The sequence below is a fragment of the Adiantum capillus-veneris genome, chromosome 24 (assembly GCF_014529385.1).
Source record: "Adiantum capillus-veneris isolate H3 chromosome 24, ASM1452938v2, whole genome shotgun sequence".
In the NCBI taxonomy this organism is placed as follows: Eukaryota; Viridiplantae; Streptophyta; class Polypodiopsida; order Polypodiales; family Pteridaceae; genus Adiantum; species Adiantum capillus-veneris.
Genome location: NC_140954.1, coordinates 110,174,661 through 110,463,018, shown reverse-complemented (window position 1 = coordinate 110,463,018; position 288,358 = coordinate 110,174,661). Strand labels below are relative to the sequence as shown.

The window sequence follows — 288,358 nt, the reverse complement described above, 5'->3', positions numbered from 1 at the left end:
CCACAATAAAAAACGTCTGCATGAAATAGTAACCCTTCCACAATGAGTTCCCAAAATAGGGCGATCCACGGTGTCTCAACCATCATAGATCTTTTCCCGTTTCCCAAGATTACATGCAAAAGAATCCCTAACATGATTAAGGCGGCTTCCGGCTCTTGTACCGCAGCAAAGGGGCATTGAATCGTGGTAGGTGAAACATAATGGCGCAGTTTGAAACCATTGACCGTCACAGAAATAACCTCCCCCCGCAAATCCGCCAAATAAAAAGAAATAGACCCACATGCTTGAAAAATCCAAAATGGTCCTGACCACCTTAATTTAAGCTTCCCCTGCATCTTCCCGAGACGGGAATTGAAGACAAGGACCAGCTGTCCTCAAACAAATTGCCGTGCTGTTGGGCGATTCAGCCATTTTTTCCGCCTAGACTGTAGATCCTGTAGCACCGCAAAGCTCTGCAGCCGCTCTTCGTCCAGTTCCCGCAAAACATCCAATCGATAAATCACGGAATCCTCCGGAAGAAGCCGATCCGCAATCAACATCCGTAAACTCGGAATCACATGCTCCACCGGAGTGATTGCCTCCATGCCAAATGCTAACTTAAAAGGAGTCAATCCTGTTGCCACTTTGTAAGCTGTCCGATAGGCCCATAAGGCAGAAGGAAGTTTCACATCCCAATCCGTTCTGTTCATATTCACTAACTTTGTCAAAATTCAAATCAATTGTTTATTGGTTGATTCTGCTTGCCCATTCGCCTGAGGATAATATGGAGAAGATTTCCTGTGCAATACAAAGTAAAACCGCAGCATTCTCTCCATCACCTTATTCAAAAAATGACTTCCCCGGTCACTAACCAGCTCAATAGGGTAGCCATATCTAGAAAAGATATCCTTATATAAGCATCCCGCCACAGAAATTGCAGTGTTATCCCTCAAAGGCCATGCCTCCACCCATTTGGTAGCGTAATCCGTGGCTGTTAAGATATACTTATTCCCTGTGTGAGCTGCCACTGGTTTAAAAGGACCAACAAAATCCAAACCCCACTTTTGAAAAGGCTCCAAGGGCAAGACTGGCTAAAAAGGCATTCTCGACGGTTTGGTAGGTTGCCCCAAACGCTGACACACATCACACTGTTGCACATAGTTTCTCGCATCTTGAAACAATGTGGGCCACCATAATCCTGATTGGAGAACCTTTCTAGCTGTAATTAGTGCTGCAAAGTGACCTCCAGCAATACCCATATGTACTTCCTCTAGGACTGCTTCCTGCTCCTCTGGTAGCACACATCGGAGTAACACCTCTGCCACCGTCCGGTAATAGAGCTTCCCCATAATGATCTCGAAATTCCTGCTTCTAATAGCCATACGTTTCCTCTGATAGCTAGTCAAGAAGGAAGGCATGTCGCCGCTGTCGAGAAAATGAAACATCTCCTCATACCATGTCCATGGAATGCTCGGAATGACCCTTACGTGACTCGGGATGGTAATATCTTCTGCAGCGACTCCTGCTAGAAATAGAGATACATCCGGAAATTCATCAGCGACCCCCGTTGGCGGCTCTCCAGAGTCTAGCCGGGATAGGTAGTCAGCCACCGCATGCTGAGCCCCTTGCCTGTGTATGACCTCAAAGTCAAATTCCTGCAACAGAAGCACCCATCGGGCCAATCTTCCCGTCAAATTCTGTTGCCTTACCAGGTATAACAGAGCCGAATGGTCCACATGGAAGAAAACCTGTCGGCCCAACAGATAGTGCCGAAATTTCTTCACTGAATAAATCATCCCTAAACATTCCCTTTCCGTTACTCAATAATTTATTTCTGCAGATGATAATCATCTACTGGCATAATAGACCGGTCGGAACCATCCTTGACTTTGTTCCTGCATCAACACACTGCCAATAGCGCGATCCGAAGCATCCACGAACACATGAAAATCCTGCCCCCAATTCGGTGCCAGCATAATCGGAGCTTTGGAGAGCTGCAATTTTAATCTTCGAAAAGCCAAATCACATTCCTGTGTCCATTCGAAATCTATAGCATGAGCTGCCTGAGTAATCGGGATTGCCAAATGCGCGACAAACCGCAAATACCTCCAATGCCATCAGGCTTGACCCAGGAAAATCTGGCACTGTTTCTGATTCCGCGGTGCAGGCGCTTCCATAATTGCGGCAATTTTATTCGGATCCACAGAAATGCCGTCTTTAGAGATGATATGCCCCAGGAGCCTGCCACTGCGAACAGCAAATGCACACTTTAAAGGATTCAAACTGAATTTTACCTCTCTGCATTTTGTAAAGCATAACCGTAATTGTTGCAAATGCTCCAATTGTGCTCCAAAAACACTGAGATCATCCAGAAAAATCCGCATAAAATCCGTCAAGTAAGGCCCAAAGATTTGAAACATACCCCGTTGAAAATTGGAAGGTGCATTCCGCAATCCAAACCACAATACTGTGCAGGCAAATACTCCCCATGCGGTAATAAAAGCTATTTTTGGTTGATCCCGCAATGCCATTCTGATTTGATTATATCCACTAAAACCATCCAGAAAAGTATACATCTCATGTCCTGCTACATCATCCAAAATGGAATCCAAACGGGAGAGGAAAAGGATCTGGAACAGTAGCGGCATTCAATTTCCGATAATCCACACAAAATCGGATTTGCGAAAACATCCTTAAACTACGTCAGTAATTTGATCAAATCATCTCTAAAACTTGCTTCCAACTGCTTATTAATGTATATGGGCTGCGACTCCGCTTGCTCCCCAAGAAAAACCTTCTCTAATTCATCTTCCTTAACCCTTGTAATTTTTTCCATTTGCGCCTCAAACGCTCGTTCTTGCTGAATCACGTCCTCCAGTGACTCAGGACTTGGAAGCACCTGTTGTTGGGGCTCCCCTATTCCTCCTGGAGTTCCTGAAACCCCCACCGAATGCACTTTCGGAATCAGAGAAATATCCGCAAGGTATAGAGAAACCAAATCCGGATTTGCTTTGAGAAATTGTTCCTCTTCATCCTCTTCTAATCCTTCCACCATATTAACTGTTTCTGCTATCACCGGCCATGCTGCCTGAACTGGTTGTCGGCATGTTCCCAACATCACACACACTTTTCTTTTACCCTTCTTTACTGTAAGCATATTTGCTTCCCAATTATGTTTTACCCTCGCTTGTCGTAACCAGGGTCTCCCCAAGATAATGTGATAATCCTGATTATGATCTTCAATATTCAAAACTACTAAGGAAACAGCAAAGGACAAGCCCGCTACATCCAAAACAATACCCCGAAGTAAACCCACTGGTTGCACTCTTCGCTGATCTGCCATGCGGACTACAAAGGGTGCAGGCTCCCAATCACTGAGACCAAAACGCTCACACGCTGCTTGGGTGATAATGTTTACCCCCGCTCCTCCATCCAAGAGTCCCTTGTCAATGTATGTGCCATGGTATCGAACTGAAAGTTCCGGAATACGGGTATCCATGATCCTATTCGTCAGCAACAGGGCTGAATCATCATCCTCGCTTTCAACCTTCCCAATGGCGACTTCCCTCAGCTCAGTGGCCATTTGTCGCAGCAATGCATTATGGAAATTCGGGACCAATTTCAACAATGAACCCAGAGGTACTTGAATTGGTGACGTGAGAACCTCTTTCCAAACTGAATTCCACTTCTCCTGTTCTTTAATATCACCCTTAATTCCAGCTTTCCCTTCCCTTATTTCCAGGCCTACAGTGGTTGGCATAGTCGATGGTCCTGCTGTCTTTACTGGTGGTGCGGATTGTGGCAACCAGGACACAGTCTTTTTCCGCACCTCTTCCTGAGCCGTCCAATCCGGAATTTTCACATCGGGAGTTGGAACCACATTTTTACCCGATCACGTGATTAATGAAACCGCTGGGTCAGACTCCTCCAATCCTTCAATCTGAACCATAGCCACACTAGGCTATTTCCCTGCAGCACGTTCTTGCTTTTTCCGATCGTATTCCATAGCTTCAGTACACTCAGATTGCCAATGACCATCCCCCAAATAGAAAATGTATGTCTTGGGGCGATTGGGATCTCGGCCACCTCTTCCGCGGCCTCGTCCTCCCCCTTGACCCCGTCCTCCTGCTTGACCTTGCAGAGGCGGCTCTGGTGTATGAGCATGAGCCATCGCCACAACAGGCTCTTCTCCCTGCCCTATCTGTGGTTGTTGCCAGGTAGAAGAGTCCCCTTGTCTCCGACGACCCCAGCCATTGAAATAACATTCCACTGTATTATGAGTATTGGTCGTGCAAATCGCACACCACTTCTGATTCATTGCACATTCGTGAGCAGCATGGCCCGGATTCCGACGTTGGGTACACCATAGTTCCTTCAGACTTTTAGCCACTGCAGCCGATTCCTTCGATCCGGAGGATACACCTTTCCCGTGACACTGGGATTTTTTCCGTGGTGTCTCTTCCGATTCTTTTCCCGAATCGCTGTTGCCTGAGTCCGAGGAATCAGATCCTGCGGATTCCGACTCCGAACTATCACTGCCACTGTCCTGTGACTTCCGATGAGATTTCTTTCTATCTTTCTTCTTTGACTTCTTTGGATGTTCCGTATCCTGTAAAGCCTCTCCTGCTACTACAGCCCTAGCAATTACAGTATCCAGTGGAGTAGTTACCTTATCCACTGTCGCCATAGCCGTTCTGAGATCCTTGTTGAGCCCCTGTAAAAAATAGCCATTCAGTACTTCCACTGCCGGTCTTTGTGCCTGAGGTACCCTCTGCAAAAGCATCCGAAATTTTGCAGCGTAATCCTCCACTGGCAATGACTTCTGCCGGAGCGTTCGAAGCTTCTCCAAATGTTGAGGGACTGTCTTTTCCGTTCGAAACCTTCGTAAAAACGCTATGGATCCGTCAGCATACGTCTGGAAATGATCATCAGGATATTCGGACAACCATTTCGCAGCTTTCCCTGAGAGTGTAGATTCAAATACTGACTGTTGATGGAGAGAAATCACCACCCCAGGATGATTCAATCCATAAGCTTTATTGAATTGGCATAAATGTGCATCCGGGTCTTCATTCGAAAGACCTCAAAACTGACTATACTTAATCTGAGGATGAGCCATCACTCCTTGCCCAACTGCTCCTCCTCCCCCCGAAAAAAGCTGACGAGCACTAGGAGGTGGGAACAGTGGCGGAGATACTCCCGGACTGCTTACCGGAGACGGTGGTGGAGCAACCTGTGTGGGTGAGGGTGAACGTACGACAGGAGGACATGCCTGACTGCGCGGAGTACGTCTCGCTCGCCGCAACCTCCTACCACGCACCGTGCTTGGTGATGGAGATACAGATTCCTCAATCTGCGATGAAGAAAAAACAAATTCATATGAACCGCCTCTCCTCCGACGTCTTCCTACAATTGGAACCACAGGGTCAGGCGGACCCTGCGACCTAGTGCACATGCATATTCATCGCAAGCCGTTCATCACGCATCGTGGTCGCCAGATGTAATGGCTATTGCCCACATAGGAGCAATAGGCATTACGGGAATGATTACCCACAACTACATTATATGAACATCAACGCACAGAATGACAAGAGAAGGAAGTACAAAGTACAAAGACACAGAACAACCCTTGCTTCATTCATCTGTAATCCAGACACAGAGTACAATAGATGATGCCATGAATATCATAGAGATTGGTTAAGTTACATCAAAAGACAGGTATGCCCCTCCATATACAACCGCTGCTCCAGCGCAGATCGGGAACGGTACACACACTCATGTCCCATGATATCCTATGAAGAACTGCCGCTCCGGCCACCGCATACCGCATGACTCCTGACTCCCGATCTGCAGTGTCCAGAGGACCGCAGGACCGCATGTGCGGCTAATTCCGTAACAAGGCATTCCCCCAATGAGAGAGCTCCATGTGCCCTGCTTATTGACCAATTTCCTCTTAATCTCCTTCATCATGGAGAGCTTTGTCTCCATGCCACCTTCCATAGCTTGAGTCCAAGAGCTTACTTATAATGTTTGAGAGAATCTTGATAGACTAAGAGAAAATATAGCAATAATGGAGAGAAACCTATAAGAAATTGTGTGTGTGGAGTTGAATAACCATGACTTCTTCCCATGTGAATAGATAGGCTCCACCATTTTGGCCATATATCCCAAACCGTAGCTACAAAAATTACACAAATAAAGGGGAAAAAAGATAATCTTAATGCCTATAACTTTGCTGTTGAAAGCTTTTTCCTTCCAAAAGTCTTCCAGGTGGTCCCCTCTTGACTCCATGTGCAAGCCTTGTGTCCACAATTGAATTATGCTTGAATGTGATAATATTTTGTTGACTCCAACTCAATAATGCATAAGATTCTCCTCCTTTTCACTATTCACTTTTACTCTTCACCTATAGTGACCGCCAAGTAGTGGCCGTCGAGTAGAATCGGCATCTAGTGATTTTTTTGTTTTCATAGGGTTTGTTCCTACCTCTCCTTATTTCCAAGATCCAAATGTGTCAAAACTATATCTTTGTACAAAATAAATACATAGATTTTTTGTGATTTTCATGCATCAGGTCCTTCCTCCTCTTAGGGTCCTTGAAGCATTGGCACCAAGTGCATACCAAGATATAGGTGAAGCAAAATTTGAAAGGCCGCCCTCATTAGCCCTCCCCTTGAAGCTAGAGGCATTTATGTCTCTAGCTTTGTACTTGATTCTTCTTCAATTGAGGTGAAGGAGTCTCCCTCCTCAGGGATTTCCATCATAAGTGCTCGATCAAACCTCAAAAAGTATTGCTTCATCCTCTATCCATTGACACTTGTTTTGTGGAGCCTACCACCTACATCCATCAATTGGTAACTGCCATTATTGTAGCTTTCTAATGACAAATGTCCCCTCCCATTTGGGTGAAAACTTTTTATCGTTCTTAATATCAAACATGTTATCATACCTTAGGACCAACATACCTTTCTTGAGACCTTTTGCCCTAAGTCCCTTGTTGAAGGTAAGTGATGTTGCTCTGCCTATGCTTCATAATAGTTGATAGCATCTTCTCTGTCTAGTTGAAGACTCTTTAGATCAAAAATGTGGTTGTGAAGATGAGCATTAGGGTGTTCCATCCTCGGGGGGTGCACTATGTAATCATGTTACTGTATAACGTGAGTTCGAAAGGAGGGGTTTTAAAATACAAAAATTTTAGGCAATTTAACAGAGATACATTAAAATAAGGAGTTTAGATATTCAATTTTGGAAAAGAATCGTAAAATAAGGGGTCATTTTATTCATGCATACATGTTAAAAGAGGGGTTTTTTTAATACCCCACGAACGCATGTTATATAGGGAGATACTGAACGGTGAACCCCCCGAGGGTCCCCATCTGCCAAGCTAGCACCCTAAGACTAGCCAATTGTACTTCAATGGGTAAAATGGTCTCCTTACCATACACCAAGTGATATGGTGTGAACCCAAGGGGTGTGCAAAATGAAGTGCGATAAGCCCAAAGTGCAGCCATAAGATGCTTGTCCCAATCACTTTTGTGATTGTTTACATGTTTAGTGATGATCTTGCACATCATACCATTTACCTTTTCCACCAAACCGTTGCATTGTGGGTAGTAGGAGTATTGTCATGAGATACCCAGCTTCTCCATTAGCTCTCCTACTAGGTTTCCTCTAAAACCAAGTCCCTATGAGAAATTATTTCAATAGGAGTGCCAAAACGGCAACAAATGTTTTCAAATACAAACTTAGCCACGTCCTTAGCTATAATCCGGGTGGTAGCAGCAACTTCAACCCACCTTGTCATGTAGTCCACACCCATGATGATATACAATTTGTCTGATTGGCTCCTTGGAAAAGGCCCAATGGCATCAATTCCCCATTTCTCAAATGGTTCATAAGAGATAATAGGATTTTGTGGCTCGTATATGAGTCTCCTATCACCAGCCTTCTGACACTCTTTGCATGTTTTGCACCAATGATGCACATCTCTCTGTAAATTAGGCCACACAAACCCGGCTTGTAGAACCTTCCTATTGGTGATGTCAAGTGCAAAGTGCCCTCCACAAACATCATCATGGCAACTTGAAGTTATTTTGGTGATCTCTCTAGAGAGAAGTACATGCCTAAGAATTTGATCCTTACCCTTGCAGTAGAGGTCATCATTGATAAGGCGGTATTTTGTTGCCTTGCGCACAAGACACTGCTTTTGGCCCTCAATAAGATCTTTAGGACACTCTCCTATGTCCAAGAAACTCATGATGTCTGGCATAGCATCGCTACCTTCGAAGAGAGGCAACTTCAACTTGATCACACCCACTAGAACATCTTGTAGTTTCTCTCTTGCTAGAGCATCTGCTTCTTGATTTTCTGCTCGTGGGACATTTGGGTTTGGGTATCCTTGAATGCTGATATAGCTTTGGTGGTATAGATTCCTAGAGTTTCCTATTTTGCTATCCTCACCATAGAAGACTCTGCCAGAAATTTTGTAAAATTTTTTACCATAAATCCAAAGTCTGATTCTCTTGTCTTTGAACTAGGGAGCTATGGTTGGTTCTTGTGAGAAAGATCAATATCACATCAAGAAGTTTGATGGCACAAACTTCACAATTTGTAAATAGCGCATGCTAGAAAAGGGTCTTGCAGCACCGTTGAAAGAGCACAAAGAGAATGCATACATTGATGACGGTGGGAGGAGCTTGATACTTGTGCTAGAGAGACTATTTGCTTGCACCTTGGTGAATCTATATTCTTCACTATTATGGACTGTTTGCGGGTCACCGCGACGGACATCCATAGCATAGCTCTCAAGCATCAACATAAAATTATCGATACAGGGGAAGCGATTCGGATGAGGCATGGAAACTCACTAGGGTATCAATCCTAATGAAGTGAACTCGAAGAGATGCAACTACTAACTCTACAAGAAAATCAATCACACTAAAGCCAAGTAATCTGCTTATGTCCTTCTACAAAGCTCTACAGTCATCACGCCCATTCACCATGCAAATCATATCGAAATCGCACGAAACTTGAAGGGAAGCTACAGGGGACTATCAGGAACATATCCTATCACTGTCACAGCATTCTGGAGAGGTACAACGATCGCGATCGTTCGTCTCACAATACGCAAAAACAGTAAACGAATGATCCTAAAGGGTCATTTTTAGGTCCCTAAAGCCTCTCCTAGGGTCAAAACAACATAAAATACGCATATAAACACTCAAAATAGCAATTTAATGCCTAAACGGATGCGTTTGAAACCTTCACCGAATCTTGAATGCTTACACTTGAATGAAAGAGCAGAGTAAGAGGAACACAATGCAAGAAACAAAACTAAATTTGGATTACCGTAGCCACAGAAGCGATGATTACAAGTTGGAGCAAAGAGGTAGCTCTCTGTACATAACACAGTAGTCCCTTATCTTCAAAAAATAATCTCCCTTTCCCACTAACCTTAGTGTATTATATAAATAGGGCTTTCTAAAGTGGCCGCCGGTCAACTTCTCATGGACCTTTACATACATCATTGGAAAAATTACATCTTTGACTCAGACTTGACATAGACGATTGTCATTAGACTTTTACAGGGTTTGATGTATTAAACATCGGAAAAATAATGTGACCACATCAAAACTTTGGCCAGTTGACCCAACGGGCGCCTTGGCTAGGTGGGAACTTGTATGTTGTTATTGCCTCCAAACACTCCCCCCTTCCTATCTCGTGTCATCACTTGACACGACCATTTGTAGTCTGGTCTTGTTGTTGATGAGACTCCCCCCTTCCTTGATTGAGTTATATCTGGCATGTTTTGCTTGTTCAAATAGGGTGCCCATTTGCCTTTGATTGATGAACATGTGTTCTTGTGATTTGGATGTTGTGGACGAGGCATTTGTGCATGTTGTTGCACATCCTGCTTTACCGTTCCATTTGTGCAGTTGGTCGATGATACCTACTTCTTTGGATACTTTGCCTCCTTGTGCAGTTGACTTTTTAATGGAGCTCGTATCTCAAAATGTTTGAGACTTTGACATGTGTGCAGTGGCATCTCCAATTTGATGTTCTTTGCCACTTTGTCCATAGAGCTTTGTTGGTATCTTTGAAGATAAGAGCTGCTCTTGTCGAAGCGTGGCTGAGAACAATGTGGCCCCACTTTATCTCTTTGAAGATCGTGTAACAAATTCTTTATTGGTTTTAGTTAATGGAAGGAATATATAAAATAGAATAGTGATGGGTGTTTCTAAATTAGGGTCTAGAACCTGAATGACCAAAGGGAAAAACCCAGTGGGAAAAAATGCCTTTGGTATACGCTCTTATTGGGGTTGAACACTTGGAAGTTGAGTACCTGTTCATGCAAGGTGAGTGCTTGGGAGAAATAAAGTAAGAGTGCGTAATGCAAGTGCCAATTATGGGACACTCTATATGCACACAAGAGTTCTTTCAAGAAAATAATGCCGTGTGAAAAATGAGTTGTTGGGTGCTTCAAGGAACAAATGTAGCACATGTGATATCCAAGGACATCTCAATAGCTTCCACATTTCCAAGAAGGGTTTTTGATGTTGAAGCTTCTCCACTCATTACTCACTATGTATAGTGCGTGAGTGTCTTTTGGACTCTCTTCGTCACTTTACCAAACTTAAAATACATAGACTTCGACTCTTATGCTCACCTATACCAGCATGAGCGACACAACATAAATATGCTCAACTCCTCCACCTTGAGCAGTACCTAGAATAGCTAAGACTCTTAGACCACAGAGAATATTACTTGAAGCTTTGGGACTAATGCCTTGCTCATTTAGTGGCTCAGCTGCCCGACTCTTGACTTTTATGCCATGTATTTTTAATGGAGACTTAGACTTACCTGTTCATGGCCTGAAACCCAATGCCATAAGTTCTTGAGATTAAGGCCTCTATCATTGTGTTGGTATTTGGATGCCACCATTTTGTCGGAGTAGGTTGGCATATTTTGGCTCCTCTTGACTTGCTTGTTGTATGTTGATACTTCTTTGTAAAACAAGTCCTTCAGCTCTGATAGGGCTTGATGTAGCCTTTGCATTAATTTCCATGAGAAGCGATTGTCGAGATGTGTGGGTTCTCTGTGATTGAGTTTCCACTAGCAATTTTGAAACCCATCTTGTTTTGGTCCTTGTGTGACCGTCTTTGGCATTTTATCTTCTTCTACAATTTGATGGACACTAGGCTTTGGTATCCAAACCTGATGATTTCCGTTGTAAAAGCCTTGCTTTTGTAATTGATGACAAGGTATCCATCTGTAGATTGCAGTAGCCTTGGTTGTAATTGGTCTCCATTGGCTCTTTGTTGTTGTTGATTGTCTTTGTGTGGGGTCCTTTGCTACTTGGTTGGTCTAAGTGGCTCTAGGTTGAACAACTACTTTGGGTAACCATATTTGGGTATTACCTTCATAAAATCCTTGTGCTTCAAGTAGCTTGACGGGAACCATTCGCTGCTGCATCTGTTTGTGTTGGGTAGCTTTGTTGAAATTTGACTTTGGTAACCATACTTGTTGTGTTGCTTTCTTGGAAGGTCTTTTCTTCTGTCCTTTTTTGTTGTTCTTTCTCCTGCTTGAGTTGTTTTTATTTCGTTGATAGCTTGGATCGCTCATTGTCGAACTTCTTTCTTGAGGTGAGTACATCCAGGCTGTTACTTTAGGCTTTTTGGCCCAAACATTAATGTTTCCTTAGAAGTAGCGTTGAGCAGTGATTGACTCATTTGATGCTATCCACCCTGTCACCTTTTGTTGTTGTGGCTGAACCCGTGTTTCATGTATCCAAATTGGGTCTTTGACTTGGATGTGCTCTTTGGATATTAACACCTGCTCAACATTCTTCGGCTTCTTCTGGATGCTTTTTTGTGATGGAAACTTTGGTTGATAGACTTTTTGCTTTGGTTTCCATTGCATTGTTTATGGTGTGGTTCTTGATGTAGAGGCTTCGTGGGAAATTTGATGGAAGCTCGTTGAAGGTAAAGTCGTCTCGCGAGGTTGATATACTTCAATGTTTACCTTTGCTTTACCTTTTTCCGCGATGGTTGGCGATTTCTTCTCTGCATGGATTTGAGAAGCTTCATGGAGTCTCACCGTTGTTGTTGTTGAAGCTTTTGATTGTTGTTGAAAGAAGATGTTCCTCCAGATTTCTGTCAGGACCAGACTCTCTTTGATATGATGGGAGTTGATTATGTGGAAAGTATCTTTATACTCCTCGATACTCAATTTGAGTACAGCTTCTGCCACTCCAAAGCTAGGAATCGGCATTTTTGAACTTGTGTAAATTGTTTCTTCTAGCTCATTGATTGGTGGCTTTCCCATCATGATCCACGTTCCATAAGTCATTAGATTTTTTGTTGCTTTTGGATCTATCACAGCTAAACATGTGATTTTGAGTCCCGTTTCTCCGCGTGTGCTGAATTTGATCGCCGTAGGAGACAATCGATCTTCTTCTCTGTCCCTGTTCTTGTCTTGATCTTGTGCTTGTTGAAGATTTGTCGTTGAATTTAGAATCTTTTCTCCTTCTTTTACTTTCATTTGCACTTTTTCTGGAGTCTGCTTCTTTGAAATAGCTTTTGTCGATTCTTCAGGTATGTCAATGATGACATATTCTTGTGGTTTCTCTGCTTCCTTCATTTTCAATTTTGCCTCATGCTCCAGGATGTAGCTATCTGTCTCAATTTTTCTGCTTTCACACTCACAAACTTCATTAGCTTCCTTCAACACTTTCAACATAAAACATGAAACTAGGTCGTAGCCTTCTTCATCACAAAATTTAGTCGGGGTCACCTCATTTACACACACATCCAAGGTTGCCAATATTTCAGTCCATCCAAATGGCTCAAATAATTGCTCTGGAAAGGGTTCCACTATGTAAGCTTCATCGTCCATTGATCTTTCTAGGATGCAATCCTCCTTCACTGAGCTTCCACACTTCGAAGCACCACACATCCAAAGTTCTTGTTTGGTTTGTAGCCATGTAGGTATCTCTTTCCCATTGACTATAGAAGAGTCAATTTCTTCTAACGGAGTTCTATTCACATCTCTATAGCTATGGTCTTTTATGCTTATTTTTGTGGTGATCTTTTTATGTCTCAAGTAGATATAGTCATAGCCCCAATCTTGAACCATCTTAAGTTGACGCATGAAAGGCCTTCCTAAAATGATATCAAAATTGTTCCCTTTTCCAAAATCTACTATTGCAAATGTATGTTCATATTCAATTCCACAAGAAGTCACAATAATTTGCTCTAGGATACCGAGAGCTTTTTCAATGTATCCATCTGCAAGTTGAAGCTTCATTCTAGTTTTCCTAAGCGCTGGTCTACCCCATTTTTTCCCAAATGTCTTTTGTGGCTCGTCAAATAGAGCCCCTGTGTGCAAGATACTGAAGTTCAAATTTAGAAGGTGTTGTAGATTGCCGACAAGCAGGGCAGCTGGAACAAATGGCCTAAGAAAATGTCAGTAGATAGATGCCTGTAGCTCAAATTATGGAGCATGCTTGTATTCTCAGATTGTCGATCAGAGCTATGGATAGCAAGTTATGGATAGTCGAAGTTTATTTAGGGGCCAGTTTGGGGACCTACCCTAGCCTTCTGCACTAAACCTGCCTATAGCCTTTGCTTGGCATAGACCACCTTCTAGCTCGGACCAACTTTGGCTGCACCATCATTGCCCATCTGCCTCATTGAACATTTATGTTCAACCACATATATGCTTATTGCACTAGAAAACTGCACACCCAAAACAAACTCTCTGCACACCACAAACCACCTAGCATATGTACAAAACTGGCACCTGTCACCCGCCACTTTTGTTCAAGCGGGTTGCCCAACCCCCTGCTTTACCGCATAGACACAACCTGGGTCAAATACCTTCCATTGGTTTTTCTCCACCTACCTGTAACACCCTTGCATAGTGCCACACCAAGGCACATAGCCAATTGCATACCCAAACTACCAGCAACATACCTCTACCACTCCAAGCATCCAGTGGCAAAGTGCCCACTCACAACAAAGCACCTCCAAATATACCAACATTTTCATCAGTCAAGGACATACTTGACCCACCCTCCCATCCATGTGAGGCTAGATCCTCATCTAGAAGATCCTGTACCTGCTCAGCAACATTTCCATAGTCGCTTTTATCAACATCCCTTTCAACCACCACTCGCAGACCTCCTTAGAAATCTTGGACACCACCTTGGAATCCGCATCACCTGTTATAGAGTGCATTGACTGCATAGGAAGCACCTCTATCTTTGACTTCGCACTACCCTTCTTACCTACCGTGTACTCAATTCTAGCATCGTCGAGCTCTTCCTTGTCTACTGGCCCTTCAAGGTCGAACAACACCACTTGCTTGTCAGCTACAATCACTTGCTCTTTCAGTACCTCTTCTATCGTTGTATCAGGCTCCGCACCTGTTGCACCACCATGGCACACTCCTCTGCCACTTTCACCAACATGGCCATTAGCACGGCATCACACACCAGCTTTGCCTGCACACTATCCCCTGTAGGCCTTGACAGCTCCACTTGGTCTTCACTAGGCACCTCGGCTTGCACTTCATGCTGCTCCTCGCACACATTTACTGCTTCTCCACTTACATGCAAGAGGTCAACTTATCATGCTTGGATTGAGATGACTCGGTCTCCCAATTCGTGTCTACCGCTTCGACCTTGTCTGCAAACCGCACTCTTTGGCCTTTACCACACTTCAATGGAGCTTCAACAAGCCACACTTGAACGTGGCAGCACATCCTTTGTCCACTCTAGAACCACCCGCACTTCCTCCACAATGGGAGTCGCTCTAGTCGGCATCTTTGGCATAGGAACCATCCAGTCTCTTTGTAGCCAAAGAACCCTTGGTTCTTCTCGCACTTCCACTTATCTTTGCACTACCTGTGGCTTGGCTACCACCGCATCACACTGCCTTCGCATCACAACGCCTGGCAAACCCTGCCTAGCTTCACGCTTCTTCAACATCTTTTTGGTCCGCCCTTTTGCTAGAGCTATTGCCTCTTCATATGACACCGGGCCATCTATCTCCACCTTGTCACGCACTTCCTCATCTAGGCAATCCATGAATTTATTTAACTTTAAAAAACTGGCATTTTCCGTAGCAGTTACCTTGATCAATTTCCCCCAAAGGGCCTCGAACTCTCACTCAAACGCTTGAAAATCACCCTCCAAGCTTTGCTTCAAACTGTCCAGCTTTCGCTTTACTTCATCCAGCTGCACATCCACAACATATCTGCTTTGAAGACGCCTCTAGGGCTTTGCAATCTACCTGTTCCTCTTCACCATGGCTATTGAACCATAGCCTTGCTTTACCATGAACTAGGAGCGGGAACACCTGTACCGCACCGTCTTCTCTTGATAGACCGCTTTCCAACATGAACAAACCATAGTCTTGGAGCCAGGTTTTCACATCTTCAACCCCAGTGAAAATGGAAAATCCCGCCCAAGCCATCACTAGCAGCACCTTTTCTTCAAAGGCCGCACCTTTGGCATCATTAAAATCACCGCTTCGACTTCAACTAGGAACATCAGAATGCTCCTCCGTGGGGGCACCAGAAGATGGAGAGGGGGAATGGAGGAACACACTCCGCACAAACAAAAGGGACTCTCTATACCTTAGGGTATCCACAACACCCCTATCCTCTCGAAAAAACCTTCAAAAACACTCTTCACAATAGCAGACCACCACCTGCTCTTTATCCAATCTCTACACACTCCACAAATCCACCACACAATGCACACCTACTGCCACGGTCTGTCTCAACCCTTACACACACATACGACCGCTCAATCTCACTCTCTCACACAAAGCACCGCCGGTCTAGGGGGGCACACACATCCACACTGCCAGCACCGAGGGGAAACACAAGAGCAGGAGAAAGAGAAGAGGAAAGGGGAAACAACAGCAAAACAGGGCAACGGTGGCTTGATTACACTTCAAAAGGCATGTACAAAGCTTGCACTGCCATCACCATGGCCATTTTCATGAAAAATTACAAAGGGATTTGACAGACACTCCTCTTTCAGAGAGCTCCACTCTGCAGGCTTCAAAAGGCACAAAAAAAGCCCCTTAATTTGATTAAGATTTGCCTTTTATAGTGGGAGGTCTTCAACTTTGGAAACTGCCCTCTCATTGGCCCATCTAGCACCTTAATTTGGCATCATCAGAAGGATGGAGCTGCCTCATTTTCATCTGCTCTCTCTTGCTCTCTTTGCAGTTGAGGGGGGGTGCACTAGCAACATCGCTAATGCCCCTTGGCATTTTTTATTTTTTATTCCTTTTCTTTATTATTATTTATTTTTCCCTTTGGGGAGGCTTAGCTTTCGCTGCTCTTTTGACCATCTTTGTCCGGCTCTTGACTGCATTCTTTGGCCACCCTTTGGGATTCCTCTCTTTACCCTTTCTCCCTCATTTCACATGGGAACCTTTGGTTGCTCTGCCCCGTCTATACCTTCTCTCGCTTGAACCCCATGGGACTACGCCTTTGCATTTGACCCGGCTCGCACTCGGCTGCTTTGGCCAACCACATCCTCTCTCTCTCTCTCTCTCTCTCTCTCTCTCTCTCTCTCTCTCTCTCTCTCTCTCTCTCTCTCTCTCTCTCTCTCTCTCTCTCTCTCTCTCTCTCTCTCTTCTCTTGTAGGATTGATCCCCTACCTATGCACCGGAGAGGCATTAGTGACATCGCTAATGCCCTCCTCCCTTGCCTTCAAAAAATGGGCGTTCAAGGGCCACGTCTGAATGGGCCCCTGTTGGGTGGCCACGCCTTCACCCAAACCACACGGGTGTGTGCCACTGGCGTCACCTCCAATCTTCAAAAGCAACCGGTGTTCCGTCCTGCACCGCCTGTACAGCGCCAGGCCAGCACCCTTGCGCCACCGCGCAGTGCCACCATCACAGACTCCATACCCGCCGGAGCTCCAAGCTCCTTACTCTACATATGATGGGTGCACATTCTTGTCTGTACACACTCCACGTTCATCACTTAGCCCCCCATGTGGGATTACTTCCACTTCCACGTGGCAGTAGATGGCCACTCTCTCTTGAGATGGGTTGGAAAAACCCTCAATAGATCACATTTTTTTCCCCTTGCTCCTCATAGTTTCCATTCACTGCTCACGTACCCGATGGCCGAGCCGTAAATCCATGTCAAATCCTCGTCGTGTCAGTCTCAGGCAGTGCTAATCTCACCACTTTCTAATCCCTTGAGCTCACTATCTGAGGCCACCAAAAACCAAGAAAATTATCTGCATACACACCTCAAACAACAATCCCAAACTTTGACCTGTGGTATCTTGCCAATAAGGAACCTCATTGACGTGTAGTCAGTTCCTGCCTACTCGACATGAAGCACATTGCACTGTAGAACTCAATCAAGGCTTAAGAAAAGCCAGATGGCACAATTTCCCATGCAATTGATTTGGCCCATAACTGGCCCCCGAAAAAACTTCGACTAGCCATAACTTGCTATCCAGAGCTCTGATCGGCAATCCGAGAAGACAGGCATGCTCCATAATTTGAGCTCCACACATCTATCTACTGACATTTGCTTAGGCCATCTGTCCCCAGCTGCCCGACTTGTCGAGGATCTGCAACACCTTCTAACTTTGAAGCTCCGACCAAGGATCCCTTAGAAAGAATTGCGTTGGCAAGGAAACAGACTGAGGTGCCTGTGGTAAAGGGGCAAGAGGTGTATGAATAGGATAATGCCAAGACACATATCTAATTAGTGCATGCCAAAAAGGTGGACATGGTGGAAGACTGAGTGAAAAAGAATGAGCCAATGTCTCCACCCAAAAACAGACTTGGCGCTGCTCCCTACGAAAATGATGAATCTCTCGCTACAAATGAGAGACATGAGCCTGGGCCTCAACACATTCTTCTGTAGCTTTCGCCCAATCAGAAATATCAAAACCTTCTTGGACAATGTTCTTACCTCTGTCATTATTTTGCGACTCAGATTGCCTCACCACAACCTGTTGAGTTGGTTGCCGCGCTAACACATTAGCAGATAGGCTTGACCTCCAACTCTGCATTTGAGCTTCCAAAAAACTATGCAGGTCCTGCTGCATCTCCACTGCTAAGGCATCAAGATCATTCATGTTGATCATCACATCACCAGGATGAGATGCTAAATAAGTAACCAATCTATTCTGCGTTCGTAATTGAAGAAATGCATCTTGAATAGAAGCACAATCGCAGAGTTAGCCCCCCTCAGTGCCTAAATTTCCTCAGCTTGCTGCCGAGCTATAGTATCCAATGCGGCATTTCGACTTGTCAACTCCGTGATGCTAGCTTGCAAAGCCGTCACCTGTGTTTCGAGCTTGATGACTCATGCCTCAGTTTCGCTGGAGTTGGCAATCCAAACGCAGTGCCTCCGCAATGCGTTGCAAAAATTCTATGCACGCCTGGGGCTGATTAGAGGGATTTGCGGCAGTTGTCTCCTAGGGTAGAACTACTGGAAGAGTTCCCCCCATCGTAGCAGTTGTTATATTAACACCGGGATTTTTTGGTTGTGAGGAAATATCCGCACCCGTAGAGCCAGTCCCAACCGGAGTGGAGATTGCCGCCCGCTCCTGCATTCTATGTTGCCAGGGCGCAAAGGTAAAATACTGTGACAGCCTGCCACTGATCAAAGTTGATGTCGTAGCAGGAGGTGGTGTGGAAAGCAGGATTTCCTCCCGTCCTCGCTTTTGGCTTGATGTTCCTGCAGCGACCATCTCCTGTGCACTAGAGGCTACCACGTAGTTGATGTACCCGGCACATCCACTATGCGAGCAGGTGTTTGAGACACCCCCACAATAGGCACTTCCTGACTCTGAGTTTGTGTGAACTGTGTAGTATCATGTGCTAGAAATCGATCATCCTCAAAGTGGAAAAGAGGGTGAAGGGTAAGAGGAAAAACTTCCCTCAATGGAAACACCAGAGTAAGAAGCTGCCCGACCTTGGTATTTGTTGGGGTGCTACGTCCCATCTATCCCATCACTCTTTGACATTCTGCTAGCAATTGTTCTCGGACGATCGGTTCCCAAGAATTCAACCCAAAGTTGGCCAAATGCAATACATTACGCGCTTTAGCAGAAATTGTATAGGTTTTGGCTTGCAAGCAAATTGCCTCCAGGAACCAGTGATATGCATCCCTTAATCACTGCATCAGTGAGCCCTGATCACTTATATTCACCCTTCACTTTCAAGCCAAACTCCAGTTTTGCCTCCAGCAACATCGGGAATAACTTGTGATGCTCGCACAACACCATCACTTGGCAAGCAACAACATCTTGAAATTCTTTCAGCTGCTGTCAATTGAATCTGTTGATTGTTAATCTGCACCACATCACCAATAGCTAATTGCTCAATCAATGCCATGGCCTGCATGTGGACAGGAATACCTTGCCAATCCAGGTTGGCAAAGACACGCAGGTGCAAATCCTGTAACCAAGCGTCCACCCTGCATAGAGCCAGCTGCCGCACCAGAGTAAACGGAATGCACTGTAACAAGGAGGCTCTTATGGTGGCAAAAATATACAGAAGAACAAAAGAATAATACAGTGCAACCTTGCGGACACACTGCAAAGAATGGGAAGAGAGTATAAGGTATCTACTGCATGTACTAAACCACTCACAAAAAGTTCTCAAAATAGGGCGTGCCACGGTGTCGTAATCATCATCGCCCTTTTCTTGCTTTTCAAGATTGCATGTGTTGAGCCAGCCGAGGATCACACCCACATTTTTGCTCACACTCATCATTTTGTAACCATTGATTGTAATAAATGTCTTTCCGACATTAATTTTGATTTGAGCCATTCATTAAGTAACGGAACTCAATTGAGTTTCCAGCTTGTAATCTCGAAGTAATTTCACTTGCTGATGTAATTAGTTAGAGATGTTCTCACCTCCAAGGCTGAGGTATATAAGCCAAAGTTTTTGTAACCTAAGGGGATTCAGATTATTAATCAAAGTGAGTTTTTGAGCGCCGTGACTGTGTCTGAGAGAGAGTGAGAGAGAGAGAGAGTCTTATCTACTTGCTACGCGAGCTACGGAGCCGCCATTGGAGAAGCGACACCGCCATTGTGTTAGCAACGGCGAGAGCTACGCACAGATACCAAGAGTGCGCGCTATCGGCTTCTATGTGTGGTAAGTTCCTACGAGCTTCGGTGTGAGTTTTCTTCCAACTCGTGTGTCGGAATGGAGTGTACAGCATATCTATAGAACCACAACGAGTAGAGCTACACATTGGTACCATCGGGGTCAAGTTTTGATCACCTGTATTTTTCGGCCTGTCTTCAGACGCGTTTGCCGCACGGAGTGGTTATAGGTTGATTTTGCAGTTCAAGTCTTTAGGGTGTTGTTCTTACCTAGTGTATAGACTTCCCCTTGAGTTTGAGATCGATTCAATGATTCTAGATCCTGTTTCGTATAGCATTCGTTCGTAGTAAGGATTTCAGTCACTTGCATATTTTAGAACTTAGATTTGATTTCCTTAGTAGTGATTGTCATTAGAAGGTCGAGTAGGTGATTTGACACCCACCTAGTTGTTTCCATGCGCCTACGGGTCAAGCTCCGTCCTCGTCTGACAAATTCTGTTGTTGGTTGAGTTCTCGCTATTTAGCTTCCGCTAGCGGCGTAACCGCCTTAACATTTGGCATCGCTGCCGGGGATGAGAGCCCTAAGTAGGTGACCTTAGACTAATCCTACGAGGTGAGTCGTATAAACTACTTTGTATACTTTAGTTAGAAAAGATCTAGGAGTGGTGGACTCCGAAGATCTCGAGAGATACTAGGAAGTGGGGTATTCCTGGGTCTTCCGTGTTGACAGTATTTTTAGTTTAGCGTAGATTTGTTTGTTGTTTTGTTGGTGTTGAGTAGTTGTTGATAGAAGAAGAATTTGCTAGTCCGTGAGGGGCAGTGGATCTCTTTAAAATCACAATTACCAAACCCATTTTATGATTAGGAATAGCTTAGGTAGGACTTCATTTGATCCTGATCTGGAGCTAGTAATCATTGGAGTATTTGCTTGATATGGTTGATTGCATGTTAGATCACTAAACCGTCGAGTTAGTAGTGAAACTTGCAATAAACAAAAGTCAGAGAAATTTTCTGTGTATCTGGGAGTTGCTGAGCACTTGAGAAAGCTTTAGGAAGGATTCTGTGCCAAAAAACTGGAAATCTGCAACTTTAGACATCATACGCGTATGATGTCTAAATGACCAAACAGAGACCAAAACAGAAATTTTGACTTTACCAGAGTGTTCAAAAGGGGAGTTATACCCTAATTTAAACTTAAAACAAGAGCATTAACACTCAAAGAAACCCAAAAAGACAAGTCGGAGTCCAAGAAACGCAAAGAATAGGAAATTTTGGATTCAGATCTTGTTTTTACATTCAAACCTGACAAAAACACTTGAAACTCAATTATAAACATTGGAGAAGGCTTAAAACCAAGAATACTCAAAATCTGGGACAAAAGACATCATACGCGTATAATGTCTTTTAGCACATCCACTACTTATTTTTGATATCTGACCTGACAAGATTGTTACAAACACTGTAGAAAGCAAAAATATCAAGTCTTGACCCAAATTGATGAAAAAGACATCATACACGTATGATGTCTTTGACCTAATTTTGGACATATTTTGATACTTTGCCAACACAGATCCATTGTAATAGCTGTCTAGAGGTTATATTTCAAGTTTCATCCCATTTGGATCACAATTGATCCAAAACACGTCAAAAGCGGAAAATTGCCAAGAAAAGCCTAAATTAACCATAACTTGCTCAAACAGAGTTCAAACTGAATTTTGTGAGTGGACAGAGCATAAGGGGGCTACTAAGAGTGAGCATAACCAAAATAGTCCAAATCTGTGAAAAAAGACATCATACGCGTATAATGTCTTTTTCAGCATAACTGCAACAAAATTCTCACTTGATGAAACAGAAGTTGTCCAACTGACAAGATTAAACAATTGACCAAGTATCAATCAGTTTGGATCAATTCTGACCACAAAAACTTGGAAAAACAAATTGCCGAGACGGAGAAGTTAAAGTCCTTTAGGGGAATTGATGAATTTGAGATCGGGCAGGAATCTCCAGAATAACCAACCAAAACAAGGGGAACAAGCAAGTGTCATATCAACCGAGGGAAGTGTAAACCAAATTTGGGTGCAACCATTAGAGCCGATCTTTGAAGGAAGTATTTCTGATACTTCTTCGGAGAGATCTTAAGAGATTTTCACCGAACACTTGGAACACTTGAACCTGAACAACAGAGAAAATATGGCAGCAGGATCATCAAACCCTTCCGCCACAATGAAGCTATTGTTCATAAAATACCAGTACGACAATGAGCAAGGTGCCAAGATCTACAAAGATGGAATGGACCGCTATTGTGTAAAGATAGAAGAGAGACGTAGTGAGTTCAAGGACTTAGTGCCAGTGAGCTATAGCGGAGATAGATATCTAGATGACGAGGGTACCATGTACTTGGTAGTCCTAAACCCTAACATTGTGGACAAGTGGGGATTGATGGGCACCAAAGCCAAAGTAGATGAAGAACTTGAGGAGAAAGCACCAATAATGAACTTACTTGATGCGAGGTTAAGAAGAGAGAATGAAACTACAAGGATCAACACTGATAACATCTATGTGGGGCTATACAAATATAATAATGGGGAGCAAGATCTCTATTATAGATGTGAAGAACCCTACACCGGAGAGTTGACAGACCAAAAAAGACTTTATGTCTTTACCTACACAGAGGGATCGGAAGTGAAAATTGCCGCTTACGACAAGTATGGGAGACAATACTCAACAATGGGCAAGAAAGAATTAGAAGGATATACATACTTTGGGGGACCACTACATCAGTATTATGTTACTTCTAGCTCACAAAGACCAGCACCAACAAATGGAGTGCAAAACCCAATGACAACAGGAGGACAAAGAACTCAGGTTGCTGACTCTTTCAGTCAACCTCAGTACTCGAAGCCCGGACCAATGGGATCATTACATTCCAGAGAGTCAATGGATACGAATCGAGGTAGTGCAGTTCCGATCCCCACATATACCACTCCAGGTCCAAGGTTCGAAGCGGAACCATCACATTTACCTCCTAGTAGTAGATTCAGGGCAGGGGAACCGACAAGGGTAACCCATGAAGTCCATGATGCTAGAGAAAGCTTTAGCCGGGACACAGGAGCAATGAGATTGGTAGCAGAGCATAGACGTATGAGACCATCTCAAGTAGCGAAGTGTATGCCAAAGAAGTATGGTGGTTCAGGAGATCCGTATGCACATGTGTCACTCTTTAAGCAAGTCTTAAGAGCTGAGCAGATAACAGATTTCCATACACAATACGAGGGATTTGGTATTACTCTAGAAGGTATGGCATTGACATGGTTTCAACCACTGAATATAGGGGGATTCCATGACATTGACCATTTGCTAAGAGAGTTTGCTGAGGAATTCTCAAAACGAGGGATTAAGCACAATACGGTCTCACAAATATATGCTTTTAAACAGAGAGAACACGAAAAAGTGAAGGAAGCTTCACTTTGCTTCAAACAATACATTGAGAGATGTCCAGTACGTGAACGACCACAAGATGACAGACTATCTTTTCTCTTTATTGAGGGACTGAGAAACGACACTCTCAAGAAGGACTTGCACTTGAAAGCTTGTACAAGTTTCGAGCAAGTAACGAGAGAAGCATTGTACTTAGTGGATAACTGTACGGTTTATGGAGAGGTGTCAGCGGATACAGATTTTGTATCCAGTAGCTCTTCCTCCGTGGTGAGCGAGACTACCACTAAAAAGAATGTTCAAACAACAACCATGCCAAATGTAGAGAAAATGATAGAAGAGGCTCTAAAAAGGATGGCACCATACCAAAAACCATTGCCAAAACCATTGAAATGGTGTGCTATTGAACAAAAATGGACAAACCATCCAACAGAGGAGTGCTATTACAACAAAGGGTATGTAAGGGAGCGTCAGTATGCACCTCCTGCTCAATTAGTACCACCTCAAGTACATCCAGTACCTCGATACCCAATGGGAAATGTACCAGGACCTATGGGGATAGAAAGGCCACAACCAGTATTGGGACAACAACCACCTTTACCAGGAGCAAGACCAGTGGGCATTAGATATGCACCAACCTTAGAGAATCAGGAAGAACAAGCCTTAGTGCCTGTTCAAGCCTATTATGAAGAATCTGGTGCACACATGTCTCCAACTGTGTATTACCCACCAGAAGAACCCAAACAACCAGAACCATGGGGCATGATTGGGAATGTTGGAATACCAACAGTTACAAGTGCTTCTGATGAAGAGAGGTACAATTTGGACGCAAGAACATTGATGTTCATAGCTCATGGAGGGTTAACAGGACAAAGACCATCCTATCCACAAAGGACGAATCAAGTGGGACCAAGACCAGCACTAGGACCCTGTTACAAGTGTGGAGGTGACCATCTGATGAATGTTTGTCCACATACGGAAATCATTAGAATTAACGCTTATTGCACTGAGTGTGGGGTTACTCACTTCATTGAGGATTGTTCAAAGAATCCAAACAAAGTTCAAAAGACGACATTGAATATGCTAGAAACTATTCCTACCAGCAGTGGGTCTGAAAATGAAACTCTGATACCAACGCAAGTTGTTACTAGAGCTCAAGCTAAGAAAACCACTAGAGAACCTGAGAATGGAAAGTTAGCGACCGAAGTGGTTAGTCAAGGACCGCGGAGTCAAAGAAACACATGGAAAGCTAGAAAAGCACGCATGAAGTTGAGAAAAGAACGTGAAGATGCTATTCTAGTTGAGGAACTAGAGCGAACTAAAGATAGATTAGAAAAACTTGAGAGTCAAAACGGGAAACGAGAGATGAGCCCGGAAAGAACGAAACAAAAGAGTATCAAAGAAACAACGAGCTTAAGCTCAGGGGGATCAGTGCTAGTCGACAAAGTACACGAACCATTGGACGCACTGATGAGAGCTTACAAAGCTAGGTTAAAGAACAACCAAACACAAGAACAGAGATGGATGACATACCCAAACGCGGAATTGGAAAAGCAGAGACTTGAAATGTGCCAGAGAATGATCGAGACTGCACAAGCCTTATTAGAACCACCAAGAGAAACAATGAATTGTGGAACGGAAAACCCAATTCAGCAAGAGACTATCATTTCACGGGTAGCTGAAAAGACTCCCAGTGCACAAAAGCCTGAAAATACACACAAGGATGACCACATACTATTGAACACAACCGATCAGGAGATAGAGAGTTTTCATCCAGTCATACAGAGGTCTTACGGAAGAGATGAGGATTACAATGAATTTTGGAAACAAGTGAGAGAGGCAAACTTTGCAAACGAGCTAAGTTGCCAAGCTAATCAGACAAATTGGGAAAAGGACATCAGGAATCCTCCCATAGTGGAATTTGAGGCAGGATCTCAAGTGGACTTGGATCTGCAATCTTACTGGGGAGATGGGGGCTCTGTTAGAACAATGGAGAGCAAACCTCATTCATTGAAAACCTTACCTTCATACTTAGGAGAGTATGAAGCAAAATCCGAGATTAGAGCACTTCCCTCACGAAGAATCTCATCAGAAAAAGTCATGGACTCGCAAGGATTGATAGAGATCTTGTCAACACCAGTGACATGCACCATCACTCTTGCTGAGCTTTTGAGGTTAAGACCACATATGTGGACCACTGTAGGAAAATGCTTGGAGAAATTTGGGGTAAAAGACCCAACATCGAGACTGCAAGAGGGTATACAAGAGCTGAGCAAACCACAAAAGAACGCTAAGCCTGTACCCTTAAACAAGGTCGGAGAGTATTGCGAAGGTGAAGAGGGGAATACAACCTTACCAGTTGAATTCCAAGGAGTAAACACAATGGCAATACTAGACGGCGGAGATGGGGTAGCCATTGCTACAAAAGAAATCTGGAAAAAATGGGGGAAACCAGCAATAAGGAAGACTAGGTTGAAACTCCAATTAGCAGATGGACACATGGAGAAACCTATGGGGTTATTAGAGAAAGTCGTAGTGACTTCTTGCGGCATTGTTGACGAACATACTTTTGCTATTGTCGATTTTGGCAAGGAGAATAACTATGATATCATACTGGGAAGACCATTCATGAGACAGTTGAAAATGGTCCAGGATTGGGGCTACGATCACATATACCTGAGAAATATGGAAACCACTACACGTGTGAACCTGAAATACCATAGCTACAAAGATGTGAACCGAACACCGGTAGAGGAGTTTGATTCAGCTAGTTTGGCGGGATCCGAATTTCCGGCCTGGTTAGGTAAGCCCAAGGAGTTATGGATGTGTGGAGCCTCGAAATGTGGAAGTCTGAGGCGAGAAGAATATGTTTTAGAAAGGGCTATCGAAGACGAAACTTATATAGGAGAACCCTTTCCAGAGGACATGCTTGAACCATTAGAATGGACACACATTCTAGCAACCCTAGATGTTTGTGCAATCCCGGATGGTCCCACAACGAAATTTTGCGACAAGGATGGGTACGACGTGGTTCCATACTTCATGCTGAGAACGATACTCAAAAAAGAAACTGAAAAGAACGATACACTGGAAAAGGAAAATGAAGAAGAGGTGTTTCACGACATTCCCGATCATCCAGAGTGGGGAAATGAAGCAGACAACGAGTCAACGGACAATTCAAGCGGAAACGAAGAAACTATAACGGATGTCCGATTTTATGATTTTCCGAACCAAACTAAACAATGCCAGAAACGCTATAGAGCAAAGAGAAAAACAAAGGGGGTTAGAACCAATCCGATGCCTAGAATAAGGGGAAAAAATCAATTCCTAATGCTAGTAAAGGCAGAAGATTGTGTTAAGGACAAGATTTCTAGAAGAATGAGAGGCAATGATCAAAAGAGCTTACGAAAAGACAAAAGAAGCTCAAGAAATCAAGTTCAAAGGAACGAAACGAAAACTGAAACAGAAAAATCAGAAAAGAACAAGCGCAACAAAGAACACATGGAGTCCAAGTTAGAACGTAGAAACAAGTACAGAGAGCTCAAGAAAACTCTGAAAGAAGTTTGGACGACAGAAATTGAGAGTGGAGAGGACGAAAACGCCAAAATCAAGGAAAACATGGATGTTCCCTCTCACTACAGGAAATTCACAATAGAGGATAGGAAGGTGGTATTAACCCAACCTATTCGAGAGAGAAGGGAGAACGAATCTTATGACGGACCGGAAGATGCAAAAAAAGTTGATTTAGCAGCTCCAGGTGAGACACCTAGACCGGTGTACATAGCCACGGATTTGTCTCCAGGCGAGGAAGAGAGACTTTTGAGTCTTCTCAGAGAGTACAGGGATGTGTTTGCATGGTCTTATAAGGACTAAAAGGGAGTTGACCCATCGATATGCCAACACACAATCCCACTAAAACAAGATGCAAAGCCTAGCAGACAGAGACCATACACATATAATGATACGTTTGCTAAGCGAATCAAAGAAGAGATAGATAAGCTAATGGAAGCTGAATTCATATACGAGATTGAACACACCGATTGGGTATCCCCAATTGTGGTGGTACCCAAGAAGAACGAAAAACTCCGAGTGTGTGTCAACTTAAAGAAAGTGAATGCTGCAAAAATCAGGGACAATTATCCCTTGCCGATAACTGATCATGTTCTAGAGCGTGTATCAGGGAAAACAGCATACTCCTTTCTTGATGGTTTTTCAGGATATAACCAGCTAGCCATAGCACTGGAATATCAACATAAAACAGCTTTTGCAACGGAGTGGGGAATTTATGCTTATCGGGTTATGCCTTTTGGTCTAACCAATGCTCCCGCAACCTTCCAGAGGCTGATGACACATGCTTTCAAAGAATACTTAAGGTTGTTTCTAGAAATATACATGGATGACTTATGTGTACATTCTCTTCTGAGAGATGAGCATCTAGAACACCTAAGAAAAGTATTTGAGAAATGTAGGACATATCGCATTTGTCTCAATCCTGAGAAATGTGTGTTTATGGTTCGACAGGGCAGAATTCTGGGACATATTGTCTCACAAAACGGAATATCCACGGATTTAGAGAAGATAAAAGTTATAGTGGATATGCCTAGACCAACCAATGCGAAACAAGTACAGAGCTTTATGGGACATTGCGGATATTATAGACGATTCATTTACATGTACACTATAATAGGCCAACCACTTTACAGGCTAATAGTGAACTTTGAATGGACAGAGGAGTGTGAGGAATCATTCAAGAAATTGAAAGAGGCACTCATTACTGCTCCAGTCTTGAAATCACCAGATTGGGAGAAGATATTCCATGTGCATATAGATGCTTCTGCATATGCAATAGGATGCATTCTTGCTCAGCCAGAAGAAGGAAACATGGATTTTCCTATCTGTTATGCCAGTCGACAGCTCAACAAGGCAGAGAAGAATTACACCACAACAGAGCGAGAGGGATTAGGAATGATATATGCTGTGAAGAAATTTCGGCATTATCTTCTAGCCAACAAGTTTGTGTTTTTTACGGATCACCAAGCCTTGCTCTACCTAGTGAATAAACCATGCAATACCGGGATAATAGTGAGATGGTTCATTATCTTACTGGAATTCGACTTCACGGTAGTAGTAAAGAAAGGAAAAACACATCTTAGAGCTGATCAACTTTCGCGATTGACGAATGGAGAAGACCCTATAGGAGTAGATGACGACATGCCAGACGCGTACTTGTTCAACATAGAAATGATACCGAAGTGGTCTCAAAATGTCGTTAGCCTATTAACCTATGGAGGAGAGTTTGATAAAAAAGAATACAACCAGAAACATATTGCTATTCAGCAATCCAAGAATCTTCAATTGGTTGCAGGAAGGTTGTATCAATTGGGAAACGATCATGTTTTACGACTATGCATCAATCCTGAGGAATATAATATATATCTGCGCGAAGCACATGTTCAGGAATGTGCATTTCATTGTTCAAGAAGGAACACATATAGGAATTTGTTACAATTAGGAGTCTATTGGCCAGGAATGAAAGAAAGCGTACATGAATATGTCACTGTATGTATTGTATGTTCCTCAAAACCGCCAGTAGAGTATTCAACATTATATCAGATAATGATCGCTCCGGAATGGAGTCAGTATATTGTTGAATATCTCACAATTAGAACTTTCCCAGAAGGAACGTCAAAAGCTCGTCAAAAATCTGTAGAGAAAAAAGCTAGAGATTACACTTTAATAGGAGATCAACTCTATAAGAGAGGTAAAGACAACCAGCTTAGGATTTGCACATCAGAGTCTGAGTATGTGATAATCCTGGAACAAGCTCATGGAGGAGTAGGTGGAGGCCATTTCTCAGGTGATAAGACAGCAAAACTTGTCTTAGCCGCAGGAATATGGTGGCCAACATTACATATGGACGCTGACGAATACGTTAAACGGTGTGATGACTGTCAGCGGACCAAAATACCACTTAAAAGAGATGATATGCCACTTAGACCAATGATGGGGGCAAGAGCTTTTGCAAAATGGGGGATTGGTTATGTCGGACCCATTTCGCCTCCCGCCTATAAGACTCATACACAATACATCGTTGTGGCTACAGACTATTTAACAAAGTGGGTCGAAGCAAAGGCAACTCAAAAAGCGGATGCCAGGACCACGGCACAATTTCTATATGAATACGTCTTTGTACGATATGGATTGCCAATAGAAATTGTGAGTGATCGAGGCACACATTTTATAAATGACGTGATAAAGATCCTTCTAGATGAATTCATGGTAATCCATAGAAAATCAGCCCCGTATCATCCACAAGCAAACGGACAAGCTGAAGCAACAAACAAAACCATATGCACGGTCCTTACGAAGATTGTATCTGAGTCGAGAACTGAATGGGACCAGAAGTTGGATTCAACATTATGGGCATATAGGGTAGCATATAAAACATCAATAGGAACGACCCCATATAACATGGTTTTTGGGCTAAATGCTATCTTACCAATAGAATTCTTGATTTCAACCTTAAGGGTGGCTAAGGATCTAGAGTGGACAGGGCACGAGCTTTCTGATAGAATAGATGACCTGGAAAAGCTAGACGAGCTTCGCCTAAAAGCAGTAGCTTCTATCTACGCTCAAAAAAGGCGACAAAAGGAATTTTTTGATAAGCATGTGCAGACTAAAGAGTTTAAGGTTGGGGACTATGTCCTAGTTTACACTCTGAAACAACATGCTAAGAAGCTTAAAAAGCGAGGGATGGGACCTCTGGTGATTAAAGATCTATCACCAAGTGGAGTCGTCAAGCTTGCTACATTAGACGGAGAAGAAATGCCCAATTGGATTAGTGGATGCAGAGTGAAAAAGTATCTTTTGCCGCTAACCCAAGACATGCTTCTCAAAATACATCAAGAAAAGTTGCGTGTCCAGAAAAAGAAAAAGATTGTGGAGGAAGCGCAAGCCGAGGCGAATGAAAGAATGGAGAAAAGAAGACTACTGAGTCAGAAACAGCGCAATGAAGGAGGAATACAAATAAACGCAGTCAGTATAACAGAAATGGATAATGACAAAGAAGAACCCATCATTGAATGCAAAGTAGGAACCAACCAAATCAAAGCCAGAGCACTATTGGATTCAAGAGCTCAAACTAACCTACTTTCACTCAGTTTGTATAGACAATTGACAAATGACACTAAATTACAAACTACCAAGCAAGAGTTAAAGAGTTACTCTTAGAATTCAATCAAAACTGTCGGATGCACAGTTTTACATATACAGATTAACCAGTATGTGTATCCTCATATGTTTTACGTGGTTGAAGACCAAGCTACACAACATCCATTATTGCTAGGACAACCATGGCAGAAGCAATACAATGCAATGATTGACTGGAATTCTAAATCAGTGCTTATCAAATACGAAGGTAAAAGTCAATCAGTTAAGTTCACCAAAGGAGCAGAGCCAACTCCAAAGGAAGAATCCAAGCACAAAGGTAAACAACAACCAGAGAAAAAGAAGAAGCAATGGCAACCAAAAGTTTCTATACAACTGGATTGCTCTTCGACGAGGAACTCTCAACAGTGGATAAGGAAGACAAGCAATAATATAACAGCTCAACCTTGGGAAAAAACTGAGTCAAAGTTGGTATGGAGACCAAAAAAGGTTGTGACAGAGGAAACAAAGGTGGAAAACAAAGTCTTCAATACCAGACAACAGAGTGATTCCAAACAATCAAGGACAGTGAAACAGATCTGGATTCCAAAGAAGTTCATGACGGCACAAAGCTATAGCAAGCAAATTTGGATCCCAAAGATTTGTAAACTGGAACTCCCTTCAGTACAATCCACGGAAACTCCTAGGTATTTCAAGGCGAGGAAATCAACACAAAGAACAAAGCAGGTTTGGGTCGCAAAGAGTTTGTGGCAAGCACAAGCGAAGCGGAAGCAGATTTGGATTGTGCAAAAGAACAACAAGGTAAAGAAGAATCCATCTACTGATTCTACTACCGCAGTGCCAAAACCAACCCAAAACCCGACCACCAATCCTTCAATCAAACAAAGAGCAGCTTTATTGGAAAGACTGTTGTATCATCGCTCTACAATTGCAGTGGGAACTTATGACCAAAACAACTACAATGCTTCGCCCATAGACAATTCATAGTCGTCCAGGAGGACTCAGACTAGGAGGGGGGGAGGTATACAGGTATACAGGAGCTACAAAGCAGCTACAAGCGACAAAAACAAAGAAAAACAAAAATTATATTACAAGGGCAGTGTCTTACATGATTTTGCAATTTTTATGTTTGATTGCGGATATTGATAATATTTATGCCCTTATATACCTTGTTTTGCAACAAGAAGAGATCAAATGATGAATTTGGGTCTCTAGACGTGTAAATATCACTAAATAAGAGTGTGTTTGGAGCTAAAAAGTGGAAAGAAGTGGTAATCCAAGTCCAGAAATCACAAATAAGTGTATATTCATATACACAGGGTTACCAGCTATTTATTGTGTATGTTTGGAATTTTTTGGCTTCAATTTGCTATTTTTCTTTATTTTTTATGATTTTCTTAATAAAAGTAAAAGAAAAATAAAAAAGCAGGTGAAACGAGATCAGAAAAAAGAAAAGAATAGATGGTGATGATCCTAATGACAAGGGCAACCCATGGTAAAAATTGAGTACAATTCGGGAAAAGTTGCGGGAAGCCCGAAATGATAGAATTTTGGCAAAGTGGACAGATTTCTCAGAAACAGGTCAAACGGAGTCCAAATTGAGAAATTTCAAATCCTAAAGTGCATTTCATGACGAGATAGGAGCACATGTCAAATTTGGTAACAAGTGATCCGAGAAGTCCAAAGTTAAGTATTTTTCACATCACTTTCAAGCTCATTTTCACTATTACCTTCTTGGAGAGAGCAAAGAGCACACAGGAGCATCCAACCTTCTACAGCCTTCTACGACTGCTACGAGAGCTCATAGGACACCAGACATGAGAGGTAGACTCGTTGCCATAAGCTTTTGATGCTTATCGTTAACTTTTGTCGCGAAAACTGACCAAAACCAAGAAACAAGAGCAGACGGGGAATGGGGAAGAATGCTAGGTAGGGGCACAAACGCCTAACCAAACCTTGCAAGAACTTATAGGTGGGTTACCCTAGTATAGAAGATGGGTTTCTAACACTCAAAGCTCGAGAAAGAACGACTGGAAAAACCCTAGGTCAACAGAGCCTGCAAGAGGCAAACAGGAAAAAGTTGTCGAAACGACACGAAACTTCACAGGAAGTTCAACCACATCAAGGACAATGCAACCATAGAGTATCTCCAGGTTGGGACCACCAAAAGTAGGTCGGAACAACCGATTCGGCTACGCACACACAAAGCGTCATTTTGGCATAACGGCTGAAATTGACGACCGAATGAAATGAAACTTCACAAGCAGCTTCAAATATACATGGATGACTTATGTTTGCAAGCAAAACCCACAAGAAAGCTGATTCACTTACCGATGGTGAAAAAGACGCTTTCGGGAAACCAAATGGAGAAAGATGGAGAACGGGGAGCCAAGGTCAAGTTCAACCAAATAGATGGCTTCACAACATATCCAATGAGCTGGAAATGCAACTCTCGAGAAGAAAAGTTGAAGAAATTCAACCCCACGGCAAAGAGACGACTTCGGAGACTGAAATGCCTATAAGGGGGCTTTTTAGCTAAACTGATGACTTTTTAAGTTGAAAACTAGTTAGCAGGGCTTAGGGCACTAGCACAAAGCATTCTTTGCACAAAAAGACCAACATTTCAAGAAAAGACATCATACGCGTATGATGTCTCACAGCATGAATTTCACATCCATTTCAACATTTGAGTGCATAGCCTCATTCCACATGTTAATCACATCCTATGAACCAAGTATCATGAGAATTGGAGTTAGAAAACCCAAGGAAAACCAAAAAGACGCAAATTAGGCCATAAAATTGATTTTTGGTCCTAATTTTGTCAAAATAACTCCAAACTCAATGAAACTTTGTAGGATTGTTGATTAACACATCTACAAGCTATCTGGAACCAAAAAGCACCATTTTGATACAAAAGACATCATACGCGTATGATGTCTATTTGCACTTACAGAGCCAAAACTGCTCATTTGTCATCATACATCCATTATATATATCTAATACATGCTACATATGAAATTTGGAACCATTTGCTCAAGTGGATCACCCCATTAGCCCAATTGAGGGAAAATCCTTCACTGAAAGCCTATTTTTGGCCCAAATCCAACATACTCAAGTCCAAACCAAGATTTGAGTAGGGACATTCCTTCACTAGTACATGGGGAGTCCACAGAACCAATCCCATGAAAAATTGATGAAAAAGACATCATACGCGTATGATGTCTCCAGAGCCATTTTTAGCCCAAAATCTATCCAAACTTCATAAATCCACTGAATAAGCCTATCTAAAGCCAAATCCAAGCTTATAGAGAAATTTGGTCCAAAAATACACTAAAAGACATCATACGCGTATGATGTCTCACTATGTGATTTTGGCACCTCAGGGCTTCAACCACCAAACATAAGTGATCTACATGCCATTTGAAAGTGAACCACCAAGTTTTATCCAATTTGGATCATAAAATCCAATTCCCTTTCAAAATTTTGCCAAGAGCCAGAACTGGACTAAACTAGCCAAAACTTGACCAAATGGGATCCAAACTCAAATCCAAGCATATGATACTCATATGTACACTATCAGCTCCAAGCACAACCAATATGAAGTCATTTTGACACAAAAGACATCATACGCGTATGATGTCTCCAGCATGATTTTGAGCCCATTTTGCATATTTTTTCACCTACCTTGCATCCTTAGGCCCTGAATAGCTCATGTTTCAATTTTCAAGTCATTTGAATAGTTAAAAGCTTCATTTCGGCTTTCAGTACTAAAAAGACGCTAACTTCTGAAATTGGAGTTACAGGATCCATGGATTCCGCCAAGTCATCGGCAACGAAGAGAAAAAGACCGACAATCAAAGATGCTCTTGCAGAAGCGGAACCCTTTGACATTCCAGCAGAAACCCTCAAGCCAACCAAAACTTGGGTGGAGGAAGCAGTATTGGAGAAAGAGGGAATAAAGATCTACCAGGGGACTTTCAGAGATCCTCAAGGGTAAGCGGTGGATGTACCGATGATCCCACAGGAATTGGTAGATTATAGCAGGTCAGAAGACATCAGCAGGTACCTGGAAAGGACAGACTTTCACAGTTTCTTCACCTCGAGACCATCAGGTGTGGATACAAGAAGAGTGTACGAGTTGGCAACATCCATTCAGAAGGATGGAAAAGCCACATTGACAGCCATGGATGGAGAGAAAGTAGAAGTACAGATCACTCCACAGCTCATTGCAGACGCATTGAAGCTGCACAACAAAGGGATCTTGGTCAGGGAAAGAAGGGAGGCCATAGAGGTCTATGGGCCCAAGAAGCAAAATGCAACCTATGGAGATATGGCGGACCCAAGAGCGGCAACCCTTTGCCGACTGTACAACCAGTTTCTCCATGTTTGCAGTAAGAGACCACAAAAGTATACGACACCACCCCATGCCATTGCGACCACCATCACATGGGCATTAAAGAGCAATATGCCAAAAGAGGTGAATTACACTCAACACATCCACGAGCAAGTAATTGCCATGCACAACGAGAATCCAAAGTACATAGGAGGAGCGGAAATTCGGACAAGAATAGCTTATGAAGCTATTGGAGCTAGAGATCAGTGGCCAAAGGTTCCCTCCCAGAATGAGTGGCTTAGAGAAGCCGACGAGGAGGAAGAACAGCCCGAAGTATCCAAGAGGGCATCCACAAGAGCACGCCGGAAACTAGAAGTAGTTTCAGAACCTGCAGAGGATGTGGACGAGCCGCTTAAGAAGAAAGTAAAGAAGAAGGTTGCTCCCAAGCAAACCAAAAGTCAGAAAGCGGCAAGGATGGAAAGACTAGTGGAGCAGTTTAGAGCAGAAAGAGCTCTAAAGGGTGACTTTGAAGAAAAGTGGGTGCCAGACCCCACTAAAGTCGGAACTAGCTCAGCCAGGCCACATATTGATCAATACGATCAATATATTAAAGCTTATGAGGAGTCAGAGGCTATTCTGGAGCAACAACCTGTCGAGCCATACACTGAAGAGGAGGTACAGCAATTAAAAGCTGAGCTGAAAAAAGACGACAAGGGGAAAAGGAAAGTAGATGAGTCTACTAAGCCTCAAGAGATAGACGGGCAAGCCGACAAAGGGAAAGCCAAGGAAGCTGAGGACAGATATCCCTCTATGAGTGATGTACCAAGCTCGAAGAAGACGGAAAAAATTGTGGAGGAGACCAAAGTAGAGGTGGACACAGAGGATTTGGAAAAGCCAGAGGCCGAGACCAAAGAAAAGAAGATAGATCCAGTTCAGCAAAAGAGAAATGATTATGAGGATCTGGTAGCTATAGGATACACTGAAGAAGAGGCCCTTGAGGCAGTTTATGGGATCACACTACAAAAACAAGATGAACGGAGAGGGACGGAGGAAAAGATAGAGAGTAAAAATTCGATAGCAGACTCGAGGTCGTGGCTTTTTCTGGCGCGAACACTTCAATGCAAGCTAAGAGAGTCCTGCAGATTTTCTTGAGCATCTGACACGAAAGGTCAGGAGAGCCAGTAAAGAGCTTGATGGTGCCCGTTAGGGTTTTCACCATGTAGGCTTTACCTATTCTCTCTCCTGCCTTTGGTCCTGGAATCCTGGGGTAATTAAGCCAATTTGTCTTGTTTTCTGCAATCCTGTCATGCTCTTTCCAGTTTCTGACTCTTGGCACCGGGCAGAAGGTTGCATCCTCCCGAATCTCCTTTGCTGCCTCCACCAAGTAGATGAGGTAGGCTGGGTATTTGTTCAGCCAACCTTTCCTCCATTTAGGTTGTGAATCTACTATCTTCTTTGATTGTTCCTCCTTTGTCATGTCGCCTTCGTAAAGAGCGACATACTGCTCCTCCTCTATTCTCTTTTTCGTCTTTAGCACTTCAAATTTCATCAAAGGGAAAGGCAGGCTGGGTTGCATCCACTGTTCATGGAGCACTTTTGTGTCTAGTCCCTGAAGTCTAATGGAGATTAGGAGTCTCCTCTCCCATTCCATTTCCGCCTTGGCACTCTCCTCTGCTGACTTTTCTATTTGGTCATGGAGCCTTTGTTCTTCTTCTTCAGAGATTCCTGAAGTCGAGACCACCTCTTGAGCTGGGGCTGGATCTTCAATTGTGGTTGCCTCTCCAGTTTCTGGTAGCTCTATGGCTGCTCCACCTGATTCTTCGTGTGGTGTCTCTGTCTCTCTTCTTTGTGGCTCTTGTAGATCTTGGAGCTGTTTGCGGAGGGCCTCATTCTCTGTCCGTAGTGTTTGATTTTCTAATGTGAGCCTCTCCTCTGCGGCCAATGATCCCTCTGCAATGTGCAACCTTTGCACTTGCTCTAATCTCAGCTCTCTTTGTAAGCTTCATACCTGGTCTTCCAAAGCTAGTATGATAACTCCCTCTTGTTCGGTTCCTGCTCTGCTAGCTCTAGGGGTAGTCCTGAGTCTAGTGATTGTTCTTTCTTGGAGATCGAATCTCTCCCTTAGCTCAATGAGCTCATCCTTAGCCGCCTCCAAGTCATCCTCTATCCGCTCCCTTGCTTTCTGTGCACTTGTTACTTCTCTTGAAGCCTCGGCTAGCTGGAGTATCAAGCCGTCTCTCTCGTTTTCCGTGTCATAGAGTGATGCTTTATGACTTTCAGATTCAGTCATAGCATTCTCTAATTTCCTCTGCAACTCCGCTTCCCTTTGTTTGGCTGTCTCCATCTCTACTTCCTTTGCCTTGGATCTTTCTTTTATCTTGCTGAGCAGTTCATGCACCATGTGCATGTCTTTTTCATCTTCATCTGTCAACTCTAAAGCTCTTTCTGCTACCACCTCCATTGGCTTTGGCTCTTCTAGTACGTTCAGTTCGTCCAGTTTCTCTTCACTTTCTTTTTTACTCTCTGTCTTTTCCTCCGTCCCTCTCCGTTCATCTTGTTTTCGTAGTGTGATCCCATAAACTGCCTCAAGGGCCTCTTCTTCAGTGTATCCTATAGCTACCAGATCCTCATAATCATTTCTCTTTTGATGAACTGGATCTATCTTCTTTTCTTTGGTCTCGGCCTCTGGCTTTTCCAAATCCTCTGTGTCCACCTCTACTTTGGTCTCCTCCACAATTTTTTCCGTCTTCTTCGAGCTTGGTACATCACTCATAGAGGGATATCTGTCCTCATCTTCCTTGGCTTTCCCTTTGTCGGTTTGCCCGTCTATCTCTTGAGGCTTAGTAGACTCATCTACTTTCCTTTTCCCCTTGTCGTCTTTTTTCAGCTCAGCTTTTAATTGCTGTACCTCCTCTTCAGTGTATGGCTCGACAGGTTGTTGCTCCAGAATAGCCTCTGACTCCTCATAAGCTTTAATATATTGATCGTATTGATCAATATGTGGCCTGGCTGAGCTAGTTCCGACTTTAGTGGGGTCTGGCACCCACTTTTCTTCAAAGTCACCCTTTAGAGCTCTTTCTGCTCTAAACTGCTCCACTAGTCTTTCCATCCTTGCCGCTTTTTGACTTTTGGTTTGCTTGGGAGCAACCTTCTTCTTTACTTTCTTCTTAAGCGGCTCGTCCACATCCTCTGCAGGTTCTGAAACTACTTCTAGTTTCCAGCGTGCTCTTGTGGATGCCCTCTTGGATACTTCAGGCTGTTCTTCCTCCTCGTCGGCTTCTCTAAGCCACTCATTCTGGGAGGGAACCTTTGGCCACTGATCTCTAGCTCCAATAGCTTCATAAGCTATTCTTGTCAGAATTTCCGCTCCTCCTATGTACTTTGGCTTCTCGTTGTGCATGGCAATTACTTGCTCGTGGATGTGTTGAGCGTAATTCACCTCTTTTGGCATATTGCTCTTTAATGCCCATGTGATGGTGGTCGCAATGGCATGGGGTGGTGTCGTATACTTTTGCGGTCTCTTACTGCAAACATGGAGAAACTGGTTGTACAGTCGGTAAAGGGTTGCCGCTCTTGGGTCCGCCATATCTCCATAGGTTGCATTTTGCTTCTTGGGCCCATAGCCCTCTATGGCCTCCCTTCTTTCCCTGACCAAGCTCCCTTTGTTGTGCAGCTTCAATGCGTCTGCAATGAGCTGTGGAGTGATCTGTACTTCTACTTTCTCTCCATCCATGGCTGTCAATGTGGCTTTTCCATCCTTCTGAATGGATGTTGCCAACTCGTACACTCTTCTTGTATCCACACCTGATGGTCTCGAGGTGAAGAAACTGTGCAAGTCTGCCCTTTCCAGGTACCTGCTGATGTCTTCTGACCTGCTATAATCTACCAATTCCTGTGGGATCATCGGTACATCCACCGCTCGCCCTTGAGGATCTCTGAAAGTCCCCTGGTAGATCTTTATTCCCTCTTTCTCCAATACTGCTTCCTCCACCCAAGTTTTGGTTGGCTTGAGGGTTTCTGCTGGAATGTCAAAGGGTTCCGCTTCTGCAAGAGCATCTTTGATTGTCGGTCTTTTTCTCTTCGTTGCCGATGACTTGGCGGAATCCATGGATCCTGTAACTCCAATTTCAGAAGTTAGCGTCTTTTTAGTACTGAAAGCCGAAATGAAGCTTTTAACTATTCAAATGACTTGAAAATTGAAACATGAGCTATTCAGGGCCTAAGGATGCAAGGTAGGTGAAAAAATATGCAAAATGGGCTCAAAATCATGCTGGAGACATCATACGCGTATGATGTCTTTTGTGTCAAAATGACTTCATATTGGTTGTGCTTGTAGCTGATAGTGTACATATGAGTATCATATGCTTGGATTTGAGTTTGGATCCCATTTGGTCAAGTTTTGGCCAGTTTAGTCCAGTTCTGGCTCTTGGCAAAATTTTGAAAGGGAATTGGATTTTATGATCCAAATTGGATAAAACTTGGTGGTTCACTTTCAAATGGCATGTAGATCACTTATGTTTGGTGGTTGAAGCCCTGAGGTGCCAAAATCACATAGTGAGACATCATACGCGTATGATGTCTTTTAGTGTATTTTTGGACCAAATTTCTCTATAAGCTTGGATTTGGCTTTAGATAGGCTTATTCAGTGGATTTATGAAGTTTGGATAGATTTTGGGCTAAAAATGGCTCTGGAGACATCATACGCGTATGATGTCTTTTTCATCAATTTTTCATGGGATTGGTTCTGTGGACTCCCCATGTACTAGTGAAGGAATGTCCCTACTCAAATCTTGGTTTGGACTTGAGTATGTTGGATTTGGGCCAAAAATAGGCTTTCAGTGAAGGATTTTCCCTCAATTGGGCTAATGGGGTGATCCACTTGAGCAAATGGTTCCAAATTTCATATGTAGCATGTATTAGATATATATAATGGATGTATGATGACAAATGAGCAGTTTTGGCTCTGTAAGTGCAAATAGACATCATACGCGTATGATGTCTTTTGTATCAAAATGGTGCTTTTTGGTTCTAGATAGCTTGTAGATGTGTTAATCAACAATCCTACAAAGTTTCATTGAGTTTGGAGTTATTTTGACAAAATTAGGACCAAAAATCAATTTTATGGCCTAATTTGCGTCTTTTTGGTTTTCCTTGGGTTTTCTAACTCCAATTCTCATGATACTTGGTTCATAGGATGTGATTAACATGTGGAATGAGGCTATGCACTCAAATGTTGAAATGGATGTGAAATTCATGCTGTGAGACATCATACGCGTATGATGTCTTTTCTTGAAATGTTGGTCTTTTTGTGCAAAGAATGCTTTGTGCTAGTGCCCTAAGCCCTGCTAACTAGTTTTCAACTTAAAAAGTCATCAGTTTAGCTAAAAAGCCCCCTTATAGGCATTTCAGTCTCCGAAGTCGTCTCTTTGCCGTGGGGTTGAATTTCTTCAACTTTTCTTCTCGAGAGTTGCATTTCAAGCTCATTGGATATGTTGTGAAGCCATCTATTTGGTTGAACTTGACTTTGGCTCCCCGTTCTCCATCTTTCTCCATTTGGTTGCCCGAAAGCGTCTTTTTCACCATCGGTAAGTGAATCAGCTTTCTTGTGGGTTTTGCTTGCAAACATAAGTCATCCATGTATATTTGAAGCTGCTTGTGAAGTTTCATTTCATTCGGTCGTCAATTTCAGCCGTTATGCCAAAATGACGCTTTGTGTGTCCGTAGCCGAATCGGTTGTTCCGACCTACTTTTGGTGGTCCCAACCTGGAGATACTCTATGGTTGCATTGTCCTTGATGTGGTTGAACTTCCTGTGAAGTTTCGTGTCGTTTCGACAACTTTTTCTTGTTTGCCTCTTGCAGGCTCTGTTGACCTAGGGTTTTTCCAGTCGTTCTTTCTCGAGCTTTGAGTGTTAGAAACCCATCTTCTATACTAGGGTAACCCACCTATAAGTTCTTGCAAGGTTTGGTTAGGCGTTTCTGCCCCTACCTAGCATTCTTCCCCATTCCCCGTCTGCTCTTGTTTCTTGGTTTCGGTCAGTTTTCGCGACAAAAGTTAACGATAAGCATCAAAAGCTTATGGCAACGAGTCTACCTCTCATGTCTGGTGTCCTATGAGCTCTCGTAGCAGTCGTAGAAGGCTGTAGAAGGTTGGATGCTCCTGTGTGCTCTTTGCTCTCTCCAAGAAGGTAATAGTGGAAATGAGCTTGAAAGTGATGTGAAAAATACTTAACTTCGGACTTCTCGGATCACTTGTTACCAAATTTGACATGTGCTCCTATCTCGTTGTGAAATGCACTTTAGGATTTGAAATTTCTCAATTTGGACTCCGTTTGACCTGTTTCTGAGAAATCTGTCCACTTTGCCAAAATTCTGTCATTTCAGGCTTCCCGCAACTTTTCCCGAATTGTACTCAATTTTTACCATGGGTTGCCCTTGTCATTAGGATCATCACCATCTATTCTTTTCTTTTTTCTGATTTCGTTTCACCTGTTTTTTTATTTTTCTTTTACTTTTATTAAGAAAATCATAAAAAATAAAGAAAAATAGCAAATTGAAGCCAAAAAATTCCAAACATACACAATAAATAGCTGGTAACCCTGTGTATATGAATATACACTTATTTATGATTTCTGGACTTGGATTACCACTTCTTTCCACTTTTTAGCTCCAAACACACTCTTATTTAGTGATATTTACACGTCTAGAGACCCAAATTCATCATTTGATCTCTTTTTGTTGCAAAACAAGGTATATAAGGGCATAAATATTATCAATATCCGCAATCAAACACAAAAATTGCAAAATCATGTAAGACACTGCCCTTGTAATATAATTTTTGTTTTTCTTTGTTTTTGTCGCTTGTAGCTGCTTTGTAGCTCCTGTATACCTGTATACCTCCCCCCCTCCTAGTCTGAGTCCTCCTGGACGACTATGAATTGTCTATGGGCGAAGCATTGTAGTTTTTGGTCATAAGTTCCCACTGCAATTGTAGAGCGATGATACAACAGTCTTTCCAATAAAGTTGCTCTTTGTTTGATTGAAGGATTGGTGGTCGGGTTTTGGGTTGGTTTTGGCACTGCGGTAGTAGAATCAGTAGATGGATTCTTCTTTACCTTGTTGTTCTTTTGCACAATCCAAATCTGCTTCCGCTTCGCTTGTGCTTGCCACAAACTCTTTGCGACCCAAACCTGCTTTGTTCTTTGTGTTGATTTCCTCGCCTTGAAATACCTAGGAGTTTCCGTGGATTGTACTGAAGGGAGTTCCAGTTTACAAATCTTTGGGATCCAAATTTGCTTGCTATAGCTTTGTGCCGTCATGAACTTCTTTGGAATCCAGATCTGTTTCACTGTCCTTGATTGTTTGGAATCACTCTGTTGTCTGGTATTGAAGACTTTGTTTTCCACCTTTGTTTCCTCTGTCACAACCTTTTTTGGTCTCCATACCAACTTTGACTCCGTTTTTTCCCAAGGTTGAGCTGTTATATTATTGCTTGTCTTCCTTATCCACTGTTGAGAGTTCCTCGTCGAAGAGCAATCCAGTTGTATAGAAACTTTTGGTTGCCATTGCTTCTTCTTTTTCTCTGGTTGTTGTTTACCTTTGTGCTTGGATTCTTCCTTTGGAGTTGGCTCTGCTCCTTTGGTGAAATTAACTGATTGACTTTCACCTTCGTATTTGATAAGCACTGATTTAGAATTCCAGTCAATCATTGCATTGTATTGCTTCTGCCATGGTTGTCCTAGCAATAATGGATGTTGTGTAGCTTGGTCTTCAACCACGTAAAAAATATGAGGATACACATACTGGTTAATCTGTATATGTAAAACTGTGCATCCGACAGTTTTCATTGAATTCTAAGAGTAACTCTTTAACTCTTGCTTGGCAGTTTGTAATTTAGTGTCATTTGTCAATTGTCTATACAAACTGAGTGAAAGTAGGTTAGTTTGAGCTCCTGAATCCAATAGTGCTCTGGCTTTGATTTGGTTGGTTCCTACTTTGCATTCAATGATGGGTTCTTCTTTGTCATTATCCATTTCTGTTATACTGACTGCCTTTATTCGTATTGCTCCTTCATTGCGCTGTTTCTGACGCAGTAGTCTTCTTTTCTCCATTCTTTCCTTCGCCTTGGCTTGCGCTTCCTCCACAATCTTTTTCTTTTTCTGGACACACAGCTTTTCTTGATGTATTTTGAGAAGCATGTCTTGGGTTAGCGGCAAAAGATACTTTTTCACTCTGCATCCACTAATCCAATTAGGCATTTCTTCTCCGTCTAATGTAGCAAGCTTGACGACTCCACTTGGTGATAGATCTTTAATCACCAGAGGTCCCATCCCTCGCTTTTTAAGCTTCTTAGCATGCTGTTTCAGAGTGTAAACTAGGACATAGTCCCCAACCTTAAACTCTTTAGTCCGCACATGCTTATCAAAAAATTCCTTTTGTTGCCTTTTTTGAGCGTAGATAGAAGCTACTGCTTTTAGGCGAAGCTCGTCTAGCTTTTCCAGGTCATCTATTCTATCAGAAAGCTCGTGCCCTGTCCACTCTAGATCCTTAGCCACCCTTAAGGTTGAAATCAAGAATTCTATTGGTAAGATAGCATTTAGCCCAAAAACCATGTTATATGGGGTCGTTCCTATTGATGTTTTATATGCTACCCTATATGCCCATAATGTTGAATGCAACTTCTGGTCCCATTCAGTTCTCGACTCAGATACAATCTTCGTAAGGACCGTGCATATGGTTTTGTTTGTTGCTTCAGCTTGTCCGTTTGCTTGTGGATGATACGGGGCTGATTTCCTATGGATTACCATGAATTCATCTAGAAGGATCTTTATCACTTCATTTATAAAATGTGTGCCTCGATCACTCACAATTTCTATTGGCAATCCATATCGTACAAAGACGTATTCATATAGAAATTGTGCCGTGGTCCTGGCATCCGCTTTTTGAGTTGCCTTTGTTTCGACCCACTTTGTTAGATAGTCTGTAGCCACAACGATGTATTGTGCATGAGTCTTATAGGCAGGAGGTGAAATGGGTCCGACATAATCAATCCCCCATTTTGCAAAAGCTCTTGGCCCCATCATTGGTCTAAGCGGCATATCATCTTTTTTAAGTGGTATTTTGGTCCGCTGACAGTCATCACACCGTTTAACGTATTCCTCAGCGTCCATATGTAATGTTGGCCACCATATTCCTGCGGCTAAGACAAGTTTTGCTGTCTTATCACCTGAGAAATGGCCTCCACCTACTCCTCCATGAGCTTGTTCCAGGATTATCACATACTCACACTCTGATGCGCAAATCCTAAGCTGGTTGTCTTTACGTCTCTTATAGAGTTGATCTCCTATTAAAGTGTAATCTCTAGCATTTTTCTCTACAGATTTCTGACGAGCTTTTGACGTTCCTTCTGGGAAAGTTCTATTTGTGAGATATTCAACAATATACTGACTCCATTCCGGAGCGATCATTATCTGATATAATGTTGAATACTCTGCTGGCGGTTTTGAGGAACATACAATACATACAGTGACATATTCATGTACGCTTTCTTTCATTCATGGCCAATAGACTCCCAATTGTAACAAATTCCTATATGTGTTCCTTCTTGAACAATGAAATGCACATTCCTGAACATGTGCTTCGCGCAGATATATATTATATTCCTCAGGATTGATGCATAGTCGTAAAACATAATCATTTCCCAATTGATACAACCTTCCTGCAACCAATTGAAGATTCTTGGATTGCTGAATAGCAATCTGTTTCTGGTTGTATTCTTTTTTATCAAACTCTCCTCCATAGGTTAATAGGCTAACGACATTTTGAGACCACTTCGGTATCATTTCTATGTTGAACAAGTACGCGTCTGGCATGTCGTCATCTACTCCTATAGAGTCTTCTCCATTCGTCAATCGCGAAAGATGATCAGCTCTAAGATGTGTTTTTCCTTTCTTTACTACTACCGTGAAGTCGAATTCCAGTAAGATAATGAACCATCTCACTATTCTCCCGGTATTGCATGGTTTATTCACTAGGTAGAGCAAGGCTTGGTGATCCGTAAAAAACACAAACTTGTTGGCTAGAAGATAATGCCGAAATTTCTTCACAGCATATATCATTCCTAATTCCTCTCGCTCTGTTGTGGTGTAATTCTTCTCTGCCTTGTTGAGCTGTCGACTGGCGTAACAGATAGGAAAATCCATGTTTCCTTCTTCTGGCTGAGCAAGAATGCATCCTATTGCATATGCAGAAGCATCTATATGCACATGGAATATCTTCTCCCAATCTGGTGATTTCAAGACTGGAGCAGTAATGAGTGCCTCTTTCAATTTCTTGAATGATTCCTCACACTCCTCTGTCCATTCAAAGTTCACTATTAGCCTGTAAAGTGGTTGGCCTATTATAGTGTACATGTAAATGAATCATCTATAATATCCGCAATGTCCCATAAAGCTCTGTACTTGTTTCGCATTGGTTGGTCTAGGCATATCCACTATAACTTTTATCTTCTCTAAATCCGTGGATATTCCGTTTTGTGAGACAATATGTCCCAGAATTCTGCCCTGTCGGACCATAAACACACATTTCTGAGGATTGAGACAAATGCGATATGTCCTACATTTCTCAAATACTTTTCTTAGGTGTTCTAGATGCTCATCTCTCAGAAGAGAATGTACACATAAGTCATCCATGTATATTTCTAGAAACAACCTTAAGTATTCTTTGAAAGCATGTGTCATCAGCCTCTGGAAGGTTGCGGGAGCATTGGTTAGACCAAAAGGCAGAACCCGATAAGCATAAATTCCCCACTCCGTTGCAAAAGCTGTTTTATGTTGATATTCCAGTGCTATGGCTAGCTGGTTATATCCTGAAAAACCATCAAGAAAGGAGTGTGCTGTTTTCCCTGATACACGCTCTAGAACATGATCAGTTATCGGCAAGGGATAATTGTCCCTGATTGTTGCAGCATTCACTTTCTTTAAGTTGACACACACTCGGAGTTTTCCGTTCTTCTTGGGTACCACCACAATTGGGGATACCCAATCGGTGTGTTCAATCTCGTATATGAATTCAGCTTCCATTAGCTTATCTATCTCTTCTTTGATTCGCTTAGCAAACGTATCATTATATGTGTATGGTCTCTGTCTGCTAGGCTTTGCATCTTGTTTTAGTGGGATTGTGTGTTGGCATATCGATGGGTCAACTCCCTTTAAGTCCTTATAAGACCATGCAAACACATCTCTGTACTCTCTGAGAAGACTCAAAAGTCTCTCTTCCTCGCCTGGAGACAAATCCGTGGCTATGTACACCGGTCTAGGTGTCTCACCTGGAGCTGCTAAATCAACTTTTTTTGCATCTTCCGGTCCGTCATAAGATTCGTTCTCCCTTCTCTCTCGAATAGGTTGGGTTAATACCACCTTCCTATCCTCTATTGTGAATTTCCTGTAGTGAGAGGGAACATCCATGTTTTGCTTGATTTTGGCGTTTTCGTCCTCTCCACTCTCAATTTCTGTCGTCCAAACTTCTTTCAGAGTTTTCTTGAGCTCTCTGTAGTTGTTTCTACGTTCTAACTTGGACTCCGTGTGTTCTTTGTTGCGCTTGTTCTTTTCTGATTTTTCTGTTTCAGTTTTCGTTTCATTCCTTTGAACTTGATTTCGTGAGCTTCTTTTGTCTTTTCGTAAGCTCTTTTGATCATTGCCTCTCATTCTTCCAGAAATCTTGTCCTTAACACAATCTTCTGCCTTTACTAGCATTAGGAATTGATTTTTTCCCCTTATTCTAGGCATCGGATTGGTTCTAACCCCCTTTGTTTTTCTCTTTGCTCTATAGCGTTTCTGGCATTGTTTAGTTTGGTTCGGAAAATCATAAAATCGGACATCCGTTATAGTTTCTTCGTTTCCGCTTGAATTGTCCGTTGACTCGTTGTCTGCTTCATTTCCCCACTCTGGATGATCGGGAATGTCGTGAAACACCTCTTCTTCATTTTCCTTTTCCAGTGTATCATTCTTTTCAGTTTCTTTTTCGAGTATCGTTCTCAGCATGAAGTATGGAACCACGTCGTACCCATCCTTGTAGCAAAATTTCGTTGTGGGACCATCCGGGATTGCACAAACATCTAGGGTTGCTAGAATGTGTGTCCATTCTAATGGTTCAAGCGTGTCCTCTGGAAAGGGTTCTCCTATATAGGTTTCGTCTTCGATAGCCCTTTCTAAAACATATTCTTCTCGCCTCAGACTTCCACATTTCGAGGCTCCACACATCCATGACTCCTTGGGCTTACCTAACCAGGCCGGAAATTCGGATCCCGCCAAACTAGCTGAATCAAACTCCTCTACCGGTGTTCGGTTCACATCTTTGTAGCTATGGTATTTCAGGTTCACACGTGTAGTGGTTTCCATATTTCTCAGGTATATGTGATCGTAGCCCCAATCCTGGACCATTTTCAACTGTCTCATGAATGGTCTTCCCAGTATGATATCATAGTTATTCTCCTTGACAAAATCGACAATAGCAAAAGTATGTTCGTCAACAATGCCGCAAGAAGTCACTACGACTTTCTCTAATAACCCCATAGGTTTCTCCATGTGTCCATCTGCTAATTGGAGTTTCAACCTAGTCTTCCTTATTGCTGGTTTCCCCCATTTTGTCCAGATTTCTTTTGTAGCAATGGCTACCCCATCTCCGCCGTCTAGTATTGCCATTGTGTTTACTCCTTGGAATTCAACTGGTAAGGTTGTATTCCCCTCTTCACCTTCGCAATACTCTCCGACCTTGTTTAAGGGTACAGGCTTAGCGTTCTTTTGTGGTTTGCTCAGCTCTTGTATACCCTCTTGCAGTCTCGATGTTGGGTCTTTTATCCCAAATTTCTCCAAGAATTTTCCTACAGTGGTCCACATATGTGGTCTTAACCTCAAAAGCTCAGCAAGAGTGATGGTGCATGTCACTGGTGTTGACAAGATCTCTATCAATCCTTGCGAGTCCATGACTTTTTCTGATGAGATTCTTCGTGAGGGAAGTGCTCTAATCTCGGATTTTGCTTCATACTCTCCTAAGTATGAAGGTAAGGTTTTCAATGAATGAGGTTTGCTCTCCATTGTTCTAACAGAGCCCCCATCTCCCCAGTAAGATTGCAGATCCAAGTCCACTTGAGATCCTGCCTCAAATTCCACTATGGGAGGATTCCTGATGTCCTTTTCCCAATTTGTCTGATTAGCTTGGCAACTTAGCTCGTTTGCAAAGTTTGCCTCTCTCACTTGTTTCCAAAATTCATTGTAATCCTCATCTCTTCCGTAAGACCTCTGTATGACTGGATGAAAACTCTCTATCTCCTGATCGGTTGTGTTCAATACTATGTGGTCATCCTTGTGTGTATTTTCAGGCTTTTGTGCACTGGGAGTCTTTTCAGCTACCCGTGAAATGATAGTCTCTTGCTGAATTGGGTTTTCCGTTCCACAATTCATTGTTTCTCTTGGTGGTTCTAATAAGGCTTGTGCAGTCTCGGTTATTCTCTGGCACATTTCAAGTCTCTGCTTTTCCAATTCCGCGTTTGGGTATGTCATCCATCTCTGTTCTTGTGTTTGGTTGTTCTTTAACCTAGCTTCGTAAGCTCTCATCAGTGCGTCCAATGGTTCGTGTACTTTGTCGACTAGCACTGATCCCCCTGAGCTTAAGCTCGTTGTTTCTTTGATACTCTTTTGTTTCGTTCTTTCCGGGCTCATCTCTCGTTTCCCGTTTTGACTCTCAAGTTTTTCTAATCTATCTTTAGTTCGCTTTAGTTCCTCAGCTAGAATAGCGTCTTCACGTTCTTTTCTCAACTTCATGCGTGCTTTTCTAGCTTTCCATGTGTTTCTTTGACTCCGCGGTCCTTGACTAACCACTTCGGTCGCTAACTTTCCATTCTCAGGTTCTCTAGTGGTTTTCTTAGCTTGAGCTCTAGTAACAACTTGCGTTGGTATCAGAGTTTCATTTTCAGACCCACTGCTGGTAGGAATAGTTTCTAGCATATTCAATGTCGTCTTTTGCACTTTGTTTGGATTCTTTGAACAATCCTCAATGAAGTGAGTAACCCCACACTCAGTGCAATAAGCGTTAATTCTAATGATTTTCGTATGTGGACAAACATTCATCAGATGGTCACCTCCACACTTGTAACAGGGTCCTAGTGCTGGTCTTGGTCCCACTTGATTCGTCCTTTATGGATAGGATGGTCTTTGTCCTGTTAACCCTCCATGAGCTATGAGCATCAATGTTCTTGCGTCCAAATTGTACCTCTCTTCATCAGAAGCACTTGTAACTGTTGGTATTCCAACATTCCCAATCATGCCCCATGGTTCTGGTTGTTTGGGTTCTTCTGGTGGGTAATACACAGTTGGAGACATGTGTGCACCAGATTCTTCATAATAGGCTTGAACAGGCACTAAGGCTTGTTCTTCCTGATTCTCTAAGGTTGGTGCATATCTAATGCCCACTGGTCTTGCTCCTGGTAAAGGTGGTTGTTGTCCCAATACTGGTTGTGGCCTTTCTATCCCCATAGGTCCTGGTACATTTCCGGTTGGGTATCGAGGTACTGGATGTACTTGAGGTGGTGCTAATTGAGCAGGAGGTGCATACTGACGCTCCCTTACATACCCTTTGTTGTAATAGCACTCCTCTGTTGGATGGTTTGTCCATTTTTGTTCAATAGCACACCATTTCAGTGGTTTTAGCAATGGTTTTGGGTATAGTGCCATCCTTTTTAGAGCCTCTTCTATCATTTGCTCTACATTTGGCATGGTTGTTGTTTGAACATTCTTTTTACTGGTAGTCTCGCTCACCACGGAGGAAGAGCTACTGGATACAAAACTGTATCCGCTGACACCTCTCCATAAACCGTACAGTTATCCACTAAGTACAATGCTTCTCTCGTTACTTGCTCGAAACTTGTACAAGCTTTCAAGTGCAAGTCCTTCTTGAGAGTGTCGTTTCTCAGTCCCTCAATAAAGAGAAAATATAGTTTGTCATCTTGTGGTCGTTCACGTACTGGACATCTCTCAATGTATTGTTTGAAGTGAAGTGAAGCTTCCTTCACTTTTTCGTGTTCTCTCTGTTTAAAAGCATATATTTGTGAGACCGTATTGTGCTTAATCCCTCGTTTTGAGAATTCCTCAGCAAACTCTCTTAGCAAATGGTCAATGTCATGGAATCCCCCTATATTCAGTGGTTGAAACCATGTCAATGCCGTATCTTCTAGAGTAAGACCAAATCCCTCGTATTGTGTATGGAAATCTGTTATCTGCTCAGCTCTTAAGACTTGCTTAAAGAGTGACACATGTGCATACGGATCTCCTGAACCACCATACTTCTTTGGCATACACTTGGCTACTTGAGATGGTCTCATACGTCTATGGTCTGCTACCAATCTCATTGCTCCTGTGTCCCGGCTAAAGCTTTCTCTAGCATCATGGACTTCATGGGTTACCCTTGTCGGTTCCCCTGCCCTGAATCTACTACTAGGAGGTAAATGTGATGGTTCCGCTTCGAACCTTGGACCTGGAGTGGTATATGTGGGGATTGGAACTGCACTACCTCGATTCGTATCCATTGACTCTCTGGAATGTAATGATCCCATTGGTCGGGGCTTCGAGTACTGAGGTTGACTGAAAGAGTCAGCAACCTGAGTTCTTTGTCCTCCTGTTGTCATTGGGTTTTGCACTCCATTTGTTGGTGCTGGTCTTTGTGAGCTAGAAGTAACATAATACTGATGTAGTGGTCCCCCAAAGTATGTATATCCTTCTAATTCTTTCTTGCCCATTGTTGAGTATTGTCTCCCATACTTGTCGTAAGCGGCAATTTTCACTTCCGATCCCTCTGTGTAGGTAAAGACATAAAGTCTTTTTTGGTCTGTCAACTCTCCGGTGTAGGGTTCTTCACATCTATAATAGAGATCTTGCTCCCCATTATTATATTTGTATAGCCCCACATAGATGTTATCAGTGTTGATCCTTGTAGTTTCATTCTCTCTTCTTAACCTCGCATCAGGTAAGTTCATTATTGGTGCTTTCTCCTCAAGTTCTTCATCTACTTTGGCTTTGGTGCCCATCAATCCCCACTTGTCCACAATGTTAGGGTTTAGGACTACCAAGTACATGGTACCCTCGTCATCTAGATATCTATCTCCGCTATAGCTCACGGGCACTAAGTCCTTGAACTCACTACGTCTCTCTTCTATCTTTACACAATAGCGGTCCATTCCATCTTTGTAGATCTTGGCACCTTGCTCATTGTCGTACTGGTATTTTATGAACAATAGCTTCATTGTGGCGGAAGGGTTTGATGATCCTGCTGCCATATTTTCTCTGTTGTTCAGGTTCAAGTGTTCCAAGTGTTCGGTGAAAATCTCTTAAGATCTCTCCGAAGAAGTATCAGAAACACTTCCTTCAAAGATCGGCTCTAATGGTTGCACCCAAATTTGGTTTACACTTCCCTCGGTTGATATGACACTTGCTTGTTCCCCTTGTTTTGGTTGGTTATTCTGGAGATTCCTGCCCGATCTCAAATTCATCAATTCCCCTAAAGGACTTTAACTTCTCCGTCTCGGCAATTTGTTTTCCCAAGTTTTTGTGGTCAGAATTGATCCAAACTGATTGATACTTGGTCAATTGTTTAATCTTGTCAGTTGGACAACTTCTGTTTCATCAAGTGAGAATTTTGTTGCAGTTATGCTGAAAAAGACATTATACGCGTATGATGTCTTTTTTCACAGATTTGGACTATTTTGGTTATGCTCACTCTCAGTAGCCCCCTTATGCTCTGTCCACTCACAAAATTCAGTTTGAACTCTGTTTGAGCAAGTTATGGCTAATTTAGGCTTTTCTTGGCAATTTTCTGCTTTTGACTTGTTTTGGATCAATTGTGATCCAAATGGGATGAAACTTGAAATATAACCTCTAGACAGCTATTACAATGGATCTGTGTTGGCAAAGTATCAAAATATGTCCAAAATTAGGTCAAAGACATCATACGTGTATGATGTCTTTTTCATCAATTTGGGTCAAGACTTGATATTTTTGCTTTCTACAGTGTTTGTAACAATCTTGTCAGGTCAGATATCAAAAATAAGTAGTGGATGTGCTAAAAGACATTATACGCGTATGATGTCTTTTGTCCCAGATTTTGACTATTCTTGGTTTTAAGCCTTCTCCAATGTTTATAATTGAGTTTCAAGTGTTTTTGTCAGGTTTGAATGTAAAAACAAGATCTGAATCCAAAATTTCCTATTCTTTGCGTTTCTTGGACTCCGACTTGTCTTTTTGGGTTTCTTTGAGTGTTAATGCTCTTGTTTTAAGTTGAAATTAGGGTATAACTCCCCTTTTGAACACTTTGGTAAAGTCAAAATTTCTGTTTTGGTCTCTGTTTGGTCATTTAGACATCATACGCGTATGATGTCTAAAGTTGCAGATTTCCAGTTTTTTGGCACAGAATCCTTCCTAAAGCTTTCTCAAGTGCTCAGCAACTCCCAGATACACAGAAAATTTCTCTGACTTTTGTTTATTGCAAGTTTCACTACTAACTCGACGGTTTAGTGATCTAACATGCAATCAACCATATCAAGCAAATACTCCAATGATTACTAGCTCCAGATCAGGATCAAATGAAGTCCTACCTAAGCTATTCCTAATCATAAAATGGGTTTGGTAATTGTGATTTTAAAGAGATCCACTGCCCCTCACGGACTAGCAAATTCTTCTTCTATCAACAACTACTCAACACCAACAAAACAACAAACAAATTTAAGCTAAACTAAAAATACTGTCAATACGGAAGACCCAGGAATACCCCACTTCCTAGTATCTCTCGAGATCTTCGGAGTCCACCACTCCTAGATCTTTTCTAACTAAAGTATACAAAGTAGTTTATACGACTCACCTCGTAGGATTAGTCTAAGGTCACCTACTTAGGGCTCTCGTCCCCGGCAGCGGCGCCAAATGTTAAGGCGGTTACGCCGCTAGCGGAAGCTAAATAGCGAGAACTCAACCAACAACAGAATTTGTCAGACGAGGACGGAGCTTGACCCGCAGGCGCATGGAAACAACTAGGTGGGTGTCAAATCACCTACTCGACCTTCTAATGACAATCACTACTAAGGAAATCAAATCTAATTTCTAAAATATGCAAGTGATTGAAATCCTTACTACGAACGAATGCTATACGAAACAGGATCTAGAATCATTGAATCGATCTCAAACTCAAGGGGAAGTCTATACACTAGGTAAGAACAACACCCTAAAGACTTGAACTGCAAAATCAACCTATAACCACTCCGTGCGGCAAACGCGTATGAAGACAGGCCGAAAAATACAAGTGATCAAAACTTGACCCCGATGGTACCAATGTGTAGCTCTACTCGTTGTGGTTCTATAGATATGCTGCACACTCCATTCCGGCACACGAGTTGGAAGAAAACTCACACCGAAGCTCGTAGGAACTTACCACACATAGAAGCCGATAGCGCGCACTCTTGGTATCTGTGCGTAGCTCTCGCCGTTGCTAACACAATGGCGGTGTCGCTTCTCCAATGGCGGCTTCGTAACTCGCATAGCAAGTAGATAAGACTCTCTCTCTCTGACTCTCTCTCAGACACAGTCACGGCGCTCAAAAACTCACTTTGATTAATAATCTGAATCCCCTTAGGTTACAAAAACTTTGGCTTATATACCTCAGCCTTGGAGGTGAGAACATCTCTAACTAATTACATCAGCAAGTGAAATTACTTCGGGATTACAAGCTGGAAACTCAATTGAGTCCCGTTACTTAATGAATGGCTCAAATCAAAATTAATGTCGGAAAGACATTTATTACAATCAATGGTTACAAAATGATGAGTGTGAGCAAAAATGTGGGTGTGATCCTCTGCTGGCTCAACACATGCAATCTTGAAAAGCAGGAAAAGGGCGATGATGATTACGACACCGTGGCACGCCCTATTTTGAGAACTTTTTGTGAGTGGTTTAGTACATGCAGTAGATACCTTATACTCTCTTCCCATTCTTTGCAGTGTGTTCGCAAGAAGAACAAAGGCTCCATGACCAAATAGAAAAGTCAGCAGAGGAGAGTGCCAAGGCGGAAATGGAATGGGAGAGGAGACTCCTAATCTCCATTAGACTTCAGGGACTAGACACAAAAGTGCTCCATGAACAGTGGATGCAACCCAGCCTGCCTTTCCCTTTGATGAAATTTGAAGTGCTAAAGACGAAAAAGAGAATAGAGGAGGAGCAGTATGTCGCTCTTTACGAAGGCGACATGACAAAGGAGGAACAATCAAAGAAGATAGTAGATTCACAACCTAAATGGAGGAAAGGTTGGCTGAACAAATACCCAGCCTACCTCATCTACTTGGTGGAGGCACCAAAGGAGATTCGGGAGGATGCAACCTTCTGCCCGGTGCCAAGAGTCAGAAACTGGAAAGAGCATGGCAGGATTGCAGAAAAGAAGCCAAATTGGCTTAATTACCCCAGGATGCCAGGACCAAAGGCAGGAGAGAGAATAGGTAAAGCCTATATGGTGAAAACCCTAACGGGCACCATCAAGCTCTTTACTGGCTCTCCTGACCTTTCGTGTCAGATGCTCAAGAAAATCTGCAGGACTCTCTTAGCTTGCATTGAAGTGTTCACGCCAGAAAAAGCCTCGACCTCGAGTCTGCTATCGACGGCCGACACAGTGACTGATATGATGTACGATCTTTCATTGCAGCCTTCTCCAAAAGTGTTACACCTCCTATACCAAAGGATTATGTTTTTGCCTAGCTTCCACATGCAAACTGTACGCTCCTTGCCGCACTGTCGAAGCAAGGGACTTGCCAATACACCGTGTGCGAGCCACAAACGGCTCCAAGCACACAACAAGCCTAAACTAGCAAGCTCAAGGAAACAAAGGGTGTGTCACTCACCGCTCTACGCTCGCCTTCGTGGTGGATTCCTCGCCGCGATGAAGAAGAAGCTGCAATCGTGCCGCGCTCAACCGCTTCGCCGCCGTCGTGCCTTCGTAATGCTCGATCGCACACACACTCCCTCTCTCTCTCTCTCTCTCACACACACACACACAAGGAGGTGAATAAGAAGAAGATGGAGATGGAGCAACAGCACTCTTCTATTGCACAAATGAGAGAATGAGTAAAAATTAGGTTTAGTTGGCTTTTATAGGAGCTCACCCCATTCACACTTGGGCGCCCATGCTTAACCAACTAATCCCTTGAATGTCCCAGTTAGAGTGCGCCTCTCATTGGCGATCACTCTTACCCTTTTCCTATTGGTCCGACAAGCCCGGTACCTGACTCTAAATAATACAACGTTTATAGATCATAGGGTGTCCGTGTGCCGTGAGGGTTAACATGCCCCCCTTCCTGATGTAGATTCCGTCCTCGGAAGCTATGAAGTTGAAGCTGGGTCGTCGAGGTGGAAGAGCATTTGAGATGAATGTCCTTAGCCTTCTTCAGTCACTGCAAAATCAAACAACATTGGCACAGTAATTGCATTCTCTTAAAAAGCATATGCAGTTTTAGGTAGACACATTGATTGGTCAAAGAATTTCAAACAATTTGGTAGAAATGAACATTAAATTGCAATGTAATCAAATGCATAAACAGATGTAAAGGTAAAAAATTAAACAAGTCTGGGGTCGCTAATTTGACGGTCGAAAAGCACTAGAGATCGAATATTAATACCATGGGTAAGCTTCTTAATTTTCTCTGGTCAATTAAGTTGTTTAATCGCGAGAGCCAAGTATTCATGTTCGAGGGCTGACTAGAGGCTATATCTAGAAAACTTTGTAGTTAAGCTACCATAAAAGGAATTTCTCATGAAATCATCGTCTGATTGATTACTTTTTCTTTGACCCCCCAAAGTCTTTTCACAGTGATTCAATTATGATGTGTGTGCTTATTTTGTATGCCTTGGGTTTTTTGCTTTTCAAGGAAAAGCGCCCACACTGGGAACCTCTAGGGCTCAAGTACCATAGGCAATACATGTGAGTGAAGTACCAAATCAAGCTGAGATTTCTCTTCCAGCTTAAAATTTTACATTGTGGCACTTTGATTTTTTGTTTATTCATTTTCAGCATTTTAATTTTGTAACTTTGGGGGGTCATATAACACTGTTACCCTCCCCAGGCTCATCACATTAGTAAACTCCCTTTATAATACTTAAACTAAAGGTCAATAGGGTTAAGCCCACTAGAAAGCCCTAGTACATTTCACACAATGCTGCCTAAATCGGATTAAGAACCTAAGTAACCATTGCTTATTAGGAAGGCATTCCCCATGGTATTAAGAGAAGATCTCTAACACCTAACTTGGTCAAACTAGCTTAGTCGGACTGCTTGATTTTTAAACCTAGACAAGTGATTATGACAAAACATTACATTGAATTAAATGTTTGATACTAAGAAAATGCACTGAATATTATGCTACCAATCACAATCAAAGCAGACAAACATGGATGCAAAAAAGATAAGGGCAATGCTAATGGACAAGAAACACCTGTTTGTGTTGATGGTCGCGCTTGATCTGAAGGTTCCATGAAGGTCCAAATCCTATCAATAGCAACACGCTCTTGTACACACTAGGAAACAAAAGGAATACCTCCAGGAGGCACATCAGTGGGAAAAATTAAAACTCCTTAAAAAAAAACTCAAAACACAATCTAGACCCCTAACCTACCTATCTGTTACCCCTTTTAGAATCAAGGAAAGAGGATATTATATAAACCGGGTGGCCACCCTAAGGCTAGGCCTCTATCCTCATCATCTAGATAAATAAAATCGTTGTCCGTGAGGCCATAGTCTTCCTCGGTCTCTATTAGTTCCTCTTCATCATCCTCTTGTGCAAGCATGCTAATCAAGAACCTCGTGATGCGTGGATACTCATCTTGTGCAAAAGAATAAGCATGTGCCATTGGAGACACATTCGCTACTGGGTAGGGATCACTAGTTAGCCATAGACGTATCAGCCATTCTAACTCCTCAAAATTTCTCTCACATGCAAGGCTCTCTATCAAATCCCATTCGCAAGAAAGTATAGGGTAGCATACGTAGAACACTTGTTGAAAAGACAAGGGGTACCTTTCATCAAAAATAGAAGTGCATGCCTCTGGTGAAGTAGCCATTTTTGACAAGACAGATAGATTTGGTTAGGCCTTTAAAACATAAGAGTTGTTTTTGTGTGTTGCTTGAATTGACACGGTGAATTTGGACTTATATGTAAGATCTGATAGGGTGCTCTCTCATTGCTAGGCGCTCTTGCTCTTTACTATTTTTGTTTTTTTGTGAGTATAAGGCTATATATATACATTCCCTAAGATCGGAGATTGAGAGGTCAGGGAAAAAGTTTGAGAGGGAAACAAATGAATGATGACTGTCAGCAAACACTCCCCCCTTCCTTGGGTAGATCATACCGTTTGAAATGAGCTTGTCACCCTTTGAAACCAATTGTTCCAGTTGGTAATAGGTGAGGATTTTAACCAATAGTTTTCGACCGCCCTATGCGTTTCATCTAGTTGCAAGGGTGGTAAGGTACTCTCCCATGATTTTATTTGCAACGTTGTTGTAGGTGGTGAACTTACCCCGGAAGGTGCAAACTCTTTCGTGCTTGGATGGATATGTACAGTGGTAGGTGGAGGTTGTGTCGAAGCTTCTATTTGCGTATAGGAACTACATGAAGAGCAAGAAGCTTCATTTGATTTCCCTGTTCCTGAGCTAGGTGGAACAAATCGTTCTTTCTTTGGTACCCAAACTAGCTCTAGAACGGGTGTGTAACATTCCATGATTTTTTCCTTTTCGCGATTTTCAATTTGTTTTGGAGCCACAGGATTGGGTTTACATGGGCCAGGTGACAGGTAAGAGTACACTTTACGTTTGGGCACCCAGATTTGATCATTTCCTTCATAGTATTCTTGGGATTCCAATAGTCGTTTAGGAATCCAACGCAGCGTTTCTTTACATTTCTTGGAGTGAGTGGTACGGTTCTTACTAGGTTTCCGTTTTTTTGCATCAACCATGCTCACTATAGAGGTTTTAGGGACCCACTTGTATGTTTTCTCTATTATATTAGGATGGTTCTTGTGTGTCTCAAGCTTTCTTTCAACTACATCAGTTGAAGCTCTAGAGAGTTGGGCTATGGGGACGTATGGTTCAACCTCCTGGACATGCAATGTCTTGGGTTTTATTTCCTTGGGCAATATCTCAGGGACTATGGCTTGAGTGGTAGGGCTAAGAGTTGGTTTTTGCGTTGTAACACCCCCAGTCCCCCAATCAATAGTGCATTTGGTGGCTATCATCCACGTGCGGCCCCATTCCCCATTGTCATAACTGACAGAAGTGTGCCAGATTCCAAAAACCGTAGTTTTTTTCTTGTTGACACCCTTGACTTGGATAATACTCTCAGATAGAGGTGGCTTCCCTTACTGACACCACACCCCATAGGATAGCAGATTGTATTTAGCACCCGTGTCCAATAAGGCGTTATATAGCACTTTTCCATAGGCACTATTTAACTCAATGGGGTATCGTAGAGGTGTGTCAGAGTCCAACCCATCCTCTTCGATTTCCACGTGGAATGCATTTGTGACCCCAAGGTTAGCCTCTCGTTTTTGTCTTATACGTTGTTGTCGCTCCTTAGCCTCAGCTTGAGCTTGTATCTTGTTTAACTCGGTTTGTGCTTTGGCGGCCTTTTTTTGATGAATGGCCCGTAGTTCTTCTTGGCTTAAAGGATCATAATATCTTTTGAATTTACTCCCATTGAGGAATCCAATGGTTTCAACTCCATCAAGAGTTTCCACACGAAGGGTACCTTGTGGGGTAATTTCACATACTCTATATGGTCCTTTACCAGCATATTTCAACTTTTTCTTCTCTTTACGTACTCCATACATAAGGACTTTATCACCAACTTTGATGTCCTTGTCCTTCACATGGCGATCAAACCACTTCTTTCTCCTATCCTTTTCCACAAGAGCATTTTGCACAGCCAACTGTCCCTCTTCGTCTAGTTTTTTTAAGATAAACAAACGCTCGGTTAAGGGGTTACCATTCCATCCTTCTTGCGAAGCTACCCTAAGACTAGGAATGACAAACTTCCAAGGCATAACCGCTTCTTGGCCGTATACCATTTTGAATGGCGTACAATTAATAGCCACTTTATAAGCAGTACGATAAGCCCATAGAGCAGATGTCAACTTCAAATCCCAATCAGTGCGATGAGCTTCTACCGTCTTGGTTAAAATAGAGATTAGAGTCTTGTTGGTGCTCTCGGCTTGTCCATTAGCTTGCGGGTAATAAGGTGTAGACTTATGGTGGGATATCATAAAGGTCGTGGTAAGCTCTCTTATTACCTCATTTATAAAATGGGTACCATTATCACTAACAATTTCAAAAGGGCAACCAAATCTTGTGATAATGTTCTCAAAAAGAAACTTAGCTGTTGTCCTCGCGTCAGCTTTTTGTGAAGCCTTAGCTTCAGCCCACTTTGTTACATAGTCCGTAGCAACTAGAATATATCGAGATTGAGTGTTGCGAGCTGCGGGACTAATTGGACCTACAAAGTCTAAGCCCCATTTTTCAAATGGTTGGGTTACTTTAATAGGATGTAAGGGCATTCTGTCCTTGCGCTGTGTGGTCTTGTAACGTTGGCACTCATCACACCCTTTTGTAAAAGGTGATGCATCCTTAAATAAAGTTGGCCACCAATAGCCTGATTGCAGCACCTTTCTAGCAGTCAGGTCCCCTGAAAAATGTCCTCCTGCTATGCCCATATGTGCTTCTTGCAAGATATACAAATATTCATCCTCGCGGGCACAACGCCTAAGAATATCGTCCTTGCCTAATCTATACAGGGTTCCGGCAATCAAACAATAGGGTTCACATTCTTTTACTAGCCTTCGAGCGATATCCTTACGAAGTTCCTTGGGTGGAAAACCATTAACTAAAAAGTTAACAATGTTCTCACTCCATTCAGGCATAGTCTCAACTATGAATAGGGAAGTATCGGGTAATTCATCATCAACTCCTGTAGGGGCTTCACCATTGGGTATGCGAGACAAATGATCAGCCATGACGTGCCTTTTACCGGGTCTCACTACAATCGTGAAATCAAACTCCAGAAGAATTAACAACCATCGTGTGATTCTTCCTGTGGAGCATGGCTTGTTTACCAGATACAGCAACGCTTGATGATCCACATAAAATACAAACTTGTTTGCCAGAAGGTAGTAGCGAAATTTCTTTACTGCATAAACCATTGCCAAACCTTCTCGCTCTATAGTGGTGTAGTTCCTTTCAGCATCGTTCAATTGACGGCTTGCAAAGCTAATGGGATAGTCCAATTTATGTTCTCCTGGTTGAGTGAGAACACACCCAATAGCAAAGTTTGATGCATCAATATGCACATGGAAAATGACATCCCAGTTAGGTGTCCTTAAAATCGGAGCACTTGCTAGTGTTTTCTTCAATTGTTCATAGGCCTGGTCACACTCTTCAGTCCATTTAAATTCAATGAGAAGCTTGTACAAAGGACGTGCTATCTCAGCGAAAAATAAAATAAACTTAATTTTGCTCTCATCGGTTGAGATACCATTCTTGGATACTATATGCCCTAAAATAACTCCATGCTTGACCCAAAATTGGCATTTGAACGGGTTCAATGAGATACGATATAACCTACATTTTTCAAACACCTTCCGCAAACATGATAGATGTTCTTTCCAAGAAGAGTAAACACAAAGGTCGTCTAAGAAAGCTTCACAAAACTCTCTCAAATATTCTTTAAAAGCAGTGTTTATTAATCGTTGGAATGTAGCAGGGGCATTTGTTAAGCCAAAAGCCATCACACGAAATGCAAACACGCCAAATTCTATGATGAAGGCAGTTTTAGCTTGGTCCTCTAGCGCTATCGTGATTTGGTTGTAGCCTGAGTACCCATCTAGAAAGCTATAAGCTTCCTTGCCTGCAACTCTTTCGAGTACATGTTCGGAATATGGTAGGGGGTAATGGTCTCTTCTAGTAGCTGCATTAACTTTTTTGAGGTCCACGCACACCCTGAGTTTCCTATTCTTTTTTGGCACGATAACTATTGGCGACACCCATTCAGAGTGTTCAATAGGATATATGAACCCACATTTGATAAGCTTTTCTAGTTCTTCTTGAATGATCTTTGCGTACTTAGGATTCATCGGGTAGGGTCTTTGTTGTACGGGCTTCGCAGTGCTAATCATAGGGATTGTATGTTGGACCACAGAAGGCGGAACACCTTTCATATCATGGTATGTCCAAGCGAATACGTCCTTGAATTCCTTGAGAAGCTCTTTGAGGACCGCCTCTTCAACTTCTGTGAGGTCTTGGGCAATAAAAACAGGTTTTGATTCTTCACCGGGGTCAGCTAATTCTATTTCTTTAACTATTGCCGGACCATCATAGATTCCATTATTCCCATCGATAGGTATTCTTTGGGCTTTTGTGTACACAACCTTTGCTTCCCCTGTGGTGTAAGATTTGAAATGTTCTGGTGCAGGATGCAAGTCTGTGGATTCTGGTTGTGCGTTGGTTTGTGCTTCCATTTCTGCTTTCTTGTGTTGTCGAGCTAACTCTTGGTTTTGACGCCTCCTTGCAGTGCGGCTCAACTTTGGCTTGTCTATGATCTCTAATTGGGCTATGTCATGGGGTCGTGGTCTACACCACATAACATTTTGGAGATATTCACCCCAATTGTCTACCAATTTTCGATGAGCATCACATGCTCCTATATAACTGAGCCATTCTGCTGAGGATCTCTTCTTGTTTATCCTAGCACGTACATTGGCTCGATATCGACGCCTCTTAAGGTTTTTCTTTTTCTTATTTGAGACCTGCTTTTGATTTGCATTTAGATCTGGCTCACTAAAGGAGTCCTCGTTGGTGTCCTCTTCACTCTCGGAGGAGCTATCATCGGTTGATGTGCTCGGTCCTTCCGAATGTTTTGACTCTGAACTTGCTCCACTCTCTAATTCATGAGATTCAGAATCCGTTTCACTCTGGGAGTCAGTGTCCAAATCGTGTTGGTCAAAGTCTTCTATTGAGCTATCGGTGTCACTGTCAGATTGGTCCGCAATTGCCTTGCCCTTAGAAGATGCATGTATGGCACTTATCATGTTCAGAGGTGCAATTTGTGGTACCTCTTCCCCCTTTGGTGTGACCCAAGTGGTTCCTCTATTTCCCCAGGTATCTATGGTTGCAGCTAGGTGTACCCAATCCACATTGTCCGACTCAGTCATCCCAGGTAGGATATCCATATAAGGAGAATCTTGGCCAATGTCTGTATCCTTCTTACAAGTGTAACAATATTGTAGTGGGGCCGAGTGAACTGTGGTGTCAGAGCGATGATCAATAATGGTTTTACTCCCTAAGGGGTGTACCTTACCAGTCACCAAATCCACTCTAAGGACAGAGACTTGGAATTGCAAATAGACATGATTTTTAGACCAATCGTGAACCATTTGTGCTTCCCTCATGAATGGTCGTCCTAAAATCATTTCATATGACATAAGGTGTTTAGAGAAATCCAATACAATGAACGTATGTCGTACCTTGTGTCCTAGAACTTTGATCTTAAGATCCTTGAGCATCCCCATAGGTTTGGCTATGGTACCATTTGCCATCTTTACCACAATGTTAGTAACACTGAGGCGGGGCTTTCCCATGGATTCCCAACAATCTTTTGTAACGATGCTAACTCCCGCACCACCATCAAGAATTCCCTTTATAGTTAATCCCTTGGTAGTGATGGGTAGGGTCGCATTAGACTCGTTGCCTTCAAAATACTGCCCTAATTCGTTAATGGGTACCTCGATCACAGACTCGTGTCCATCTAAGTCAAGTGATTGCACATGATTTTCCTCATCAATCATAATCGAGTCAGGCCTATTTGGTTGCGCAAACTACGGTAATCCCGTTCGTAGCTCTCCGTTAAGGAATGCTCGAAGTGCAAGGAATAACTCAGGATCTCCATACAGCTTTGCTATGATCGTGGTTCGGACCTCAGAAGACATGAAGTCCACTAGTTTGGCAACATTCATTGGCGTTTTGCAGGGTGTAGGTCCTTGACTAGGAACTGGTGAGGATGGAATCTCATATTCCTCAATGGGATCAGGTATTCCTTCGTTAAACATCCTTTCCAACAAGAAGGGTGTATGCTCACTTTCTGATGTCCCGTCCTCACTCCCTTCTTGGATGATACTAGATATGGCTAACGGTCTATGGTTCATGTGGGGTGGATGAACTTGCGTGGGAAACACTGTGTCATGAATTTTGACATGCATGGGTTCTGGTTCTAGTTTCCTTTGAGTCTTCTCCACTAAACCTCTTAGAAGTTTCACCTGCTCAATCTCATCTACTGGGTTTGGGTACGTCCCAATCTTCTTTTTACGATTCTTCCCTTTTTGCCCCTGCGGTTTATCTTGGGGGTCTTGGATTGGATTTGGAAACACTTGTGGTGTTTTCAGAGGCTCTTTATGATTTTCTCTTATTCGGTTTTCATTTGGTTCCATGTTACGGTTTTCTTTGTCGGTCTTTCCCTTTGTGGTATTGGTTCTAGTCTCCATTGTCTCGACTGAATCTGAATCATCCTCGAGGTCATTCATATACACGGGGTCATCTCCTGTTCCTATGTTTGTTTTGGAACTTGGCTTTGAATTTTCCGTATTCTGCGACTTCTTCCTTCGTGTCTTCTTTTTCTTTGCTTGGATAACTGACGCGGTATCTCTCTCTTCGAGGATATGGCCTGGCCCTTGAAGCATGGACCGTGTAATCGCATAAGCGGGTGTGACGGGTGGTATTGGCGATGTCACACTAGAAATTTCGACCAAATTTAGGGGTGTGATTTTAGGCGCATTTGGGTTATAGGGGCATTGGGCAATCAAGTGATCTATGCCACAACGATTACATGTGAGTATTGGAATTGCAGACGTGCTCCCTTGATTCATTTGCATCTGTGCAGCATTCTTTTGCAGCCTAATAGGGCACTCCGCTACTCGATGTGGTCCACCACACTCGTAGCATTGAAGAGGTGGCCTCCTAGCCTGGGTGTTGATATTTTGACCTCTGGATGCGAGAGCAGCAGCTTGATAAACCGGCTTGACTTGTCCTCAACAATCTTCCATGTAGTATATAGGACATTCTTCCAATGTATCAAGTCCGTAGGCAATACTAGTGTCTATTTCCTCCTCACAGCTATCTGGATAAGCATTTGATGGCTCGCAACCCACTTGGTTCATAGGGGCGACTCTTGGATGTGGGGGCTGCGGTCCTAGCACAGGAGGTGGTAACGGTGTAGCTTGTACAACATTTTGAGGTCTAGGGACCATGTGTTGCGGTAGTTGCTCAACAGATGGAGCAGGCATCAATACAGGAGCTCGAGGTGCATCCGTCCAGGCTACAGGTGGTCTATTTGCCATCATACGTTTGATCATTAAACAATCCTTAGCTTGGTGACCATACCTACCACATGCGTTGCAAGTTCCATTAAATTTTACTCTAAACGTAGGGCACTCACTAGTGCTATGTGGACCTAAGCAAATGGAACACCATTGTTGCTCCCTTCTTGGATACATGTGACTATTTTGAGGGGGTCGATTATCCTTAAGAGACTCTTGGATTGCCTTGGTGAGGTCTGTCAAGAATGTCTCAAATACCTTTGGCTCATTGGCAATGGGCTTTGCAGTCATGGGTTCATACTCAATGGCTTGTGAGCTAGTGGATCTCGTGTCAGTAGACACCCTCATGCCTGCTATCATCAAGTTGTCCTCTAATTGGATTGCATTGGCAGTGACATCTTCCCAGGTTGTGATACCTCTAATCACTAGTCCATTATAGATTCCTTCATTCCTCAACCCTCGAATGAATCGATCAAGCAGTTGGTTATTGTTGAAGCGCTCATTTACAAGGCAGCGAGAGTTTAAGTGCTTTAGACGACTAATGAAGTCCCTTACTGACTCTCCTTCCTTACGTTCGGCCTTCTGTAGCTGAGATGCTACACCCCAAAGCACACCTTCTTGTATGTACTCCTTTAGAAACAACCTTCGAAGGGTAGGGTAGATTGTTTTCTCGTCCACCCTTAGGGTTCTATACCAATCTCCAGCCTTCCCACTTAATGTCAAGCTTAAGGCATTGCACTTATGTAGTTCGTTGCGTTCCCCTAAGGAATCACATACTTGTTCAAACACTTCAATGTGTTTCCTAGCATCTTCGTCCCCATTGAATTTTTGCGTGAGTTTGGCAATTTGTACTGCCTTACTTCTAGGCTCTCTATCAGATGCATGACACATATTTTCCGCGATAGATCGACCTATGGTTTGAGCAAACGCTGCCAAGTCACCTATGTGAGGAGGCAGGGCCGGTGGAGGTACTCTTGGAATCATATGTGGGAGAGGGACGGGTGCCGGTCTTGGCATATGTGTGGATGATGCAGGATATGGAACATAACCGGGCATAGGTCCACTCAGATAAGGGCTAGGGAGCGGCACTCGAGGAGCGTAAACAAGTGGTACTATTGGAGGTGTGGGGGCCATGTGTGCATAAGGGGCTAGAGGCACATATGGTCGAGGCCCCATATTAGGTACTACGACACTAGGTAGTGGCACTGCGCTAACCGTAGATGTCATCGGTACATTCTCTGTCAGGCTTATCCCTGGAGTGAGCACTGGGTTTTCCTTAATAGAGGGTTGAGCCAAGTTAGGGAAGCTAAAGTTTTCGCTCGGAGGCTCAGATTGCATAGAGACCCCAGGTGAAATGACGTAAGATGGGTCCATGGGGCTCATTAGAGGAGTCTCCATTTGTGATAGAGTAGGCTGTTGAGCCTTGCTCGTATCCAGAAATCTCATGGGGCCAGTTGAGAGTATATTTACCCCTCGGTTTTGCCTTTCTGATTGAATAATGCCATGGATAACATTACAGATCATTTTCTGTTGATCTTCGATGCTCGTGGCACTAGAGGTGGATTGTACAATCTCTATCCATCCTACATGGTAGGCGTGGCCAGAGTGTAGATCCGTCAACACCTCAGTGTGGAGGTCGTATGTCCAATGATCATTAATGAACAATCCTTCTAGAGTCGACGTGTTAACGGTTTCTTGTGAGGTAGAAGCAATGTTGCTCCCCGTGGTTTTACTTGTCACCAACGGTACTCTAGAGGGAACTTCTGAAGGAGGCAGCTCAACATGGCCTTCTTGGTAAGAAGTTGGTAGGATATCCACATGGACACTCTTTGGGGGTGTGGGGTCCACGTGTGATGTGAAAGGAGAGTCCACATCCCCACCCCCTTCGTGTGCTTCATTTGCATCAGGTTCCGAGCGAGTAGCTCTACCTAATGTTTCCATGAAACGGCTAAACATACTAGTACTAGGATGTGGAGCTTCGGGAGGTGCATGGCCTTCACTCTCAGTGTTTTGGGTAGGGTATGCTTCCATCATTTCTGAGTCAGAGGAGGAATCACTAGCGGCTATTTTAGGGTCTTGGGTGGTACTACCTTGTGTCCCCGCTGAGGGTCTAGAGCTTATCGTGGATGGGTAATGGGTGTCCGTATGAACAGAGGCACCCTCAATATGCTCGTGTTCTAGCACCCGCCCAGAGCGTAAGTGCATGTGCTTCTGATACCCTAAGGTGTCAAAAAGCTGCTCTAGGAGGCCTTGTGACTAGTTTTTAGCGTGTTTTTTGTTTGTTTTTTTACTAGATTTTTTAGAGCGTGTCGTGGAATGGGCCGTGTGATAGCTCGAAACGAGCGTATCGGTCAGAGGGTCGTGCCGTGCTTTACAGCCCTCCGTTTGGTCACTCTATGCCCTCGGAATCCCTAAAACTGTCAATTTCCAGTAGGGAACTAGGCCCAAACTAGAAATTCTAAGGGTGCAAGTGGGAAGAGAAAGGAGGAGAGTGGAGGACTTGTCCCACATGCTCTCATTCTCTCTTGAGGGAGTAGGGTATATATATAAGAGTGAGTTTAGTATATATCATAAGACTGAGGACTGAGGCCTGGGCTTGGGCTTGGGCTTGGGCTTGGGCTTGGGGAACCGATCCCGATCTATCTTTTATACAAACCAACCCGTCCGTTTTAAGAGTCACGTTTTTTATTTTCGAAAAAATTTAGCTGCCCGCTCACTCGCGTTTTTATTTTTCGATTTTTTTTTTTTTAATAATTTTTTTTTTCAGAAATTTTTTTTTTCTCCAAGAAAAACTCTTTTTTTTTTTGATGCAGAAAATACAGAAATTGAAAACGCAGAAATTGAAAATGCAGAAATGCAGAAAATTGAAAAAACGCAGAAATGCAGAAAATTGCAGAAATTGAAAACGCCGAGCTTGAAAATGCAGAAATTGCAGAAATTGAAAAAACGCAGACAATAGCAGAAATTGAAACTTGACAGCAAATGCAGAAAACGCAAAAAACAGAAATCTCCACACACTCCTTCCCTGCCTTTCCTATGATAGAAATTGCACAACAAGGAAGCGTAAAGTGCTAACCGAGCTTAGCGTAGGGCATATCCCCGGCAGCGGCGCCAAAAATGTACGCTCCTTGCCGCACTGTCGAAGCAAGGGACTTGCCAATACACCGTGTGCGAGCCACAAACGGCTCCAAGCACACAACAAGCCTAAACTAGCAAGCTCAAGGAAACAAAGGGTGTGTCACTCACCGCTCTACGCTCGCCTTCGTGGTGGATTCCTCGCCGCGATGAAGAAGAAGCTGCAGTCGTGCCGCGCTCAACCGCTTCGCCGCCGTCGTGCCTTCGTAATGCTCGATCGCACACACACTCCCTCTCTCTCTCTCTCTCACACACACACACACAAGGAGGTGAAGAAGAAGAAGATGGAGATGGAGCAAGAGCACTCTTCTATTGCACAAATGAGAGAATGAGTAAAAATTAGGTTTAGTTGGCTTTTATAGGAGCTCACCCCATTCACACTTGGGCGCCCATGCTTAACCAACTAATCCCTTGAATGTCCCAGTTAGAGTGCGCCTCTCATTGGCGATCACTCTTACCCTTTTCCTATTGGTCCGACAAGCCCGGTACCTGACTCTAAATAATACAACGTTTATAGATCATAGGGTGTCCGTGTGCCGTGAGGGTTAACACAAACATTCGAAGAAGCTTTCTACACCGGCTTTTTCACCCACGAAAGCAAAATATTCGGCCCAACCTTGACCATCGGCAACCTACGATACGAATCACATTTGCAGATGCTCAAGACGACAGAACTTTATTGACCAAGCATAAAAGTCATGTCAGGGACGACATGAACGCGGAGGGGGGGAGTGTTGAGCCAGCAGAGGATCACACCCACATTTTTGCTCACACTCATCATTTTGTAACCATTGATTGTAATAAATGTCTTTCCGACATTAATTTTGATTTGAGCCATTCATTAAGTAACGGGACTCAATTGAGTTTCCAGCTTGTAATCCCGAAGTAATTTCACTTGCTGATGTAATTAGTTAGAGATGTTCTCACCTCCAAGGCTGAGGTATATAAGCCAAAGTTTTTGTAACCTAAGGGGATTCAGATTATTAATCAAAGTGAGTTTTTGAGCGTCGTGACTGTGTCTGAGAGAGAGTGAGAGAGAGAGAGTCTTATCTACTTGCTACGCGAGCTACGGAGCCGCCATTGGAGAAGCGACACCGCCATTGTGTTAGCAACGGCGAGAGCTACGCACAGATACCAAGAGTGCGCGCTATCGGCTTCTATGTGTGGTAAGTTCCTACGAGCTTCGGTGTGAATTTTCTTCCAACTCGTGTGTCGGAATGGAGTGTGCAGCATATCTATAGAACCACAACGAGTAGAGCTACACATTGGTACCATCGGGGTCAAGTTTCGATCACCTGTATTTTTCGGCCTGTCTTCATACGCGTTTGCCGCACGGAGTGGTTATAGGTTGATTTTGCAGTTCAAGTCTTTAGGGTGTTGTTCTTACCTAGTGTATAGACTTCCCCTTGAGTTTGAGATCGATTCAATGATTCTAGATCCTGTTTCGTATAGCATTCGTTCGTAGTAAGGATTTCAGTTACTTGCGTATTTTAGAACTTAGATTTGATTTCCTTAGTAGTGATTGTCATTAGAAGGTCGAGTAGGTGATTTGACACCCACCTAGTTGTTTCCATGCGCCTGCGGGTCAAGCTACGTTCTCGTCTGACAAATTCTGTTGTTGGTTGAGTTCTCGCTATTTAGCTTCCGCTAGCGGCGTAACCGCCTTAACAGCATGCAAAAGAATTTCCAATCCTGATAAGGGTAGCTTCCGGCTCTTGCACCCTAGGAAAGGGGCATTGAATCGAGGTAGGTGAAAAATAATGGCGTAGTCAGAACCCATTCACGGGCACAAAAATCACCCCCCGCAAGTCAGCCAAATAAAAAAAGGTAGGTCCGCATGCTTTAAAAATCCAGAATGGTCCAGACCACCGTAATTTTAACTTCTCGGGCATCTTCCCAAGGTGGAAAATAAATACAAGGACCAATTGAGCCCGTAAAATTTGCCAAGCTTTGGGCGATCCATCCATTTCTTCCGTCGGGACTGCAAATCTTGCAACATTGCAAAACTGCGCAATTGCTCTTCATCTAATTTCTGCAAAACATCCAAACGATAAACAATGGAATCTTCTGAAAGAAGCCTGTCCGCAATAAGCATCCGTAAACTCGGAACCACATGCTCCACTGGGGTAATTGCCTCCATACCAAATTCCAACTTGAAAGGAGTCAGTCTTGTTGCCACTTTATATGCTGTACGATAAGCCCATAATGCGGAAGGAAGTTTAACATCCCAATCTGTTCTATGCATATTTACTAGCTTTGTCAGGATACGAACCAATTGCTTATTAGTTGATTCCGCCTACCCATTCACCTGAGGGTAATATGGAGAAGATTTACTATGCAATACAAAGTAAAATCGTAGCATTCTCTCCATCACCTTATTCAAGAAATGGCTACTCCGATCACTAACCAGCTCAATAGGACAGCCATATCTGGAAAAAACATCCTTATATAAGTACCCATCAACAGAAACCGTTGTATTATCTTTCAAAGGCCATGCTTCCACCCATTTAGTCGCATAATTTGTGGCCATCAAAATATACATGTCACTAGTGTTAGCTGCTACGGGTTTAAAAGGCCCAATAAAATCCAATCTCCATTTTTGAAAAGGCTCCAAAGGTAATACTGACTGAAAAGGCATTCTAGACATTTTAGTAGGTTGTCCCAACCGCTGACACACATCACACTGTTGTACAAAGCCCTTCGCATCTTGAAACAATGTCGGCCACCATAATCCTGATTGTAGAACTTTCCTTGCCGTGATCAAAGTTGCAAAGTGTCCCCCTGCAATGCCGGTATGGACTTCCTCCAGAACAGATCCTTGTTCTTGTGGTAGAACACATCTGAGCAAGACCTCCGCAACCGTGCGATAATACAACTTCCCCATGACAATATCAAAATTCCGGCTTCTAATAGCCATCCATCGCCGTTTATGACTGGACAAGAATGAAGGCATTTGTCCACTGTCTAGAAATGGAACATCTCCTCATACCAAGTCTATGGAACGCTGGGGATCATCCTAAGTTGTTGTGTAACTGTAGATCATCCGCGATAGCTCCTATTAAAAAAAGAGACGCATCTGGAAATTCATCGCCACCCCCGTCGGTGGCTCACCGGAATCTAGCCTAGAAAGGTAATCAGCAACAGCATGCTGGGCTCATGGACGATTATTACCTCAAAATCAAATTCTTGTAACAAGAGCACCCATCGAGCCAATCTTCCTGTCAAATTCTGTTGGTGCACTAGGTATAGAAGAGCCGAATGATCCACATGAAAGAAAAACCGTCGGCCCAACAGATAATGACGGAACTTTTTCACCGAATAAATCATCCCTAAACATTCTCTTTCTGTCACTGAATAATTTTTTTCTGCGGATGATAGTCTTCTGCTGGCATAATAGACAGGTCGAAACCACCCTTGAATTTGTTCTTGCATCAGCACACTGCCAATGGCCCGGTCAGAAGCATCCACAAATACATGAAAATCCTGACCCCAATTCGGACGGATCGTGATCGAAGCTTTGGACAACTGAAATTTTAATCTCTTAAAAGCCAGATCACATTCTCGCGTCCATTCAAAATCTTTGGCATGCGCTGCCTGATTAATAGGGATTGCCAAATGCGCGACAAACCTCAAATGCCTCCCATGCCAACGAGCTTGGCCCAGAAATACTGCACACTATTTCGAATTCACCGGCGGAGGAGCTTCCATAATTGCAGCTATTTTATCCGGATCCACAGAAATGCCATCCTCAGAAATTATATGACCCAATAACCTCCCAATTTAAACTGCAAATGCACACTTTAGAGGATTTAAACTAAATTTCACCTCTCGACATTTCATAAAACATAACCGCAATTGCTTCAAATTCTCTAATTGCGCTCCAAAAACACAGAGATCATCCAGAAAAACTTGCATAAAATCCGTCAAATAGGGACCAAAAATTTGAAACATATCCCTTTGAAAAGTTGAGGGCGCATTCCTTAATCCAAACCACATTACTGTGCATGCAAAAACGCCCCATGCTGTAATAAAAGTTGTTTTAGACTAATCACCCACCGCCATTTAAATTTGAACACTCGGTCATCAAAAATTACAATAGGGCATGATGTGTAGTTTTGATTGCCAAAAAAAACCCAAAAATAGCCCAAAAAACTCAAAAAATAAGCATCTAAGCTCACAAGTTTTTTTCAAAAAAATTTATGGCTAAAAAATCTTAAAATTTCTACGTCATGCTTCATTTAATAATGAATGATCTTGAAAACAATGGAGAATTGACGAATTTCAATCACATGTTTAACTCAAAAAAATTACATTCCCATAATCACATCAATTTTTGACCAATTAATAAAACATAAACTTTGTGATTTCACTATTATGATTAAAAATGCAAATAAAACACGTGCTTATAATTTACAAACCCCAAATTTTGCATCTAATTTTTCAAAAAGTTAAGTAACAAGATTATCTCTACTTTTGTAACAAAGCTTCATAAACAAAACTAAAAACGAAAATTATGAAGCAAGTTTGAAAGCATATTTCTTCTCTTTATCATTCACAATTTGTTTTTCTTTCCCTTCTGGAAGACAATATAAGATTTAATTTTCTCTGACATCAACAAGATAACCTACCACTTTGACAAAGCTTTCCTCATTGTTGAGACTTTTATCATCGATGACATAAAGAAATAAGAGGTTCAATAGATTGTGCCCAAAAACACCTACTCCAATTGACCAAGCATGACCTTTAGGCTTCTTGTGTCGTGCATGCTCCCAAAGGATTTGAACATCATGAGTTGATGCTTTTTTTTTTTAATGAGATGTAGCAAGCATACCTCTAGGGGGAACAATGACTCTCTGTAAAGGCACCATCAATAAAGTATCATCAATACCTTGAGCTTGTTCTAGAAATTGATGAGCAGCTAACAAATGTCGTTGAGGAGCACCACTTTCAAAAGCAAAAGGAGGTGGAAGCAGTAGTCTTCTAGATCTACTCCAACGATTGATACACACATCCTAAGTGCTTGAAAGTGAGGACTTATGGGAGCAAGTTTAGTACGTGAGGGAGTGAGTGAACTTGTACGACCTAAACCAATTAGAGAAGATGAAGATTGATTAGCGAGATTAGATTGTTGACCTCTCCTTTGCTTCTTTAAAACATGAGCATGGCCAGAAGAAGAAGGCTGTATCCCGAGGCAGTCACTTATCAAAAGACCCCTATATTACGTGCGTTCAAGAGGTAATTAATAATACCCCAATATACATACTATACTTACACTGTGAGCCTATTTAAAAAACCCCCACCCCCCTCTGTATGTATACATTTTTATACATTTTGGTCTTTTAATAATCCTCTCCGGTTAACTCACGTGATATCATATACATTCTAAAAAGTGACCGCCCCGGGGGCTGTATAAAGAAGAAGCTGCAAACATCGACAAAAGAACCATAAATTCCTGCTATCAAGCATGCCAAATCCAAAATATATACTTAAAAATAACAAGAAGGATATAAAATTTGCAAAAAATCAAACAAAGAAGATTAAAAAATCCCTCATATTTCAAGGCTTTCTTAAGTAGAAAATTAAGAATTTATGTGTATTTAAAGCAAAAAATCAAAGTATGTCTTTAGTTATGGCACAATAGATCTTTATATGTTAACAAAATGATACCAAACGCAAGTGTATTATGCTTGTTACGTCTCCCTTTCTCTAGTGTCTCAACAACAATAGGTGCTACAATAGTATCACACTATCTCTTTGCGAAGTGGCTAGAGCAACACTCAATTGTTTAATCTGCAAGCCAACCACATAATCTCACAAATTTCTTACAACAAGTACTTGTTTGACCAAGGAAGACCAAAGAGAGTAGTTTATACCATCCAACCTACACTCATTGAAAAGTACATCAAGAGTAGAAAGATCACACTTGCTTTCTTGTTGTGTCCTTATGCATATAACAATAAATCTGCACCATGTGTACAAAGATCTACACAACCAATGTATCAAACAACCAATGGAAACTTTCTCTGCACAAGATTGACAAAGCATAGCCCTCTTTGTATCTACAATCCATCATGCATGTGTAATTATAACCTCCACAACAATACATGTTTTCTATAAGATACACATGAAGTTTTTTTGTATTGATGAAAACTATCTTCTACTGTGATGCTCAAAACAAAATTTTGAGGGCATCAACAGCTTCGAAAGGGGGGTAAAATCGCATGACACCTGTTGGAGAATTTCTCGAAATGCTGAATATGCTTATCCAAGTTCTGGACCTGAAAATTGCCTTTAAACTTTGCGCGAGCAAAAACGCAAAAACGATTTGCACACAACCATGCAAAGTACACATGTGAAGATAAAACAAACTCACACAAAGAACAAGGAGATGGAGAACATGAAGATGGAGATGGAGATGGAGATGGAAAACACATACCTAGATATGACCTTTGGAGAGAGCAAAACCTTCTTGTTGTGTTTTGGAATACAAGATTGCATCAAAAGTTGTATTTTAGAATACACCTATGCTACAAACTTGTATTCCAGAATACACTTGTGCTACTAACTTGTATTCCAGAATACACGTGCTACAAACTTGTATTCCAGAATACACTTGTGCTACAAACTTGTAGTCTAGAATACACGTGGGTTACAAACGTGTATTCTAGAATACACTTGTGTTGTAATTTTGTATTCTAAAAAACAAAATTGTTACAATCTTGTGTTCTAAAATGGAGAAGTGCTAAAACTTGTATTCCGGAATACAAGATTGAAGTACTCGTGTCTTCTAGAATTAAAAAAACTTGAATCCTTAAATACTTATACACAACAAATGAACAAAAATCTTCATACTCGTGTATTCTACGATACAAGTGTATTACAAATTTGTATTCAATTGATGTTCATTGATACAAATCAGTTTGAGAAGATGCAAATACAAGTAAGTACTACTTGAGGTGATCAAGGTGACTAAGAACAAGAAAAAAAAATAGCGAACTACGTATCAATAAATTAAACTTGGAGAATATGAAAATTCTTGTTTATGGTCTCACTTCGAAGAAGTTTGGCATCTTTGTCAACAAACAATAAAAATTTTGATGGAAAATTTTTAAGGATTGTAATTGAAAGCCTTGAGTCTTCAATTGTAAGCTTTCAAGGATGTAATTGGTTTTTTAGTGGAATGTTGTGTAAGTTTTTAAGGAATATTTGCACTTTTTCATCTTACAAAACTTTCTATATTGACTTTAGCTCAAAAAATTGAAGTCTTTTTGACAATGTTCACTGTTATTTTTTTAAGTTGCTCCAAAAATTGATGTTTTTTTAGTTTTTTTATTAGAACTTTTGGCCAAATTCAAGGTGAGGTGTATTTTTTACGATTTAGGTGTACTTTTTGATGACCAAGTGTTTTTTAGTATATCCACTAAACCCATCCAAAAAAGAATACATCTCGTGCCCCACCACATCATCCAAAATATAATCCAAAAATGAAGAGGAAAGGGATCCGGTGTTGTAGAATCTCAGGGTTACGTAAGGATAACTATACTTTATCACTGGGCTGGGCTTATAGACCGGGAGATCTCTTCTGTTTACCTGGGCCCGGCATTAATGTAGTAAACATTGCTACGGACACATCGATCTTTATAACCAAACCGTGCTAGTCGAAGACTGTTGCATATGTCTGGTCTACTGCAATAGTAGCTGCATTCAGCTTCCTATAATCCACACAAATGTGAATTTGCTTGTTTTTCTTTGGTACCACCACAATGGGAGAAATCCATTCGGGATTATCAATAGGGGTAATAAAACCCACCTGCAATAGACGATCAATTTCTACCTTAACTTGCTTCACTACATTCGGATTCATCCTATATGAATGCTGCTTCACAGGCACCGCATTTGGTTTTAGATTAATCGTATGCTGATAAAATTTTGGATCCAATCCTTTCATATCCGCATACTCCCATGCGAAAACATCCTTAAATTCAGTCAACAAATTAATCAAGTCTCCTCAAAAAACTTGCCTCAAGCTGTTTATTAATATGAATGGGTTGAGACTCCGCTTGATCCCCTAGAAAGAACGTCTCTAATTCATCTTCCTTGACCCTTGTAACTTTTCCCATCTGTGCTTCAAACGCACGTTCTTGCCTAATAATTTCCTCCAATGATTCGGGACTAGGAAATACTTTTTCTTGCTACCCTGTCTCTGGTGAAATTCTCGAAACCCCTAAAGATGTCCCCTTCAAAATCATAGAAATGTCTGCAAAATATAAAGAAACTAAATCCGGGTTAGCCTTCAGGAATTGCTCCTCTTCATTCTCTTCTAATCTTTCCACCATATTCATTGTCTCTGCTATCACAGGACATGCTGCCTAAACTAGTTGCCTGCATGTTCCCACCATCACCCAAACTTTCATGCGACCCTTTTTAACTGTAAGCATATTTGCCTCCCAATTATGCTTTACCCTGGCTTGACGTAACCATGGTCTCCCAAAAATAATATGATAATCCTGACTATGATCCTCAATATTTAAGACTACTAAGGAAACATCAAAAGACAAGCCAGCTACATCTAGGACAATGCATCGGAGTAATCCTACTGGCTGTACTCTTCTCTGATCTGCCATCCAAACTACAAAGGGTGCAGGTTCCCAATCACTAAGTCCAAAACGTTCACAAGCCGTTGAGTAATAATATTCACTCGCACCTTCATCTAATAGTCTGACTGAAAGCTCCGGAATGTGAGTATCTGTGATCCTAGTTGCCGCCAACGAGACTAACTCATCCCGCTCACCCTCAGCTACCTTAATGTCAACTTCCATCTCAGTCATTGCTTTGGACTTCTAACTTAGCAAAGCATTATGAAAATTGGAACCGATTTCAGTAATGAACCCAAATGGAAAATCTAGAACCTCTTTCCAAACTGAATCCCAATTATCCAGTTCCATAGTATCAACCTTGTTTTTGATTTTCTCCTCTTTTGTTTCCAGATAAGAGGTTGATGGTCTTGATGATTGAAATGGTGGTACTGAATGTGGCATCCACGTCACAGTCTTTTTACGTACATCTTCTTGAGTTGCCCAATCCGGAATCTTAACATCATTTGTTGGAACCACATTTTTACCAGAACGCATAATTAGCAAAACCACCGGGTCTGATTCCTCGAGCTCCTCAATCTGAACCATAGCCACACTTGCCTGCTTTCCAACAACACGTTCCTGCTTCTTCCTATCATATTCCATATCCTCTAAACACTTGTACCACCAATGCCCATCTCCCAAACAGAAAAGGCAGGTCTTGGGTCGATTAGGATCTCGGCCACCTCTTCTGAGACCCCCTTCTTGACCCCGTCCACCTGCTTGTCCTTGAAAGGGCGCCTCTGATGTATGAGCGTAAACCATCGCCACCACAGGCTCTTGTCCCTGACCTGACTGTGGTGGGTGCAATGTAGAAGAATCACGACTCCTACGACCCCGACCATTATAATAACATTCCATTGTATTATGAGTGTTGGATGTGCAAATCGCACACCATTTCTGATTCATTTCACACTCTTGAGCGGCATGTCCCGGATTTCGGCACTGAATACACCACAGTTTCTTCCATCGGGAATTTTGCAGCATAATCCTCCATTGGCAACGACTTTTGGCGTAGCGTCCGAAGCTTTTCCAAATGTTGAGGGACCGTCTTTTCCGTTCTAAATCGTCGCAAGAATGCTCTGGACCTTTCGACATACGTCTGAAAGTGATCATCAGGGTACTCTCATAGCCATTTGGCATCTTTCCTTGAAAACGTAGATTCAAACACTGATTGTTGATGAAGAGGAACCACCGCTCCAGGATGATTCAATCCATACACTTTATTAAATTGTCGCAAATGTGCATCAGGGTCTTCCTTTGAAAGACCTCAAAAGCGGCTATACTTAATCTGACCACTCGCCAATGGCTGTGCCATAGTCCCTTGCCCAATTGTACCCCCTCCTGGAAAAAGCTGTCGAACACTAGGAGGTGGGGACAATGGTGGTGAAACCCTAGGACTGCTTACCGGAGACGGTGGTGGAGAAACATGAGTGGGTGAGGGTGAGCGCACGGCAGGAGGACATGACTGACTACGTGGAGTACGCCGCGCATGCCGAATATGCCTACCATGCACCGGACTTGGCAACGGAGACACATGTTCCTCAGCCTGTGGTGTAGAGAAAACGAATTCATTTGAACCGCCTCTCCTCCAACTTCTCCCCACAATTGGAACCACAGGGTTAGGAGGACCTTGCGACGTAGTGCGCATGCATGTTCACAGCAGGTCGCCCATCGCGCATCATGGTCACCAGATGTAATGTCTATTGCCCGCAATGGAGCAATAAGCATTGCGGGAATGAATACCTTCACACTACCTTACATTATATAAACATCAAAGCACATGAAGGCAGAATAGAAGACAATACACAGAAACAGAACACCGTCTTCTTCATTGATATGTAACAGAACACAGAGTTACAAAAGAGAAATATATTGATGACATGAGATAGAGATATCCACAAAAACTGGTGTGCCCCCCAATATACACCCGCTGCTCCAGCGCAGATCGGGAACGGTGCAAAACCCCGTCCTGTCTCATGATATCCCATGAAGAACTGTCCCAAAGCTGCATGACTCCTAGTCCGCAATGTCCAGACATCCGCAAGACCGCAGGACCGCAATGTGCGGCTTATGCCGTAACAATTTCTTGTCAACTATCACTAAACCTCCAAAACTAGCTTCTTTTGGCTCTGTTTCACCCGGTTTTTGTTTGGCCTTGGGTTTTTCCTCTAGTATGGCACTAGACCTGGGTTTTGTTGGTTGTTGTGATTGCTCTCAAGCTTGTGACAATTTAGTTGTAATAGACTTTAGCTTCTTATGATACTCGGGTCTCACTTTATCACATCTAGATTTTTTAACTGATTTGCACTAACAGATTTGTGAGAGTCGCTACCCTCTTTCTTGCTTGTCTCTTTTTGTTTTTCCTACGCTCTCGTCACTGATTTCAATGGAATTTTTGTCTCCAAGTGTGACCCACTTGAAGATGGTATAACCTCCACAATGTTCATCGTCACTTTTCCTTTTTTATGAGGGTTTTGAGGGCAGTTTGGGTATAAGTGTTCAATTTTGCATCCTCCACAATATCCTCCCTTGCCTTTCTTCACATGAGGAGTGTTGACTACATCATTAGGCTAGTCGTTGGGGCAGTCTCTGCCAAATGGTCTCCTATGCACCTGAAACAGGTCCCATAGTACCCTGTTGTTTAGGTTATTGAGCATAAGGTCTTTGGGGATATGCTTTTGGTTTAGTCTCACCCTAATTAGCTATGAACATCAGTGTTTCCTAACTTAAGTTAAACCCCTCACTCTGATTTACATTGCTCATCACCAACTTTGAAGCTCTAGAGGATGAAACGACACTCTCTTGCTCATAGGATTCCATGACCCTTGATGGATAAGGATCACTTGGATGGTAGTGTCTCTAGTTTTCCTCTTCATAATATGTATGTACTGATACCAGAGCATTCTCTTTTGGGTACCGATCTGTATACAAATATCTCACTATTGTATGGTCTTCTGTGAGTAGTGGTAGTTGATGGCCTAACACCGGTCTTGGTCTCTAACTACTCTAGGTTGTGGGTTTACTGGTCATAAGGCGTACCTCGATGGTGGTGGTGGTCTGTTTGGTTGATTTTGAGGATTTGCTGGCACACTTTTTTGGTACTGAGGGTTGGGTTGATAAGGCCTTTTCCTAACTTGTCCTCGATTGTAATATCATTCCTCTTAGTGGTATGGTTTTCCAATCTCAATGGCACACCACTTCTACTTAGGATATGCTTGCGAGAAATGATAGTGCACTACTGTGTCGGATGGTCTCCTCTAGCATCATCTCACTTTTCCTCGATTGTAATATCATGCCTCAGTGGTATGGTTTTTCCACTTAATCTCAATGGCACACCACTTCTGCTTAGGATATGCCTGCGACAAATGATAGTGCACTACTGTGTCGGATGGTCTCCTCTAGCATCATCTCAACGATGGTAATCTCTAGTTCTGATTTCTCAAATTTTGCCCCATTCTCCTCACAAGCTCCTTTGCAAGATTCTCTGTATTCATGGGTGTCTATTGCTATGGTGGTGTTTTTGTTGTACCTATCCACTAGCTACAGAATGAGAATTTTTTGAATTCACATTTGCATCTGTGAAACTTCTCCATATATTCGGTAGTTGTCCACACTAAGTAGATGGATTCTTTTGTGACCTCATCCAACATCATATACTTTTTCAAGTGCAAATCCTTCTTGAGGTGATCGTTCTTGCATTTTTCAATGAACAACACTACTTGGGGATCCTCTTGAAGTTTCTCACATGGTGGGCATCTCTCAATGTATTTCTTGAATCTCAATGCAACTTCTCAGATAATTTCACCGTCTTTTTGTTTGAAGGAATGGATGTGTGACACGATGTTGTGTTTGATTCCTCTCATGGAAAAATCCTCTACAAAATCCTATAGCAATGCTCCTATATTCCCATAGTCTTCCTTTTTAAAAGGTTGGAACCAAGTAAGGGTTGTGCCTTCTAGGGTTAATCTAAAGCCTTCAACTGGATGTGGAAATTAGTGAAGTAGTCAACTCTCAATACCTGTTTGAATGATTCTAAATGTGCATGGGAATCACTTGATCCATTGTACTTCAAAGCCATGCATTTAGCAACTTGGGATGAACGCATGGGCTCTGGCTCAGTGACATCTCACCATTCACAGAGCTCTTGCAAAAGCTTCCTCATATGGAGATGTTGACATTCTCAGCCTAGCTCTTGGCCCTTGTCTCATAGTCACATGTGGCTTTACCCGTTCATTATGATGTGGCATGGATGAACCTGTAATGGTTGTATAGCCACCTTTGATAGGCTTTGATTTTGACAAGTGACTCCTTCTTGTCCAAGGATTTGGAACTTTTAGTTTTCCCGATCTTGTCTTACAAGTACTCTCTACGTGGGGTAGAATTTCAGTGACTCAGTCCATAAAACTTACCTCATTTCAATTGGCTTTTTGCGGGCCATCTGATTTAAGTAGATGAGAGAAAATGGTTCTCCCCAACATGACAACTTTTCCATGTTTGACATATATGCATACCTATGCTCATGCCCCTTACTATCTACCAAAATAGGTTGTTTTTTTGTTTCAAACTGGTAGACATACATGTATATCTGCTTGTTGTCGGTAAGTTCTATCGGACTCACGTCTTCCTTGATGTAATATTTCCCCCCCTCTTTGATCATTAACTTGTGAAATCCCACCGTAGGATCATCTACAAGCACTCTTTCTAGCTCCGCCCATTTATGAGATCGTTGGGTTGGTGAACATTTTCTCACCAACCCAGACTCTGGGGGTATGTAGGAGAGGGAATGGGGTACTTGGAGAGAGCTGTGTGTGAATAGGCCCTGGGGATGCAGGGCATCCCTAGGTTGGGTGGTGGGCAGGGAGAAGATCAGCCTAGTGTTTTTGCTATAGATCATCCCCATCATTTTCCACATTCAACCCTGATGTTTTTCATCCCCAGCAGTAAGGAAACACGTTACGAAGGTGATGGGAAATAGGGACAACTTCCTTGCATTATTCTCCTCAAGACAGCCTATAGATGAGCTATCACATGATGCAAAGGAAGAGCATCTTTTGGGCCATTCCCCAGTGGAGGTCTCTTGATTCTTTGTAGACTTTATCTTTGGTTTCAGCCATTCCCATGGAATCTACAAGATAAGGATTGTCAATCCTATGATAGGCAACCCCTCTCTTGTATATATATTGGTCTCCATTGTTGACAGCCTCAACATGCTACCAAAACTTAGGGTTTTCCAAGTCTTTGTAAACATAGCACTTATGATGGATGTCGACATAGATTCTTGCTCTCTTACCATTAGTATAATAGTAGAACAGCTGCATGGTTGGTGGAATTTTTGGTTTTTGTGATGTACCCTTCACAATTCCCTCACTATGATAGCTCATTTTTTGTGCTTTCTTGGCCATAAGGACAATGAAGTCTGGTTCAAAAGATGCATTATATAGGGCCCTTTACACAGCCTTGCATAAGGCATTGCTTTGATGACAATGCATAACACAACCCTGATGACACACCGTCGTTCAGGAGTACTCCAACTAGGAGGGGGAGAGGCATTCTGAATGCAAACTTAAAAATTAGAGAGAAAAAGGCGGCATTGTTTTATCAACTTTTATGTTATAATTTGTGTTTGATTTCTTGTTTTTGACACAATTTCAGATTTTTTTGTTCTGAAAGATGAGGAGATTTAAGAGTAAGGGATAAATGCCAAAGATGAGCCCTTAAGCATGTGTAAATATGTATATAATAATGTTTTTGCTAGAATTAATAATAAAAAGTGGAGCATTCCGTCAAAATCCTACAAATAAAAACTTATCTTTGAAAGTCTACTTTTTCTAATTATCTAGCTATTTTTTAAAAATGTTCAATGAATTTTGCTATTTTTTGTTGTTTTTTCTTGATTTTCCAAGCAATAAATACCCAAAACGCAAGAAAATTATATTAAAAAATCAGATATTGGTACATGGACTCCAAGAAGAGACAAGAACTTTCAAAAGACAATCTGGGGCAAGTATGACTAAGTTATGATCAAATTCAAATGAGTTGTGAAAACTGTTTTTTTAAACTAAATAGGCTTGATTTGGGTCATACTACATTCGATTTCAAAAAAAATTGATAGGGTGGTGATTGTACACATGAGGTAGGACTAACTATGAGGTTTAAAGAAAAGATGACTCGGTAACCCAGGGTATGTATAGCTTGACCCCATTAGAAGTCTCATTTCTTTTAAGCTGAAAAGGCTTGATTTGACCAAAAGGATGGATTTGGGATATACGGCATCCGATTTCAAAAAAAATTGACACGGTGGTGATCGTACACATGAGGTCGGATTAACTATGAGGTTTAGAGAAAAAATGACTCGAGAACCCAGGGTATGTATAGTTTGATCCCATTAGAAGTCTCATTTCTTTTTGTGTGTGTGTGAGAGAGAGAGAGAGATTTTGGAGCAATTTTCTTGCGAGCCCTATGCTCTACACGCTTCGAGCTTCGCCACTAGATATGAGAGGTATGTTCCCTACCTGGTACACTATGGTTTGACACTGATGCATGCCAAAATCAGTAGATAGAAAACCCAGAGATACCTAGGTCAGTCAACATGCAAACACAATGTTTACATCGAGTCGAAGGACCCAATAATGAAAAATCTTCATGGGTAGGTCTCCCTTGACTGTACTTACATACCCCTAGCTTTCAGTTTCATTTTGGCAACTCTAAAAGGCATCTGCAACAAAAAATCGCATTTTTTTTCTGTGGTCAGATTGATGCCAAACTTGACTAATGGTTTCAAATTATTGAGGTGACACACTTTTGTGAAGGAGCTTTAGTAGTGGTATTGTCTAAAAGGGTTTTGACAACAAAAAATACCTATAGCTCAAGAAACTGTCATTTCTACATAAATCAGTAAGGGGATGTCAAATTGGAGAGAGACCTCACACAAAGCTTCTAATGACCACCCCAACCAAGTCAACACAAAGCTTCTAATGACAACCTCACAGAAAGCTTCTAATGACCACCCCAACCAAGTCAACAATAGTACATTGTGCCACACAATAGTCGGTGACTGAATCTTCGAATCAGAGAGTTCTTTTAGATGGCAAAATGGTCCCATACTCAATGTGACTACTTGATTGATAAAGTGGCACCATAGAAATGCTTCAAAGGGTTATATTACCATATTTAAATCTTTGCATGTTTGAAAAAGCTTGTTTTTATGCTTAAAAGAGAAAAAAATGCATTTTTTTTTCTTCTATCTCTACATCTCCGAGTAACATGGTCTATGAAAGTATCACCCATGTCCAATATAGGGTGAAAACCATTTGTAAAAAGGTTCCCCATGAAAAAGGAGTCCACACATTCCACAAGACGGATTTCTTACACTGTTAATGTCGAAAACTAGTCCTAAGCTAGTGTGAGTACTAAAGTGTAAAGGGATAAGCAACCTAAATCATCAAGTAAAAGGGGCTGACCAAGTTTCACATCAATTAGAGCTCAGATGTGGAAGTGAAGGAAAAAATCACGATTTTCTCTTTTGAAGTGCGAGTTTGACATTAGATTGAGTTTTGAAGCTACCCATACGATATTCTAAAACATTAAATCCTAACCAAAAGGTTTGAAACCCATGGGAAGTATACATCTCACCCTCTTCAATTTTATACTTGGTCAGGGACTAAAATTGGCTTACATCTTGCCCACCATTTCAACTTCAGACTAGAGATGTGTAAGTAGCCTCTAAACACTAAGGGAAAGAAGCCAACAAGTTTGATGGAATTCAGAATCCAACTATGGGAAAGGGGGAGAAAATCACCCATATATGGTCAAAGTTAAAAAAAAATTACATCTATGTCACACTGGACCCAAAAAGCCTGAAGTAGATGCCGGAAATCTCAATCATGACTAAACCCCCAACCCAAATCTTATCAAATCAGACCCAGAGCCTTAAATTGTTGTATTAATCAAGCTCATGCATTCATAATTCTAGAAGACTAGCCTGATCACAAGCCTAAGGAAAAAACGCGATTTTTTCTTGATTTTACATGAAAGATACTTTTTTCAAAATGTTGAAGTTCTGCATGGTTTATACAAGGGTCACAACAAACAAGCTCACCGAATGCTTGGAAATGAGAAAAACATAGCTTCTAGCTCTAATCATTCTTTGAAATGCGACAATTGTTCACAGGAGCTATGAAGTTTGGCGTCAAGGGCAACAAGAAGAGATGGAGTCGCAAAAAGAGGCTAGAACAAATCTCGGCGTTCATTATCCTCAAGGACTCCCTAAAAGAAGCATCCATATACATAGAGAACGGAAGATTGGAGCTTGAAGGTGCCACTATCTATGAAGCAGTCTACAGAAACGCCGAGAGAAATATGGTCATGTTATCCATGATACCTCGCGAAGCTTACAATCTGGCAAGGAAGCTACCCATTGAGGAAGCTCTAGGAAAGATGGACCTCTTAAAATACTTCCAATTGCCACCTTGCGAAATTGACAATCAGAGAGCTCATGAGCTCTATACCAGCATTACAGAGGATGGCATGGCTGAAATTTCAACACTAGAGAATGACAAGCTTCAAGTGAAATCACTTCATAGTTGATCTATGGAGCATTACAACTATTAGACAAGGGTGCGACAATGAAGGGGAAGAAATATTTGGAAATGGAAGTCTTCGCAAAGAAGGGAGCAACGGTGACCAGATTTACCCACACACATGTTCATGCAGTTCTTCCATATAGATGATGAAAGACCAGGCCGCTACACCACACCAGACCACATGGTTGCTACAGCTTACACCTGGGCTTACTAACAGTGCACACCAATGACAATCGACCACGCCCAGTAGTACATCCTTGAGTTGCTTACCAAGAAGAAAAATCATACCACGCCAACCTACTTATCAGCTCCAGAGGTACTAACAAGGATAGCTTATCAGGCAATTGGTGCTTCTCATGATTTTCATGAGGCTCCCTCTCAAAATGATTGGATTCAACACCAAGAAGAGGAAAGTGATGAGGAAACGATAAAGTCAATCTCCACCTAGACTACAGCTTGTACCAGACCAAAGAGGGGAAGCTGCAAGAAGCAGAGTCTACAAAAGAAGAGCATGTGGATAGCAAGGACAAGAGACCAATGGCCACAAACAAACCGGGCAAAGAGAAGAAGGATCAGAATCAAGCCAAAGAGGAGAGACTGGGTAATTAAAAAACAAAAGAGTAGACAAAGGAGACTTTGTTGAAAAATGGGCTCCATGAAAGATACACACAAAAAATCCGATGGCTGCACCCGGTATTGCTAAATAATTGAAAGAGATGCGTGCTCAGAATAATTGGCAAAAGAAACCAAGGTAGCGAAAGAGGCTAAAAAAGCTGAGGAGAGGCTAGAGACAGACAGTTCCGTTGAAAGCTCACAACGAACAATCCTACATGGATTTTGAACATGAAACCACACAAGCACATGAATGGCAACCTAAGGCATCCCAAGCTCAAGACACTCAAGAGGAACGAAGGACTAGGGTAGTTGCCCGAAGCTGCAAAACCCCCATGCAGTGCCAGAAGATATAAGGCGACATGTCCCCATACCAAGCACGTCATCTCAGTGGAGCATGACATATCCATGCTATCAAGCCTTACAAAGAGTAGATGTGGATATGTACAATGTTGTAGTGCAAGAGCATACCACAACATGAATACTATCTTAGCTCTACAAGGTGAGTTAACTAAAGCCTACATCGATCTGCACACGCTCAGAAATGAACTATAGAGGCTCAAATAGCAAGATAGGACGCACATGAGTCGAAGGGCAAACCGTCACCTTGGCACCATAAATTGGCCAATGCTTTGAAGAGTTAGCAGTAGCTCATAGAGCCATAAACACAGATAAAGGAGTAATAGAGGACCAACGATCAACCTTCACAAACATCATTGAACAAGTAGATACTCTAGAGAATCAGTTGGCAATAGTTGAAATTCAATTGGTGAGTGCACAACTATTCATAGTAAAAAAGATCAAGGCCAATCCTTGACTGATCTAACTGGTAGACACCGGTGTTACACCTTTTCATACGAGTGTCAGAATTTTAGAGTTGGAAAAAGTTGTCAAAATTCAAGAATGTATACGGAAAGATGCGACCACATCAACACTAGCACAAGAGGAAATTCTCCAAACAAATTTTTTTTTAACCCAAATAGATGATCATGGAAAATGATGACCAAGGTGACCAAGGAGATTCACAAAGAGAGTTTGATGCACAACAAGAACAACCACAGATAGAGAAAACGAAGTCATCCTCTGAAGTGACACACACTGCACCTACTATTGGTCAAGACAAAGGTAAACAACAAACTACCCAGAAGCACCTAAAACAAGTACATCTCCAGAGACAAGAGAAAGGGGTACAAAGGATCCTGCGTTGCTTGAAACTCTAGCTAAAAGAACACACCGCTTGACAGAACAAGTCATCGCTGAAATGAAAGAACAGATTGTAGGTACAGAGGAAGAGCATTGGAAAAAAGCACTGGAAAGGGAGATTAGAATCCTCCATTCAATTAATCTGCAACTCCTGAATCCAACGACAATCAATGAAAATTGGTACACTCGCTCACCCCCACTGTCTACCCAGTGCCCCGAGTACAGATGTGGTTTCGGCACAAAACACTACAAAAACAACACCACAACTGACTGAACTACCCAGCTTTGCCAGGGCCTAGATATAAAGAAAGACTAGATGAGAAGTACATGCTCAATACTCTTACATCAGTAGTCAGATAGTATGAAGGACTTCCCGACCTATCTTGCCAGATGTTAAGAACAAATATGCAGAATGATGGCTGCATGCATCGCAATGTACATAAACCCTGGATTTCAGAAACTCCATGGTTATCATTTTTGGAACGAAACAATGTTCATGCCATCTTACTTCATGAACACCTTTGAAGAAGCATTCTATACAGGATTTTTCACAATGAACACCACTCTCTTTGAACCAAAAGTCAATGACATTCAGGCAAGGTTTGTGAGTTATCATGCAATGGAATTTTACCAAACAGACACCATCAAAGCCTTTGTCCCTGAAGACAGAGAGCTAGCAAGATACTATCAAGACGGATTACAAGAGCAAGCAAGGTGTTGCATACAAAGGTGACCATTCATTAGACAACAACTTCCTTTTTGACTCATGTCGAGGACGACATGAAATAGGAGGGAGAGTGTTGGAAGATTCCAACGATGATTGAGGACCAAGTGTATACCAAGAGCAATTGTTATCCTGGTAATCCCAATTGATTGTCATGTTTTTGCCAAAACCCATGCTTGCTATCATTTTATAATTCTGAAGAGATCAATGTTATTGGCCAAAGATGTAATTTCTATTAATATTGCTGCAAATTCAACCTTTATACCATAAAACCCGGAGCCAGGGTATAACAGACACTTTGTAAAGTTTTTGAGCATTAGCATTATTATGAATAAAACGAGAGATAAGGTTTTCTGTACGTTGTGTGTCTTCTTCTTTCTACTATGAGCTTTATATCTTTGCACAACACCACACGATTGTCGCACCGAAATTTCAAGGGCACCATTGTGTTCGTCTCATCGAGCTCTACATGTGGATATCTACATTGCAAGCGCTTCACTAGAACCGCGCAACGACTTCTATAACCTTCCAGGCGATATATCTCACTACACACATGTCGTATTGTGATTCCATCAATTACACAAAGTTATCGACACTTGGGAGAACTTAGTAGGCAAGTTCGATGTCTGAGCTGATGAAGGGATTAGCGAAACAGATCAAGTTTCCGGTAGATAGAACACGCATTGAACGTTAAAGTGGAATGTACTATGTTCATACAAGGGTTTGACAACCTCTTGGTGTGCCTCCATGTCCTAGTAGAATCACTTGCTTCCCAGTTTTGTTTTGGTTCCATCTCTTTTTAAGATGTGATAGGTGTGGACCATTATGGTCCCAAGATAGTCTCTTTCTTGGACTACATAGGTTTCTTTAAGGGGAAGTAATGTTAGGACGAAGGTCCTATGCCAAGAGCCTTGTCCTACACTAAGACACTAAGGGGAGCTTATAGTATAGGGGCTATTCACACTAAGGCCATGCAGTTGAAACCAAGCCAAAATATGTGTATACCATCATCTAGCGCCCACGACATGGCTAGCTGTTGAGATCACTCTAAGGAAAAATCTGGCATAGCTATGACCTAGAAGCTCCCACAAGCCATGTACATTCTATGTAGGATGACTTCCACACTACCAACCTCATGCTGCAGGTCAACCTTACGCCAGACCATCGCAGAGATCATAGTGACTATTGGTCTCTTCATAACTCAAGCTTTGTGCAGGTATTCACTAATCCATCTATATGAGAGAGAGAGAGAGAGAGAGAGAGAGAGAGAGAACGCGTAGACTTGACATAAAATAACTCACAAACTGTTTGCTGGGGAGACTTGCCTGTAACAATCAGCCCAACAGCAACAAACTCGTCACAAATTCAAAAGCTAATAGATGTACATATCACCAAATCAAGCCCTATCAACTGGAAATTTATGACATACCATGAGCAACTATTTTTACAATGATGATTTTCCATCCTTGCACACAACAAAGAATAAGCAAAAAGGACCAGAAATCATTTAGCAATACCTAGTTCCCCTCTTAACACCTTCCTCGTCTTATTACATAACAAATGAGCCATAACAATACAAATGGACGACTGCGAGCACCGTGACTACAATGTGTGTACAAGTGCATGCACAAGACCAAGGGAATGAAAGCACTGACAAATCGGATACTTCCAGCCTAGACTATCATGTTTCGAGCCTGTATAAAGAGAAACCGTATGTGTAAAGAAGTTGAGAACCTGTGAGCATATGCAAGCAAATGGCTAGACAAACGCTTGCAAAGACAAAAGCTTTGGCAGCCATATCCCTGGACCTCTCTTGTAGCTGAAGGCTTCGGTAATTTGAGATATAATCTCTTAGCATACTCCAACTTCCCTGCAGCTTACTGTTGAATTGACTACTTGCTGTGCTCACGACCACATTTACAAAGGATCTGACAGCCTCCGATGTCATAGTTCCAGCCATGTCAACAATAAGCTTGTGATTGCTTGGAATGGCGAGAGCCTTGGAGACTCCGTCAATAAAGCTCTGTGCACCCTCGACATTCTTCCCCTGCAAGACCCCCCTAGTGATCGTGCACAAAGAAGATTGAGAATCAGATTGGCTGTAGGTTGGGAGGGCTCCCCTTTCACTGTCATCGACCTCCCCTTGATCCACCTTGGTTGAACAAGGAAGCTGCCCATTTATGGCCATAACTGATGAGCATTGTTGAATATCCCACTTAGATCTTGCTGCCTGTTCATGACCTTCTGTAGCATCACCTTGCCTCTCTCTCAAAGCATCATACGACGTTCGCACCAATGTCTCGATGGCACCATTGCAAATGGTTGTCAGCATTTCCTTCATTGAGTCCTTGTGAGAAGTATTTGTGATGCTGGCAACCACTTCATCACAGAAATTCACATCCTTGGTTTTATCTACATAAACCGTCACGGCTGTGCCAATAAAGGTTCGCATGCACTCTGCAAGCATTGTCTTGCATGGGTCTCTGTGAAGCACAGCAATAACCTTTGCATATATAGGTACACTTCCCTTGTCTATTTGAAATGTTGTACACTGATGGTTTTTTGACCCAGGGTCCTTTTTGCTGGAAGAAATTTGGTTGCGAGATACATCAAATAATGTCAAAACCAGACTTCTGGCGAAGGTACCTGATATAGCTGAAGCAAAGCCCACTCCAGGCTCACTAAACAGCTTCGAGACCAACCTCTCCAACAAATCTTCAGAGGTTTTTGGCTTCTTAATTCTGTCAAACACAATGCCAACTTTCTGAGAGTGCTGGGCATGCATATCTGATCCATTGGAGTAACTCTTGACCTCCCAATCTTGCCAATCGTTGCCTCCTTTCTCGGCTCTTGAACGTGACATGCATTCCTTGAGGCCATGCATTCTAGTCTGATCTTGTCCTATGGTAGTAAAAGACACCTCTCTTATTTCTCTACAAGCCACTTCTTCACTTTCAAAATCAGTGTCATTTCCCTGCCAACCTTGCTTGATAAACTGGCAATGTCCATGTCCATGTCCATGCACAAGGTCCTCTTTTCTTGGCTTTGCATTGATCCCCCTTTGCAAGCCACGAGCTAGAGCCGCAGAAAGCACAGTTACAGATTCTTGAAACTCTTCAGACTGGCCAATCTTGAAAGCTTGCTTCAGGCTTTGAGGGACCGTTTCATCATCTGACAGAAGAAAAGACTTCAAATCCCCAGCTAGGATGGATAAGGATTCAGCACTTTGTGATAATGCCTCACAACAGAAACCAAGTGTGCTTAGTATATGGAGCAAGCATTTTCGTCGCTGGGTAAAAGCAGCAGATCTGTAAATATTATATGAAGCATAGCCACTTCCTACAAGGACAGCTGCTGCAAATAGAAGCTTCCGGCGCCTGCTGTTGAACAGAGGCATTGCTCTCTCCCCAGTCTCAAGGAATCCAGGAAAATGCAGCAGCTACCTTGCTACTGCGGAAATTAAATCAATCTCTCTCTCTCTCTCTCTCTCTCTCTCTCTCTCTCTCTCACACACACACACACACACACACACAAAATCTCGAAAAGCTACATCTACTGCAACCCTAAGGGAAAGCGAAAGGAAACAGGAGCACTTTCACAGCACGTTAACTTGTATGCAAACAAGAACCAAAGTAAGAAACCATGGCGGACCTTGTCTCATCGTCTCTGCGGGTATGCTTCGAAGCTACGCATTGCACGACTGTGATTATTCAAAACTGGGAGGCGAAGGTTTCCCTCGAAGTCGCCAATCTGGATACCTTCGTTGAAGACTCATGATCGCTATCACGCAGTGGCGACGCAATTGACGATGGACGCTTTATTTATCCGTGAGCTTTTGTTTAGATTGAAGTTAGGTGATTTTTGGGGGGACAGTGGGGTAAACAGTGGGGTTCTTTGTGAAGTTGATGCAGGATTTGTTCTCGTTTCTAATGGTTCTAATTGTGCTGACGGCTTAAACCTTCAAAACTGCTCACTACAATATTAGTTCAAACTTCAAATCTTATTGAAAGCAAGGAACTAAAATTCTCCCCTGAGAAGGCATGCAAGGTAGGTCTTTATGATGAAGTGAAAATGTTTTGAGTGGCTGGCAGGCTGCCTGTGTATTTCAAGTTGTTGTTAACGCTTGCAGGTTTTGTAAGCGCGTTGATACTCCTCCTAGAATAGACAAATGAAGAAGTTTTTATATCTCCATGGAGGGAAACCATGTCAGACATGATCTTTGAAACAAGAATTCTCGCGCCTATTGGCCTCACCACACTCTCCCATTGTCTCTCATGTTGCACTTGAAAACTGCAATCCATGGTCCAGATTGCCTACACAAAGGGTCTGATCACAAAGAGTTGTGGGGGTCGTAGATCTCAAAAGTTGGCACACATTATGATTCTTAATTATAGGGGCACCTTTGGCATAATCAGTATCTGTGTTTATTGGAGTTTGCCTACTGTCACTTAAATAAAGCAATTATCTTCTTTTGACTTGACTATTTAGAGAGTACCTGTTGAATTGTTTTTCAATCAATTATTACTTGGGTTACAATGGCTGCAGTATTCAAATAGCCTATTGTTACTAGATATAATAGTGACCTTTCTTTTGAATCAAATATGTGCGTGCTTTGGTAATTAGAGGGGACACGTTGAATGGTTTTTCTATCAATTTGTTCCTAGGTTCGATAAATGTAGTATTGAAACTCTTGTATATAAGATTTTGTGTGCACCTTTGTGGTAATATCGTTCTGTTTTGCTTTTTGTGAAGTAAAAGAGAGAGAAAGATTGATCTCAGCAAGCTCGTGCTCAACAACGTGATTGCAAGGGGCACATACGACACATTGTATAAAGGATCGCACAATGTATAAAGGATCATATGATGGAATTTATTTTTACCCGGTGAGCCAAATGCTCCTTTGCCTCTATCTGGTGGCAGAAGCCACCACGTGTCGACGCTCACCACAAACTTGCTGACAGCCCTCCTCCGCATAAGCCCCGCCAGAGCTTCAAAAAAAATTAAATTTAATATAAAAAAAGGTTGTGAAAAGCACTGGTTGACAAGCAAACAAAGCAGTGTCACAGGTTTGCAGAGGTTCCAGTTCGGAGCTTCACAAAGGTAGCAATTTGCAGGTTTGCAGGCGTGCAACAGTTTGGAGAGGAAGCTTTGCAAAGCCAGCAATTCAATATTCTTCAGGTAAGTCTCTGGCCACTCTTTGAGAGAGAGAGAGAGAGAGAGAGAGAGAGAGAGAGAGAGAAACCATTCTTGTCGATCATCAAAGATCGGGGACACAGGTGATGAAAGGGCATGAGGTCTGCTCAAAAAATGCCATTGCCATGCTAACTCGCCTCTGGTTATATAGTTCAGAATCCGACAATGGCAACTTTGCACATGGGGAGGAGAGCATATCGCGAGCCTTCATTTGCTGCCTTGACTCTCATGTGTGTCTCGCTCTCTCGGTGTTTCTGGATGTGTGTGTGTGTGTGTGTGTGCGCGTGTGTTTGCATTCGTGTTTAGTGTCGGCTATTCATGGTTGACTGGCCAACACCTTGACAGGATGGCTATTGAGCCTCCTTGGCCCGGTGCCAGACCTCCCAGGATCGGGCAGATGAGGGAGTTCGTGAGAGCATTCTGTCCATGACGTAGATTTTGATATTCTAAGAGCCATTCTCCACGAGGCGGCCTTTGTGCTAACTAGACTTGCTTGGTGGGCGTTGCTATAAGACATTTATAGGATATAAGAGGCATATGCAAATTGACATCAAGCATCTAGCATTGAAGTAAACAAGTACAAAGTTCGCCAGATCCGCACTTGCAATAGTGATGAGTGGACTAAATATGGTGTCTTCCTCTATGGAGACGCCGAACTTAACACGCCCGTTATCTGCATAAGGAAAGCAGCACGCGAACGTATGATTTGTCCAATGCAAGTTCTTAACATGGAGTTCTATTTCCAAGGTCAGATTCAAGCATCGACCCATCGTCCCATGAATAGAACCCTGGATTGGAAAGACTCCTAGACTTCTTGAGGACAAACCCTACATATGATAGCATGCTACTGCATGCCGGTGAGTTGCATAATTGAGGAGAAGCCCTACTTGGTATACAAGGAGAGGGTGCACTGCAAATAAGAAACTGGCTACATCATCAGGTAGGAGAAAGAGTTAGCATAAGGCAGCAGAAAGAGTTGACGGATAAACAGAGAGAAATAGTGCAATTTTAACAAGGAAAAATTTATCAAAAAGCACCCATAACTCTTTATATAGTGAACCTTCGACATAGAATATAAAATTAGATCTGCTTCTCTTTAAGCTTAATCAATATGCCACATCTCTTGTATTTATCTTAATGCATGTTTTGTGTCTGGCAGGGAGGATATATATTTACAATAGTGGACGTTTCATTTGCACTAGAGCGCAACTCTAGCTCGACAACACTGCAAGGTTCGTTATCTGTATCAACACCCCATGATTATGTGTTTTCTTGGTGCAACACATAAATACTACGGGGTAGGCCACGGTCTTCCGTTTCTTATGATTTTTGGAGAGACCACAGTGCCAGATCTCCACCATACTTTTGTATGGCACCTCTGCATGACGTGCACTGTATACTTTGCAGTTTGAGTCCGTGACATTTCATTGCAATAGGATATGTTTAACTATTCACATTGCTTTTTTGTAGCTTGACTCAAACATTGTCCTCCGGCTTGCACAATTGGATGACATTTGTACACGATTATCAGGTCGGTAGTGTAGTTCCATTTTTATAGTCTGTTTATGTTTTTTGTATTTTTGAGTTTGTCAAAGCTTCCTTAAGTTTAGTTTAGCTATATGTTTTCCTCACCAGTGTATGCTCAATTTTGATCATCGTATCTATATATCAAATAGACATGCATTTCTTTTCTCACAGTTTGGCAATTCAACCTATATATTGAAATAAAGGAAAATTGATTATGCTTGATTGAGAATAAGATGGGTGTCTCGAAGATGGTTCCATGGTTTAGAGACTAAATGGTCGATATTACTAGGCTGAATGGTACAATCTACAAACAACTACCAAAGTAGGTTAAGTTGCAATTCTTTTGCTCGATTTAATTACCCTTTTCAGTAGCTCTTTGTCCTATATGGAGCACTATGGGATATAACTTGCTTCTTCTCAATGCTCATTAAGTGCCAAGATGAGCTGTTGTTGATGCCTATCAATTGATTCTACTCATTTTTCACGTGTCACCACAACAAAATCCAAGGCGACAATAATCACAACAAACTAACCAAGTAACCAGCTACGCTCCAAAATCTATCAAATTATGTATGGCAAAGGCCCACCAAGAAAGACTAGTTTGGCACCGTGGCAAAACACTCTTACAATGGTGCCACCATGTCATCGAGGGAATCTAGGGCCCAAATTAGACGATGCAGCTTGGGTTTTGTCTCTACCATCAGATTTCCAGACATACTAAGGGTGACGGTCACACAAATAGTTATCAGTTACTTTTGGAGAACTATTCCTCTGTTATGGTCACACCAGGGAAATGAAGATGCATAGTTCTACTGTGCAAAAGGTCTTGCAACTATGCCAAAATTGTCATAGTTACAAACACGAGACCCCTAGCCGTTAATGAGTGTGTTGCAATCACATGAAGCCTAGCATGAACCTACAACAATTTGGGAGTTTTTTTGATCAGTTTCTTCATGTTTATTCCCCTTGCAAAGCCAATAGTGTGGTCAAAATCTTCATCAAAGAAACAAATCAAAAATTACACTTTGGGGTCTATTTTATATGTAAAGAGACGAGAAGAAGAGCATCGAAAAATTGGCAATCAGCTTCAAGAATTTGGCGTTGGCTTGTTGCTCACTTCTATTGTGTGACCACTTGTTACGAGCTACCTAGAGGGTGAGTTAACCCTATTGTTTGTTGGTCACACCAGGGCCCTCACAGCCAAAGGCCCGGTACTTTCCCAGATCTTCTTCCTAACCACTTAATCCCCAATATCTTTGGTGAACCCAACATGAAACAAGCTGGGATGAGATGGCGAAGATGGATGTACAAGAAAAGTGGACACGTGATTTGCAAGGATTTGTAAAAACAGGTTTGGTTGAACATCCAAAGTTTTGAATTTTTAAATGAATCCAATCAGTACCATGGAATATGCATGAAGTAGATGGAGTCAAGATGAAGCAGAAAGAGGTAAATAAAGCAGTGGAAGAAGCGTTAGATACAATTCATGATGAAAGGGATAATTTTGGTGGGTGTGATGTTGAAGGGTATCTTGCACACTAGAAGTCAAAGATGAAACGTAAAGATGTCCTAGATGAATGCATGGTTAGAGAATTTGAACGATTAGTATCTCCAAAATTGTGTGAGCTATCTAGATATACAAAAATTATCAGCACATATAGAGACAATTTGGCAGATATCGAGAAAGTTGTTTTACAAGTGGGTGAAGATCATATGGACATATTTATCTTGTGATGCAGATGTTACAAATGATGAAGAAGCTCGAGGAATATGGCAAGAATCAAGTAATGATTAACTTTGGGAACAATTTGTGCGAGCCTAAAAGCAAAGGAAGGTCAAGGAGATGATGTCCGCAGAACACGATTATGCAAGAAAGGAGGAGCATTACAAAAGTCTTTAACACTATTGTTAGACAAACTGGATATATCTAACTCTGATGTTTTTTGATGATGGATTTGCTCTAGTTTTGCTCTACAAGAACTCTTTGCAAATACGGATGTAGGGTCTTTTCTTTATGGGGGCTAGATTCCTAACTTGATGAAGACGCCTTTATTGATCTTGTTTTTGATATTGATTTGCTCTAGTATTGCTCTACAAGAATTCTTTGAAGATATTGTCCCTCGAAGACCTAGGTCTGCTCAAAATTCTCATTTCGGCTAATTTCGGCCTTCATTTCCACTTTAGACAGTGTTGCGTAGGCAATTTTGTCGTTTTGTGAAAATTTCTCCTAGTGCCATTTTTTGCGTAACATATCCCTTACAGTGTTCTTCGAGTTGTGCTACATAGCACGTGTTGCTCTCACTTTGTTTCTCCCCTTTTCGAGCAGTTTCCACATTAGGTGCAAGCACTCGCCATGGCTGACAACAACACATATGTGTTCGAATTCAAGATGGTTGCTACTGAGGATAAATTGGATGGGGATAATTACCCACTGTGGGATTACATTATGCAACATGTTCTTGTGTCAAAGGGCATCCGGAATGTTTTTCAGGGCATTGATGTACGTCTTGGTTCTGTGGATACATGCGATGTTGAGGATGTTGCACGTTTTGGTGGTAGGGTTACTATTGCTAAAATTGTTTTGCAACCCAATGTGGGATTACATTATGCAACATGTTCTTGTGTCAAAGGGTGTCTGGAATATTCTGTAGGGCATTGATGTACGTCTTGGTTTTGTGGATACATGCGATGTTGAGGATGTTGCAAGATTTGGTGGTAGGGTTACTGTAGCCAGAATTGTTTTGCCTACGACTGAGCAAGTTTGTTGGGATGTTAGATATGCACAGACTCATGCATTGATTGTGTTACCTATGAAGCGCACTATTACTCCTCACATGCGCTTAGCTATCTGCAAAACAGGCTTGGGAAATTATGGCTTGTCTTTATGCAAGTCGCAATGAGGCTAAAATTTCATTGTTGTATAAAGAGTTGGAGTTGAAGATTATGCATGAGGAGGATGAAATGGACACTTTCCTTGCTAGTATCAGGGATATTAATGAGCAACTTATATTTGTAGGTGAAGTCATTTTTGAAAATTCCCTTGGGCAGACTATTCTTGATGTTTTTCCAGATTCTTGCGAGACTTTTGCTAGTACTTGGAGACTTATGACCCAAGAAAATCTTGATGTTGTCAAGTTTCATGCATTATGCACATTATTATTGCAAGATTCACTTTCAAGAAAAAATAGGGCTAAATAGAGTGCAATCAAACAGGCCTTTATTCCTGCTCAAAGAAAAAGTGGTAACAACCTGTAGTAGCCACTTCACATGGTTCTTCTACAAGTGGTAAGTTACATGTTCCTAATGCTTCTAATGTCTGGGAATTCTGGTGAAAAAGGCAAGAAGAGATGCATTGCCATTATTGTAAAGTTAATGATCACTTGATCAAGCAATGTCCAAAATTGAAGGCAAAAGAAGCTAAGAAGAAAGAGGTTGGTTTCACTACAAGTGCAACTATTGTAGAATCTTCTATGAAAATAGATTGTGATGTTGATGTAGATGCAAAGTGAGCATTAGTGCAGAATGCTCTTACGATCCTCCTGTCCATGACGCATGTATGTTAGTTGCTGCAAATTCTCATGTGTGGTACTTTGATAGTGGTGCTACAAAGCACATTACCGCTCATCGTGACTTGTTTAGCTTTCTTGAGTTTGTCCCTCATGGGAATACAATCACTTGTGCCAACAATGCATCTTATCTGGTCCAGGGAGTTGGAAAGATTGTGCCGATTGCTACGAATGGAAATTCTTTTACACTTGTTGATGCAATTTATGTACCTGGGATCAAGAAGAACCTTTTGTCTATATCTTCACTTGCTAGACTTGGTCTTGTTGTCAAATTTGCGGATGACAAATGTACAATTCATGATCTCAGTTTTGGTAATGAAATTGTTGCATTTGGTATTTTGTGTCATGGGATGTATAAGCTCACTTTGTATGACAAGTGTAAGAAAAATTTGCAAATGTAGTTGTGGATTCAAAGACTGTTTTAGATGCAAAACTTTGGCATGCACGTTTTGGGCATCTGAATTTTGCCAGTTTGCTGTATTCACAAAAATTTGATATGGTTGCTTCTTTGTCACCTCTTGAAGCCCCTGTGAAGCATGTTTGTGAAGACTGTATTTTGGGTAAGATGCAACTTTCAAAGTTTCCAAAGAATGGTTCAGTTAGGGCCACATGCAGATTGCAACTTGTGCATAGTGATGTTGGTGGGCCTATGCAAACTACATGGGTTGTATAAGCTCACTTTGTATGACAAGTGTAAGAAAAATTTGCAAATGTAGTTGTGGATTCAAAAACTGTTTCAGATGCAAAACTTTGGCATGCACGTTTTGGGCATCTGAATTTTGCCAGTTTGCTGCATTCACAAAAATCTGATATGGTTGCTTCTTTGCCACCTCTTGAAGCCCCTGTGAAGCATGTTTGTGAAGGTTGTATTTTGGGTAAGATGCAACTTTCAAAGTTTTGAAAGGATGGTTCAGTTAGGGCCACATGCAGATTGCAACTTGTGCATAGTAATGTTTGTGGTCCTTTGTCAATTACCTATACTTTATGACTTTCATTGATCATTACTCTACGCATGCATGGGTGTATCTGCTTAAATCTAAGTTCTAAGTGTTTATGTGCTTCAAACATTCTTTGGCTATGGCTGAAAATGTCTCTAAATGTACTATGGGCACCCTTCATTCAGATCGAGGGGGGGATTATATGTCTCATGAGTTTAATGCATTTTATAGTCGTGGGATAAAATACCAATGTATAGCGCCGTATATACCTCAACAAAATGATGTTGCTAGAACAAAAACAGGTCGCTTACAAAGATGGCACAATGTATGTTCAAGAGTCAAGATTTACCACATTCATTTTGGCTTGAGTCCATCATGTGTGCTACTTATGTACTCAACATGTGTCCTATGAAAGCTTTGTAGCCTATGAATCCATCTAAAGCATGGCATGATAGAAAGCCTTCTATTGATCACATACACGTTTTTGGTTGTTTAGCTTATGCTTTGGTGTCATGAATGCAATGCAAAAAATTGGATGATAAGTGTCATAAAATCTAATATCTAACGAACGGAAATGATTTTCTCATATTAAACTGGTCATTTAATGTGGGGGAATAGACGAGAACAAGGTTTAGAATATAGACATGTGCTTTCGAGTCTATCTCGACACGAGGTCAATGGTAAAGGGGCCCAAATGAGAGATGATCTGCAAATAGAAAGGCTAGCTAATGGAGCTTAAAGACCTTAGGTTTAGCTTCATTAAAGACCTTTAATGGTTAGTGTTGAAAGTCCTTTGACCTTAGGTAAGCTAGGGCTATGCTTGAGGTGGGAACCCGGCCCAAGCTTGAGGTGCTTGTCGTGCTTACTGACTAAGGTGCTTGAGGTGCTTAATGACTAAGGTGCTAAGGTGCTCCATGACTAAGGCGCTTGAGGGTAAGGTGTCCCTCAAAGTCAATGTATATTCCTACACAAGAGGGGCAAGCCCTCATTCTATGGGCTAGAGAGAGAACACACACACCCTCACACAAGGCAAGCTTGGTACAAAGAAAGCAAATAGGACACTTGTCAAGCTCCTCTTCATGTTGCCCTCATGGTGTTCCTAAAGCCTATTGATTGGCCTCCCAAGGGGTCCAATGATAAATTAGTTAATTTAATTGATTTTTTTTTCATTTATCAAGTCCTCTCTCTCAAAGGGGAAAGGGGGACACTTGTTCCAGGGATACCCTTGTTGCTTGTTATGCATTAGGATTGTGATTGGCCAAGCTTGAGGAGGTCCAATCAAATGCCAGGGAGTGCTAGAAGAGGGGGTCGACCAAAGCAAGAAGGGGGCTAGCTTGGGGATGTATACTCTCCCACACACACACACACACACACACACACACACACATTGTGTGAAGTGCAAAGTGCAAGAGCTCCATCTCCTTCTCCAAGCTAGTAGAGAAGTTGAGAGCCTACACCAACACTCTTGGCTATGGAATGCAATTCCAACGAAGAGCCATGCTTCAATGCTTAATCTTGCCATCTTCTCCATCTTCATTACTATGCTATTACAGATGCTTTCAAGAAGAGTGATGATACAAGAACTATTTCTTTATCCTATGAATGTTTCTTCTTCCTCTTCCCTACCCTCATTCCCCGCTAGCTATCTCCACCTTTGAAGGTGTTTGAGGCCTTGGGACTGAGCCTTGGGATAGTTGATGCTTTTTGCAAAGTCTATGTTATGCTCGTGATGCATGAAGCTTTCCATCTTGATTGCATCACCTAGGTCACAAGGAACACAAAGATTGTATTGTACCAAGTCTCTCTTGATGGGAGAATCTATAATACAAGAGCTTATTGGAGGGGGGACATCTCCACATAAATCCGGTCCTCAACTGTTGTCAAGTTAATTAAGTACTATGATTATGTTGCTACCATCAATTAAGTTCACCCCCTATGTTCTCAAAGTAGTCTCACAAAAATGCTCTCTTTAATTCTCCTAATTCCGCTATTCTGAAAGTTCATAGGCCATTTCCATTACATTGGTATCAAAGCTATTGGTTTCTCTTTTCTTGCTTAAGAAGAGAGGTCCTTAAGTTATCCATGAAAGGCCGGGCCTTTTTATTGCAATAGGGTAAGTGGGACAGGGATCTAATTATCTTGGTTGAGAAGGACTTAGTTTGAGGTACACCGTTGGGAACTATAGTCTTAATAATGGAGCCTCTTGGGGCTTTCCTTTGGCTTTACCATTGTTGAGTTACAAGCAAGCTCAACATAAACCATAATCAACCGAGCCATGTTAGACCCTCTCCACTAGTCTTTGCAATCAACTGTGTCTAAACCACGGGTGTGGCTGCTTGAGAGATAATTTTAAAAGGTAAAGAAAAGTAGCGACTAAAGTTTTTGAGGGTACCAAAGCACAAAGTATATATACATAAGTATAATTAGCATGGATGACAATAACCAAGAGAATAGAATTAACAGTGATAACTTTGATTTTGCACATGAAGGTGCTAATGATGATGCCCCCATGTTTGTCAATTATCTTGTTACTAGGTTGCAGCAAGCTATGGGCAACCCTGCTTTACAAGCCGAAGTAACTCAACAACTTCGTGCTTATGGGGTTTCCCTTCCTCTTCCAGAGGAGCGAGAGCTTACGAGGCCTCTTGATGAGACCCCCAAAAGAAGACTCTCTCCCATACGAGAAGAGGAATCCAAAGAACAAGAGAGTAATGAATCCCTAATTTCCTCTGAAGATGTGGCTCCACGAAGACGACGGTCTAGATGGTCGCCAACTCCTCCCAAGAGGAAACGGTCAACCCACAGTCTTTCTCCTCGTCACTTTGAAAGGGAAGAGAGGAAACAAAGGAAGAAAAGGGCAAGAAAGAGGTCACCCTCTTCTACTTCTTCTTCACCTTTCGACAAAAGCTATGGCTATTCTCCTAGAGAATACAAGAGGGGAGGACATTGCAAATCTTACCGTGCATGGCGAAGGTCACAAAAGCTCAAGAAGTTCAAAGAGGGAGGAAAGATTATGTCTTTTCTCACCTGTAGACGGTGAAGACAGTCTCAACAGGCGGGAACTATCTCCTGGAAGCCGAACAATGGATCAGTCAGTAATTACCACGCCGGTTACCACAGTAACCTCAAGAGGCTATAAATAGGACCCATTACATTGTAATTGGGCTGATTGTATTTTGGGTTGCTTGTACTTTTGACTTCTTACTCCTAGTCTCTTGGTTTTAGTCTCCGAAGTTGTTCTTGAGTTACAATCTCTTCACTTGTAATTCTACCATGTAATCACTACAGTAGTCAATTGGGTTTCAGTCTGTATGCCTTGTAATCGTTCTTCATAAACTTTGAATCTGAACCTGAAACATTTTTCCAGTCATTCAGCATGTTTCTAGTCCAGTAGAGTATTTCAGTTCAGTTAACTATATCAGTTCAGTTTCCATATTCCATTCCAATTTCATTGACTGAATTGACATACTGTCGATAAAATCCAGCCATGCCTAAAAATATTTGAAACTCCTCAACCGTGTTGGGATGTGGCCATCGAAGAATGGCAGCGACCTTGTTAGTGTCCATCTTGATGCCAAGATAAGAGATCACATGATCGAGGTAATGTATCTTTGTTTTAAAGAAATTGCGCTTGCTTTGCTTAGCATACAACGCGTGAGCTTGTAGCTGTTCAAACACTAATTGTAAGTGTTCTATGTGTTCATCTACAGTATTACTGTAAATGATAATGTCATCAATGAAAACCACAACAAATTTTCCAAGATAGGGACGTGAGAAACTATCCATGAGTGTCATAAATGTAGTTGGAGAATTGGTTAGACCAAAAGGCATAACCAAAAATTCAAATGCCTGAACCGTGTTCTAAAGGTAGTTTTGGAGATATCTTGCAGTAGGATACGTACCTGGTGGTATCCTGAACGAAGATCTATCTTTGTATAGTATCTTGCCCCGTGGAGTTGATCAAACAACTCATCCACTTGAGGCCGAGGATACTTGTTCTTGATGGTTATCGCATTTAATCCACGATAATCTACGCACATGCGCATAGTACCATCTTTCTTTTTTACCAATAGAATTGGTGATGCCCAAGGCGAAGTGCTAGGTCTAATGAAACCATGAGCGAGGTAGTCAGACAACTGACTCTCAACCTCCTTGGCTTCTTTAGCACTCATACGATAAGGTAATTTACTCAACGGTTTAGTGCCTCGCAAGACATCTATGCCATGTTGCACATCACATGTAGGGGGTAAACCCGGTGGTAAATCACTTGAGAACACATCACTATACTCCATGAGTAAGTGAGTCAGCTTTTGCCGTGCAAAAGGAGTGTAAGGTTTCCAGTTTTTGAAACCTTAAAGATTGTATAAAGCTTAATCAAACTGATATGATTATTGAAATAGCAATGTAGAATTGTCCGACCGTGGCAAATATTGGTATTTTTGGAATCTTAAGCACAACAAACCCTGGGTTAGAAATTTTTAGATTTAAATTCGGACAAAAACTGACCCCACTAGTCCTTTCGGAAGATTCAATGTAAATTAAATTATTAAGAAAAATTGAAGGCTTGCAGTAATCATTTAAGCATAGACTTTATTAAAGGCCTCCCAGATATTTACAAGATATTTACCAATTAAGCAAAAATAGGTCAAAATATAGCAGAATTGATATTTTAAAAGCTGGCAGGTAATGGGAGGGTCATCACTGACCTGCCAGGGACTCATTTAGCAGCAAGGGGTGCCATCTGGAGCTGTAGGGATGCTTGAGCTGCAAGCAATTGCTTTTTCCAGATAATGAGGTCGGGGAAACTTGCGAGTATGCTCACTTCTCATACAAGAGGTGGCGAATCCGCACACCTCAAGATGGAAGTAGCAAGATGATAGGAATATGAGAGGGAGAGAGAGTGTGTGTGTATGGTGGCGAATCCGCACACCTTAACATAAGCAGAAAAAAAAATGGCAAGGAACAAGCATATACCATACTCACAATGAGATGTATCCAAAGCGACACAAGGTATGGCACCAAGATGGAGTGTGTTGATTGCTTGCAAAAGATGAATACAATAGGTAGCGTATGGCAAGAAGATGAGAAGGGAACAAGATCGTAGGAGGCATAATGGAGAGATGGGAGTTGATGGCGAGGAATATCATGAGTGTGTCCACCCTTCTTCTTCTTGAAATTGTGCCTTCAACCCTTAATTACAAATGATGTGGAGATGTAGTGCTCATCTTTTGTGCATGGTGATGGTGATGGTGTTGTGATTATGTGATTAGGGTTCATGCTACAAGCATGTAGCACAAGAGTGTGTATGGATAGGTGTGCGTGTGTGTGTGTGTGTATATCCCCCATTGAGCTCTCATGGCCTCCTTATATAGGGAAGGAGGAGAGGATTTATCAATATTTCTAATTGAAGTGAGTGACCCACTCTGGTGACTAGGAAAATGTGGTGCATGTGATTGTGGCTCCCATCTTGTCTCCTCATTATTTAAAATACCAGAGTCAATAGAGAGAGAAGAAGAGAGAATGTGGGTAGGATGTAGAGGATATGAGATATTTACAATAGTCTAGCTTTGGCTAGACATAAGCTTATTAGGGAGAGAAGAGAGAGGTAAGAAATTTATAAGAGAGGTTTTCGAAGGTGGATAGTTGTTGATGAGGATGGATCCTCCAAAAATGGTGATAGAATCACTCTAGACTAGCCAAGACCTCATTAAAAGATCCTTGTCTCTTGTAATCATGCTTGAAGACTTGTAGAACCATAGCCATTCTAGAGGGAAGAAAATTGGGGATGGCCTGTGTCACCATTACACGAGAAAACTGGGGTCCACCACAAAAATCATAGCTCCGCGTTCATAACTCCAAGAATTCTGAAAAAAAAAAGAGCTAAAAGTTGAGCTCACGAGCTACATCTTTCATGTTGAACACTCCTTCAGATTCGGGATTCTTCTCTACTTAAAAAATTCAGCCAAATAATGTATTATTTGTGACTGCAAAGGTCTTTTGGTGGTCCCCTTTGAGTGGACTTCTCTCTTGCCTTCAAGTGTAAGCTCCTTCATGTGTATGAAAACATGACCTAGAGTTTTGAAAAGATTGGCAATTATCTAGATGGAGGTATTATTGAAATTTGAAAGTGGGGTTGAGGTTTGAAAATGAAAACTAGTGAATAAAATATTTGGTAGGGTGGAATAATATATATACATGAAAAAATATATTAGAAAATACTAAAAAATATATATAATGTAATTTAGAATATATATATTTAATATTTAAGGTTAAAAAAAAAATCAACAAAGAAAGCTTACTTATTTATGCTACATCGTGATTGATTAGCATAAATCTTATTTATTTAATAAAGGCTAAAACGTTTGTGAAAAAGGGAAGAAAAATCAAAAGTAACTTATATAATAGGAAATACTTTTTGGTAAAAGGGAAAAAAATATATGGGGGGTTCCCATGCATGGAAAAGCTTGCCTCATTACAGATGGCTTTGTGTAATGGCTATTTCCCACACAGGAGCAATAGGCATTACAGGAACGATTACCCGCAACTACATTATATGAACATCAACACATAGAATGACGATAGAAGACAGTACACAGTACACAGGCACAGAACACCGCTTGCTTCATTCATGTGTGATCCAGACACAGAGTTACAACAGTAGATGCCATGAATATCATAGAGATTGGTTGGGTTACATCAAAAGACAGGTATGGCCCCCATATACAAGCGCTGCTCCAGTGCAGATCGGGAACGGTGCACATACTCCCCCTGTCCCATGATATCCTGTGAAGAACTGCCGCCACGACTGCCGCATATCGCATGACTCCTGATCCGCAATGCCCAGACCTCCGCAGGACCCCTGTACCGCATGTGCGACTAATGCCGTAACACCTGGCACGCACGGTGGATTATGCAAAACCACACTCAGCCCCTTCGGTGGGAAGGTTCCGGTTGCTGCTCTTCAACCTGTTCTGGTGAAGAGGAAATATCAATGTAGCCAAAGCCTCTAAAATCTGCCGTATGTGCCCGATAGACCTCATCCAAAAGATGTGGATCTATCTCAGTATGTTTAGGCCAAGGAGCCCGAGGAATAAACTGCATTGACAAAGAAATAGATTGCGGCACCTATGGCAAAGGAGCAAGAGGCGTATGTAGAGGATAATAGCGAGAAAGATATCAATTAAGAGCAGACCAAAATGGAGGGCAAGGGGGTAGACTGAGAGAGAAAGAATGAGCCAAGGTCTCCACCCAAAAACAGACCCTGCACTGACGAATCATTTTCTGCAAACGAGATACATGAGCCTGGGCTTCAGCACAATCCTCTGTAGCTTGCACCCAATCAACAACATCAAAACCCTCGGGAACAACACTCTTACCTCTGTCAGTGTTGGATGACTCAGGTTCCTGCACCACAACCTGTTGTGTTGGTGGTTGGGCTCTCACCTCAGCAGATAAGCGTGTGCTCCAGCACTATAGTTGATTGTCCAAAAAGACACGAAGATACTGTTGCATCTCCACAGCCAACGCATCCAGATCATTCATACTGATCACTACATCACCAAGGTGCGAGACTAAGTATGAGGCAAGGCTATGCTACGTTCTCAGTTCAAGTAATTCCTCTTGAACAGAAACCACAAACGCCGCATTAGCCCCCCTGAAGCATTTGTATTTCTGCATCCTACTGGCGAGCTATTGCAGTCAGATCTTCATTTTGATTGGTCAACTCGGCAATGCGAGTCTGCAGGGCCGTTACCTGCGCTTCCAGTTCATTAACTCTACCCTCTGTTGCGGGGACTGGCCAGGCCGCACGAATGGACTCTGCAAGTCTGCTCAAAAAAGTGCCGCACGCCTGTATTTGGTCAGCAAGATTTGCTGCCATAGCCTCCCAGGGTAGTGCTGCGGGAAGAGTACCTCTCGTTGAGGCAGCCGCATTGGTGGTCCTAGAAGTTTCCGGTTGCAAGGGAACGTCCGCAGCCGAAGAGCCCGTCCTCAGCGAAGTAGCACTTGCCACTCTCTCCTGCATTCGGCGGTGCCAGCGTGCCACCGCAGAATCCTCCGGCCCAGGAGATGCAGTCGCCGGAGGTGGTGTAGAAAATTGCTGCTCCTCCTTGCCGCGCTTGCGGGTTGCTGATCCTGCACCTGTAGTGGCCATCTCTTGGGCTCTAGAGGATACCACTGCCGTCGAAGGACCCGGCAAATCCCTAGTGCCAACATTCTACTGATGTGTTTCTCCCCAGCAGGAACTGCCAAACTTTGCATTTGCGACAGAGGAGCAACAGTCCCTTGGACCACCAATCGATCATCTTCAAAGTGGCATAGAGGACGCAGGGCGAGAGGAAAAACTTCCCTTAAGGGAAAAATCAGTGTGAGCAGTTGGCCAACTTTTGTATTGGTTGGGGTATTTCGGGCAACTGTGCCATCACTCTTTGGCATTCCGCCAGCAGTCTTTCTCTGACAACTGCTGCCCAAGCCACTGGCCCAAAGTTGGCCGAATGCAAAACATTTCTTGCTTTGGTCGAGATGGTATAGGTTTTGGCTTGTAGCCAAATCGCCTAGAGAAACCATCGATACACATCCCTGGTCGCTACATCTGACAACCCTGAAAGCTTATATTCACCTTTTACTTTCAAACCAAACTCCTGCTCGACATCTGCAGTAGGAATCACATGAGACGCGTGCACCATGCCATCGTGGGTAAACAACAACACTTGGAGATCCTTTCTGCTGTCAGCAGCTGAATGTGCTGGTTATTCAGCTCCACCATATCTCTAGCAGCCAGTTGCTCAATTAGACCTGTTGCCTACGGGTGAATAGGTATCCCTTGCCAATCCAAGTTGGCGAACACACGTAGCCGCAAATCTTGCAGCCAGGCGTCCACGCAGCGAAGCACTAGCTGTTGTATGGGAGTGAAGGGGATGCATTGAAGAAGAGAAGGCGCCATGGCAACGATGAGATGCAGGAGCAGAGAGATATAGAGCTAAGGACGCGCGATACACAAGACAAGAGAAGCACAACAATAATCGTATGCATGTAGTACCCCTCTCACAATGAGTTCCCAAAATAGGGTGAGCCACGGTGTCGCAACTATCATAGCACCTTTCCCGCTTTCCAAGATTGCATGCAAAAGAATCCCCAATCATGAACAGGGCGGCTTCCGGCTCTTGTACCACAGCAAAGGGGCACTGAAACAGGGTAGGTGAAACATAATGGCGCAGTCTGAAACCATTGACCCCGGTACAGAAATAACCTCCCCCCGCAAATCCGCCAACAAGTAAAAAGAAATGGGCCCGCATGCTTGAAAAATCCAAAATGGTCTTGACCACCGTAATTTAAGCTTGCCCGGCATCTTCCCGAGGCGGGAATTAAAGACAAGGACCAACTGTCCCCGAACAAATTGTCGTGCTTTCGAGCAATCTAGCCATTTTTTTCGCCTAGACTGCAGATCATGCAGCACCGCAAAGCTTTTCAACCGCTCTTCGTCCAGTTCCTGCAAAACATCCAAACAATTAATCACAAAATCCTCCGGAAGAAGACGATAAGCATCCGCAGACTCGGAATCACATGCTCCACCGGGCACTACAAGAGGCTATTCATATTAGCGACGCTCACACAGCGACGCTCAAAAAAAAAATTCCCGGCGTCGCTATGAGCATCGCCGGCTGGGCTAAAAAAATAACAGAGAGCGCCCAAAAACTCAGATCTCAGATCTGAGTTTTTCGGCGCCCTCAAGCAAGGAGCACGTAACGCTCTCCCTGTCTCTCTCTCTCTCTCTCTCTTTCTTCTCCACACACACACACGAGGAGAGGAAGGAGAGCCAGGTATGCTCCTTCCCTCTCCTCACTCTCATGTTCCCTTCCCCTCTTTCTCTCTCCCTCTTTCTCTCTCTCTCTCTCTCTCACACACACACACATAGTGTTTTTCAGAGAGAGAGAGAGAGAGAGAGAGAGAGAGAGAGAGAGTACAAACATAAACAAAAATGCACACACACATAAATAAACAAAGAATGCACACACACATTGAGAGAGGAAAAGAGAGAGAGAGCATGCATAAACAAAAAACGCACACATTGAGAGAGGAAAAGAGAGAGAGAACATGCATAAACAAAAAACGCACACATTGAGAGAGGAAAAGAGAGAGAAAACATGCATAAACAAAAAAACGCACACACATTGAGAGAGAAAGAGAGAGAAACTAATTTAACATCCTAGGAAACTAATTAAAATTAAAAGACCTAAAGATCTAGCCGACGAGGAGTTGAACTCAAGACCTATTATTCAAGAGGGAAATGGCATAACCAATCTATCATACTTGGCATGGGTGATAGAAAGGTTATACCGTTTATCTCTTTTTATTGGCACACACATCCACACACACGCACACACACAAGAAGAAGAGAGTTATAACGTCGTAGGAAACTATCCTAAAAGACGTTAAAGATTAGGTTAGATGTAGACTTACGTTAAATTAGATTTAGGTTTATTTAAGTTAAATTAGATTAGATTTAGGTTTATTTTTAATTAGATTTACGTTTATTTACGCTAGATTTAGATTTACGTTATATTAGATCAGATTTAGGTCTCCATAGACTGCGATGCCTGCATGAAGCGGGTGAAGAAAGCCCTCAATGGAATATAGGGTATTGTTGCCTTCACTCATGGTGGGCTCCGTTGATCCAAAAGTACTGGTGAAATGTCTTCAGAAGATAGGGAAGAAGGTGGATCTTCAGGGCGGCAAGAGTCACTACATCCCCGACACAATGACCATCTAGACAACCTCTAGTCATTCAACAGCAACTTCAAAGTTAGTAACAAGAGCAAGAACGGTCTAAAGGGCCAATTGCTGTCGTCAGATGTGGATGGAGATGAGGCAGCGTCACCGCCGAAAGTTAACTCTCACATCTTTAGTGATGAGAATGCCAACTCTTGCCGAGTTATGTGAAAAATTATCTGTTAAATCAGTTTTAAGGTTCTTATAATCCCTGTTAGTTTTGTTCTTTGTTTTTAATATAACATAATTTACGTTAGATTTAGATTTATGTTATATTAGATTAGACTTAGGTTTATTTAGGTTTACCCACACACACACACACACACACACACACACACACACACAAGAAGAAGAGAGTTTTAACGTCGTAGGAAACTATCCCAAAAGACGTTAAAGATTAGGTTAGATGTAGACTTACGTTAAATTAGATTTAGGTTTATTTTTAGTTAGATTTACGTTTATTTAGATTTACGCTTATTTACGTTAGATCGAGTCCATGCAAGAATTACTTACGGTTTAGGGTTTAGAGTTAGACGAACAGTGAAAAGATCTACTGTGAAAAGATGTTAAGATGCTGTGAAGTGCTACAGCTAGAGAAGAGGCAAAGGGGTTTTGTCCACTACATGTAGTATCATGTAGACGTGGGTCTGTAGATTTCTTGTACCCACAAATATAGGTATTGACCAATAAAGACGAGATTATAACCCGTTGGTTCTGATCTCCATGCACCTCTAGACCGAGGTGTGCGGGGATTGGACATGACTAGAGAATGTGAGGTAAAGAGAGAGAGAGAGAGAGAGAGAGAGAGAGAGAGAGAGAGAGAGAGAGAGAGAGAGAGAGAGAGAGATAAAACGAAGAATGCCAATAGAATATTAAATTTGTTGTCCAGGTTATAAGATTTTTATCCTCATTATGAGTAGTGACGAGGATGTGGGACCGTCCAACCGAAACACCTATCTCTCAACGAGGGTCTTATGTCCTTGTAATCAATGCAAGCATGCTGTGCGACGGACAAGACGTGTTTCTTTGCAGCACGTTCGCGAATTTGGCGAGTTCGATCCATCTATTATAGATCGAGTTGTTGCCAATTATAACTCGTCGGACTCTGACGCTGGCCAACAAGCAGCAATCTTGCAACCCAATAGACGTGTTCGCAGGCGCTTTGGTCAAGCAGCATATGTGAGGCCACAAGATGTAGCCTCTGACAGCTCGGGGGATGATCATGCAGAGCACATTCCCAACGAGGCAATGTTTGAGCCCGAGATTGATGAAATGATCGAGACGATCATGGATTCAGAAAGGCTTATCTATGATGATATGAAAAGTGAAGCCGATACGCCATTGTATAATGGAGCACTTATGTCTAGATTGAAAGCACTCCTGGTTCTTCTCAACATGCAGGCAAAGTTTGGATGGAGTGACACTAGCGTCACAACGCTTTTCAGGTGATCTATTACAATTAGTTTACTTTAATAAAACTCTAAATGTATAATGATCTGATAGATTTTTACACGACTGTATCGTATTTTTATGTTGTGTAGATTGCTTAAAGAGCACATACTACCAGCTGACAATGTGATGCCAGATTCCCGAGATGAAGCAAGAAAGATTTTGCAAAACTTGGGGATGGATTACAATTCTATCCACGCTTGTCCTAATGACTGCATTCTTTTCAGAGGGGAATACATAGACATGGAGAAGTGTCCGAAATGTGATTCCGAAAGATATCGAGTAGATCTCCACGGGACAAAAATTCCACAAAAGGTTTTGCGACATTTTCCTCTGCTTCCTCGTATCAAGCATTTCTTCGAATGTAAGTCCATGGCCGCCCTAGCATCATGGCATGAGGAGAATAAATCTTCGGATGGTGTGCTACGAATTCCTGCAGATTGCGCAGCCTGGAAACATATAGATGGAACATGGTCGGATTTTGCTAGGGAAGCTCGAAATTTGCGCTTAGGCCTGGCTATGGATGGCGTAAATCCATTTGGTCAAAGATCAACATCTTACATTGTATGGCCCGTTGTCATCATCAACTACAACATTCCTCCGTGGTTGACTACGAAGAAGGGGCACCTATGGCTAAGCTTGATTGTGCCAGGGCGATATAAAGTGGAGAATATGGATGTGTATCTTCGTCCACTATTGGAAGAGCTACAACAATTGTGGATTGGCATAGAGGTGATGGATATGAGCCGACACACAGGACGACGGAATGCTTTGATCAGAGGCATTCTAATGTGGACCATGCATGACTATCCTGGGCTAACAGAATGCTCAGGTGATCTATTGACACTCCTCACTCAGACACTGTAAATCTTGTTTTTTCCCATAGTTGATCTATTATCATGTGTATACATGCAGGGCTTCAAACAAGCGGATACAGAGCATGTGTCACATGTGGACCTAGACTGAATGCACGTAGGGCGCCCTCACTGAAGAAGCAAATCTACGAAGGTCATCAAGTGTATCTTCTAGAGAATCATGTGTTACGCGACGGCTTTTTGGGAAGAGAGCCACCAAGGATGTCTGCACAAGCATGGTTATAGCAGAAGGAGATGTGCGATGACGGATTGCCTCCAGGGATGAAGAGACTATCTCTATGGTACGAGTTACCATACTGGCCCCGACTCATGATCAATCACTTGCTCGATCCAATGCACATATTCAAGAATGTGGGTAATCTACTATGGGACCATCTGACCGGCAAGAAAGATACTTTGGGAGCCAGAGTTGACCTTAGAAATGTGGATCGTATGGAGCAATATTGTCCGCAAACAACGTCTGATGGATTGATTAAACTCCCTAAAGCACCATGGATTTTCACAGGAGCCCAAGAACGCAAAGTAAAAGAGACCATTCGATCTTTGCGGACCCCCACTGGCGTAATGCACTCGCTCCGAACGTGTTTTACTAAAGAAGGAAAGCTTACCGGTTTGAAGTCACACGATTGGCATAAAATGTGCCAGGTACGTTCATTGTATTTATATGCGTCATTACGTCATTGCGTCACTCAATTCATTGCGTCATTGTATTTATATGCGTCATTACGTCATTGTATTTAATGGTCTTTGCGTCATTGTCTACTCTATTCATTCAATATTAAGTTTAAATATTCGTGTGTTTAATGCAGGTATGGATGATGAGGAGTTTCTTTCTTCTTTGTCACCGCAGCAGAGACAGTGGTATGTGGAGCGTCATCGCTCTGGCGCATCATCGCGCGTTCTTACTCCATCCGCATCTCCCTCTCTTTCGGAGCATTCAGCGCGCTCCGAAGCTTCGGCATCGACGAGACGAGCTTCACACTCGTCTAGACACCGGCGCTCTAGTGGTGGCGGTGGCGGTTGTTGTGGGGATTCCGCCACCGATGCCTCCACACCGCCTCGTGTTCGACGAGGCTCTTTACCCTCCCCTTCTTTGCCCACCCCCACACCAGCCACAACATCGCCATCTACGCCAGGTTTTGCACGGCTGACTGTTCCTAGCAGCTACACACCTCTACCTACTCCGCCAGGAGCCACCCCACTCGACACTCCTCGCTTTGGGGCCCAGATGTCGGTGGAGACACCTGACGTCCGTACCCCCATCGACACGCCGCTAGAGACCCTTGGCGGGACACCCAGGTTCACGCGTCACCGGCTAGAGGGCTTGCCTTACTCCGTCGACTTCAGCGGCGGCATCATCATGGATGATGACGGCAAGAAGGTGATCTCGCGCATGCGTGGTCTTTGCTCTCAGCTGTTTAGACACTACATACTAAACAAATGGAGTGAAGTACCAAGTGATTTAAAAAACAAAGTCATCAGCATACTTCATGATGAGTTTCCCGTTCCAACACGGGATCAGCGCTTCAATGAAGACCTGATGAAGATTCGAATGCGCGAATACTGCAAACACAAGCGTTCCGAAGTGCAAAAAGCAATCAAGCATGGGTGGAACAGGCCAGATTGGCTGGCCAAAGAAGATTGGAAGAATGCGAAGAAAGCAGCGCGCGAGAATCCCGACAAGTGGAAGCAACAAAAGGATGCAGCCAGAGCGCGAGTAGAGGCAGGGAGCTCGCACCACTTGGGGAGCGGTGGATGGGCATCATTTGAGGCCGATTTTGTAAGTGTTTTCGCATTGCTCTTTATGTTCGATAGTTTAGGGTTTATGAGTTTTTTAATTCTAACATAATGAATTCTTTGTATGTTTTGACAGTGGTCGATGACAGGACGTGATCCCACACCGTACGAGCGCGAGTATGCAGGCAGGAAGGGCTTAAACGCCCTGATGGACATTCTCAGTTCTTGCGGCAGCATGGTTAGTATTAGGGTTTACTCTTTTCTATTTTTTGTATTGTTTTATAAATGTCGTTATATGTTTATACTTACTGAAAGCTGTCTTATTGTCTTTTTTTTGCAGAATCCGACAGATACGCTGCTTGGACGCGATGAGACGTCTGACTAGACGACGTCAATTTAGCCGTAGCTAGATAGCATTAGTTTAGGGTTTCTCATAGCTTATGTATCATGAGACGGATTTTATACGTCTTTTTGAACCATGTATATTATTACATTTGTCACCGCAGTTCATTTTGCCAATCAATTCTTTATGCCTATGATGTTGTACAATTGTCATTATTACATTTGCCAATCAATTCATTTTGCCTATGATGTGTACAATTGTCAATTTTACGCTTGTCAATTTTGCAAACAATGCGTCTTGTGGGTGACTATTTTGGGTCTATTATCTACCCTTGCACTTTTTTTAAAAAGTGAATCAAGTACAATATGGTTGATGGGTGGCAGGGCATTCAATGCCCTGTCACCAAAAAAAATTTCTCTCGGGCATCGCTATAACCGTCGCTATTCATGGCTCTGTAGCGTCGCTATAGACTTCTGTGTAAACGTCGCTATAACCGTCGCTATGACCGTCGCTATATAGAGACGCTCATAGCGACGCATATAGCGACGCTCTCGTAGCGACGGTTTTAGCGACGCCGGGGGTTATAAAAACCCAGTGTATTTCCGTCGCTAACAGCGTCACAAGAGCACACAACCTCTTGTAGTGGGGGTGATTGCCTCCATGCCAAATGCCATCTTAAAAGGAGTCAATCCTGTTGCCACTTTATAAGATGTCCGATAGGCCCATAAGGCGGAAGGAAGTTTCACATCCCAATCTGTTCGATGCATATTCACTAACTTTGTTAAAATCCGAATCAATTGCTTATTAGTTGATTTTGCTTGCCCATTCGCCTGAGGATAATAAGGAGAAGATTTCCTGTGCAATACAAAATAAAACCGTAGCATTCTCTCCATCACCTGATTCAAAAAATGACTTCCCCTGTCACTAACCAGCTTAATAGGGCAACCATATCTAGAAAAGATATCCTTATATAAGCATCCAGCCACAGAAACTGCAGTATTATCTCTCAAAGGCCATGCCTCCACCCATTTGGTGGCGTAATCCGTGGCTGTCAAAATATACATATTACCTGTGTGAGCTGCAACTGGTTTAAAAGGTCCAACAAAATCCAAACCCCACTTTTGAAAGGCTCCAAGGGCAAAACCGGCTGAAAAGGCATTTTGGACCGTTTGGTAGGTTGCCCCAACCGCTGACACACATCACACTGTTGCACATAATTTCTCGCATCTTGAAACAATGTGGGCCACCATAATTCTGATTGGAGAACCTTTCGAGCTATGATTAATGCTGCAAAGTGTCCTCCCGCACTACGAGTATGGACTTCCTCCAATACTGCTTCCTACTCTTGTGGTAGCACACATCTGAGTAATACATCCGCCACCGTACGATAATAGAGCTTCCCCATAAGAATCTCAAAATTTTTGCTTCTAATAGCCATACGTTTCCTCTGATGGCTGGACAAGAAGGAAGGCATTTTGCCGCTGTCAAGAAAATGAAACATCTCCTCATACCATGTCCATGGGATGCTAGGGATGACCCTTGCCTGTTGCAGAACTGCTATATCCTCTGCAACTACTCCTGTTAGAAACAGAGACGCATCCGGAAATTCATCAGCTACCCCCGTCGGCGTCTCACCGGAATCTAACTTGGATAGATAGTCAGCCACCGCATGTTGAGCCCCTGGCTGATGTATGACCTCAAAGTCAAATTCCTGCAGCAAAAGCACCCATCTAGCCAATCTTCCCATCAAATTATGTTGCCTTACCAGGTATAAAAGAGCCGAATGGTCCACATGGAAGAAAAAACGTCGGCCCAACAGATAGTGCTGGAATTTCTTCACTGAATAAATCATTCCTAAACATTCCCGTTCGGTTACTGAATAATTTCTTTCTACGGCGGCGGATGATAATCGTCTACTAGAGTAATAGACAGGTCGGAACCATCCTTGACTTTGTTCCTGCATCAGCACACTGCCAATAGCTTGATCCGAAGCATCCACAAACACATGAAAATCCTGACCCCAATTCGGAGGAAGCATAATCGGAGCTTTGGATAGATGAAGTTTTAATCTCCGAAAAGCCAAGTCACATTCCTGTGTCCATTCAAAATCTATAGCATGCGCTGCCTGAGTAATTGGGATTTCCAAATGCGCGACAAACCGCAAATGCCTCCCATGCCAACGGGCTTGATCCACGAAAATCTGACACTGTTTCTGGTTCCGCGGTGGAGGCGCTTCCATAATTGCGGCAATTTTATCCGGATCCACGGAAATACCATCTTCAGAAATTATATGCCCCAATAGCCTGTCACTGCGAACAGCAAATGCACACTTTAAAGGATTCAAACTGAATTTTACCTCTGTGCATTTCATAAAGCATAACCGTAATTGCTTCAAATGCTCCAATTGCGCTCCAAAAACACTGAGATCATCCAGAAAAATTCTCATAAAATCCGTCAAATAAGGACCAAAAATTTGGAACATATACCTTTGAAAAGTTGAAGGCGCATTCCGCAATCCGAACCACATCACTGTGCAGGCAAACACACCCCATGCGGTAATAAAAGCTGTTTTTGGCTGATCGCGCAATGCCATTCGGAATTGGTTATATCCACTAAACCCATCCAAAAAAGTATACATCTCATGGCCTGCTACATCATCCAAAATGGAATCCAAGAATGGAAGAGGAAAAGGATCTGGAACAGTAGCCGCGTTCAATTTTCGGTAGTCCACACAAATGCGGATTTGGTTGTTTTTCTTTGGTACAACCACAATTGGAGAAATCCACTCTGGATTATCAATAGGGGTAATAAAACCCACTTCTAGAAGACAATCTATTTCCATCTTAACTTGCTTTTCCACATTCGAATTCATCCTATATGAGTGCTGCTTCACTGGCACCGCATCCGGTTTCAGATTTATCGTATGCTGATAAAACTTAGGATCCAATCCCTGCATATCTGCATATTCCCATGCGAAAACATCCTTAAATTTTGTCAGTAACTTGATCAAATCATCTCAAAAATTTGCCTCAAGATGCTTATTAATGTATATGGGTTGCGGCTCCGCTTGCTCCCCAAGAAAGACCTTCTCTAATTCATCTTCTTTAACCCTTGTAATTTTTTCCATCTGCGCCGCCTAAAACGCACGTTCTTGCCGAATAACATACTCCAATGATTCAGGACTTGGAAGCACCTGGTGTTGCTCCCCTATTCCTGTTGGAGTTCCTGAAATCCCCACCGAGTTACCTTTCCCACCGAGTTACCTTTCGGAACCAGAGAAATATCCGCAAGATATAAAGAGACCAAATCCGGATTAGCTTTCAGAAATTGCTCCTCTTCATCCTCTTCTAATCCTTCCACCATATTTATTGTTTCTGCTATCACCGGCCATGCTACCTGAACTGGTTGTCTGCATGTTCCCAACATGACGCGCACTTTCCTTTTACCCTTATTTACTGTAAGCATATTTGCTTCCCAATTATGCTTTACCCTCGCTTGTCGTAACCAGGGTCTCCCCAAGATAATGTGATAATCCTGATTATGATCTTCAATATTCAAGACTACTAAGGAAACAACAAAGGATAAGCCCGCCACATCCAAGACAATGCCCCGATGTAAACCCACTGGTTGCACTCTTCTTTGATATGCCATGCGGACTACAAAGGGTGCAGGCTCCCAATCACTGAGGCCAAAACGCTCACAAGCTGCTTGAGTAATAATGTTTACTCCCGCTCCTCCATCCAATAGTACCTTATCAATGTATGTTCCATGATATCTAACTGAAAGCTCCGGAATGCGGGTATCCATGATTCTATTTGTCCGCAACGGGACTGAATCATCCTCCTCGCTTTCAAATTTTCCGATGGCGACTTCCCTCAGCTCCGTGGACGTTTGTCGCAGCAATGCATTATGAAAATTAGGGACCAATTTCAGCAATGAGCCCAGAGGTACTTGTATTGGCGACGTGAGGACCTCTTTCCAAACTGAATTCCAATCCTCTTTGTCTCTAATATCATCCTTATTTCCAGCTTTTCCTTCCTTTATTTCCAGGCCCACAGTCGATGGTCCTGATAACTTCACTAGTGGTGCGGATTGTAGCAACCAGGACACAGTCTTTTTCCGAACTTCTTCCTGAGCCGTCCAATCCGGAATCTTTACATCGGGTGTTGGAACCACATTTTTACCCGATCACGTGATTAATGAAACCGCTAGATCACACTCCTCCAATCCTTCAATCTAAACCATAGCCACACTAGGCTGTTTCCCTGCAGTGCGTTCTTACTTCTTCCGATCGTATTCCATAGCTTCAGTACACTCAGATTGCCAGTGTCCATCCCCCAAACAGAAAAGGCATGTCTTGGGGCGATTAGGATCTCGGCCACCTCTTCCGCGACCTCGTCCTCCCCCTTGACCCCGTCCTCCTGCTTGACCTTGCAAAGGCGTCTCTGATGTATGAGCATGAGCCATTGCCACAACAGGCTCTTGTCCCTGCCCTATCTGTGGTTGTTGCCAGGTAGAAGAGTCTCCTCGACTCCGACGACCCCGGCCATTGAAATAACATTCCACTGTATTATGAGTATTGGTCATGCAAATCGCACACCACTTCTGATTCATTACGCACTCCTGAGCAGCATGGCCCGGATTCCAACATTGGGTACACCATAGTTCCTTCAGACTTTTAGCTACCGCAACTGATTCCGACGATCCGGATGAAACACCTTTCCCGTGACGCTGGGATTTTTTCCGAGGTGTCTCTTCTGATTCTTTCCCCGAATCGCTGTTGCCTAAGTCTGAGGAATCTGATACTGAAACGCTCTGGATCCATCGACATACGTCTGAAAATGATCATCAGGGTATTTGGACAACCATTTCGCCGCTTTCCCTAAGAGTGTAGATTCAAACACTGATTGTTGATGGAGAGGAATCACCACCCCAGGATGATTCAATCCATAAGATTTATTGAATTGGCACAAATGTGCATCAGGGTCTTCGCTCGAAAGACCTCGAAACCGACTATACTTAATCTGAGGATGAGCCATCACCCCTTGCCCAATTGTACCTCCTCTTGGAAAAAGCTAACGAGCACTAGGAGGTGGAGACAGTGGCGGAGACACCCCCGGACTGCTTACCGAAGACGGTGGTGGAGCAACCTGTGTGGGTGAGGGTGAACGTACAACAGGAGGACATGACTGACTGCGTGGAGTATGCCTCGCTCGCCGCAATCGCCTACCCCGCATCGGGCTTGGTGATGGAGATACAGATTCCTCAATCTGCGGTGTGAAGAAAAAACAAATTCATCCGAACCGCCTCTCCTCCGACGTCTTCCTACAATTGGAACCACAAGGTCATTCGGACCCTGCGACCTAGTGCGCATGCATATTCATCGCAGGTCGTCCATCACGCATCGTGGTCGCCAGATGTAATGGCTATTGCCTGCACATGAGCAATAGTCATTACGGGAATAATTACCCGCAACTACATTATATGAACATCAACACATAGAATGACGATAGAAGACAATACACAGTACACAGGTACAGAACACCGCTTGCTTCATTCATGTGTGATCCAGACACAGAGTTACAACAGTAGATGCCATGAATATCATAGAGATTGGTTGGGTTACATCAAAAGACAGGTATGGCCCCCATATACAACCGTTGCTCCAGCGCAAATCGGGAACGGTGCAAGTACTCCCCCTGTCCCATGATATCCTGTGAAGAACTGCCGCCACGACTGCCGCATACCGCATGACTCCTGATCCGCAATGCCCAGACCTCCACAGGACCGCATGTGGGACTAATGCTGTAACACTTTGGCTCATTCGGCATCTTGAATGCAAAAGCAATATTTTCACGTGTTATCGATACTTTCCTACCATAGACCATAGCACTTCCTTCATCCACATTGAAGGAATCAAGAACCTATCTAATGATAGCTATTTCAAATTCAATTCTTGTGTCTTGAACAACCACATGCAAATCCCATAATTGGAGTAATGCCTCAGCTTGCTTAGTAAACACATACCGCTGTATTTTACTATGAGGGATAAGTGGAAGAGAAGCTTTTGCAGTAGCAATAAGTGCTTGGGTTTCCTCTATAGTTTCCTGCATCCTTTCCAACATTTTCTACCTACCCATACACCGTGAAGACGATGAACCAGTAGAGGAAGAAGAAGAGGACGTACTTGAATCTTCAAATCCGTATCTTGATGTGGCTGGTAAAGATAGACAACAATCAGCAGTTTCCTCAGACGAAGAAGTTTGTGGTTGTAGCGACGAAACTTCAAAGCTTGGCAATGGCGAATGGATAACAGTAGGGAGACGTTGCGCTAGAGATTTACGAGGAAAAATACCTACTCACCTTACTATTATACGCGTTCGCACCATAAAAGATCCACTACTTACCATTCCTAGAGTCCTGTGCACCGCAATTGATGTGGCACACATACATTGGCTAATCCTCTCCATCTTCTCTAAAATGATTACTACTGATAGTCCAACTGACCCTTTTTCCCATAAAAGCTGATATTGGTTTTGACACTTTACTGATTTCGGTGTTTCCATGGTGTTGTCGTACTGAGACTTTTCTGACCTTTTGATTGGCTCTAGAACTGGCTGTACATGAAAAAGGCTTAAAATAGCTGATTCTGGAATTTCTTGGTCTTCAGTTCCAAACTACCAGTACCCTTATTCCTGGAAGTCACTCTGTCTTCTGAATAATAGAGCTTGACTTTGGCCCCATTATATACCCTTGGCAACAGTAATCCAGATAAATATTTCAATATTATTGTGCCATTAAAGAACACCCAATCAACTTCATATGGACCTGCCCAAGCTATCTTTAAGTTCGGTTTTTTAAGGCCTAGTCTGGATTGATATAACAGAACCAAATCTCCTTTTTGAAACTCCCTGACTTTGATTAATCTACCATGCCAGTGTTTCCTTCTTTGTTGAACAATTTCCTATTCCATTATAGCCCTCTACCTTAACTCATCCAATGTGCTAACTCCTCCAGTCTCTGTTTTAGATTGTGATTAAAACCTAACCCATACTCGACTACCATCTTGAGACTGGGTATGACAAATTCCATAGGCACAACAGCTTCAGTGCCATACACCATTCTAAATGGTGTCAATCCCGTGGTGACCTTATAAGTTGTCCGGTATGCCCAGAGAGTAGTTTGAAGTTTCAAATCCCACTGGTGTGGCTCTTTCTGCACAATCTTAGTGAGAATAGTTTTGACAGTTTTGTTACTGCTTTTGGCTTGCCCATTGCATCTAGGATAATATGGTCTTGATTTCCGATGCTTGACTAAAAGCATATCCATGAGAATGTCCATAGTGTCATTCATAAAATGCGTACCCTGGTCTGACACAATCTCTACAAGACATCCGTATCGACAAACAATATTTTCAAATAGAAACATAGCAGTAGATTTTGTCGTGTTGTCGAGAAGAGCCTTAGCTTCTACCCATTTGGTCAATAACAAGTGGCCATCAATATATACCTATTCTTCCTTGGAGTAATTTTCTTTAAGGGACCCATAAAATCTAGACCCCATTTCATAAAAACACCCAGTGGCTGAACCGATGTGAGAGGATTCATATATGATGTCGTGGGTCTGCCCATTCTTTGGCATATATCACAAGTTTTACAAAAGCTTCTAACATCAGATATTAAAGTCTGCCACCACAAGCCAACCTGCAAAATCTTTTTGGAAGTGATATCAGTAGAAAAATGTCCCCCAGAATCCCCATTATGTGCCTATGAAATAACTTGCATTCGTCCCTCCATAGGTACACATCTACGAAGAACCCCATCGACTCCCAATCTGTAAAGTGATCCTCCAATGATGGTGAACTTCAGACTCTTAACAATCAGAGCCTTCTTCTGATTCTGAGTCCAGTTATCTAGGAATTCTCCCTTAGAAAGGAACTGATATACCTCATACAATTCTTGATCAGTTGATTCTGCATCTTTGCTAACTGAAATAGTTCTACATCCACTGGCTCGTCTCTTAAAGACACCTCAGAGTAGCCATCCGTACTCCTGGACAGGAAATCAACACCACAATGGTTTTTCTAGGCTTATGGAAAATACAAAATTCAAATTCCATCAGGAATATCATCTAGCGTATCAGTTTGCCTTGAATAATGACTTTAATAATCAAAAATAATAAGTGGAATTGGAGCTGATCTCTTGAGATAGCTAATTCCAGTGTTAGAAGATTTCAGCCTACTGGTGATGTATTAGTTTAGACAGTAGACTAGACAAAGGAACAGAAACTGAACTGGAATACACCTACTGGAATAAGAACCAGACTATGTACTGAGAATGATATTCAGATTCAGATTCAGATTCACATTCAGATTACTGAGTCCAGAGTAAGTATAACTGGAATATACTGCTGTAATTGGAATTACAGATGAAGGATTACAATGAGTATGATGTGGCTTATGAACAAAGGGATAGACAGAGTACAACCGACAACAACTGCCAATGATTGACAACTCGAGTAAAATTGCCAAAAAATGCCACCAAAAAGCTACCCCGATTATGCGAACCCGATTACAATGTAATGGGCCCTATTTATATGCCTTGGGTCTACCATGGTAATTACCGTAGTAATTACTGACTGGTTCACTGCCCGTCTCACAAGAGAGCATTCCCACCTAGTGAAACTATCTCAACCGTCTACATCCTTCCCTCCTTTCTTGAATTTTGGCAAGATTCCAATATTTTTGAAAAATTCCCTCTTTGATTCTGGTTTGAAGCTGAAAAATCCATTGTCTGCTTCTAATTCCGGGGATTGGACTTGACCAATGATAGAGAGCCACCTGGAAAGGTCAGTGTAGAGCTCTCATCATCTACACAGACCGATATCAACCTTCCAACTGAGAAGGAAAAGCCTCCAACTAAATTTCGAGATGGAACTACCCAGTATCCTTCCACTGAACCAGCTTCCGTTTACCCTTTGGCCTGGATGGTGTCTGAGAAGTCCAAGTGCCAGCATTCTCCTTCTGAATGAGCCTGTAAATGGCTTCCTGCTCAAGCTGATCCCGCCCTTCTGTGGTCATCTCCACTTCATAAGGTATAAGAGAATGATAGGTTTTGGTGTCAGGATCATAGAGCTTGCATCTGCCTTTGGTGATCCTAGTTTTGGCCAGCTTGTGACAATGCAAAGCAGTATGGATCCATCCTTCTGGAAGAGGCTGATTGGTTTTGACCCGAGCTTCAAAAGGAATCTCAACCATCTCTCTATACTGTGGTGCTAGGTCTGCCTTAGCTGCAATATCCTTTTCAGGAAGTTTAGAGGACTCAACAGTAAGTTGCAGCCAACTGATTGGTGATCTTGGTAAGGCCTTTGATCTGAATCTTCCACTGACCCATACACAACCGGATCCTCTGCATCTCCTCTTTTAGCTCGTGAATATCATTGAGTTGGAGAGCATCATTGAACAGTGTTTGCCAAGTTTTTCATTCCACAGTCGATCGCTCATACCAATCTTGGAGCTCATCAATAATCTTGAAATATGTAAGGTGATCGATTGGTTCTGGATGTTGAGGATAAAGTGCTGGAAAAAATCTTGGCAGTTTTATCTCTCTTGCTGGGAAGGCATACAAGAGAACTAGGGAATCATGCACAAATTCTAAGAAATTGAGGACAGCCTAGTTCTCTTGCTCCATCATTTTCTTGGTTATTCTCACCAGCTGAATCAGTTTGCGGAGAGCAGTTGCCTGTTCTTCGACTGACATTCTAGTATGAGGTCCTTTACTGGTGGCTGTCTGATCGTCAAGAATGGCCCACACTCTTTGATCCAAGACTCCCCTGGCGATTTGCATCTGCACCAAAACCTCTTTTAATTGATCCCTAACATACTTCATACATTTGTAGGTTGGCTTGTTTCCCAGCAGAAGTTCTAATTCGAGAGCTAGAGAGTGACAATCTGCAGTAGACTGTCTTTGCAATTGTGGGTTGGTCACTCTCTCTTCAGTAGTGATTATCCATTCAGGTACCCTTTCCAATAGCTAGACTATGTTGGGATGCACAGATAAATGGCAAGTCTCTTGATCATGAAAAGCAACTGATTTCCAGTGCTCCACCATTTCCCTGGCTCCGACATACAGTCGCTAAAAACGTTCCAGATCAGATAGGAGATCATCATCCTCCAGATATTGCCTGGTTATGGGAGCCTGCTAATGTCTCAATCGCTTGTTAAGGGTGATAAGCTGTAAGGAATTCTGCTGATCAGCTGTTGGTCCCTCATCCCTAACTTTTCTTTTCCCTTTATCCTCCCTACTAAGCTGGGACTGGTTTGCTGGCTGATTCCTAGTATGACTGGGTTGTTGTTCTTCTAACTACTGAGTGCCTGACTTCTGCCCTTCATTCTGGTCTGGCTGGTCTGGTTGTGACTGACCTCCTTCAGCTGGCCCTATGCCACCAGTACTAGGTCCTGGAGGTGGTGATGGAGGCGAGGCATCATCATCATCATTAGTATGCCCTTTGTCTTGGTCATCCTCCTCCTTATCAGTTTCTTCTTCCTTATCGTCTTCTGCTTCTTCAAGGGAATTCTGCTACTCAATATAATCCAGGATTTCTTGATTTGCCTAAGCATTATTATATTCAGCCACTTTGTCTTGCAAGTCACTTTGCATAGTCTCCGTAAGAGACTTCAAGTTCTCAAGATCAAAGACAGCGTTGCCTGCTAGATTTAAAATTTCAGCCAAGCTATTATAAATATATCTGTCAGTGAGGGAAGCCTTCAGAGCTGTATGACAAAGCAGCAAGGAGTTGTAGTCAACCCTCTTCATTTTCAGCATCATTTTAGCCTGATCTGCAGCTCTCTGTGCTTCATTCCTTTCTTCCTTCACAATCTGCATATCAGACTCCGCCCTAGCTAACTTGCTTTCTAGTAGCTTAATAGAACTCTCTGAATGAGCTTCAAGTAGCTTATGGCGTAGATTCTGGCTGTCTCGTGCTTCCTTCAGCTTTTGAATCGGGTCTTCAGCTCCCTTCAAGTCAGCTTTAACCTTATTCAGTTCTTCTTCTGACCCTGTAGCGTCCAGCATCTGTCCTATACAGTTGACAATAGTGTTCCATGAGGACTGGATGAGGACTGAACATCCATCATGGACTGTGGCTGGGTCAAAATCAGTGGGCTCATACACCGTAACTGGAGCCATATAGGGTAAGGCTGCATAATCAGATTTCTGTAGGAAGAGATGCCCTTTCAGTGGATGGGTCTGCAGTTGCTGCAACTTGTCCTTCTTCACTAGGTGCAAAGCTTATTCATTGTTTGGGATGGAGACACCACCCAGTAAGGTTGGAGATGCTGGACCTTTGATTTTGTCTAGTTGACCTTTACCCTTGTCCAGTTGTCCTTTGTCCTTATCCGATTGTTCTGCTGCCTTCTCAGAAGTCGATACTTTTGCCTGGTCATAGCCAGTACCAGTAGTGACAGTAATCTGTCCTATTGACTGGTTGACTTCAGTGGTCTGAGCAGGTTGTTTGTCAACCTGGCTAACTATAGCATTTTCAGTAGTCACGGTTTTGACTTGACTCTCTATCTGCTTCAGAAAAGCACTGCTCTTCGTCATTGTCATCTTCGATTTCTTCGAACTGCCAGACTCATCTTGGGTGGCCTTCCTTTTCAGACCAGTCGGAGTGGTCTGACTGTCCGTGGCTTCTTCATCTGAAGACAAATCAATATTCTTTGATTCTGGAACTGGCTTCTCACTCCAAGCCATTCTCACCTGGCCATGAGCATCTGGAGCAGTCGTCCAATATAAAAATTTCCAAACATACCAAGCTTTAAAAACACTCTGGGATTTTAACTTGGCAGTTTGTTGAAGCACGTTGTGTGACAGGATCTGACAAAGGTTGATAAAAACCTTTGAATCCAATGTCTTGGCTAGCAGCACAGCGAAAACCTTCTCAGACACATATGTTGGATTATTTTTAAGACTAACTGCTTCAACTACAAACCTGTAAGCAGTAGAGGCCTCCAGTCCGGCCACTGGAATCCCTTGACCACTGGCTTTTCTTTTGCTCTTGGTAGCCTCATCCTCCTTCAGGACTATACTGATCTGTTGTGGGGTTTCCACAGACGTCTTGGGCTCATTTGGCATCCGAAACGCAAAAGCTCTGTCGTCCGGTGTAGCAGACACCTTTTTACCATACACCATAGCACTGCCATCTTCAGCATCAAAAGAGTCGAGAACCTGCTTGATGATGGCCGCGTCAAAAGCGATTCTTGTGGCTTGCAGAACTACCCGTAGATCCCACAGTTGCAGCAAAGCTATAGCTTGGTCGGTGAACACGTAACACTGAATCTTGTTGTAAGGGATGATGGGAAGGCTTGCCTTTGCAGCAGTGACAATGGCTTGAGTTTCATCGAGAGATTCCTGCATCTTGTCTGAACACTTCTTCCTACCCATACACTGTGAATATGATGAAACAGGTGAGGAAGAGGAAGACTTACTTGATGCTTTAAAGCTGTACCCAGGTGTTGCTAGCAAAGTTAGTCGACAGTCGACTGTTTCCTCAGAAGACGAAGTCTACGGCGGCTGTAGCGAAGATACCTCAGAGATTGGCAATGGCGAATGAGCAACGGGAGGAAATCATCGCGCAAGAGATTTGTGAGGAAAAATGGCAACTCTCCTTACTGTTATATGAGTTTGCGCCATAAAAGCTCCACCACTCACCGTTCCTAGACTTGTGTGTGTCACTGCTGTTGTGGCAGACATGCATTGGACAAGACTTCTACCCATCCTTGAAATGATTACTATTGGCGTGCCATCTGACCGTTGGGCGCTTAAAAATTGAAAACTGTGTTCCCACTGATACTGGCTTGGTTCTAAAACTGGAACTGGCTGCACATGAAAGAGCCCAAAAATATCTTATTCTAGTATCTCTTGATCGTCAGTTCCCAGCTCCCTAGTACCTTGTTCCTGGCCAGACTCTCTAGCTTCTGAATAGTAGAGCTTGATCTTTGCACCATTATACACTCTTGGCAACAGTAATCCAGATAGATCTTTCAGTCTTACTGTGCCATTGGAGAAGACCCAGTCTACCTCAAATGGTCCTGCCCAGGCAATCTTCACGTTTGGCTTCTTAGGACCCAATCTAGACTAATAGAGAAGCACCAAATTCCCTTTCTGAAATTCGTGGACCTTAATTCGGCGATCATGCCAGTGCTTCCTTCGTTGCTGAAAAATTTCTTGTTCTAGCATAGCCCTTTGCCTGAGTTCATCCAACTGCATGAGTTCATCGAGGCGCTTTTTCAGATTGTGGTTGAAGTCTAAGCCATACTTCACAGCCATTCTCAGACTTGGGATAACAAACTCCATAGGAACCACAACTTCAGTTCCATACACCATTCTGAATGGTGTCAACCCAGTAGCGACCTTGTAAGCTGTCCTATACGCCCATAAAGCATTTTGGAGTTTCAAATCCCACTGGTCTGGCTTCTTCTGCACGACCTTAGTGAGAATAATCTTGATTGTCTTGTTACTACTTTCAGCCTGTCCATTGCATATGGGATAATAAGGGGTAGATTTCCGATGCTTGACTGAAAGCATATCCAGTAGAATATCCATGATGTCATTGATAAAATGTGTCCCTTGGTTTGACACAATCCCTACCGGACATCCATATCGACAGACAATATTCTCAAAGAGAAACCTTGCAGTTGACTTGGTTGTGTTGTCGGGAAGAGCCTAGCTTCAACCCACTTAGTGACATAGCAAGTAGCCATTACTATGTACTTGTTCTTTCTGGGGGTAACCTTATGAAAAGGTCCCATAAAATCTAAGCCCCATTTCATGAACACACCCAGTGGTTGTACTGGCGTTAAAGGAGTCATATCTGCAATTGTAGGTCTACCCATTCTTTGGCATATGTCACAAGTTTTACAAAAACTTCTAACATCAGCAATTAATGTTTGCCACCATAGACTAGCTTGCAGAATCTTCTTGTAGGTAACTTCATTGGAAAAATGTCCACCAGATTTGCCATTATGTGCCTTTGAAATGACTTGCATTCTCCCTTCCATAGGCACACAACGCCGAAGAATACCATCAACACCTAATCGATAGAGTGAACCTCCGATGATAGGAAACTTCAAGCTCTTGATGACCAAAGCCTTCTTCTGGTTCTGCTTCTAGTCCTCTGGGAAAGCACCTTGAGAAAGAAACTGGGTCAACTGATTCTCCTGCTTCCAGCTGAAATAAGTCAGCATCCACTGGCTCGTCTCTCAAGGATGCTTCTGAATAACCCTCTGTACTTCTGGATAGAAAATCAGCTCCACAGTGATTCTTGTCAGGCTTATGAAAAATTCTGAATTCAAACTCCATGAGGAACATCATCCACCGTATTAGCCTACCTTGAATAATGACTTTATTAATCAAGAACAGAAGAGCCTGATGATCCACATAAAAATGAAATAGTTTGCCTAGAAGGAAATGCCTGAACTTTGTAGCGCTGAAAACCATTCCAAGGGCTTCTCGCTCAGTGGTTGTATAACCTTGTTCCACCTGACTGAATCTGCGCGACTGGAAAAATAAACAGGATAATCATTCCTTCCATCTGGCTGAGCCAATATCGCCCCCATTCCCAGTCCCAAAGCGTCCACATGTACATGGAAAATGACATCCCAGTTTGGTTGCCTGAGGACTGGTTTACTGATAATGGCCTTTTTCAGATTCTGAAAGCTTTCCTCACACTCAGCACTCCAATTGAACTTATTGGTCTTCTTTGTGATCTCGTATAATGATACTGCTTGAGAAGCAAACTTATGCACAAACCTTGTATAGACGTTAATATAACCCAGGAAAGAGCTTAGCTCATATTCATTTCTGGGTGCTTTAGCTTGCTGAACACACTGAATTTTATCGTTGGCCATTTCTATTCCATTACGGGATACCACATGTCTCAGTAGTTATCCCTTCCAGACTAGAAAAATGGATTTAAATGGATTCAGACAAATCCGCTTCACCTGACGGCGTTTGAAAACCATTTCTAGGAATAGTAAGTGTTGTTCCTCATCTGAATATACAGTAAAGTCATCCATAAAGATGGCGAGGAACCGATGAAGGAACTCATTAAACATTTCTATCATACTTCGCTGAAAAGTAGCCGGTGCATTGCACAGCCCAAAAGGCATCACCAGATACATGAAAGCTCCCCACTCGGTGATGAAAGTGGTCTTTGCTCTATCTTCAGGAGCGATCTGTAACTGGTTATAGCCACTGTAACCATCCATAAAGCTATACATTTTGTATCCTACAATCTCATCAAGCAACATGTCAGTAAAAGGCGATCTTTGGGGCGTTGAGTTTCCTATGGTCAACACAGACTCTCAATTTCCCATTCTTTTTGGGAACTACGACTATGGGAAACAGCCAATCGCTACTGGCCACTTCTGTGATGAACCCAGCTTTGAGAAGATTGTCAATGTCCTCCTTGACCTTCTTAGCATAGTTGGGGTTCATTCGGTATTTTTGTAGTCGTACTCGCCGAGCATTTGGCTTCAATGATATCCTGTGCTGGCATACTTCGGGATCCACCCCTTTCAGGTCTGTGTGTTCCCAGGCAAATACGTCTTTGTAGTTCTGAAACATCCTACGTGCCTTTTCCTTCATTATAGGATTGAGATGCTTATTAACCTTTATCATCCTAGGACTATCCTCCGAGCCTAGGTTCCATTCTTCAACTTCTTGATCGTCTGGAAGCAACCAATTAGGCCCACCTCCTTTTCGCTTGGTCGATTCCTCAGAATAATCCCAAGATGGCCCATTCAGTTCTGAATTAGCATTCTGATTCACTGTGTGCTCTCCAGAATGCACTAGCTCCTCTACCATGCCAGTTTCAGCTGATTCCTCTAGCCTCCCAGTTACTGAACTGATCTTTCCCCTGTGTTGATTTCAGTAAACTGATCTGGGAATTGATTTTTCTGCTTGTTGGCCTGCTCTTTATTCAGTAAAAACGCATTCAAGTCAATCTCTGCTAGAGGAAATACGTTCAGAGAGCTGCTAACATTCGTTCAATCTTCTTTGCCTTGTACTTCTAGCATAATTCCTTTGGCCTCAGCTCTTTTCTCCAGCTCCTAGTATTGTTCGTCTGGATTTGAATTCTGCTATTGGCCCCTTCTATGGTTAAGGTTTGATTTGCATAGTCATGAACAACATGTGGTGTTCTCAACCATGGACGCCCTAGTAACATCCCATATGCCCCTTGCACATCCAGAACTAAGAAGCTGACTTTAAATTTTTCCCTGCCTACTCTTATCTGCATATTCTCAATCCTGTTCGTTGCTTGTACTACTCTATGATCTGCCATTCTCACTTTAAATGGTGCTCTGCTGGAGATGGACTCCCATTATATTGACTCCTGCTCCTCCATCCAAGCTAACACTTGAAAGAGGTTCCCATTGCTTCCGAACCTTGTAGTCCACCTGAATGAGAGGTACTTCATCATCTCGGACAGCCGTCAGATCCATTGTTCTGGCCTCCACTTCAGCTTTCTTGTGCTGTCTGATGACGTTTGCCACTTCAGGCAAGGTTTTTCCGATATCTTCCAGCTCCATAGTAAGCTTCTGAATTCTATCACAAATCTTAACATGGATTTCTTCTTTCTCCTGATCAGACTGGTTATCATATCTCGAAGAACTGGTCGTATCTTCACACTGCCATTCCTCCCTTGTAGTTCTCCCAGTCCTTCCATCAACTCCCAGTTCACCAATCATTCCTTGTACCGCAGCCAGCATGGTCTTAGGTGTGCCCGGTTTGACTGATCTTTCTCAGGTGATTGGGCTGGTATCTTATAAATGACTCGGGCTTCAGAACTTTCTGGCTGCTCTGGCAGCTTCTTGGCTAAATCCTCCGTGATCTCTTGAGAAAGCTAATTCCAGTGTTAGAGATTTCAGCTACTGGTGATGTATTAGTTCAGACAGTAGACTGGACAAAGGAACAAAACTGAACTGGAATACACCTACTGGAATAAGAACCAGACTATGTACTGAGAATGATATTCAGATTGAGATTCAGATAAATCAGTCTAGAGTAAGTATAACTGGAATATACTGCTGTAATTGGAATTACAAATGAAGGATTACAATGAGTATGATGTGGCTTCTGAACAAAGGGATAGACAGAGTACAACCGACAACAACTGCCAATGATTGACAACTCGAGTACAATTGCCAACAAATGCCACCAAAACGCTACCCCGATTATGCGAACCCGATTACAATGTAATGGGCCCTATTTATATGCCTTGGGTCTACCATGGTAATTACCGTAGTAATTACTGACTGGTTCACTGCCCATCTCACAAGAGAGCATTCCCACCTAGTGAAACTGTCTCAGCCGTCTACAATAAGGCCTGATGATCCACATAAAAATGAAATAGCTTGCCGAGCAAATAATGTCTGAATTTGGTAGCATTGAAAACCATCCCTAAGACTTCTCTTTCAGTAGTTGTATACCCTTTTTCAGCCCGACTAAACCTGCGAGACTGGCAAAGTACACTAGATAATCAATCAGTTCTTCCTTCTGGCTAAGCCAGTATTTCTCCCATTGCCAATCCTGAAGCATCGACATGTAAATGAAAAATGACGTCCCAATTTGGTTGTCGAAGCACTGACTTACTGATAATAGCATTCTTTAAATTTTGAAAACTCTCCTCACATTCATTAGTCCAACTGAACTTGTTGGTCTTCTTTGTAAGTTCATACAAAGGTAATGCCTGGGAAGGAAACTTGTGCACAAATCGTCTATAATAATCGATATATCCCAAGAAAGAGCTTAACTCTGACACATTCTGAGGCGCCTTGGCCTGTTGGACACAGTGAATCTTGTCATTGGCCATTTCTATATGTGAGGACATGGGTCCTATGGGCAAGGCCACCGGCACGGCTGGATAGTGTGTACGCTAAGGGGAGGCTATAAGATAGCACGGTTGGGTCGAGACTAGCACACGCATTACCATCGCCCTTTCACTGGTATCTGAGCTATTTTTGGGAGGAGACGAAAAGCGGGTTGCATGTGCGTGCGACACTCTACTTCTCTTCCACGTTCCGTAGACAGCCGCGTCTCCGTTGTGCAGCAAAAGAAGACATGCACGCTTTCTTATGCGGGGTGGACAGACAACGACAGCTGACCGCGGTTGCCCCACCTACGCCCTCCACAACGCACGGCCAAGGCAAACTTGACCGGCAAATCGACGGCATCGAGGCTCCAAAGGCTTCCGTTGGCTACACGCATAAGAAGGCCCCCTTAACCCTTGCATGAAGGAGGATTGAACCAACCCCATGAGGGTAAGAGGCCAACACTTAACCATCAAACTATTGACCCTTGTTGTGTATAACAAGGAAAGATAGCCTACTTATGTGGAAAGGAAAGCTATAAGAAAAGGGAAAGCTTCAAACTTCAAGGAAGTAGCTTCACTCTTCTTTTTCATTTCTTGGAGGAAGGCAAGTTTTCCTCCAAAATTTCTTTTTTCCTCAAGAAGGTAGCTTCAAAGTGAACAAAAGCCTTCACAAAAATGACGGGTTTTTGTGAAGAATCAACAAAGGTGTTCTTACAACGAACGACAAGTGAAGCGCTCAAATTCCTGCAAGGCGAGGTTCGCATGCAACGCAAATTACGGAGCATACAAAACACAAAGACTTCAATTTTTCAAGGTACAAGTTGTTGTTTTTTTTTTCTCTCTTTGCATTAGTGTGTGTTTACCATGGCCAGTGAGGATATCCCACCTACACATGCGTTTGATTTTGAGCACGTAGATCAAAATCAGGGCACCACGGGTGCTGCAGACACTAATATGCATGATGATGATGATCTAGGAGATCATGGGCTTGTAGATATGGATTCTTTCAAGACTTTGAAACATCACCAAAGCGTACTTGAAAGCAACCTCTTTGCACTTAATGCAAATGTTACCAATCTTACAGAGTTACTTGTGAAATTTATGAATTCACAAACGACTCAAAGAGCCACAAGTGGCACGGTTCAAGGGAACCAAGCTCGCATGACTCAAGGAGTCCAAGAGACAAGTACTGCAAAAGATGCAGAAGGTAGCAATGCATTACTTAAGAATATCACCATTCCTAAGTTTCACGGGGAAGAGCGTGATCGCAACAAGGATGCAGTCAATATGTTCTTACACAAATGGAGTGATATTGATAGATTGAGACACACCCCGGATATAAAGATGGCTGTGGAAACAAGTCTATCTCTTAAAGGCAAGGCCTATAAGTGGTGGATGACATTTCCAATAGATGCTCGTCCTCCATCTTGGGCTGCGTTTCAAGATTCTTTCTCCAAAGAGTTTTTGGACTCCAATGAAGAAGATAAGAATTGGTTAGCATGGGATGCATGCCGCATGTCTGGCCTCTCTCTCACATAGTACCTTTCGAAGTATCGAGAAATCATCTTAAAACTAGAAGGTCTAGATGAATTCCAAAAGATACGGGGTTTTAATAGGGGTCTTGACAAAGACTATCGTCTTCATGTCAAGACCCAACATTCAAAACCTTTGGAAGAATCCATTAGTCATGCCCAAAGATATGATGATGACCAAGAGAGGAAAGGAAATGTTCCGTACTCTAAGAATACTTTTGCTAAGAGAAATGTGGCTAAGAGCCAATGGCGAGGGTAGATCTCACACACGTTCCAAGAGGAAAAAGAGACAATCTACCTCTCCACGCCCACAAGAGGCTAAGACGGCTAAGCAATCACGATATACCCATGTGGGTCTCTCAGCACTGCTGATTTTGAGTGTGCAAAGAAACACAATTTGTGTTTTAGATGTCTTTCGGACCAACATAACAAGAAAGATTGTCCTCTTTTGCAAGGCAAAGAAAAGGCCATGCACACGGTGCAACGCCTCACATTAGATTCATCTCCTAAATATTGTGTTGTAGAGGTTCTTCATATGGTCACAAGTGTTGTGTGCTTGCTTCAATGTGGTAGTCCACCTTTGGCCCCATGATTCGATTCGCATGCATGGCACTATTAATGGACAACGTGTTCGTATTTTAGTGGATGATGGTGCAACTCATAACTTTTTGAACTCTAAGCTAGTCAAGAAATTGAAGCTTACACAGACTCCCTGCTCTCACAAGTATGTGGTGGAGAAGATGTCTGGAATGATAAAGAAGTATGGGACACGGTAGTTCAAGGGATTGAGCTTATTGTTCAAGATCATACGATGACCCTTGACTTCCAAGTTATGAACATGGATCGTACTGATATAGTTTTAGGACGGGAGTGGCTGCATGGTTTAGGAAACACGTTGCACACTATCTCTGAACATAACTCCTTATCCTTTATGGCCAATGGTAAACATGTGCTTTTGCTTGGTGAGAAAAATATACCATCTGCACCTCTTATATGTACAGCTGAGCTTTCTATTTTGCAGAAAGAAGATTTAATAGATGAAGTCTTTTTGTGTTACTGCTTGTCTCCAAGTCTTGTGAATTCTCAAGAGCAAAGTGCGGTGAATTCTAGTAATGGTATGCAAAGTGCAATGAATTCTAATGGTACGCAAACTGCAATGAATTCTACCGATAAACAAAGTGTTAACAAATCTAACGAGCAAAGTGCTCTCAATTTTAATTCTATAAAGCAACGTGCAACTATTGGAAAACAAACATTACATGAATTACAAGATTCTCCATCCCAGCATAACTCTAGTTTACTTTTTCCTTGTGAGATCCCCAACCCACCAATACCAAGATCGGGATGGGATCCTTGACAGGTCTTTAGGTCTGATAAAAATCAGAGTCTCTAAACAAGAAAAATCCAAGGAATAGACCTTACCATTGACAATGGCTTGGGTCTATAGCCTTAGAAGAAGACCTAGTCCTGTCTCGCAGCGGAAACGGGACAACGTATTAAAGTCCAAAAAACTATTTCGGCCCTATAACTTCCAGAAATTGGGCTAAGGTATCCTCAACCAACGTTTTTTTTCCCCTAACATATGTGAGGGCACAGCCGCGCTGGTGGACTCCTCTTCCAAGTGGAGAGTTTCTAGATGCTTTCAGTGTGCGAGAATGTATAGTTACCTGACTAATTAGGTCCACCCGTCCTTGATTGACAACCTTAGTCAATCCCCACTTACCACCTCGCACTCACACATGATTCATTTATTTTACTACCACATTGTTTTTACATTTAAAATAATGGTTTCTTTTAACTTTTCGTCACAGTGATTCCTTCAAAAGATAGCATTTTACTATCACACTGTTTTTACATTTAAAATAATGGTTTCTTTTAACTTTTTGTCATAGTGATTCCTTCAAAAGACAGCATTGAAAACATTGTTTTAGAAAACAGACATCTTTAAACTTAAGACAAGGTACTGTCAATCAAAATGTTGTCCATAATAACCATCACCAGTACTCTTCTTGTCTCAAGACCACCTAAGGGTAAAAAATGGCACCCATTTCTTATTCATGATCCGGAGTGGATAAACCCCCACCCAAGGTTCCGGTGTCGTGCAGCTCCGCTGCCATGATGAGAAAAAGAGTAGAGAAATGCAAGCTAAGCTTCTTTGAAGATTACTTGATTAAGTGAGCAGTGATCAGGGCTTGATAACATGCCAAGCTTAATGATTAATGTATGCTAGATGCGGCTTAAAAGGGCCAGCTGATGCCTTAATGATGCCAAAAATAGACTATGCTTGAAGTGAGCACAAATGGGATATTATGACCTAAGACTGTAGTGCTTGAAGTGCTCTACCGGCCTCTCTTTACGGCTCGTCGATTGGAGCTAAGATGAAGAAGTTATGGCAGTTTAAAGTTCAAGTCGATTGCAGATCCGTAGCGGATTGGGCAACTGCAGCTGAGGTGTCGGAATTGAAATGAATGCACGAGCTTGAAGTGCTCACTTTATGGAGCGCGTCGGTCTTTTCAGATCAAGGATTGGAGTTACGGTTGCCAAGTTATGGGCCATTAAAGATTTTTTGGGGGCCGGTTCCGTGCCAGTCTAGTCCGCTCGGTCGGAGTGCCATCTAGGAATTTTTGAGCTTTATTTGGGTTTTGATATGTGGGAGCAGCAAGTGCTTTAGGAATATCCTGTCCGAAATGACGTCTTTTGGAATCCAATGATTGCAGGGAATGCCCAATACGGTTGCTGTAAGGAGCTGGTCTATTTTCATCGAGTGCCTATGATTATACGAGATGCTGGAGACGGCAATAAAATTCACAAAGTTACTCAAGGACTGCTGAAGATGAAAGTTGTACTTGGTCGATATGCATGTTAAAAGTGGTGCCATTACGAAAGCACTTGATGAGCTCATAGTCCAAAATGTTCTCTCATGGGGTGTATTGATTGTGGGATAAGCCTAGCTAGACAGGGTTGCTGGAGAAACATGTGCTTGGCAGTGCTTTGGCCGACATGCATGTCAAATGTGATGCCCTTGTAGATTTGCTAGGCCGCCTAAAGGCAACCAAGTGACAAGGCCGCCATAAGCTTAAGGGCCGCCCGCCCAATATAACCAAAGGCACACCAAATGGTCGCCCGCCCGATTAAGTGAAGGGGGAGGTATTAAGTGGGAAAAACAAAGGAAAAAAAAAGCATGGTGTGAGTAAGCAGATGGGGTAGATCGCAGGAGAAGAAGCGAAGTTGGCGCTGGGGGCTGGAAGGCTCGGACGCCGCCGACCAAGAAACGAGAAAGCATCAGCAGCCCTGCACGATCAAATTTGGAGCCATTCCCGTCGCGTTTGAAGCTGCCCAAAATCCTACTCTGCCACGTCATCGCGGCCGTTCTCGTGCCACATCATTAGCGCCGGCGCTACTGTTAAGGGAGGGGCAAGCTATTAATAGCTTGGATTCTCTTGCATGGAAGGACAAGCAAAGCAAATTGGAGGCTTCAACGAAAGGAAGAGGGAAAGGGGCTCAAGGCGAGGAGCAAGCGAAGGAAAAGGAAAAAGGAGAGTTAACGGAAGGGAGCCAAGGCGAGGAAGTGAAGGAGGAGATTACAAGGAGATTCGGGAGGAGCCAAAGAGGCAAGGAAGGAGCTCTCTCTCAATCTCTGGCTCATGATCTCCGGCTCAGGCGAAGAGGTCGAGCCAATCTCTCTCTCTCGATCTCCAACCGACACAAGGGGAGCAAGGAACGAAGCTCTCCTCTCTTTCGCTCTTGAGCAAGCAAAGCTCTCTCTTCTCTCTTGTGTTGAAGAGAAGCATAAGATTCCTCTCTCTCTCTCTCTCGGCCCTTGAGAAGCTTGAGGGAGATGAAGCAAAAGGAGGACCAAGGCAAGGAGGTGAACGAAGCAAGAGAGGGGAAGGCTCTCGACCTCAAGGGGGGGCTTGCCATCCCTCTCGTTCTCTCTCTTGTATTGAAGGGCGAAGAAAAGCTTGGCGAGGACCGAAGCAAGGCTCAAAGAAAGACTCGAAGGATCCGTGCTAGAGCAATAAGGAAAGACAAAAAGGGGAGATAACGAGGGCAAGGAGGAAAAGAAGAAGGAAGCAAGAGCAAGAGGGGATTCCAAGCGAGGCTAGAGCAAGCCAAAGCAAGAGAGGAGAAGGCATGCACTTAGGTAATAACTAAAGTTTGATGATCGAGGCAGTGAATTGAATTGAAGCTTGTAGAATCCAACGGAACTTGAAGCAATAAAGCAGTATAAGAAAATTTCCATCACCATCATCAGTAGCTAGAAATTGAATTAGCATTTTGTTAAGTCCGGTGTCGTTAACGGCCGGTTAATCCTGTAAACGGGAGCGTAAACTCCTAGTAAGCAGCTGATCCAAGTGACGGTGTTGTTAACAGCCCGCGTTGGCTAAGGACTAAGTTGTACTCGAAGTAATATTCAATTAATTGATGATTGCGGTGATCGGCAGAGCTGTCATTGTCTCTTGTTCTCTTTCTCTCTCTTTCACACCTCCCACAGCTAGAGGCCCGGCGCCTGCCCGGCTCACGTAGCGAGTACATATCCCTCGACATCTTTGGTGAACTCGACATGAAACGAGCCGGGGTGGGAGGTAAAGATGGAGAATTTAGAGCAGATGATGAAGATGATTGCAGATTTAAGTGCGAACGGTTTTGATAATAAGTCAACAGTTCCAGATTTTCAAAGATGCTTCAATTGGTTCAAGGATCTTTGCTTGAAATAGAGACCGTAAAGAAGAAAAATCAAATGGTGAAGATTTGGATGCAGCTTTAGATGCAGTATACGATGAGAGACGGCTCTTTGATGGATACGATCCAGAGGGCTACCTAGAGTGCTACGAGCTGGAGACCAAGGTAAGAGGGATACCAGAAGAATTGATGATCAAATCTTTTGAGCAGTTAGTGAGTTTATATGTGAAGGAGCAGATTCAAGAGGTTACCAGAGCTTGCAACGACGATTGGGAGTATTTCAAAGAAGCTATTGTGCAAGCACGTTATGAGAAGTATGAAATCTATGAAGAACAGAGTTCAAGTCTACCAGACTACGCAGATATCCAAGGACAAGTACGATCAAAGTTAGAAGCAGTGATCGATGAGTTTATTGTACAGGATGCTACCTTCTTACAGGCTAATGATGAAGACATAGTCAAAGCTGTGTATGCGAAGTTGGGATTTGCAGATGCCTTGCATGAAGTAGAAGTCCTTGAGGGTGAGTCTCTACAGCCTCAAACTACGCAGGGTGAGTTTTTCAAAGAACATGTACCTGTAGTACAGGAAGAAAAGAAATCAGGGGATCAAAGCAGTGAAGTGGCTAAAGCTCAAGAAGAAATTTTGCAGGTAAATGAGTGCAGCCATATTCAAGTAGAGATGCAGGAAGATTCGGTTACAACTAATATTTTTGCTATTGAACCTGAATTAGAGCAAAATTTTTCTGGTATAGATTCTACCATAGAGGTGATTGATGTTACTGGTACAGGTTTTGTCAAAGAGTTGATTAATGATACAGACATCATAGGTCAAAGCAGGACTGCTGTTGAGAGTGGCAAGACCATGGATTTTGGTATCCCAGATTTATTGAATTTGGATGTACCAGATTTTGAGGACTTGGCTAATCAAGAGTATGTGCTTGATTCAGAGGGGGTGCAGACTCCTTCATTGGCAAGCTTTTGTGAAGCACAACTACCAAATTGGAAAAGTGATCTTGAACGTGATTACGATGATTCAGAGAGGGTGCAGACTCCTTTGACACGCTTCTGTGACCTAGAGCTACCGATCTGGCAGACTGATCCTAAATTTGATGATGGTGATCTAGAGAGGGAGCAAACTTCTTCTCTATCGAGAATCTGTGACACAGGGCTCACAGTATGGCAGAATGATCATGAACTTGATGATGTTGATTCAGAGGGGGTGCATAGTGAAATGAAATCTCTTGTTGATGAATATAATTGGTTTCATTGTGCCGATGATACAGATAGGGCAGTAGATAAAATATTCAATGTGCATGCTGAACTTTGTGCTACATAAGTGCAACGATATCTAGCTGAGGGTGAAAGACTTGAAGAGAAGTTTACTACAGATGTGTTTAGTATGGATGTCATAAGTGAAAATCCTCGTTTATTGCAGCAACCTGAGATGTGCAGGATTGAGGAACCTTTTCAAGCGGTGGACCTAGACCTTATGTTCTTGCTAGATGACGCTTTAGAAGGGTTCTCAAACATAGATACTAAGGATACCAATCAATTCAGAATCATGCATGAGCAAGTTTGTTCAGATTCAACAGACGATGCACTTATGCAGTTGTTAGATGATGCACTACTTGATTTTGAGACTCTACGAGATAGAGGATTGTTTTCAGATGCATCTTTTGAGCCTAATGAAGAGGATTTTACCAGAAACTTAATGTATTCAGATATGCATGATTGGGATTCCAATACTAGTGAGAGTGAAGGTGCACTACCAATGCTTTTACCTGTGATTGATGAACAACAATTGGATGAGTCAGTTGCACAGGGGATGGCAGTATCTGATGCTACCTGATGCTATATGGAATATGATGTTACCCTATGATGTAGGGGATGTTGAGCTAGATTTTGACCCAGGAGGTGACAAATATATGCATGGTCCTGGGCAATTGACTTATATGCCATATGATCCAGGCGGTTTGCATGAAGATTTGTGGGCTAATTTATTTTTATACTTTATTGATTGGAAATTCTTGTATTTTCCCTATGATCCTGGAGGATGGTGCAAAATTTTTAAAGGAATGCTCACAGTGGGGCAATTGATTGGGTTTCTGTTTGATCCCGAGGGATAATAAAGTGCTAGTTGATGATTTGAAGAGTACCAGTTATCTATTGTAGCAGGTTGCATGGTACAAGATTTTTTTTTTCTAGATTATGCGAAGTTAAAATAGTTTTTGTTATGCGGTCAATAAGCTTACATGGCTGGCTTCCAGTTGACTTCTTTGGACAATTGATGAAGTATCTTCACATCTTTTGAGTTGGTTCTGCTAACAGAACTTGAAGTAAAGGACTTGACGGCCATTCCGTGTGCAGACAAAGTAAGGCATACTTGAGCTTGACAGGGTTCCTTAAAGAGAGCTTAATGGTCAAGCCATGTGCATCATTTACTGGAGCACTTGAGTCTCGCGGGGTTCACTAAAAATGTTATCCATAATTGAATGCTTTGCAGATACGGCAGATATAGTTCAAAGAATTTTGATGGGTAGCTACCTAATGCTTAAGCTAGAACATTGATGATAGGGTATAAGCCTTATTTCTTTTTTCATATGTTTACCACTAATGTGAGTCTGATGATGGAAAGAACTTAAGGTACCTTTAACAGATGCAGATTAAAGTGCATTTGGTACAGACCGGAGGCTGTGCAGGTTCAGAGGGGGTGGATATCGTGCAGCTCCGCTGCCATGATGAGAAAAAGAGCAAAGAAATGCAAGCTAAGCTTCTTTGAAGCTTACTTGATTAAGTGAGCAGTGATCAGGGCTTGATAACAGGCCAAGCTTAATGATTAATGTATGCTAGATGCGGCTTAAAAGGGCCAACTGATGCCTTAATGATGCCAAAAATAGACTATGCTTGAAGTGAGCACAAATAGGATATTATGACCTAAGACTGTAGTGCTTGAAGTGCTCTACCGGCTTGTCTTTACGGCTCATCGATTGGAGCTACGATGAAGAAGTTATAGCAGTTTAAAGTTCAAGTCGATTTGCAGATCCGCAGCGGATTGGGCAACTATAGCTGAGGTGGCAGAATTGAAATGAATGCACGGGCCTGAAGTGCTCACTTTATGGAGCCCGTCTGTCTTTTCAGATCAAGGAGGGGAGGCTTGCCTTACTACATGCACGAGTAGCGAGCCCATTCTCACTAATTCACCACTCCTCTCACCTTATTCTCCGACCACCCCATTCCACATTTGGACATGGATCTTGAAATTGTTTTCCATGGCATGTTTCATTGTGTATATGTATGCATCCTAGCCGCATATCTTGCTAGGTGGTGCCCCTATTGTGTATCCCCCATGATGAGGCCATTGTACATAGTCTTGGTGTAGAGGCCACCGGGTCTATTTTTTCGCTTCCGCCTCTCATTTGGTGCCCCCATTGAGGAGGGCTCTTGAAACCTTCAGTTTACAAGGCTAACATGTTTACTTCTCTTCATGGATGAGTGGCTTCTTGAATTCTCTAATTGGACCACTGAAGAGGAGGAGCTTCAAGAAGGTTTGACGCAAGTCATCAAGACACTCTTGCCAGGGTGTTGTATTGTTAGCATAGAAGAAGTGGTAAGACCCTCTTTCCCTACTCAAATTGTTTACATTTCTCATCATCCACGCGCGTAAAAGCAAGGCACAAGCTGCATCATGCTCACATTGTAGCCAAAAACCGCACCTTCGACATGACTGCAACCCAAAGTGAAGAAAAGGCCATCATTTTCTCCCTCGACATCCGCACAGGCGTTCTCACAACGGTAGGCTTTCAAGTAGCACCAGGCTTCTCTACATCTATGTCCCCATCTTTGCCACCTATTCCACCTGCGCCCACAACAAGCCTTCACAACTTGATGAAGCTACTACGAACGCGTGGTCCCTCCCTCTCCCTTGCACCAAAAGATTCAAGGGTTTTCCAGCGCCGACAATCACCCCGTCTCCAAAACAAAAGGGTAAATCCTCAAAAGTCTTTCTATACCTCACTCTCATCTCATGAGCCAGGAACTAGAAATAGCAGCATGGATTCTACGTCGTCTACCGAGTGAAGTGGCGGAGCTTGTCATCGACAAGGTCTTTGACACTGGTTTTGCTTGGCGGAAAGACAATACCCTCCACCTTCAAGGAGTGTTGCTTGTGAATCAAGGCTATGATGACGACTTTACAACTTGCTATGTATCCATCCAACTTGGATTAATACAAGTGGTAAGACTCACCACCTACCTCATCACACCTGTGTATACACTAGATGGCACTCTATCTTGCAGGAAAGTGAAGTTGCTCAAAGAGAGAGAGTTCAAGCTTTTCCAAGAGCTTGCTAGAGGGGCAGTCCTAGAGCTAGAAGACGAAGACAACCTTGTCCTGTGGTACTATAAATTTGACCTCGACTACCAAGGGATCTACACCTCCGACTATAACCTTCCACCACGAAGGAGAGAGCCTTTCCGAATTATCATGTGATGGACCCAGCGCATCAACCTTTTGCAAGGAACCAAACTTATGCACCACAACGAATTCAATCAATCAAAGTAATCTTGGACCGCAAGATGTTTTATCAGCAGATCATTACAACCATGTTTGCTAGAGAATGATTGCAAGAGATAAACACCTCTTCTCTACCCTTTATCCTCCCTATGATTAATCATGAAGTGTCTTTTGATGTAGTTATTTTCATCCTTGTATAGTATGTTTTCCATCTACCGAGCACCCATGTATTGAATCTCTATTAAAAAAAAAAAAAAAGATTTCTAAGTCGAGTTAATTTTCTCACTCTCACAATGGAAAGTGTAGCATTTCCAACCTTTACTGGTAAGGTGGGTGAGGATGCTGCAGACTTTTTAGACAACTTGAAAATAGCATGTGTCATCTCTGCGAGAGATGATGATGCTTCCGGCTTGCGCCTCTTCCCACTTCTAATGAAGGTGGAGGCAAGATCATGGTACAATTCCTTGGCACAAGCAACCAAGGAACGGTGGGACTTATTAAGAGCAGCCTTTGTCAAGCGTTTTGGAGAGGGAACAACATCAGAGAAGCTATGGCAATTGTTGACAGAGTTGAAGTAGGGCAGTATGCTAGAATACGCATCATACGAGTCAAAGTTTGTAGATTTATGGGGGCGATGGGTTGCATCGCTAAGAGAGGATGAGGGGGCACTTGATTTCCTAAAAAAATATCAGTTTGTGGCTGGGTTATGGCCAACTCTTAAAGAGAAGGTGAAGGGAAGGTTTCCTGCTACGTATGAGCTAGCAGTTGAAGTGGCCTACCTTAAAGACAAGAATTTGTGCCTACAAGCCAGGAATATCGATGAAGAGGAAGCCGTTAGGACCTGAACACCTCTAGCACCACCTACAACAGCCACTCAGAGGATTCAACCACAAGAACCAATTGAAGATCAGCAAGACCTGCTCAATCGCATCACCAATCAACTTGAGAATCTCTTAGTCCATTTGATACAACAAGGGCATGTACACAATCGCAACCAAGAGCAAGGAAGAGGACAACAAAGTCAAAACCAAGAATACCACTGCTACAATTGTGGGGAGGATGGTCATGGCATGTACTACTGTCCACACCCAAGGAGGTAGAATTTCAATAGAGGAGCCAGGCAAAACCAGGTTTCACCACCGAGAGCAAGACCACCACCACCGAGGGCACCACAACAAGCACCACCCGTGCAAATCCTACAACAACCCATTCAACCACAACCACCACCACCACCACAACCTCTCATTCCACCCTTACCCCCACCGCTAGTTGGCAATCAAACAATAAGTGTCATCAGTCTTGAAGGTAAAGGAAAGGAGAAAGTGGAGGAGGATAATACCAAGGTTAAAGGAGTAGATGCCATAGGGGTAAAACGCGCTAGGCATGGTGAATCTTCCGAAAAGGAAGAAAAGGTGAAGACTAAAGGGGAATCTAGCAAAAATCCGTCCAAGTCACGACGTAAAATTGACATTGTAGATTTATCTTTGGGTGAATTTTCTAAACCATATGATTTGGTTCAAGATGTTTCTGTGCAGGGCCCAAGAATCACCTGGCCCCAGTTACTCCACCTAGCACCTAGGGTGAGGAGACAATGGACAAAAAGGGTTAGCACGAGACGATCAAAGCCAAAGATAGCTGGGGCTATCTCTGGGAGGAATCTAGATGACATACTACCAGTGATGGATGCTTACATCAAAGGGCAACACATCTCCAATATCTACATCGATGGTGGCGCACAAATATGCGTCATGAGTGAAAAAATGATGCACCGTTTGGGTTTAGAGGTGAGTCGGCCGGCACCATGCCGAGCCAAAATGGCAAATAATTTAAAAGTTCAATGTGTTGGTGTCATAAATGCAGTTAGGATAAAGGCATTCAACACCGAGGTAGATGTGGATATCTTTGTCATGCCACACAAAGGGGAGGGCTATCCTATCATTCTAGGGAGGCCTTGTGTTAAGGCGGTTACGCCGCTAGCGGAAGCTAAATAGCGAGAACTCAACCAACAACAGAATTTGTCAGACGAGGACGAAGCTTGACCCGCAGGCGCATGGAAACAACTAGGTGGGTGTGAAATCACCTACTCGACCTTCTAATGACAATCACTACTAAGGAAATCAAATCTAAGTTCTAAAATACGCAAGTGACTGAAATCCGTACTACGAACGAATGCTATACGAAACAGGATCTAGAATCATTGAATCGATCTCAAACTCAAGGGGAAGTCTATGCACTAGGTAAGAACAACACCCTAAAGACTTGAACTGCAAAATCAACCTATAATCACTCTGTGCGGTAAATGCGTATGAAGACAGGCCGAAAAATACAGGTGACCAAAACTTGACCCCGATGGTACTAATGTGTAGCTCTACTCGTTATGGTTCTATAGATATGTTGTACGCTCTATTCCGACACACGAGTTGGAAGAAAACTCACACCGAAGCTCGTAGGAACTTACCACACATAGAAGCCGATAGCGCGCACTCTTGGTATCAGTGCGTAGCTCTCGCCGTTGCTAACACAATGGCGGTGTCGCTTCTCCAATGGCGGCTCCGTAGCTCGCGTAGCAAGTAGATAAAACTCTCTCACTCTCTCTCAGACACAGTCACGGCGCTCAAAAACTCACTTTGATTAATAATCTGAATCCCTTTAGGTTACAAAACTTTGGCTTATATACCGCAGCCTTGGAGGTGAGAACATCTCTAACTAATTACATCAGCAAGTGAAATTACTTCGAGATTACAAGCTGGACACTCAATTGAGTCCCGTTACTTAATGAATGGCTCAATTCAAAATCAATGTCGGAAAGACATTTATTACAATCAATGGTTACAAAAATGATGAGTGTGAGCAAAAATGTGGGTGTGATCCTCTGCTGGCTCAACACTCCCCCCCTCCGCGTTCATGTCGTCCCTGACATGAACTTTATGCACTTTATGCTTGGTCAATAAAGTCCTGTCGTCTTGAGCATCTGCAAATGTGATTCGTATCGCAGGTTGCCGATGGTCAAGGTTGAGCCGAATATTTTTCTTTCGTGGGTGAAAAAGCCGGTGTAGAAAGATTCTTCGAATGTTTGCATGTGGAAGCTAGGCAAAAACATAATCCTCTGGTATAGGAGGTGCAACACTTTTGGAGAAGGCTGCAATGAAAGGTCATACATCATATCAGTAACTGTGTCGGCCGTCGATAGTAGACTCGAGGTCGTGGCTTTATCTGGCGCGAACACTTCAATGCAAGCTAAGAGAGTCCTGCAAATTTTCTTGAGCATCTGACACGAAAGGTCAGGAGAGCCAGTAAAGAGCTTGATGGTGCCCGTTAGGGTTTTCACCATGTAGGCTTTACCTATTCTCTCTCCTGCCTTTGGTCCTGGCATCCTTGGGTAATTAAGCCAATTTGGCTTCTTTTCTGCAATCCTGCCATGCTCTTTCCAGCTTCTGACTCTTGGCACCGGGCAGAAGGTTGCATCCTCCCGAATCTCCTTTGGTGCCTCTACCAAGTAGATGAGGTAGGCTGGGTATTTGTTCAGCCAACCTTTCCTCCATCTAGGCTGCGAATCTACAATCTTCTTTGATTGTTCCTCTTTTGTGATGTCGCCTTCGTAAAGAGCGACATACTGCTCCTCCTCTATTCTCTTTTTCGTTTTTATCACTTCAAACTTCATCAAAGGGAAAGGCAGGCTGGGTTGCATCCACTCTTCATGGAGCACTTTTGTGTCTAATCCCTGAAGTCTAATGGAGATTAGGAGTCTCCTCTCCCATTCCATTTCCGCCTTGGCACTCTCCTCTGCCGACTTTTCTATTTGGTCATGGAGCCTTTGTTCTTCTTCTTCAGAGATTCCTGAAGTTGAGGTCACCTCGTGAACTGGGGCTGGATCTTCAATTGTGGTTGCCTCTCCAGTTTCTGGTAGTTCTATGGCTGCTCCACCTGATTCTTCTTGTGGTGTCTCTGTCTCTCTTCTTTGTTGCTCTTGTAGATCTTGGAGCTGTTTGCGGAGGGTCTCATTCTCTGTTCTTAGTGTTTGATTTTCTAAAGTGAGCCTCTCCTCTGCTGCCAATGATCCCTCCGCAATGTGCAACCTTTTCACTTGCTCTAATCTTAGCTCTCTTTGTAAGCTTTCGGACCTGGTCTTCCAGAACTCGGCTTCCCTTTGTTTGGCTGTCTCAATCTCCACTTCCTTTGCCTTGGATCTTTCTTTGATCTTGTTGAGCAGTTCATGCACCATGTGCATGTCTTTTTCATCTTCATCTGTCAACTCTAAAGCTTTTTTGGCCACCACCTCCACTGGCTTCGGCTCTTCTAGTACGTTCTGCTCGTCCAGTTTTTCATCACTTTCTTTTGTACTCTTTGTATTTTCCTCTGTCCCTCTCCGATCATCTCGTTTTTGTAGGGTGATCCCATAAACCGCCTCAAGGGCCTCTTCTTCAGTGTACCCTATCGCTACCAGATCCTCATAATCGTTTTTCTTTTGCTGAATTGGATCTATCTCCTTTTCCTTGGTCCCGGCCTCCGGCTTTTCCATACCAGCCGTGTCCATCTCTACTGTGGTCTCTTCCACAATGATTTCCGTCTTCTTCGGGCTGGGTACATCAGTAAAGGAGGGCTGATTGTCCTCAGTCATCTTGGCTTTCCCTTTGTTTGCTTGCCCGTCTTTCTCTTGAGGTTCAGTAGACTCATCTACTTTCTTCTTCCCCTTGTCGTCCTTTTGCAGCTCAGCTTTTAAAAGCTGTACTTCCTCTTCAGTGTATGGCTCGACAGGTTGCTGCTCCAGTATTGCCTCTGACTCCTCATAAGCTCTAATATATTGATCATATTGATCAACATGTGGCCTGGCTGAGCTAGTTCCGACTTTAGTGGGGTCTGGCACCCACTTTTCTTCAAAGTCCCCTTTAGAGCTCTTTCCGCTCTAAACTGTTCCACTAGTCTTTCCATTCGTGCCGCTTTCTGACTTTTGGTTTGCTTGGGAGCAACCTTCTTCTTTGCTTTCTTCATAATCGGCTCATCCACATTCTCTTCAGGTTCTGAAACTATTTCTAGTTTCCTGCGTGCTCTTGTGGACGCCCTCTTGGATACTTCAGGCTGTTCTTCCTCCTCATCGGCTTCTCTAAGCCACTCATTCTGGGAGGGAACCTTTGGCCATTGATCTCTGGCTCCAATAGCTTCATAAGCTATTCTTGTCAGAACTTCAGCTCCTCCTATATACTTTGGCTTCTCGTTGTGCATGGCAATTACTTGCTCGTGGATGTGTTGAGCGTAATTCACCTCTTTTGGCATATTGCTCTTCAATGCCCATGTGATGGTAGTTGCAATGGCATGGGGCGGTGTCGTATACTTTTGCGGTCTTTTACTGCAAATATGGAGAAATTGGTTGTACAGTCGGCAAAGGGTTGCCGCTCTTTGGTCTGCCATATCTCCATAAGTTGCATTCTGTTTCTTGGACCCATAAACCTCTATAGCCTCCCTTCTTTCCCTGACAGAGCTCCCTTTGTTGTTCAGCTTCAATGCATCTGCAATGAGCTGTGGAGTGATCTGTACCTCTACTTTCTCTCCATCTATTGCTGTCAATGTGGCTTTCCCATCCTTCTGAATGGAGGTTGCCAACTCATACACTCTTCTTGTATCTACACCTGATGGTCTCGAGGTGAAGAATCTGTGCAAGTCTGCCCTTTCCAGGTACCTGCTGATGTTCTCTGACCTGCTATAATCCACCAATTCTTGTGGGATCATCGGTATATCCACCGCTTGCCCTTGAGGATCTCTGAAAGTCCCCTGGTAGATCTTTATTCCCTCTTGTTCCAGTACTGCTTCCTCCACCCAAGTTTTGGTTGGCTTGAGGGTTTCTGCTGGAATGTCAAAGGGTTCTGCTTCTGCAAGAGCATCTTTGATTGTCGGTCTTTTTCTCTTCGTTGCCGATAACTTGGCGGAATCCATGGATCCTGTAACTCCAATTTCAGAAGTTAGCGTCTTTTTAGTACTGAAAGCCGAAATGAAGCTTTTAACTATTCAAATGACTTGAAAATTGAAACATGAGCTATTCAGGGCCTAAGGATGCAGGGTAGGTGAAAAAATATGCAAACTGGGCTCAAAATCATGTTGGAGACATCATACGCGTATGATGTCTTTTGTGTCAAAATGACTTCATATTGGTTGTGCTTGTAGCTGATAGTGTATACATGAGTATCATATGCTTGAATTTGAGTTTGGATCCCATTTGGTCAAGTTTTGGCCAATTTAGTCCAGTTCAGGCTCTTGGCAAAATTTTGAAAGGGAATTGGATTTTATGATCCAAATTGGATAAAACTTGGTGGTTCACCTTCAAATGGCATGTAGATCACTTTTGTTTGGTGGTTGAAGCCTTGAGGTGCCAAAATCACATAGTGAGACATCATACGCGTATGATGTCTTTTAGTGTATTTTTGGACCAAATTTCTCTATAAGCTTGGATTTGGCTTTAGATAGGCTTATTCAGTGGATTTATGAATTTTGGATAGATTTTGGGCTAAAAATGGCTCTGGAGACATCATACGCGTATGATGTCTTTTTCATCAATTTTTCATGGGATTGGTTCTGTGGACTCCCCATGTACTAGTGAAGGACTGTCTCTACTCAAATCTTGGTTTGGACTTGAGTATGTTGGATTTGGGCCAAAAATAGGCTTTGGATGAAGGATTTTCCCTCAATTGGGCTAATGGGGTGATCCACTTGACCAAATGGTTCCAAACTTCATATGTAGCATGTATTAGATATATATAATGGATGTATGATGACAAATGAGCAATTTTGGCTCTGTAAGTGCAAATAGACATCATACGCGTATGATGTCTTTTGTGTCAAAATGGTGCTTTTTGGTTCCAGATAGCTTGTAGATGTGTTAATCAACAATCCTACAAAGTTTCAATGAGTTTGGAGTTATTTTGACAAAATTAGGACCAAAAATCAATTTTATGGCCTACTTTGCGTCTTTTTGGTTTTCCTTGGGTTTTCTAACTCCAATTCTCATGATACTTGGTTCATAGGATGTGATTAACATGTGGAATGAGGCTATGCACTCAAATGTTGAAATGGATGTGAAAATCATGCTGTGAGACATCATACGCGTATGATGTCTTTTCTTGAAATGTTGGTCTTTTTGTGCAAAGAATGCTTTGTGCTAGTGCCCTAAGCCCTGCTAACTAGTTTTCAACTTAAAAAGTCATCAGTTTAGCTAAAAAGCCCCCTTATAGGCATTTCAGTCTCCGAAGTCGTCTTTTTGCCTTGGAGTTGAATTTCTTCAACTTTTCTTCTCGAGAGTTGCATTTCCAGCTCATTGGATATGTTGTGAAGCCACCTATTTGGTTGAACTTGACTTTGGCTCCCCGTTCTCCATCTTTCTCCATTTGGTTGCCCGAAAGCGTCTTTTTCACCATCGGTAAGTGAATCAGCTTTCTTTTGGGTTTTGCTTGCAAACATAAGTCATCCATGTATATTTGAAGCTGCTTGTGAAGTTTCATGTCATTTGGTCGTCAATTTTAGCCGTTATGCCAAAATGACGCTTTGTGTGTCCGCCGCCGAATCGGTTGTTCCGACCTACTTTTGGTGATCCAAACCCGGAGATACTCCATGGTTGCATTGCCCTCGATGTTGTTAAGCTTCCTGAGAAGTTTTGTGTCGTTTCGACAACTTTTTTCTGTTTGCCTCTTGCAGGCTCTGTTGACCTAGGGTTTTTCAAGTCGTTCTTTCTCGAGCTTTGAGTGTTAGAAACCCATCTTCTATGTTAGGGTAACCCACCTCTAAGTTCTTGCAAGGTTTGGTTAGGCGGTTGTGCCCCTACCTAGCGTTCCTCCCCATTCCCCGTCTGCTCTTGTTTCTTGGTTTTGGTCAGTTTTCGCGACAAAAGTTAACGATAAGCATCAAAAGCTTATGGCAACGAGTCTACCTCTCATGTCTGGTGTCCTCTGAGCTCTCGTAGCAGTCGTAGAAGGCGGTAGAAGGTCGGATGCTCCTGTGTGCTCTTTGCTCTCTCCAAGAAGGTAATAGTGGAAATGAGCTTGAAAGTGATGTGAAAAATACTTAACTTCGGACTTCCCGGATCACTTGTTACCAAATTTGACATGTGCTCCTATCTCGTCGTGAAATGCACTTTAGGATTTGAAATTTCTCAATTTGGACTCCGTTTGACCTGTTTCTGAGAAATCTGTCCACTTTGCCAAAATTCTGTCATTTCGGGCTTTCCGCAACTTTTTCAGAATTGTACCCAATTTTTACCATGGGTTGCCCTTGTCATTAGGACCATCACCGTCTATTCTTTTCTTTTTTCCGATCTCATTTCACCTGCTTTTTTATTTTTCTTTTACTTTTATTAAGAAAATCATAAAAAATAAAGGAAAATAGCAAATTGAAGCCAAAAAATTCCAAACATACACAATAAATAGCTGGTAACCCTGTGTATATGAATATACACTTATTTGTGATTTCTGGACTTGGATTACCACTTTTTAGCTCCAAAAACACTCTTATTTAGTGATATTTACACGTCTAGAGACCCAAATTCATCATTTGATCTCTTCTTGTTGCAAAACAAGGTATATAAGGGCATAAATATTATCAATATCCGCAATCAAACATAAAAATTGCAAAATCATGTAAGACACTGCCCTTGTAATATAATTTTTGTTTTTCTTTGTTTTTGGCGCTTGTAGCTGCTTTGTAACTCCTGTATGCCTGTATACCTCCCCCCCTCCTAGTCTGAGTCCTCCCGGACGACTATGAAGTGTCTGTGGGCGAAGCATTGTAGTTGTTTTGGTCATAAGTTCCCAATGCAATTGTAGAGCGATGATACAACAGTCTTTCCAATAAAGCTGCTCTTTGTTTGATTGAAGGATTGGTGGTCGGGTTTTGGGTTGGTGATACTTCGGTAGTAGAATCAGTAGATGGATTCTTCTTTACCTGTTGTTCTTTTGCACAATCCAAATCTGCTTCCGCTTCGCTTGTGCTTGCCACAAACTCTTTGCGACCCAAACCTGCTTTGTTCTTTGTGTTGATTTCCTCGCCTTGAAATACCTAGGAGTTTCCGTTGATTGTACTGAAGGGAGTTCCTGTTTACAAATCTTTGGGATCCAAATTTGCTTGCTATAGCTTTGTGCCGTCATGAACTTCTTTGGAATCCAGATCTGTTTCACTGTCCTTGATTGTCTGGAATCACTCTGTTGTCTGGTATTGAAGACTCTGTTTTCCACCTTTGTGTTCTCTGGCACAACCTTTTTTGGTCTCCATACCAACTTTGACTCCGTTTTTTCCCAAGGTTGAGCTGTTATATTATTGCTTGTCTTCCTTATCCACTGTTGAGAATTCCTCGTCGAAGAGTAATCCGGTTGTATAGAAACTTTTGGTTGCCATTGCTTCTTCTTTTTCTCTGGTTGTTGTTTACCTTTGTTCTTGGATTCTTCCTTTGGAGTTGGCTCTGCTCCTTTGGTGAACTTAACTGATTGACTTTCACCTTCGTATTTGATAAGCACTGATTTAGAACTCCAGTCAATCATTGCATTGTATTGCTTCTGCCATGGTTGTCCTAGCAATAATGGATGTTGTGTAGCTTGGTCTTCAACCACGTAAAACATATGAGGATACACATAATGGTTAATCTGTATATGTAAAACTGTGCATCCGACAGTTTTGATTGAATTCTCAGAGTAACTCTTTAACTCTTGCTTGGCAGTTTGTAGTTTAGTGTCATTTGTCAATTGTCTATACAAACTGAGTGAAAGTAGGTTAGCTTGAGCTCCTGAATCCAATAGTGCTCTGGCTTTGATTTGGTTGGTTCCTACTTTGCATTCAATGATGGGTTCTTCTTTGTCATTATCCATTTCTGTTATACTGACTGCGTTTATTCGTATTGCTCCTTCATTGCGCTGTTTCTGACGCAGTAGTCTTCTTTTCTCCATTCTTTCCTTCGCCTCGGCTTGCGCTTCCTCCTCAATCTTTTTCTTTTTCTGGACACGCAGCTTTTCTTGATGTATTTTGAGAAGCATGTCTTGGGTTAGCGGCAAAAGATACTTTTTCACTCTGCATCCACTAATCCAATTGGGCATTTCTTCTCCGTCTAATGTAGCAAGCTTGACGGCTCCACTTGGTGATAGATCTTTAATCACCAGAGGTCCCATCCCTCGCTTTTTAAGCTTCTTAGCATGCTGTTTCAGAGTGTAAACTAGGACATAGTCCCCAACCTTAAACTCTTTAGTCCGCACATGCTTATCAAAAAATTCTTTTTGTCGCCTTTTTTGAGCGTAGATAGAAGCTACTGCTTTTAGGCGAAGCTCATCTAGCTTTTCCAGGTCATCTATTCTATCAGAAAGCTCGTGCCCTGTCCACTCTAGATCCTTAGCCACCCTTAAGGTTGAAATCAAGAATTCTATTGGTAAGATAGCATTTAGCCCAAAAACCATGTTATATGGGGTCGTTCCTATTGATGTTTTATATGCTACCCTATATGCCCATAATGTTGAATGCAACTTTTGGTCCCAGTCAGTTCTCGACTCAGATACAATCTTCGTGAGGACCGTGCATATGGTTTTGTTTGTTGCTTCAGCTTGTCCGTTTGCTTGTGGATGATACGGGGCTGATTTCCTATGGATTACCATGAATTCATCTAGAAGGATCTTTATCACTTCATTTATAAAATGTGTGCCTCGATCACTCACAATTTCTATTGGCAATCCATATCGTACAAAGACGTATTCATATAGAAATTGTGCCGTGGTCCTGGCATCTGCTTTTTGAGTTGCCTTTGCTTCGACCCACTTTGTTAGATAGTCTGTAGCCACAATGATGTATTGTGCATGAGTCTTATATGCAGGAGGTGAAATGGGTCCGACATAATCAATCCCCCATTTTGCAAAAGCTCTTGCCCCCATCATTGGTCTAAGCGGCATATCATCTCTTTTAAGTGGTACTTTGGTCCGCTGACAGTCATCACACCGTTTAACGTATTCCTCAGCGTCCATATGTAATGTTGGCCACCATATTCCTGCGGCTAAGACAAGTTTTGCTGTCTTATCACCTGAGAAATGGCCTCCACCTACTCCTCCATGAGCTTGCTCCAGGATTATCACATACTCAGACTCTGATGCGCAAATCCTAAGCTGGTTGTCTTTACCTCTCTTATAGAGTTGATCTCCTATTAAAGCGTAATCTCTAGCTTCTGTCTCTACAGATTTCTGACGAGCTTTTGACGTTCCTTCTGGGAAAGTTCTATTTGTGAGATATTCAACAATATACTGACTCCATTCTGGAGCGATCATTATCTGATATAATGTCGAATACTCTGCTGGCGGTTTTGATGAACATACAATACATACAGTGACATATTCATGTACGCTTTCTTTCATTCCTGGCCAATAGACTCCCAATTGTAACAAATTCCTATATGTGTTCCTTCTTGAACAATGAAATGCACATTCCTGAACATGTGCTTCGCGCAGATATATATTATATTCCTCAGGATTGATGCATAGTCGTAAAACATGATCATTTCCCAATTGATACAACCTTCCTGCAACCAATTGAAGATTCTTGGATTGCTGAATAGCAATATGTTTCTGGTTGTATTCTCTTCTATCGAACTCTCCTCCATAGGTTAATAGGTTAACGACATTTTGAGACCACTTCGGTATCATTTCTATGTTGAACAAGTACGCGTCTGGCATGTCGTCATCTACTCCTATAGGGTCTTCTCCATTCGTCAATCGCGAAAGATGATCAGCTCTAAGATGTGTTTTTCCTTTCTTTACTACTACCGTGAAGTCGAATTCCAGTAAGATAATGAACCATCTCACTATTCTCCCGGTATTGCATGGTTTATTCACTAGGTAGAGCAAGGCTTGGTGATCCGTAAAAAACACAAACTTGTTGGCTAGAAGATAATGCCGAAATTTCTTCACAGCATATATCATTCCTAATCCCTCTCGCTCTGTTGTGGTGTAATTCTTCTCTGCATTGTTGAGCTGTCGACTGGCGTAACAGATAGGAAAATCCATGTTTCCTTCTTCTGGCTGAGCCAGAATGCATCCTATTGCATATGCCGAAGCATCTATATGCACATGGAATATCTTCTCCCAATCTGGTGATTTCAAGACTGGAGCAGTAATGAGTGCCTCTTTCAATTTCTTGAACGATTCCTCACACTCCTCTGTCCATTCAAAGTTCACTATTAGCCTGTAAAGTGGTTGGCCTATTATAGCGTACATGTAAATGAATCGTCTATAATATCCGCAATGTCCCATAAAGCTCTGTACTTGTTTCGCATTGGTTGGTCTAGGCATATCCACTATAACTTTTATCTTCTCTAAATCCGTGGATATTCCGTTTTGTGAGACAATATGTCCCAGAATTCTGCCCTGTCGGACCATAAACACACATTTCTCAGGATTGAGACAAATGCGATATGTCCTACATTTCTCAAATACTTTTCTTAGGTGTTCTAGATGCTCATCTCTCAGAAGAGAATGTACACATAAGTCATCCATGTATATTTCTAGAAACAACCTTAAGTATTCTTTGAAAGCATGCGTCATCAGCCTCTGGAAGGTTGCGGGAGCATTGGTTAGACCAAAAGGCATAACCCGATAAGCATAAATTCCCCACTCCGTTGCAAAAGCTGTTTTATGTTGATCTTCCAGTGCTATGGCTAGCTGGTTATATCCTGAAAAACCATCAAGAAAAGAGTATGCTGTTTTCCCTGATACACGCTCTAGAACATGATCAGTTATCGGCAGGGGATAATTGTCCCTGATTGTTGCAGCATTCACTTTCTTTAAGTTGACACACACTCGGAGTTTTCCGTTCTTCTTGGGTACTACCACAATTGGAGATACCCAATCGGTGTGTTCAATCTCGTATATGAATTCAGCTTCCATTAGCTTATCTATCTCTTCTTTGATTCGCTTAGCAAACGTATCATTATATGTGTATGGTCTCTGTCTGCTAGGCTTTGCGTCTTGTTTCAGTGGGATTGTGTGTTGGCATATCGATGGGTCAACTCCCTTTAAGTCCTTATAAGACCATGCAAACACATCCCTATACTCTCTGAGAAGACTCAAAAGTCTCTCTTCCTCGCCTGGAGACAAATCTGTGGCTATGTACACCGGTCTAGGTGGCTCACCTGGAGCTGCTAAATCAACTTTTTTTGCATCCTCCGGTCCGTCATAAGATTCGTTCTCCTTCCTCTCTCGAATAGGTGGGGTTAATATCACCTTCCTATCCTCTATTGTGAATTTCCTATAGTGAGAGGGAACATCCATGTTTTCCTTGATTTTGGCGTTTTCGTCCTCTCCACTCTCAATTTCTGTCGTCCAAACTTCTTTCAGAGTTTTCTTGAGCTCTCTGTACTTGTTTCTACGTTCTAGCTTGGACTCCGTGTGTTCTCTGTTGCGCTTGTTCTTTTCTGATTTTTCTGTTTCTGTTTTCGTTCCATTCCTTTGAACTTGATTTCTTGAGCCTTTTTTGTCTTTTCGTAAGCTCTTTTGATCATTGCCTCTCATTCTTCCAGAAATCTTGTCCTTAACACAATCTTCCGCCTTTACTAGCATTAGGAATTGATTTTTTCCTCTTATTCTAGGCATCGGATTGGTTCTAACCCCCTTTGTTTTTCTCTTTGCTCTATAGCGTTTCTGGCGTTGTTTAGTTTGGTTCGGAAAATCATAAAATCGGACATCCGTTATAGTTTCTTCGTTTCCGCTTGAATTGTCCGTTGACTCGTTGTCTGCTTCATTTCCCCACTCAGGATGATCGGGAATGTCGTGAAACACCTCCTCTTCATCTTCCTTTTCCAGTGTATCGTTCTTTTCAGTTTCTTTTTCGAGTACAGTTCTCAACATGAAGTACGGAACCACGTCGTACCCGTCCTTGTCGCAAAATTTCGTTGTGGGACCATCCGGAATTGCACAAACATCTAGGGTTGCTAGAATGTGTGTCCATTCTAATGGTTCAAGCGTGTCCTCTGGAAAGGGTTCTCCTATATAAGTTTCGTCTTCGATAGCCCTTTCTAAAACATATTCTTCTCGTTTCAGACTTCCACATTTCGAGGCTCCACACATCCATAACTCCTTGGGTTTACCTAACCAAGCTGGAAATTCGGATCCCGCCAAAGTAGCTGAATCAAACTCCTCTACCGGTGTTCGGTTCACATCTTTGTAGCTATGGTCTTTCAGGTTCACACGTGTAGTGGTTTCCATATTTCTCAGGTATATGTGATCGTAGCCCCAATCTTGGACCATTTTCAACTGTCTCATGAATGGTCTTCCCAGTATGATATCATAGTTATTCTCCTTGCCAAAATCGACAATAGCAAAAGTATGTTCGTATTCAATGCCGCAAGAAGTCACTACAACTTTCTCTAATAACCCCATAGGTTTCTCCATGTGTCCATCTGCTAATTGGAGTTTCAACCTAGTCTTCCTTATTGCTGGTTTCCCCCATTTTTTCCAGATTTCTTTTGTAGCAATGGCTACCCCAGCTCCGCTGTCTAGTATTGCCATCGTGTTTACTCCTTGGAATTCAACTGGTAAGGTTGTATTCCCCTCTTCACCTTCGCAATACTCTCCGACCTTGTTTAAGGGTACAGGCTTAGCGTTCTTTTGTGGTTTACTCAGCTCTTGTATACCCTCTTTCAGTCTCGATGTTGGGTCTTTTATCCCGAATTTCTCCAAGCATTTTCCTACAGTGGTCCACATATGTGGTCTTAGCCTCAAAAGCTCAGCTAGAGTGATAGTGCATGTCACTGGTGTTGACAAGATCTCTATCAATCCTTGCGAGTCCATGACTTTTTCTGATGAGATTCTTCGTGAGGGAAGTGCTCTAGTCTCGGATTTTGCTTCATACTCTCCTAAGTATGAAGGTAAGGTATTCAGTGAGTGAGGTTTGCTCTCCATTGTTCTAACAGAGCCCCCATCTCCCCAGTAAGATTGCAGATCCAAGTCCACTTGAGATCCTGCCTCAAATTCCACTATGGGAGGGTTCCTGATGTCCTTTTCCCAATTTGTCTGATTAGCTTGGCAACTTAGCTCGTTTGCAAAGTTTGCCTCTCTCACTTGTTTCCAAAATTCATTGTAATCCTCATCTCTTCCGTAAGACCTCTGTATGACTGGATGAAAACTCTCTATCTCCTGATCGGTTGTGTTCAACACTATGCGGTCATCCTTGTGTGTATTTTCAGGCTTTTGTGCACTGGGAGTCTTTTCAGCTACCCGTGAAACGATAGTCTCTTGCTGAATTGGGTTTTCCTTTCCACAATTCATTGTTTCTTTTGGTGGTTCTAATAAGGCTTGTGCAGTCTCGATCATTCTCTGGCACATTTCAAGTCTCTGCTTTTCCAATTCCGCGTTTGGGTATGTCATCCACCTCTGTTCTTGTGTTTGGTTGTTCTTTAACCTAGCTTCGTAAGCTCTCATCAGTGCGTCCAATGGTTCGTGTACTTTGTCGACTAGCACTGATCCCCCTGAGCTTAAGCTCGTTGTTTCTTTGATACTCTTTTGTTTCGTTCTTTCCGGGCTCATCTCTCGTTTCCCGTTTTGACTCTCAAGTTTTTCTAATCTATCTTTAGTTCGCTTTAGTTCCTCAGCTAGAATAGCGTCTTCACGTTCTTTTCTCAACTTCATGCGTGCTTTTCTAGCTTTCCATGTGTTTTTCTGACTCCGCGGTCCTGGACTAACCATTTCAGTCGCTAACTTTCCATTCTCAGGTTCTCTAGTGGTTTTCTTAGCTTGAGCTCTAGTAACAACTTGCGTTGGTATCAGAGTTTCATTTTCAGACCCACTGCTGGTAGGAATAGTTTCTAGCATATTCAATGTCGTCTTTTGCACTTTGTTTGGATTCTTTGAACAATCCTCAATGAAGTGAGTAACCCCACACTCAGTGCAATAAGCGTTAATTCTAATGATTTCCGTATGTGGGCAAACATTCATCAGATGGTCACCTCCACACTTGTAACAGGGTCCTAGTGCTGGTCTTGGTCCCATTTGATTCGTCCTTTGTGGATAGGATGGTCTTTGTCCTGTTAACCCTCCATGAGCTATGAACATCAATGTTCTTGCGTCCAAATTGTATCTCTCTTCATCAGAAGCACTTGTAACTGTTGGTATTCCAACATTCCCAATCATGCCCCATGGTTCTGGTTGTTTGGGTTCTTCTGGTGGGTAATACACAGTTGGAGACATGTGTGCACCAGATTCTTCATAATAGGCTTGAACAGGCACTAGGGCTTGTTCTTCCTGATTCTCTAAGGTTGGTGCATATCTAATGCCTACTGGTCTTGCTCCTGGTAAAGGTGGTTGTTGTCCCAATACCGGTTGCGGTCTTTCTATCCCCATAGGTCCTGGTACATTTCCCGTTGGGTATCGAGGTACTGGATGTACTTGAGGTGGTGCTAATTGAGCAGGAGGTGCATACTGACGCTCCCTTACATACCCTTTGTTGTAATAGCACTCCTCTGTTGGATGGTTTGTCCATTTTTGTTCAATAGCACACCATTTCAGTGTTTTTGGCAATGGTTTTTGGTATGGTGCCATCCTTTTTAGAGCATCTTCTATCATTTGCTCTACATTTGGCATGGTTGTTGTTTGAACATTCTTTTTAGTGGTAGTCTCGCTCGCTACGGAGGAGGAGCTACTGGATGCAAAATCTGTATCCGCTGACACCTCTCCATAAACCGTACAGTTATCCACTAAGTACAATGCCTCTCTCGTTACTTGCTCGAAACTTGTACAAGCTTTCAAGTGCAAGTCCTTCTTGAGAGTGTCGTTTCTCAGTCCCTCAATAAAGAGAACAGATAGTCTGTCATCTTGTGGTCGTTCACGTACTGGACATCTCTCAATGTATTGTTTGAAGCGAAGTGAAGCTTCCTTCACTTTTTCGTGTTCTCTCTGTTTAAAAGCATATATTTGTGAGACCGTATTGTGCTTAATCCCTCGTTTTGAGAATTCCTCAGCAAACTCTCTTAGCAAATGGTCAATGTCATGGAATCCCCCTATGTTCAGTGGTTGAAACCATGTCAATGCCGTACCTTCTAGAGTAAGGCCAAATCCCTCGTATTGTGTATGGAAATCTGTTATCTTCTCAGCTCTTAAGACTTGCTTAAAGAGTGACACATGTGCATACGGATCTCCCGAACCACCATACTTCTTTGACATACACTTCGCTACTTGAGATGGTCTCATACGTCTATGGTCTGCTACCAATCTCATTGCTCCTGTGTCCCGGCTAAAGCTTTCTCTAGCATCATGGACTTCATGGGTTACCCTTGTCGGTTCCCCCGCCCTGAATCTACTACTAGGAGGTAAATGTGATGGTTCCGCTTCGAACCTTGGATCTGGAGTGGTATATGTGGGGATTGGAACTGCACTACCTCGATTCATATCCATTGACTCTCTGGAATGTAATGATCCCATTGGTCCGGGCTTCGAGTACTGAGGTTGACTGAAAGAGTCAGCAGCCTGAGTTCTTTGTCGTCCTGTCGTCATTGGGTTTTGCCCCCCATTTGTTGGTGCTGGTCTTTGTGAGCTAGAAGTAACATAATACTGATGTAGTGGTCCCCCAAAGTATGTATATCCTTCTGATTCTTTCTTTCCCATTGTTGAGTATTGCCTGCCATACTTGTCGTAAGCGGAAATTTTCACTTCCGATCCTTCTGTGTAGGTAAAGACATAAAGTCTTTTTCGGTCTGTCAACTCTCCAGTGTAGGGTTCTTCACATCTATAATAGAGATCCTGCTCCCCATTATTATATTTGTATAGCCCCACATAGATGTTATCAGTGTTGATCCTTGTAGTTTCATTCTCTCTTCTTAACCTTGCATCAGGGAAGTTCATTATTGGTGCCTTCTCCTCAAGTTCTTCATCTACTTTGGCTTTGGTGCCCATCAATCCCCACTTGTCCACAATGTTAGGGTTTAGGACTACCAAGTACATGGTACCCTCGTCATCTAGATATCTATCTCCGCTATAGCTCACAGGCACTAAGTCCTTGAACTCACTAGGTCTCTCCTCTATCTTTACACAATAGCGGTCCATTCCATCTTTGTAGATCTTGGCACCTTGCTCATTGTCGTACTGGTATTTTATGAACAATAGCTTCATGGTGGCGGAAGGGTTTGATGATCCTGCTGCCATATTTTTTCTGTTGTTCAGGTTCAGGTGTTCCACGTGTTCGGTGAAAATCTTGTAAGATCTCTCCGAAGAAGTATCAGAGACACTTCCTTCAAAGATCGGCTCTAATGGTTGCACCCAACTTTGGTTTACACTTCCCTCGGTTGATATGACACTTGCTGGTTCCCCTTGTTTTGGTTGGTTATTCTGGAGGTTCCTGCCCGATCTCAAATTCATCAATTCCCCTAAAGGACTTTAACTTTTCCGTCTCGGCAATTTGATTTCCCCAAGTTTTTGTGGTCAGAATTGATCCAAACTGATTGATACTTGGTCAATTGTTTAATCTTGTCAGTTGGACAACTTCTGTTTCATCAAGTGAGAATTTTGTTGCAGTTATGCTGAAAAAGACATTATACGCGTATGATGTCTTTTTTCACAGATTTGGACTATTTTGGTTATGCTCACTCTCAGTAGCCCCCTTATGCTCTTTCCACTCACAAAATTCAGTTTGAACTCTGTTTGAGCAAGTTATGGCTAATTTAGGCTTTTCTTGGCAATTTTCCGCTTTTGACTTGTTTTTTGGGTCAATTGTGATCCAAATGGGATGAAACTTGAAATATAACCTCTAGACAGCTATTACAATGGATCTGTGTTAGCAAAGTATCAAAATATGTCCAAAATTAGGTCAAAGACATCATACGCGTATAATGTCTTTTTCATCAATTTAGGTCAAAACTTGATATTTATGCTTCCTACAGTGCTTGTAACAATCTTGTCAGGTCAGATATCAAAAATAAGCAGTGGATGTGCCAAAAGACATTATACGCGTATGATGTCTTTTGTCCCAGATTTTGACTATTCTTGGTTTTAAGCCTTCTCCAATGTTTATAATTGAGTTTCAAGTGTTTTTGTCAGGTTTGTATGTAAAAACAAAATCTGAATCCAAAACTTCCTATTCTTTGCGTTTCTTGGACTCCGACTTGTCTTTTTGGGTTTCTTTGAGTGTTAATGCTCTTGTTTTAAGTTGAAATTAGGGTATAACCCCCCTTTTGAACACTCTGGTAAAGTCAAAATTTCTGTTTTGGTCTCAAGTGCTCAGCAACTCCCAGATACACAGAAAATTTCTCTAACTTTTGTTTATTGCAAGTTTCACTACTAACTCGACGGTTTAGTGATCTAACATGCAATCAACCATATCAAGCAATTACTCCAATGATTATTAGCTCTAGATCAGGATCAAATGAAGTCCTACCTAAGCTATTCCTAATCATAAAATGGGTTTGGTAATTGTGATTTTAAAGAGATCCACTGCCACTCACGGACTAGCAAATTCTTCTTCTATCAACAACTACTCAACACCAACAAAACAACAAACAAATCTAAGCTAAACTAAAAATACTATCAACACGAAAGACCCAGGAATACCCCACTTCCTAGTATCTCTCGAGATCTTCGGAGTCCACCACTCTTAGATCTTTTCTAACTAAAGTATACAAAGTAGTTTATACGACTCACCTCGTAGGATTAGTCTAAGGTCACCTACTTAGGGCTCTCGTCCCCGGCAACGGCGCCAAATGTTAAGGCGGTTACGCCGCTAGCGGAAGCTAAATAGCGAGAACTCAACCAACAACAGAATTTGTCAGACGAGGACGAAGCTTGACCCGCAGGCGCATGGAAACAACTAGGTGGGTGTGAAATCACCTACTCGACCTTCTAATGACAATCACTACAAAGGAAATCAAATCTAAGTTCTAAAATACGCAAGTGACTGAAATCCGTACTACGAACGAATGCTATACGAAACAGGATCTAGAATCATTGAATCGATCTCAAACTCAAGGGGAAGTCTATGCACTAGGTAAGAACAACACCCTAAAGACTTGAACTGCAAAATCAACCTATAATCACTCCGTGGGGTAAATGCGTATGAAGACAGGCCGAAAAATACAGGTGACCGAAACTTGACCCCGATGGTACTAATGTGTAGCTCTACTCGTTGTGGTTCTATAGATATGCTGCACGCTCTATTCCGACACACGAGTTGGAAGAAAACTCACACCGAAGCTCGTAGGAACTTACCACACATAGAAGCCGATAGCGCGCACTCTTGGTATCAGTGCGTAGCTCTCGCCGTTGCTAACACAATGGCGGTGTCGCTTCTCCAATGGCGGCTCCGTAGCTCGCGTAGCAAGTAGATAAGACTCTCTCTCACTCTCACTCTCTCTCAGACACAGTCACGGCGCTCAAAAACTCACTTTGATTAATAATCTGAATCCCTTTAGGTTACAAAACTTTGGCTTATATACCTCAGCCTTGGAGGTGAGAACATCTCTAACTAATTACATCAGCAAGTGAAATTACTTCGGGATTACAAGCTGGACACTCAATTGAGTCTCGTTACTTAATGAATGGCTCAATTCAAAATCAATGTCGGAAAGACATTTATTACAATCAATGGTTACAAAAATGATGAGTGTGAGCAAAAATGTGGGTGTGATCCTCTGCTGGCTCAACACCTTGGCTTATGGCTATGAGAGCTAAGCAGGACTGGGACACCGGCATAATCCTGATGAAGGATGCAAAAGGGAGGCCAATAATTTATGACATGAAGATAGGTCAACAACGCGACATGGATCTAGAAACCTCCAAGGATGAGTTTTCTAGTGGTGACTCTTCAACCACTTTAGAGGAGGAGTCAACAAGGAGTGAAGGAAGTGATAGCTCCATTGAGGTAATGGGCCTCACATTCAGCCACAACAAGGTGGATCCTTCAAATTTGCAACCACAGGTGAAAGTGGTGAAGACACTTCAACTACCCCTATGGCATGAGATTGGTGGAAGACGACCAAAAGTTATATTGACGACCACTTGGCAAGTCCTTTCTAGAGAAAGACTCATGCAGAGAAATGCAATTGAGGTCTACTAGCACTTGAGGTTTTCCTTTCTAATTGTGAACATTGTGTGTAACATTAATTTGGGAAGCTCTTTAAGTTGGGTTGCGACAAGAGTGGAAGGATTGACATCAACAACCAGTGGAATCAATCTAGGACACACCAATCAAGAAAGAATGGTTTTGCATACTAGTGGTAACATGGAGTCATTCTTCAAAATGTGGTTTGCAGTTTATCTTTTGTACATGGTGGGCTCTCTTGTGCAACAGGCATCAACCATGTAATCTATCCATGTGGGCAACAGGTCTCTATCAATTTGGCATGAAGAAGGACAACAAGCAAGATATGAGGATTATGGTTTCTTACTCCCTTTTGGCTATGTGTCTGGACGAGGAAGCCATGCATGGTCCCGCTTTGGAATACTTTCAAGGACTGATCAAGTTCTTTCCATACCTTCTATCACTTATGCAAGAGTTAATTCTTGTGCAGCTTGTGGACTCAAGAATCATTATAAGTGTGATCTTCTGAAGAGGGCATTATTGCATACAATGGATTTACGCTTAGTGTGGGACCCAGGTGGACACCAAAAAGAACTTTGGGGAGCCTCATGCTTCCAAGGGATCCATTATTCCCTACAAGGATCTACCAGCCACCAAGGAGAATTCCTACTCTATTTCAACATGCTCAAGTACAAAGCTAGAGGCATGAATACCTCTAGCCTTAGGGGGAGGGATAATGAGGCAAGCTTTTCCATGCATGGGAACCCCCCATATATTTTTTTCCCTTTTACCAAAAAATATTTCCTATTATATAAGTTACTTTTGATTTTTCTTCCCTTTTTCACAAACGTTTTAGCCTTTATTAAATAAATAAGACTTATGCTAATCAATCACGATGTAGCATAAATAAGTAAGATTTCTGTGTTGATCTTTTTTTTTGACCTTAAATATTAAATACATATATTCTAAATTACATTATATATATATTTTAGTATTTTCTAATATATTTTTTCATGTATATATATTATTCCACCCTACCAAATATTTTATTCACTAGTTTTCATTTTCAAACCTCAACCCCACTTTCAAATTTCAATAATACCTCCATCTAGATGATTGCCAATCTTTTCAAAACTCTAGGTCATGTTTTCATACACATGAAGGAGCTTACACTTGAAGGCAAGAGAGAAGTCCACTCAAAGGGGACCACCAAAAGACCTTTGCAGCCACAAATAATACATTATTTGGCTGAATTTTTTAAGTAGAGAAGAATCCCGAATCTGAAGGAGTGTTCAACATGAAAGATGTAGCTCGTGAGCTCAACTTTTAGCTCAATTTTTTTCAGAATTCTTGGAGTTATGAACGCGGAGCTATGATTTTTGTGGTGGACCCCAGTTTTCTCGTGTAATGGTGACACAGGCCATCCCCAATTTTCTTCCCTCTAGAATGGCTATGGTTCTACAAGTCTTCAAGCATGATTACAAGAGACAAGGATCTTTTAATGAGGTCTTGGCTAGTCTAGAGTGATTCTATCACCATTTTTGGAGGATCCATCCTCATCAACAACTATCCACCTTCGACAACCTCTCTTGTAAATTTCTTACCTCTCTCTTCTCTCCCTAATAAGCTTATGTCTAACGAAAGCTAGACTATTGTAAATATCTCCTATCCTCTACATCCTACCCACATTCTCTCTTCTTCTCTCTCTATTGACTCTGGTATTTTAAATAATGAGGAGACAAGATGGGAGCCACAGCCACATGCACCCCATTTTCCTAGTCACCAGAGTGGGTCACTCACTTCAATTAGAAATATTGTTAAATCCTCTCCTCCTTCCCTATATAAGGAGGCCATGAGAGCTCACTGGGGGATATACACACACACACACACGCACACCTATCCATACGCACTCTTGTGCTACATGCTTGTAGCATGAACCCTAATCACATAATCACAACACCATCACCATCATCATGCACAAAAGATGAGCACCACACCTCCACATCACTTGTAATTAAGGGTTGAAGGCACAATTTCAAGAAGAAGAAGGGTGGACACACTCATGATATTCCTCGCCATCAACTCCCATCTCTCCATTATGCCTCCTACAATCTTGTTCCCTTCTCATCTTCTTGCCATACGCTACCTATTGTATTCATCTTTTGCAAGCAATCAACACACTCCATCTTGGTGCCATACCTTGTGTCGCTTTGGATACATCTCATTGTGAGTATGGTATATGCTTGTTCCTTGCCATTTTTTTTTCTGCTTATGTTAAGGTGTGCGGATTCGCCACCATACACACACTCTCTCTCTCCCTCTCATATTCCTATCATCTTGCTACTTCCATCTTGAGGTGTGCGGATTCGCCACCTCTTGTATGAGAAGTGAGCATACTCGCAAGTTTCCCCGACCTCATTATCTTTCTTACTACATACACGAGTAGCGAGCCCATTCTCACTAATTCACCACTCCTCTCACCTTATTCTCCGACCACCCCATTCCACATTTGGGCGTGGATCTTGAAATTGTTTTCCATGGCATGTTTCATTGTGTATATGTATGCATCCTAGCCCATATCTTGCTAGGTGGTGCCCCTATTGTGTATCCCCCATGATGAGGCCATTGTGCATACTCTTGGTGTAGAGGCCACCGGGTCTATTTTTTCGCTTCCGCCTCTCAGTAGAAACATCAGAACAGATCAGTGCAGCTATGAAAGAAGTGATGCTGCCAAAAAGAAACGCAAAGCCAATGCGCAAGGGGTTCCAGTAGTGGGTCTAGACATTCATGCTGCTTACCGCTTCGTAGTTGAAGCTGTGAGTCTCAAAAACAACCCAATTTATGTGTCAAAAAAATAGTTTGCTATGTTACTGGCAAAAAGATGGGACACCACAGTTCCAATAAATCTATGTCAGATTCTGTCACATAATGTGCTTCAGCAGACTGCTAAGTTGAAGTCCCAAAATGTTTTCAAAGCTTGGTATATTTGGCACTTCCTTTACTGGGCAACTTCTATGGACGCTCATGACCAGGTAAGGATGGCTTGGAGCCAGAAGCCCTTTCCGGTAACTAACAATGTGGATTTATCATCAGAGGAAGAAGCCCCAGATAACCAGTTAGCTCTCACTGGACAAAAGAGAAAAGCCACGTAAGAGGAAGCTGGCAGTTCTAAAAAATCAAAAACTACACTGACCAAAAGCAGTGCTTTCCTTAAGCAGCTGGAAAGTCAGGTCAAAACAGTGTCTGTTGAAAAGACTCCAGCAGACGAGACTTCAACCCAGCAGTCGGAACAACCTCCCATCCAGACCATTGGTGGAATCAGCCAGCCAGCAGGGAAAATTTCAGCAACCACCAGTGCAAGAAAAAACCAGTCAGACAGGACCAGTGTTGAGCAGCCAGTGGGTTAGACTGATAAGGGAAAAGGACCAGCACTTTCGAGTCGACTTGGTAAAGTTTCCATCCCTTACAGTGAAGCGGCTTTGCATTTAACCAAGAAGGACCGATTACAACAATTGCAGACTCATCCTCTCAAAGGACGCCTACTCCTGCAAAAATCTAATTATGCTACACTACCATATATGGATCCTATCACAGCTTACAGGTCAGTTGCCTGTGACCCAGCAATAGTGAATGATGGTTGTTTTAGTACTTATTTAGTCGTCGTGGAACACTATTGTGAATGCTATAGGACAAATGTTGGATGCCTCAGTGTCTAATGATGAATTGACCAAGTTAAAGGCTAAACTGAGGGAGACTGAGCAGCAAGTTGAGAAGTTGGAGCAGGAGAGAGGAACACAGTCATTGCGGCATAGTATCCTAGAAAATCAATCAGCTAGGACCATTCAGGATTTAGAAAATAAGTTGTCCAAGATGGAGTCTGAGATACAGATGCTTAGAGAAGAAAAGGTAGAGGCTGAAAGAGCTGCTAACATATTCAAAACCATACTGCAAATGAAGAGAGTTGATTTCAACTCATTGCTGACTAGCCACACTGCATTGAAAGCCACTTTAATTGAAAGATATATCTATAATAATTTGGCTGAGATACTGAATCCAGAGGGGAATGCTGTTTTCAATATAGATAATATGAGGGTGCTTATGGAAACAATGCAGAGTGATTTGAAAGATAAACTTTTGAATACAACAGTGCTTTGGAAAATCAAGCTATCCTGGACTATATTGAACAATAGAAAAACCTCGATGAGGATGATGATAATGCAACAAAAGAGGAAGAGAAGGAGGATGAACCAGAAGAAAGGCATGATGATGATGACTCTCCTCCATCTCCACCTTCACGATCTGGTGCTGGTGGAGCAAGGGCCACAGGGGAAAATCAGCCCAATACAGACCAGTTAGACCAGTATAAGGGTCAATAGTCGAGTGATCAGCAGGCTAGAGATCAACAACCCAGCAACACTAGGAATTCACCAGTACACAAGTCACATCACAGTTCGGATGAGAAAGGAAAAGGTAATGTTGTGACTGAGGTTCTGAAAGGTGATGAGCAACATTCATTACAACTCATCACACTGAACAAGAGACTAAGACATCAGCAAGCTCCTATAGCTAGGATGTATCTGGAGGATGATGTTCTTATGTCTGATCTTCAACGATTGCAGCGACTATATGTCGGTGCCAGAGAAATGGTCCAACATTGGAAATCAACTGCTTTCCATGACCAAGAGGTGTGCCAACTGCCTGAGCATCCTAGCAGAATTCAATTCCTAGAAAGAGTACCTGAATGGGTACTAACCTCTGATGACAAACTAGCTAATCCACATTGGTAGTGGCAGTCTACAACAGACTGTCATTCCCTAGCCATCAAATTAGAGCTCCTACTGGGGAACATGCCAACCTATAAATGTATGAAAGACGTCAAAGGTCAATGAAAGAAGTTTTACTGCAATTGCAAATTTCCAAGAGAGTTCTGGATCAAAGGGTACAAGCTATTCTTGAAGATCAGGCTACCACCAGTAAGGGGCCTTCGACTCAAATGACATTAGGAGAACAAGCAACTGATCTCCGAAGACTATTTTGGCTGGTCAGAGTAACTAGAAAGATGATGCAGCAGGAGAACCAGGATGTCCTCAATTTTTTGGAGTTTGTATGCAATTCCCCAATCCTCCTGTATGCTTTACCAGCTAGAGAAGTTGAGCTGCCTAAGTTTTTCCCAGCAATGTATCCTCAACATCCAGAACCAGTAGATCGGCTCACAAACTATAATATTACTGATGATCTTTGGGATTGGTATGAGCGATCCATTGTAGAATGGAAAACCTGGAAAACACTACGCAATGATGCTCTTTAAGTAAATGATCCTGGGGAACTAAAGGAGGAGATACACAGGGTTAAGCCATGTATGTGACAATGGAAAATCCAGCTTAGAGGTCTCACCAAGATCACAAACCAGCTGCTGCTGCTGCAACTTACTATGGAGTTCTCTAAAATCCTTGAAAAGGATGTTACGGCTAAACCAACAATAGGACCATAGTACAAAGAGATGGCTGAGATTCTCTTTGAAGCTAGGATTAAAACAAATCAGCCTCTTCCAGAAGGATGGATCCATACAGCTTCGCATTGTCACAAATTGGCCATACTCGTCTACTAGCAAAAGGCAAACGCATGCTCTATGATCCCAACACCAAAACCTATCATCCTCTCACGCCTTATGAAGTGAAAATGACCACAGAAAGGTGGGATCAGCTTGAGAAAGGCCATTTACACACTTATCCAAAAGGAAAATGCTGGCACTAGGACTTCTGAAACACCAACACGATCGAAGGGCAAGAGGAAGCGGGTTCAGTGGAAGGATACTAGGTAGTTCCATCTCAGAATCCGATGGTGGATTTTTCCAGCCGTTCTCAGAATCAGATGGTGGATTTTTCTAGCCAATTTCAGAATCAGACAGGGGATTTTTCCAGTAAGGTGTTGGAATTTCATTAGCTGGGCACCCTTGGAATTACAATTATAGGGGTATCAAGCACTCAACAAGCATGAAGTATGGTATAAAGTTAGCAATACTAGGAGAGTTAGAAACTTCAGAAGAGTACTATCATGAGGAACATTGGCCAACCCAGCAAGCAGGCAAAGAGGTTCCGCAAAACCTCAAAAGAATCAGACGATGGATTTTTTCAAAATTTTTGGAGTCTTACCAAAATTCAAGAAAGGAGGGAAGGATGTAGACGGCGAAGACAGTCTCAATAGGCGGGAACTGTCTCCTGAAAGCCGAACAATGGATCAATCAGTAATTATCATGGCAATTACCACAATAACCTCAAGAGGCTATAAATAGGACCCATTACATTGTAATTAGGCTGATTGTACTTTGGGCTGCTTCTACTTTTGACTTCTTACTCCTAGTCTCTTGGTTTTAGTCTCCGAAGTTGTTCTTAAGTTACAATATCTTCACTTGTCATTCTACTCTGTAATCATTACTACAGTAGTCAATTGGGCTTCAGTATGTATGCCTTATACTTGTTCTTCATAAACTCTGAATTTGAACCTGAAACACTTTTCCAGTCATTCAATCTGTTTCTAGTCCCAGTAGAGTATTTCACTTCAATTAACTATTCCAGTTCAGTTTCCATATTCCATTCCAATTTCACTGACTGAATCTACGACTTCCAGTAGCTGTAAATCTAACACTAGAATCAGCTCTATCTAAAGAGATCATCTCCAATTCCATCACCCTATGATGGAACCTTCGGTGCTACTGACAAAGTATTGGCCTTCATCCAGCAATTTGATGCGGCCTTTGGAGACGAGGGCTTCATGGAGTCCTCCAAGCTACGCCAAGTAGCTATGCACTTCCAAAAATTGGGCCACCAATGATGGGCTAGCCTTTGTGGCAATGACAAATCCCCAAAGACATGGAAAACTCTACAAGTTTTCATCATGAAGCAATTCTGTGCAAACGATGCAAAGAACAAAGTGCTTACGGAATGGCAGAGTTTGAAGCTTCTCTCCCATGAGTCTATCCACAAATATATGGACAAATTTTGGGATTTACATATCAAGGCTACTGTTTTTCAAAAGATATACTTCGCCGAGAAAAAGTAACAATTTTGTGTGGGATTACCTGAAGAGATGGTCGGGTGTACGGACTTCCAACGGCCTAGTTCTATCACCAAAGTAATCCACTTTGCTTCGCCCATCAATTTCCAAAAAGGGGTTAGAAGGAATGTCAAGCCCATGGAAAACAAAGACAAAAATGATACAAAGGGGAAAACCAATGTGCAAAATTCTTCCCAAGGCAATTCCAACAACAAAAACAAAAATAATCGGTCCAAGAAGAAGGGAGTTTACAAAGGTAAAAGCAAAATATCTCCTAAAGAGTTTGAAGCTTTTTGAAAGGACCATAAATGTTTTAAGTGTGGGGAGCAAGGACATGGCTATCGTTCTTGCCCCAAAGAGAAATGCCCACAATGAGACTCCTAGAGCTTCCACTATCAAATCTCCAAAAGAGGATACTCATTGCAAAGGATCACCTCTCCCCTATGGTTGGGGAAAGGTAAGGGAGCATGATGCCTTCATCTTGTTTGACCCTGGCTCTACTCACAACTTCATATCAACAGAGTTGGCCACCAAGTTGGGCATTCAAGCTTTCAAGATGGGAAATACTGTAACGATCGACACCACTTTCAAGGGATAGCAAGCCTCGGTTACTCCCTTGATTGGGAAGTTGAGGCTTCATGTCAAAAGCTATGGCAACAAAGAAGTCTTTTTCATCTCTCCTCTCCAGCATGAGGATGCTATCCTAGGGGCACCATGGTTCAACCGCATGGCTGCCAACATGAAGTTCCCTAAAAGAAGAATCTACTTCACATACAGGGGAGAGAGCATGTATATAGATGCTAGTGTTGGTGTACTATACCACTTGTAAATCCTCTTCCTTTTGATAAATCAACGAAGAGCTCAGTTTTTGCATACATGATTTTTGTCAAAGAGTCCCTAAAAGATCTTAATGTTTCATCAAATATAAATGGTAGGAATCAAGAAGAGTTAGACTTGTCTAATTTTTTAAAAGAATTCCAAGATCTGTTCATTGATGATATCCCGATGGACTTACCTCCAAAACAAGGAATGATGACCATTAAATTGAGCTCCTACCAGGAAACTCACTGCCTAACAAGCCTCCTTATCGAGTTTCCCAAGCTCAACAAGAGGAGATCATGAGGCAAGTATAAGAATTGGTAGACAAAGGGATGGTGGGGCCTAGATCCTCTCCCTTTTGTTCTCCAGTCCTTTTAGTGCAAAAGAAATATGGTACATACCGTATGTGTGTTGACTATCAAGCACTAAACCATATCACTATCAAAAACAGATTTCCCATGCCTCGGGTAGAAGATCTGTTTGATAAGCTAGAAGGCTCTACCTACTTTAGTAGAATTGACCTTAAAAGTGACTATCATCAAATAAGGGTAGTGGATGTATATATATCCTAAAGACCGCGTTGTCGAGAAATTTATGGTCTTGTCAGGAAAGCACCGGCATTTTGGCTGTGAGAGTTTGTGATAGAACTCCAAAAACTATATGAAGGAGTTATACCATAGATGCCATGAAGTCTAGGGTTTGGAAGGAAGTGCAATCAAAGAAGCCCCACTCTTTCTCTCTTGCACTCACACACACAAAGAAAGAACACTATAGAGAATATGAAAACAACACAAAGATGAAAACATCAAGACTATGGTTCTATCGTATCATGGGTAATATGAAAGGGTTAATAGATGAGTTAATGGCATTCAATCCTTGCTAACCAAACAGGCTACAAATTGTTCTTTTGAATTGTAATTTTGTGCTTACCATACTAAATATGTTTTATCTAGTGATTGGGATTAATTGTGTGTACAAATCCTCTTGGTTCATAGCAAAATAACTACACTGACGCCAAAAAAAAGTTATATTCTATGAGGGGTAGTATGATAGGATTCGGTGAAAGAAGTATTTCATTGAGCCTTTTTGGACCAAAGAGAAACACTATATGTTGTTGAAAGTGTATTTTACGCGGCTAATCCATACGTTAATTGCAATAGATCGCACAAAGTGGAAGTGATAGAAATTCACATCATGTGGATTATTCATCTAGGATAACTCTAGTATGTGCAAAATGTAGATATGAGAGAAGTGAAGAGAAGAGAAGTTTCCCTCCCAAGCCCTATTCTTGCCCGTAGGCAATAAAGATACTTTGGGGAGAGATATACCTATAGCAAGGAGAACCTAGAGGCCTAAGAGTGAGAGAGATAGGTTTAGTTAGAGAGGGAGATGAAATTAGAGATATATATTGGATTAGAGATGAAAAAGAAAACAACAAGAAATCAACAAAATATCAAAGTAGAACACATCTTACTTGACAAACCATTTGAGAGTTATTCACTATTTTTTATGGAGAGAGAAGAAGAGGGAAGACTTCAAGCCTTGATTGATGCACCAAATTCAAGTCCTTCTTTGATTAGAGCTTATCTTCCAAGGATAGCTTACAAGTTTGGCTTTTCTTCCTCTAGGAGTAAGTGTAGGCTTAGGCTTATGTTTATGGCTAAGTACAATTAGGCATTACTACTCTCACTCCCTCATTAATTCATCTCATGAATGGTTTACAAGGAAGATGAGGTCCTCTTTTATAGGTTAAGGGAACCCCCAAGGGTTACACAAGCAAGAGAAGAGCCAGTGTGAACAAGAACTGGCAAAGTTTGAAATAAGTTGTCCTTACATGATGTGTGCAGACTGGGGTCCAGTATTTTGATCATATTTCCTCAATCGTCACTTCAAATAAAAAAGTAAAAATATTGGCAGAAAATTTAGCTCATAAACTACGACTCCCATTTTATATACTTGTTCCAATTTGGATTGGAACCTTGTGTAAAAAAATAATCAAAATATAGTACGGTTTTGGTAGCAAAAATCTTATTGTGGTCCCCTTAGACTAGACTTTTATTTGATTCCAATGGACATCTCATGCAATATGAAAGCATGACATTGCTCCTTGACAAAGTTTTGTAATCATGCTTGCAATAATGCATTAAAATAGGTGTATCTTTGAGAATCATGCAAGCTAGTGTCCCACTAGGATTTGATTCTTTCCTAATAGCTATTAAAAAAAAATATAAGAAAAATATGAAAAATACATTTTATATATATATATATATATATAATATATATATATATATATATATATATATATATATATATATATATATATATATATATATATATATTGAAAGTTACCCTAGATATAGGATCTAACTAGGGTGTGAGATAACAATGAGATAGTAGAAAGAAAGAATCAATGCTTTTTGCCCCAAGTTAAAGAGGCAAAGCTATTGACGCTTTTCCCATAGTATTTTTTGACGGTAAAGTAAGAATATGTTACCCTTGAGATAAATAATAGAATGAGATAGAAAGCTTATCATTATACTTAGATATGCATACGTACATTATAGAAAATATACTTATGTATCTAAAAAGTTGCAAGATAGATCTTGTAGCATTCGTTCCCATTGTGTACTTGTCACAGCACGACATCTACCCCCTCTAAACCTGCACATCCTCCGGTATGTGCTACATTTTCTCTTTGTAAGATCAGCCCTGTTGTACATCTTCCTTGATTTATTCTTCACTAGATGATTCCAAAGCTTCATCTTCACTTTGATCTTCACCTGTGTTTTTCTCTTCCTCCTCGTCAACATCTTTTGCATCATTGTCTCTTCTTCTCTTAAACATTTTGATCCTTTTTCCTGTAATGGGAATCTTTACTTCTGTACCATCTAGTTCGGACAAGCTGTAATTAGCATTTTCATGCTGCACATGCTTTACAACATACGGTCCAAACCATCTTTTTGAAAACTTACGCATGACTGTGTGATGGTTATCAAGGCTACTATCATACACTAAAACCGGGTCACCTTTGTCAATTTCTTTGCTCCTAAGCTATCGCTCATCAAATTAGTACTTGTTTTTCAACCTTTCATTTTTGAGTCGTTCTTTTGCAACCTCAATGTCTCTAGGTCTTCTCTCTAGTTGCCTTATGCACAATGCAAGGAGATCTTCCCTTTTAAGCCTGTCTTGCCAAGGTACTACACTCCATGCGGGAATTGTATCTTCAATCGGCATCACTGGATTTTGACCATACATTAGCTCCGCAAGTATATAGCAAGTTATTGAGCGATGTGTTGTACGATTAGCCAATAAAGCATATCATAACAGTTTTCTCCACTCACCAATTCTTCCTTCGCAAGCCTTGGCCAAACCTTTGATGATAGGAGGAATCCCTCTTTCACTCTTTTCATTGCCTTCAGGGTTGTAAGCTGTAGTTAGAGAAATATTGATTCCTAATCTGGAAAAGAGCTCCCTTGCTTCCTTGGCATCCAGCTCACCTCTATCTGCAGTGATCTTCCCCACACAACCATAATGGCAAATCACCTCATCAAGAAGGAATTTGCACACAGCTTCTGTGGTTTTAGCTCTTAATTCTCTTCCTTCAACCTTGTTAGTTAGGTCTTCTTGTGCAAGAACCAAGTATCTCATCTTCCAGAGTCCTAAAGGCATTGTGACTAGATCCACAACCCATTTATAGTGCATGGCTAGGAGATTTGTAGGATGCAAGCCATCACGATGTCGGACATTTGAGTACATTTGACAAGTTACACACGACTCTAAAAATTGAGATACATCTTTATACATACCCTTCCACCAGTATTTTTCTTTCAACTTGGAGAAGGTTTCCCACACACCCCTGTGTCCAGCCCATAGAATCTCATGAAACTCTTGCATGATCTTTAGTTGAGTCTCTTTTTTACATATAACCCGTTGTGGTGTAGCACCCTTTTGTTTAAGATGTTTCCACAAGTAACCATCTCTCAAAAAGTACCCATATGCTTTCCTGCGTATCCTCCTAAATTCTTGTTTGGACCAATCATCCTGTTTTTCTAGAGTACTCAAATAGCTTCCAATAAGAAGCCAATCACCTTCATAAAGCTCTTTCAAGAACAATTCAACTGGATTAGTCATGTAGACATTGTTACCTTTGACATGAGAGATAGAATAGAACTTTCTGCCTACATCATCACCCTCGTCAATCATCTGTGACTCATCTTCATACCTTACCCTTGATAGCATATCTGCCACTGTATTTTCTTTACCTGTAATGTGATTAAACTCGGGATTTAAGGAGTTAATGTAGGCAATCCACCGCAACATAGCAATGTCTGGAGTTGAGAAGCTTGTAATCATCCCAAGAAGTGGTAGACAATCTGTTTCTACAGCCACACATGCACCAATTAGGTACTCTTTCCCATTTTTCAAGGCTGTAACCATACCCCATAACTCTCTCTTTATCTGTGGATATTTTCTTTGGCAAGCACTTAGTACCTTTGCTCCAAATCTCACCACATACCTGTGTCCTTATTTGTGTATTGCCCATCCACTTCGTGTAGGACTGGTGTCTACTGTCACAATTACTGACCTTTGACACTCATAGTCTATCTTTCTCAAAGTTGGTGCTGACTGGAGCAACTCCTTTATTTTTTTCATGGATTTTACATTTGCTTATGTCCATTTAAACTTTTGATTCTTTCTAAGCAATTGATAAAGAGGATTAGCTACATGTGCATAATATGGAATCCAAATAACGTAAAAGACACATGCTCCCAGAAACCTTCTAACCTCAATGACGATAGTGCATGTTTCTTTCATTCTTTGGATGGAATCTACCTTTGTTGGACAAGGTTTCCTACAATGTGGTCCGCACATGTGCTCCACAATGAGCACTTCATTGACAAAAAACATAGACTTTTTTCCTGACAAAGCAAGATTCACTACCTCCAGGTTAGATAGAATTTTATCACAATCATTTTAGAACTCTTGAAAAGACTCCTTTGTGAAGGAATGCCCAATAATTTAGGATTCCTCAAACTTGGTTGCAAAGAAACCTGCTCAATATTTTCCCTATTGTTGGGTGGTAAGGGTGAAGCTAGTGGTTTCACCTTCTTTGCTACACTCTTGTATTTAGTTTCAACATGGACTTCTGGTCCAACTGTTTGGTTTTCTTTAAAGGATTCTATGACTTGATACATTTCCATAGAGCATACTTCCACAACTTCATTTTCAAGATGCAAACTAAACTCCATTATAGCATCAAGCTCACCCATAGTATCTACAAAAGAAACTTGTACATACAAACCCAAAACATTTTCAGTAGCCTCTAACAACCCACTCTCTTTCATGCCTATATGTACATTATGTATATATTAACTCTCACATCTCTTCAAATCTTCAAGTTTTGTAAAAAATACCGATCCATTCCTTGTTACCAAGGAGCCCATTGAGAAAGTTTCACCTATTTTTGGATCATGCGAGACCCTTTTTCTTTTTGTACCACTGCAATCCCGCTTTACAATGGTACTTGGCCATTCTCTGAGGTTGTCACGATTTCTTTCATGGTTTACACAAACTGTGAGAAATTGGACAACACGTTTACCATCTTTGTTGCATATCCTGGCATATGCTGAACCATCGTCCATTGCCTTTGTTTCCATTCAAACTCCCACAATGTAGGGCTGCCCAAGGATGAGATGATATGAAGATGTATCAATAGTAGCTCCTAGGAATAGCTTCAACTTCTTCATCATCATTTGAGAAATGCACTTGCTTCACTCTCCCACTAAATTGGTAGCATCCTATCACACCTCCATCATCCTCCTTATTTCACAACTGCATCCCTTGTGTCTTCAAGGTTTCTCATTTAACCCGTGGACGAGAAACGTTGGCACGAGTTTGCTTCTTTTTCCTGATGATGTCAATGATCTCGTCATCAATTCACGCTTTGCAATGCCAAGAACCTCTCCTAGAGTAAAATCAATCTTGCTATTCAAAATCCTATCCTCCAAGATTTTCTTTAAATCTGTAGCCACCTCAATATCAGATTGTAGTTTATAATTTGGGCCTTTTATCTTACCTTTTGTTGGCTCTTTCTTCTTTCTTATTGTAGACTCGTCCATGAGTACTTCAGGTGGAGATTCTCCTTGTGTCGGGGGTGTTTGAGAAGGCATTGAGTCGCTTCTTTCCCCACTTCTAGAAGCTCTCATGTCCTTCATCAACATTCTCATGTCTGCGCTTCTCTTCTACAATAGTCTCATTTTGTTGGAATTTTGTAACGTAGGCATGCACTGACAATGAGTCCACTGGATCATTCCATTCTGTTTCACTCACCTCTCCATTACTAAGATGCTCAATTTTTACTCCATAAGTAGCTGCCTCAACTGAAGAGGTGGCATGGTTAGTTGCCACATCTTCAAATAAGGTTTGCATTCCCCCCTTTCCAAAGTTAGTTCTCAAGGGTAGACCTGTCTCTCTTAAGTGGATTTTATCATCCTTAAAAAAGACAACACCTTTTATCAAAGCATCACTGAAACTATCACAATCCCTTCTTACATGGTCTGTACTATCACACCAAATACATCTATTAACAAAACCTTCTTTGGGCTGATTTGCCTAGGAAGTGGACCCGATGGTTGGTCTTTTTCTTCAAACTTTACAAGCTTCACCTTCAAGTCACACATTCCCTTCACAAGCTCATCTAGCATATACTCATCAAACTTCGGAGCTATAAAATTAGGCTTTCCCATTTTGTCAAAAGTTGAGGTGGAAGGACTTGTAGAGTTTACTACCATATTGTCTCTTCTTCTTTGTCATTTGGCAAGCAGTGAGACAACACCTTTAACCTCATTCCAATTGGTGTTTAGTCCTTGCTGCTCAGCATCTTTATCTTCAAGAAGAAGCTCCAAAATTTCTTGAAACTCTTTACCTATAGCTTGCAAGAAAAGATTTGTCTTCTCTACATCTAGTGTGGATATTTCTGTCCTTGTGAGTTGTGCATAGCGCCACTCAAATTCCCTAAGTAGCTCTGTTATTGATAGTTGTTGCTTTGGCTTGACTACCCATTCTAAGAATGTCCTTTTGGTCACTCTCTCAGAATCATCCATGAAATATTCCTCCTTTAAATCTACTTTCAGTTCTTCCTAGTTTCTCCCATGCCCATCTTTAATTGCCCTAACATGTTCCTTAATTTTTGGAGCAACAACTAGCTCAAAGCTTTGAATCATCTCACCTTATGACATGGGATGAAGCTCCATCTCCTTCAAATATTCACGCAAGTATTTGGTGACATATTTGCCATTGAACTAATCCATTCTATTGATGACTGTTTGTATGGATTTGGTTGCTGAAATCTCCCTTCTTTTAGTGGCATTTTGTTGCTGCATAAACATTGCAAATGCTTGAAAAATTTGCATTGTTGCTGGGGTAAAATGCATACCATGTTGCTTCACATGACCACCCATGGTTACCCATAAACTCTCACCCTGGCAGTTTTGCATCACGTTCACCAAAAATATGTTGAGAAATTTGTGATCTTGCCAAGAAAGCACCCGGATTCTGGCTGTGAGAGTTTGTGAGAGAACTCCAAAAACTATATGAAAGAGTTATACCATAGATGCCATGAAGTCTAGGGTTTGTAATAAAGTGCAATCGAAGAAGCCCCAATCTTTCTCTCTTGCACTCACACACAAAGAAAGAACACTATAGAGAATATCAAAACAACACAAAGATGAAAAGATCAAGACTATGGTTGTATCGTATCATGGGTAATATGAAAGGATTAATACATGAGTTAATGGCATTCAATCCTTGCTAACCAAACATGCTACAAATTGTTCTTTGGAATTGCAATTTTGTGCTTACCATACTAAATATGTTTTGTCTAGTGATTGGGATTAATTGTGTGTACAAATCCTCTTGGTTCATTGCAAAATAACTACACTTACATTAAAAAAAGTTATATTCTATGAGGGGTAGTATGATAGGATCTGGTGAAAGAAGTATTTCATTGAGCCTTTTTGAACCAAAGAGAAACACTATACGTTGTTGAAAGTGTATTTTATGTGGCTAATCCATACGTTAATTGCAATAGATCGCACAAAGTGGAAGTGATAGAAACTCACATCATGTGGATTATTCGTCTAGGATAACTCTAGTATGTGCAAAATTTAGATATGAGAGAAGTGAAGAGAAGAGAGGTTTTCCTCCCAAGCCCTATTTTTGTCCGTAGGCAATAAGGATACTTCGGGGAGAGATGTACCTGTAGCAAGGAGAACCTAAAATTTGTAAAGAGAATGAATTTCTAAGAGTCAGAGAGACAGGTTTGGTTAGAGAGGGAGATGAAATTAGAGATATATATTAGATTAGGGCTGAAAAAGAAAATAACAAGAAATCAATAAAATATTAAAGTAGAACACATTTTACTTGACAAACCATTCGGGAGTTATTCACCATTTTTGATGGAGAGAGAAGAAGAGGGAAGACTTCAAGCCTTAATTGATGCACCAAATTCAAGTCCTTGTTTGATTAAAACTTATCTTCCAAGGATAGCTTACAAGTTTGGCTAGTCTTTCTCTAGGAGTAAGTGTAGGCTTAGGCTTATATTTATGGTTAGCTACGGTACAATTAGACATTACTCTCATTCCCTCATGAATTCATCTCATGAATGGTTTACAAGGAAGATGAGGTCCCATTTTATAGGTGAAGGGAACCCCCAAGGGTTACATAAGAAAGAGAAGAGCCAGTGTGAACAAGAACTGGTAAAGTTTGAAATGAGTTGTCCCTGCATGATGTGGACAGACTGGGGTCCAGAATTTTGATTATATCTCCTCAACCGTGGCTCCAAATAAAAAATTAAAATATGGACAAAAAATTCAGCTCATAAGATATGAATCCCATTTTATATACTTTTTCCAATTTGGATTGGAACCTGGTGTAAAAAAATCATCAAAATAGGGTACACTTTTGGCAGCAAAAGTCTTCTTATGGTCCCCTAAGCCTAGACTTTCATTTGATTCCAATGGACACCTCATGCAATATAAAAGCATGACATTGCTCCTTGATAAAGTTTTGTAATCATTCTTGCAATAATGCATTAAAATAGGTGTATCTTTGAGAATCATGCAAGCTAGTGTCCCACTAGGATTTGAATCCTTCCTAATAGCTATTAAAAAGAAATATAAGAAAGATATAAAAAATACATTAAAAACAAAAATATTGAAAGTTACCCTAGATATAGGATCTAACTAGGGTGTGAGATAATAATGAGATAGTAGAAAGAAAGAACCAATGCTTTTTTGCCCCTGTTAAAGAGGCGGAGCTATCGACGCTTTTCCCGTAGTATTTTTTGATGGTAAAGTAAGAATATGTTACCCTTGAGATAAATAATAGGATGAGATAGAAACCTTATTATTATAATTAGATATGCATATGTACATTATAGAAAATATACTTATGTATCTAAAAAATTGCAAGATAGATCTTGTAGCATTCATTCCCACTATGTATGTGTCACAGTACGACAACATTTCATACAACGTTTGGTCTTTATGAATATCATGCCTTTTGGCTTGACTAATGCACCCGCCATGTTCAATTGTCTAATGAAGAAAATATTTAGACCCTACCAAAAATTCACTGAAGTGTTCTTTGACGATATCATCATCGATTAGGAACACAAGAAACATCTCCAAGTGATTTTTCAAGGATTGAGGGAGACCAAGCTTTTTCTCAATCAAAAGAAAAGTGATTTTTTCCTTCAAGAGATTCAATACTTAGGTCGTATTATCTCTTAAAATGGTATCCATATGGATCCATCAAAGTTAGAGGTAAAAAAAGCATGGCCTAATCCAAGGAATCTACATAATTAAGAAGCTTTATTGGTATGTGTGCATACTATAGATGCTTCATAGAAAAATTCTCTCAAATAGCAGGACCATTACATGACTTAACAAAGAAGAATGTTAAGTACTCATGGGATGCTAAGGAGAAAACTTCTTTTGACAAGCTCAAAGAGAAGCTTACCTCCCAACCAGTCCTTATGCTTCTAGATCTCTCAACGCCATTTGAGGTCCAATATGATGCTTGTGGTGATTGCCTTGGAGCAGCCTTGCTTCAAGAAGGGAATGCTATAGGATATGAGAGCCAAAATCTCAATACAGATGAACGGGTCTTGGGCATTTATGAGAAAGAGCTTTTGGCTGTTCTACATGCCTTAGACACATGGAAGCACTATCTATTGGGGACTCCATTTATTTTGCAAATAGACCACCAAAGTCTCAAGTACTTTATGACGCAAACCAAGCTTTCCAACAAACAAATGATGTGGGAAAATTTTCTTTTGTAATTTTGTTTTCATATTGATCACATTGCTGGTAAGCACAATCAAGTGGCCGATGCACTTTCACGATGATCAAAAGTTAATGCGGTGTCTATAGCTACTCACAATGATATATCTTATATGATAGAGGAGTATGCCACTGACCCTGACTTTAAAGACGTAATGTCAACCCTTGTTTTGGGAAAGAAAGAGGAACCATTCACCTTGTAGGATGGTTATCTTCTCCATGGAAATAGGCTATGTGTTACCCACTCCCTTCGTGATAAATTCATGTATGAATCTCATGCTCCTCCCTATATGGGACAGAAAGGTATTCAACCTACTCTCGGAGGAGTAGAGATGTATTTCTATTGGCCTACCATGAAAGTGGACATACAAGAGTATGTTTTGAAATGTGTGGTATGCCAAAAGACCAAGTATGGTAGAGGGAAGCAACTTGGATTATTCTAGCCATTGCCTATCCCAAATTCACCATGGGAGAGTATATCCATGGATTTCATCTTTGGTTTACCCAAGTCTATCAATGGGAATATGGGAATATGGACAATATTTGATAGGTTTAACGAGTAAGCACACTTTATTCCTATCAAAAAGACTATTAAGGCACACCAAATGGAAACTCTCTTGAAATCTCAAATTTTCAAACACCATGGATTGCCAACATCCATCATGTCAGATAGAAATCCTAGAATGAAAAATAATTTTTGGAAAGGTCTCTTTGAAAATCTAAGTACAAGATTGAATATCTCTTCGGCCTATCACCCACAAACGGATGGCAAAAGTGAGATAGCTAATCTTAGGATACTCGATCTACTAGAGACTTATGTTACAAAAGTAGATCGATGCTCACAATGGAAAAAGTACTTACCTCTTGTAGAGTATGCGTACAATAATAATGTCCATACTTCTACGAGAAAAGCACCTTGCTACTTAAAGTACACGGGAAGATCTTCACTATCGATGAGTATAGCCGTGACCTACAAGAATCTTTTCAAAAGATTAAGGAGGCTATATCCATCTCTCAACAAAGGTAAAAGCTGATGCTAACAAGCACATAAGGCCCTTAACATTTTAACAAAATGATTGGGTCTTACTTAAGTTTCCCAAGGCTCCATTGAGACAAATGATGGGAAAAAATCCTACAGGGGCCATCAAAAGTATTATGATAAAATAGCAAAAAGATACTATGGTCCTTTTTAAATCTTGAAGACAATCAATGAGATGGCTTATCAACTCAAGTTGCCCAACCATCGGATCATACACAATGCTTTTCGTGTGAAGTATGCGCATTTGTTGCACGTGTCAAAGCAAGGGACTTGTTGTACACTGTGTGCAAGACACAAATGGTTGCAAGCACACAACCAGATTAATCTAGCAAGCTCAAGAGAGCAAGGGTGTTTCATTCACTGTCCTATACTCGCCTTCATGGAGGATTCCTCGCCGCGAAGAAGAGGGAGCTACCGTCGTGCTGCGCTCAACCACCTTGCTGCCGCCATGCCGTTGCAATGCTCGATCACTCTCTCTCTCTCTCTCTCTCTCTCTCACGTATACACACACACACACAAGGAGATGAAGATGGAGCAAGAGAATGAGAGAATGAGTGATTTTTAGGTTTAGGTGACTTTTATATGAGCTCGTACATTCATACTTGGGTACCCATGCTTAGCCAACTAACCCTTAAGTATTCCAATTAGAGTGCACCTCTCATCGGCGATCACTCTTACCTTTTTCCGATTGGAGAGACAAGCCCGGCCCATGACTACTAGAAGTTTAAATGTTCTAGTTAGAGTGCACCCCTCATTGGTGATCACTCTTACCTTTTTCCTTTTAGACCGACAAGCTCGGCCCATGACTACTAGAAGTGGATGCCGGTGGTTAACATGCCCCCCTTCCTGATGTAGATTCCGCCCTTGGAATACAACAGTGCAGCATCGGGATCCATGATAGGAGTACCTGTAGTAGAAGAAAAACAACCTTGCAAAAGCTCAAAGGCAGCATGTGCAGGCATACATGATATTCTAGGAAATGCAAAAAAAATTCATGAATTGTAACATTGCCAACTAGAACAAGCGTAGTATGTGAATGAAATGCAATTAAGTTAAGATCTATTAGGTTGACTCTAAGAGAAGTACACAAGAGCTAGGGCTAAAGTAAGTACTAGATTGACCAACATTATTAAAAAAATGTCGACTAAAGAGTAGTTAACCCTAGGAATTCTCGTCGGGGTCTAAAGACTAGTGATCTTGTCACTTATACCACTTCAGTGTGATCAACATAAAACAGAAGGAAGTTTGTGCTATTTTCTTTTTCTTTTCTCTCTCTCTCTCTCTCTCTCTCTCTCTCTCTCTCTCTCTCTCTTTTTCCTTTTTTGTTGTTGTCATAGTTGCTACAAGTAGCTGGGGGACTTGAGGTCTCAAATACAAGCAGCTGGGAGACTCGAGGTCTCAAATACCAACTTGAGCATAAACTAGCCGGGAGACTCGAGGTCTCAAATACTAGCTTAACACATGGACTTCCACAACACAAGTCACACTTAGGTGGAATAATCTAGAGATAACTATATCCTCATAGCTTAAAACATTACTAAAGTTACTACAATTAATAGACTATTTAGGAATAAAAGTCAGCAATTAAGTGGCCTAGTTTAGCCTAAGGTCCTGATACCTACTTACAGCCAACTAATAGATCAAACTCAAAGAGAAGAACAAGGTACTAGAAGTTTGAAACACCTGATATAATGGAGAACATCCGTTGTAACATGAAAACATCCATTGTCATTGTACTTCAAAGGCATCCTTATGTAGTCACAAACTGCACAATAGTCACCACCAAACATCCGCCTTCTAGAGGCACAGCAATGGGAAAAAAGAACTTTGCTAATCACTAAACTCTAAAATAGAAACACTCCTATCGTACTATTCCTAACTACTCTCCATCACTTGAATGATGAGGATCAAAGTAAGTGGAGGCTGGAGAGCTCAGTTGGTAGCTCTAAGACTAAACCTCCATCCTCATCATCAAGGTAGGTGTAATCCTCTTTGGTCAGGCCGTGTGTCTCATCTGTCCAATCACCATTATTGTCCTCGTCCTCTTTCGTGAAAATTTGGGCAATTGGAAAAACTTCCTGCATAGAATAGGGATTCATCGTAGTCAAGAGGCGGACCAACCACTCTAACGTCTCAACATTTCTCTCACAAGCGAGTGTTTCAACCGAATCCCATTCAAAGAAAATATGAGGATAACATAAATGAATTACTTGGGACAGGTAAAAAGAATATCGTAAGAATTAGCCATATCTATGAACACAAATAGAGGATGGTTAGGTGTTTGATGACATAGGTTTGTGTTTCAGTGTACCTGATGTGACATGTGTAGGTCTGGGTCAATGATTTTGACTAGTATTGTGAACATTTGTTTGCTAATTTCTCTTGCTCTTTACTATTTTATTTAATTTTTTTTTTGTTTTAAACTAGGGTGGTTAGTTACTATATATATATATATATATATATATATATATACAATCCCTAAAATCGAAAAGCTCAAGGGTCAGGGAAAGAAGGGTAAGAGGAAAATAATTCAATAGGCTGATGTGAATGAAGACTCCCCCCTTCCTTGGGTAGATCATACTTTAAAAGGATGTCATCACATTTTGGAACCAGTTATTTCAATTGGTAATAGGTGAGTATTTTAGCCAATAGCTCTCTATTACCTTGGGTGCCTCATCAAGTTGCAAGGGTGGTAAGGTAATCTCCCATGAACAAACTTGAAGTAGTGCATCAGGTAATAATTGAACAATGAGAGGTGTCGAATCTTTTGTAGCTTCATGGAGGCTGCCTATGGTAGGTGGAGGTTGTGTAGAATCTTTTACCTCTATGGATGCATTACATGAGGAGCTAGAAGATTCATGGAACTCCCCCTTTCCTGAGCTAAGCCGAATAGATTGGTTTTGCCTTGGAACCCAAACTATCTTTGGAATAGGTGTGTAGCATTTTTTGATCTTTCCCTTCCCACGGTCTTCCATCGCTTTGGAATCACAAGGTTTGACTCACATGGTTTTGTAGTGGATAGGGAAGGACACGATTTACATTTAGGTATCCAAATTTGATCATTTTCATCATAGTAGCCTTGGGATTCTAATAGTTGTTTGGGAATCCAACATGATTTGGTTTTCACCTTCTTAACCTGAGTGGATTCCTTCCTTTGAGGTTTCCTTTTTGAATCAACTTGAACCATAGGGGGGTCCGATAATGATACCTTGAGGACCCATTGATATGTACCCTTGGTCAGACCATGTGGAGCCTTTGATGTAGCACTGTCTGTCATATCCATGGAAGTTGAAGCTTTACAGGGTTGTGCTTCTAGCAAGGATGTTGTGACTTTTTGGATTGGCAATATTTTTTTGTTTTTTGTGTTATGAAGAGGTGAGATTTTAGGTGTTATTCCTTGAGCTGTAGGACCATGAGTTGGTTTCTGCATCGTGATACTCCCGGTCTCCCAATCAATATTACATTTGACTACAAACATTCACTTGCACTTTAGGTTTACATCACCCTCCATAGTACCAACATGCATGACCAAAAAGCTTTGAACCACGGTTCTATCGTCATAAATAATAGGAGTGTGTAGGATTCCAAAAGTAGTGGTCTTATTCTTATTGACACCCTTGACTTGGATGGTGCTTGTGGATAGGGGTGGCTTTCCTAGATGACACCAAACTCCATAGGATAACAAATTATGTATCCAATAATGCGTTATATAGTACTCTCCCATAGAGGCTATTTAGTTCAATTGGATATCATAGAGGTGGCTCAGATTCCGATGAATCATCATCAGTGTCTTCAAAAAACTCTTTTGTGATTCCCAGATTAGCCTCTCATTGGCATCTAAGACGTTGTTGTCTTTCTTGAGCCTCAACTCTTGCTTGGATCTTTTTAAGCTCTACCTGTTCTTTGGCTGCTTTCTTTTGATGGATGGCTTGTAACTATTCCTGGCTTAGAGGATCATAGTACCTTTTGAATTTACTCTCATTGAGGAAACCAATGGTTTCAACTTCATTTATTCTAGCACGCACATTTTCTCGATATCGGCACCTTTTATATCTCCTACACTTCTTGTCTAATTTTTTGATTACGACCAATCTCTAGTAAAGAGTCACTAGATGAATCGCTACTTGTGTCTTCTGCTCCCTTGGATAGATTGTCATCTAGGGTACCACTGGGCCCTGAATGGTTTGTCTCCATATTTGCACTAAGATTTAACTCAGATTCTTCGTCCTCAGAGTCAATTTCAATTGATGATTCTGACTCCAAATCATGTGGGCTATAGTCTTGTGAGATGCTACTGGTTCCAATGCTAGTCAAACCTTCATCTTATAGCTCATCAAAAGCTAAATGCATTACTTCTAGCATATTTAAGGGTACGAGTGGTGGAATTTCATCCCCCTCAACTGTTACCTAGGTCATCCCACTGTTTCCCCAAGTGTTTATGGTTGCTGCTAGCTGGACCCAATCGACATTGTCCGACTCAGTCATCCCAGGTAGTGCATCCATATAAGGAGAATCTTCCCCAACATCAGTGTCCATTTTATATGTGTAACAATTCTGCTATAGGGCCAAGTGAACTGTGGTGTCAGATCTATGATCAATTATAAACTTGTTTCCTAGAGGATGTACTCGACCAGTTACAAGATCCACTCGAATGACAAAATCTTGGAACTGCAAGTAGACATGGTTTTTAAACTAGTCATGCACCATTTTTGCTACCAGTCATGAAAGGACGTCCTAATATCATCTCAAATGCCATATTGTGGTTGGAGGAATCCGTAACAATGAAGGTATTATATATTTTATGTCCAAAGACCTTGATCTTGAGATCTTCTAGCATCCCAATAGGTTTAAAAATAGACTCATTGTCCATCTTTACTACTATGGTCGTGGTCCCAAGGTGAGGTCTTCCCATAGTTTTCCAAGAATTTTAGTCACAATGTTAGCCCCAGTGCCACCATCAAGGATTCTCTTCACAGTTAATCCCTTGGTAGTGGTTGGTATGGATGCATTGGATTCATTGCCCTCAAAGTATTGTCCCAACTTGTCAACAGGTATTTCTACAACAGGGTTTTTATCTAGGTTGGGTTGTGGATCTAAGTGTTACTCCTCTATTGGAATCTCCCTAGATCCATTCATCTGTGCAAATTGTGGTAGCCTGACTTTCAGTTCTCCATTGAGGAAAGCTCGAAGAGCTAAGAATAGCTTGGGGTCTCCATATAGTTTGGACATGATGGTGGTTCTAACTTCTGAAGCCATGAAATCCATCAATTTGGCAATGTTTAATGGCATCTTTTGGTCTTCAGTCCCTTGACTTTGGGAAGATGAGATCTCCATTTCTTCGATAGCATCAGGTAGTCCCTCTGTAAACATTCTTTCCAACAAGAAGTGAGTATGCCCACTTTCCCATGACTTTAAGGCACTTTCTTCTTGGATGACATTAGGTATGGCTAGGGGTCTATGGACTTTGTGAGGTTGTTGTTGCGTAGGGAACATTGTGTCTATAATCTCGATCTGCCTAGGTGATGGCTCTAGATACCTTTGGATATCTGCTACCAAAACTCCTTAATTGCTTGACTCGCTCGATCTCCTCTCTAGGGTTTGGATAAGTTCCTATCTTCTTCTTGGATCCTGGCCATTGTGGCTCATGACGATCTTCCTTGTTGGTTTCTTTCTTAGTGGTCGTTTTGGTCTGCATGGTTTTACCTGAATCAAAATCCTCTTCAACGTCGTTCATATTTACAAGGTCTTCACCAGTCCCTATGTTGGTCTTTGAACTCAATCAAGTTTAATGGCATGATCGTTGGTGCATTTAGATTATTTGGACATTGGGCAATCAAATGATCTATGCCACATCGATTACACATGAGTATTGGCATTGTCGACGTGCTCACTTGATTGGTTTGCATTAGTGTGGTATTATTTTGTAGCCTAATAGGACACTCGGCCACACGATGTGGACCTCCACACTCATAGCATTAAAGAGGTGGTCTCTTGGCAGTTTAATTGATATTTTGGCCTCTTGTGTAGCAAGAGCAACTACTTGATAGACAGGTTTGTTACCACCAAGTGACCACCTTTTAGGAAGCCATGGGCTAGGCTTGTTGGACCCGCTAGTAGTGTATTATGTTATTGGCAGGGCTTGTCGGTTAGGTAGGAATGGTTAAGAGTGATTGTCGATGAGAGTTGCACTCTAAAATGGGAACCTATAATGTTTGGGTAAGATTGGCTGAGTGTGGGTTCCCAAATGTGAACGGACAAGTCCATATAAAAGTCAATCTAAACCTAAAATACCTGATTCTCTCATTTGTGCAATGCAAGAAGAGGGTTCTTTCTCCATCTCCTTCTCCGTCTCCTTTGTGTACTAGTGTGAGTGTGTGCTTGAGAGAGAGAGAGAGAGAGAGAGAGAGAGAGAGAGAGAGAGAGAGAGAGAGAGAGAGAGAGAGAGAGAGAGAGAGAGAGAGATCAAGCATTGCAACGGCACGATGGTAGCGAGGCGGTTGAGCATGGCGCAATGGCGGCTCCCTCTTCATCGCCGGGAGGAATCCTACAGGAAAACAAGCATAGAGCGGTGAGTGACACACCATTGTCATCTTTGAGATCACTAGTTTAGGCTAGTTGCATGCTTGGAGCCATCTGTGGCTCGCACACACTGTTAGGCAAGTCTCTTGCTTCGATACGTGCGGCAGAAGCCCACATTTTTGGCACCGTTGCCGGGGAATCACCTTGCACTAAGCTCAAGAGGCACTCTGTGCTTCTTCTGTGAGTGTTTATGTTAGGAAGGAAGAGGAAGAAGAAGAAGTTATTTTCTGCAAGTTTTTATTTCCTGCATAATCTCTATTTTCTGCCAATGTCTGCTTGCACATAATATTTTGCATAGTTTTAGTAGTTAATATGTTAGTAGTGAATGAGTAAGTAGGTAAGACAATTAGCTTGTTTTCTGCCAATGTCTGCTTGCACACAATCTTTATATAGTTAGTGAATAGCTTGTTTTCTGCCAATGTCTGCTTTTACACAATTTTTTTTATTTGCACAATTAGTAGTTAGTGTATTAGCTAGTGAATGAGTAGCAGAGTAGGTAGCTTCACTGTCAGTTAGTAGTCAGCAAAGTAGTTAGCAGAGCAGTTAAGCTTAGTTAGCAGAGTAGTTCGTTGTGGAGGAGATAAGCTTAGGTTAGTCAAGAGAGTAGGTAAAGGTTTAGTGTGTATGTGGCCCAAAAAGGCCACTGAAACAGTGTGCGTCCATTAGCGCTATTGTTCATATATATATATATATATATATATATATATATATATATATATATATATATATATATATATATATATATATATATATATATATATATATATATATATATATATATATATATATATATATATATATATATATATATATATATATATATATATATATATATATATATATATATATATATATATTTATAAAAATGCTCGGGATACCAAAAAGAAATTCGGGAAAAAAAATTTATTATCCTAAAAGGAAGGGATCGTGATCAAGCCCAAGCCCAGGCCTAGGCCTCAATCCTCAGTCTTATGATATACTACTTACACTACCTTATATATAAAGACTAGGATCTCAAGTGAAGGGAGGGCATGTGGGACAAGTCCCTCAAGTCCTCCACCATCCCCTTCACACTCACCATTTGGACTTACTAATTCTAGTCCTCTCTCCACCTAGGAAAAGACTACTTTTAGGATTATGAGGGCTGTACGTAACCGAATCGGGGGCTGTAAAGCACGGCATGTCCCTCTACACAAGAAGCTCATTTTGAGCTATTGCACGCCATATTCTGTGGATCGATTAAAAAAAGGGACCAAAAATACAAAGAATTGGGTTGTAAACACCTAAAAAACTAGGTGAGCGGCCTTCAGGGGCACTCACCAACACCTCTAGAGTGTCGAGGTCACATGCACCTACACTTTGGTCGTGTGCTAGAGGACAAGCACATAGAGAGTGTCTTCGTTTATGCGGGCACTTGTTATTCCTCTACCTTAGGCTCTAGGCCCTCAATGGGAACCGAAGGTAGTACCACCTCAGGACCCACATATTGCGTCTAGTGATTCTTCCTCTGCGTACGACGTCATGGAGGGTTACGTGATGCCTAATCCTGATAGTTCAAGCCAAGACATGCATGCCATGGGCCCACGGTCCGGGCCAAGCTTCCTTAGCCGCTTGAAGGAAACCTTTACTAGAGCCACTCGCTACGAACATGGAGCTAACGATGTAAATGAGGGGGTGGGAAAGTAACTTCGCCATTCATGACCAACGTAGACCCCATGCTCTTGGAGAGTGTGCACGTGAATAATCCATTTACTACACCCCATGACTCTTTAGAGCTATTCCCCTTCGAAGTTATATTACCTGATGGTAGAAGCATTACCGAAGTGCAAGAGGTTGAGCAATATATCATTGTGGCTAGGGAAAAAGAAATCAAGAGCTTACGCAAGGGGGAGCATCGAAGAGAGTTAAAAGCAAAAGCCCCTATGTCAATATCCTTGCTAGGAGAGAAAATGAGTGCTCCTGAATTAGCGACCATTAAGGGTCAACCCATAGAGAGCCACATTGCATCTAGTTCCAAGGACACCCCTAGCACCTTAATCCTAGATGGAGCATTACTAAATGAGAACTAGGAGTACGAACTACAAACGGAAACTCTAACTGACCTATACATAGGTCACACCTATCACGTGGGTTAGTTAGATGTTTTACAATCCACAATGGGTGCTACTAGTGTAGAGGATCAACAACAAAGAGTTTGCGAGGTCATCCATAGGGTTATTGAGCTAGAGAGACAGAAAAAGGGGGTCCACATGCCTTCAACGGGTCTCATGAGATTCTTGGATACATGGAATGCTAAACAACCAACCTTATCTCAAATGGAGACTCCCTTGGTAAGTCCGATGGATCATATGTTGTTTTTCCAGGAGTCTCAGTGCAATCTGAGCCCACAAGTGATAGCTTTACCTTTCCAAGTCTAACTCATATTTCCCATGATGACACCATGACTACCATGCCTACCCCAATGATGGGCATGCCAAGAAACACGCCATGTACCTCATTTGTTAGTAAAACACCACTACATGGTAGCTAAATGCCTGCAACAGTACCTACAAGTGTGTACCAATCGTATACACCTATGGGTCCTCGTACTCATGTGCTTCCTACCCCTCCCATTGTTTCAATAACCTATGCTCCACAACCACAACACCCAAGCTCTTATTTCAATAGGACCATACCGGCTAGCATTAGCATGTCACATACGACATCTCCTATGCCTAGGGCCACACATATGAACTTTGGCCGCCACATGGCACAACACCTTACCAAACGTGGAACCCAAGGGCTTCCTATGCGCCAAGCCCAATGCCAATACCTACTCCACATGTAGTCTTTGGAGTGCCTTCACCCACGGTGCCTGCTCACTTAGGTGACCTGGGAACATTTTATCAAGCTATCGGTCGATCTATTACTGAGAATATGCGTAGCATGCCTGATAGAGAACCTAGAAGTAAGGCGGTACAAATAGCCAAGCTCACACGTAAATTTGGGATGTGAGAAAGCATATCAAAGTGTTTGAACAAATATTTGATTCTCTAGGAGAACACAATGACGTACATAACAGTAATGCTTTAAGCCTAACCTTAAGTGGGAAGGTAGGGGATTGGTATAGAACCCTAAGGGTAGAAAAAAAAAGGATTTACCATACTTTTATGAGACTGTTCTTGAAAGAATACATATGAGAGGCAGTACGTTGATAGGGTGTAGCCTCTCAGCTCCAGAAAGCCCAACGAGAGGAAGGAGAGTCGGTGAGAGACTTTATTAGTCGCTTAAAGAATTTGAATTCTCGTTGTTATCCAAATGAGTGCTTCAATAATAATCAATTGCTTGATAGATTCATTAGGGGATTATGACATGAGGATATCTACAATGGCCTAGTCATTAGAGGTATCACCACTTGGGAAGCAGTCACCACCAGCAGGATCCAATTGGAGCATAATTTAATGATTCAAGGAGAAAGAGTGTTTGCTAAGTAGATCTACTAGCTCGCAAGCATCGAGGCAGCCTATTGCTAAGGAGGAAAAGATATCTAAGATGACTTTAGCATATCTCATCAAGGCTATTCAAGAGAGTCTTAGAGACAATCGTGCTCCACAAAACAATCATATGAAGGGAGAAACATTGGTGCTCAGTATGCTATGGTCCACATAGTGCTAGTGAATGCCCTACTTTTAGAGTAAAATTCAATGGGAATTGAAATGCATGTGGGAGGTATGGTCATCAAGCTAAGGATTGCATAGTATTTAAGCGCGCGATGACCAATAGACCAACCTTAGCATGGAAGGCGGACACACCTCGAGTGCTTGCATTGATGCCGGCTCCACCTCTTGAACAAACATCACAACACATGGTCCCTAGGGCCCAAAATGTTGTTCAAACAACACCCTTACCACCTCTAGTGCTAGGACCACAACCACCACATCCGAGAATCACTTCTGTGAATCAAGTGGGTTGTGAGTCATCTGTTGCTTGTTTGGAAGGCTATGAGGAAGATATAGACCCTATTATTGCCTATGGGATGGATACGCTTGAAGAAATTCCACAATACCACATGGAGGACTATTGGGGACAAGTCAAACTTGTCTATCAAGTAGCTGCTCTTGCTTCAAGAGGCCAAAATATCAATTACACTGCTAAGAGACCACCTCTTCAATGCTATGAGTGTGGAGGTCCACATCATGTGGCCGAGTGTCCTATTAGGCTACAAAAGAATGCCACACTAATGCAAACCAATAAAGCGAGTACGCCTACAATGCCGATACTCATGTGTAATCGATGTGGCATAGATCATTTGATTGCCCAATGTTCGAATAATCCAAATGCGCAAAAAATCACTCCATTAAACTTGATTGAGGTTACCGAGGAGCCATCACAAAGTACACATGTGGTACCATTAAAGGTCCTCACATGATCGATGCTCCAAAAACAAAATTATATTCTTGAGGAAAGAGACACGGCATCAATTGCACAATCTCAGAAGAAGAATAAAACACGAAGGAAGAGATCGCAAAAGCAGCAAAGTTAGACCCCAATTCAAAGACCAACATAGGGACTACTGACGGCCTCGTATATATGAATGACACTGAAGAGGATTCTAATTCAGGTGAAACTGCCGAGACCAAAACAACCACCAAGAAAGAAACCAACAAGGAAGATCGTCGTGAGCCACAATGGCCAGGATCCAAGAAGAAGATAGGAACTTATGCAAACCCTACAGAGGAGATCGAGTGGATCAAGCAATTAAGGAGTTTTGGTAGCAGATATCCAAAGGTATCTAGAGCCATCACCTAGGCAGATCGAGATTATAGACACAATGTTCCCTACGCAACAACAACCTCACAAAGTCCATAGACCCCTATCCATAACTAGTATCATCCAAGAAAAAAGTGACTTAAGGTCATGGGAAAGTGGGCATACTCACTTCTTGTTGGAAAGAATGTTTATAGAGGTACTATCTAACACTATCGAAGAAATGGAGATCCCATCTTCCCCATGTCAAGGGACTGAAGCCCAAAAGGTGTCGTTAAATATTACCAAATTGATGGATATCATGGCTTCAGAGGTTAGAACCACCATCATGTCCAAACTATATGGAGACCCTGAGCTATTCTTAGCTCTTCGAGCTTTCCTCAATGGATAATTGAAGATCGGGCTACCACAATTTGCACAAATGGATGGAGTTAGGGAGATACCAGTAGAGGAGGAACACTTCGATCCACAACCCAACCTAGATGAGAACCCTATTGTAGAAATACCTGTTAATAACAAGCTGGGACAATACTTTGAGTGAGATGGATCCAATGCAACCATACCAATAATTACCAAGGGATTAATTGTGAAGGGAATCCTTGATGGTGGTGCTAGGGTTAGCATTGTGACTAAAAATTGCTGGGAAACTATGGGAAGACCTCACCTTGGAACCACAACCATAGTAGTAAAGATGGCCAATGGGTCTATTGTTAAACCTATTGGGATGCTAGAAGATCTCAAGATCAAGGTCTTTGGACATAAAATAAGAATTACCTTTATTGTAATGCATTTCTCCAAGCATACTATGGCATCTGAGATGATCTTAGGACGTACTTTCATGAGGGAAGCAAAAATGGTGCATGACTGGTCTAAAAACCATGTCTACTTGCAGCTCCAAGATTCTGTCGTTCGAGTGGATCTTGTAACTGGTCTAGCACATCCTCTAGGAAATAGGTTTATAATTGATCATAGATCTGACACCACAGTTCACTTGGCCCCATTGCAGTATTGTTATACATGTAAAGTAGACACTGATGTTGGGGAAGATTCTCCTTATATGGATGTAGTACTTGGGTTGACTAAGTCGGACAATGTGGATTGGGTCCACCTAGCAGCAACCATAGACACTTGGGGAAATAGGGCGATGACCTGGGTAACACATGAGGAGGATGAAATGCACCACTCGTACCCTTAAATATGCTAGAAGCAATGCATATAGCTTTTGACGACCTACAAGATGAAGGTCTGACTGGCATTGGATTCAATAGCATCTCACAAGACTATAGCCCACACGATTTGGGGTCAAAATCATCTGACTCTAAGGACGAATAATCTGAGTTAAATCCTAGTGCAAATGTGGGGACAAACCATTCAGGGCCCAGTGGTACCCTAGATGACAATCTATCCAAGGGAGCAGAAGACACAAGTAACAATTCATCTAGTGACTCTTCACTAGAGATCGGCCGTAATTGAAAATTATACAAGAAGAGTAAGATATATAAAAGACAACAATATCTAGCAAATGTGCATGCTAGATAAAGGAAAAGAAATCTACCGCAGAGTGGCTTAATTATATAGGGTCATGTGATGCTCATCGGAAGTTGGTAGATAACTGGGGTGAATACCTTCAAAGCGTTATGTGGTGTAGTCCACAACCCATTGACATCGACAAGTAGAGGCTACAGAGAAGCCAAAGTTGAGCCGTATTGTAAGGAGATGACAAAATCAAGAGTTATCTCAACAACAAAAGGAATCAAAAGTGAATTCACAGTCCACAGAACAACAAAACCCCACAAACTTACACCCTACACATGAACATTTCAAATCCTACACCAGAGAGGAACATAAGGGTGGGTATACAGAGGCTCAAAGAAAACCTATTGATGGAAGCAATGGAGTTTATGAAGGTCCAGCGATAGTTAAGGAAATAGAGCTAGCAGACTCAGGAGAAGAGTCCAAACTTGTTTTCATTATCCAAGATCTGGCAGAGACTGAGGAGTGTGTACTTAAAGAACTTATCAAGGAATTTAGGGATATATTTGCTTGGACATATCATGATATGAAAGGTGTTCCACCTTTTGTGGTGTAGCACACAATCCCCATGAATAGCATGGTCAAACTAGTTCAGCAAACGACCCTACCCAATCAATCCTAAATATGCAAAGATCGTTCAAGAAGAGATTGAAAAGCTTGTGAAATGCAGATTCATATACCCTATTGAGGGTGTCTCCAATAGTGATTGTACCGAAAAAGAATGGGAAACTCAGAGTGTGCATGGATCTCAAGAAGGTCAATGCCGCCACTAGAAGGGACCATTACCCCTTGCCATATTCATAGCATGTGCTTGAAAGAGTTGCAGGAAAGGAAGCTCATAGCTTTTTAGATGGGTACTTTGGATACAGTCAAATCATAACTGTGCTAGAAGACCAAGCTAGAACAACCTTTATAACCGTGTTTGGAGTGTTCGCATTTCGCGTTATGGCTTTTGGCTTAACCAATGCCCTTGTGCTACCTTTCAAATATTAATAAACACTGCTTTTAGAGAATATTTGAGGGAGTTTTGCGAAGATTTCTTAGATGACCTTTGTGTTTATTCCTCTTGGAAAGAACATCTATCATGCTTACAAGAAGTGTTTGATAAGTGTAGATTGTATTGCATCTCCTTAAACCCTTTCAAATGCAAATTTTGGGTTAAACATGGAGTCATTTTAGGGCATATATTGTCCAAAACTGGGATTTCCATAGATGAAAGCAAAATTAAAGCCATAGATTTCCATAGATGAAAGCAAAATTAAATCCATGGCTGAATTGCCACCACCTACAAACTATAAAGGAGTTCAAACGTTTATGGGCCATGTTGGTTATTACCAACGGTTTATTTTAATCTTTATCGAGATAGCTCGTCCTTTGTACAAGATTCTTATTGAGTTCCACTGGACCGCGGAGTGTGACCATGCTTATGAGTCATTGAAAAAGAACTTGATGAGTGCTCCCATTTTCTGAGTGCCTGATTGGAATATAATTTTCCATGTGCATATTGATGCATCAAACTCTGCTATTGGGTGTGTTCTAGCTCAACCAAGAGAACAAAAATTGGACCACCCCATTAGCTTTGCAAGTCATCAATTGAATGATGCCGAGAGAAACTACACCACTACGGAACGAGAAGGTTTAGCTATGATTTATGCAGTGAAGAAATTTTGCTACTACCTTCTTACCAACAAGTTTTTTTTCTATGTGGATCATTAAGGCTTGTTGTATCTAGTAAATAAACCTTGTTTCACGGGAAGAATTACATGATGGTTGTTAATTCTCCTTGAGTTTGATTTTACTGTTGTGGTGACACCTGGTAAAAGACATGTCATGGTGGATCATTTTGTCTTGCATACCCAATGGTGAAGCCCGTATTGGAGTCGATGATGAATTGCCCGATACTTATCTATTCCTAGTCAAAACCATACCTGAATGGAGTGAGAATATTGTCAACTTTCTAGTTAATGGTTTTCCACCCAAAGAGCTTCGTAAGGACATAGCTCAAAAACTGTTAAAAGAATGTGAACCTTATTCTCTCATTGCAGGAACTCTCTACATGCCTATGGGCTTATCGTACTTCTTACAAAGTGGCTATTAATTGTACACCATTCAAAACGGTATATGGCCAAGAAGCAGTTATGCCATGGGAGTTTGTAATTCCTAGTCTGCGTGTAGCTTCACAAGAAGGTTGGGATGGTAACCCTTTAGTTGAGTGCTTATATATCCTTGGAAGGTTAGATGAAGAAAGGAAATTGGCTGTGCAAAACACACTTGTGAAGAAAGATAGGAGGAAGAAATGGTTTGACCGTCATCTAAAGAACAAGGACATCAAAGTTGGTGATTAAGTCCTTATGTATGGAGTGCGTAACGAAAAGAAAAAGTTAAAGTATACGAAAAAAGGACCATATAGAGTATGTGAAATCACCCCACAGGGACCATTCGTGTGGAGATTCTTGATGGTGTTGAAACCATTGGATTCCTCAATGGGAGAAAATTTAAAAGATACTATGATCCTTTAAGCCAAGAGGAAATACGTGCCATCCATCAAAAAAAGGTAGCCAAGGCACAAAAAAAATTGAAGAAGATACAAGCTCAAGCTGAGGCTAAGGAGCAACAACAATGCATAAGATGCCAAGGAGAGGCTAACCTTGGAGTTACACATGCATTCCACGTTGAAACCGATGAGAATTGGTTGGACTCTAACACACCTCTACGATACCCTATTGAGCTAAACAACGCCTATGGAAAAGTACTATATAACGCCTTATTGGATGCGGGTACTAAGTATAATCTGCTATTATATGGGGTGTGGTGTTAGTTAGAAAATCCATCTCTATCTGAGAGTATTATCCAATTCAAGGGTGTCACAAGAAAAAAACCACAATTTTTTGTATCTAGCATACTTCTGTCAGTTATGACAATGGGGTTGTAGCTCAAGACTTTTTGGTCATGCCTGCTAGAACTATGGAGGGCAACATAAACCTTGGATGCACGTGGATGTTGGCAACCAAACTTCACTATTGAGTGGGGTACTGGTAGTGTCATGACGCAACCACCAAATCTTACCCCCATCCTTGAAGCAAATTCACCTACGTTGTAGACTCTAGCAAAGTTTCACGATAGCCAAGATTGACAAACCAAAGTAGCTAACTCATCCTTGTCGGTTGCCCATGAACCTAGCACTTGTAGTTGCAGCAAGTAGTAATATTGCAAGTACTCAACCTGCACAACCTAAGAGTACATATCAATGGGTCCCCAAGGCCTTACTTCCAGATACCTCAACCCTTCCATACATTTTAAGAAAAACTTCTCATGGAAAACCAAGAGCGCACTCTAGGAGAGTCAAGAACAAATCACGATGGATTCCAAAACGACTATTAGAATCCCAAGGCTATTATGATGGAAGCGATCAAATTTGGGTACCTACACGTAAAATGTTTCTTTCCCTATCACCTACAAAATCATGTGAGTCAATCAATGTAGCTCCAAAGCCAATGGCAGACCGTGAAAAGGGAAAGATCACAGAATGCTACATGCCTATTCTAGAGCTAGTTTGGGTTCCAAGGAAAAACCAAATTATTCCACCTAGCTCAGGAAGGGGGGAGTCCCATGAATCTTCTAGCTCCTCATGTAATGCATCCATAGAGGTAAAAGCTTCTCCACAACCTTCACCTAAAATAGTGGACTTCCATGAAGCTACAAAGGAATCCACACCTCCCAGTGTTCAACAATCACTTGATGAACCACTTCAAGTTCAATCTTGGGAGTGTACCTTACCACCCTTGCAACTCGATGAGGCACCTAAGGTAATAGAAAACTACTGACAAAAATCCTCACCTATTACCAACTAGAACAATTGGTTTCAAAGGGTGACGAGCACATTTTAAACAATATGACCTACCCAAGAAAGGTGGGAGTCCTCACTCACATCAATATTTTGGATCCCCATCCTCTTAAATTTTCTTCCCTGACATCTGAACTTTGCAATTGAGGGGCTGTATATACATAGCCCTATACTAGTTCTAGCAAAAAAAACAAAAAAACAAATAGTAAAAGAGCAAGAGAGACTAGCAACAAGAGAGCACCCTATCAAGTCCTACACATAAGTCCAAATTCACATCAAACAGCACACGAAAATGACTCTTATGTTTTAAAGACCAAACCAAATCTATCTGAATTCTCAGAGATGGCTAGTTCACCAGAGGTATGACACCAGAGGTATGCGCTTCTATTTTTTTATGAAAGGTACCCTTTTTATTTTTCTCAAGTGTTTCACATCTACTACCCTGTACTTTCTTGCGAATGGGATTTGGTAGAGAGACTTGCACGTGAGAGAAATTTTGAGGAGTTAGAATGGCTGATATGTCTATGGATAACTAGTAATTCCTACCCAGTAGCGAATGTTTCTCTAGTGGCACATGCTTATTCTTTTGCACAAGATGAGTATCCACGCTTAGCAAGGTTCTTGATTAACACGCTTGCACAAGAGGATGATGAAGAAGAAATAATAGAGACCGAGGAAGACTATGGCCTCCTCACGGACAATGATTTCGTTTATCTAGAGGATGAGGATAGAGGCCTAGCCTTAGGGATGCCACCCGGTTTATATAATATCCTCTTTCCTTGATTATAAAGGGGACAATAGATAGGTTGGTTAGGGGTCTGGATTGTGTTTTGACTTTGTTTTTTAGGAGTTTTAACTTTTTCACACTGACATGCCTCCTAGAGGTATAGTACCTTGTTTTTTGATATTGTTATGTAGGACTTATATGGATTTCCATCCACATGGCTAAGGACGTCTACTTCGACGAAATGAGCAACTCCATACCTCTAGGTGTACTACTTTCCATGATTCATGTTGGTGGATATGTATAGTTGCTAATTCTCATTTTTCATGGTTTGTTTGAGTGCAATAGTTATGTTTGTTATCTGCCATTAGATGTATAAATTTGTCTTTGCTTAATTTGATTGAACTAGATTTTAATCTTATAGATTAGCCTTGAGATTAGGAGACCGTGACTTTAAGTTAACTCATTTACTTGAACACTAGTCCTAGTTGATAAAATTATCTGAGTGTTTGAGACCTTAGAAATGTTTTAGGCATAAAGAAGCTTGCTCACTTAAACAACAAAAGACACTACTGAGAATACCAAGGAAATGGAAGCAAAAAACATAAGTGACACAAATGAAAACTTTTACGTTGGAATAGAAATCCTGGCTTGATTTGGTACTTCACTCACATGTATTATCTATGGTACTAGAGCCCTAGAGGGTTCCCAATGTGGGTGCTTTTCCTTGAGAAGAAAAAAACCCCAAATATACAAAATAAGCACACACGTCAAATGATTGTGAACCAAAGTAATAGAAAAAAGAAAAAAAATTGACATTTAAAGGACTTTCATCGAGCTTACATTTAAAATTTCAAGCTTTTGTTTGGAGTTGTGAGAGCTAGTTGGCTAATCAAAGCTGAAAAGCACAATTAGGGAATCTTGCATTTAGATAATCTTCTTAGCTTAGCTAGTACTAGAGTAGTTGTTTTAACCTTAGTCATAGCTAACTAATTGATAAACTCACCCATAAGCCCAAAAATTTTGATTAATGAATTTCATCAAAGTGCAATTTATTTGTCCTTAATGGCAGTCTAGCATTTCATAAATCTTGCATTTACTCATTTCCACATGTACTTTACATTCCTCTCATGATTTATTGCCATATAATTATGCTTGCATAAAACAATGACTTTGCCTTGCAGATTCAAATCCACATGCTCTACAACATGGACAAAACAGGCTTTCTCTCACTAGCTTCTGAGGGCGGAATCTACATCAGGAAGGGGGGCATGTTACCACCAAGTAACCACCTTTTATGTAGCCATGGGCCGAGCTTGTTGGACCCGCTACTAGTGTATTATGTTATTGGCTGGGCTTGTCGTTTAGGTAGGAATGGTTAAGAGTGATCGTGAATGAGAGGTGCACTCTAAAACTAGAACCTATAATTTTTGGGTAAGATTGGCTAAGTGTGGGTGCGCAAATGTGAACGGGCAAGCCCATATAAAAGTCAATCTAAACCTAAAATACCCGATTCTCTCATTTGTGCAATGCAAGAAGAGTGCTCTTGCTCCATCTCCTTTGTGTACTAGTGAGTGTGTGTATGCTTGAGAGAGAGAGAGAGAGAGAGAGAGAGAGAGAGAGAGAGAGAGAGAGAGAGAGAGAGCATTTTTGCAGTACGACGATGGTGAGGCGGTTGAGCGTGGCACATCGGAGGATCCCTCTTCTTTGTGGCGAGAAATCCTCCACGACATCAAGCATAGAGCGGTGAGGGATACACCATTGCCAATCTTTTAAGCTTACTAGTTTAAGCTAGTTGCAGCGGCTTGGAGCCATCTGTGGCTCACACATAGTGTTAGGAAAGTCCCTTGCTTCGATACGTGCAACAAAAGCCCACAAGGTTTCACTTGTCCACAATAGTCCTCCATGTAGTGTTGTGGACTTTCTTCAAGCGCATCAATCCCATACGCAATATTAGGGTCTATATCTCCTCACAGCCTTCCAAACAAGCAATAGATGACTCACAACCCACTTGATTCACAGACATGGTTCTTGGATGTGGTGGTTGAGATCCTAGCAATGGATGTGGTAAGGGTGTTGTTTGAACAACATTTTGGGCCCTAGGGACCATGTGTTCTAACGTTTGTTCAAGAGGTGGGGCCGGCATCAATGCAGGCATTAAAGGTGAAGGTTGGTCTATTGGCCATCGCGTGCTTAAATAGTATGCAATCCTTAGCTTGATGACCATACCCCCCACAGGCATTGCAATTCCCATTTAATTTTACTCTAAAAGTAGGGCATTCATTGGTACACTGTGGACCATATTGTTTTGCGGAGCATGATTGTCTCTAAGACTCTCTTGAATGGCCTTGGTGAGATTTGCTAAGTCATCTCAAATATCTTTGGATCCTTAGCAATAGGCTTTAGGGTCATGGTTGATGCCCCAATGCTTGCGAGCTAGTAGATTTAGGCTCAACAGACACTCTTTCTCCTTGACTCATTAAATTATCATCCAATTGGATCGCATTGGTGGTGATTGCTTTCCAAGTGGTGATACCTCTAATGACTAGGCCATTGTAGATATCCTCATGTTGTAATCCCTAATGAATCTATCAAGCAATTGATTATTATTGAAGCCCTCATTCGGAGTACAACGAGAATTCAAATGATTCAAGTGACTAATAAAGTTTCTCACCGACTCTCCTTCCTCTCGTTGGGCTTTCTGGAGCTGAGATGCTACACCCCAAAGCACTCCCTCTTGTATCAAGAACAGTCTCTTATGAGTAGGGTAAATCATTTTTTCTTCCACCCTTAGGGTTCTATACCAATCCTCAGCCTTCCCACTTAAGGTTAGGCTTAAAGCATTACTCTTATGCAGGTCATTGTGTTCTCCTAGAGAATTACATATTTGTTCAAACACTTTGATATGCTTTCTCACATCCTTGTCTCCACTAAATTTTTGTGTGAGCTTGGCTATTTGTATTGCCTTACTTCTAGGCTCTCTATCAGGCATGTTACACATATTCTCAGCAATAGATCGTTTGATGGTTTGAGAAAATGCTACCAAATCTCCTAAATAAGCATGTATAGTGACTGTAGGTGCTGACTCCTAGAACTACATGTGGGATGGCAGTTGGCCTTGGCCTTGGCATACGCATGGCCCTCACGTCCCATACCTTGTATGGTGGTGTACCACGTGGTGGTCCAAAGTTCATAGGTGTGGCCCTAGGCATAACCAGTGCTGGATACAACATGTTATTGTGCTAAATGGTATGGCCCCACTTGAATAAGAGCTTGGATAATGCTATGGTGGAGTGTAAGTCCCTGGCATAATTGGGGGTGTGGGAGCTACGTGGGCATGAGGCGCAACAAGTACATAGGCTTGATGCTGAAGGAGTACGAGCGGAAGTGTGACGCGAGAGAGAGTGCGAGAAGAAGAGCACGATGATATGGTGAACTCACTCTACTGTAATGTGTAGAGCATAGTGAGTTCTTATTAGGTTTTTACAAAAGAATATGTGTACATACCTGGCGATCCACCCACTTACCTGGGCGACCACATTGGGCTTTATACCCCAACAACCTCCCACTTAAAGTCCAATGTGGTACTTGAAGTGTGAGAGAAGCTACTATACAAGCTAATATACAAGAGATGTAGAGAAGTGATGTACTACCCTACACCTAACTTCTTGCAAAAATGCGCAAAGCTCTCTGAGGGAAGTCCTTTTGTAAGTAGATCAACAGGATTTTCTGTGGTGTGAACTTTGACAAGCTGAAGTTGCTTATCCTCGAGCATTTCCCTAATGAAATGATACTTCACATCCACATGCTTTGTCTTTGAGTGATAAACTGGATTGCGAGCCAATTGTATAGCACTTTGACTATCACAATATAACACAGGCATCTCTTCTTTGATTCCCAAATCTGTTACTAGTCGATTAAGCCAAATGGATTCTTTTCATGCCTCTAATGCTGCAACATATTCAGCCTCTGTAGTAGACTGAGTAACACAATCTTGTAATCTAGAACGCCATGATACTGCTCCACCAGCCAACGTAAAGACATACCCTGACGTAGACCTTCGGTTGTCTAAGTCACTTGCATAATCTAAGTCTGTAAAACCCTTTACACTTAGCTCCTGACTCCCATAGCATATACGCATACTCTTTGTAGCTTTCAGGTATCTCAATATTCCTTTCACTGCCTCCCAATGTTTCTTGTCTGGGTTTGACATGTATCGACTTACTACTCCCACTGCAAATGCAATGTCTGGGCGAGTAGCAATCATTGCATACATTAAACTACCCACTGCAGACGCATATGGAATCTTATCCATTTCAGCTTGTTCTTCCTTAGACACAGGACAATCTTGTTTGCTAAGTTTCACATATGGTGGCAATGGAACACTCAATGCCTTTCCCTTATCCATATTGAAACGTTGCAAAACCTTGTCAATATACTCTGTTTGAGATAACCAAATCAACTTCTTTGATTTGTCTCTCTCAATGCGCATACCAAGTATATGACTTGCCTCACCCATGTCTTCCATGTCAAACGATTTTGCCATGTTTGACTTCAAAGCTGAAATTTCTTCCAAGTGCTTGCCAGCAATCAACATGTCATCCACATACAAAATAAGGATCAGCCAACTGCCATCCTTAGCCTTCTTTGTATATAGACAGTGATCTAACTCACTACGTTTGTAGCCTTGAGAAAGAATAAACTTCTGGAACTTATGGTACCATGCCCTCGGTGATTGTTTTAAGCCATAAAGATTCTTTAACAACTGGCATACCAAATCTTCCTTGCCTTTCTCAACAAACCCTTCTGGCTACTGCATGTAAATTTCCACATCTAAATCACCATGCAAGAACACTGTCTTGAGATCCATTTGGTGCAACACCAAATCTAATATGGCAACCAATGCAAGAAAGCATCTCAATGTAGTCATCTTGACCACCGGAGAGAAGACTTCATCAAAGTCAATGCCTTGTTCTTGCTTAAAGCTCTTGGCAACAAGCCTTGCTTTGTACTTTGGCTGACTATCATGAGCAGTGATCTTATACCTGTAAACCCATTTACAAGGTAGAGCCTTTTTGCCTTGTGGTAATTTAACTAGCTTCCATGTCTGGTTTTATGCAGAGCTGTCTTCTCTGATTGCATGGCCAATTGCCAATTCCCGGAGTCCTTCATTTGCACTGCTTCCTTGTAACATGAAGGCTCATTGCAATCAGTCAACATGACATAGTTCATAGATGGAACAAACCTATCACGAGGTCGCGTGATACGTCCACATCTACGCACAATAGGTGGCTCAGGCTCAGCCACAACCTGTGGTTCCAATCTATCCTGTCCTTGCTCCTCTTGAGCCCTGACATTTTGTCTTGCACGTGCAGGTCCATCTTCTTGGAAGACAACTCTTCTAATCTCCTCAACCCTCTCTGGTTTAGAATGATATTTGGATTCATTAAAGTGAACATCATTGCTGCGGACAACCTTTCTGGATTCGGGATCCCAAAGTCTGTACCCCATCTCACCAGAATTACCATAGCCTAGAAAGATGCACTTTCTACTCTTTGGCTCAAGTTTGTTCCTAAATTCCTTTGGAATGTGAGTATATGCCTCACAGCCAAAGACTCTGAGATGCTTGTATGAGGGAATTTTGCCTGACCATACCATCTCTGGCACTGAATCCTTCTGCAAAACCTTGCTAGGAGATCTATTTACAAGATGAACAGCTGTTGATACAGCTTCATCCCAAAACCCATTTGGCAGTTGTGCATTAGACAACATACTTCTGACCTTCTCTTGTATGGTCCTATTCATCCTCTCAGCAACACCATTTTGAGGAGGATTGTAAGGAGCAGTAAGTTCATGTTTTATACCTTTTGACTCACAAAAGTCCTGAAGGGCCTTGGAAACATACTCTCCACCATTGTCAGTGCGTAAGCATTTAAGCTTCTTGCCACTCTGTTTCTCCACAAGTGTCACAAACGTTTTGAAAACACTAAACGCTTCATCCTTGTGCTTGAGAAAGTAAACCCATACTTTCCTCGAGTAATCATCTATAAATGTCATAAAGTAAGAAGCTCCCCCTAGAGATAGGTTAGGCATAGGTCCACACAAATCACTATGAACAAGTGCCAACTGTGTATCTCTTCTACTACTTCTATGCTTATGTGGCTGCTGTGTTTGCTTACCATACAGACAATGTTCATAGAATTCAAAATCATTAAATGAAAAGCCAGGCAAATAACCAGAACAAGACAAGATTTCCATTCCCTTCTTGGACATATGTCCTAACCGGCTATGCCACAAAGAAACGTTCGGCTGCTCGGTTACATTGATTACATTTTTAGAGACATTTGATACATAAATCATGTAAAGTCCTCCAGACTTTACTCCATGTGCTACTGTCATAGAACCCTTGGATATCTTCCACATGTTCTGTCCAAAAGTGGTGACATAGCCAGCATCATCAAGTAAACCTGTGCTGATCAAGCTCTTTGTAATTGCGGGAACATGTCTCACATTCTTCAGTGTGAAAGAAGAGCCATTCTGAAACTTCAATTTAACATCTCCAACACCTAAGATCTCACACGTCTGCCCATTGCCTAGCCGAACATGATCTTTAGTGGTCACATAAGAGGTAAACCACTCCTTGTTTGGAGACACATGAAGTGATGCCCCTGAGTCTATAATCCAGTCACTCAGTGCATTTCCATCAGATGCTGTAAGAAGAGCTGAGTCCATTGTATTCTTCAAGAAGTAGATGTCTCCCGACACTAGACTGTCATGCTCTGCAACAGTGTTTGTCACATTTATTTCTTGAATCTTCAGTGAGGACTTGTTCTTCTCACCATGGTCTTCAGCTTTCTCTTTGCCTTTTTCTGCTTTCCATTCTCTGTAGTCTCTTTTCATGTGACCCTTCTTGCCACAATGGTAGCATTCTATGTCACTCTTGCCTTTAGCACTACGGGACTTGCTACGGGACTGATTCCTCTTTCCACCTTTGTACTTTTCTTTGGTCCTTCCCCTGACAACTAAGGCTGTTCCTTTGCCTTTGTCCATTGTATTTCTATTGGTTTCTTCAGTAAGCAGACTTCCTTCTACACCTGCTATGTTCAAACCATCTGGAGGTGCAGAATTACTCAAAGCTGTGCGAAAAGTGTCCCAACTTTCCGGCAATGTGATCAACAGGAACATAGCTCTAACAGGTTCATCAAACTTGACACCTCGAGCTGACAATTGACTGTAGCTTGTGTTGAATTCATTCAGATGATTGGACATAGGTGTCCCTTCTTTCATCTTCAAGTCAACAAGCTTCTTAAGCCAGTATATCTGTGAAGCTGCACTCTGCTTCTCATAAAGATCACTCAGCTTTAACCATGCTTGATAAGCCGATATCTCGTCTGCTACATTGAAGTAAACGCTTTCTGCCAAAGTCAGCATAATGGTAGAAAGTGCCAATTCATCCATTTCGCTCCATTCATCTTCGTCCATATCTTCTGGTTTTATCCCCTTGAGCTTTATAGGTTTTATCTGCTTCTTTTGTACCAACACGTGCCAAATCTGCTTCTTCCACAATGGGAAATTGGTTCCATCCAGCTTCTTGATATTGTAAAGAGTAGTGTCCTGTGATCCAGCCATAGCTACGCTTCACAGTAGTTTACTTTCCTGGGAAAAATTCGGCAAAGTTTCCCCTGTAAACTGACCTCTGAACCAATATCAACCTGTCAAATGAACCAAGAAAGCTTCAGATTCTGCATAAATTTCGGCAAAGTCTCCTTTGTAAAATGGCTCTGGTGTACTAAAAAAATAGACCAAAAAATAGCTCAAAAAACCACTGTCTCTCTAACACTGCAAGCTGTGGGTAAACCTATCCTGCACCTGTACTGTCTCTCACTGTCCTGTAAGCATAGACTGCAACAATGACTCAACGGCAGTAAAGCAAAGATGCAATCCCAACTGTCTAACTCACAGTCAATACATCCTAGCTGCCTATCTAAGGGTGCTCGAGGGATCGCTCCAAGACCTGTATCACCGAAAGGATCTCAACATTCGAGAATCCCCCAGCTTAATAAAACCTCACTCGACCCTCAACAAAGGCTGCAATAAATCTGACAATACATAGACTTCCCACAAAGTCATACATCCACAAATTTCCCACTATATGTTGTAACCGCTGTGGCGGTTGTTTGCTACGTGACTCATAGTCAACAAACCCTCAACATACATACATCATCTCTGACAATACATCCCATGTGGAAGTACCTGCAATGTCAGGATGAAATCTGGAATATCAAGCAGCAAACACAAGCTACCTGATGAACTAGTGGATGTCGCCTATAGTCTGTGTGTAGATGTGTCTGTGTCGTATGTGACACGCCTCCAAGAACTGTGAGCCGTCCTTCGATGTGTAGACAGCCACAAATCAACACTCTGGGAGTGACGATATCCTTAGCACCTGCAGTGGTAGGCCGAAACCCCAAATTTACAGAGTCGAATCTGCACCCGTCGAGACGACGTATTAAAAAATGGCCTGCGTAGAACTTTGTCGAAGCCGAACGGTGGCTGAGATGACCTCAAAATGAAATTCTGAGAACACCGAGCCCTTTGGGCAATTCCACAAGATTTGGGGCCCTGTCTTCGCCTGTCGAATCTCACTCCAATCTGAGCAGGTGACTCTGGCTACCTGCAAATGCTGCCCCGAGCCTCAATTTGACCTCTGATACCAGTTGAAGGAGTACGAGCGGAAGTGTGACGCGAGAGAGAGTGCGAGAAGAAGAGCACGATGATATGGTGAACTCGCTCTACTGTAATGTGTAGAGCATAGTGAGTTCTTATTAGGTTTTTACAAAAGAATATGTGTATATACCTGGCGGCCCGCCCACTTACCTGGGCGACCACATTGGGCTTTATACCCCAACAGATGCACACCTGTAGGTATTTTTGGGGGCACTGTGCTGCTAGGTAGCGGTGTAGTGCTAACAAACGAGGTCCAAGGTGTACTTTTTGTTCTCATCATTGGAGTAGGTATCATAGCCGTAGTGTCTCTGAGAGACATATGAGCTAGATTTGGAAAAGTAAAACTACTACTTGTGGGTTCAGACTGTACCGAAACTCCAGGCGACACAATATGGGTATAAGCATGTTAACTTGTCATGCTTTTTGGTGTCCCGAAAAATGCTAGTAAGAGGTGCTTGTTAGCATCTATTCAAAACCAAAGAGCAAGTGAAGTTTGAAATTTTAATAACCATAAGATATATTATTTGTTCCCTCCCATATGGGGTGTGGCCTCTGTTTTCAGTTTTATCACGACGACGTGGGGTGTAGCCTCTGTTCTCTTTCTCTCTCTCTCTCTCTCTCTCTCTCTCTCTCTCTCTCTCTCTCTCTCTCTCTCTCTCTCTCTCTCTCTCTCTCTCTCTCTCTCTCTCTCTCTCTCTCTCTCTCTCTGTGCGGCGCAGACTCCCTCTCTGTCTCACTCTCAGACCAATTTACAGTTTGCCCTGTTCCTACTCCCTCCCTCCCTCCCTCCCTCTCCCTCCCTCCCTCTCTCTCTCTCTCTCTCTCTCTCTCTCTCTCTCTCTCTCTCTCTCTCTCTCTCTCTCTCTCTCTCATTGCTTCTTGCCTCAAAGTTGAGTTGTCAAAGCTTAGCAGACTTGCAGATATGGAAAACCAGCAGACAACATTATTGCCACTAGAAATGGAGGCAGAAGGGAGCCATTACAGGAAATGAATCACAACTACCAGCATCCATCTCTTTCTATTATCAGGAAATATGAGACAAAAAGAAAGCGTAAATAGCGAGAGCACTGACAAATGACAACAAAACGAGGACATCATGCCGTCGACGATGAGGAGAAAAGGAAAATCTCCTTCAAAATTGTGAAAGCTTTCAAGAGCCCGCAACACACTAGCTATTGTCAAGCAGCCAGCTTCTAACGAGGAGTTGTTTTTGAAGAATGAAGCATTGCAGATGATATTAAATTCAAAGGAAAACATGCCTATTGCCAGATTCTCCAAGGTCCTAAAAGTCGACCGTCGCAGCTTGTTCAAAGCAAAATCACGGCAGGTGAAGTCTGGTGTCAATGCTCGACTGTTTTTATTGGCTGAATGTGATAAGCAACACCGTCATAGACCTATCACATATGAAATTAAGGAATTGGTCTACACATTATGGACAGAGGAGACTCGTGTTTCACCCAACAAGAAGGATGTTTGTTGAAAGAGAGTGGGAAGGAAAAGCTACATAAATCACCCTGTGCACCTCCTAGATGAGTCTCAGGTGATCAATAACATACTTGTGCCATAACTTATGCATTCTAGAATGCTAGTAATCTACCTAGCATACAAAGCATGCTAGTTATCACAATATGTTATGCTATGTATGCCACCTAGCATGTGTGCTAGTTAGCATAGTCTCACTCCTAGTATGCTGGGTATGCTGTTTAGCATGATAAGTATGCTGTCTAGCACAATATGTAAGCTACTATCACACCCTTTATGCTAGTTAGCATACCTATTATGCTAACTAGCATGCTCTGTATGTTCTTTGACACAATGAGTATGCTAGCTACCTTTTGTAGTATGCTAACTAGCATAATGGGTAAGTTGGTTTATGGTATATGCTAGTTAGCATTCCTGTATGGTGGGTATGGTGTTCAACATAAGTCTTCTGCTAGTTAGCATGCCTAGTGATCTTGAGGACTACGCTGGTTAGCACAATATGTATGCTACTTTAACACCTTTTATGCTAGTGTGCTGGCTATGCTATTGAACATAACAAGTGTTCTGGCTAACACAATATGTATGCTAGTTAGCATACCTTCTATTCTTCTTAGCACACTTTGTGTGGTTAACCATGACTCATATGTTAAACTACACACTGATTTTGCTTGTTAGCACAGCTAGTATGCTAGTTAGCATACTCAGCTGTGCTAACTAGAAATATAGCATGTTAGTAAGCATACTCAGCTAGCTAACTAGCATGCTGAGTATGCTAGTTAGCACAACTAAGAATACTAAGTAGCATAACGGGTAAGCTAGTTTATGCTAGTATGCTAGTTAGCATATTCAGCTATGCTAACTAGCATGCTCATGAGTATGCTAGTTAGCACAACTGAGAATGCTAAGTAGCATAACGGGTAAGTTGATTTATGCTAGTTAGCATTCGTAGTGTGATGGCTATGCTGTTCAACATAATAAGTGTGCTGGTTAGCACAATATGTATGCTAGTTAGCATACCTTCTATTCTTCTTAGCACACATTCATGTGGTTAAATTACACACTGATTATGCTTGTTAGCACAACTAGTATGCTAGTTAGCATATTCAGCTATGCTAACTAGCACGCTGATGAGTATACTCAACATGCTAACTAGCATGCTGATGAGTATGCCTCGTATGCTAAACTACACACTGATTGTGCTTGTTAGCACAACTAGTATGCTAGTTAGCATACTCAGCATGCTAACTAGCATGATGATAAGTATGCTAACTAGTATGCTAATGAGTATGCTAGTTAGCACAGCTAGTATGCTAACTAGCATGCTGATGAGTATGCCTCGTATGCTACACTACACACTAATTGTGCTTGTTAGCACAGCTAGTATTCTAGTTAGCATACTCAGCTATGCTAGTTAGCATACTCAGCATGCTAGTTAGCATACTTAGCATGCTAACTAGCATGCTTAGTATACAATATTATACCCAGTTACATGCATGTTAGGACCATACAATGTGCTGTTTAACACACCAATTTGTTTCTATGGTGGATGTATTAAGTAGCAATGCATATAGTCCTATTTGGATTATTTCTCCTAGTAAACATACTGATGAAATATGGATATTGCAGGTTGAGCTCTTTCAAAGATTCAAACAAAAACATCCAGATTGCAAGATTGGCATGAGGATGTTTGAGATGTTAAAGCCATTCTTTTGCAGGAGGCTGAAGGATAGGTACACATGCTGTTGCGAATACCATGTGCAGATGACCTTTTTGAAAGACGCATTGAACCACATGCGCTCTCGTGCTTTTGGGCTGCATGATACATGTTGCAACTGTGTATGCTGTCATAATAATCAATATCTAATTCTCCTAAATGATTTTCTCATATTAAACTGATCATTTAATGTGGGGAAGTGCCAGGGGAGAAAAAGCTAGAATATTGGTTAAGCTAGCAGACCGGCCACAGTAGGGATCCAGAGGGGGGGCCATCTGCAAAAGAGCCATGTGCAACAATGGGCTAAAAAGACCCTAAGGTTCAGCCCATTAAGACTTCCAAAATGCTAAGGTTCCAAAATTCAAAGGTTGTGTCCAAAGGTCAACCCTAGCGAAAATTGGATGCTTTGTGTGTGCCCTAAAAGTCTTTGCACATCCCTACATGGGAGGGGGTGAGCCCTAAAGGTAGGGGATGAGAGAGAAAGCCACACACACACACACACACACACACACACACACACACACACACACACACAGGCTCCCTTTACACAAAGGGAATGAGGGACACATGTCAGCTCCCTAGGCCAGATGCCCACAAGGTGTGCCCAATTTCTATTGGATGACCCTTGAAGTGGACCAATGAGAATTAAGCTAGAGTAAATCTAGTTTAATTAATTTAAAAACATTTAATAAAAGAAACCAATAAGAATTAAGTCTCCTAGAAGACTATTGGGAAGTCTCCCAAGGGGTCCAATGAGCATTCAGGAGCCCCATGGCTTTCCTCATTCCTATTGGCCAGGAGGCAAAGGGGTCCAATGAGAGTTTAGTTTAATTATTTAATTACCTAAAGCTCTCACAAAAGGGGAAAGGGGGACACATGTCAGAAGGCTATCACTTATGCTGCTTAATTGTAATTGGCTTGACTTGGGGAGGGCCAATGAGGCTGCAGGAAGAGCAAATAGCAAGGGGGCTCGCCCAAGAAAGAGGGGGGGCTGATTTTTGCAAGGCATTATCACACAAACACTCACACACAGGTTAGGTGTGAAGCAAATAAGACTATCTCTTCCCAAGCTTTAATGGAGAGCTCATCACCTACTCCAAGCTTGTGAGATAGAAGCCTACATCGACACTCTCTTGGCATGTGGATGCAAATCCAACCAAGAGCCAAGCTTCAAAGCATGCTCATCTCCTCTACCAAGCTAATTACTAAGCTAAGCTATGCTAATATGAGTGATTATGTGAGGAGATGTACATCTTTCTCGTAAGATACTCCTTCCTCTCAATCTACTCTCATACCCTGCTAGCTCTCACCATCTTCGAAGGTGTGTGAGGTCTTGGGTCTGAGAACGGGGATAGTTAAAGTTGTGTTTGTTAAGTGTTTTGCTTAGTGCATGAAGCTTTCATCTTCATTGCACTAGCTAGTCTTGAAGGAAGACAAAGAATTGTATTGTACAATGTCTCTCTTGATGGGAGAAACCATAATACAAAGCCTTTTGGAGGGGGGACCGGCTCCATGCAAATCCGGTCCTCAACTGTTGTCAATAGCTTAATTTCTCTCTCTTTTGAAAGTATTGTCGATGCTATCTAACTAGGTGTTATGCTTTTTGTTGCTCTCTCCACCCAAGCACTCTTGTAATTCTCATTAGGAATCTATTCTAATGAAATGCCCACTATGTTCATGCTAATTTCCGCTACACATATGTTATTAGGCCATTAAATGTTACATTGGTATCAGAGCACAAGGTTTCTCTTTTCTTGCTCAAGAAGGGAGGTCCTCAAGCTAGCTACAAATGGTTGGTATTATTAATTGCCTGTGAGTAAATAGAATAGGGATTTTTCAGCCTTGCAGTGCGCCTGCCTTTTGGCAGTTAACGGGGCATCACCGTCGAGAGCTATGGTCTTAATAGTGGAGTCCTACGGGGCTTGCCTACGGCTTAACCACTATTGAGCTATTAGAAGCTTGACAGGAGCCGGTGCTGTTTTGGTGTTGAAGGACCCTCTCTTCTATTCCTTGCAATTAATGGTATTCGAGCCGCGGGTACAGTAGCTTGAGTGCTTTTTCTAAAGGGGTAAAGAGGAGTAGAAACTAGGGCTTGAAGTGCCAAAGTACACCTAAAAAGTTTACACCTAAAAGTTGTTAGAATGGCTGACAATAGTAAAGAGAGTGAAATTAATGTTGATAACTTTGATTTTGCTCATGAGCAAGCTACTAATGATGCTTCAATGCTTGTTAACTATCTTGTTACTAGGCTTCAACAAGCCATGGGCAATCCATCTCTCCAAAGTGAAGTGCAACGGCAGCTCTGTGCTCATGGGATTCTTCAAGCTAATCACCATGATGAGAGAACACCTAGGAAGCCTCCTTGTGAGACTACCAAAAGAGGTCTCTCTCCGATTCGGGAAGAAGAAGAGAATCCTTATGAAGGGCTGAAGAATTTACTTCTTGATGATGCATCTCCTTCCCAAAGGAGAACTCAAGAGCCTCCACCAAAGGAACGAGAAAGAAGCGAGTCTCCCACCACCTCGGTGGAGATGGCTCCACGAAGACGGCGGGCAAAACGCTCTCCATCACCACCAAAGCGGAGAAGACCATCACACTCTTCTCCACGCCATAATTCAAAGAGGGATGATAAAAAGCAAGAGAAGAAAAAGGCAAGAAAGAGGACACCCTCTTCTCCATCTTCTTCATCCTCTTCCTGTTATGAAAGCTATGGTGAAGATGACAAAGATCAAGACAAGAAAAAGGCGAGAAAGAGGTCACCCTCTTCTCCACCTTCTTCAAATTCTTCACCTTCTCAAGAAAGTGATGGTGCAACCTTTGAACCATCAAAAAGAAGAGGCCATAGGAAATCCTATGCCGCATGGAAGAGGTCGTCCAAGTTGAAGAAATTCAAAGAGGGAGGGAAGAGCATCTCTTTCCTTACCTATGATGGTACCTTTGGTGCTACGGACAAAGTCTTGGCCTTTATCCAACAATTCAATGCGGCGTTTGGAGATGAGGGCTTCACGGAGTCCTCTAAGCTACGCCATGTAGCTATGCACTTTCAAAAGTCCGCTAGACAATGGTGGTCTAGCCTACGAGCCAACGGTGAAGCTCCACTAACATGGAAGGCTTTAAGAGCTTCCATTATGAAGGAGTTTTTGGCCACCGATGCCAAAGACAAAGTACTCACCGAATGGCGAAGCTTAAAGCTCTCTCCCAATGAATCCATCCACAAATATGTAGACAATTTTTGGGACTTACAACTCAAATCCACTGTCTTCAAAAAGTTGGATTTTGGAGAGCAAAAGCAACAGTTTTGTGCGGGCTTAACCGAAGAAATGGCGGAGTATGTCAACTCCCAAAGGCCACGTACCATATCGGCGGTAATACACCACACTATGGTGGCCTCTCGAATCAATTTCCAAACGGGGGCTAAAAGAAATAATAAGCCCCCGAAAAACAAGGGTTCCAATGAGCCTAAGGGGAAGGACAATGGAGAGTGTAAGTTATGTGGAGTAAAGAAGTTAGAATTATGTTGCTTAGAAATAACAAAGCTAGGTAAGAGTATTAATGTGAAAGTATTTGCGTATGTAGAAGCAAAAGACAGGCATGGAAACAGTAAGAAAAGAAAAGATCTTTTGCATAAAGAAATGCAGTGCTGGGAGTTTCTTTGACTGTTGCAGACCAAGTTGAAGCTCTTCATCACTCATAAATATGTGGCACGATGGCAAGGACAACAATTTAAGGATTGTAAACTTTGCTTTCCGGATGATGTCATTGCTCAGTTGTTGACTTTGCTGAAAATTATGCCTTCAAGGAGCAAAATGAGATTCAGTCAATGCATTGGCACTCTAGTCAAGTAGCTATTTTTGTACACATAACGTACTACCACAAGGCAGGGGAGGTAGTAAAAAAAATCCACTTCTTCATATCAAATGATAGGGTGCATGACACACTGTTTGTGCAACATTGCTTCATGCTACACCGTGAATGGTTACAACAAGAGGGTGTCACTTGTAAACAACATTGGGTGTGGTCAGATGGTGCGGCCTCACCATTCAAGGGAGCAAGGCCTTTCTATTTTGTTGCAAGATATGGTGGACTCACGAGCGGGATGAGCTGGTTCTTCTCTGGATCAAGGCATGGCAAGGGCGAGCATGATGGTGCAGGAGCAGTTGTGAAAAGAACCTTGACCCATGAACAACTAAAACCTAATGGAGCTATATTGCAGTGTGCAGCAGATGTGGTTGCTTATTTTCCAGGCCAACCTATCGCATGGACCACCTGCATCATATCCTTCAAAGGAAAGGGAATGTGCTCGTGTGTTCTGGGAGGTTAAAGAGGGAGATGTAAACAGGGAAGTTAAGTGGAATTGTGCCACTGTGGCAAAAAATCGCTCCTTGCATGCTATTCGTGGTCACAACCCGCAGGATCCAGCTGCCCTTGCAACAAGAAAGTTGGCATGCTTCTGTGATGCATGCATGAACGGAAGGTGGAATCGCTGCATCAATAAAGCTCATGTGGAGGCTTGGGATTATCAGATTCTGTAGCCATTACTTGAGCAAACAGATGAAGTTTTGACAGAGGAAGTTGTTGGCTATGATGACTTCACATAAAAAGGTCATCATGATGTGTTGAGTAGCGCTCTATGTTCTGGAGACACATTTGCTGTAAATCCAGATGCTTTAACCAACGCCGAAGATGTGGATTTCTATCTGGTCAAGTGTGTTGCAGAAAAGGAGAAGGTGGAGAAGGGGTACATCGATGAATGGAGCAATGTAATTGACAGAGGCTCACATGTTGTTCAAGGACTGTATTACAAGCAATTGGATGCATACACCTTCAAGCTAGACCACAAGCAGCCTATCGCCCACCTACTTTCACATCTGGTGCGATGTATCAAAATACCCATGGAGCACGTCCCAAGGAGAAGGCAGGTGTACACAATCACTCCAGAAAGCTATGAAGCAATCTGTAATAGCATGCCCTTCAGCTTTTAAGTTGTATCCACTGGATTTTCTATATACCACTTTGTTGCAAGGGTATGCAGTTTTATTATAAAGTTGGTCAGCATGCTAACTATCAAATTGTTTACATTAATTGCCAGCATGCTAACTATCAAACTGTTTACATCTTGTGTCAGCAAACTATCAAACTGTTTACATTAATTGCCAGCATCAAATTATTTACATAGGGTTCAATTTTACAATGACAGTCACTGCCCCAAAAACCCTTAAGGCCTCCTCGGAGGGCGCTTGTAGTGACCGGGCTGTCCTCGCTGTTTGTCTTCTTCCTGCTGCCTCTTTTCTTTTATCTCTGCTTCCTCCTCTGCTTCTAGGTTGGCACTATGCTGCTCACTTTCTCTTCTTTCCCTCTCCAGCTTTTCTTTCTCTCTTTCTGCTTCTAGGTCAGCTTCCCGCTGTTTGCAATGAATTTCTTCCAGTCTTTTAGCCTCTATATCCCTCTTTTGAATGTCAAGCAAACATTTGAGGACTGCATCAGAAAACTCATCTGAGCCTATCTCAAACACATTATCAGCAACATATGCTTTCCGATCATCCGTTTGCAGCCAAAGAAAAAGCCAGGACTTCAAAGTTTCTATAAGGAACTTTTCCCTCTGCTCAGCACTCTGGTGCTCTAAACTGGGAGTAACAAGCCAAGTTTGTGGTGGGTTCTGAAACACTTTGTAGAAGCCATTATCGATTATAAGTGTGTTTTGGGCATTGTACCCCGGAGTGTGTTTCCAGAACAAGGATAAGTCTTTCATAAACACAGGTTTTCTCTGGATCTGCCTTGATTGCTTTGTACGGTGCGCTTGAGAAAAAAACCCAGTAATCTTTGGCACCTGCTCTTTAAAAACAGTACGACAAATACTCATGACTTTACTATGGAGGCTTGTGCTCCATATAAACACATTAAAGAACTGTAGGCACCAGTCCAAAAGAAAATGGATGTCCTTGCGACAGAAAACCTGCTTATCAAGTACATCGTATTTCAGCATTTCATATGCATATGCAAGGGGCTTTTCACCAAAGCGAGGCTCTACCACTGCCACCAAAAGACCGTTTAGGTTCAGCACCAGAGCCCTTTTTTCATCACATAAATGCTTAGGCACCCATATTAGGTCTGGTAGAGGATACCATTCAACAAAAATAACCGGACCACTTGGGTGCACATAATTTAGGCGCTCAATAATACTATTGGCAAGCTATGAATATCGTTCAAGGCGTTTTTCAATCTCCATTTTCTGTCTCCTTAACTGCCTGGCTTTGTGGACTCGCCATCTCCGTAATTTCTGCCATTGCATGGCCGCAGTTGCATCAGGCATGACAATTAATGCCTATTTCTCTTTCTCTGCAGGGAAACCGCGATACGAAATGAAAAAGTAAAAAAAAAAACCGCAAAAATTATAATGAACTATTACAATGAACTGCTGCTAAGATTTATATTGCACAAAATACATTTTCATTGGAAAAAAAAATGCATGTCAGTTACAATACGCATTTGGGTTTCAAAATGGTCTAGCATATACAATGAAGTGCACAACCGGGTAGGGAGCAATAAGTCTTAACACAATTTTTTGCAAGCTCTTGAGCGGGTGGCTTTCTTTTCACCTTTGGAGCTTTCAGCCTTGTCCAAACCACAGGCTGTGCTTGCAATGTCTTCAGGTACCTCTTCAAGGCCAACTTTTCTTTTCAGCTGAGCTTTACGCAAAAAACCCTCGAGAGGGCTGTTGTCACCAACTTCTTGCTCATCTTCTATGTTGTCATTCTTCAAAGTTTCCTTTGAGCCACTAGCCATTGTATACTGACAAGCTTCTGCTTTGTCAGTTGTAGTAGGCATCGCTGGCACACGAGGCACACGAGGAGCCATGAACAAAAAATCATCTTTTTTTTCATATTCTGAGTTCCTGCTCACATAACTACCTTCCTCCATTGTTTTCATGCTTTCATTTGGCATCTGCTGGGAGACCTCATCCACCCCTTCACTCCTTGCATCCAGCTCAACACCCTTCTCCGTCGAAGGTTTCTCACCTGTATCCAGCTCATCACTCTCCTCGATCGAAAGGTCCTCCATTACAGCCTTTCCCTTGCCCTTCGTGTCATGCACACTACCCACATCACGGAGGGACAGCCACAGGATTGCAACAAAAAAACGTGGATTAAGACTCATATAAGCATGTCATGTATGCTAGAAAATGTTTGATATGCTGTGACTATGTGTGTGGCCTGGCATGCATTGGAATCCATTATTCTGACAAGCCCAGTATGCTAATTTGAATTGCTGAGTATGCTAGCTAGCATATCCAATATGCTAGTTTGCATCTAGAGATGGTAGCTTACTTACTAGATTTGCCATTATGACAAACTTACTCTAGTCTGTACAATGAGCACAAGTATGCTAATTGGCATACTAGATATGCTAATTAGCATACTGGATATGCTAATTAGCATACTGGGACTGCTAGTAGCTAGCATACAAGGACTGTCTTCAGTATGCTATTTAGCATATCCAATATGCTAATAAGCATATCCAGTATGCTAATCAACATACTCAGTACGCTCATCAGCATACCTAGTATGCTAATGAGCATTCCCACTATGCTAATTAGCATACCTAGTATGCTATTTAGCATATCCAGTATGCTAATTAGCATATCCAATATGCTAATAAGAATATCCAGTATGCTAATCAGCATACCCAGGGCGCTAATCAGCATATACAGTTTGCTAGTTAGCATTTGGATTTGGTAGTTAACTTACTAGAGATGCTAATATGACAAACTTACTCTAATCTGTACACTGAGCACATGGTATGCTAATTAGCATATCCAGTTAACACACTCAATATTCTCACTGGGTATGCTAATTAGCATACCTAGTGTGCTAATTAGCATATCTTGTGTTCTAATTAGCATATCAAGTATGCTAATTAGCATATCTAGTATGCTAATCAACATACCCAGTATGCTTATCAGCATACCCAGTATGCTAATTAGCATACAAGATATGCTAAAATTAGCATATCCAGTTAACACACTCAATATTCTAATTAACACACTGGGTATGCTAATTAGCACACCTTGTACAATCTTACCAGATGTTGGTGTGATTGGATGTATTTGCCCTGTGGGTTTCCAACACCATTCTTGTGGTATCCTTTGCTGTGGCAGGTCACAGCTCTACATTTTGTCGACAAGGAGCATACAACTGCAAAGTAGAGAAAGTGGTAGCTATGCCCACAGGGCATCTTGACCATGGCATTGGTTCCCTTTACTTCAAGTGGAAAACTGCAGCCACTGCACGGGTTGATCATCGTCCCATCGCATACCCCTTCTATACTTTCTATAAAAGTGCCCATAGCCATATTACACAGGGCAGTGGGAATGGAGGAGCCTTGTAGCATCTTGCTCATGTGCATTAGGAGCTGCAGTTGACCTTCACATGCATTCAATTTTTCTTCCATAACCTCTACATTAATCTGCACACCAAAAAAAAGAGGAGCATGGTAAGTATATAGGTTTGTTGTGCATATATTCCAATCATACGGTAGAAGCATAAAAGTCACGTACTTACACGCTGACAAGTTGAGTCAGCACAGCAAGAGTGTCCTCACTGTCAGGAAATGCCAAACCTTCCAATGTCCCTATTTTTACTTTACACTCTATTTCCCTCTTTGCATCCACGCTGTCGCTCTGTAGTAACCTCTGTAATTCATTTTCAACGTCGTGAAGCTTTTGTCTCATAGCAAGCACAATTGGGGTGACCCTAGCATTGCTTGCTTGGACAATCCTCGCAGCTTGGACAACCCTACCATTGCTTGCTTGGACAACCCTCGTAGCTTCAAAGTCTGATTTTGCAGTTAGAAGATGTTCTTTAGCATCTTGTAGTTGTTTGCTGAGAATTTTAGAGGCAGCCTTTATGTGCTGCAAATTCTCAACGCCAAAAAATGACAGGCTTTCAGCTTGCTAGTGAGTGTTGTGGCGAGAGATGGGTGTCTCCATGGTATCCTCCTTCATTTCAGCTTGCGCCTCCTCGATGTTTTGACATACACATTGCACATCCTCCACTTTTCGACATGGGCCTCGTAGTACCCTTTCTCTCGGAGGTCCTGCAAATGCTGGACAGTGAATTCAGCCCAATTGAATTGCATGGTTGAGCTACTTGCAATTGCCGCCAGGCTGAATTCTTTTACAAACCCCTTGGCAAATGTAGAGTTGATCTCCATGTTTGTTGGGGGCTTCTGGTACACCTTGTAATGCAGCTGCATCACCTGGTCGAACATATCAGTACGCAAACAACTACATTTAAGCGATAGTGACTATGATTCTTTGACTCTCTGAAAACACTGAAACACTCCACATCACTGATGTGAACCCACCTCACTAGTTTGGGGTTGGCACTAGCCAGGGAGAGGCCATGAACATCATTGAACTCTTTTGTTGTAATACAGAACTTGCTCTATACTGGGACTGTAAACTTTGGAGCTTTCCATCGGCCTGCACACCCCCAATGTCACAAGATTAGCAGTAGGAAAGTGCAGTATTGAGCACTTCCTTCCAATTTCAAGGTTCAAATCAAACACTGGTTTGTGCTTCTTGAGCCAGACTTTGACTTGAGCGATTGTATTTCAAGTGACTATTCACAAGATGTCCTAGTGCTAAAGCCAACATCAAGGGACAACTCTCCAGCCAAGACATCACCAGCAACTATCCTCGCAAATCATAATGAGGTAGAGAGAGAGAGAGAGAGAGAGAGAGTACCTGAGTCATCCTTCCCCTTTGTATGCAAGGTCTTTTCCATTGGGGATGCTGGGGAATCAGAGAGCTTCACCCTTTTTCGGGGTGGAGAAGAAGCAACAGAAAGTTCAGCCCTCGACTTTGTTTTTGGTTCTCTCTTACCTTTGGCCCCTGCACCCCTCTTACCTCTGGCCCCTGCGTCCCTCTTCTCTCCATGCATGTTGACTGCCCCACTCCGCTTCTCTCCACACATTTTGACTGCCCCACTCCCCTCATAGTAACACTGTGTAAATGGTCAGGAAAGTGGATTCAGGGTGGTCTCCCTATTTTAAAATATTTGATGGATTCCTACACGTTTGAAAGTTACACTCTCATTATGCTTACAAGATATGCTTGTTGCCACATGATAACTAGCACAAAAAGCATGACAAGTTAACATGCTTACACCCATATATGAAGGGTCCATTGGAATCACTGAAGGAGTTTTCATATGTGATAGTGTCGGTTGTCTGCCCTTGCCCATATCCAAGGATCTCATAAGGTCCGTTGAAGGAATGTTAATCCCTCGGTTTTGCCTCTCCTATTGGATGATGCTATGGATAACATTGCAGAACATCTATTGTCGCTCCTCTAGACTTGTGGTGCTAGAAGTAGATTGTACAACTTCTAAGAAACCTATATAGTATGTGTAACCCATGTACAGGTAAGTCAAGGTTTCAATTTTTAGATCATATTCCCAATTTTCGCTGAGAAATAACCCTTCTAGGCCCAGCGTACTAGAGGTTTCCCTGGAGGTGGAAGCATTGTTGTTCCCCATAGTTTGACCAACATTGCCTACTAACTCAGGAGCAATCAATTGCTCGATTGCTATGCCTATTGTCCCAGGGGTCTTTCCCTTCATGTCTTGGCATTTTTCTAGGAAACTTCCATTTCCCTCTCCCTAGCCGCTTACATATAGCACTCAACTTCTTGCACCTCCGCAAGACTCCTACCATCGGGTAGTAGAACTTCGGGGGGTGATTGTTTTACAGAGTCTTCCATGAAAGCAGGGGGCGGATATCGACGTGGACATTCTTGGGGAATATAGGCTCCCCTTGAGATACCAAAGGCGAATCTACCTCTCCCTCACCTTCATTAACTTCAATAGCCGTAGGTTCAGAGCGAGTAGCTCTACTAAAGGTTTCTATAGCGACTAAACACACTAGATCCAGGATGTGGGCCCAGACATGTACATTTTTGTTTACTTGCTCGGGTTTTGGTGTAGGATTCCCTTACATAATATTGTAGTAAGATGAAGAGTCACTAGCCGCTATGTTTGGGTCTTGGGTTGTACTACCTTGGGTCCCCACCGAGGGCTCGGAACCGAAGGTAGGTGGGTATTGAGAACCCACGCAAGTTGAAGTTCTTGCTAGTTGCTTGGCCTCTAGCACACGACTAGAGTGTAGATTCATGTGCCTTTGACACCATACAAGCGTCGGCGAATACCCTCGAAGGTTAACCACTTGATTTTTTGGGCGTTTTGCACCCTGTTTTCACTCGTTTTTTGATGTTTTTCAATGTCTTTTTACGATCGATTTTTGTATTAGAGCGTGTGATAGCTCAAAATGATCATATCCCTCAGGGGGTTGTGGTGTGCTTTACAACACATCGTTTGGTTACCCGAAGCTCCGATGGTCCTCAAAAGGGTCGATTTTTACTTAGGCGGCGTGAGGCTAAAATAAGTAAGTCCAAAGGGTGATTGAGGCATGAGCCTGAGCTTGGGCTTGGGGAATGTTCTTGATCCCGATCCTTCCTTTTAAATATATATACACACACACACACACACACACACAGATATATATATATATATTGGATAAGGTCGCCGTGGTCACGTCGTGCACGCACACACACACCTAACGTATCTACTTACAACTAACATAGCTACTATTACACACTATCATGGATTTCATTAACGTGATCACAAAAATATGAACACGTTAATAAGATTGAGTGATCACGTTTCAAAATACGTGATCACGTTAAGTATTCACGTGACTTTCTCTTATCCTATAGAATTTATCCAATTTGGTAAGCCCGCTAGGATTTTTCATTTTTTAATGGGCTTGGTTTAGCGTTTACATATTTTCCTAGTAAGCTCATTAAAAAAAACACATAAATTTTTGGTGGGCTGCCAAACTTATTGGCTTTTTGTGATCACGTAAATTGTGATTATGTGAATGTGATTATAAACATTGTGATCACAAGAAATTTCATGTGATCATGTGAATATTAAATCCCTGCACACTATTTAATATAGTACTACAACAGCTAATATCCTAACAGATCTACTTACTGCACCTTACAGATCAAAGATCCTAGATCTAATACCTTAAATCTAACACCTTATAAACAGAAAACAGTACATTGCAGCAAAAAAATCTAACACCTTATTAACAAAAAACGGTACACTGCAGCGAAAACAAAGTTCACAAATCCTTTTCAGCAGCCACACACCTTCTTTCTCTACCTTTCCTACATCTCATATTGCACCACAAAGCAGCATAGAGTGCTATTCAAGCTTAGTGCAGGGCATCTCCTGGGCAATGGGGCCAAAAATGTGCGCATCTATCACATGTGTCAAAGCAAGGGACTTGCCGTACATTGTGTGTGAGCTACAAATGGCTGCAAGCACACAACCAAATTAATCTAGCAAGCTCAAGAGAGCAAGGGTGTGTCACTCACCGCCCTATGCTCATTTTCATGGAGGATTCCTCTCCACAAAGAAGAGGGAGCTACCGCCGTGCCATGCTCAACCGTCTCGCAGCCGCTGTGCCGTCCCAATGCTCGATCACACATACACACACACACACTCTCTCTCTCTCTCTCTCTCTCTCTCTCTCTCTCTCTCTCACACACACACACACACACACACACACACACACACACACACACACACACACACAAGGAGATGAAGAAGAAGATGGAGTTCAATTGCACAAATGAGAGAATGAGTGTTTTTTAGGTTTAGGTGACTTTTACATGAGATCGTCCATTCACACTTGGGCACCCATGCTTAGCCAACTAACCCTTAAATGTTCCACTTAGAGTGCGCCTCTCATCAGCGTCACTCTTACTTTTTTCTATTGGACGAACAAGCTTGGCCCATGACTACTAGAAATTTAAAGGTTCTAGTTAGAGTGCACCTCTCATCGGCGATCACTCTTACTTTTTTCCTATTGGACCGACAAGTCCGGTCCATGACTACTATAAGTGGATGCCGGTGGTTAACATGAGCCTACTTAAGCCCTACAAAGGAGAGCCACCAAGTGAACCAATTATTGAAGACCCTCCCAAAATCAAAGACCAGGAAGAGGTGCTACAATCCGAAGCTATCCTTCAGCATGAAGACAAGGTACTACAACATGGTAAGATTATCCGACGGTATCTTATTAAGTTCAAAAAATTTCCTTTTGAAGATGCTAGATGGATGCAAGGAATACAGCTGGATAGTATGAAGATTGTCAATGCTTTGTCAAACAGCAAGGCTAGCATATGGAAAATTTTCATACAATAAGAAATAAGATTGTCAATGCTTTGTCAATGATAGCATAAAATAAGAAATCATCTGTCAAAGAGCAAGGCTAGCTAATGGAGCTTAAAGACCTTAGGGTTAGCTTCATTAAAGACCTTCAATGGTTAGTGTTAAAAGTCCTTTGACCTTAGGTAAGTTAGGGCTGTGCTTGAGGTGGGAATTTGGCCCAAGCTTGAGGTGCTTGTCGTGCTTGCCGACTAAGATTCTTGAGGTGCTTGATGTGCATAATGACTAACGTGCTAAGTCGCTCCATGATTAAGGTGCTTGAGGGTAAGGTTTTCCACAAAGTCAATGTATATCCCTACACAAGGGGGGACGAGCCCTCATTCTAGGGGCTAGAGAGAGAACACACACACCCTCACACAATCACATTGCAAGGCCATTAAGTGGCCAAAGTGCGTGTTCCCACTCATGGGTGCCAGGTGTGGAGATAGATGCCATGAATGAATCATATATGCTTTTGAGCTACGAGCTCTTAAGATGGCCAAAGAGTCTGGTCTGTAGCAGATTTCATAGAATCTCGATCAAAAGGTCTCCATAGGGACATCATGTCAAGACCTTTGACAAGAAGAGTTAATTTCAACAATGTTAATTGCATGCTTCACATACTTGAACATGTCATCAAATCATGCAAGGTACAGAGGTGCTGATGATAGGCGGAAAAGTGTAGATTGTAGTCCCACAATGACAATGGATTTTCAAAATTTTCGTCAAGTATCTGACAGCAAAATGGAGTAAGAAATCTTCTTCACTTTTAACACAGTCTTTGGTATATTTTGTGAATCAAGCAAGGCCCTAGACTTATTTTCAAAGTGTGTGTTTTCTCTTAAGGAAACGAAAATCCATGTACACACAGGTAGGAAAATTAGAAATGGAGGGAGAAATATATTGACCCTCATGTGAAAATTGACACTCACAAGGCACCATGCACATTAGGGACAAAGTGCGCATGGGACACCTTTAGACCCAAAGTTCCTAGAGCACATTATTTGATTCTAAATATACATGTGCATGTACTTACATCATGAACATGGCACTTAACGGGCCAATATTTTGAATTGACATATAGGATGTTGAGAGGACTTGACACAATTTTTAAGGAGGAATATTTGCTAAACCCTCCGAGATAGGTCATGATAAGGAGTTCTCACCTATGACCAAAAAAAGAAGACTATGAATTATAGATATGGCACATATAACTTGGTGTCCACCATAAACAGAGAGGGGAAAAGTTAGATATCTACACCCCTCACGACAAGAGATAGTAGGTAAATGACAAAAGAGGATTTAAAATCCTATTAGAGGAATATGTTGACACATATGTATAAATAAAGAAGTAAAGAATGTGTATGGAACTCATACACCATGATGTGCACCAAAGGCATGGCATGGGTTTAAAAGAAACATCTGCCTTTAAAGTACATATCATGGAGGTATTGGTAATTAAAGATGTAGAACGATTTCTTGAAATTGGAAACAACTAGGGTCGATAGAACTTAACACAAGTTTAGGGTGGAGAAAGATACCTTCACCCAAAAAACTAGGCATTTCAAACGCCTAATGTCTAGTATGTTAGCAATATATGTTGCTACCATACAAATTTATAAGGTTAGTTGTAACTAACTACTTGGACTATGGGAAGCAAGAAGGTCTTTGAACTTTGCATACATTTTTGTGATTAGCTTCTTGAAAGAGGTAAAAGGTTAAGTCCAAGAGGTTGTTACACCTAACAAGAAGTTTTATATGAGGATATATAAAGTAATTAAGGGAGGAAGAAAGTATAGAGATAAAAATAAGTTTTCTTCAAGAAAATATGAGTGTAAAAAGAGAATGGAAATCAAGTAAGTGCTCAGTGTAAGTCTCAAGGAAAAGACGTCACTCTACCCATTGTTAGACTATGATGAGAGATGTACAAGACATATCCACCTAGTGGTAAATGGTTGATTCCTAACTAAAAATTGTGTATAGAATTATGGGAAAAGGAGAGTTATTGACTTGGAAACAAGTTAGTAGGTTGATGGACAAAGATGCCAAGTCAAAAATCATGTTAAAGGTCCTGAGCAAACATTCTAAATCTTGTAGCTCTCACTTAGTCAGTGATTTAAAGACCTCTAAAGGTAGGTAGATAACAATGTTACCATATACATGTGGTAGTGATGTGTGTGAACACACTAGGACCGCCGGGGCATTTTTTCCCTCTTTAGGAGGTTTTTTCCCCCGTGCATTGTATATACGCCCATCACTCTAGGGCTATCTATCTTTCCATTGCACACTAAGGAATACACTCTCTATTGTGTACCTTGAGCTTCCTTCGTCTTCTCCAAGCTGTGTGTGTTTCTCTGCAACCCTAATTCCAACAGTTGGTATCAGAGCGGGTCACGTCCTCCCGGGCTTAGTCGCCAGCTGCTCCAGCACACGCCTGCTCACTTTCTTCGATTTCAGTGAGCTTTGGCAAGCGTTCGCAGGTCGACAAATATTTTGGGAGAGCTCGAAGAGCTTGGTCTGCTCAGAATTTTGATTTGGGCTCATTTCGGCCTCCGTTTCCACTACGGGCAGTACTGCACAGGTTATTTCGTCATTTTGTGCAGATTTTCTGTCAGTGCCGTTTTCTGCATAACAGGTGCCTTATAGTCTTCTACGGTTTGTGCTATATAGCACAAGTTGTTCCCGCTCCATTTCTCCTATTTTCGGGCAGTTTTCACATCAGGTGCAGCATTTACCATGGCTGACAACAACAACACAGATGTGTTCAAGATGTTTGCTGCTGAGGACAGGTTGGATGGGGACAACTACCCTATGTGGGCTTATATGATGCAACACGTTCTTGTGTCAAAAGGTGTCTGGAACATTGTGCAGGGCATTGATGTACGTCCTGGTTCTGAAGATGTAGGCGATATTGAGGATGTTGCAGGTCTTGCTGCAAGGATTGCAGCTGTTAGAGTTGTTTTGCCTACAGCAGAACAAGCTCGTTGGGATGTTAAGGATGCGCAGGCTCATGCATTGATTGCGTTGTCTGTGAAGCGCACCATTATTCCTCACATCCGTTCAGCAAAATCTGCAAAACAGGCTTGGGATATTCTAGCAGGTCTTTATGCAAGCCGCAATGAGGCTAAAATTGCTTTGCTGCGTAAAGAGCTAGAGTCGAAGATTATGCATGAGGAAGATGATATGGACACTTTCCTTGCTAGTGTCAAGGATATCAATGAGCAACTCATTTCTGCAGGTGAAGTCATTTCTGACAGTTCCCTTGTGCAGACTGTTCTTGATGCCTTACCAGATTCCTACCAGACTTTTGCTAGTACTTGGAGACTGATGACCCAAGGAAATCCTGAAGTTGTCAAGTTTGATGCATTATGCACATTGCTGTTGCAAGAGTCACTTTCTAGAAAAAACAGGACTAGGAAGCGTGCAGTTGAACAGGCTTTTATTGCTTCTCAAAGAAAGGGTGGTAACAGTAATGCAGCCACTTCTTATGGTTCTGCTGCGAGTGGCAAAAATTCTGTTCCTAATGCTTCTGCTGGCAGCACTTCGTCTGGCAATTCTGGTGATAAGGGCAAAAAGAAGATGCGTTGCCATTATTGTAAAGCCAATGATCACTTGATCAAGTCGTGTCCTAAGTTGAAGGCCAAAGAGGCTAAGAAGAAAGAGGGTGGTTCCACTGCAAATGCTGGTTCCACTACAAATGCAGCCATTGTTGAGTCTTTTGTGAAAGGAGATTGTGATGCTGATGTTGATGCAGAATGGGCTTTTAGCGCAGAGTGCACTTACAATCCTGCTGTCCATGATGCATGCTTGTCAGTTGCTGCAGATTCACATGTGTGGTATTTCGACAGTGGTGCTACAAAGCACATTACCTCACATCGTGAATTGTTTACCTCTCTCGAGTCTGTCCCTCATGGGAATTCAGTCACTTGTGCCAACAACGCCTCTTATCCAGTTCAGGGAGTTGGAAAGATTGTGCTCACTGCTGCTAATGGCAGTTCCTTCACACTTGTTGATGCACTTTATGTACCTGGGATCAAGAAGAATCTATTGTCTGTATCCGCACTTGCTAGACTTGGACTTGTAGTCAAATTTGTGGATGACAGATGTACAGTTCATGATCTCAGTTTTGGTGATGAAATTGTTGCATCTGGGCTTTTGTGCCGTGGGCTGTATAAGCTCACTTTGTATGACAAGTGTGGACAAAATTTTGCAAATGCTGTTGCAGATTCAAGGGCTATTTCAGATGCAAAACTTTGGCATGCACGTTTTGGTCATCTGAATTTTGCCAGTTTGCTGCGTTTGCAGAAATCTGATATGGTTGCTTCTTTGCCGCCTCTTGAAGCACCTATCAAACATGTTTGTGAAGGCTGTATTCTGGGTAAAATGCAGCGTTCTAAGTTTCCAAAGGATGGTTCAGTTAGGGCCACATGCAGGTTGCAGCTTGTGCATAGTGACGTTTGTGGGCCCATGCAAACTCCGTCCTTGGGCAATTACCTGTACTTCGTGACTTTCATTGATGATTACTCCAGGCATGCGTGGGTATTTCCGCTTAAAGCGAAGTCCGAAGTTTTTATGTGCTTCAAACAATTTTTGGCTATGGCTGAAAATGTCTCAAAATGTACTATGGGCACCCTCCGTTCCGATCGAGGGGGGGAGTATATGTCTCATGAATTTAATGCATTTCTGGCTAGTCGTGGGATAAAACACCAATGTACAGTGCCTTATACACCTCAGCAAAATGGCGTTGCTGAGAGGAAAAACAGGTCACTAACGGAAATGGCACGATGTATGGTCAAAAGTCAAGCTTTGCCGCATTCTTTTTGGCTTGAGGCCATCATGTGTGCCACTTATGTACTTAACAGGTGTCCTACGAAAGCTTTTCAGTCTATTACTCCATATGAAGCATGGCATGATAGAAAACCTTCTATTGAGCACATGCGTGTTTTTGGCTGTTTGGCATATGCTTTGGTGCCACAAGTGCAGCGCAGAAAATTGGATGATAAGGCTGTCAAATGTATTTTTGTTGGTTATAGTGCTGAAAGCAAAGGTTACAGGTTGTATCATCCGCAAACAAAACGTATTTTGGTTTCACGGGATGTAGTGTTTGTGGAAGATTCTATTCAACCCTTGCTGTCATGTACTAGAGACAGTAATGTAAGCTCACAGGACATTTATGACACTTTGTTGCCTCTTTTCAGTGGTGGAAATACGAATGTAAGTTCCAATGAGGCAAATGTACAGCCTATGGGGGTTTCTGAAAATGTTTTAGAACAGCCTATTACTGATGCAGATGTACATGATGTACTTGATGAGGAAAGGGCTGAAAATGAGCAGGCTAGAGGTATGCCAAAATGGCTGGTGCACACTTTGCGTGACAGTAAATTGGATGCACCTTTATCTAGTCGTACTCGTTCAGGCTCTCGCCATGCATCTTATGCATCAGATTGTTATGCTTTGGCTGTGTCTAGTTTACATGATGTTGAGGAGCCTCTGTCTTTTGATGAAGCACAGAATTCAGAAAATTGGATTGCTGCCATGAAATCAGAATATGATGCACTTATAGAGAATGACACATGGACTTTATGTGATTTGCCTCCTGGCAAAAAGGCCATTGGTACAAAGTGGGTTTACAAGTTGAAACGCAAGCCGGATGGTGAGATCGATCGCCATAAGGCTCGACTTGTTGCAAAGGGTTATGCACAACAAAAAGGCATAGATTATGAAGAGACTTTTGCTCCCACTTGTCGTATGACTACTGTGCGTTTTCTATGTGCATTGGCAGCTCATTTTGGTTGGGATGTACATCAATCAGACATTGTTACTGCTTTCTTGAATGGTGACATATTTGAGGAAGTTTATGTAACGCAGCCTCGCGGTTTTGTCATAAAAGGACAAGAGGACAAAGTGTGCAAATGTAAGAAGGCTTTGTATGGGTTGAAGCAATCTCCTCGTGCTTGGTATGAGAAAGCTGACACTCATTTGGTTAAACGAGGCTTTCGTAACAGTCCAACAGAAAGCACATTGTATGTAAAGCGTGAGGATGATGTATTTCTCATTGTGGTTCTTTATGTTGATGATTTGCTGATCACTGGACCAAATGAGAGACATATTGCTGAATTTAAGGCTGATTTGAATGCTACTTTCAAGATGAAAGATTTGGGGCTGTTGCATCATTACTTGGGTATACAGTTTAAGCAGTGTGATGGTGGTATTGCCTTGTGTCAGAAAAGTTACATAGAGACATTGCTATGTAAGTTTGGACTTGAGGATTGCAAACCTATTGCCACTCCCATGGAAACAGGTTTGAAGTTGAGTCTACATGATGCTGGCGATCCTGCTGATGTCACTCTTTACCAAACTGCTGTTGGCTGCCTCATTTATGTATGCAACACGAGGCCAGATATTCAGTTTGCAGTCTCGCAGGTCAGCAGATTTATGCATAGCCCAGGGTCTAAGCATTGGCAGGCTGTCAAGAGGATTTTCCGCTACCTTAGTGGCACTTTACATCTTGGCTTGTTTTATCCCAAGGGGGGATCATTGACGCCAGACTTACATGCTTTTTCGGACTCAGATTGGGCTGGTTGTTTTGACACGCGAGTGTCCACAAGTGGTTTTTGTTTCATGCTTGGCAGTTCATGTATATCATGGTTGAGCAAGAAGCAACCTACTGTGGCCACTTCGAGTTGTGAGGCTGAGTACAGGGCAGTCTTCACAGCTACGGTTGAGTGTGTATGGCTCAGACGCCTTATGGCTGACTTGGGTGTTGGACAGGACACTGCCAACACTTTCTACACTGACAGTCAGAGCGCATTGGCAGTTGCGAGGAACCCAGTTTTTCATGCTCGCACAAAGCACATTGAGGTGCATTACCACTATGTCAGGGAGAGGCTCTCAGCAGGAGAGATCAGCTTGGCTTATGTGCCAACACAGGACAACCTTGCAGATCTTTTCACAAAGGCATTGTCTCATGAGAAGCTTGAAGTTTTCCGCAAAGCTTTGGGCTTACTCCCCTTTGTGGACTGATCCTGTCCTTAGGGCATGGCACTTCCCTTTACTCATGTGCCAGCTCTCGTTCACCGCATCACTCCAGGGGGGATTTGTTACCATATACATGTGGTAGTGATGTGTGTGAACACACTAGGACCGCCGGGGCATTTTTTCCCTCTTTAGGAGGTTTTTTCCCCCGTGCATTGTATATACGCCCATCACTCTAGGGCTATCTATCTTTCCATTGCACACTAAGGAATACACTCTCTATTGTGTACCTTGAGCTTCCTTCGTCTTCTCCAAGCTGTGTGTGTTTCTCTGCAACCCTAATTCCAACAAACAATTACCTCAAAGGGTACATCATATTGCCAACCAAGTAGTATGGAATTCTTGGTCTATGTATTAGGGCACTAAAGTTCCAATGGTAATTGTTATTACTCAAGAACCTAAGAGTTTAGGGGTTGCCTTCTAGATGTGAGAGGATTTTGGTAAACTCTCAAGATAACAAGGATTTTTTAGTAAGAGAGCTCACTTGAAGAGGATAAAGGAGTTTACATAAACTCATGAGAAAATAAGTAGTTCTCAAAGAGAGAACTCCTAAACCCTAAAGAAGGGAAAGAGTTCTAAGTTGAACTAAGGCAAGGAGAGTTTTTTACCTGATGGGTTTCTCTCCTCAGGGTTCCAAGGAGAGAAAGGGGTCAAAGTTAAACTCAGGCAAGGAGAGTTTTTTATCTGATGGGTTTCTCTCCTTAGGGGTCTAAGGATGTTTACAAGGATGCAAAATTTTCTTTAGAGGAAGGAAAAATCACGTCTTCCATAGCATCGGGACCATGGAGCACACATGGCACACGTAGGTAGGATGCCTAGTGCACAGTACTTGTGTAAAGCTAGGGTGTAGAGTCCACACATGCCAGTTGGTCTCAAATTGAGCCACATGAAAATCTACATCTTCACCTGACTTGCCTTTGAATTTTGTTGCTTTAACCTTGGGATTAGGAGGTGGTTGAGCCATAGGGGTAGGTTGAGGTACTCTCCTAGGTCTTTGCCTGATAGATACATGTAGTGGGTCAAAGTGGAGTATTCTTCTACTTCTTGTAGATTCTGTTGTAAGTAGAGCCCTGACAAATTGGCCCACCTGCCTTCGTGCTGATGCTCCTGAACTCTCCCCTACATAATTCCCTGGTTGCACTTCAGAGACATTCACTTCTACTTCTTCCTCTATTGTATCTTCATAATGGAAAGGATCAATATTCCATGCTTGGATCTGAACCCTTGTGTAATAGACCCTTGAGACCCTTCTTGGTCGCTCTGACATACATCATCAGTTAATAAAACAACAATGCTGACATTGAGATAATTTTGACCAAACCCTAACAAAATTGTAAACACAATAGGATCACCAAATGTATTGGGGTTCATCAACACAATGATCTCTCTCAACAAACATACTCTCAAATAGAGAATCAAAATTCACTCCATAATCAGACTCATTAGAAAACACAGCTAGACAGCTTTAGACAGAGAAAAGTTAGAGCCAAGAGAAGAAGATCAGACATAGTAAGAAAACTCCATTGATCAAGCTTGAATACATGTCTATTCTTGTATGTTTGTTACCCAAAACTTCTACCATAAAAAAGAGTTACATCTGTCTAATCGAATGTTCTTGACATACAGATCCTATTGAGAAAAATCTGACCTAACACTATTCCGATTGAAGCTAATTCCAACCAGCACGACATAATCCGACTGAGCACTATTCTGATAATTCTATTACCCTTTAAACAAATGTGATGTTGAAGTATGGATTGAAGAAATGGATGATTGTTTTATTGCTACTAAAACTTCCACTGAGAATAAAGCTATGTTAAGCATGTTTCATCTTACCGTTGATGCTAAGCTTTGGTGGAAGCAACAATGCCAGGATAGTGGTGTGGCACAAGGAAACCAATGCCATAAGACATTAAGATTGATGTAAAAGGATAGTAGCTCCCACCTACTCATGAGTCACTTAAGATGAATGAGTTCTTCAATCTACACCATTATCATCTTACTTTAGGATTACTACTCAAAATATGCTACCCTTTGGCGCTATGGTCCTCAGATGTCTGTAGAATAACAATTATCCTCTTTTTTTCAAGGTCTAAATTCTCCTATGAACACTCGTCTTGAATCAATGAGGCCAACTAACCTGAAAGATGCTCTCCTAAGAGCCACACCCTTAGATAAATAAATGCTAAATCCTTGAAAGAGGTTAATTAAGATTCTGAGCATGAAAGCAAAAAAGTTGAGACAGATAGAGACATCATGGGTTGTGATGCAAAAGTGCAAACAAAGGAGGACGAGTAACCACAAGACTATGTCATCATTGACATACCAAAAGAATCGACAGAATTTATTTCAAAAAGTTTGACTTCAAAAAACGTGCAAATGAAAGCAGATAAAGAAGCAGTAGTTTCAAGTTCCACATTAGATGCTCAACAAACTCAGGATCAAGAGAAGAACATGGAAATGACAAAAGAACGATTGTCTCCTACAATGATCAAATTCAGTATATATGGAGAAACAAGACTCAAAATCACATGTTCAGCTCTGATAAATCCTTATGAGACAAAGAATCTAATGTCTTATGGAACGACGTGGATAATGATGGAAAAGCCTTCAATCAAAGAGCTAGAAGAAGTAGTGTACACAAGTTCAAAAGTGCCAATTCCTAGCAATGAAGCCATGTTGGTAACAATCTATGGATGGGTGGATTTCATCACCCAAGTAGCTTTCTAAAGTTTTCTCTTTTTGTGAGCCTAACTGGTGCTATCCCTAGAGTATAGACTTTCTAGGTTGACTTCTATTTAGATGTGCAACATTGTAGGCTATAGCGAATCTCAACAGTTTGTGTCACTTGTGTGAGGATCTGCAAGGTTGAGACTCACAAACATATGGTGTTTGTGTAGAGTTAGGAAGTAGAACGTTACTATTGGGTTATGTTTTTCTTAGCTTCCACAATGTGAGATAAGACCAACCCTTCACTGGTGGCTCATGCCTAAGGTTGCACTTGTAGAAAGGGTAATGTCCACTGGGTCTCTCTTAGTCTATGGAGATAGGGTTGGAGACTTAAGGTACCCCCCCATACTTCATATTGACCGGGTGGAGACCTCACATAATGATTTCAAAAAGAAAAACAAAATATAAAATACAAATAGAGGCCATCCAAAAATAAAAATTTCTCCAAATTTTTGACAACCCACTAGCACTATCAACAATCACAGTGACCAAAAAAGAGGTAAAGCAAATTTAATCATAGATTATAAACCTCTTAATAAATCCTTGGTGGCAAAGTCCCTCTACAAAAGGATCTAACGAAAGAAGTTAACAAAGCCTAGGTCTTCTCAAAGTTTAATTTGAAACACAAATTTTGGTAGTTCAATGTACATCCAAAAGATAGAAGACAAACTTTGTGGTACCAGAAGGTATTTTTCAATGGATATCCGTGCCCATGGGATTAATGAATACTTTTTTCAAGTACCAGCTAAGAGTAGAAATGATCTTTGGTACTATCAAAATTTTTTGATTACTACATCTAGATGACATCTTGATATACTCTAGAATTATGGAAGTAGATGTAAAACATTTAAAGAAATTCCTTACGGTGCTAAGCAAAAAAGGACTAGTTTTGTCATATGCCAAATGTAGCTTCCTAGAAGAAGAAGCTAAATTTTTAGGGATAAACATTTGCAATGGATTCATAAAACTCCAAGAGTATATGTTATCCAAAATTGTAGACACCCCCAATCAGCTAAGAATTTCAAAGAGCTTCAAATTTTTTTGGGATGTGTCAATTCAATAAATTGGAACATTCCTTACCTAGCTACTCTGATAAAGAAAATCTGACAGCTTCTACATAGAAACAGCTCAAAGAAATGGGATGCTTCACATACTAAAACTATCAAACTAACAAAGATGATATGATTTGGCTACCTCCTCTCAAGTATCCTGGCAACAAAAAAATAATTCTTTATCCAATTTCTTCTCTCAAGGCATGGAGAGTTGTTCTCTATGAAGAACATCTAGAAAAACTTTAATGGTATGTAGATTTGCAAGCGGCAATTTTCTAAAGGCAAAAAAACATGCATCTCTACTCACTGAGAAATACTGGCTTATAAACTCAACATCAAGAAATTTTGGCACTTTTTATTGGGATGAATTTTTATTCTCAACATGGATCTTAATAATTTCCCTGGATTCTAAACATCTCAAAACACCAGTGAGGATAAACATCGATGGGCCTTCTACTTTGGTCAGTGCTACTACACATATGAACATGTTAAAGGTTCAAAAATTGTTCTATCAGACCTCCTAATCTGACTCGCAAGGTGGAGTGATATCATTGATTAGTGAATATCATTGTTTATCCAATCAACAAGAATCTTAGAAGTGGCATAATTACTTATGTCATATACCACGGCTATGCTAGCCCTAGGTGACTAGAAGAAAGCATGTCTAATAAGATTCTCCACCTACCACTACTTTTTGACTTTCCAATTTATAAAGCAATAAGCCACCTTGGACAATGACACCCACTAGGGTGAAGTGATACCCACTATTGTAAAATGACATCCACTACTTTGCCTACCAATTCATTAACTTGCCCCTCAAGACACCATGTCTCTCTATACAAAGGAGGCCACACCTCATTGTAAATCATCTCAAATAAATGTAGAATCTTAGAATAAGTCTAGTTGTATCCCATAGTAGAACTCTCCTCTCAATCTTAGCAAAGCCTCTTGTAACTATCCCGCCTACACACCCTTGTATTACATGTTTTTTATATAGCATCATAGTGCATAATTTCTACTTCCCTCTTGCCCTTGTGTGTGCATTTTTGCAATATCATTTCTTATCCAAGAAACTAGGATCTTACAAGTGACATATGTCATACATCATGGTTGTGCTAACACTAGGCGACTAGAAGAAAGCATGCATGATAAGTCATACACCATGGTTGTGCTAAAACTAGGTGACTAGAAGAAAGCATGCATAATAAGATTCTCAACATACAAACACCTTTTGACATGTCAACTTTGTATATCAATAAACCAACTTGGATAGTGATTTCCTCTAGTGTAAAGTGATATCCACTAGTTTTCCCACCAAGTCATTAGCTTGCCCCTCAAGACAACATGCCTCTCTATATAAAGGAGGCCATGCCTCTTTGTAAATCATCTCAAATGAATGTAGCATCTCAAAGTAAATCTAATTATATCTCATATAGAACTCTCCCCCTGAAAATTAGCATATCCTTTTATATGCATTTGCATAACATCCCCTGCACACTCTTGTATTACATGTTTTCCATTTAGAATCATAATACATACCTTCCACTTCCTCTTTCCCTTGTGTGCATATTTTGGTATCAGAGCCTAGTCCTTGATTAGCCTTTTAATAAAGTTTTGAATCCATTGATATATGAAACTCAACTCTCCAAAATCCATTTACAATGAGATATCTAAGTTGACTAAGTACTTGCACTCTTCTCAGTAGCCATAGAAGAAGCCGAACCATCTTCACACTGGAGAATTCCTAATTAAAATCCCAATCAAGTGTATAGGAATAATAATTTATTTAAGTTTAGAGCATCTACTATCTATCTTTATTATTGATATGTTGTATCTATCCCTTCCCATAATCATATGCATTTCATTAATCTTACTGAGACCTCCATCATGATAAAATGGAAGACCTTAAAAAAGCCCATTATTTTGTATATCTTGGTTGTGTATAGATAGGAGTAGATCTTCTCTTTAGAGTAGGATTATTTGTTTCTTGTCTTACAATGATTCTAGATAATAGACATAGAAACTTGTTGTGAAGCTATGGTGGATACACATATACATTGTTCATGGAGAAAAATAGCATAATAGAGCTTGATTATTAGAGGTGAAAATGACTATATCAATGCTTCTTATATAGGCATAGGCTAGGTCTTTTACTTACATCAGAACCCGTGCTCAAGTTGAATACTAGAGAGTTCAAGGATGCTTTCTACATAATCAACTCCCATCACATCAAAGAGAGTTTGGTCTTGACAAACAGATGGATAAACATCTTCTTCAAACAAAAACAAAAGGCTTCAACAACAACAACAATGGTCCCATAAGCATATCAAACCCATGCAAAAAAGGAGAAACCAACATAACAAAAAAAGGTAAAGCTAAAGCAAACACTGAAGCAAATCAACCTTGCAAGTCAATTTTACCTTCAATTAGTCTCCATCAAACTTCCTACATAGCCTCTACCTCAAGCCACACCATCAACAATGCAATGGAAACCTAAGAGAAAAGTTTATCAGCCAAAGTTTCCATCACAAAAAAGCCTCCAAACAAATCCAAATAGAGTTAACCAAGTGTTAGTATTCAAAGAGCACATCAAAATCAAAGATCCAATTTGGATACACGAATCACAAGCTTGACCTTGACAACCAAAGGTAATAGGGTGGGTAGCGTCAAATGAGTCAATCTCACTGTTCAAGGCTACTTTTAAGGAAACATCAACATTTGGGCCAAAAATCCTAAGGTAATAGCTTGGACCTACTCACCTCAAGAAAAAAATTCTGCAAAGTGAAAGTGAGCTTTCAATGGAAGACGAACACCTCAATCAAAAGAAAGAACAACCACAAAAGGAAGAAGAAAAGACCTTCAAAGAAACAAGAAATGCGACAAGTATGGGTACTAAAGTCAAACTTCAACCAAGCTAGCCAACAAATACAAGTGAAGCAGTGGATGATTCTAATCAAGATACTCAAAGCGCAAGGATTTTATGCATTTAACAATCAAATATGGTTACCAAAAGTAGTCACTCAACTTGGAATAACTAAGATCAATCACACAGAACAAGGATCCATCCAAAGGCAAGAAATCACAACCAAGAGTCAATAGGAGCCACCCAAAGGCAAGCAATCACAACCAAGAGCCAACAAAATCCAGCCACAACCAACAATGATATAACCTCCAGATAGATACCTCATCTTTTACTCCAAAAGCAAGGAAAATCATCAGATATGGATCCCAAAGCCAAGTGTCCATCAAGTCATAGAGCAAAAGGGGCAAATGCCAAAGACGGTCAAACGGGGACCACAAACAAGATGGGTTCCAAAATTGATTTTAAAAACTCAATCTTAGAGAACCCACAAACATCTACAACCACTTCTCATGGGAGATAAAGTGAGCACTCCATCAGTCCCTATTACAACTCAAGAACTTGTTTCACAAAACAATATTGACAAACAAATCAAGACGAGAACAAATATGCCAACCTACGGGAAACAATGGTGGCATCCAAAGACCAAAATAGTGAAAGAGGCCTAAATCTCAAGAACCTATGGATTGGGTTTTTGTCCTTGAGCAGGTACGCCAAAGTCGCCATTAAATATACATGGTGTAAGAGTCAGAGTCAGGTAGCTAAGCCACTTAATATGTGAAGCGTTAGTCCCAAAGATTCAATTAATATTATGTGTGGTCTAAGAGTCTGATCTATTCTAGGTACTGCTCAAGCGTGAAGATTTGAGCATATTTAAGTTGTGTCACTCATGTTGATATAGGTAATCATAAGAGTCGAATTCTATGTATTTTAAGTCCAGCGAAGAGAACGAGGAATTCCAAAAGACAATTATGCATTGAGCACAATGAGGTATGAGTGGCAAAGATTATACATAAAAAACTTTTCTTAGAAACATGAAAGCTATTGTGACATACTTTGATGTCACATGTGCTACATTTGTTCCTTGACACACACATCAACTCCATCTTTCACACTGGATTCTTTTTTTTGACAAATTTCTCATATGCATATAGGAGGCTCCTCTTTTACACTTAGTCCACTTTAGTTATGAGTGGAGAATATCACTTATTGCATGATCCTCTTAGGTTGAGTTCTAATTATCCTATTTACAAGGCATCCATAGTTCTCACTATCCTAGTGTTTTAGATTGACCCAACATCTAAGGATCGATCCAACTTACTACCCAATCCCTAGAAGGTAGTCTTGGGATACATATGCAGTATGGAAGAGCAAGAGAAAAACAATATTGAATTACCATGTTCTTGCAAATCCAAAATAGAACACAAAACCCACAGAAGCATATGTGCTACATACTCTTAGAACTACAATAACACTATTGTAGGATATACTAGACCTCACATGCCAAATGACAAGCAATATAGCAAGGATGCTAATCACTTGCATAGAAGCTTTTGATGACATTGATAGAGCAGAGCATCCATGGGAAGTCTTCCTTGAAGGCATCAATGGCATCAACTAGGACCTACAAGAGGCTCTATCCAAGAACGTCATCAAGGGAATGTACACATGGATCAATTTTTTCCCTCACACTACATGTAGACATTTGAAGAGGCATTCATGACGGGATTTCTTGAGATGGATTCAAACGTCTTTAGCCCAATGAAAAAGGACATGTAGGCATGACATATAGTCTACCAAAGCACACTTCTTAACAACCGTCTTAGAGACCTATCTTTCAAGGTGGATATCATGGCAAGAGCAGCCAAATACAACTAGGTACTCAAGTATTTGGAAAAGCTACATTTTGATAACTACATATGATCTTCTGCAACATGCATGAGGATATGCATTGGCTAAGAAGGGGGAGTGTTTGTCTAATACAGCCTACAAGCACCCTCCTAGTTGGACATACATATTGTAAAGCAAAAATTTTGATATATAATGCCATATTTATCCAAGAGCCATGTAAATGAGCCTATGTAATTTGATCCTAGAGCTATAGATCTTTGAGGTATAATGTTTGATTATGTTACGAAGGCCTAGAGTAGCCAACCATTGGACATTTTTGAAAATTATAGGCATAAAAGTCACTAAGACATCCTTTTGGATAAAGAAAGGAGCTCTGTTGTACATATTGTCAAGCGGCTATTCATCTCAAATTTATAATCTAAATATCTCATGATTAAGTAATCTAATCCAAATTCCAAAATTTGCATTATATTCCTCTTCTCTTGCTCTTTCTTTCAAGTGTAAGCGCATTAAGTTCTATTGTGTTTTTTGATCTCATATATGTGAGCCTTATCTTCATTTTTTGAGTACTCAAATCATTGTTTTATGACATTTGGACCATAGAAGAGTGTTATTGACCTTAGGGAGACCTGTTTGAATGCTTTTCTTGCAGTTTCCATGACCTGGTAAGGGATACATCGTGAATTTTTAACCTTGTTGGAATGCTACCAGACTTTGTATATACATGTCCCCCTTGACCTAATATAGCTTCCCTTAAAGTTTTGTGACTATCCAAATAGGTTTAGTTGTTGAAATGGCGTGATGACCAAGAGCGGTGAGAAAAGATATAGAAAATTTTCTTATCAGTGAGTTGATGATTTTCTTATAGAGTTTGCTCGTTAGGTTCACTTCTTGTGGTTGGCACCCTCAAAGAGTCTCCATTCCCCATTCGAGTCACTTCCCTGAGTATTGGCATGAGTCTGTTAGTGCCAGAAGGATGTGTTATGGACGTCTATTACGACAACTCGCTAACAATCTTTGAAAACTTCAAATCTACTATTTTGTCAAAAATATATATCCAACGGTATACTCATTAAAAAAGAATATTTTCAAAGATATATTCATTAAAAAATTATCATTAAAACATCTATTCTATATGCTAAGATCAAAATTTGAAAACTTCTAGCATGAACTAATCATTTAAAATAAAAAAATGAGAGATATTCTATTGGTATCTCCAATTAGGATTCCTAAAGATAGGGTGAAGATTTAAGATGTAATACATGATAAAGATACAAGATTAAATAAAGAGAAATTAGAAAATTTATAAAGAAAGGACGAAGATACATTGAAACAGTAAACTTTAGCTCAACAATTAATGATCCTTTATAGACAAAACCTTATGATAAAAATATTAGAAGGTTTGGGATTGAATGTGGAAGTTTCTGTGATGGACCAAGAACATCTAGAAGGCTATGCTCTAAGAGCTGAAGAAATTGAAATGTTGAAAGGTAGAGACGTAGATCTATTAGATACTTTTATTCAATTTTTTGCATGGTAATTACTAATTTTTAATTAGCTAACTTTTAGTTGCTACATGTTTGAAAGTATATATAATGGTTAAAGTTGTTTTGCAGTATAAAATTTAACACTAGGTTGGTAATGGGACACTTTTATGTCCTGTTAAGTGACCATTTTCCTTGAATTATGTCAAGAGTTTAAAAATAGATTTTGAGGTGCTATCTGTCTAGAAAGTTGTCTCATGAGCTGAAAAAAACTTGACATTTTTTTGGAATATCAATTCCATCTTTAATCTTGTCCTTGCACAACATTTCACAACCTAAACTGTGTGAAAAAACGGGTCTTGTTTTTGACTTTTTGCAACTATACCACTCTAGAATTCATGTTTGTGAGGTCTATAATGCTAGAGAACTATCTTTAGTAGTCCTCAACATGTCCTAATGCTTCTAGGGAGAAATAAATGTTAAAGTTGTAAGTTATGACCAAATTACAAAAATTGTCAAATCATGTTTTTAAGCCAATTTTAGCTCTTCTATGATTTTTTTGGTGGCTTTCATGATATCCAAATGCAGTTTTTATTTTCTATGTTGCATATTGTAACATAAAGCTAATATTCCTTGAGTTTTGGGGCACCTAATACCCTATTTTGCATACTAGACAACGATGGTTGATTTTTTCAATTATAGAAGAAAACGAAACATTCTAGTATATCAAGTATAGCTTTTTCAATATTGTTAGTTTCTTGTGACAACTACATGCATTTTGTAGGTAGTAACCATATCTAGTCATAAGAATCAAATTCGGCTAGATATTGAATAGTTTCTATGGGATTCTACAACTCATAATGTTGAGCCCAGTTTTTTCACGTTTGCTGTATGTAGCACTTCATCTTTGTCCCCAAGATTCCCCTTGGTAAGAGATGTATTATTATTTTGACATGCTCCATGGCTCCTTATGAACCTAAAGGACAATAGGGAACTAAGAAAACATGCATATATTATTTGTATTGAGCGTGGCTATAGAAACTTTGATGATAGGTTTGCAGAATGGTAAAAATTCAACTTTTTTGTACCTATTTCTTTTGGCAAAACAAAAAATAGTGAGTGAGAAGAAATCATATGTTCTGATCACCAACCCATTGAAGTTAACTAGGGAATTTATCTCAAGTCCTACAAAAATCCCTAATCTTATTTTTATGCAACAAAACATAAGAAATGACTGTTTTAGTGAAAATGTACTGGTCCATCAACTTTGGAGGCTTGGTGTGACCAAAATATGAGAAATTTTACAAGTTTATTATTTTTTACATGTGTAGTAGGCCTTGAACTATAACCTCATGAAAGGATTTTACAAAATGAGTGGATCTACTATGGTTTTGGAGGTTTTTTTCAAAACCATGAAAGGACACTTTTATGTCCTGTTAGGTTACCAACCTAGTGTTAAACTTGATGAACAATTTTAAGTAGAGGTTTTGATTCTAGATTGTGCAATTTGTCAAATCCTCAATAGTAACAAGGAAAGCTCCAAAAGAACTCCTTCAATGGTGTACATTTTTTCCAAATACAATGATATTGATCATATTTCCTTATTGCTAAAGGTAAGTTTCACATATATTCCATTGAGCTAATATCTTAAAAAATGATTTTTATTATTGTTTTATGACTTGATAGGAGACATTGGAGCCTTGCAACTATAAATATACAAGAGAAATACACAATCTATTTCAACTCTACCATCCACTGTGAAATCAAAATGTAAGAAATCTCATTTTCTAAACCTCTAAAGTTTAAGAGTACTAGTTTGTTTTTTTCCAATCATGTGAGCCTATTAATTGCTACAATTGAGCAGTTTAACTTCATTGTAGATGCCAATGCAAAATTATACAGGCCTTGATTTGTTGCAGTTCAAAATGTATATGATCAAGGATATATTGATTAGACTCTGAATAGGAAGCTGGGATAAGAAAAAGAACTTGTCTAAAGCTAAGAAGCCTAAAGGTTCATGTGAAGCCTCTGACAAAGACAAGGAGGAACAACTAAGCTAAAAACGATGCACAACAAAGAAAAGAAGCACCCTCAAAAAGGCTGATCTAAATTTAGAGGATGTTCTTAATCATCCATACATCGGATTGAAATACATTGACTAGGAGATTTTAGATCTGCAAAGAAGTGACTTTGATTTACTAAGTTGCCAACCTCAGTATGATTCAGCCTCCAATTTTGAAGATCTCTAAAATAGCAAGTCAACATGAAGAAAAAAAGAACAAGAATCAAGATGAAAATGTAGATATTGAATATAAAAAATAGTAGCTTAACTTAGATTTATAGATATTTATTATCAATTGTTTTGTATAAAATACCTACTTATATTGAAACTATGTGAATCAAGTCATATTGAGTTTTTTCATAGTTCATTCTACTCTCTCCACTTCAAGAAATATGCATTAAAATGTTTATAAGAATGTTCTTTAAATAAAACTGAAAGTACAACATAACTTCCCCTTTGTCCATTGATTTGAAATATGAAGTTCATTGGAAGGTCTACTTCATCCTCTATAATTAAATCTTGTCTAAGCTATGAGAGAGTGCATTGTTGACCTATTGATACCGTTGTTTGAAGTTGAACATCCATCCAAATATCCACTTGCTTCAAATGATTTTTGTGTATACTTTTGAGATCTTAATCAAGAGGTATCTAGACTCCTCCCACTCTATGTACTCAGTGGTACTAAAATAGTTAACTAAAATTTGATATTTAATCATGTATTCAATATTTATAGATTGCAAATACTTTGCATTGAATTCATTCATTGATTTCTCAATCCCATCCCTTATCTAAAAACTCTAAAGAAATTCCATAATTGATATCATTACAAACTAGAATGTATTCTTCAATCTAATGGTCTCATTGGAAAGAATTCAACAAAGACATGAATGGGCATGCATATCTTGATTTTCATTATTTGACTAGAACCTCTGGGTCAAGTCCTCTTTGAGCTTCATGAAAAAGTTTAAGGAAATAACCTTTACATATCTCACTTGTTGGAAGAGGCCAATCAATGCTAGTTAATGTTGGTAAAGGGACAAGTTGTAGTGTTCTAGAAGAGAGGTCATCTCCTACATGAAAGAAATGATCGTTAAAAAGACTCCTAGTGAAAAAGGTTGTCCATTTGTTCTCCTTGAATATTGTTAATTTCCTATGAATGAATGGTAAACATTAAAAATACCAATGATGCACTCCACTACTTGCCATTCTTTGTAAGAGGAGATAAACATCTACAAAAGAGAAAGAAAGACAAAATGAGAACTTTTCCTACATAATATTTGTAAAAAGAAAACCAAAATAACTTAAATTTAGGTATGTTTATTGAAAGATAGACTGGCCATTCACTAAGATTTAGTTCATTATGCATAGATACATGCTGAACAAGAACTTATTTAATGTTTCTTTTGTTCATGTTAATTCCAAAGTTCTTCACTTTTCCTTTCCATGAAGCCAAAAACTCATTTGAACTTTTTATCTTTATGTTTCTTCACTAAAGTTTTATCCAAGATCCTTTTGTTATTACAAGTGGTATCCATTTATTTCTCTCATCAAGGGTTTTTGAAAAAAAGGATAGACTCAATGGTTGCTATGGCTTTCTTGATCTCTCCATAGAAGCCATGAAAAATATAGATGATAGAGAAGTTTTTTGAAATAGAGAGAAGAGACTATGATCAGATTGTAAAGGGAAGAGATCAATTTTTCACTTAATCCTCTTGTATTATTATGAGTTCTTCTTTGAATGAGGAGAACCAGAAAGATTCTCTTTTACTCGAGACTCCACAAAATCATAATCATGAGATTTCTACCACGAGATTTCTCTATAAGGTATTTTAAGTATTCTTTTCATATAATCTTTTATAACTAAGTTCAAATATCATGCATATTTATTTTTTAAAATGGGTCCGTTAGAGTGCCTACCATGTGATTGGTTGTGATAGATTTTTTCTCAATTATTAAAAGTCTCTTGTGTGGCCCCAATATTCCTCTATTGAAGGTTGTGCAAGCAATTATTCCCACTAGAAAAATTATGTTACAATATCTTAAATGCTTAGATAATTTTCTTGGATCTTAGTTTAGAAACATGTTGTGAAGATAGTTGCATACCAAAAATGGCTCCTTTCTCTTTATGAAAAATGCAAGCAAGCTTTCCCTAAGTATGTAAAGTATAACACTCTCCTATCACAAGCCAAAACTCACCAGTACGACCACTTTTTTCTCATGCCACCAACTTTATCTTCACCACCAAAACATTGATCCTTTTTGCGCAGTGAATTATGAAACAATAATCTTAAGACTACCATAAAAATGTGTATTTTGTTAATTCTACTATAATATAACCAAAAGCATCAAATATACTAATTTCTAATCTAGGTAGATACACTAATATTAAAAAAACAAAGGGAGCATGTGAAAAGAAGATCTAGTAAATTGATGTAAAGGAGGTTTTGGTGATAGCATGTTTAAAAATTCATAGGTCCTAGCAAGAAACTTCTGTAGGGCCTTGTATAGAGATAAATGTCAAAGCATGAGTTGTTGAAGCAAAGTATGGTTGGCATTTTGAGGGGATTTTTTTTTTCCACTGCTCACAATTGTGAGTTGATATTATATTGGGATAACAAAATGATTAACAAAGCACTTGCCATGCCCAGTTCGAGCCACGCCAGCCCAAAGACATAGTCAAACCCTAGATACATCAACAAAAGTGGGGGGAGCCACCACAAGGAGAACAACCCCACTAGCATACCATAATCTCACTGAACAAGGTCTTAATATGGGTTAGCATCATTTTGAGGGGATATTAAACAATTGCATTTGCTACACAAAGTGTCGTCTAAGATATTCTTCCATGAATGTGATTATAGTTTAAAACACTCATTTTTTTGGAAATTATCTTGAAGTATGAAGGCTTTAATTTAAACTATAAATGTACACATCAATAGTGACTATAGTCTTTTTGCAATTTAAAGCTGGCATTCCTGTTTGGAGTTTGTAATAGGGGCTCAAAGGGCATGATTAATCTCTAAATCTATTGTGCTAAAGACTTGTGGTATATATCTTTAAGGTCTCTTTAGATTTTTCTTATGAATATCAAAATTGTTCCTCTCTCTCTCTCTCTCTCTCTCTCTCTCTCTCTCTCTCTCTCTCTCTCTCTCTCTCTCTCTCTCTCTCTCTCTCTCTCTCTGTGTGTGTGTGTGTGTGTGTGTGTGTGTGTGAAAATGTTCATGCTATATTGCATTGTTTACAATGTTACGGCTTGTTCAATATGCATAGAGCTTTATCTCTAAGTACAAAGTATTTCAGTGCCTTGATATTTGTTGGAAGAATCGAACAATGATCCCAATTTATTTCATCACTCTTGTAATTGTAATCGTAATTCCAATTGATTGTGACATGTCTTCCAAAACCTGTACTTGCTACCCATATGTATTTTTGAAGCCAAAAATGTAATTTTTAATGATATTATGACAAGGCTAGATTTTGTAACATAAGAACCGAAGCCACGGTATAAAAGGCAACATTGTAAGTTTTTTTGGAGCGATCATTTTTATGAATGAATGTGTGAATAAGTATATCTCTATATGTTGTGGGTCATCTCTACTCTATTGTGTTTTTTCAATTGCTCACACTACATCGCACAATTGTCGCATCAAAATTTCAAGGGCATTATTTTGTTTGTCTCATCAACATCTACGTGTGGATACCTACATTGCAAGTCTTGTGATAAAATGAGCATCTACGTCTACGACCTTCTATGTGACATTTCTCTACACTCAAGTGTTGTTTTAGGAGTTTGTCAATTGCACACAGTTCGAAGAACTTAGGAGAACATAATAGGCACGTTTGAAATTTGAAAAGCCAACATGCATCTAGCAGCCCCAGGAGTAAATCACCTTTTTTTGTGAAGTTGTATTGCAAGTATGACAACCCAGTTTTGTTCTATAGTCTCATTAAGTTTCCTATGAAGTTTGGAGTTAGTCGGAGTTAATTTTCTTGAGGATTTTCATGTGGTCAAGTGAGGGGATTGAAGGATAGAATCGGTGATGTTGGTAGATAGAATGCACATTGAGTGTCAAAGTGGAGTGTGTTGTGTTCACACAAGAGATTGACAACCTCTTGGCATGCCTCCATGCCCTAGTCGAGTCATTTTCTTCCCAGGATTGACATTTTGTATTGGTTATGTCTCTTTTAGAGATGTGATAGGTGTTCATCCTTGTGGGCCCCTAGACATTGGCATCGTTGCCAGGGAACAAGTGCGTAGACTATAGTGAACACATCCTAGTCTAAAAGAGTTTCCTTAAGTAGACCTTTAGGCTAGATAGGTTAGGAAAGGAGATCAGAGTTTCTATTGTTTTTGTTTCGTGTGATTGTGGTGAGAATATTGCTACAAAAGTGTTAGACAATTAGGACAAGTGTTTAGATAGGGTTGGAGCTTAGTGTAGGACTTCATCAAAGGGTAGAGTGGTAAAGCTTACACTAGGTGAGAAAAACGCAAGAAAATGAAATTTGTTTTTAAGTTTAGTCAAGGAGTTGAATGTCAAGCATCTTGAACCTATTTTTGGTTGATTTCTTTTGTTTTAGGAGTAGGGTAAGTAAGCAAGTGCGACAAGTTCTCTCATCATCTAATTGGATATGCATATCAATAACAGGATCTTTTTCCAAAGGTAATGAAAGATCACAGAAGGATAAGCATCAAGGGAAGTGAATGATTCTAGGCATGATTTGTATAAACAAGAGTAGGTGCATACTCAACTACAATGAAAATTTTCAAAAAAAACTTCATCATCATCTGTGGGAAAAAATCACGATTTTCTCTTGCAAGTGAAGCTAAAGGACAAGTTTGTGCATGATATCTCACCAAAGTCTTTGACTAGTGTATTTAAGTACATGTGTGAAGTTTGCGTGCAAATTGACCAACAAAAAGTGAGAAAGAGCCAGAGAGGAGGTGGTCAAGAAGGCTAACTACTTGTGGGTACCTCCCTACAAGGCCAAAACAAGCTAGAGGCTGATAAAAGGGACTAAACGAGGTTTTCAAAGACCTTGGACCTGGGGAAAGGATTAAGAGTGCATTCTGGAAGATTACATAGAAACAATCACAATGTTTCCTCTCACTTCAAACTTGCAGCTTAGAACTCTACAAGGTTGAGTTCAAGTAATCACCTTGACTTAAGAGGACTATTCAGATAGTTCAAAAGAGGGTTGGGGCATCACAAGTGAGTTTAGAGCCAAGATTTGATCCTTTAAGATACAAAAAGTATTGAAATAGATCTTGTTCTCATTTCACTTGCTTAATTGATTAGAAAATTGGCATATGTCCTCTTGAAGAGGAGTAGAACACTCTGGCATTGACCAAAGCTTAAAAAAGTGATCAGAAGCAAAAGTTAAAGGAAAAATCACAATTTTCTCCTCCACTTCTTTTGGCTAAGTTTGATACGAGGAGTTTGTCTTAAGGTGTGAATCACACTCATAGGGTTAAAAGTGTGGCTTGACATTTTTCCACACGGGGAGGAAAAATCGCGATTTTCCCCTCAAACCCTAGCTATCTCACGTTTGAAGAGCCAATACTTGTATACCAGAGGAAGTCCTTAAGGTAAGAAAGTTTTCAAGGTAAGGAAAATACCCATATAGTCAAATCTGTAATTAGTCCTTTATGTCTAAGATCGAACCAATTTCCAATTGGAAGGCAAATCACAGGAAGGATAGGAGACCCTCGAGACCATTAAAAGAGTTAAAATTTTGAAATTCTTGTAGAAGTAAGTTGATTGGGTTGGGTAGTAAGTCTCTAACGTATTTGGAAGGAAAAATACCTCAAAGAACCGAGAAAATCGTGATTCTCTCCCACAAAGTGTTAGGATCAAATTTGTTTGACCAATTTTGGTTCCATCCTCTAAAGTGAGACTTGTAGAGCATTGTTAAGTCTAGAGATATTTGAAGTTTTGTATGAAGACTTGTAGATGGCTAAAGTAGTGTGCACATCATTTGCCAGCTTTTCTTAACTCCATTTGTGTTCAAGTTTTTACTGAGCCTTGTACATGAAGGGATACTGGTGCACGAGAAAATTTTGAGTATGAGAGAAGATTCAAAGGATCTAAAGAACTCCAGGTAGCAGGTCAGGTTTGAAATCACTAAAATTGCTCATGTTCTTGAGATCAAGAGCTTGGTATTGGTCAGGTGTTAGATTGCCTCTCGAGAGACCAAGTAAGTAGGGGATCTATGGAAGAGAGTGTCAACCAAGCGAGCCTAGAGCCCTTTGCAACTGTGCAAGAAGAAGTAGTCTCTCGCACTTCTTCTGAGCCAGTCTTCACTGTTCTTATGGCTTAGAAAGCACCAAAAATTGTTAAAGAATATGATGTTAAAGAATATTTCCATTGTGCTATGGGCGGCTGGACATTGATTATACTATGTTGTAAATATACTTTGGATAATAGTTCAAAAAAAGAAGAAGAGAAGAGCAGCTCGTTGAATGGCTGCTGCAGGGTAACGATTGTGTGTGTGTGTCTCGATGTGTGTTGGTGTGTGTGTGTAGTCTTCTTTCCTACCTTCTCCATCACCTGTGCATTCTACAAAGTGGTATCAGAGCTCAGTTTAAGGAGCTACAGTCAATACACAGGTTTTCGCAGCTCTGGAAAACAGCAAAAAAGAGAGGTTTTTTGGTCATAACTCCCTCACCCGAACTCGGAATACAGTGATCCAGGAGTCTATCTTTATGTTTTTGGGCGTTCCGGACGCATTGGCATACTCAGATTTGCCAAAATCTACAATTTTTTGCAGCAAAAAGCCAGCTCACACAAGCATAGGAGATGTCCAGTTTTGCACTCGGCAGTAGATTTACAGGTTACAGGTGAAGAATTCAGCATTTACACAAGTTTTGGAGAGCGACATAGAGCTTTTGCATCATGATATTGTGTTATCGAAGATTATGTTTGGTTGTTGTGGGTCCGTTATGGACAGCCGCCTATGTAAGAAAGGTTGTGGGAAGAAGTTGAGGCGGTTATATTGTCAGATTGAGTACTTTGTGGTTATGTATGGATATGCGGTCAATGTATTTTGGAAAACTGCAGCCTTTGTGAGGGTCGAGTGAGGTTTTTTGAAGCCTTGCCTTGGGAGCTTTGGTACCTTGGCAAGGTGGATTAGGTACTGGAGCGAACCCCCGACTAGCTCCGCGAAAGACCTCATATGTCGTTTACGACTATGGGAAGAAGGTGGATGTATGGATATGTGGTGTAGGACATCGTATGGATTGCATTTGCATACAGGTCCATGTGGACATTGTTTTAGAGTATTTATGCATAGTACTGAGTCAGTCTATGGCAAAGTGAGTCAGTGGATTTTCCCTTGGCAGTGAGAGATTTTCTGTCAGTGTTTATGAGCACTTTGGTTAAGATTTTCACTTGAGATATTGTCCAAATACAAACGAAACTCTGTCGAAATTTTGTCAAAATCCTTTGGAAGAAATTGAGAGAGTGAAGATGGCAGAAAGTTCAACTCAAGTCACACAGATTGTTGGAGAGAAGCTGACCAGAGAGAACTACAGCATATGGTCTTACAGGATGGAGAACTTTATCATGGGCAAAGATTTATGGGATTATATTACAGGTGAACAAGAGTGTCCCGAGGTTGGTTTGGAACCAAATAGAGAGAATGTTGAAGCACATAAAACATGGCAAGCAGGAGTAGAAGCTTACAAGAAGTGGATCGAGAATTCAAGGAAAGTGATGCATTGGATTTCACTATGCATTAGTGACTTCTTTATACCACATGTGAAGAAGGCTCAATCTCCAAAGGAAGCATGGGAGATACTAGCAAGAATGAACAGCTCCAATATAGAACCACGAAAAGTTCACTTGAAGCAAAGGTTACATTGTGTATGGCGAGGAAATAGATCCATATCAGATTATGTGACAGAGATAAAGCAAATACAGGAAGATCTTGCGAGCATTAATGTTGAAGTTCCAGATGATAACTTAGTTTCAGTGACATTGAATGGTTTGGGACCGGAATACAAGTCATTGGAAACATCTATATCTGTTCGAGGACACATGCCTGATTTTGAAGAGTTAGTAAACCTTTGTTTGCAAGAAGAGGTGAAGTTAGGCAAGTCAGGTCCTTCTACATCAAATAACAATTCCAAAGATCAGGTTTTTTACTCTAGAGGTCGTGGAAACAATAGAGGTGGAAACAATGTTGGAAGAGGTCAATGGCAAAACCAACAAAGTCAAAGTTACAACGATTATAGACAAAGAGGCAGGAGGAGAGCCCGAACTCGTGGACGTGGAGGTGGACGATTTGTACATCCTCAAAGATATGGATATTGTAACAGATGTGGCATTTATGGTCACTTTGAAAGAGAATGTTACACAAGGCTAAATCAAAATCGTGATCGTGGTGGAAGAGGCCGAGATTATGGCAGACATGGAGGAAACTTTGTTGGATACAATCCTCATGATCAAAATATATATGACAATAGGTCGAGTGGACATTTATTTCCTACGGAGCATGTTGTTGGAAGCATGGTGGAGCCACATCATACAGATGATTGGTATTTAGATAGTGGTGCCACAAATCATATGACATATCATGGTGAATGGTTTGACAGAAAAGAGAAGTTAGAAGAGGATGAGTTTGTCACTACAGGTGATGATACTATGCATCGGATTACACATATGGTTCAGTTCCATTGCTAGAAAAAGACGGGACATACAACACATTGGGAGATGTTCTATATGTGCCTTCAATCACAAAGAATTTAGCATCAGTTGGACAGATGACAGATCAAGGGTTGCAAGTCCGTTTTAATCGTTATGGCTGCTTCATAGAGGAGTTTCACAACGGCAGACCAGGCAAGATATTGACACGTGCAAGAAAGAAAGGTCGCTTGTTCTCATTGGAAGCTGGAGATCCATGTTTACGCAGTGGTATGTATGCAAACAAATCAGCCACTCAAGATGATTGGGCAGAGTTATGGCATAAGAGGATTGGTCATGTCAATTTTAGAATATTAAAGCATATGCAATCAAATCAAATTGTACATGGATTACCAAAGTTTGGCAGATTGAATTTTGATCATGTTTGTGAAGCTTGTCAATTTGGAAAGCAATCTCGTTTACCATTTCCAAAGAGGGGGAGAATTAGCCAAAGTCCTTTGGAAATTGTTCATTCAGATATTTGGCGACCTTGTGATCATGCTACGCCGAATGGTTGTCAATATTTTATCACATTTCCGGATGATTACAGCAGAATGACATGGGTTTACTTTCTAAAGGCAAAGTCAAAGGCATTTGAAGTATTCTTGGAGTTCAAAGTTATGGTTGAGAAAGAGAATGGTTGTCAAATTAAATGCCTACGTACAGATGGAGGGGGAGAGTACATGTCACACAGTTTTGATGATTACTTACGTGAACAAGGCATAAGAAGACAGATTACTTGCAGATACACACCACAACAAAATGGAGTTGCTGAGAGAAAGAATAGAGTCATAGCAGAGATTGCAAGAGCCATGATGAATGAGATGAATATGCCATTAACATATTGGGCTAAAGCAGTTCATACAGCAGTACACATTATGAATCGAACACCAACAGCTTCCATTCATGAAATTTCACCTTGTGAGAGACTGTATGGGATCAAGCCAACAGTTTCCTATATGAAAGTTTTTGGATGTGTTTGCTATGTTCATATGCCAAATGAAGCAAGAAAGAAGATGGAGCCAAAGGCAGTGAAGTGTATATTCTTGGGCTACCCAATTGAAAAGAAAGGTTACAAGTGCTATGATCCTACGACAAGACAAGTTTATGTTAGTAGAGATGTCAGATTTTGTGAGCATGAACCATGGTATAAACCAAAGCCAATGATGATAGAAGATGAGTATGAAGAGCAAGAGAATGTGCATCATGTTGTTGATAAGCGAGGACTATCAACAAGAACTATTTCAGGACCACATATGGCAGAGGAGAGTACAGGAAGTGTCAACTCATGGAGTGGTCGTTTGCAAGATAGGAAGCAAGACGAGAAAGGCAAGAAGAAAGTGGTTGAAGAGAGTTCTGGAGATGAAAGCCTCGATGAAGAGCATGGTTTACCACATTTGAGGACACCTGGCAGTAAGCATATTGAGAAATATGTACTCCCATATGCAAGAGTTGAAGAGAAGAGTGCACCACTGTTGAGAAGATCAGAGAGGGTACGTTATCCAGTTGATAGATTGACATACAACGGTTACATACATACACATTATGCATACATGGTTTCACGTGTGCAACATAAAGAGCCTACATGTTTTCAAGAGGCAATTGGAAAATCAGAATGGGATTCAACTATGGATGATGAGATGGATGCTCTTGTGAAGAATGACACTTGGGATTTGGTTCGCTTGCCAAGTGGAAAGAAAGCAATTGGTTCAAAATGGGTATACAAAGTCAAGTGCAAGTCAGATGGTAGTGTGGAAAGATACAAAGCGAGGCTTGTTGCTAAAGGTTATGCACAAACAAAAGGTCTTGATTATGATGAGACATTTAGTCCACTTGCAAAGATGACAACAGTCAGATTGGTGATAGCAATGGCAAGTATGTTCAGTTGGAAGTTACGGCAAATGGATGTGGATAATGCATTCTTGAATGGTGACTTGGAAGAAGAAGTTTATATGATACATCCAGAGGGTTATCAACATCCAGAGTTTTCATATTATGTGTGTAAGTTGAAGAAACCATTGTATGGTTTGAAGCAAGCATCTAGAGCTTGGTGTGAAAAGATAACCAGATTCTTGAAGAAGATTGGATTTAAACAATCTACTGCTGATCACTCATTATTTTTGAAGCATGTTGATGGAGAGATCGTCGTTATTGTTATCTATGTTGATGACTTGATTCTCACTGGAAGTCATGCTGAGCAAATTTTGCATGTCAAGAAGAGTTTGTTGAGAGAATTCAACATGAAGGACCTTGGTGAGTTGAGATATTTCTTGGGAATTGAAATTGTCAATACTTTATCAGGAATTTGGATGATACAAAGACAATACGCGTTGGATATGCTTGAGAAGTATGGAATGACAGCGTGCTAACTGATTGATACACCTCTTGATCAAAATGTGAAGTTGTTTGATGATGGACATTACATTGAGGATGTCAGTATGTATCGCAAGATGGTTGGAAGCCTTATTTACTTGACAATAACAAGGCCAGATTTGATTTATGCAGTGGGTGTTGTGAGTCAATTCATGCAAAATCCATGTAAAAGTCATCTTGATGCAGTGAGATGGATTATGAGATATGTGAAAGCCACTGTCAGTTATGGAATGTTTTATGAAAAGAATGGGAAGCTTTGTCTTTATGGTTACACAGATGCAGATTGGGCAGGAGATTTTATGGATAGAAGATCTACGAGTGGTTATGCATTTTCCATTGGCAATTTTATGATAAGTTGGAGTAGCAAGAAGCAATCAACTGTAGCATTATCAAGTACAGAAGCTGAATATCGTGGAGCAGCTTTGACAGCATGTGAAGAGTCATGGTTGAGAGTGCTTATGGTAGACTTTGGTTTTGACTATCATGACAGTGTCATTATATATTGTGACAATATTAGCAGCATCATGTTGGCAAAGAATCCAGTCTACCATGCTCACACTAAACACATTGAGGTACATCATCACTTCATTAGAGAAAAAGTTTTGGCAGGTGAGATTGATTTGGTATATGTGAAGACAAATGATCAAGTTGTGGATATATTCACAAAAGCTCTTGGAAAGGAGAAGTTTTGCTACTTTCGTGAAGCATTGGGAATCCATCATATGCAAGCTCACTCTGAGCTTGAGGGGGAGTGTTAAAGAATATGATGTTAAAGAATATGTCCATAGTGCTATGGCCGGCTAGACATTGACTATACTATGTTGTAAATATACTTTGGATAATAGTTCAAAAGAGAAGTAGAGAAGAGCATCTCGTTGAATGGCTGCTGCAGGGTAACGATTGTGTGTGTGTGTGTCTCGATGTGTGTTGGTGTGTGTGTGTAGTCTTCTTTCCTACCTTCTCCATCACCTGCGCACTCTAAAAATATGAGCTACTATAGTAAGATAAAAAAGGCAGGGAACATCACAAAAATTAGAAATTCCACCAACTAAACAACTATACTACCAATACAATAATAGAAATTGATCCCGAATCTATGTAGACATCCATCATAAGCACTATGTTCAAGACAACTTGAGAAATCCTGAGTTTTGAGAGCTAGTTGAGGTTGTCGGCTATGCAGATCGATGTATTGAAGGTCATCCATGCCACACACTATCAAAATCGTAAGTCTATATATACCTATGAGAGAGGGACCCAGAGCTACTCCAAGAATGTCAACATCTCCATTTATGAGGAAGCTTTTGCGGGAGCTTTGGGAATGGTGAGATATGTCACTAAGCCAAGGCACATACTTCCATGTCAAGTTGCAAAATGCATGGTGAAGGAGATGCAGCTAGGGTGGATGGTAGCAAGGTGTAGCCATGGCAATAAGGCGGTGTGCATAGATGAAGAGAGAGAGATCAACACGATACGAGAGAGGGAGAGAGAGAGAGAGAGAGAGAGAGAGAGAGAGAGAGAGAGAGAGAGAGAGAGAGAGAGATAGATCAACACGATACAAGAATAGAAAAAACCACGCTTGTTAATTTACTTGAAAATCCTTACATATATAATAAAGGATCAGTTTCCATGCAAAAACTCAACTTTTAAATGACCTTCTGTGCATGCTATAAAGTGTGTTCCCACGGATTGACACCACTAGGGATTGGAGATCCAACCCCCCCCCCCCCCCCCCCCCCCCCCCCCCGCGAAAAGAACATAGGTGTGTGTGTGCACTTCCCTCAAACAACTATCAGATTGAGACAACAAGATCTCATAACCAAACATAAATGGGTGGTCTTACCACTAATGTGGAAGTGTCTATAACCCATACAAAGTTTTTGGCATGACGTCAACTGACAACAAACAAGCTAAAAGAAAACTTTGACTGAAAATTATATGATTGAGTTGACAAACAAACAAAAACATTCTATGGGAATGAATAGATAGAAATAGTTTGTAGACTTTGCATGTGGTGATTGACCAGCTTGTTGTAGCAAAAATTTCAATTTGTCCGGTCTTCATCTCCCTCAAGAATGGGTAGCTTAACACCAACATGATCATTATGTTGATAATGTGTTTTACCATTTTTGTGGCATCATCTAGCTTGTCAATTTTGCACGCGAGATTGTGTAGCTTGTGCTCTTTCATTAGCAACACATACAGAGAGTTCTTAATTCGATCACCCCTCAAGACCTCACTTATACTCTTAACACTATTAACAACCTTTGGAGGCATGCGGTCTTCAATAGAGTAATACTTGTATGGGAGCTAGATATTAATTATAAAAGCTTGTTTACCTACTCGTCCCACTCTACAGTAGGTGTTTTAATACGCTCTGCAGAGGGTTGCTCCAAGGGTAGCATGTTGAGTTGCACGTTCTTTAGGCCTACTCCAATAGCATTTCAAAATGCTATTGGAGGTTGTTTTGCATGCACCACCAATGAAAGATTCTCTAGTGGCGTTGTTAGGAGTTTTTCGGAAGAAGTGATTGCACATATGTACATACACATGCATGGTGCATCGAATAAAGAATTGCCCATTTTCCAGAGCTAGGTGGTTATGTGGGGCCCACATGTGTACAGGTAGGATAGCATGTACATAGTGCATCGGTTTTCATCATCACCAGTATCAGTGTGTTTTTTCTATAATGATAAGGAGTTGGTAGCGCGTAAAAATTCTCGAGGAAGCTATCCGCGGGCCGCCGAGATGAGGTAAGCAGGTGCGTCAGATGGCATCTAGTGGCGTCAGGAGGTCGAATGGGGTCAACATTTGCACGTGGATAAGTACGGACACAACGTGGGTGTTTTCTTGTGATAATTATGCAAAAAGGGCATCGTGAGAATTGTATTTAGGGGCCACTTCACGTGATTGCAAGATGCATTCTTAGAAAAAGTTGAGTGCCAGGTCTGCGGGGATGGATGCAGCAGGGTGACAACTATGAACTGCGAGGCCACTTTTTTGTCATGTTCGGGGTCCGTTTGAATTCAACTAAAAGGCCAAAGGTGCCCAAGTAATAAAGCTAAGTGTGGGAACTAAAAACCCTGAGAGAAGACCAGAAAAAACGTGGAGAGAAGAGGAGAAACAGCCGCAATTGTGTTTTTGATGTTTTTGGAGCCTGGTTTGGAGCCTGGTTTGGCCATAAACTGCTCAGTTGAGGTCAGATTTGAGCACTTTGACATTGTAGACTGGGGTTTTGGGCCATTCTGGACACAATGACACTATTCATTTTGCCAAATTTCTCACTATTTTTCTATTGTTTTGGCTGTGTAAGTTTCTCCTATGAGCAAAGCTTCTGCTCCAATTTGTGATTGTATCTGGCATATTTTACCCATATTGTGTGAGCTATTTGCCCCACTGGTGTTGGACCAAGCTCAATTGTATCTAAACAACAGAAATTCTCCTCTTTTGAGCTGAGTTTTTTGGGTGTGTGTGTGTGTGTGTGTGTGTGTGTGTGTGGCTGTGTGGAGTGGGCAAATGGATAGTCTCTCTCATGTCACTCCATCGGTGTGTTCCCTATCTCGGCCAGGTGGGTTGTGTAAGCCGAGTGGTGCCCCATAGTGTGTGTGTGTGTGTGTGTGTGTGTGTGTTTGTGTATCATCCCAAGAGTGTGTGTCGGATCATTATAGAGGCGTTGTGTGTGTTTCCATCCTGCTCACATTCTTTTGGTGCCCCCATGGAGGATCTTCTTTGAGTACCTTCAACTTTGGAAGTACAGATTGCAGATTACAGGTTACAGGTTACAGGTTACAGGTACAGGTACAGGTACAGGGGATTCACATAGGTACAAGTAGCTGGAGCACCCTTTTTGTGACCTCGCCATAGGCTATGTACTAGTGATTGCTCCTTGATGCTCGAGTCCTATTGTTGGCAGGTTATGCATACATATACAGTCTATATTTTGGGTTCTTACTGCTCTACTTCTGGGGAAACTCTACCAAAATTTTTCCAAGTTGTGATGGTTGGTTTTTGGTCTTTTGAGCTATTTATGTTGTTATGCTACTGAAATTCTGGTGAAATCATAGGATAAGTCACATGTGCCTTCTTGGGAGCTGTATGGTTGGCTTTAATGGATGATCAAAATAGACCTCAATTCACTCCTTTTCATTTAACACAAAGAATCCAGATAAATGTTCATGTGTCCAGGAAGATTTTTTTCCAGCAGTGCATAGTCTTTATGTTCGGGCCAAGAAGATTAAGAGAGATACTGGAATGCCCTTTGCCTATTGTAATTTGATGATGATTAACTATGAAAACTCGTTTGATGTGCATGTGTTTGTCCTTATCTAGAGTTGAGCTCCATTGAAGTTTCTAGAGATTGAGTCAGTCAAAAGTTTTGGGTTCTTGCACGTGTGTTTGAAGGGGTTCTCAAAGCATTGTAACTTGGGTAGCCATGGCTTTCTCTTATCCGGAATTTCATGGAAGAAGTGATGAAGATGTGGAAGACTTTTTGGAAAAGATGGAGGTTGCCTGCAGTAGCAGCCAGATTCATGACCCGGCACAGCTGTTACGTCTTCTTCAGATTTGTTTGAAGAGTGATGCACGAGTTTGGTCCAAATCATTTGAAGAGGATTTGCGTGTGGATGATCCACCTGTAAGATTGAGTAGGGACAATCTACGGCATGGATTGGAAGTGGAGTTTGTGAAGACAGAAGATCTTGACAAAGTGTGGCAAGAAGCATAGGGTTTGGTGCAAAAAGAAGGTGAGCCAGTAGATACGTACATACGTAAGTTTTCATTGGCATGGGAGCGGATGTGCAAGGCCTTAGCACCACAAGTACCCCCACCTGACATGATGAAGAATGACAGTTTCTTGGTTGGTCTTTGGGAGAATATACGTTGGAGAGTGGAGCTAAAGAAGCCTAGGACATATGAAGATGCACTAGAGGTAGCAAGGAACAAAGAGTGAAAACTGAGAAGAATGAGTCATCTAGGGGTGGAGTCTTTGCCCAGGAGGCCTGAGTTTAAGCCTATGGACTCTTTATAAGGTCGCATGCCAGGGGTTCATCATGAACCAATGGTTTCTATTACTCCTCAAGTTACGCCAGTAGTGGTCACTACAGCAGTGCAAGATGATGGGCTAAGGCAAGACATGAGGCAAGTGGTAGATTTAATGAAGAATCTCGGCCTAAACATGCTAGGTAATGTGGGAAATAATCAAGGTTGGGGGAGGTTTGCAAATCATCCAGGAGGTGAAGAAAGACCCAGGAATGGTGTTTGCACATGCTGGCTACTTTTCCTGATTGAAAAATTGCTCTTAAAGACCGAACAAAGACAGCTTTCATTATGCCGTGGGGCTGTTATTGTTACATGGTATTTCCATTTGGGTTGACAAATGGACCTTCCTTCTATCAAGAGAGAGCAAATTGGGTATTGGCACCATTCATTGGTAGTTGTGTTAAAACTTTTATGGATGACTTCTGTGTCTACAGTAGTAGGGTTGAACACCATGAGAAGGTGCAGATCGTATTGGCTCGATATGATGAATGTGGAGGACAACTAAATCCAAAGAAATGTCATCTAGCACAGCCAAGGGTGAAGTTATTGGGCCACATGGTGTCAAAAAATGGCATTGAGGCTGATCCAGACAAGGTTAATTCTATTAGTCTTCTTCCATCACCTACAAGTACAAAGCAATTGGCAACCTTTATACACAAAGTGAAGTACATGGCACGGTTTATTCCATTGTCTTCACAACTCCTTTATCCATTACAACAAGTGGCAAAGCATGATCCATTGAAATGGGATGACAAGTGTGAAGAAGTGTTTCAAGAGGTGAAAGAGGTGTTAGGGGGGTTGTCAGCCATGCAGGCTCCTGATTGGGAGCAAGTGTTTTATGTAAATCCATCAGTAGGGGATGATTCCATTGGATCCATGCTATTGCAAAAGGGGAAGGGCAATCATTATATGAGGCCAATGTATTGTGCAAGCCGAGTGAAGTTGGTAGCAGAAAGAAAGTTCTCAGAAGTAGAGCTAGTGATGGCCAATGTAATATTTGCTTGTCGACGATTTCGTCATTACTTGCTACCACGACCTTTTGTCTTCTTGACAAGTTACACCTTTTTGCCACAGTTAATTAATGGCACTAACATGTCAAATGTGGTGAAGAAATGGGTCATTGAGCTACAAGAGTTTGAGTTCTCTTTTTTAGTGAAAGATGATACAAGAGCTACCCTAGCTGATTTGTTGACTTACAAGGAGAATCCCCTTCTTGTTAAGGAAGAGGTGGTGAGAAGGGTAATTGAAGAAGTGCCACAGATTAGCAATGCACATGTGTTGTTCTTTGATGGCTCATACAGAAAGAGCCATGATGCGGCTTCAAGGGGTATAGCACTTTACGATCCAGAGGGGAAGCTAGTATGCAAGAGAGGGTTCAAATTGGATGCTCATAGTAACAATGAGGCTGAATATGCAGCATTGGAAGTCGAATTACACATTTGTTTGAAGCATGGGATTAAAAGGTTGAGCATAAAAGGTGATGCCTTGTTAGTTTTGAAGCAAGTGTTGGGTGTGTGGAAGAGCAAGAACACCTCATTGAAGGAAACATGTTTCAAAATTAAAAGCCTGTTAAAAAATTTCAAAGCATGGAGCATCAACCACATCGAGCATGCTCTAAATGGAGAGGCACATGAAGCAGCTCAAAGCATGATTGGGGAGCCATTTGTGTTGAGGACCAATTTACCTCTTTATCATGGCGAGGAAAGTTTGGCTCAAGAAGATGAGTTTTTGCTAACAGGAATCATTCCAGAGGACATTCACAAGTCTAAGAAGTATGGTTGTGTGCATAGAGCATACAGGTACAAATTGATTGGTGATGTCTTGTACATGAAAGGGGTTGATCTCATGTTGAGACGTGTACCTTGGCGGGAGGAGCTTTATGGAGTGTTGGAAGAGAATCATGAAGGTGCATGTGGCCGCCATTTTGCTCTAAAAATCACCTTGCATAAGATCTTGCAAGAGGGATATGTATGGCCTAGTTTTCACAAGTATGTTCACCATTGGTGTAGGTCTTGCAATAGGTGTCAAGCATTTGGGAAGAGAGTGTTGAAGCCAGAGACACGAAAAACCATTATGGCATTTGATGTGTTTGAAAAGTGGGGGATTGATGCAATAGGCCCGTTACCTATTAGGGCAAAGGCTATAGCAGTAGAACAAATCACTGCAAAGGATGTGGAAAAATTTGTGTACGATGAAATATGTTGCAAGTTTGGGGTGCCACTAGAGCTACTTTCGGATAAGGGGCCAAGATTTAGAGCTAAACTGCTAGACGTTTTATGCGCAAAGATGAAGATTAGGCACCATCATAGCACTCCTTATTACCCGTAGTGTAATGGCTTAAATGAAAGATTCAATGGTGAGTTTGTACAAATTCTTTTGAAAGTGACAGAGCACCAAGGAAAGAATTGGGATTTGGAATTCCCTAGTGCATTATGGGCTTACCGTACGTCGGTGAAGACAGGTACAGGGTTTACTCCATTTCATTTGGTATATGGAAAGGAAGCACTATTGCCTGTGGAAGTAGAGTTGCCTACGGTCAAGATGTTAGAGAAGTTTCTTGGGTAGTCTAGTGATGCATTCAAAGAGAAGCTCTTACACTTACAAGAGGTTCAACTGGATAGGATGAGTGCATTGGAAAATTATGGGCAAATGCAGGATAAGGCTTTGGCAAAAATAAATGAAAAGTTCAAAAGTAAGGGTATCAAGAAGCATGACTTGGTTTTGTGCTACAACAGTAAGCTGGAAAACACCTTCCAAAATAAGTTTCAAGTTAAGTGGGAAGGCCCTTTCAAGGTAGTGGAGTGTTTTTCCAAATGGTACATATCAGTTGGCTAACCTGGATGGGATTCTACATAAGTCAAGGGTAAATGGATTGCATCTTAACTTGTATCATGCTAGATTGATGATGGTTGAGCAAGATGAGCTATCTGTAGAACAAGTAATGTATGTGAGGGATGAGGAGACCTGTGACGCGGCGAGTCTCATATCTCTTTTTGTTGATGCTGATCATGAATGATCTAGCAGGCTAGGGGATCGGCAAATTATGTTAGGAGTTTTTTGGAAGAAGTGATTGCACATATGTACATACACATGCATGGTGCATCGAATAAAGGATTGCCCATTTTTTAGAGCCAGGTGGTTACGTGGGGCCCACATGTGTACAGATAGGACAACATGTACATAGTGCATTGATTTCTCATCGTCACCAGTATCAATGTGTTTTTTCTATAATAATGAGGAGTTGATAGCACATAAAAATTATCAAGGAATCTATCCACGGGCCGACGACATGAGTAAGCAGGTGCGTCAGATGACATCTAGTGGCGTCAAGAGGTCGAATGGGGTCAATATTTGCACGTGGATAAGTACGGACACAACGTGGGTGTTTTCTTGTGATAATTATGCAAAAAGGTCATCATGAAATATTTGGGGGCCACTTCACATGATTGTAGGATGCATTATTGGAAAAAGTTGAGTGCCAGGTGTGTGGATGGATGTAGTAGGGTGAAAACTATGTACTGCGAGGCCACTTTTTGGCCTGTTTGGGGTCCGTTCGAGATCAAATAAAAGACCAAAAGTTCCTGAGTAATAAATCTAAGTGTGGAACTGAAAAACTTGAGAGAAGGCCAGAAATAACGTGGAGAGAAGAGGAGGAACAGCCGCAGCTGTGTTTGTGCTGTTTTTGGAGCCTGCTTTGGCCATAAACTGCTCATCTGAGGTCGGATTTGAGCACTTTGACATTGTAGACTGAGGTTTTGGGCCATTCCAAATGCAATGCACTGTCCATTGTGCCAAATTACTCACTGTTTTTCTACTATTTTAGCTGTGTATGTTTCTCCTATGAGCAAAGCTTCTGCTCCAATTTGTGATTGTATCTGGCATATTTTACCCATATTGTGTGAGCTATTTGCCCCATTGGTGTTGGCCCAAGCTCAATTGTATCTAAACATAAAAAATTATCCTCTTTTGAGCTGAGTTTTTTGGGTGTGTGTGTGAGTTTCCCTCTCTGTGGAGTGGGAAAATGGATAGTCTCTCTCTTGTCACTCCATCGGTGTGTTCCGTGTCTCGGCCAGGTGGGTTGTGTAAGCCGAGTGGTGCCCTATAGTTAGTATGTGTGTGTGTGTGTGCGTGCGTGTGTGTGTGTGTGTGTGTGTGTGTGTGTGTGTGTGTGTGTGTGTGTGTGTGTGTGTGTGTATCATCCCAAGAGTGTGTGCCGGATCATTATAGAGGTGTTGTGTGTGTTTCCATCCCGCTCACAGCGTTTTGATTGCCAGTAAAAGATGCCTTCACATTTTCTACTTCACAACCATGCTGAAGCTGTCTTGGAAGCATTTTAAAATGCCATGTGATCATTGTTTGGACCTACCAATTCCCTTGTGTCCTGAGATGCCGTCTTTTGCCTATGATGGAGCTCAGTTGGGTCTGCGCATTGCCTGTCTACGAGCTGCTTGAGAGAGAGAATTTTAGAATGGCTATGCTTGGGCTCTGCTATCGCCACCTGCTATAACACCCTAGCTGACCTTGGCTCTGACACCAATTGAAGGAGATGCAGCTAGGGTGGATGGTAGCAAGGTGTAGCCATGGCATGCAAAGATGACGAGAGAGAAAAGAAAGAGAGAGATCGACATGATACAAGAATAGAAAAAACCACGCTTGTTAATTTACTTGAAAATCCCTACATATATATAGGATCACTTTCCATGCAAAAACTCAACTTTTAATTGACCTTCCCTGCATGTGATAAAGTGTATTCCCACAGACTGACAACATTAGGGCTTAGAGACCCAACACATGGTGTTTTAGGGCAAAACTACTCCCCTGTTCATGCTCATAAGCACGACACAGACAACATACTTATCATCAGATGACACGACTAATCCGTAGGTGCACGGAGGAAATCTCGTTAGCTTGTCAGGCTGAGACCAATCTACACATACACACTTCTATGATCAATCACTAACCCTTGTAGAATGCAACCCACTCTATCCCTAAACGCTCACAACACCGTTTACACCTCAAATGAACTCGGAATCGCATCAAACTTACTAGGCACCATCCTCTCAATAGGATATACTTACCTATAAGTCTAATCTCACCAGATTTGAACCCTAGTTATCTCGAATACAGTCACGATAGACTCACAGGTCATAATCCAAAAGTGTGCGAAACCTAAGTTTATGAGTATCTATGTGTAGCTAATCTCTTTCTCATTCCATAAAGCACTTGATTGTTGAAAACAGACACTGTTTGTGCTACTTACAACAAGCAAAACAAGCTCGAGGAAGGATCGACCGCGAACAGCTCACAAATGTGAATGCGTGGCGTGGGCACGTAGCTCTCGGAGAGGCTACCGCGATGGTGTGGTCACGTCGTGAATCCGGTGAGGGAGAAGCGCGTCGCGAAGAGGGTAAGACTCTCTCTCTCTCTCTCTCTCTCTCTCTCTCTCTCTCTCTCTCTCTCTCTCTCTCTCTCTCTCTCTCTCTCTCTCTCAGACTCGTACGACACAGGATTAATATTCAAATGTTTTATTAAAAATGGTTATAAGGTGACTTTTATACTTTAGTCACCTTAGCTCAAAAATGTACATGGGGTTCTCTTCCTCCTAATTACAAAGTGGGAACAAATCTGGGTTCTGACTGACTGACTAATCTTTACATAACCCAGACAAGTGGATCAAGATGATAAGACGTTTTTGACATAAAACTGGGAATTTGATAGGCTTTACAAGGTGGGCTCATTACAACAGTTGGACAAGTTGGGCTCCAACACTCCCCCCCTCCTAATTCATGTCTACCACGACATGATCGTCTTTGTCTTTAGTGTCGATGTCTTCCTTCCTGGTTGATTTGATGTAGAAACGCATCATATCGCATAGACTCATTTGCCATTAATGGGTCAAAATTTTTGGATTTGTACATGAAGAAGCCTGTGTAAAATGCCTCTTCGAATGACTGGAGATGGTAGCTTGGCAGAAACATTAGCCGTCTGAAGTAGGCATACAACACTGGCTCTGTAGGTGGCCCACTTAGATCATATGATAGCTCTAATATGCTTATTTCTGTATTCATGTACTCTAATGTCCAGCTTTCTGAGAACACTGTGAGACAGGCCAAAAAAGTCTAAGCTATTTTACATAGCATCTTGCAGGATAGGTCGGGAGAGCCTCCGAATTCTGCGATGGCGCCCGGAAGGGTTTTCACCATGTAAGAACCGGATATTCTCTCTCCCTCGGCAGGCCCTAGCAATACTGGATAGTTTAGCCATGTAGGATTTCTGCTTTGTAATGCTTTATGTTGGATGTAAGTGTAAGTTCGGGTCGTTGGGCAAAAATTCCTATCATTCCTCAGCTCAGGAGGTGTGCTAACTAAGTGGATCAGGTTGTTAGGGTGATCCAAAAGCCATTAACGCCTCCACTTTGGCTGCCTGTCTACTATCCTGTTTTGTTGTTCCCGATCCTGTAATTCTCCTTCAAATACTGGCACTTGTTCTTCCTTTGCGAGCTGCCGTTGATGTGTCAATGTTTCATATTTCAGCAAAGCATAGGGTAACATAGGGGCATTCCATTCTTCTCGTAGCTCTGCTGCTGTCTTGCCTGATATGGAGAGCCCTTGTAGCATCTCCTTCTCTAGTTGCATGGCCTTGTACCACATCATCTCTGATTGCTTTTCCATTTGCTCGGCCAGCTTCTGCTCTTCAAATTTTGTAACTGACTCTTTGTCTTCTTCTTGGTTTTTGGAGCCAGTTTGATCAGTCTGCGTAACTGGTGCCTCATGGTCATCTGATTCTTCCTCATAGTCATCTTCACCCCCATATATTTCTGCCAGTCCAGCCAAATCCGTGGCTGCTTGCTCCAGGTGCACTCGTACCTGTCCTTGGTGTTGCCTTGCAGTTTGGAGACTTGCAATTTGCGCAGTCATTGTTCTATTATTGATTTGGAGAGTTTGAAATTCCATCTCTTTTTGAGTTGCAGACTCCTCTAACTCTTTTACCCTGATGTGAAAATTTTCATTTTCCTCCCTGAGGGACTTGGAAACAATGCTTTCTATTTCACTGTCTTGAGCTGGTCCTTGTTGCTGTTCACTTTGTAAGTCCAAAATTTGCCTTTGTAATTGATCCTCTACTCTAAGCGCACTTTCGGCTATCATTAAGCGTTGTTTTCTTTCCAATTCCATCTCTCTGTTCAGTGCAGCCACTTCTTATTGCGGTTGGACCACCGGTGTTGTTGGTAGCAACGTTTTTTGTTTCTTTGCTCGTTCTATTTCCCTTGCTTGTATATTTGTTACTGCTCTCAAATCCTTAACTTCAATTTGTAAGTCATCGATTACGACTTGCAAACTTTTGACTGTCTCCAGGGCATCTTGCTTTTCTTTTTCCAACCTTTGGATTTTTTCATCTCTGTCATTGACATCTTCAAGAAATACATTGATTGTATCTTCACAAATGGCATTGAAATTTTCAGACTCCTGTAAATTTTCCTTGAGGAGGTTTACTCTGCTTTTGAGCCCCAAGATCTCAGCATCTCTGATGCTGATCAGTTTTAGGGTATCATCTCTTTGCTCCTGCAGCTTCAAAACTTCTTGATGGGTTTTTTCTAACTTCGTTTTGTTGGACCTGTTCTGATCGGCTAACCACTGACTGTGCAGTCTTGTTCGGTTTAGTAGGGTCTCCATTGACTGTAAATCCAGGTCTATAGTAGCTTCCAACTCAATTCCTTGAGAGGAGGAAGATTTTTCTTTTGTCAGATCCACCTCTTTTTGCTTGCCTTTATAAATGTGTGATATTGTTCCAGTGTTTGGGTGACCATCTGTTATTTCTTCTTCTTCTTCATTGGGTGGTGTATGAACCCTGTCATCACGATGTGAGCTCTCTGAATGCGAAGGAGAGTCAGCAGGTGGGGTTGATTGCCTCTCACTTGTCTCTGGCCTTGGAGATGGAGGTGGTGTTTCCTGATCTCGTGAAGTTGGCCTTAACTGATTTCTCAAGGTTTGGAGATCCTCCTTCTAGTAGCAGTTCTGGTTCATCCATAGCATTCGTTTCTCGGACGTACCTCTTGAACCAGTCCAACTCAAAAGCTGGGTTGTGTTTATTCTTTGTTCTCAATGTGTAAGTGCTACTAGAAGGTCTCCAAGTGGCGCCTACATCGCCTCGTAGAGATCTCTCGAGAACAAAGCCTTCTAGCATTCTTTCCATTTTTTCTACCTTCTGCAATCTGGTGTTGTTCTCCATTTCCGCTTTTCGCTTCTTTAGTCGCAAATCTTCTTCCTCCACCTTTTCCTATGTACTTCTGGTTACTCTTTCCAACCTGTGTCCTCCAATGGTGTTAGTAGAGGCCGGTACTCACCTTTGTGATATGGCTTCGATATTCTCTCTTAAAACCAGCCCAGTCGTTTTGATGAGGAGCAGGTGGCAGCTGATCTCCCGCGCCTATGGCCTGGTATATTATTCTGGTAAGGACTTCTCCTCCTGCAGCGTAATTTGGCTTGTCCTGCCATAGCTTTGTCACTTCTTCAAACAGATATGATGCATGATCTATATAGAACTCATGTGTCATTCCCATAGCCCAGGTTAGTGTTGTTGAGATGACCCCGTGTGGTGTAGTGTATCTAGGCGGTCTCTTGCTGTAGCTCAACAAACAGTGACTGTATACCTGTGTCAGTTCTCTTACTTCTGGGTTTGCTATGAGTTCAAAAGAAGGCAGTTTGGACCTTTGCAGGTAGACTGTGAGGTTCTTCCTTCTTTCTCTCATGTTGGCTCCCTGATCAGACAATTTCAATGCCTCTTTGATGATTTCCTTGGTGATCTGAATCTCCATCACTTCATTACCCCTGCCTGCCACCCTGCAAGTTCCATCTTCTTGGATAGTCTCAATTAGGTGTTGTACCCTCTTGAGATCTATCCCCACTAGTGGTAGTGATACAAAGTTCCACAAGCCAACTTTTTTCAGCCATGACCTTTGCGGTGATCTTTTCAGGTAATTTTCTGCCTCCTTGGGGATCATCACTGTATCCACTAAATTTCCTTTGTCATCCACATATGAACCTTGATAGATTTGAAAGGATGCTGCCTGTTGGACGTCTGCAGGTATCCAGGTGGCCGTTGGCTTTAATGAATTGGGTAGAAGTGCATAGGGTATTGCACCTTACGTTGCCAGGTTCTTGCCTTTTCTTTTTCCCGGAGAAGCATCCATGGATCCTGTATTCACAAATAACGGTTAATGTTCAAACATAGTACTTCTCTTCTAAATTGATTACCACTTAATCATGCATCTAGATGAGCCTTCTTAATCCCAAGATGAGTTAAGGTAAAATGTTAGCAGATAGACAAGCTCTTTCATTGTCCGACTCTGACGGCTTCAAATTAATGTTGTTGATGAAGGAGAACAAGTCCAAATGCCTTGAAATTTTGTGTGGTGTATGTGCACAGGGCATGTAAGGTCACCCTATAGTCACAAACTGAAAATCAGCTCAATTGCAACTTCTGCCCAGTCTATCGCGATAGACTGGATATCTTTTGACAAGGGAAATATTTTCCACTTGTCACTCCACCAGTTGGTTTCTCATGTCTTGCACATGATCTGATCCCATTTCCACCTCAAATGAATGTCAAGTGACCCCTTTTTGGATCAACTTCCATTTTTCCAGATTCCCTCCAAGGAGGTGTTGGTCTATCTCCTTCATTTTGTGTTGTTTTGGGCTCAAACTTAGTGGGTAGTCCTCTTGCATCATGCTGAAGCCAACTGTTGATTCCAATTTTTGATCAAATGGCCCTGTATCAATCTGCTTAGTCTATCGCGATAGACTGGGACTTAGTGCCATTTTGTCATATTTTGGCTCTGTGATCATCTGTCTGCCTTCACCTAGTTGATGTAAGGTTTCTTGACCTCTCACATGTGAATTTTAATTGTCTACCTTGAGATGCCCTGTTCTAACTCTGAGTTGTTGTCCAGTCTATCTTGGCCTGCCATATGAGTCCATCTTGTCACCAAATTTGGTGTACTGCCTCCACATGCTTCCCCAAGTCTATCTTGTGAAAATTTTGAAAAGCCTTCCCCCCAAAGATAAAAATAGAAAGTCTATCGCGATAGACTCAGTTACTTGGCCAAGAGAGAGCAATTTTGCACTTTGATTTGATATTTGTGATCATTATTCCTTGTTAGTACCCCTCATGAAGTCAAAATCAAAATTTTACTTGTCTAAGTGTAATAGCAAGTCTATCGTGATAGACTGAGCATCTAGTCATTTTTACAAGTTTTTTTTTTTTAATGTTAGTTGACCACAATGGTGTTAGTAGGCTCTCCTAGACACACACATTAAGTTTTAATCAATTTAGAAGAGTGTACTCCTCGTTTGCATCACTTAGCTAGTTCTCGAGTCGGAGTAGACCACTTAGGTGATGGTCGCCGTTCCTTTTGGTCATTGTATGACTCCGGTTGTCTTTCATTTCCTTTTGACCTTCCGTCAAAGCAGTCGGTGGTTGTTTTGGTGTTTACATCACCAAGAACGACCATTTGGACATCTTTCTGGCTTGTTGCTGACATTTGCCCTAGTGGAAGAGCTTTTTCTTGAGTGGACACATTCCAACTAGTAGTTGACCTCTTTTGGATGTACCCTGTCAAATTTGGTGTCATTTGGTCACTTGGTCGGCTCGTTAGAGTATCGTGACGCTTTGCGCAGTTTCCGTCAGATAGGGACTTTAGGCTCCGTTTTGACGAACTTTTTCATGGTCTAACCATTCATTTGGTTTGTCGAGGTTATTGGCTTGCTGCCTATGAGTTTTGGCTTATTTTCGATCACTTTGGTTCAGCTGCCCTTCTGCAGGTCCTATGAAATTAGGGTTTTCTGGGCGGCTTCCTTCACGCTTTCCGAGGTCATAGGCTTGATCCCTAAGCTATAGGCATTGTGCCTTTCAATTTTGGTTCCATTTGGTGGCCTCTAGGTCTTCCTAACAACCGGTCTACAGTATGTGTGCACAGGTTGTGATGGTGGTGCTGGCGAGGTTTTGCGACCAATTGAAGTAAACAACACTTAGAGTCAGTGTTGAAGAGCATACCTCTCATATCTGATGCCGATCTGGTGACCGTGCACGATGGATGAGCTCCTGGAGGTCTCAACTGCTGTAGGGAGCTCTCTCTCTCGCACAATGGAAAATGACTCAAAGAGAGATTTCTAGCCTAGCCTCTCTATATGTAATCGAGACTCCGACACAAAATTTTCCCATCTTTTACCTATGGCCATAACTTTTTGCGAGATACGGTTTAGGCTCGCAAATTTCCTGATTTGGACCTCGGTTGCTCCGGTTCTGTAATTTTTGCAGATTTCTCATGTTGGAGGTCCCATCATGACGGTGGTCATTTTTGCTATGTCACCTTTGCAGTCCCTATTATTTCCGTATCTTCTTTACCTTGCTCTGATCAGGCATCTCTTCTGTTGTGTTTCCATCTGGATTATGGATTTTTTAATATATATTTTTTGCTAGAAAATGGCTAAAATAAAGCAAATAAATCCCAAAAATAACCCGAAAATAGCAATTCTAACCTATTAAAATACCAATGAAAACCAAAACACTTTGTAGCTCACTTTTCTCTCGTCTATGTACATTCTCACTCTTAACTCGTCAACCTTGGCGTATTTTTTGCTGTTTTTTGACGGTTTTTGGCCAGTTTTGACTCTCTTTATAGTATATACACATCCCTAGGGGCTCATATATGATCATTTGGTCCCCAGTTCTCATTACTTACGAGGGAATATTATTTTCCCAAAAATCACACAATGAAACACAAAAATGGTTGAAAAATTAGTCACAAACATTTCCCTCTAATATATAACGTGAGTCCGCATTTGGAATGCCTCCCCCCTTCTAGTTGGAGTCCTCCGGACGACAGGGTATCGTCAAGGGTATGTGATGTGCATGGGCGTGAACTCGTGCTAATGCAGGCCTTGTAATGTAGCCCTATATGCATGCACAGTCAATGCATTTAGAAAAAATTTATGCGGTGTAAGAGGAAGGTATAAGCGATTTGCTTATTGGCATTTGTCGTTGAGGTTTCCTGTGGTAGCCTGAGTTGGCTGGCAGATTTTCTTTGCAAGAAGAAGTTGTAAATCTACCGCTCTTTGTTTGATTGTTTTCCACGGTTTTTGAATTGGCGTATGTGGCTCCTTTGAAGTCAATATTGTTGTATATTTTGTTGCATGTTCTTGTGGAACATTCTTTCTTTTCCATTGGATGACTTTGGTCGTACAGATCCTTGTAGTTATTGTTGTGGATTCTGCTTGTTTCCGCGTGCTGGTTGTATGATTTGGCTTGTCATTGACAGTTGTAAACAACTGTTCGGTGGTGATCTTCTTTGGCATCCATACTTGTGTTTTTGGCACGTTCTGAATTGGTAATTTTGGCCGTCATACCAATATAGTCCGTTGCGTATTCGACTGGTTGACAATTGCTCTTTTGGTGTTTTGGTGTTTTGTCTGTTCTTCTGTCCACTTTTTTACAGGAATTAAGCTGTCTTGCTTGATCCAAACTTTATATTTCCGCCCTTGAAATTGTGCCTCGGCTAGATCTGTACGTCGTACCAAAACTTGCCTGGTTCCCTGCATGATTGTTGATTTTTGATAACGCATTTCTTGACATGTAAACTTTGTTTGTTTTTGGTCAATGCCTTGCGAATGTATTGACTCATGTCTCCACCTTGACATATATTGGTCATATGATAAGAAGGGTTCTGAAAAGTTTTCATTTCTGAACAGTGCTTCATTCGTATCCAAATCGATGAATACCCTTTTAGCTTTCATACATGACACTGCTAAGATACACGGCGTTGTTGATCTACTTGGTGGCAGTACATGGAACTTGGTAGTGTACGGGTGTGCCTGCACTATGATTGGTAATATAATAGACCACAACGTGGTCACCTCATCACCCGATGCTACTTTCAACTTGTGTGTTCATCGGATCTTCCTCATTGGTCCAAGTTTCTGAAAGAGCTCAAAGCTGATGACACTCATTTTTGCTCCAATGTCAGCAATGCATAGATTTCAACTTGTTATGTGCCTGCATAAGCTTTTATGTAAGGACTACACCACGTATTTTCCAAATCGTCAATCGTGCTTTCATCCTGAGCTATAAAGTCTGTTATTGTCTTTGCTAATTCTTCGCTTTGTATATCCGCTTTGATTGTTCAGAATGTCGAAAGAGGATATTCGTCAGTCATCATTGGTGTGACCATGTTTATCTTAGAAACTGCTTTCGCTTAGCAATGCGTTCCTTGGCTTCTTGTTGTGTCTGGTCCTGAATTCTTTGTTGTTCCTATCTATAGGCTTTGCCATAATGCAATTGAAACAACATTTCCAATGTTAAAGGTAGATGATATTTTTTCAAACGACACCCACTAATCCAGTTCGGCATTTCTTTTCCATCTAGTGTCGACAATTTTACTGCTCTACTGGACGGTATTTCTTGGACCAAATAAGGCCCCATTCCCCTTTTCTTTAGCTTCTTGGCATGCTGTTTAAGGGTGTATACTAAGACATAGTCGCCCGTTTTAAAGTCCTTGTTCTTGACATGTTTGTCAAAAAACTCTTTCTGTTGTCTTGTTTTTGCATATATGGCTGCTACAGCATTGAGTCGTAACTCATCTAATTTTTCAAGGTCCGCTAATCGTTTTGAAAGCTCATGCCCCGTCCAGTCCAATTGTGTGGCTACCCTTAGTGTGGGAATAAAAAATTCAATAGGCAATATTGCATTTAACCCATATACCATATTAAATGGTGTAGCATTGAGTGTTGTTCGATAAGCCCACAATGCCGAATATAGCATTTGATCCCAATCTGTTCTTGTTTCACTAACCAGTTTTGTAAGAACTGTGCACAATATTTTGTTGGTTGCTTCTGCTTGACCATTGGCTTGTGGATGGTAGGGTGCAGATTTGCGATGAATTACCATAAACTCATTTAAGAGATGTTGGATAACTTCGTTTACAAAGTGTGTCCCTCTATCACTCACCAGCTCGATTGGAAGGCCATAACATGTAAACACATATTCATATAAGAATTGTGCCGTGGTTCTAGCGTCTGCCTTCGTTGTGACTTTTGCTTCCACCCATTTGGTCATGTAATCCGTGGCCACTATGATATATTGTGCTTGTGAACGATATGCTGGTGGAGTAATAGGACCAACAAAATCCAATCCGCATTTAGCGAATGCTCGAGCACTCATCATTGGTCTTAAAGGCATTTCGTCTCTTTTAACTGGTACCTTAGTGCATTGACATTCATCACACCTTTTTACGAATTCTGCTGCATCTTGAATCATGGTCGGCCACCATATGCTTGCAACCATAATGATTTTTACGGTTCTCTCCGTTGAAAAATGACCTCCTGCTATGCCTGCATGAGCTTGTTCCAATAATGGAAAGTAGTCATTTTCATGAGGAACTAACCTCATCTGGTCATCAGTTCCTCTTCTATACAATTGGTCACTAATGAGGGTATACCTATTCGCTTCGATTTGTAAAGCCTTTTGTCTGGCTTTAGACCAATCTCCTGGAAACTCCTTATTAGTCAAATATTCCACAATAGCATGACTCCATGTGGGTGTTACTGTCACTTGGTATAATGTGGCATAATCCACAGTGGTATTGGATGTGCAAAAGTTGCATTTCTTGATGTAATTAGCTACATCGCCTACCATTCCTGGCCAATACACTGCAAGTCTTCTTAATTGTTCATAGGTCATTTGATTTCCTCGATAGAACCCCCTGTTTGTGTATGGGCCTCCTCTAGATATGCTTCGTACTCCTCTGGGCCTATACACAACCTTAAAATCCCATTGTTTCCATGATGGTACATTCTTCCCGCAACCATTATGTAATCTCGTGCTTGTCTAACGTCCTCCACCGTGTGTCTTTCGTCAAGATTCATTCCATATGTCAGCAACGGAATAATTTTCTCTGACCATTTCGGTACCATCTCTATATTAAACAGCTATGCGTCTGGGAGATCATCATCTACCCCAATAGGTTTTTCGCCATGTAGTAATCGAGAAAGGTGGTCTGCTCTTTGATGAGTTTTTCCTTTCTTAACTACTATCGTAAAATCAAATTCCAGCAACACAATGAACCATCTTACAATTCGTCCCGTGTTACAAGGTTTGTTTACTAAGTACAAGAGTTCCTGATGATCCACAAAACATGTGAATTTGTTCGCAAGTAAGTAATGCCGAAATTTCTTTACCGCATATATCATATCCAATCCTTCTCTTTTAGTGGTGGTATAATTCTTCTCTGCGCTGTTGAGTTGTCTACTAGCATAACTGATGGGAGAATCTGTATTACCCTCCCCTGGTTGTGCTAATATACAGCCTATTGCAAATGCCGAAGCATCTACATGTACATGGAAGATCTTTGACCAATCTGGTGCTTTTAGAATTGGTGTAGATATCAATGCATCTTTTAGTTTCTAGAATGACTCCTCACATTCGTTGGTCCATATGAAGATCGTGATTAGACTATACCAGGGTTTTGCTATTACAACGTACATGTAGATAAAACGTCGGTAGTATCCACAATGTCCCATAAATGATTGTACCTCTCGTACAGTGTTTGGTCTTGGCAATTCTATGATCACCTTTACCTTGTCTTCATTAGTGGTAATTCCATTAGCCGATACTATGTGGCCTAAGATTTTACCTTGTGGGTTGAGGCAAATCCTATACGTTCTGCATTTTTCGAATACCTTTCTAAGATGATCTATATGGTCTTCTCTCAATAGAGAATAAACACACAAGTCATCCATGTAAATATCCTTTAAAAGCATGTGTCATTAATCTCTCAAATGTGGTTGGAGCATTGGTCAAGCCAAATGGCATTACCCTAAACGCATATATGCCCCATTCTATTGCAAACGTTGTTTTGTATTGATCTTCTAGTTTGACCACCAATTGGTTATAACCAGAGAATCCGTCCATAAAGCTATAGGCTTGCTTGCTTGCTACTCGTTCCAGGACGTGTTCAGTGATAGGAAGAGGATAGTTCTACCTTATTGTTGCTGTGTTTACCTTCTTGAGATTCACACACACTTGTAATTTCCCATTTTTCTTAGGTACCACCACTATCAGCGACACCCAGTCCGTGTGTTCTATCTCATAAATAAATTCAGCCTCCATAAGTTTGTCTATCTCTTCCTTTATCCTTTTGGAGAATGTCTCATTGTACGTGTATGGACGTTGTTTTCTTGGCTTTGCATCAGAATTCAGAGGGATTGAATGTTCACAAATGTGAGGGTCCACCCCCTTCAGATCTTTGTACGACCAGGCAAACACATCACGAAATTCCTTAAGCGTTTTGATCAATAAGTCCTCTTCTTCCCGGCTTAGATCTGTGGCAATGTAAGCAGGTCAAGGACTTTCTCCCGGCTCTGCTAAGTCTATTTTCTTGGCGTTCTCTGGCCCATCGTAGGACTCGTTTGATTTAGGCTCTCTCATTGGTTGATGAACCACCAATTTTCTTTCCTGAATGGTGTACTTATAATAGTGATGAGGTACATCTATCTTCTTACTCCCATCACCAGTGTTTGTTCCATCGCTACTTTCCATTTCAGTTGTCCATACATTTTTCAGTTTTTGTTTCAAATCATTGTATCTCTTTTTCCGCTCAACTTTCGTTATAATTGGATCGCTAGAAACATCCAATTTTTCTGTTGCAACCCTTTTTTTTGCTTTGTTGTTTTTCTTAGGTTTCAACAGTCTGGACTTAAAACCTGAGTCTTCAGCAACCTTAAGAAATCTTCCTGACACTTTGTACTTAGCACAATCAACAACATGAATGTTCATAAGGAAATGTGTCTTACCCCTGAACTCCGGCATAGGTCTCAGCCTAGTTGGTAGACTGTTATGGTGTCGCCTACTCTTGTATCTTTTTTGTCGTATCTCACTTTGGTTTGGGAAATTGTAGAAGACTTCATTGTCTTGATCTTGATGGTCGTCTTCCTCCATATTTTCCGACTTCTCATCATCCACATTATCTTTGATTTCACATTGATCAGAAGAATCATAAAATTCTTCTCCCTCCTGCTCAATTTCTTTAGTGGGGATGTCCACATAGCCCACTATCTTAATCTCAAGTTTCGTTTCCGTTTTATTGATCCTCGTATTCTCAGTATCTCCATCGTTCTCGTCTTCCTCTACAATTTTGCTCAACATGTAGTATGGTATGATATCGTAGCCATTCTCGTCACAAAATTTGGTGGGAGTGACTTCATTGACGCATACATCCAATGTAGCCAAAATTTGAGACCATTCTAGGGGTTCGAGCTTCTCTTCAGGAAAGGGTTCTCGTATATATGCATCGTCTTCCAAGACCCTCTCTAGTGTCCTTTCATTGTGGTCAAATTCACTACATTGAGATGCTCCGCACATCCATATCTCCTTATTCTTACAGAGCCACGCTGGGACTTCTTATCCACTAATGGTGGCTGAGTCAAATTATTCCAGAGGTGTTCTCGTGACATCATGGTAGCTATGATTTTTCATGTTTACACGTGTAGTGGTTTCAGCATGTCTTAGATACAAATAATCATACCCCTAGTCATGCACCATCTTGAGTTGCCGCATGAACGGCCTACCAAGGATAATTTCATGATTGTTCTTTTTGCCGAAATCCACTATGGCAAATGTATGTTTGTACTCTATGCCACATGAAGATACCACAATTGCCTCAAGCAATCCTATAGGCCTTTCTATGTGCCCATCCGCTAGTTGCAATTTCATTCTAGTTGTTCGTATTGCTGGTTTTCCCTATTTTTCCCATAGCATTTTGGTCTCAATGGCACTGCCAGCTCCGCTATCAAGTATGGCCTTAGTCTCTATGCCGTTATACTCAACTGGTAGAGTAGTGTTGCCGTCTTCACACTCACAATACTCTCCGAACTTGTTGAGTGGCACTGGTCTAGTGTTGACTTTCTTCGGTTCTGTGTCATTAAGCTCAGTTTCGAAGAACTTAAGAGGCATCCTTATACCAAAATTTTCAAGAAATTTTCCCACTTCCGTCCACATGCTTGGCCTAATTTTTAACAATTCTGCCAATGTGATTGTACACTTGACCAGAGTGGTCAACAAGTCTGTCAAGATTTTAGTGTGCAATTGATTTGACCCTCCTATTCTTTGAGAAGGTACTCTTCGAATTTCTAACCTTGCCTCGTAGTCTCCCATGTATTGCGGCAAAGTTCTGAGTGATGCTGGTCTGCTATCTTCGGATGTGACTAAACCATTTTCCCCTTGAAATGATTTAGCGTCTAAATCCCATGGAGGCTTATTCAAGTTCAACTCGGAGAAAGGCGCTGACTCGACTGTTTTTGTCTCATATTTTTCTTGAGCTTTTCTCACCGTTTCCCATAGCTCTTCAGGCCAATTTTCTTCCACAATAGGTGTATATGATGGAAAATCTTTCAGTGATTCATCAGTGCTATTAGGCATGATTCTTGCATCCTCTACATCAGGCAAGGATTTAACGTTTTCTATCTTGTCAGGTATCCATTGTTCAATTTTGAGAGGTGTTTCATTGTTTGGGGGTTTGATTATTCTATCTCCCACTTCCATAGGTGGAGGCTCTAGTAAAGCTTGTGCAGTTTCAATCAGCTGCTTGCGCATCTCTAGTCTCTGTTTTTCTATCTCTGGATATGGATAAGTCATCCACCTTTGCTCTAGAGTCTATCTGTTCTTCAATCTTGCTTCATATGCTTGCAAGATTGCATCTAAGGGTTCATTGACCTTATCTACTAATACGGACCCTCCTGAGCTTGCGCTTCTTGGTCCCTCCGTTGATTTTAGAGAGTCAGACTCTCTTTGCTATTTAAGTTGCTCTCGAGCCATTGTTAGCTCAGCTTCTACAGCTTTCTGTTTTCGCTCACGTCTAGCTTTCATTTTCGCTCTTTGTTCTTTCCATGGATTATCACAACTGACTCTAGACTTGTCAGTCTTGATTTATTCTTGATTTTCATCGTTACTCTTGGCTAATTGTCATTTTTCCTTGTTTGGGCTCTCGTCAAGACCTTAACAGGAATCGGAGTTTCGTTTTCTGACCCTCCACTGGAAGGCAGTGCTCCCAGCATATTCAAAGTAGTTTTTGCTCCTTTGCTTAAGTTCTTAGGGCAATCAGGGATCAAGTGAGTAATTCCACACTCGGTGCAATATGCGTTGACCCTAATGATTTCATCATGAGGACAATCCCTCAGGCAATGGTCTCCACCACACTTGTAGCATGGTCCATTAGGCTGTTGAGGTGCTCCTTGAGCTCCTCTTTGTTGGTGTGCAAACCTCTGCCCGCTCATACCTCCGTTGGTTATGAACAACAATGTTCTTTCATCCAAGCTATATCTCCCTTCCCCCGCTGCCTGTGCAGCACTTGGTGGTCATGTATTTCCTATCATGCTCCATGGTTCTGGTGTGGAGGGTTCTTTCGGTGGATAATAGACAGAGTTTTCCGCATATCCATTGGGCTCGTTGTAGTATGCATGCATAGGCACCAAAGCCTTCTCATCCGATTCAGTTTTACTGGCTGGTGTGTATCTTATGCCGACTGGTCGTAATCCTGGTAGGGGTTGTTGTTGTCCCAACACTGGTTGTGGTCTTTCTACACCTACATGTCCTGGTAGGTTGCCTGTTTGATATCTAGGCATCGGTGGGACTTCAGGGGATTTCGCCTGAGCTTGCGGAGCATATGGTCGTTCTCTCACATATCCCTTGTTATAATAACAATCCTCCGTCCCATGGTTTGTCCATTTTTGTTCAATCACACACCATTTTGGATGTTTAGCTTGTGGTTTGGAATACAAGTTAATCTTTTTAAGCACTTCCTCTACAAGCTGCTCTTGGCTCATAGCTACTTCTCCTTTTGGTGTTGTCTTAGCAGACTTGCTTCCGCTTTGTTACGAGGAGGAATCATCATGAAGATCCTTGAACTCACCCTCTTTGTAGACCGCACAATTGTCCACAAGGTATAGAGCCTCCTTGGTTAACTCATTCAACGTCGTGCTCCTTTTCATATGTAAGTCCTTTTGGAGATCTGCATTCCTTAGTCCTTGGATAAATATAAGCATAAGTCTGGAATGAGTTGGCAGTTCTTCCACGGGGCAGAACTTAACATATCTTTTTAATTGGAGGGCTGCCTTTCGCACAGACTCTCCATCTTTCTGTTTGAATTTATGAATTTATGAGACTGTATTATGAGCTATTCCCCTTTGTGAGAATTCCTTGATAAACTCGTCAAACACTTCCTCCATAGACTCAAAGTCTCTTCGCTCCACAGAGTCAAACCAAGTAGCAACATCATCCTTTAAGGTTAAACCAAATCCTTCAAATTGGGTAGGGAAGTCTAACACCTCTTCAGCTCTAATCACACGCACAAAGGCTACTACATGATCTCTGGGATCCCTGCTTCCCGTGTATTTCTTGTTTAACCATTTTTGCACTTGAGAAGGTCTAATTCTACAATGGTCTACAAATCTCATCATTGGATCTCCACGTCCTAGTCGATATATCTCTTCTGGTCTTCTGTAGTGGTCAGGTTCCTCTCCCAATGGTGCTCCTAAGTCATAATTTCTAACAATTCTTGCAAGAGATGGTTCATCTCTTCGAACTCGTTCTAGGGGTGGTCTTCCAGGCTCTGTTGACCCCTGAGTCTTTGGCTTACTCTCTCCTTGATACTCTGCATAGAGTGGTGGTTCTTGTAAATCCCTTAGCCCTCGTGCGGTTTGATAACCCTCTCAGGTTCGGTCTTGTTCTAATGTAGCATTTTGTCGAAGCCATGCCTGCAATGATGGTTGAGTAGCTGGTTGGTCCTGGTAGTTGAACGTCGGTTGTCGGGTAGAATGTGAGGTAGCATCATACTCTTCTGAAAAGGGATTTGTCGACTTGCTAGGGGTGTAGGTGGCTCTTGGTACTTCATCGGGGGCATAGGTTGATGCTCCCGGAACTGTTGCCTTTTCAACCTCCTATGGGAGAATACGTTTGTATTCTCGCCCGTACCTGTCAACAAAAACAATATCCTTCCCCATAGCAGTTTCATAAGAGAATAAGTAAAGAACCTTGTCTTTGCTTAATTTGTTTGGGTAGGGTTCCTTGCATCAAAAGTAAGAGACTATTCCCTCGCTTTCGTGCTTGTAAATCCCCACATTCTCATTATAGGTTGGGACCCTCGTTGTTTTCTTATCATACATAAAAAGCACTCCAGGTCAATCAATGTTAGGAGGCGGTTCTTGGGTTTCTGAAACCATTTTCCATTTTGCCACGTTATCTCCATATCTGTTGTAATCCTCAGGGTTACTAACTATCAGATAGTGGTTCCCTTTCTCGTCTCGGAATCTCTCTCCATCATCATAGACTTGAATTATCTCCAGTCTCAGAGCCGGTCTTTCTTCAATACAAATACACTTGCATCCTCGATAGTCCGAATAAACTAAGGCTCCCCTCGATTTTGTTCCTTCTAAGAAGATTATAGTGAACTTGGTTTCGTTTAAAGGATGTAGGGAGGTGCTTCCCCCTCGCATTGGTCCTTTACCGTTGAAACCTCGTGGCTGTTGACTTCCCATCATGAAGAAGGACTTCTCCGACGAAGTGTCAGTGTCACTACCCTCTTCAATGATCGGTGCTAATGGGTCTAATCTCATCTGAGTTACACTCTCTTCGGTCGACGTGGTGCTTACTTGACTTTTGAACTTTTAGCTCCTGACTTAACAAAGTCTCCCGACCTTAAATACATAAGAATGAAAGCTGGGTTGCAAACTTAAAGCTTACCTGGACTCCTTCTTCCTATGTGGCTCTGTGATGATCTCCTTCTGGGATCTACACAAGTATGGTTAGTCTGTTCACAAGGGTTTTCCTTGAACCACGAAAAATATTTCAAGTATGTACAACAACCACTTAGTCAGTCTTCTGGTGGTCCAATTTCAAATATGAAATGATGGATGGGATCTATGTGGAGAGTATGTCCTAGCAGTATTGTCACAACTTGCAAAATATGTCTGAATCACTACTTTCCTAGTCTATCATGATAGACTGACAACTTGCTCAGCATAAGTCAATTTAAAATTGTGACTTCACCCTTGAGTTCCTTTTACCCTCAATAGCCTATCCCTCAAGTTTTATGAAATTTGGACACTTGGTTTGGGTTTTGGTCCCATTTTAGTATTTTGGTCAGAGCCTGATTCCCTATCTGGGCCTTAGATTGACTTTCAGTGATCTAAATGCCTTGAAATTCGGCATGTGTGTTGTATAGGCTCTGCTTAAGCTCTCCCTAGGGTAAATTTGGAAGATAAGGTCCTCAACAGCAGTGTCCCTAGTCTATCACGATAGACTTGGCATGTTCTCCACTGCTGGTATTTTTCTCAAGTTATCTCCACAGCTGGTTCACCCTCTCCCTGTGTAGTGCATTGACAATTTTTTGCATTGTTTGGACATTTGGTCAAAGCCTCCTTGCCCTTGTCTCTGAATTCAGACTCTAAAACACTAGTTTGAAGTTTTGTGATCAAGATGGTGTTCAGTTTCACTCAATTTTTATGAGTACCCTTGTATTGATGTGTTAAACCTGTGGTATAAAGGTTTTTTCTTGTTGTTAGTCAATCACCAACTTCATCAGTCTATTGCAATAGACTGATGAAGTTGGTGAGAGCAATTGGGATTTGAATTTTTGTCTATTTTTGGACATTTGTGTTCTCTGTGCCATATAAGTCTATCCCCCAAGTTTTATGAAGTTTGGACTTATTTTGACCTTGGACTCAAGCACTTCACAAATTTTACTTTTCTATGGCAATTCACAACTCAAATGCACTTAAAGTGATGCAAATTTGATGACACTTCATCTTAAGCTTGTGAATATCAATCGTACCACATGACACAGTCAGTTTACCCTAGGCTAATGGTGATATCTCTTCTTGGCCTCTTCAGGTTCACTTAGAGTTTTCTTATGGCAATCACTCGTTTCTTTTTGTTGGTTTTGGTCGCAATTTTTATGTTTTCTCAAGTGTTGGATCATAAATTCCAATGTCTACTCTTTTCACCCCCTTAAAGAGTATATGGTGTGGGTTTTTCTTTCAAAGCAAGCAAACAGCCTTATTGTTTCTTCTTTTTGTTTTTTTTGCATTTTTACAGCGTTTTTCTACTCTATTTCTACACAAGTATAACAAGCACTCAAAACCAAAAAACCATAACTCCACATTATCTTACTTAACTAAACCTAACTAGTCACAGACCCTCGGCCAAACACAGGCTTCCTGGCTATCCGCTAGACCTCAGGATACTCTATCCTAGATCTTGTTCTAAAAGTTTAAGCTCTCTCTAGTCAAAGCCAAAGTAAGCTAACCATCACACGAGTGACGTAGATCTCCCTACTTAAGGTCTTGGGTCCCCAACAGCGGCGCCAATGTTTTAGGGCAAAACTACTCCCCTGTTCATGCTCATAAGCACGACACAGACAACATACTTATCATCCGATGACACGACAAACCCGTAGGTGCATGGAGGCAATCTCGTTAGCTTGTCAGGCTGAGACCAATCTACACATACACACTTCTATGATGCATCAATCACTAACCCTTGTAGAATACAACCCACTCTATCCCTAAACGCTCACAACACCGTTTACACCTCAAATGAACTCGAAATCGCATCAAACTTACTAGGCACCATCCTCTCAATAGGATATACTTACCTATAAGTCTAATCTCACCAGATTTGAACCCTAGTTATCTCGAATACAGTCGCGATAGACTCACAGGTCATAATCCAAAAGTGTGCGAAACCTAAGTTTATGAGTATCTATGTGTAGCTAATCTCTTTCTCATTCCATAAAGCACTTGATTGTTGAAAACAGACACTCTTTATGCTACTTACAAGCAAAAGAAGCTCGAGGAAGGATCGATCTCAAACAGCTCGAAAATGTGAATGCGTGGCGTGGGCACGTAGCTCTCAGAGAGGCTACCGCGATGGTGTGGTCACGTCGTGAATCCGGTGAGGGAGAAGCGCGTAGCGAAGAGGATAAGACACTCTCTCTCTCTCTCTCTCTCTCTCTCTCTCTCTCTCTCTCTCTCTCTCTCTCTCTCTCTCTCTCTCTCTCGTACGACACAGGATTAATATTCAAATGTTTTCTTAAAAATGGTTCTAAGGTGACTTTTATACTTTAGTCACCTTAGCTCAAAAATGTACATGGGGTTCTCTTCCTCATAATTACAAAGTGGGAACAAATCTGGGTTCTGACTGACTGATTAATCTTTACATAACCAAGATAAGTGGATCGAAATGATAAGACGTTTTTGACATAAATATGGGAATTTGATAGGATTCACAAGGTGGGCTCATTACAACACTTGGACAAGTTGGCTCCAACACATGGATTCAAAATACAATGTATCAGGTGATCCCCATGCACATTCATCATCTTTCAAACAAGTATTCAGAGCTAGTTACGTCACAAATTTTCACATCTAGTTTGAAGGTTTTGGATTAACCTTGGAAGGCAACACTGCTCTACTTGGTTCCAACCTTTAGGAAAGGAAAACTATGGGAACATAAAAGCATTGCTATAGGATTTTGTAGAGAAGTTTTCCATAGAGGAATGAAACACAATACGGTGTCACAAATTCATTCCTTCAAGCAGAAAGAGGGTGAGAAATTCCGAGAGGCCTCTTTAAGATTCAAGCAATACATTGAGAGGTGTCCACACGTGAGAAACCTCAGGAGGATATTCAAGTAGTACTATTCATAGAGGGGCTCAAGAACAATCATCTCAAGAAGGATTTACACTTGAAAAAGTGTATGATGCTAGATAAGGTCACAAAATAAGCTGTCTACTTAGTAGAAAATTGCTAAACATATGGAGAAATATCACAAGATGCAGCTACAAATTCAACAGATTCTTGATGTGCAAATAGTGCACCAAGCACAACTAAAACGTCGTCACAGTAACAAACACCCATGAACATTGAAGAGCTTGCTGAGGAACTTGTGAGGAGAATGGGGGAGAAGCTAGCAATTTAGGAATCAAAGAGTACCACCATTGAGGTGATGCATAACCTATGGAAGAGATCATCTCACACCACAATGCACTATGCTATCAGAGCCATATCGGGTGTGCCATTGAGAATAAGTGGATGAACCATACCACTATTGAGGTGATGCATAACCTATGGAAGAGATCATCGGACACCACAATGCACTATGCTATCAGAGCCATATCGGGTGTGCCATTGAGAATAAGTGGATGAACCGTACCACCGAGGAATGCTACTACAATCAAGGGAAAGTTAGGGAAATGCCATATCAATGCAACCCTCGATACTAATGGAACATGCCAGAAAAACCTCAGTATCAACCAAATAGGCCAGCATCGCCACCAATGAGATACTTCTTAGGGAAAGTAAACCCACAACGAGGAGTAGAAAGACCAAGATTCGTGTTAGGCCATCAAATGCCACTACTAAGAGAAGATCATGTAGTAGTGAGTTATATGTATCCGGATCAATACCCAAAGGAGAGTGCTTTAGTACTAGTACAAATGTATCATGAGGAAGAAAATCGCAGACACAATCATCATAGTGATCCTTATCCATCAAGGGTCATGGAATCCTATGATGAAGAAAGTGATGTCTCATCCTTTAGAGCATTAAAGTTGATAATGGGAAACTTAAATCGGAGCAAAGCGTTTAACTTAAGTCAGGGAAGTTTGATGTTTATAGATAAAAACCATATCCTCAAAGACCATATGCCCATCAACCTAAACAACATAGACCTCCGAGACTTTGTTTTAGGTGCGGTGGAGAACATTGGGCTAGAGAGTGCCCTGAGGATCAACTGAATGCTATAATCAGCACTCCTTAAGGGAAGAAGAGTGATGCAAGATATTGTGGAGAGTGCGGGCTTAAACACATGTACGTGGATTGTCCACAAAGCCTAGATAAAGGTGGAAAAGTGATGATGAAAATTGTGGAGGTTTTACCATCTTCAAGTGGATCAAAATCAGAGACAAAAATACCATTGAAATCAGTGATGAGAGCGCATGCAAGACAAAAAAACAACAAGTGAAAAGGAAGGTAGTAACTCCCACAAATCTATTAGTGTGAAATTAGTTAGAAAATCCACACGAGATAGAGTAAGAGATCAGTACCATAAGAAGTTAAAGGATGTTATGGCTGAGCTATCCCAAGCTTGAGAGAAATCACAGCAATTAGTAAAACCCAAGCCTAGTGTTGTACTAGAGGAAATACGTGAGACTGAACTAAACCCAGATGAATCCATGCCAAAGGAAGTTATCCCTAGAGAAATCAAAGCAACTATTAAAACCCAAGCCTAGTGTTGTACTAGATGACATACGTGAGACTGAACTAAACCCAAATGAAACTATGCCAAAGGAAGTTAGTTCTAGAGTTTCAATGCTAGTTGACAATAAAATTTGAGCCATTGGAAGCAATTTTGATTCTTTGGACAAAAGTAAGCTCACATCATTTCAAGCAGCCTTGCTAATTGGAAGAAGAAATACCTGGTAGGGTAGGGTGGGCAACATATCACTCATTACATGGTGAGTTAACATGATTTATATAAAAATAACTTCTAAAACTCTCCTCATCATTTTGTTCTATTCTAATGCAATATATATTTCTCAACCATGGTCCATATTTTGCCAAGACATATGGCTCATTGTCAAAATGGTCCCACACAAGGCATGGACAATAACCACTACATGGCAAGAACAAGTTACCTTAAGCTCAACAGACATGGGGGAGACAAGGATAGAGCCAACAACCTATTGGAGTTACACCAATGGACTTATAGATGGCCCATCCATAGAGCAAGCAGAAGGAGATTCTTAAGAGCTCAAAAAATAAACGTTCTTTAAAACACATCCACAAAGAAAAAAGGAAAAGGAATTGGGGAATGAAGAACCACTTTCTTTAGTCTTCAAATCAAGCACCACCTCTCTTCCTCTCTCTTTATTGGGCAAAGTGAACACCCAGCTTTCCCAATCCTGCTTGGCACCTATTGCAGCCAACCATGGCCTCCCCAAGATGACAGGGTACACATTATCACGTGCTTTCATCACAAATAAATTGATCAGGCACTCAATGACCATCACCTTCACTCTCACTTCTTAAGCCATACCCAAAAACCTAGCTTTGGAATGGTTAGCCATCCTCATGCATACTTTTGATTTAGCTACTGCTTTAACACCTATTTCCTTCATAGTAGCCTTTGTCATGATGAAAACTTGTGCTCCACTGTCTATATAGGCCTGCACTTGCATCCTCTTCTCAATGACCGTATCCACTAGAGGAAGGACATCCGATACTTAGTGCCATGTTTTGTACTCCATGCACATTCCCTTCAACTTTTTCCAGCCTCGTGCTAACGCTTGTAGACCATTGTATCCACAGCTTAAGATTCAAATCCAATAACTGACCAAAGGTAATGTTAGCCTTTTGGCTCTGCACATCACTTACTAGGTTGTACTCAGGGTACCCACGTCCTAGATGAAAGTCTGCTTTCTTGATTTTGTGATGTCTTCTGTTTTTGCTAGTTTTTGGCCCCCTGCCTTTGTACACTTTCTCTTTACCTTTGCAAGCCCTAGTCTCTCACTCAGTTTTAGTTTCCTTTTCAACTCTAGCCCTTTTGCTGGCCAAAACTTCAACATCCTATTTATCCACTCCAATGATGTTCACCCTAGGGACTTCACCATCATCTCAAGGAGCTGGTTGCACCGGATTCTTGCCTACCTACTCCCTCAGTCCATTGAGTTGTGCTTGGCATGTACCTCTACCAAACAGCGGGGATAAATACTACCTCTTTCTCTTAGTGGATGAGGGAATCCGACACATTGTGTGCTTCTTCACCTGAAATTGTAGGACTTGCCAGGCAACGACCTTGCCCTGCTTCTTGCTCCTCTTGGTTGTCCTCTATCCATCACACTTAGCTGCAATTCCTGCATTTTCTTGGAAAAATCTTAT

The 288,358-nt window shown here is 41.7% G+C and overlaps 1 protein-coding gene and 1 pseudogene across 1 annotated transcript; one reads left to right on the top strand and one right to left on the bottom strand.

Annotated features, from left to right (window-relative positions):
* Positions 1-88,861: 88,861 nt before the first annotated feature.
* Positions 88,862-91,171, bottom strand: LOC147426947 (protein PHLOEM PROTEIN 2-LIKE A10-like). Its single transcript, XM_086499005.1, has 2 exons — positions 90,992-91,171; positions 88,862-90,790 (listed from the first exon to the last, which is right to left on the bottom strand). Exon 2 carries the CDS (start codon positions 90,735-90,737, stop codon positions 89,022-89,024), a length of 1,716 nt encoding a protein of 571 aa, XP_086355131.1. The 5' UTR covers positions 90,738-90,790; positions 90,992-91,171; the 3' UTR covers positions 88,862-89,021.
* A 150,951-nt stretch (positions 91,172-242,122) lies between these two features.
* On the top strand, positions 242,123-244,186 carry LOC147426946 (uncharacterized; annotated as a pseudogene).
* Positions 244,187-288,358: the final 44,172 nt, after the last annotated feature.

What these genes read in the sequence shown, in the direction of transcription:
- LOC147426947 (XM_086499005.1), bottom strand. Translation starts at nt 90,737, where the DNA reads ATGCCTCTGTTCAACAGCAGGCGCCGGAAGCTTCTATTTGCAGCAGCT.